The following is a 286,748-nucleotide window of genomic DNA, read 5'->3' on the forward strand; positions in this document are numbered from 1 at the left end:
GGAACGTGAAACAGCCCCACTGGAGGGCCTTGTACCCTCAGCCCAGTCCTCTCTGCCCATTTGTTGCACACGGCAAAACCTCCTTCCCCACAGGTCCAGACCCCCAGGTGTCTAATCCCCTGTCCCTGCCCTGCTGGTAATTGGGTGGTGACTCAGGGAGGCAGCTGGTGGGGCTGAAGGAAGTGGTTCCAGGCTAAAAACAGACCAGAGTCCCATTTAGTCCCACAGTCCGCCAGAACCCTGCCTGTGGCCCCTGGAAAGGCCAGGGCTGCCTCCGCCAGACCACAGTCCTCTGGTGCCCTGATCTCTCCGGGAGACAGACAGGAGGCTCACCCTTGCGAGCTGAGTTAAGGCAGCTGACTCCTCTGTGAGTGTTTCCACCTCTAGGCCTTTGCACTGGCTGTTCCCTCGGCCTGGAATGCTCACCCCCCACTAGCTGACTTCTCAGCCTCCAGAGCCCAAGTTAAACATCACCTCCTCCGAGAAGACAACCCTCACCTCCTTATCTGATTGGATGCCTCTAGATTTTTCTCCACCTCTGCATCCTATTTGTTTCCTCCACTTGGCACCTGTTGCAATGTGGAATTCTGCATCTCTGTGTGCACTCCCTTCTGCTTGTCTCTGCCTTTGTGTCATAAGCCTCTGGGGGCAGGGGCTGGGTCTGCCTTACTCACTTTATCCACTTCCCTAACCCACTGGCTGGCATATAGCAGGACCTCAATAAAGATTTGCTGAGTGGATAAATGGATAAATCCATTTGCCATGGATTAAATCTCAGAGAACCCGCCCAGGGGCTTCCTGGCTCACTCAGAGCCAAAGGCCAAGTCCTTACAGGCCTGTGTGATCTGATTTCAGCTGCTCTTGCCCTCTCCGCCCCCACTCCAAGCATCCTTTGCATTTGCTAGTCCTTCTGCCTGGACTGATCTTCACTCCCTCAAGCCTTTCAGTCTCTGTTCTGAGACTCGCTGACCACCGCATCCCCCATCCACCCCACCAACGCGCTCTAAGTTCATTATTGCTGTCCAGGGTCTGTCTCCCAACAGAAGGAGGCTCCGCCGGGCCAGGGGTTTTGTCTATTGGTTGCTTGTCCCCAGCACTTAGAACAGTGTCTGGAACAAAGTAGGGGCTGGAGAAATAGTTGTGGAACAAGCATAAGCTCAGCAGCCTGGCCAGGTGCTAGATCTACACAGCTCATGTCGCTTTTGCATTGACCCTGGGAGGAAGGACTATTATCCCATTTTACAGACAGGAAACTGAGGCTCAGAGAGGGCAAATAAGTAGATGTGAACCCCATTCTGCCTGACCTGCACCCCGTCTCTCTGTCATCAGCCTGTCTCCCTGGCGGTGTATGAGGTCTGCAGCTCCCACCTCCTGTCCCCACCATCCTCACAGCCCCTCAAGCAGACACGGCCCAACCTCCCTCTGGCCTCCCTGCCTCCAGTCTCTCCCTCACTGACATCCCTGGCTGCAGGGATCCTTCTAAACCACAGATCTGATCATGTCCCTCCTTCGTTAGAACCCTTCCATGGCCCCCTATGGCCCCAATTCAGCCTGGCATTTGAGACTCCCATCAAATTCTCCAGACTTACTTCTTGCTTCCTCATGTGCAAAAGCCCCCTGGGATGCTCCAAGACAAGGCTGTTCTCAGCTCCAAGTCTTTGGAGCTGCCTGGAACACCCCCTCCCCGCAGCACACACTCTGTTTGGAAGAGGCCTGCTCCTTCTTTGCTCTCAGCTTGACTGTCACTCCCACTGGAGAGGAGAGAATAGAAGCTAGTGTCTTCTTCCACACCCTTCCAGCTTCACCATGATCCCCAACCTCCCAACCCTGGGGTTCCAGATGCTGTGAACTCCCTGAAGACCGAGACCATGACTAATTCATCTCCAGGCTCTGGGTTAGGGCCAGGCCCAGAAAAGGGCCTCAAGAAATAGCTGTGAAGTAATTGGATGAGTCTGAAGTCAGGCCACCTGCTTTGCATCCTGACCCCACTATTTACTAGCTGGGACCCCATGGACTTGTCCATCACCTCCCTGTGCCTCAGTTTCCTCATCTGCGAACTGCTGATAAGGAAATACCCACTCATGGGGGGAAATGAAATGACTGCGTACATGGGAATCACTTGGCACTGTGCCTGGTGCTCGGTAAATAACACCCATTAGAGTGAAGGAAGGAACAGGTGTGTGGGCAGCTGCACGAGCGGGCGCTTGGTCCAGGTGGGCACATCCTTCAGGACAGCCCTGGCTGCTTCACACCCTCGGGGCAGCCCTGTCACGGGCTGAATCTTTTCCCACAGCTGCCCTGCTGGGTCCAAGGTGGCCAGTGGAATTCGAGGCCACTGGACGCCGACAGGAAAAGGCAACGTCACCAGCCCTGGTGTAATCCAAACCAGATGCGGCCTCAGACCCATGGGGGTGGTCACTGTGGGCCTGGCCAAGGCCCAGAGGCAGGAAATAGTCTTGGAGGAACGCTCTCTGGGCTGGGACCCGTCGGGAGGAGCTGTCCTGTTGAGGGTGTTAACCCTTCTGAGCCCACAAGGGGGGCCCAGGACAGTGTGCAGGAGCAGCTCGTGGTCCTGGCCCCATGGGGCACAGAGCCCCTTGCAGGGAAGGTTACAGCATCGGCATTGTGACGGGCGCCAGTCAGGGGGAGCCCACAACACAGGCATGGGGTGGGCAGGGCACACCAAGGAAGGGGCAGGGGATTCTTGCCGCCGGCTGCCCGGGACTGGCAGAACCCCAGACCCAGACCTGGAGCTTTGGTCCTGGCTCTGGCTCCAGCTGGCAGGCCCAAACGAGCATGGATCCACTCCCTCTCTTGGGTGGCTCAGAGGCTGCTGGGAATGGAAGTGCTAGTGCAGGTCATGGGGCTGGGCCCCAGCCTACAGAAAGACTGAGACTCAGTCCCACCCCAGGGGCTGCCACACCAGCTTTCTCCTGGGTGTGCTCTGTGGCCCTGGGGGAGCAAATTCTCTCTGAATTCCCATCATTTCCCATCCATATTGTTGAGTTCATATCCTTTACTTCCAGGGACTAGGGGAGGCCCAAAGGAGGCACCTGATGAATCAAAAAGAGCTTTCTAAGATGTGCTCCCAGGACCAGATAGGGATAGAGGAAGTGGTCAGCCCTGTTCCATGGTTCTGGGTGGGCTTCCTTCCCAGGACATGTTAATTTGCTGTGTGGCCTTGGGCAGCTCACTTTCCCTCTCTGAACCTGTTTCCTCACCTGTGAAATAGGGTGAATGAGCACCCTACCCCATCTCTGGATTGTTACAGTGGCCCTCAGAGTGGCAGAGGACAGTGGAGCTGAGGCTGTCCTTTGCATTTTATAGAGGACAGTGGAGCTGAGGCTATCATTTGCATTTTATAGAGGAGGAAATTGAGGCCTGCGCTGGGAGTCAGGAGTCCTGGGTTCTAGTCCCAGCTGTTGCTGTCTCTGCTGAGGAGCCTTCTCATTTTGGCCTCGGTTTCCCTAGCTGGATCCAGGCCCTGGATCTCTGTGCTGGCTGGACCTCATTTCCTTACCCCTCCACTATGGCGGTGACTCATCCCTCATCATCACGCTGTGTGGCCGAGGCTCAGCCTGGGCGGGGGCCAGCAAGGCTGAGAGAACTCAGAGGAAACCACAGGCCTGGCCCAGCTAGCAGGTGGCGGGCGGACAGGCAGGCAGGGATCAACAGCCCTAGAGGCCTTGCCCATAAGCACAGCTCCCACCAAGAGCCTAAGCCAGGCTCCCCAGGCCCCCCAAGCCCCAAGTGCAAGCCCCAGCAGGCTCAGGTTCCAAAGTCCCCCATACCCTGCTCCAGGTGGCACCTGCTGTAGGGGGACTCCGCAGCCATCTGCTGGAACAGGGCAGGGGTAGGGGTGACGACCTGGCCTTGCCCTCCAGGCCAATATTCATGGAAGCAGGGGGTGGAAGGATGAATGGTCAAGGTCTCCGTCCAAGATTTCTCAGAGGCAGATAATGTGGTGGTTAAGAGCAGGGGCTCTGGGCCCAGACTGTCTGGGTACAAATCCTGACTCTGCCATTGACTAGCTGTGTGACCCTGAGCAAATGGCTTAGCTTTCCTGAGGCTTGGCTGCCCCATCGGAGAAATGGACATAACACTGCCCACCGTGCAGGATCACCGGAAGCAGAGTCACGTGAACACGCAGAGCTGGGCCAGGGCTGCACCCTGCAAGCACTCAGTGCACGTGAGCTGTGGTTACTGCCATTCCTGCTGGAACCAATAAGCCCCCAGCAGGCAGACCAGCTGCCCCACTTAAGCCAGTCCCACTTCTGAGTCAGCTGTCCTCACAGCCAGAAAGGCTGCACCCTATTGGGGTTAAGCTCTCTTGCCCTCTGGGCTGCCCCCTCCAGCAGATGGCGCCCCTCCCCTGCCTTGCAGGCCTGGGGTGAGGCGGGCTGGGGCCCATAGGAGGGACCGGAGAACAGCTGTCTCCCCCAGGCCTCCTGGAGGACACCCACCACTGCAGGCCCAAACCTCTGGCTCCACCTGGAGACTCTGCTTTCTGCTTACACCTTGTTCGGTGAGAATCGGAGTGGGCTTGCGGGCAGAGCCTTGCTATGGGAGGTAGAAGAGTCCAGTGCAAGCCCCGGCTTCTGACTTGTTGAAAGGCCTTCAAGTTCCTTCCCCTCTCTAAGCCTCAGTTTCCCCCTCTGTAAAAGAGGAATAATAATAATATCTACCTCATGACCTCATAAATGAGTTAATAGACATACAAGCACTTAAATAGAGCCTGACACACAGTAATGTCACCCCTAAATGTTGGCTGGTGCTGTGCCCTCCCTCTCACAGATGAGCAAACCGAGGCACAAAGTGGGCTGCCACTTGCCTAGATCACACACTGGGTAGCCTGGCTCCTGAGGCTGCTAAGGTGCCTGGCCCGCAGCAGTGATCCGTGAACGGTGGCCCGCTGAGGCCTCACCCGGGCGCGCACACACCGTGAAAGGAGGCCACTTCCAACCTGTACATTTATTTACAAGGCACAAGCTGAGAGCGGGTTGGGGGCTGCCGACGGCCTTCCCACGCCTCCTGGGCCTGCTGACGCCATCATCCGAGGCCGTGGGTGACCCTTGGAATGGGGGCCAGAGTGGCTGGGTTGGGCCGGCTTGGCCTTCAGGAAAGCTCGGGGGTGGTCTCCCCTGTCCTCCCCTCCCCCTCCACCAGGCCCGGGCTGGGTGTCCTCTCTCACACAGAGTTCCTGTGTGTTGGTGGTCGCAAGGAAGGTGGGCGGGGGCCGGGCCAGACCAGATGGTGTGTCAGGCCTTATCTGCTGGGAGTGGGGAGGCGGGTGGGGGCATGGAGGTCCTCCTTCACAAAGCCTGCTCTGTCTCCCCTGGCAGCTGCGCCTTAGGAATCGCCGTCTGCCTTCCTGCCCCACCAAGGACCTCCCACCCCCAACTGCAGAAACCCCATATGCCAGGAGCCCCAGCCCTCCTGCTCTAGCTAGGAGCAAGCCCAGGCCAGGGATGCCCCAGGTGAGGCCAAGCAGGGGTCACCAGAGCAGCAGTTCCGAGAAGGTGAGCCGGGCGGCGTCTCGGCAGGGCCCGTGGCATCTGGGCTGTGGCTGACGGGCCGGAGCCCTGTCTGGGGAGGCAGTAGCAGGATGGAGTCAGGCCATATCCGAGGCAGCGCACGTCGGGGAAGCAGTCACTGCGTGGGGGCACGGGAGCCCCGAGCCTCCCAGCCTGGTGCAGCCTTGTCCTGGCCAGTCAGCCCCGGCAATCTGGCCCGTCTGCTCCAGCCTTCTGGGCTGTGTGGCCTCAGCCCCGGCCACTGTACGGCTGCGTCCAGGCCTCAGCTGCTCCTGGGGCTCAGACCCCCAGAGCCATCAGTGACCCTGAGCTGCTGATCTTCTTGAAGCGGTTGGCAGCACTGACAGCAATGAAGTTTTTCTGAGAGATGAGGGAGAGGGGTCCCAGTCAGCAGCAGGGCAGGGGGAAAGCTGTAGGACAGCTGAGTGTCTCCCAAGGTCACCTTCATTCCAGGAGGGCTCCATGCCAGGGAGGGCGCAGTGCCCAAAATGGCCGCAGGGGGCCCCCGTGACACTGCAGCCTCCAGGACTCCCGCCCTCATTCAACCTGAGTACCCCTCTGCTCAAGGCAGTACAGTGGTTCCTATTTCACTCCAAGTAAAAACCCCTCATCATGGCCGAGTCCCTCCACGCCCTGCCTCCCAATCCTCTTGGACATCTCCCTTACCCCTTGCTTCTTCCACTCCAGCCGTGCTGGCTTCCTACCTGTTCCTCACACTTGACCACCATGCTTCTGCCTCAGGGCCTTTGCACCAGCTGTTCCCTCTGCCTGGCACACTCCTCCCCCCATACCAGCCTGGCTCAGCCCTCACCTCCTTCAGGTTTTTGTTCACATGTTCCTTCTCAGTGTGCCCTCCCTGGCCACCCTACTAAGAAGTGCAGCCTCTCCCCAGAACTCCCGACCATCCTTATTTTTTCCTAGAGCCCTTCCTTAACTCCTTTTAGCAACTCTCCATCCTCTACCAAAAGCAAGTCCACAAAGCCTGAAATCTTTGTCTCTTTGTCCACTGCTGTATCCCCAGTGCCTAGAGGTAGTGTATGCTCAAGAAATATTTGTGAAATGAGGGGAGGAAGCCTGTGATGGGGTCAGAGACCTTTTCCTGAGCCCGAGCCACAAATGGACACCCCTCCCTACAGTGGAGATGGGTGGGTGGAGGGCCACTACCCAGGGCAGTAGCCAGCCCAGGACAAGAAGAGAAAAACCAATTCTGTTTTCCAGACCGAACCGGCTGACACAGGGCTAGTGGGGCCAGGACTCTTCCTGCCCTGTATCCCCCGCTCCGCCCCACCCTCAGTTCTGTGGTACCTTCCAGCGCCTCTTCATGAGGTATTTCTTAAGCAAGATCTGGGACTTGAGGCGTCGGTTACAGCGCTTGGCTTTCTCTGCCAGATTGTTGAGCCAGGGGTGGGCGAGGCACTGGGCAGCGTTCATCCGGGCTCTGTGGGGAGGGGGCAGTGCAGTGAGGGTGGGTGGCAGGCCAGGGAGGCACCACCCCACTGGCCTCCTGGCCCAGTTCCCGCCCAGCGGGCGCGCACACACACACACACACACACACACACACACACACTGGGCTTGCACACACGGGGTTCGTGTCCTGGGGTGAGCCTCACCTCTGGTTCTTGACGATGAGGTTGGAGACAAAGTCTTTGGCCTCGTCTGACACGGCCTCAAAGGTCTCCTCATCAAAGTACCAGTTGCCCGATAGAACGTTGTTCAGGGTCTCGGTGTCATCGTCTCCCAGGAAGGGGGAGAGGCCACTCAGCCTAGAGGGAGGGGTTGGCAGGGAGCAGGGAGGTGAGATTGGGTCAGGGATGGGGACAGAGCCTAGGAAGCAGCACCATGCACTGAAAAGACCCCCAGCCTCTCATATGGGACAGACCTGGGTTTGAATCTGGCTGGGTGACCTTGGGCAAGTCACTTCCCCTCTCTGACCCTCACTCTTCTCATCTGTAAAATGGGCATAATCATCCCAGCTTCCCAGGGTTAGAGTGAAGAATAGGAATGATGAGTGCACTGGGTCATCAAAGCTCTGCTGCCCAGAGCCCTGGGCTGGGACACTATGCCTTTGGGGGCCTTGGTTTCTCCATCTATAAAATGGGTACAGAGTTCCCTTTCCTGGTTCGCCCTAGCACGCCCAATGCCCCACAAACCCCTGACTGAGGGAGTGGGGAGGTGGAAGCAATCTAGGCCTCAGCTGCCCACCCATGTGCCCCAACCCCATAAACAACAGGCACCCTCAGGACTCACAGCATGTAGGTGATGACCCCCAGGCTCCACATGTCTGTCTTATCAGAGATTTGGTCATAATTCACCACTTCAGGTGACAGGAATTCTGGGGTCCCAAAATTCACTTTCAGCTTCTCGTTGGGGTTATACCTGGAGGTGAGGCCAAGAGCTCAGAGCACAACTCCCAGGCCATTCCCAGACACCCTCCAACCTTCCCCCAGCCCTGCCCACCTGGAGGCTGGCCCTGCCATGCCACCCACCCAGGTGGTACCTCCGTGCCAGGCCGAAGTCAATGATCTTCACCAAATGGCCCGTGGTGTTGACACACAGGATGTTCTCTGGCTGAGGAGAAGGGGGTGGCCTGGATTGACCTCTGACCTGGCTCACCCTCCCTCCCCGCCCAGGTCCATCCAAGTCCCAGGCTCCCGGGACTAGAGGCCCAGGCTGCCAGAGTGGACAGCCCATCAGAGACCCTCAGACCTGCCTGCTCCAGGCAAAGAGGAGGATCCTGACGCCCGAGAGGAGCTCTTCCAGGGCAGGAACCACCTTCTCCAGGCCTCCTTGCTCCCCCATTCAGCGTCTAACAAAGCGCCCAGCAGACACTCAACCAAGGCTCCCAGAAATCCTGTGCCCCAAGCACAGGTGAATATGAGAGTCACATGCAAGGCTAGTCCCTCCCACTCTGGGCCTCCATTTCCTCCTCATGTAACACAAGGACAGAGGACTAATCTGAGGTTGCAGGGCAGAAACATCGTAAGTAGTTAACAATGGTTAAAAGGCAGATTTTGCACAAAAACCCTGATTTTCAGCACCTCCTTAAACACTGGAAGCCCCAGCCGCATGGCTACACATGGCTGGGAGGGAGCTGCCCCTGACCCCTGTGATAGGCAGAAGTCCTCCACTTCCCCGGGGCCTCCGCCTCGTTTAATGGGGTTCTGTTCTTCGTCTGGGCCTTGTGTGCATCTGATCTGAGGCCCCAACTGATAGGTTTTCTGAAGGTCCTTTCACACTGCTGCGCTCATTCAGAGCAGGATGCTAGTGACTTCAGCAGCCCAACCCAGTGCTCCCCGAAACAGGGAAAGGAAAGAAAGGCCCCAGGACACAACTGGTAGGGGAAATGAGACAGATTCAGACCTCCTTTTGGAGGACAGGGGACTTCCTGAAAAGCCCTGCAGCCAGAGCCCTGGGAAGTGCCTTCAGGTTATGGTTCACCCAAGTGACTTGACGTGAAACCCTTTATTGATGAAAAACTTACTGCTTTCCTGAAAAAAAAACACACTTTAGGATACAGAGACTTAAGGTTGACCTTCTTCCCAGGACACTGCATTTTAATTGGAGACCCTGCCCTACCCCAAAGAAAATGGCTTTCACGGGAGAAGGGCAGGCTCCGATGCCACCACGCAGGCACCCACTCTGTCCAGAAACTCAGGAGTCACCCACACTCCTTCCTTTCCCTCCGCCCTCCCCCATCCAAACCATCAGAAACCCAGCTGGCTCTATTTTCAGAATGCATCCATCATCTGACCACTTCCCATCCCTCCCCCACTGCCACTGGTTCCAGACCCATCATCTCTCTCCTGGCTTATTATGACCGCCTCCTAAATGCCCTGCTGCCACGGTGGCCCCACTGAAACTCATCTCTTTACCCTCCTCGCTTCCTCGCTTGTCAGTGGGGATGATAACAGCACACCTGACCCAATGGGCTGTCACACACTCTGAACACACCCTGAGCAGCTCTGACCCCTAGTAAGCACGGTGGAGGTGTTAGCCCACAGCAGCGGGAGCATTTCCTGCTTTGGACCTCGAATGCTCCAGCCCTTGCCTGCTTCTCCAGTTACACCTTGTATGTTTCCCCATTACTCTCACGTACTTTTTCATAACACTTTTAATGGTTTAAAATGATCTATTCATTGGGTTATTACTGTATGAATGTCTGTTTCCCCTATGACCTGTAGGCTCCGTGGGACAGGGGCGTGTCCTCATGATCTTGATGGTAATGCCCATGCCCAGCACTGTGCACAGTAGCACAGGAGCAGGTACTTGGTACGTATCTACCAAGTGAATGAATGAAAGGACCATCCACTTTGCTAACCCACATCAGTGTTCAGAATTCATCTTCTCCACTAGCCTTGCCACTGATCCCACAAACATTAACACCTGCCATAAGGATGGAGCTACCCGCTACTCATGGGGCTCCTGCCCACTCCACGCCACAGCCATGTCTCAGCTCCAGACAGCCACTGCCAGCTGATCAGAGTTGGTGGGATGCATGAAATCTATTTGCTCTCCCTGAACTGCTACATGCAGGCTACTAATGAGCAAGGTCAGAAGAGAGACATCATCTTTCACTACACATTTCGTTAGCACCTGCCACGTGTGTATTGCTGCACTGACACTATACTTGCTGATGTGTTTTTCTGACTCCCCTTCTAGAATGTAAGCTCCATGAAGGCAGGCGTTTTTATCTATTTTGTTCACCACTGGATCTCCACCACCTAGAACACTGCCTGGCATCTAGTAGGCCCTCAACAGATATTTGTGGAATAAATGAACAAACATTCGCAGTGCCTGTCAGAGGCCTGCACTGAGGCAGGCGCTTTTGCAACGCTTATCAGCAAGTTTCACGTGTGAGACACTGAGTGTGGGGCAAGAGACCCTTTCAGCAAGTACTTAGTACCAGACTAGGAGCTCCTGAGAGCTGGGACCAAGTCTTTTTTGCTCTCTGATGTGTCCCCTGACTCCTGGTACTTACTAAATGCTCGATAAACCCTTTTTTTTTTTTTTTTTTTTTTTTTGCGGTACGCGGGCCTCTCACTGTTGTGGCCTCTCCCGTTGCGGAGCACAGGCTCTGGACGCGCAGGCTCAGCGGCCATGGCTCACGGGCCCAGCTGCTCCGCGGCATATGGGATCTTCCTGGACCGGGGCACGAACCTGCGTCCCCTGCATCGGCGGGTGGACTCTTAACCACTGCGCCACCAGGGAAGCCCTCAATACACCCTTTTTGAATCTACAGATGGAAGGCTGGATGGAGGAGGAGGAGGGGTTGGGGGATGGAGGGATGGCTGGCTGCGACGCTGGTCTCAGGTGGTTGGAGGCCGCTCCCGACCCCTCCCGGGAGCCCCCACCCCAGTACCTTGAGGTCCAGGTGCAGAACCCTCATCTTGTGCATAAAGAGGATCCCGTCGCAGATCTGCCGGACAAACACCATGGTGTCCACCTCAGTCAGATGGTAGTCCTCGTCCACAATCCTCTCGAAGAGCTCGCCGCCCTCGATGCTGTGTGCACAGACCCCTCTGCAGGCTTGCTTCAGGGCCCGCTGCCCCCTCCCCAGGCCCCACCCCACTGATGGCACTCACTACTCCATGAAGAGGACTATCTCGTGCGAGGTCTCAATAGCTGCATAGAGCTGGATCAGGTTGCGGTGGTTCAGCTGGTTCATAACCTCGATCTCAAGCATCACCATTTCCTGGGGACCAGGGAAGTCAGGGGTACCATCCGAGCATCATTACTCCCTGCCCTCCACCCTCCACACCTTCGCCCTTGACCAGACCTGTTGGGCCTTGCCTGGACCACTGCCCACCTCCTCCTCGCTGGTCTCCTCACCTCCCACCTCTCCCCACCCTCAAGCCTGTGTCCTCACCACACAGTCACTCCTGCTGGGACACCTTTCCTTTGCTGGTTCTTCTCTTCCCCCTGGCTGAACAGTGGGCTCCATCCTCCCTGCTCAGCACTACCCGCTCTATACTCTCCCCCCGGGCGTTCTCCTCAAGTACCAGGACTTGAAATTCCATCCAAATGTGATTGATTTCCAAATCCATATCTCCACCCCTGAGTGCTCCTTTAAACTCCAGACACCAATCTCTCCAACTGCCTACCTTCCCTCCCCTTGAATGTCTGACTAACAGGCATCTCAAATCTCTCATGTCCAAAATTAAACTCTTGATACCACCCCTTCCCCACAATTGAGTTGCCCCCAGCTTGCCCATCAGCAAAAGACCATCACTCTTCACCTGGGTGTGCAGGACAAAAAGTTAGGAGCTTTCCTAGATTCCTGTCTTATTCTCACTTCCTCACACCCTTCATCCAACCCATCAGTAAATCCTTTGACTCTACCCTTAAGCTAGATTACAAATCCAATAATTTCTCACCTCCCCCATCACTGCCTTCCTAGTCTCAGCTGCCATTATTTGTCACTTTCAGAAAGTTTGCAAACCAGTGGTCACATCTGTGAAATCAACAATGGTAGGAATATTTACACCAGGGAAATTGGCAAATGCTACAGATCAGGTCTCTCCCAGGAACTATGCCCCCAGAGCATTGGATCACTACCTGGACTGCTCCGTTTTTCCCGTTATTCCATTCCTTGGTTGATATCTCACCTTCCATGCCACTTCCTCAGAGAGGCCTAACCTCACTTGATCCTATCTGAACGGCCCCCATCGACCCTGTTCCTACTTGGCTTTACTTTTCTTCCTAACACTTCTCAGGTCCGGACACCATGCTTTTTGTTTTAGTTTGGTTTTAGCCTCTGTCCCTGCTCTCTAGCACGTCAGGACTTGTTTACTACCATTTTCCTAGCACCTGGCAAATTGAACAGCACAGAAAAAGTGCCCAATAATTAATTAATCAACAGCTGACTCCAATTAATTTACACAGTACATATGTCTTGAGCACCTATGCTGAGCCAGGTCCATGATAGAGGCCTTGGACCCAGCAGTCAATAACATGGATCCAGGCCCCGTCAAGTGGAAGCGACAGAGAAAGACAGAGTCACATAGAAAATCCATGCTGTTCATATGAGCTCAGAGCCACGGTGAGGAATTCAGGGCTGCAGCACTTCCTCCGGAGCTGCTTCTCCTGCTTCTCTAGGCTTCTGCTGTCTCTGCTCCCCTGGCCTTGACCTTGACTCAAGCGTTCCCAGCAGGTACCTGCCGTTTCTGGCCCTCAGGCCTTTCTTTCCACAGTCGTCTCTGTTTGAAACTCTCTCCCCCGCCTTCCCCACTGGAAAACAGCTCCTCCTTCTTCAAAGTCTTCATTCAGGAGAAGCTTCCCTGAACCCACAGGTGAGTCAGGAGCCTCCTTTGTGACCCCCCACCCTAGCTTTCCTGAGTTACAGCTCCCACCATGCCAGCCTGCTAGGTCACCATCACCTCCTCACACACCCGACTCCCTCACTCCACATGAGCCTCTGCCTCATTCATTCAGCCATTCATTCACTCCTTGAACAAACACCGCTCTGAAGCGGGCCTGGGCTGGGTGTTAGAGGCAGAGTCCTCGAGGCCTGTTTACCCTGGTGCTCTCTGAGGGCAGGGACCAACTGACTTCCCTCTGAGACCTCCAGCACCAGCACAGGGCCTGGCCCAGAGCCTGCGCTTATCGGCACTTATTGACTTGAACTGAACAGAGGGCATGAAGGGGGTAAGTCCCCAGGATAAATTCTCTAACCGCGGGGTCAAGTTTATGGTCAGGGGCATCAGGCCCCTGTGGTAGGGCTACCTGTCTGTCTGTCTGTCTATCTGTGTGATATCTTCAGTGCATTAAGCTTCGTACACCAGGCCCCTGGTGCAGATGGGTGGGTGGAGGGAGGTGAGAGGCACCCGCTCCAAGGATCCCCTCCCCCTCCCACACAGCCAGACCCCCACTACCTTGTCTTTGGGTGTCTGTTTCTTGATGACCTTGGCTGCTAACTTGAGGCCTGTGGCTTTCTCTGTGCAGGTACAGACTGCTCCAAACTTGCCACTGGAGAGAGAAGAGGCTGGGAATGAGGGAGTTCTAAGGCATGGGGTGAGGGGCTGTGCTCTGTTCCCTGTGAGATGGGGGCGCACATCCCAGCCAGCTCCGATTCCCTCCAGAAACTGTGAGCTCTACTGCAGGGACAATGGCTGAACCACAAAGACCTCAGGCCCAGGAAGGGTAGGCTCATCAAAGGATGGCCGCTGATGTGCAGCTCGCAGACTGTGGCAGGGAGGGGCCCTGGGCCCTGGGGGAGGACTTTTGACAAAGCAGGAGTTGCCTTGAGCGGTCAGTGGTGCCTGCAACTGAGACAGACAGGAAAATACTATATGCTTCCTATGGGAGACACTGAATGACCAGTGGTGTGTTTGTGTGAGTGACAGTGACACACCAGCCATGTGACAGGCTGCACACAAGTGTGACCATGTGGAACCAATTTTGTCCACTTGGCTCATGTCCAGTCGGAGTGTCTGGGCCTCTCATGGGGAAGATGTAAGGCCTGGGGGCTCGATGCTTTCCTGCTGGTGGGCCAGGGGCTTGAGGCCCCGGCTCTCACCCGCCCAGTGCCTCCTTGGAGTTCAGGCTGAACTGACTGTTGATGTTCCCAGTCCTCAGCTCCACGATGCGGTGGGGGAACGGGGCCGGGGGTGGTGGGCAGTCATCTGTAGAGCAGAGCAAAGCCATCACAGTCAGTGCCAGGGCTGCTGAGGACCCACCCTGCCACCACACCCTCCTGCCTGGCCTGAGCCCCATCCAGGGAAGTTCAGCGAGTGATACCTGGGGGACAGCTGGCTCCAGGATAGGGGCTAGGGGCCTAGTTTCCAATTTCAGCTCTGCTATCAACACACACCCTCCTTGGGAGGCCTCTGCCTCTGTCAGAGGGGGGCTCAGCTTCTCCCGGCACAACAGTGGGGACGGCTGATTGGACTTCTCGGACCCTCCCACATTATAAGGTATGAAGACTCCATCCCAAGCTATCTGCATTTCCATTAAAGAAAAAAAAAAAAAGGCATCTATAATGGTGGAGTGCCCAATAGGGGTTACTATGTCTGTTGCGGTGGGGGATGGGACCTGCCTACCATCCCCTCTAATAACACTGCAAGCTCTCACCAGTTGTGGAATGGGTGTCCTACCTGGACCTGGCCCAGAGGCAGAGTTGGGGGTGGGGTGGGGTGGGGGTGGGCCAGGGATGGAGATGTTGGTAGGGAGAGGCTGCCACCTAGTGGCAGCATGGGGAACAGCATGGGGAACAGCATGGGGACAGACAGGCTGAGTCATGGGGAGTGGAAACCTCTTTATAAATAGCAAGAGGCCGCAGGGAAGCCGGTGATAAATCAGGCGGCCCTTGGAGGTTGTTCAGGTCCGTCACTCGAGGATGTGATCGCAGGGTGGAGTGGGCCCGGAGGTCTGGGCCGCTGCTCAGGGGAGGAGGCAGGGCTCCTGGCTGCCGCCCAGCCGCCTAGGCCCTCCCACCCTGTCTGGGTGGCACTGTGCCGCTCACCAGGCAGGTTGGCGGGTCTCCCAGGGCACCTCAGCCTGGAGAAGGGGGGTTTTCAGGACACTCCGGGCTCTCCTGACCCCATCTCAACCCACCCCCAGCCCTGCCACACTCCTGCCCAGGCCCTTTTCCTATTCACCTGCTCGCCAAGCTCACTCATGCTCAGTGGCTCCCTGCTGCCCGCTGAATAAACCGTCGTCACTTAAGGCCACAGTCCTGCCCCATCTCACGTGCCCAGCTACCTTGGTCACCCTGCCCCCACCACACACACACCTGTGCTCTTCAGCTCAAGAACCCTCTATGGCTCCCAGGAGCCTTCCCACCCGCCCAGGATGCAGTTTAACTACCAAAGCCTGGCACTTGAGCCTTTCTACAGATTGACTTCAAATCCCACTGTCCAGAGAATTGGTGTTGCTCCAATAACGTGCCTGATTTTTTTTTTTAAAGCCCCATTTTAGTCGAAGTAGAAGAAAGTAAAAAGTGAGCTCTGGAGTCAGGCTGTCCTGACAGGTTCATATCCTGTTCTAGCTATGGGTTTGGGGTGCCCCACTTCCCTTTTTTTAGCCCTCGTTTCCCCATCTCTCAAAGGGGACCAGGAACTCGTACTTCCTGGGGTTGGGTGACAGATGGATCAGGCTCGATGAGGCAGCTCAGAAAGGTTGAGTCCTCTAAGTGGGGAGACATGGGGAGCCCGCTCCCTCTTACCTCAGCCCCAGGGCAGCCCCGGCCTACCCAAAATCTGGAAGCAGTCCTCCTCCCTGGCTGTGGGACTGAGGGCCTGTCCCACCTCCGATCTCTCCGAGGGAACAGCCTGGAACTCGATCCCCCTCGAGGTGTCCCCTTGCACCTCAGCCTGGCCAGCCTGGCCTGGAACCTTCTCTTCTGTTTCCTTCTGGCTGCCTTCCGGGAGGTTCTTCTCTCCTTCTGCTACCTTGGCTGGCTCAGGATCCGTGGGGCCTGGGGTCACGGGCACCCCTTCAAAGATGAGTTCTGATGCCTCATCTGGGGGCTTCTCAGCCAGCGGCTTCTCAGGGCTAGAAGTGAGAACACAGAGGTGACGCCCTCAGCAGCCACAGCCCCGCCAGCAGGCAGGTCTCCCAGAGCCCCATCTGCAATCTGGAGGTAATAAGACCCCGCCCCCACCCCACACGCGTGGGGTGATGCATCTGAATTCACTTCATACAAAATCAGGGGATGTTAATAATACCATAAACGTCTATGGTTTTTTTTTTCCTGGCCACGCCACATGGCATGCGAGATCTTAGTTCCCCGACCAGGGATTAATCTGTGCCCCCTGCAGTGGACGCGCGGAGCCCTAACCACTGGACCAACAGGGAATTCCCATGTCTGTGGTTGCTATCTTGAGTATCAATGCACTAATAGATCATTAATAACTGTTAACAGGATTGTTGATTTGGTTAATCATTATGTGGCAACAATGAGGAAGGTTATGTAGCTCTTGATTCATAAAACTGTGGTGATGCAATTGATAATGTATCAATGATATTAATTTATATTACCACATAATTCAAACTGATATGGTAAGTGTTATTATTGTGGCTTACGATAAATACATCATTAATAACCTCATTAATATGACTGGCATTCAGGTAAGGATAACGGATTGCACCATGAGACTGGTGCTATATTATGGTTCTAAGAGTATTGGTAATGATCTATCAGTCTGGTTATTAGTCATTTTTCCATATTATACCAATAATTCTATTAAGCAGACAGGTTATCTTTTCCTCCTGACATCTCAGTCCTGCCCTTGGTGAGACCCAAGTTCATGGGGTAAGGGGAACTCTGGACTCCAGATGCCTGGCGAAGAGGTCTTTGAGGACCTCTCCTGCCTGACATTCCAGGCTTCTGTGAACTATCACAAAATCCTGGTTTCTGCAGGGAGACAAAGTGGTCAGGCCGATGCCCAGGACAGAGGGAGGTGAACATCAGAACTACCCCGTCTAGCACTGAGTGTGATGACGGTGCCCAAGACAGAGGAACTGCAGGGCCCCTCCCCGCTCCCGGCCAGGGGCCATTCACCTCGAGATGGCGGCAGGGCAGCTGGGGCTGTGCAGAAAGGCGGGTGAGCCCCTCCTGGCTGCTGCTTGGCCCTCTGCTGCCTTCTTGTGCAGCTTGGGTTCTCCGAGGTCCTGGCTGCCTGGGGTCCCCTGCTTGGTCTCGGGCTTCTTGACACTGACCTCGGCTGTCGCGGTCTCCTGGGGCAGGGCGGCCGGCTGCCCAGCACTGCCCTCCGCAGGCCCCCCACCCCGGTGTCCTTCTCCCTTGGGGTCCTGGCTGCTGGTTGAGGGTTGGGCCAAGGCACTATCCCCTTTCTCTGGGGCTGGGGCTTCAGCATCTTTCTTCATGGTGGGTGGATGAGGTTCTTCCTTTGGGTCTGGGGGACCAATTTCTTTCTCTGGGTCTGGGGGACCAAGTTCTTTCTCTGGGTTTGGGGGATCAGGGTCTTTCTCTGCAGCTGGGGGTCCTTCACCTGCTGCACCTTTAGGTGCCTTGTCTGCAAAGGAGGTGAAACACCAGTCAGGATCCACCCTCCTACAACTCCTTCCCCAGCTAGGCTGGCCGGAGACCAGCTCCAGGCCCAGGTCCCCACCCAGGCCACAATTGGCAAGGGCTTGTCCCACTGAGCCTCTGGGGCCACTCCATGGGCTCTAGAGGTGGGCTGCCAAGACCTCGGCGGCCCTGTGTAGGAGGCTCTGGTCTCCTGGTGGGCCTTGATGCCCCTGCCATCCCTCGCCCTGAGTGTTCAGGCGCCAACAATGGGGACTTCATGTTTTCCCAGTCTCTCTGGGGAAGGCTTCATGTTGGCCCTTGATCCAGCCCCACTGTACCAGAGATAACCCTGATTTCTTGGTCCTCCAGGCACCATAAAGGAGGCCTCAGGCACAGAATTCCCCCTGAGGAACAGGCCCAACTCTGGATTCAAACAAACACCCCTTCCCAAGCTCCTCCCTCCATCTCCTGCCCCAGCTTGGCACCTGTTGATGGGCTCTGGATTCCCAGTTCCACTGCTCCGTTTTCTGTCGCCATGAGGCAGGGAGGCGTGTGCTTCTGCTTGTCTAACTCAAGTCTTTCTAGCTGCAGAAAGAAGAGAAAGGTGTGTCGGACTGCAGGATTCCTCCTCCTGTCTGGCTGAAAGGAGGCCAGGGCCAGCTGACTGAAGGGAGAGAGGCACCTGGAGCAGAGAGAGGCAATCTGGTGTCTGTCTGTCTCGCAGCGGCTGCCCAGGAGCAGTCCTGGGGCAGTTGTAAGGGATTGGGCCGGGTGGGCAGAGGCGGAGGCAGGGGCACAGGCAGGGAGGCGGGGGCGGAGGAGAGGATCTCTTACACCAGGGGCCATGCAGCTCAGACTGCCACCACCTGTCACTCTTGGCCCCCATTCAGAGGACACGGCATTCTTCCCATGAACTGACTGGGGGGAGAGTGGTGTTGGAACAAGCAGGAAGAGAAAGAGGGAGGGGGCACCTGGGGCCCTGGGGGAGCAGCCTTCTCCCAGGCTTTGCCTGGTATCTCTGGCTTAGATAAGATGTGGGGGGGCTTGAAGAAGAGGGGCTCTCAGGCAGGACTGAAGGGCAAGACTACGCCCAGGCCAGGCTCTGGCTCTGCCTGCATCTCCTGGGGTTCCCCGGAGCCTGGTTAGAACCACACAGGCCCACAGGTAATCATCCTGACCCCAGCGCCCAGCTTGGTGTCCACAAGCCCTGCCCCTGCCTCTGGATCTGCTTGGAGCATCTTTGGGTAAAAAATGGTCTCAGGGGCACTTGCTCAACACACCCATGGGCCTGAAAGTGTTTTCTTTTGAAAATGTCTTCTTCCTGGGCCCCTGGGGAGACGGAGGCTGCCCCAAGCGGCTGTGAGAGATGGTCAGTGCTCTCACGCCCCTCCCCTGAGCTGATCCAGGTCTTTTCAATGGCCCGCCTGGAAGGATCCTAGGATCCTCCACCACAATGGCGACCCAGGGGCCACTCCAGCCCGAGGTGTTCAAGTGGAGATAGGATGCAGAGAGGTATGATCCAAAGGGCCTTCCATGACCCGGGGGCTATCTGCCCAGAGCCTTTCTCCGTGGGGTGCTTGAGAACTATCCCCAAGCTGAGTGCATTGGAAATAGATCTGGCGTGGATGTCTGGGTTCAGGTCCTGACTGTGGTGACCCGTCCAGTCACTCCAACCCCACTCCACGGTCCAGCTCCTCTAATTATCAAATGGAGAAATCAACTCCTGCCCCCTGTTGAGAGGAGTGGGGAAATGGCTTGAGAATGCAGCACGTCTGAACAGTGCGAAATTGTGTAACTGTAAAAAATATGGAGGAAGCCGTGAATGAACTGACATGAAGCAACCTACAAAGTGGGAGGAGAAAAAGCAAGGTGCAGAATAGCATGTAGATGATGCTACCATTTGTGCAAAAGGGGTTAAGATTTATAATAGAGAACATAATATATCTAATATATAAAATTTCCCTTTACACACATAAGGATTTCTTTGGCAGAATAAGAAACTGGGGACCAGAGATGGGAGAAAGATATCGCTGCATACCTTTTTACTTTTTTATTTGAACCCAAAACTATGTGAACAGATTACTGTTCAAAATGAGTGATGTTTTCTTAAGTGAGCAAATGCTGGGATTGTCTGTCCAAGGCTAGCAAAAACCAGAGTGGGAGCCCCTTCCGCAGTCTTGCTGCCTTGTGTCTGCCTGTCCTCCTCTTCTGACCTGGCCCTCCTCTCTTCCATTTCTCTCCTTCAGCATCTAGTTGACAGCCTGCCTCTTATAGGAAGCAAAAATACTAATGCCTATACAGTACTCATCACACGTGCAGGGCCTCTAAGTGCTCCTGTGTAGGTTCACTCACGTGATCTTCAGAACAACCGGATGAGGTAGATGTGATTACAGATGGGGAAACTGAAGCTCAGAGAGGTTAAGTAACTGACCCAGGGCCATCGGGCTTGTAAGGGACTGAGCGGGGATCTGAACCCAGGCTCTCTGAAAGGAGGGGAGCTCCCATTTTTTGAGTGCCTCCTATTATTAGCTTTATCCATATTGTCTTAAAACATCATCTTGATAATAACTCTGTGAGGAGATTTCATCCCATTTTCTAGATGAAGACGGGAGGATCAAGAGTAACTTGCCAAAAGTCACTCCACAAGGAGGAGAGTTGGGCCAGAAATGTGCTTCTTTACAGCCCCAAAGTCGTCTTTCTTGCCTAAAATTTCCCAGCCTGTGTCTCACCCCATCTCCCTGCTGGGTACTGGCTTTATGGGTCTCATAGCATTCTGAAGGTTGAAATGCTTCCTGCCTGTGCCTATGATCTGGAACCCCAGTCTTCTATTTGGTTGTCCCCACAGGACATTCTCGTTTAGCTTGAAATGTCGGACCCCCTCTTCTGAGCTCCTTCAGCTCCAGGCTGATCTCACCGTTGCCACTGTCCGGGAGCCCTTCGAGGGCAGGGGCTGTTATGATGCTCACGTGTCCCCGGCACAAAGTGTCCTTGCCAATCAGTGTCCGATGAGTATCCAACTGACTAGCAAGGCTCTGGACCGGGTTCTACCGTGATGGCCCTTGCTGATGTCCTCTCGCTATGACTGTGGCTATCAGTACTGATCACTTATTGAGTGAGTGCCCATGAAGGGCCACTAAGGGCTCTGCCAAGGGTTTTGCCCAGCTCATTGGATCTTCACAAAGGACTCTAGGGGCCAAGTTCTAGACCATGTTAAAGATTCGGAAAAGCTCGATGCTGAGAGAGGGTAAGAGGCTTGTCCCTAGAGTCACACAGCTATTGAATAACTTCAAACTACCCAGATTCATATCCAGAGCCACCTCCCAATGAGACCAAAATCCAGGCTGGGACAATATAAGGAGTTTTAATTGCTGCACTTGTTACTGTTATGATTCCCAAATAATAACGAGCATTTCTTGAACTCTCATTAAATGGACCAGGCCCCGTCCTCACACTCCATGCTTACCACAGTCCTGCTGAGCAGTGGTTGAGGAACTCTGACAGTGAAGCTCTCAGACTAATGACCGTGAGGCTTGGGCAAATGCTTTCTCTAGTCTCCTCATCTGTAGGACGAGCACCTCCTTCACAGGGAGAGATATGTAAAGCATTTAGAACAGTGCATGGGTACTCAGTGAGTGCTGTATAAATGTCAGCTATATCATCCCCATTTCACAGATATGAAAGGAAAACTGAGTCACAGGGCAAAGTCACAGAGTTGGGTTTGAACCATCTGACACAATGCTCAGCTCATAACTACTCTGCCCCACTGCTCTCTCCTGGAATGGCTGGGAGCATTTAGTGAGAACATGTACGTAGAGTGCTTGGCATGGTACCTGCAGCACTGTGTGTGAGGTCTCCATAATGTGGACACCCAGAGGGCTCAGCTGTCCCTGCAGGCTACTCCACAGTCCCTCACGCTGAGATGAGAGCCTGGCCTGGTTCCGGATCCACAGGATTACCTGCAGCTTACTCGCCCGCCCGCTGGGGCTGAGCTCAGCTCAGCCAGCTGCTCCCTGGGAGTCCCCAAGCTTCTTCTCAGAGCTCCCTTGGAGGCGCGGGGTGGGGGGAGGGTGGCACAGGGAAACCTCCCCCACCCAGCTGGGGGCTGCCAGAGCCCCTGCCCACCCTTAAGAAGGGGCTTTCCCGCCCTGCACCAGCTGTGCAGCCACCCTCCTTGCCTCTACAGGGGCAGGGCAGGAAGTGGGACAGTGCCAGGACCAATTAAACCCGCCAGGGGAATTAAGGTCAGCAGGATGCAATTATGCCTGTTGGATTTAACAAGGCAAGAGGGAAGGTTTCTCCAGCCAGGGTTCACGGCTCCTTAGGCCTCTTGCCCTGGAAGGCTCTGCATTCCAGAAGCCTGGGCTCCCAGGCTCACCCATCCCTGGGAGAATTCCTGGGGCGTGGAGGGGTTAACTCCACTCGGACACTGCTTCCCTGGCTCCTGGAGGAAACAGACCCAGCCAAGAGGCTTTAAAAAGGACCGGCTCAGAGGAGACATTTCCTGGCCTGACCCTCTCCCTGCTCGGCTGTGATGGAAAATCCAAGGAGTTGAGCAATGACCTTTCTGACTCCAAAGAAAGCAGCCAACTCCCCTCACGACTTTCCCCCCAGTCCTGATATGGGAGCCACTCGGGGCTGCTTTCTCCTGCTCTCTCCTACCTTGGGCCCCTGAGCCTTGGGCTTTGGCAGTACCAGCCCCCGGGGAAGCCCTGGTAAGGCTGCTGTCCTTACCGCGTACCCGGTCCTTCCCTCCAAGGCTGGTAAGCACAGATGTATGGACATTCTGTGTGGCCAATTGGATGTAGATTTCTCTGGAAGTTCGAATGACACTGTTCCAGCCCAGAATTTGTAGAGTTTTATCGCTAAGATTATTACTCAGTGCTCTACTCTGTGGCAAGGAATAAACTGGTCACTCTGGGGACACAGAGATGAAACTGGGGAAAAGCTATAGAATCACCATGCAGTGCATTTTAGGTGAAAAAAGACTGTAAAATCATTCATGCAGTGGGTCCTTTTTTGTTGCTAAAAATATTTGTAGAGAAAATATCTGGAGGCATATATATGTATACACACACACACATACAGGTGTGGGAGTAGAGATGATTTTTATGCTTTGTCTGGATTTTGCAAATTTTTTTGAAATGACTATTTGTAACTGTTAGGAGATAAATATTAATTCAAGACATAGTAATATGGATACAGCTTTCTACAATTCAAGACAGAAAATAAGAGCTACACATGAGATATGAAACACTGTAGGGTCTCATAGGCAGAGTCTTTGGGACTGATGTTCAGGGCTGACTTCTCAGCTGAAGGCATGGCTGCAGCAGGCTTTCTCAGTGCCTAGGGCCCAGAGTTTAAAATGAAGCCTCCTGCAAGTAGGGCCCCAGGAATCTGTCCTTATAACCAGCATTTCAGGCGGTTTTCATGCACACCCCAAATCTGAGAACCTACGAGTCAGAGGGCCAGCTTTGAGGCAGTCCTGAGGCAGCTGGCAGGGTACTTCCAGGACACATATCCTTCTAGCCTGGGCTGTGTTCTCAACCCTGATGCACGTGGGAAATGTCTAGAGAGTTTTCACAACTTCTGAAGTCTGAGCCGCTCCTGGGCTCAGATCATTAAATCAGTGCATTTGGAATGGGGTCCAGAAAGTTATTTTTCAAACCTGCCCAGAAGATTCTGATGAGCAGTCAGCGTTGAGAGCCACTGCTCTGAGGTTCTCCCAGGGCAGGAACTTCACCTGTTTCCCTGGAATGCACCTGCAAGTTAAGGTAAAGCGGTACACACGGCAGGTGTTCCCTTCTGACTTGTACTGACTGTGTGGATTGTCCCAGTACCTGGGGCCCTGGGGATCAGGTGCCGGCTCAGAACAGACAGGGACCAAGTCAGTAGACCTCATATCCCAAGGACCTCGTACAAAAAGTGGTGCTTCTGATGTTAATAATAACAGTTGCTAATATTTATTGTGCATTTACCATGTGTCAGGCAAAGATATTAACTCCTTTAATCTTTATAGCAACATTATGAGGTAGACACTATCATCAGTCCCATTTCCAAAAGGAAAGTGAGGCACAGAGGAGTAACTTGCCCAAGGTTTCAAAGGTAGGATTCCAGTGGGACCAGAGTTTACACCCAACCCATCAAGCTCAGAGCTCTCACTCTTGATTACTATTCCATACCACAAAGTAAATGCCTGCTGAAAAATGAATTCATGGGTGAGTGAAGAATACTTAGATTATGTCACAACTTGGTAGCCCCAGGGCCTGACATTCAGTAGGTGCTCTGTAAATGTTGAAGAATAAACGTTCCTACTTTGGTAGGGTCCTGGGACAATGAGAAACCAAGACCGGCCCCTCCTTCACTCTTTCTCCCTCTCCCCCATCGCAGCCCAACTTCTCTGCAGCATAAACAGCGAAGCCAAAAATAGCCATCTAATGACGTCAGAGGAACAAGGTCATCTGAAAATTGCCCATGGCCACTGGACACCTCCCTATAGGATCAAGTAGCAGGAGGGTACCCCAGGATGGTGCAGCTGTTCCAAGAACAGGAAACGTCCCAGGAGCAGACTTGGAAGCACCACCTCATGAAGGCAGGGCCCGTGGGGGCGGGGGACAAACGCAAACACAGAAAGAAGCAAAACCCAAGTGCAGAGTGCAGACCCTGGAGAGGAGAGTAACTGGAGTTTATCTGCACTAGAAGTCACTCCCAGCACACGATCCTAGGAAACGGCTCAAAAAGGGGGGAAAGCATGTTCTATCCTGGTAGGCTTCCTGGCCTCCACTGTGCTATTTATAACACTTCAGGCTCGTCTGCAGAACTGGGTTACCATATAAGCCAGGGGGTGTATGGCAAGCTCTGAGAGGCTGCTGGGAGAAGAGGGCCCTGTCTGGGATGGTGAGGGGGGTCCAAACAAAGGATGAGGAACGGGCCAGGGCAAAGCACTTCTGGCTGCAGTCACTTGGCACTGTGACCACCTCGGCTATCATTCAGGCCTGCCGAGGCTTGTGACTTAATAATTGACTGACAGCTGCCACATCCCTGATAGGAACGCAAGCATCCGGCAAGGACCCAGACGGCTGCTGGGTGAAACTGAGGAGAGAGAACCTGCTCCCAGCCTCTGGGAAGCGTAGCTGGAGGTTCCCACAGAAACGTCAAGAGTTCAATGAGGGCTACAGCCCAAACTTGCTCCAAAGTCCTGAGTTGCTGGCCCTGGTGGGTGACGGAAACAATCTCTTCTTCACCCATGGGGCTCTTTGATCAAGTGTCACTCAATTCCCAAAAGAGCTAGGCCCTATCCTCCAGGAGCTCCTAAGAATGTCCATCCATCCCCTCAAGGGATGCAACTGGCGTGGTGGAAAGGGCACTTGAGGGCACAGACTTGGGTCCAAATTCTGACTCTGCCACTTACCAGCAGTGTGACTTTGGGAAAGTAACTTAAACTCTGAGCCTCAGTTTCCTCATCTGTCATATGACTTGTTGGAAGGACATATGGAAAAGCATTCTTCCTTCCATCTTTATTTTGGTAATAGAGTCTTGGCTGAGGAGATAAACACTTACTCAACAAATTCAGCAGCTCTCCTGGGTAACACGAACAGGCTGCATAAATGTGACTCCCCAGGGAGCTCAGAGGAGAGGCATGCTCTTGCCCTCCACAGGGCTCTAGTTTGGCCTGCGTGCTGAGGCTCACAGGAGAGAACAGCTGCAGGCTCCCTGGTCCATAGATAGGGACCTTTGAGTTGAGAGACCTGTTCTCCACCAGGACATCTCCTGACACAGTGGTCCTCACACTTGGGGGTGCATCACAAACCCCTGCAGGGCTTGTTAAAACACATTGCTGGGCCCCAGGTCCATGGTGTCTGATTCAAGAGGTCTGGAGAATTTGCATTCTAGTCCCAGTGATGCTGATCTTCTGGTCTGCAGGACACTCTGAGGACCACCGCCCTAGAGAAAAGTCCCCCAGCCCAAGTTGCTGAGCTTCCTAGCCTGCCAATTCCTACCCATTTTCCTGGGTCCTCTGGATAGGAGGAGTGTTTTGGTATGTATGTGAGGAAAACACAAACACTCAGACCCAGCAGTGGTCAGTACAGCTAATGTTTCAAGGAGAGGGAGAGGCTCAAAAAGTTGTTTAGTGAAGGTGGGCAGATACTGACAGCCCCTCCCAACTCCGATCTGTCTGCTGTGTTGCTTCGCATATTAGTTTTCTATTATGCGAAGTGGTAACAAATTACCACAAGAGAGAGAAAACGGCTAATGGGCAAATAAGAATCAGGGAGGCTACAGTGTAGACATCAACCTCCAGCCCAGTAAGAATGAGATTTCTAAAAGCTCAACTCAAATCCCTCGCCTTTTGCTTGCACCAACTCCCACGAGCCTCCTTCCTGAGGAGCGTCCCTGCTCCTCTCGCTGATGGCTGACTAGCAGCTGCTGGCCCTGTCTTGTCAGTTTGTTAGCTTTGGATAAACAGCAGGGGCTTCTGGCAACCCCTGATGACACATACCCACTGACAATTAATATAGTGAATATACGACTCAAGCAGGATCACACTGAGTCACGCTGGCCAACAAGGATGAATAACTGCCCAATGTGACAGTCACCATGGCTGCCAAGACTTGCTTTTGGGTCATTTTAAAGCTAGGAGCAAATTCTCATCCATGGAGCCAGAGGAAAGATCCTTTCTAGAAACATCATTTTAAACTTCTAAGATAAAGAAATTGAGACTCACAAAATGCAAATGACATGCTCAAGCTACTCTCCCAATCCCCAATCTAGGGTTCATTCCACTAAATAATTTTGTGCCCCTCAGAACCCTGTGACAATTATCTCAAATCAACCCAAGTCCTTTTGACCACAAACATTATAAAAACTGAACTACAGCAGAGAGAAACAGAAGAGCTGCAAGGTAAGGTGACATCCTTAAAATGCCAACAATTAAAGAACGGATACTAGCAACCTTACATCTTGGAAAAGCCAAGGATGGGAGGGACTTCCTTGCTGTAGTCTGTTAGAATTCATTGAGCATTCTGTGCTGCTTTTAACCAGTTCCAAGGTCAAGAGAAACATCAGAAAATATGTGCGTGTGTCAGAGGACATTATTCAGAGATTAGTCCCCTGGAGTGATCTGGGCTAGATTTCCGCTTCCAGAACAACCCTTGGAAAGTCCTCCTCAACGAGCTAGCACACTGGTCTCCAACATACTTCACTGACGTTCAAATGGAAATCTAGGAGCAGGGAGCTTACTAGAGGTACCCTCTTGCAGTGACTGAGCAGCTGACTATAGAAAAATATAACTGTTAAAGTAGGGCTAATGTGGTTAGAACAAATTGCCTAGAAAAAGAATCTGAAAATATTCAAGCTGGAAAGAGCCTTATTTATCTTTCTAATTCAATCTCCTCTTTGACGATGTGGAAACTGAGGTCCAGAAAAGGGGAGTGCCTTGCTAAAGGTCACCCCGTGTGCCAGTGCCAGGAAGGAGATTATATTTCCTGCCTCTACTCTGCCCAAAAGACACATCACAGCTCAGCTAGAGTTAAGAAAGACAAAGGGCATTCCCTTTCAAATGTGGTCTGAAGGCTTTGAGACATCAATCTACTGTGTAAGCCTGTCTTAAGATGTAGAATTCCAAGACTTTAACATAACTAGAATTCTCTCCAGAAAGGCTTTGCTAAATGCCAATAAACTTTTCGCTGGGCACCAATCCTTATGTCAGCCAAAACGAGGTTTCCAATTTGCAAATGCGTATGCCAGGATGATGTCATTAACTACGCTTTTGGGAGGGAATTATATTTTCTTTTAATACTTTAATTACAAATATTGACTAAGTGGTTTGAAACAACCATTTAAAGTTTAGAGAGACATAATACATTAGGGGGACAAAGAAATCTGTCTTATAAATAGCCTAGGAAAATCCTTTGCAAAACAAATATTTTCAATGGGGAGAAACAAACTCTGGACGATGGAACAGTATGCTGCTATTAAAATTGGTATTTACAGAGTATGAAGCAATATAGGAAAAATATTTGAGCTACTACTCTGCTAAGTTAAAAAAAAAGCAGAATACAAAAAATATATATACATAAACAGAAAACCCCTACAATGTAGAAAAACAGACTAAAGTTCTATGTAAGAAAATATTATACAGAGAAACACCAGTGTTCAAGGTGGGTGAGGGGACCACAGATTTTTTTCTCCTTCCTCCTATTACCAGGTATTTTCTGAATTGTATATAATTAACAATAAATCCCAATTTTATAAACAAAAACACTGCAAAACCCTGTTGAGATTTTCGTATAGAGCAAATTCAAAGTCACTTTCTAGTCCCTTAGTCTGTGTGAGAGAGTGTGCCTGTACGCCGTGAGTAGAGGATGTCAGTGCCAGGCCAGAGATTTTTCATCGTTCCTTACCACCAAGCTTGACAATGCTGCCCTAAACTGCTTTTCAAATTACAATTTACAACCACTGACTATTTAGTATTTGACCCACTGAAAAATACCTCTCCCACCCTTGCTCCTGAAAGAAGCCCTGAGAATACCATCAGTGCCGAAATAAGCTAGGCAACAATTCTTAACCCGTTCACACACCTGCCTGTGAGGTTCTGGGATACCAGTCCCATGGGTTTTGGCAGATCACGCAGGCCAGGTTTTTACTTCCCTTCTGTTTAATAAAATTTTAAGAAAAAGAGAGAAGGCAGTTGATGCCTTCAGGTTAGGCTTAGTCTGGTGAAATAATTCCTGATAAAACCTAGTATTTCCCTAAGCCCCTCCAACTATGGTTTCTCCAAGTACAATGTTAGCATTTGTGAAGCCCTTTCAGGAAGCTGATACCTTCAGCACATAAGAGCCATGCTTTGACCGCAGCCCAGCCTCACATTCTCTTGTAAGGAGGAGAAGAGCGAACACCATCAGACATTTCTGTTTTTGAGGTCAGTAACCTTCACTACAGCACTAGAAAATAGAGTGGGTATGCAGGAAGACAAAAACAAGGAAAAAGCATGTTTTTGTCCCCAGGCTTTTCTGTAGCAACTACAATGGCTTAAGCTGGATAACAAATTGTCCTCGAATTCTTGGCATTGGAGCAAACATGTCAGCTCCCTGGTTATGCCTTCGTCACTGCTCAAAGTACCACACACTTTAACCCTCCTGCTCTTTCCATAGGCCTGGGTTTGTTCCGTATCCAGGAAACTTTATATGTTGTCTAAACTGAGCACCCCAGCAGGCTGCAAGGCAGATGGCAGCTCAGGATTCAGAATGTTGACCAATTCCTACCTGGATCCACACCACCAAGCTGTACTCAGCCTGCCTGTGCAGAAATAGGAGCTCAGCCTCGTGGCTGACAGCTTTTTTAACTGCTACTCTCAGCAATGAGGAACTTCCCCAGCAGACAAGATTCAGAAGGGAACTGAAAAGGAAGCATATCAAGAGTGACCTAAGGGGATACACAGGTTTAACCAGATACTCAAGCCAATGAACCCCCAAGGCTCAGCTAAGCCAGGAGGAATTAAAGGAGCAGGCTTTGCTGACCTGACCTCGAGCCTTTGGGACCTGAGGTCACTAGGCCAGGACATCTAGACCCCACACCAGGTCTGCCTCCATGTCACTAGATTCTCATAAGAGGCTTCATACTTCAGCCAGGGAGAAAGCTAGTACATGCCTAAGGTAGTGCCTGAACCACATTATTCAATGGAGAACACATATGAAAAGAGCAAGCTACAGAGTGTAAATTATGACACTATTTGTTGAAAAATAAGAGGGAGCAGGTATGAATACATATAGGCTGACGCCATCTCTGCAAGGGAACACACCTGGCAGCACCAACTATCTCTAAACCCCTTTGTAGCTTTCGAATTTGGAAAGCCATGATATATAACCTTCAAAGAACAAATTAAAATTAAAGGCAAATGCGTAATGCTATAATCTTATTGTTATAAAAAATGCTCTATAAATCTGTGTGTGTACATAAAAAACATTCTGGAAGAATACACAACTGGTAATACTGGGTTACTCCTGGGGAATGGGAGTAGGGGAAGTAAGAGACTTTCGTGTTTTGTTTTATACAGTCTGTATTGTTTTGTTTCCAAAAGGCAGTACAGTCAGCCCTCTGTATCTACAGGTTCCATATCTATAGATTCAACCAACCATGGATCAAAAATATTTGAAAAAAAAAAAAAGTCCAGAAAGTTCCAAAACACAAAACTTGAATTTGCTGTACATGTGCAACTATTTATGTATAATTTACATTGTCTTTACAACGATTTACATTGTATTAGGTATTATAAGTAATCTAGAGATGATTTAAGGTATATGGGAGGATGTGCATAGGTTATATGCAAATACACCATTTTAAATGTGACTTGAGCATCTGTGGAGTTTGGTATCCACAGGGGGTCCTGGAACCAATCCCCTGTGGATACTGAGGGATGACTATACTACTTTCATAATTTTTACATAAAAAAAGAAACACCTTTAAGAACTGCAATCTCACCTCCAACAAGAACCTCTAAACTCCTCCTGCAGCATTTTTTCTGTCTGTCTCATGCTACTCAATCACATCTTATCCTGTGTTACAATTGTTTGTGTATAAGACTTATCTATTAAATGCTGGAGCAACTGCCACTGCAGTGTGTCCACCACTCAAGCTCCACTTTCCAAGGACAAAATTCTGTGGAAAAGAACTGTTAAAGCATAAAACAGCAGTCAAAACGGGAACAAAGCAATTACACAAGAACAAAATGATCAACCAAATTAAGAGTGAAAGGTAATCTTGTATTAATTAGCACAAACTGTTAGCAATGGGGAATCATGACCAAGTCAAAACAACACTGAAAACAGTCCTTCCCAGCAAGTGTGGGAATTCTAACGATCTGAATGTGCACATGTGCTAGGAGTTTTGCAAAATTGCCAAGCAGATTGTGGCAGCCAGATTTCTCAGTAGAATTCAGTAAATCCTATTAGAGGACATGTTCTTTGTTTAGGAAAATTCCAGGGTGACCTCTGAGTGTTGAAAGAGAAGCTCTCTCTTGGACAAGGCCTGAGGGATAAAGAACCTGAATTTCTCTGTAAAATAAAAGCAGAGTTTGAGTTTCAGGGGAAACGGGAGGCTGTCCTAGAAAAATGAAGGTCATGTGAGGTGGTCCAGAAAGAAAGGACTCAATACTAGACAGGTTGTGCTGAGGAGGAGACCACCAGGAAACTGGGAAATTCTGGGAAGCAAGGGCATCTTAATTTTAAAAGCTATTTGCTCTGAAATAATATAATCCCTCTCTGTTGCCGTAACAGACTGCCAAACAATATCACCCTGATGTGGGTGTGTCCAGAGGGGGCAATCCAGAATGGAGCAAATGGGGTGGAAGGATCCCACAGGTCCATAATTCTCAATACGTAACACTCTTTCTAAAACCCTCAACTTGAGGGCCAGATTTATTCTTCTACCTGAAACAAACAAAACAAAAAATGAACAAAATATATGAAAAAATGATACTAGATGGCAATATATGAATGACAGTGAACTATTAGAGAACTGCTGATACATGGGAGAGAGAAAAGCTACAGAGGAAAGACACAGAGAGGGGATCAAGAGATGAACAGAGAAAAACCAAAGCAAAAGGTGTTCAGAAAAGGAAGTTGTCCCACCCCCATCCAGAGAATCCACAAGAGATATGAGGACTGGGGTAGAACTGGATTTTTCACAACACAAGGGATGGAGAACTCTATTTCTGTTTGAGGCTGATATCTAAATACCATCCTCATCTACCCCCCCCCCCTCCCCACGTCCAATCTGTTAGCAAGTCTCGTCAGTTACAGCTTCAAAATCCATTCAGAATCCAACCATTTCTCATCACCTCCACTGCTACCACCCTAGCCCAGGCCACTATCAGCTCTTACCTGGACAACATCAAGAACCTCCTCACCTTCCTGTTTCCAATCTTACATGCCACCAAGTCCCCATCCTACTCTATTTTCCACACAGTCAGTCAGAGAAACATTTATCACCTGACAGAAGAGGACAGTTACTTGTTTATTGTGTCTCCCCTTCTAAAAGGTAACCTCCATGAAGTCAAGGTCTTCTATTTCTGTTCATTGCTATATGCCCAGAGACTAGAATAGTGCCAACGTATATATAGTTAGTACTGAATCAATATTTGTTAAATGAACTACACAAGTTGTTATGGAACTGTACACCACATATCTCTAGGAAATGAATAAAGGAACTGCACTTTGTATCACTCTGTGGGCCTTCAGGATGCCCAGGGATCTGCAAATCACATCTTGCTTTGTTGCCTGTCACTAAATCTACAATGGCTTGTACATAATGGTCACTGAATGAATAAACAAAAGGAATATAACATAGGTCTAATATCATATATAGTGCCTAGGCCTAGCCTGGGCAAAAGATGGATGCTTTTATATCTCGTGGCACAGGAATAGATGACTGGTACAGAGTAGAGTTCATAAACAATATCAAGTCTAAAAGAAAATACACTATTGATAACATGGACCTAGCAAATTCTGTGCCAACTATGAGAAATACAGATATGATTAACATAATTTTTATCTTCAAGGACTAACATAATTTTAGTTATCTTCATCTCTACTAGCTTGTAAACAAGTACAAGTAACTCAGTGGTATAACTGTTCTACTAGAGATATACATAAGAAACATTTGGGAGGCACAAAGAAGGAAATCTTACCTTACCTGAGGAGGTCAAATGGTCAAGGAAAGATTTATGAAAAAGATTTTACTAGAGCTGAGTCTTATAAAGAAGAGTTTACCAGATGAGAAAAAACACATTTAGAGAAGAAGGCACAGTCTGTTTTGAAGGCATAACAGGCTTCCAGAGTGGTTCCTAGGAGGGAGTTAACAAAATATGGAAGGATATTCTGTCATAAGACAGAAAAGTCACAAAGCTCTTTCCTTTAAGGACAGAGCCTATGCTTTTAAAAGTTCCTAGACCCTCCTCTCAAAGTACCCACTTCCCCAATAAGATGTGACCTCCAAAGGGGGAAAGATTTAAAAACATCAAATAACAAAATCAGGGAGGGAAGACAAACATATTTATTCCAGTCTAGGTCACTGGAGGACTTAAAACGTGTACTACTCAGCGCCCCCTATTATCATCTGCACCAACAAGGGAAGAACGTGCCTGAACAGCAAGCTCTACCCGAGGCCAGCCGATGACTGCTGTGAGGTTCCCGTCAGTCAAGTCTCTTCCTCGTCATGCAGTTAATGAGGCTTCCCCCCTCGTAGCGAAGGGCTCCTTAACTCTAAATTCATTTTGCACAGAGAAGAGGAAAGAATCTGACATACTACTGATGGTTCCTCATTTAATTCATGACTTAAATCCTATCTCAGTATTTAACTATCTTTATTTTCTGATTAAAATAGGAAAAAAAGGGGGGTGGGGGGTAAGGGCAACAGAAATTACACTGTACTGATACAGAGACTTTAAATTCTAGTCAGAGTTAAGACCCATATTAAAGGTCAACTGATGGTTCCAAGGAAATAACTACATGGAGTCTGGTTGAGACATACATGAGTTGAGTCTCATTATTAGCCACAATAATGTAGGAAAACAGCTCTCAATGAAATTGGAGTCCACACTTGTCAGGCATGCGTAGGAAAAAGCCTGGAGAAATGAGTTCTCTCCATGCCCCTGTGACAAAGAAGGCTCCTGGTTTAATGGGAAGAGTAGCTCGGGTTCCCAGACGGTGTCCACAGCTCAAAGCCGAGTTTAGCAGTGGAATCGAGTGGAGAACTTAGGCGATACAGGCACGGTCAAGGGCTGGTCACTTGACTTGACTTCCACACCCTGGTACCTGCGTACTGGATTTGCCTTGTGTACCTGCAGAGTGAGAAAAATAAAGTTACCATTGATAAGGATGTTAGAGAACTACACTTATGGGTGTTTTTGCTCCTCTTCTTGAGAACATTTTTGTATAGTTTTGCAAATCCCAGTCACTAATTTGGGGGTTGGTGGGAGGCAACACAGTCTAGCAGCAAAGCACAAGAGCTCTGGAGCTCAAGTAGGTTTCTATTCAGGTCTTGCTGGATCCCTCAGCTTGCACCTATCTCCAGTTTGACTGTTCAGTACTAGGGTATAACGGGGCTGTACTCAATTGCAGCAGAAAGAAGATACATGTTAAGAATTTGCCAGAGTACAATCTTAAGATTATTGAGTCTTAATATTCACCAAAAGCATGGACAAAAATAAATAAATAAAATAAAATAACCAAGAAAGGTTGCCAGGAGAAGGCATGGTCCCATCCATCCTTCTTACAGTCTAAAATCAACCCTGAATCAAGCCAGATTGGTAGAGAGTTCTATGATACAGACAATCACAAGAGGCAGGATTCAAGTGCTGAAGAAAAGTCAAAACACTTGAGGCTGGTTTTGTGAGTACATCCAATCAGCATACGGTAGCTTGGATTTTGTCAGGAAACTAGTCCCTTTAATAGTTTGTCCCTAGAGCCCTCCTGTGGCCAGTCATCTCTACCAACAGCTGTATCAGCTGCTGGCTTAGCACTTTTAGACAAAACCTCAACAACTTACATATTGCTATATTCATCCTTTTACTAAGCATATGAAATTCTATCTAAAACTGTGTTCTTCCTTATTAATGCAGTTAATGTGGTTTGCTGCCCTCCTAGTGAAAGGGTCCTTAACGTGAATTAAGCTTTCTTTTTGGATAACTAATATTTAAATCATTATCTAGTGTTAACATGGAAGGTCACCTGGACTGATATGCACTATAACTCCAAGGAATTTGAGTCAAGTATTAAGAGGAAAATGAAAATATAGTTGTCACACAATTCCCACATCCTTCCCTACCTATGTATTCTAATTGTAAAACACATTGGTTTCCTTAAGCCTTAAGGCAATAATAAAAAGTTAAATAAAGAGTCCTACAAATATATCACTGTGCACTGGTATAGCACCTGATGTCCTCCTTATTTAGACCCCTGGAAGAAATTCTGACTGAATTCAGGATCAAAGATAAATGTATTTGTTAAATAACTAGCTTGTTTATATCACTTAGCAGATCCATGGATCACAATGTATACATCCTTAGCCTCGTTCACTCCTCAACTTTGTCACCACCCCTGGTTTGTCTGACTTCTCATTTTCACTCAACTTTGATGTATCCTTGGAGGCCACCTTAGATCCTTTCTGGAACAAGGCAAGGTACAGATAAAACAAAACAGACGCAACCATGGGTTAGTCAGTGCTCATGCAGCCCAGTTACCAGTTCTTTCCGTAGTCTGGCCAGCTCCTCCTTCTGTTGCTCTTCCTCCTGTTGCCTGGCCTCCTCCAACTGCTGGGCTTTCTGGGCTTCCACCTCAGCCATTCTCTTCTCCAGCTCCTGCCGCTCCTTGGCTCTCTTCTCAGTGGCCAGCTGAAAAGTTTCTTGAACTAGAGAACCAGAAAGGCCCTCTGAGTACAGAAACAGAGAGAATATTGGTGCACAAGCAAGACTTGCATAAACCTAGCCCCACAGATCCAGCAAGTGATAGATATGCATGGCAACAGAAAGGTGGACCTCTAAGGAAGCCTAGTTGGGAGAAAGGTGGAGTAAACCACATACAAAAAGTCCTAAAATTTTAAGGACCCCTATAAATCATTGGAAGGGCCCCTATAAATCATCTAATTAGGAGAAAAGCATGACCTACACAGGTGAAGTAGCTTGCTCAAAACTACATAGTGATTGTGAGACAGATTTAGGAAAAGAATCCCACTTTTCTGAAACGCTGCCCAGTGCTTAAGGAATCAAATGTTTTCTATCTAAGGCTTGCTTTAGGGTGAACTCCAGAAAGAAGTCCTGGCTCTCCCTCACTTACTTGCTACTCTCTGGGTGGGGAAAGTAAAATTGTTGTTGAAATGCCAGGTGTTTGTTCTATGAATCTGACCCCAACACACTCTACAAATCAACATAGCTGCTGGATTCAATAAAGAGCTAGGGGAGAAAAAATTAGATCGCCTACAGGCAGATGCTTCTGGTTGACACAGCATTGTACTGACACAACTGAGTCCCAGGAAGTCTAACCATTCTGCCCCAATCCCCCAAGAATACATAAAATACTACCAGTAAGGGATTTTTTCTCTCTCTTAGGAACAAAGGGCTCCTGGGAGATGACGGTGTTTGGACGAGCCTTGAAGCAAGCTGCTTCTTTCTGCTGTTTTAGTTCTTCCTCCAGCTATGAGAAAGAAAATCTGTCAGATAAGCAGCCGCACTACTTTCCATAACTACCATCTCAATGACTCAAGTTCGAATGTTTCTGAACAGTTTCATCTACAAAGACAGCAGGTGATTTAATCTAAACTCAATTAAAATCCCTTTTACATTAAGTAGATCAGACTAACAACATCTGAACCCACTGAGAACTAGAAAATACCTTGAAGATACTTTTAAGGCCTACTTAACATCACAAAAAGTAAACAAGTAGACATTAATATACCCCTGGATGTGATCACCTGTAAAGTATTCTCCCTCCCAATCCCCAAAAGAATCTAACCAGAATTTAGTCAAGCCTCTTGATCTGACTATTCATTTATAGGAAATACAGGAGATAGAGGAACATATTAATCAACACGTTGGGAATACAATGAGCAAAACCCAGATTGTAATACCTATAGGAAAACTCTCGCCACTATTACTCAACATAGTTTTGGAAGTCCTAGCCAAGGCAATCAGAGAAGAAAAAAATAATAAAAGGAATACAGACTGGAAAAGAAGAAGTAAAACTGTCACTGTTTGCAGGTAACATGATACTATACATAGAGAATCCTAAAGATGCCACCAGAAAACTACTAGAGCTAATCAATAAATTTGGTAAAGTTGCAGGATACAAAATTGATGCACAGAAATCTCTTGCATTCCTATACACTAATGATGAAAAATCTGAAAGAGAAATTAAGGAAACACTCCCATTTACCACTGCAACAAAAAGAATAAAATACCTACGAATAAATCTACCTAGGGAGACAAAAGACCTGTATGCAGAAACTATAAGACACTGATGTAAAGATGATACAAACAGATGGAGAGATACACCATGTTCTTGGATTGGAAGAATCAACATTGTGAAAATGACCATACTACCCAAAGCAATCTACAGATTCAATGCAATCTCTATCAAATTACCAATGGCATTTTGTACAGAACTAGAACAAAAAATCTTAAAATTTGTATGGAGACACAAAAGACACCGAACAGCCAAAGCATTCTTGAGGGAAAAAAACAGAGCTGGAGGGCTTCCCTGGTGGCGCAGTGGTTGAGAGTCCGCCTGCCAATGCAGGGGACGTGGGTTCATGCCCCGGTCTGGGAAGATCCCACATGCCGCGGAGCGGCTGGGCCCATGAGCCATGGCCGCTGAGCCTGCGTGTCCGGAGCCTGTGCTCCACAACGGGAGAAGCCACAACAGTGAGAGGCTTGTGTACTGCACAAAAAAAAAAAAAAAAAAAAAAAAAACAGAGCTGGAGGAATCAGACTCCCTGACTTCACACTATACTACAAAGCTACAGTAATCAAGACAATGTGGGGCTTCCCTGGTAGCGCAGTGGTTGAGAGTCCGCCTGCCGATGCAGGGGATGCGGGTTCGTGCCCTGGTCCGGGAAGATCCCACATGCCGCAGAGCGAATGGGCCCATGAGCCATGGCCACTGAGCCTGTGTGTCCGGAGCCTGTGCTCCGCAATGGGAGAGGCCAAAACAGTGAGAGGCCCGCGTACCGCAAAAAAAAAAAAAAAAAAGACAATATGGTACTGGCACCAAAACAGAAATATAGATCAATGGAACAGGATAGAAAGCCCAGAGATAAACCCACGTACCTATGGTCAACTAATCTATGACAAAGGAGGCAAGGATATACAATGGAGAAAAGACAGTCTCTTCAATAAGTGGTGCCAGGAAAACTGGACAGCTACATGTAAAAGAATGGAATTAGAACACTCCCTAATACCATACACAAAAATAAACTCATAATGGATTAGGGACCTAACTGTAAGACCGGACACTATAAAACGCTTAGAGGAAAACATAGGAAGAACACTCTTTGACATAAATCACAGCAAGATCTTTTTTGATCCACCTCCTAGAATAATGGAAATAAAAACAAAAATAAACAAATGGGATCTGATGAAACTTAAAAGCTTTTGCAAAGCAAAGGAAACTACAAACAAGACGAAAAGACAACCCTCAGAATGGGAGAAAATATTTGCAAATGGAGAAAGGATTAATCTCCAAAATATATAAACAGCTCATGCAGCTCAATATTAAAAAAACAAACAACCCAATCCAAAAATGGCCAGAAGACCTAAATAGACATTTCTCCAAAGAAGACATACAGGTGGCCAAGAAGCACATGAAAAGCTGCCCAACATTACTAATTATTAGAGAAATGCAAATCAAAACTACAATGAGGTATCACCTCACACCAGTTAGAATGGACATCAAAAGAAAATCTACAAACAACAAATGCTGGAGAGGGTGTGGAGAAAAGGGAACCCTCTTTTTTTTTTTTTTTTTTTTTGAAGAGGGAACCCTCTTGCACTGCTGGTGGGGATGTAAATTGATACAGCCACTATGGAGATCAGTATGGAGGTTCCTTAAAAAACTAAAAATAGAATTACCATATGACCCAGCAATCCCACTCCTGGGCATATACCCAGAGAAAACCACAATTCAAAAAGACACATGCACCCCAATGTTCATTGCAGCCCTGTTTACAATAGCCAGGTCAAGGAAGCAACCTAAATGCCCATCAACAGACGAATGGATAAAGAAGATGTGGTACATGTTTACGATGGAATATTACTCAGCCATAAAAAGGAACAAAACTGGGTCATTTGTAGAGACATGGATGGATCTAGAGACTGCCATACAGAGTGAACTAAGTCAGAAAGAGAAAAACAAATATCGTATATTAACACATATATGTGCAACCTAGAAAAATGGTACAGATGAACCGGTTTGCAGGGCAGAAAGAGAGACACAGATATAGAAAACAAACGTATGGACACCAAGGGGGGAAAGTGGTGGCAGGGGGTGGTGGTGGTGGTGGTGTGATGCACTGGGAGATTGAGACTGACATGTATACACTAATATGTATAAAATGTATAACTAATAAGCACCTGCTGTATAAAAAAATAAAATTCAAAAAAAAATGGATGAAAATTAAAAATGAAATTCTATAAGGTCACCTATAACCCCACCATAAATAACTATTATTAACATTTTAGTGTATAACCCCTTTCATATCATATACATGTAAACACATATACTTTTAAAATAAATGGTCATATTATTCATATAAAAAAACCTATAGGAAAATCAAACCAGTTTATTCAACATATAAAATGCAAGTAGAGCAGCCTTTAGATTAAAAGGGATTTAGAGATTTATCAAACAAATATAAAATGTGGACCTTTTCTGGATCCTGATTTGAACAATTTAACTGTTTAAAAAATGAGAGATTAGGGGATATATGAATGCTGACTATTTGTCACTATTAAGGAATTATTGTTAATCTTTTTAAGTGTGATAATAGTATTGTGGTTATGAAATTCTTTTAATCCTTATATTTTAAAGTTACACATTGAAGTAGTTTTGGATGAAATGAGATGACACCTAGGATTTGCTTCAAAGTAATCTTGTATAGGCAGAAGTATCCAGTATAGAGATGAGTAGGTAGAAGTGAGATGAAATAAGATTTTCCATGTTTTGATCCCTAGAAAACCAGGTGACAGTTCATGGAAGTTCATTATACTATTCTACTTTTATGTATGACTGAAAAACTTTAAAAAATCTTTTTGTGATGGAAAATATACAGACATTCTATGTCATGGTCCTTGAACGAGAGATTCACTACTGCTTCCAAAGCAACTGTCCTAAGTTCTCCTAGAGAACAGTACCAACAGGGAGCCTACATTTAGTTACTTAAGCAATCATATCTCTTGGGCTTCAAGAGGGATGACTTTCTACAAACAAAGATTAGGCCAGAGCCCCTTTTGGACAGAGTCCAGAATAAGAGACAATATCAATACTGACAAATTTAGGGATTCAGGAGATTATTTTCCAGACAGGGCAGAATTAGATCCAATTAAACCAGCCAACAACCAATTGACTGTTTTAAATCACCTGTCATCTATAAAGAGCAAATAGCACACTATGTTGCAAAAACAACATACCATATTAAGAATCTATTCTCACCTCTCAGTTTCTTATCAAAGCACCAACAGAAAGGAGTGAACATTTAATGAACAAGTCTAATAAATGGAATAGATGAGATCTTTAAGAATCTCCTGACACAAAAAAAGCCTAACAGTTCTCACATTCCCCAGGTGATCACTTACAGCAGAGATCAGCAAACTTACGCCGCAAGCCAAATCCAGTTTGCAACCTCGTTTTGTATAGCCCTTGAGCTAAAAATGGTTTTTATATTTTTAAAGGGTTGAAACACACATACACAGAGAACATGTGACAGAGACCACCTGCACAGCCTAAAATAACACATAGCAAACTTTTTTATAGAAAAAGTTTGCTGACCCCTGATTACAGTGACAGCCCCTAAAATAATCCAGTATGTTAGTTCCCAGAAGTTCAGTGTAGTGGGTCTACCTATTGTAACAAATCAACAATCAAACAATTCACATTTTAGCTGCTCTCCCCAGCCCCACCTGGTGCTTCCAAGTCTGTGCCTTCAGAGCACCTCTTCTGTCAGTCTCAAAGCAGAAAGGCTCAACCTGGGTTGTATTCTTCACCTTCTTCTCCGGCAGGTTAATGGTGTCAAAATGAGGCAAAGGAAGCGCCTTGAATTTGGGCACCTAATAGAAAAGAAAATGTAAGATTTAAGATAAGGTCTTTCTAGTCAGAAAGCAACAACTACTCCAGAATATTTGGATGAATCTAAAAAATAGGAAAGGCCAGTTTTCAAAGCAGCTTGGTGTAGCAGAAAGAGTATTGGGTTCAAAAGGAAATCAAGGTTTTCCTCCCAATATTGCCAATGACCAGCAGCATGATCATGGGCAAGTCACTTAAGCTCCCTGTGCCAGAATGGCACTTAAATAGCCTTATGAAGTATAAATAGGGCAAGTAATTTAATGGCACTTTAAATTACTTGCCCTATTTATACTTCATAAGGCTCTTAGAGGGATCAAAGGAAGTCAGTGATTTATAGTTAAAAGTGCAACATAAAAGATTACCTTTGAGGGATCAAAGAATAGTACTATGCTACTTGGAGAAATGGAAACACCTACCTCCCCTTTCTGCAGTTCTTTTATTTTCTTCTCCTTCTGTAACTGACGTTCTTTGTCTCGAGAATCAAAAGAGAAAGGGCATATTTCCACAGTTCTCCCCACTGGGATTTGGGGCTTAAAAGGCATTCCAAAATATGGCACAGGTTGAGCTCTTATCACTACTGGCTCCTCCTCTTCCTAAAGAAAAAAAATGCAGTTTAGAAACAAGATTCCTGGCTCTCTCTCACCTCCTCTGAATGTGGAGTCAGAAGACATTATGTGAGAGAAGTCATTAATTAAGGCAAGTCACTCAACCTCTCAGGTGTCTTAGCTTCCTTTTCTATCAAAGAGGAGTATCTACCAACTCTCAGGGGTGAAACCAGTGTGAAAGCATTTGATAAACTAACATAATTACTCTTAAAGGATCTAAAATTTTTCACAGGAAGGTTGTAAAAACTAAATGAGATCAAACAGTTTGAATAAAATGAAGAACAGAAGAAAAGTACTAACCAAGCATATACCTTGGCCTCTTCTTTGACCCAGACTTCAGACTCCACTAAAACATGTGACTGGGAGTATTCCCAGTTGCCAAACCCAGAATAGGACCAAGTAAGTTGATTGGATTCAAGCTGGTAACATAAGATTACTGTGTATTTTAGTTTCAAATGAACCTATAAAAAGGCTTATGCCTGAGATCTGCTGTAAAATTATCCTAACTCTGGATATTTATAGATATTTATAGATAAACTCTGGATATTTATAGATAAAATGGGGGATGTAACAAGAAACTAGCCTGATCAATGACAGTTTATATATTCCAACTTCATGAACCATCACCACACAGTCACCTTTGCAACCCTTGGATTAATGGAGATAGTTAAGGACAGGGTGGATGTAACTGCTTAGTATGAATTTTAAAAGTCCCTCACTGAATGGTGACAATAGCTGGGGCAAAATAGAGTATAGGTCTTGGGAACTTTTGATCCACATTACAACAGGGTGATTTCCAATGCAACAGAAACAAACATAGCTCCAATAAGTTACAACCAGTTACCACTGAAAGCCAAAAGATTCATACCCTTACTAACTACTTTGCTCTTGGAAGAGCAAAAACAGATGATCAATCATTCATACCCATTGTTAAGACAACTCCAGACAAGAGTGATGGCCTTTGTATTCCACTAAGTTTAAGAAAGAATAATGCTTAGATTGATTATGTAGAAGGAGTAGAAACCCCCATCCCAGGGAATCACCTCATCTTCTCTGGTGGGCATTCTGATTCTGTTCTTCAGAGCAAAGGCCGGTGACTTGGGGACAGTGATTGGAAGTACTTTCTTTTCAGGAACACCCTGGAAGGAGTAAGCAACTCAATTAGATATCCTAGAACAATCTCTACTAGGCTGTGTGATGAGATCAATCCCTTTCTTAGAAGTTCACATATCAGGAATCAAAAAAAGCTAGTTATTTCAGTATGTTGTTAACTTATCCAACTAAGACTGGTATGTATTAATGCTCCAAAGGTGGATTAACATGACAGAAGAACAGCAAATAACAAAAACATAGTTTGAGTTGCATATTCAACAAAAATAGGATTCATCAAAATCTTTTTTGGTATTTATGAAAAACACTACAAAATAAACTGTCAATATTTTATTGTTTCTCTCCCATTTTATACCCCAATCCCTTAAAAACAAAATCAAAAAGGACTTCCAAATGTTATCTAGGAAAAGAATAGATACTGTCCATTCTCTTAAACCTATTCCACATACATCTCTAAAATAAGAACTTATATTTTAAAATATTAACCTCAAAAGGCAAATGGAAAAAAGTACGGGGCAAGGGTTAGCCTAATTTCCTTTTGCCAAATAACTGGACAAAGAACAAGCAGTTTACAAAGATATACAAGAGGCTCAATCTCAATAATTTTTAAAAATATAAAGTAAAATAAAGTGTTTTTCACCTACAAGACTGAGTAATAATTAAAAGACTGGTTAATACCAGTGTTCACAGGTGAAGAGAAATGGGCACTCCTATACAGTTGGGTAAGGTACAGAGCACAAATTGGTACAAACTTTAGGAATTAGCTACTAAATCTTTAAATGGTCATACTCTTTCACCCAATATTACATCTCTAGTATTTGATCTCTAGTTTAGTTTTTAGGTATATTTCAATACAGCATTTTTAAATTTAAATGAATAAAAAAATTGCAAATAACCCTATTACCTATCAAAAAAGAACTGGCTAAATCCTTTCTTAAATTGTGGTACATAACTAATTGTGGTACATGACTAATAAGAATCTACTGTATAGCACAGGGAACTCTACTCAATACTCTGTAATGACCTATATGGGAAAAGAATCTAAAAAAAGAGTGGCTATATGTATAACTGATTCTCTTTGCTGTATAGCAGAAACTAACACAACACTGTAAATCAACTATACTCCAATAAAAAATAATTTTAAAAAATTGTGGTACATCCACACAATAGAATACTATAGTCATCAAAAAGAAGAAAATAAATCTTTATTACTGACAGAACAGTATTCATAATGTTGAGGGGGGAGGGACAAGTTGCTGAAACAAAAAATACTATTATTAAATATTATTTCTGTGTGTTTTTAAGATGTCTTTTAAGAAAAACAAATATATGATATCACTTATATGTGGGATCTAATTTTTTTTAAAATGATATAAACGAACTTATTTACAAAACAGACTCACAGATCTTGAAAACAAACTTATGATTATCAAAGGGTGGTGGGGACAGGGATAAATTAGGAGCTGGGGATTAACACACACACACTACTATATATAACATCAATAATCAACAAGGACCTACTGTATAGCACAGAGAACTCTAAATATTCTGTTAATAACCTATATAGGAAAAGAATCTGAAAAAGAATGAATCTATGTATATGTATAACAGAATCACTTTGCTGTACACCTGAAACTAACACAACACTGTAAATCAACTATACTCCAAAAAAATTTATTTAAATAAATTAACTGAATTGAATTAAATTTTTAAAAGATACTTGCGCATATACTAAAAAAATAAAATAAAATGTATATATAATTAATCTAAGCATAGAAAATAAAATATGGAAAGAACACCAAGCTGTTAACTCTCACATACCTTTGAGGGTAGATTAAAAGAGGGATTTAATTTCTATATTCCTTAATTCTAATACATTCAACTTCTCCAAAGATTTTTTCCCCCTTTGTGATTCCAAAACACTGCCAACATCTCAAATCTTTTCAGACTGAATTATGTATACCATACTATGCACATCATTCAAAACTAACATAATTCTAACTCTCATAGAGTTTACACTATCATGAATCTGGCAATTAACCCTAACTGCAAAATGGTATCTCTAGGGCTACCGTCCTGCATGAAGTGTATGACAAGATCAATTTTAAAAAATCGGGCTTCCCTGGTGGCGCAGTAGTTGGGGGTCCGCCTGACGATGCAGGGTACGTGGGTTCGTGCCCCGGTCCGGGAGGATCCCACATGCTGCGGAGCGGCTGGGCCCGTGAGCCATGGCTGCTGAGCCTGCGTGTCTGGAGCCTGTGCTCCGCACAGGGAGAGGCCACAACAGTGAGAGGCCTGCGTACCGCCAAAAAAAGAAAAATCAAAACAACCTTGAGACATCCTCAGTAACTCCTTACTTCTTATACCCACATCCATATGCTGGCCCCATCAGCTCTCTATTCTGCTTCCTCTCTAACTCTTCACTGTCATGACACAGGCCACATCATCTATTGCCTGTACCATTCCACTAGCCTTCTAACAGTCCTTCAGCTTCTCTCATTCCACCAGTCCATCTTCTTATACAGTCAGAAGATTTGATGTTACTTCCTAACTTAAAATTCTTTAATGGCTCCTACTGCCTACCTACAAAAGTATAACATATTCCTTGGCATGAAGTACAAGGTGTTTCATAATTTGGAACCCTGCCTGACTTTCCAGGCATATCTCTTGCCCCTCTTTAGGCATCACCCTCCATCCACAATGAACTACTAACAGCTACCAAAATTTAACACAGGTTCTCATCACAATGCAATACCTTTGCTTATGCTCTCTCAGAAATGCTCTGGCTGCTTGGAAGCATCTAACCCTTCTTCTCAAGCCTCCACTAAAGCATCGCCTCTCTGATAAAACCCTTCAATAGATCACTCCACTCCTGCAGACCTACTGACCCCACTCTCCCCTGTATATAGTCTATCATGGTACATATGAAACTTCATTGCACTTGTTTATTTAGGTATTCATCTCCTCCTGCTAACCTATGAGTGCTTTGAGAGTGGGGACTGTTATTCCATCAACCCCTAATACCTAACACAGACCTTGGCAAGCATAAGGCATTCAGGAAATGTTTGTTGAATGAATACAGTAAGCATGAATAACAGAATTTATACCTTGGACTTGAAGACTCTTGGACTCTAATTTATACCCTGGGAGACTTCTTAATCCCAACAATGCTGCAACTGCTCCAAACATGTTTGGAGTATCTTTCTTGGAGTGGCCTTCAAAGCCAGTTTTAGGGCCATGCAAGGCAATTGCTCAATCTTTACTTTTAATTAAGCAAAACTGTTTCCAGCTCTATTATTTTAGACTACTCAAAAGTTTTAGTTCCCAATGACTTTAGACCAGCCCCTAAGAGCAAATTAATCTTTAAAATATGAAGACTTGCCATCGCTGAAGAGATCCAAAACACTGTGCCACAGGATCCAAGACCAGTGGCTTTTCCAAAATGCTTTCCATAATATCAATCTTTGGAAAGAATTAATAAACTCTCAAGGTGACCACTGTAAAGGGAATGCTCATTCTGCTGTGAAAGTTCTCATATATTTTCTAAAGAAAACCAGAATCACTAGTATAGTAAAATTTAATACAGCAGAACTTGTAATCAGAATGACAAAAGTCTATGAAATGGGTTTCCAAATAATGCTTGCCAGAAAACGACAACAAAAATCTGTTGTTCTACAACATCCTGGACACCTGTGGACACCAGCCTGTAGCTCGAACACAGTCAAGGATACGCGGTAATAGGAAGTACACTGAGCAAGGAGTCAAGAGGTCTGTTTTAGCCCGGCTCTGATTCGAGTCTGTACAACCTGTATAACATGAGATAGCCTTTTAGTCCTTGGTTTTTTTCCTTTCATAAAATATAGTAATTGAAATAAATATCTGAGGACTCAGTTTTAAAATAATGCCACTTTTCCTATTTTTCCCCTCTCTCTGCATCCTCCCAACAGAGAGATGTGCATTTTAAAAGAAATCTCTAATAAGTAAGCCATGAAAGAGATATTTACGAGTAGGATCAATCCTCATAATTACTTGGGGGAGAAGGAAAGGTGATTTATGAAAATCAACCTTGCAGCAACTATTTATCCACACCCCATCTCCACTGCAATCAAAGCCAATAGGGGGCTCAATCGGAAATAAAGAAAAAGACACTGGGTTTCTAGAGACAGAGAAGGCTTCTTGTTTTATTATTTTAAGGTTTTTTAGTTATAAGCTCCTTGAGGGCAGTGACATTGCCAATTGCATTCCTTTGCATTCTCCACAGCACCTACAAGAAGTAGTAATTGTTCAATGAACATATGTTGATTAGCATTACTGTCCTTATTTGTTTACATGTCAATCTGTTCTCCCAGACTGTGAAAGCTTTGAGGACAGAGGCTGTGCCTAATTCCATTCGATTTCCCAGTGTCTAACACAGGCTGGTGCACTTCAGCTTGTACTGCTGCTCATGCAGTTATCCAATATAGCAATGCCCATGCTGTGATGCTTAGGTGCTGGGGAAACAGGAGTGAACAGTACAGATATACATGGTCCCTGCTATCAGTGAGTTCACATTCTAGTGGAGGAAAGAGACAATGAAAAAGTAACAAATCAAGTATTTCCTGATTTTCACAAGTGCTCTGAAGAAACCCAACAGAATGTGGAGCTGAAGGATAATGGGGGAAACTCTGAAAGGAAGCTGAGGGAAAGTATCTCTAAAGAGGTGATACATGGTTAGAAGTGGGCATTGTGGGTGGACAGATGACACATTTTGGAAACGCAGCCCAGGATGGGGGATGGGATGTTAGGGGTGAGCACTTCTCCCTAAGGCAGGATATGCCCCCAAGTGCCCTGGGACAAGTTCTCAGGCCTGTCCCAGAGCAATTAGGAGATTACCATGAAGCAATGTTATATCTCAAGGAGTATGAAAAAAAAAAATTTTTTTAAAGCCTGCTGGTCTCCCCAAGTCCCTAAAATGTTGCTGCTAAAATTACTCACTGGAGAGCACAAGAAACACCACAAGGACGCATGGAAAGAGAGCTTCAGCACCAGGGGACACGGATGGGGACAACAGTGTCAGACAGATAGCTGCATTCTGACTCTGGGAGGCAGGCTCTTCTGCTGCCTGAGGGTCCAACACTAGAAGTTAAGATACCTAACCTCAGTTCTGCCACCAACTTTTAAAAACGTTTCTATGGGCAAGCCACATTCTTCTTTCAAAGCCTCCCTTTCTAAAAAATGAAGAAGAGTGGAAGGGAATAAATACATCTTTGCCTCCTTTTCTGGTTTGCTTCTCTAGAATCCAAAAGTTGAAGTGATGTCACTGGAAATTTCAGTAGGGAGAGAGCTGCAAAGAGCCAGCATCAAACTCAGATACTGCCATTTGCCAAAATAAACAATGATAACAGCATTGTGGGGTAGAATAAGTGTTTAAGGAGATGACAGGTTCAAATCCTGGTTCTGCATACTAGACACCTCTCAGCATCTCTTTCCTCATCTGAAAAGTAGGGTTAAAAATAGAACATTGTATAACTGATTCACTTTGTTATAAAGCAGAAACTAACACACCATTGTAAAGCAATTATACTCCAATAAAGATGTTAAAAAAAAGAACATTATCTCTTAAGAGTTGTTATGAGAAATAAATAAGATAATCTGCACAAAACACTCAGTACAACATAAGCATGCAATAGTTATTACTATTAACAACATGACTGCTTACTGTGTGTCAGACACTAAGGTCTTCATCAGGGCTCTCTCTAATCTATGCTGCACCTAACAAAGCAAAACTCCAGGGGTGGAGCCCAGGAATCTGTTTATATAATAAAATCCCAGAGGATTCTGAGAACCAGTTGGATTTGGCAATCACTTCCCTACCATTCAGTAGCATCTAACATACTTACCTAGTGTTTTGCTCATCTGTTTATCCAGAATTCTCAACAAGGCCTTACCTGGTACAATGCTACTCTAAGATCTCACTTAACTCCTAATGAACTCTAGTCACCCTTCCCCACTTACCACTTCACCCCAACATTTCCAAAGTACAACAAACTGCCAAACCAATTTCCTAAATCAGTGTTTCTAAAAATGGAGTTCAGGTAATACCGGTGGTATGGAAAAGGATGTAGACCATGTTTTTTTAAAAAATAATCACATATTTTCCTAAGAACCTTTTAGTTTAAAAGGTATCTTCTATTTTAACACAAGAGCATGGACCCTGGAACCATATTCAGATCCCAGCTCTGCCACTGGCTAGTTTGTGATCTTGGGCAAGTTATCTGACCTCTACAAAACAGACTGATAATAGTATCTACAGTGTTTACTTCATAGGGTTGTTATGAGAATTAAGTAAGTTATATAAAGAGCTTAGAATAAAACTTGGCACATAAGCTTTATAGAAGTATTAGCTATTATTGTTGTTATTCATGGCCAAAAGTACTGATTTTCCATTTACATAATGATTTAAATGTTCCCCTTAAAATTACTTTTAAAATGAGCTGATGATTTTAAGAATATATAAAGTCAATTAAAGTCAATATTGGTATAGGAGATACAAAGAATACAGTAAAAATCGAGAGGGTGATAGGTAAATTAAATAAAAAACAAAAAAAACTTGTAGCAGGGGGAAAAGCCAGGAGCTTGGAGAAAAAGATGTTATTAAAAGTAAGGTGCCAAATGCACGTTACAGAAGCCTCATGGAGGTCATTTCTCTTTTCTGGGCCTTGGGTTTCTGATGTGTAAAGTGAAAACTCTGAGCCCTTCTGGGTCTAGGATTCTGAGGTCTGCATACAAACTACAGTTCCCTTGTTGTATTCAGAACAATTTCCTCACCAGGTAATGACAAAGAAGGCACAACTCTTGGAGACTAATCACTTGAGTGGGCAGAGGTTTCTTAAAAGTTTGCGTAACAGGGCTTCCCTGGTGGCGCAGTGGTTGGGTGTCCGCCTGCTGATGCAGGGGACGCAGGTTCGTGCCTCGGTCTCGGAGGATCCCACATGTTGCGGAGTGGCTGGGCCCATGAGCCATGGCCTCTGAGCCTGCGCGTCCAGAGCCTGTGCTCTGCAGCGGGAGAGGCCACAGCAGTGACAGGCCCGTGTACCGCCAAAAAAAAAAAAAAAAAAAAAAAAAAGTTTCTGTAACAGAGTCTGGCCTATCATACGTATGCATCATAGAAAAAAAGAAAAAAGAAAGAAAAAGAGAAAAAGAAAAGCATTGTGAATAGAAAAGAGGTCTCATGTGCAGAAAGCTCTCAAACTGAAAGAAGATATCGGTGAGGGAAGAGAGGAAGAATCATTTGTAAGCATCACCATGCTTTTTTTAAAGCCTGGAAAATATAACTTCGGATTGCTTCTGACTTAGTGCTAAGAAAATAAACAAAACTAAATAGCCAGTCAAAGGTAATACAGTTGTCCCTCAGTATCCTGAGGGAATTGGTTCCAGGACCCCCAAAGATACCAAAATTCGAAGATGCTCAAGTCCTTTACATTGGTGTAGTATTTACATATAACCTATGCACATCCTCCTGTATACGTTAAGTCATCTCTAGATTACTTATAACACCTAATACAATGTAAATGTTATGTAAATAGCTGCCTGAGTGCAGCAAATTCAAGTTTTGCTTTTTGGAACTTTCTAGTTTTTTTCCTGAATATTTTCAATCCATGGTTAGTTAAATCTGCAGATACATAACCTATGGATAAGGAGGGCCAACTGTATATTGGTGCACACTTTTCACTTAAAACTGTGGGGACCCTAAAGGATAAGCAAAAAGAAAGAGGACGGGAAAACAGTTCTTAGTACCTGGACATAAGGTGATTCAAACTGGAAGGAGGATGATTCCCCATCTGCCTGGAAATATACCTGAAAACCATCTTTGCACTTATGCAGGTGCTGAACTCCATTACTTCTTCTCTGACTGTGGCATCTCTTCTTGATTGTATATTTTCTCTCAAATCATGACTGTGAGCCCATCATCAAACTACAACCCACTTCTCTAATCTAGGTTCCAGGTGCTCCTCTGGATATACTTCTTTTCTCCAGCTTAAATGACCCATTTACAGTTCCCAGTAGCCACCCCATGCTTTCCACCTTTGGACTTTTTTTATGTTACTCCCACTGCCTGGAATGCTTGGCCAGTCCATTTCATTTGCATTTCTACAAGTCCAAATTCCACCATAGAGTGGAGAGGCAATATAATGAAGTGTAAGGTCACAAACTCTGGACCCAGAGTGCCTGAATTCTTATACTTGTTCCACTACTTACCAGCTGAGTACCCTAGGAATGCTACTTAAACTCTCTGTCACTCAAGTGCCTCATCTGAAACTGGTGAGAATTAGAGTACACAACCTGAAGGGGTTCTGATCAAAATGAATGGGTTAATATACAAAAAGGGCTTGGAGCACATAGTGCCTGGCACATAGTGAAAGTGTCAGCTATTATGACAGTAACGACAGGAAGATGACGATGATGAGGACGACTACTATACATTGCCAAGGCTCAGATCAAATGCTTCCTCCTCCACAAAGCATTCCCTGAACCTTCTATCTGGAAGAAATCATTAACTCCTTTGAATACTTATAGCACTTTTAACTGTCACCTCTCTTAGAGCACTTCTGTCACTCTTTATATTATTTATACCTATACTGTATCCCTTACTGGACTTTAAGTTTCCTGAGAGCAAAATCCACCTCTGACATGTCTCTTTATCACCCACAGCTCCTATTATGATGCCCTGATCATGTATCTACTCAAACATTTGTGAATGGGTGGATCTGTGGTCATGAGCAGGGCACTTCTGCCAGCTCGCCGAGCCTCCCCACTCTTACCACAACATCTTCCAAGATCTTAGTAGGGCAGGGCCTAGAATGAAATTCAAAGTGTTCATCCTCCAATTTCTTCTTTGACTCTCGCTCCTGGATCCTCTTCTCAGTTTCCAAATCAAAGCCAATAGGCTGAGTGGATGGCTTCACAGGCGGTTTCTTAGGCAAGATGGGTCCACCTTCAAGAATTCTGTGATCAAGTTCCTGTGCTTTGAATTTGTATCTGTAAGGTGAGAGTTTAAGTGACAACCACAAAAAATATTTTAATAAAATGAAAACTACATAAACAACAAAGTAAGCCAAAACCAGAAAAATAATACTCATTAAGATTACCCATCATGCACAACAAAATTTCAACTCTCTTCATAGCCACTGTCTCTACCTCTAGAGCAAAGAATAAATGAGACAGTCTAATATTCCCACCACTTTAAAGATTGCGGTTTCTCTGCAAGAGGAAACTCCCCCTTCTAAAAAGAAGTAAAAGAAGGGGACTTCCCTGGTGGTCCAGTGGTTAATGCAGGGGGTCCCAATGCAGGGGGTCCAGGTTCGATCCCTGATCATGGAACTAGATCCCGCATGCCACAACTAAAAGAGCCCTCATGCTGCAACTAAGACGTGGCGCAGCCAAATAAATAAATAAATAATTTTTTTAGAAAAAGAAAGTACAAGAAGGAAGAAAGAAGAATACAGGAGACAAACTCTAGCACTAATCACATTAAGTTCCAGTTCCCTTGGGTAGCCATAAAAAGGTGAGATCTACCTAAATTAACCTCAGAGGACACTCCTTATTGGAATCATAAGTAAGTTCTCCCACTGCAACCTCCACAATAGTGTTTTACCAGTTTACACTTCAGGACAGCTCCATATTCCCACTTTCAATCCTTTCATCACAGTGGCAAGGCAGAGCCTGTAGCTCAAATGCCATAATTCCCAAGGCAAGAAAAATAGTTAACTGTCCCCCTTACAGAACTGAAAAGAAAGTAGGCACGTTCTTGGAACTCCTCCTCAAACACTGGCAGTGAAACTTACTGCTGCAGTTTCTCGAGCTCCTCAGCCTCCTGTTCTGCTGCACTTTTGTAGGTCACAGGTCTTGCACGCTGTTTGGTTTGCAGCACAGGAGTCTGTGGGTCTCTGCATATCTTGGCCACAGATTTGGAGGGTAACAGAGCTGTAAACCAAGATCACAGACATTCACTTAGCTCTCCAAGACCCCGTATACCTGTAGGTGCTGACTCAGCTAGGCAGCCCAGAGATGCCAAACCAGAGTGGCTGGCCCTCTACACTCAGCTCAGCTCATGTCAGTCAATCTGATAAACATTCAGTCCTTTCTCCCCTGTCACTCTTTACTGAAGGGTATGATGAAGGCAGCCCTTGGGTAAACTCTGCTATCGTCTTCTGAATCTGAAATCCATTTATGTCTGATGGATTCCTTCTCACTACACAGGCCTGTACTGACTTTCTATTGACAGTGCTAACTATTTTGCTTGTTATTGACAAATAAGATTTTCACTTATTCCAGCTTTAAAATAAGGCCTTTCTAAAGACCAAGTAATAACTCCCAATATTATGTATTCCCTAAAAGTGTCTACATCAAAACATCAAGACCACCTCTCACAGAAAGTCAAATGGAAAAAGTAAGAAAAAACTATGTCAAAGCATCAATATTAAGATCATCATAACCACTCATAGAAAATAATGATTTATCTGGCCAGGAGCAACCTTGTCAATTTTCATAATTACACAGAATGAATCCTCTAATTTAGACCTTATTACCTAACAGTGGGAGATGGAAACCAAATCTACTTATTTTAGAAATAATCCAGCCTTCAAGTATACATATAACTATTTTTGAGCTATAACGGTACAAAGTTTTAAATAAAAATTGCAGAAAATAATTTTTCTATTTGCCAGGACCAAGATTCTAAGAGCAATGTATATAAGACTCTAACAGTCATGTATTATTTAGAAAGTCATGGTTAATATTTACATTTCCATTAGAATAAAGAAAGACGTTTCATTATTTTCATAATATAAAATCTGACAAATGGTTACTAGAACATAATAACAATATTAGGAAATGCTGTCCTTAAAGGAATTCATCTGGCTACCTAACATAGCACTAAACAGTGCCTATGCAAAGGCAGAAAAAATTTAGAAACCTTCAAAGTCAAAACAAACGGATTCTGCTTTATCCAGAATACTACCCTACACTCTTGACAACTATTGTATACCACACCTCCACTCCTGAAACTTCTTTAGCTTCTTTTCGTAGGAATTATTTTCATAAAGATAGATGCTATTAGATTAGATTACTCTTATCTGTTCACCACCAAATCTACAAACTCAACAGCACAAAAATATACAATGGAGAAAAGACAGCCTCTTCATGGTACTGGCACAAAAACAGAAATATAGATCAAACTCAGCAGCACCTGCACCCACTGCTCTCTTCCACCCTCCTTTCAAAGAACAATCACTCCACTTGTGTTAAGTATCCCTCTCCTACCTGCCTGCACAGGGACTTAATCATCGGTTATCTCTTTTCTCTCCTCTATCTTCATCTTCTTTCCCTGCTAAGGACTTCTCAGCATACAGACCTGCTCTCCCTATCTCGCACCTCCCTTGATTCTTACATCTCCCTCCACATGCACAGCACTTACCATAATTTGTAATGACCTATTTGTTTATCTGTCTCACTGAATTAGAAACTTGATATTGAGTAGCACCAAGTCCGTTTTGCTCACTTCTATACTCCCTACACCACACAGAGTGTCTGCTTTGTAGTGGTAAAACATTTATTGAATTGCTGAACAAAAAGCACACAACCTTAAGTGAATGGAATGCTTTCATTTTCTGTAGGTGAGTAAATGCACACTGACACATGGTAAAGATAGCCTTGATGTGTAATGACATCTCAGGTTAACTTAATTCCCCTTGGCCAATTATTGATCAGGAGGATCGAGGTGGTTGATGGGTATAAGTGGACAGATAGCTGGGTGGTTTGAGAAATGCTCAACTATGTATACATTTGTTGTCTGCATACAGGCACATGCCATGCTTTAGTTCAAAAGTGAGGATTTCAACTAAAGGCAAATTTGCACCTAAGATGTAAGGAAAGGGAATTCTAGGGGAGGCTCCAGCCAGGTATGATACTGGAAAGAAACTTACTAATATCATCCTTCTTGCTCCTCAAGTGATATCTGTTAGGGGTTCGTTTATGGAAGGCTTCGACCTGCTGTGCAAGGGGCACATACGTAGAAGCCGTCTCACCAAATGTTCTTTTCTTTCCCTGGGACAGGTTGAAAGGCATAACAATGGTGCATCCCTTAGTCACTCGGGCCTGAAAAGAAAGAAGTTGTTCCCCAAATGAAGTGTTATGGAAGAGCTCAGATCTACCACAAGCCACAGACTCAGTACAGAGGATCAAAAGAAAAAGGGTCGGGGCTTCCCCTGGTGGCGCAGTCGTTGAGAGTCCGCCTGCCGATGCAGGGGACACGGGTTCATGCCCCGGTCTGGGAAGATCCCACATGCCGCGGAGCGGCTAGGTCCGTGAGCCATGGCCGCTGAGCCTGCACGTCCAGAGCCTGTGCTCCACAACGGGAGAGGCCACAACAGTGAGAGGCCCGTGTACCGCAAAAAAAACAAAAAAAGAAAGAAAGAAAAAGGGCCTGTGTAAAGCCAAGATTATTCTTCTTCTTAAGTTGTCAGTCCTTGAGCAAGGGTTATAAACAGTCTATTCCCATCTTTTAAAAAGGGGAAGAGGGGAATTCCCTGACGGCCCAGTGGTTAGGACTCTGTGCTTCCACTGCAGGAGGCGCAGGTTCAATACCTGGTTGGGGAACTAAGATCCCACAAGCCACACAGCGTGGCCAAAAAAATTAAAAAATAACAATAAAATGAAAAGGGGGAGAAAGCATCTAGAACTTAACAAATTATCTGTTCTGGAAGAGTACATAAGGTGATTTTTCCCAAGCATGTTAATGTTTTGAAGCAATCAAGAGCAAGTTTTCTTAGAAGTGAAAAAAGCTGCAAAGGTATCCCATCCCCAGTCCCATTTAAAAATTTTTAATTGGGCTTCTGGACCTGAATCAGGTCAGGCAGCTGCCTGAATCAAATTCTCTCCACACATCCTACCAAAAACTGACTGATGAAGAAGCCTACTCTTTGGGTCATTAATTTTGATAAAATTGGTCTCTGATTGGAAACAAAACTCTTCAAGGACTTACGTCCCAAAGGAAGAAGCACAACCCCAGGATTTAAGATTGCAAAGGACTGACTTCAGCAAGTCATGATGGTGACTGCAAATGCAAGGAGAATTTCTTAGTGCTAGGATTTTTATTTAGGATTGTTACTGTTTTTGTTAGCGCTCTGGTAACAAAACTGGATTTGAGTGGTCTGCCCCAATCCCATTTTCCCCATAAACCCTGTTATATTTTGCACACAATTTTGCAGACACAAGATTTTTTCAAAAATTTTGTTATAGCACAAGCTGTAACAAGCCTGTACCTACAATTTGCCACACATAATTCTATGTGTTTTGTGTACATTCTCAATTCAGTTTTCACAGCAACTTGATAAGATGCTTCCCAGAGACATAGAGTGATTTGTCCAAGATTACACAGCTAACAGGGGCAAAGTGAGGATTCAGACCTATCTTAACTCAAAAACATATGCTCCTCTCAATTATATTATTGTAACTAAGTGACCACAAATATTACACCAGAATCCTCACTGAATTATTAACAAGAATATTAATTTAGTCTATCAACTTACAGGAGACGGAGGATGCTTTCGCAGTTCAGATGTAAAGTTCACTTCCTTATACTCCTCCTGGTTCTTAGGATGTTGTTTGATTCGCTCATCTGTGAGGAAGTGGAAGTCAACTGATTTGGTTACCTGGCTCACTGATTTCTTCACAGGGAGCCCTGAGTGAGGAGCAGAGTAAAACACACAGATAACACTAAGAATAGAGAACATAAAGTAAGTCCCCTTTTATCCAGTCCTTTTGGTATTTCTATTACCATGGATCTAACTTTGTTTACTCTCTACATATAAGCCAACACTTGAAACAGTCCTCAGGGACACCATATGTGTCCCTTATGTGCCTTATTCATTTAGTACTATTGGGTTTGAGGCCTTTCGGTCAGAGGCAAACTGTTATAAGGTAGCACAGGGGAGAAGAATCCCACCTCCCAGTTGTGGTCATAGCTCTGGAGACAGAGAAACTGGAATACTTTTGATAGGAAAAGCTATGAATTGACTTTAAAAGCACTTAACTAAGCATCTCTAAGAGGGATACCCTATAAACTCCAGAGATGCTTTTCAACCCAGTAAGCAGAGCTTCACAGCTTTGACTCCACCAATGATAATTATGCTAAAGCAAAGCAGAACTCTGATCCCTTCAGCTCTCTCAGGTATACTTTCCTCCATAACTACAACTGGATTCACTCAGCTGTCTTTTCCTCTGACTAGGATAAAATGGGAAGACAACAAAAAGCTGGTCTGCCCAATTGCTCTATCTTCTGTCTCAATCCTAGTTCCTTCTTATTCTAATACAAAGAAAAAGAATTAGGAGAAAAAAGGAGGGAGGAATTAACTCCACTTAGAGAAATGAGGTAAGGACTCATGGAAAAAGGCCTCAAAAGATGGGTGTGACTTCTTCAGTTAGAGATGGAGAGGAACAGCATGCTCTAAGAAAGGACCAACATATGTAAAATGTTCTAGGGAATGATCACTGGGATATGAATGGTACCCATGTCCAGGTTTCTAAATAAACACATCTTTTAATGCTGACTACTGACCAAGAAAGACTTTTGTGCTTTAGAGACTTCAAAAACCCTACCAAGATTATGAGAAGCACCCCCTCATAAATCAGACTCAATCAGAACCAAGCTGACCTGCTCCTGCAAGAGCAAATTTTTTGAATTCTTCATTCTTCTTCCGCATCTCTACCACCTCTTGCTGCATTTTCATTCTCTTCTCCAACTCTTGCTCCTCAGTACTTTTTAGAATCTTCTGCCTAAAAGGCAAATCAGTAAAGGAGATGAGAGAGGAGAGGAGAGGAGAAAGTGACTCAGTGGTTAAAAAAATCTAAAGGCATTATATAGATTAGATTTTTAACCTGTGATAAAATAACCATCAAAACCAAAAAGTATTACCTAATAAATTGATATTAACTTAGATAACACTATGAAAAAAAGATACAAAATTTATTCCAAAATATTGAAAAAGTTTCTGAAAAAACAGCTAAAATAGACTATAGAAGATATTATAAAATATCCACAAATTTGACTATATAATGATTAACTTTTATGCCACAAGAAAAACTAAAATACCAGTAGTAATATTTTCAACAAACATGGCAAGAGGTTAATATACATAAAATATATACTGTGATAGAGAGAACAGACTTAGGAGTAAAGCCATCCAGAATGCAAATCCCAACCCTGTTGTTTCATTTTCTGCCTATGTGATCTTGAGAAAACTATTTAACCTCTGTGAGCCTCAGTTTTCTCCAATGTAAAATGGGTAATATGAATACTTGTTCTCACAGGATACTTGTGACTATTAAATCAGATAATGTTTCTGAAATACTGGACACATAGCAAAAGTTCAATTTAAAGTAGCCATTCTTAAAAAAACAATAACAATAAAATAAAGTAGCCATTCTTAGTAATGAGAACATCACTAAGACCACTTATAGATAAACAGAAAAGGAAAACAGATGATTCACCCAAGAGGAACTTTGGAAAAGATGCTTACAATAATAGTTATACAATCTTGTCAGCAAACACATAAAAATTAAAATAATCTGATGCCATCAACATATCAGTTAAATTTGAAACAATTTTTAAAGTAAAAAAAATTCAATGCAGATGAGACTACAAGGAAATAAAAATATTCATTCAAAGTTGACAGCACTGTAAATTCACACATTCATTTTGGAAATAAAATTAGCAATAAATATCAATAGCCAGAAAACTGACCATAATCTTAGATCAAGGAATTTCTCTTTCCTTATCCTGAGGAGACTAGTCAAAGAAAAGGATCTGCCTGTAAAGATGTTCATTGATTCCTTAAAATAGTGAAAAATCGGAAACAGCATTTTCAACCGGAAATAGTTAAATATAATCTGATAGAATGCTAACAATCTATCAAAAAAAGGGTAAATGTGAAGATTTTGTAGCAGTACAGAAAATAAAATAGTCTCATAGCAAGTGAATAAAGCAGAGCCCAAAGATTGCTTATACACTGATTGTAAAAATATGTATTTTACTTGAGTAAAGTCTAGAAGGGAGCTTGGCAAAATAAAAACTGTTCAATTTAGGTAGTAAGAACCTTCACTAACTTTTTCCTTCTATATTTCTTTTACGTTTGTTTTAATAGTTAATTTTTTTCAATCTGTAACACTCAAGCACCCACAAGGACATAAAACAATTTACCTTACCATGGTTACGGCTTTCAGAGTTTCCCAAGCTCCATGTGCATCAAACAGACTGTAGATGTACCCATTTGTAATTTTTTTTTTTTTTGTGGTACACAGGCCTCTCACTGTTGTGGCCTCTCCCGTTGCAGAGCACAGGCTCTGGACGCGCAGGCTCAGCAGCCACGGCTCATGGGCCCAGCCGCTCCGCGGTATGTGGGATCTTCCCGGACCGGGGCACGAACCCGTGTCCCCTGCATTGGCAGGCAGACTCTCAACCACTGCGCCACCAGGGAAGCCCCCCCATTTGTAATTTTACTCTACTGACTCTAAAGCTGAAATTCAGGATAGAATCATACCTTACAGGTGGGATACAAGGCACAGTATGTCTGCCCTTGGCTTTCTCTGGGGAAGACTCATTCTTTTCAGAAGTATCTTGATGAGCACTGCCTTCTTCCTCTTCCTCTGGCTTCTTTTTATTGTGAGAACTTGAGTTGAAAAGAACAAAAAATATCCTCTCAATTCCCTACAGCATATCCTGCTCTACCCTCCTCCCCAGATCTACCACACATGACTTAAATTTTCTCATTCTTTAGGACAAAAACCATGTTTCAACAGCAAGATTCTTCCAATAGTATCATCAGATCATATATTCCAATGGCTACAATGGGTAAATTTTGAGAATGCCAATAGAAGTCAGGGTAAGAGCTGTCTGGTGATGGTTCAGGAGGGTAGGAAGAGATTCCAACTGCTCATCATCAAATGAACAAATGCCAGACAGCTAGTTGTCTCCTCAATATTTATTCTGCTTTATTTCTTATTAACAGAACCCCAATTTTGCTTGGGGCAGCAATGTATGAAGGCAAAAGTATTGTACTTGCTTCAACGGTCTCTACTGCAACTAGAGGGGATCTAATTTACAGTTCAGTCAACTGAGGCATAACATAAGCGTTTCTGGAAAATACTTCACTTTCCTGATATGGGTGCTGCCCCTCTTTCTTTGCCAGACCCTTCTTCTTCTCTCAAACATGGATATGATACCTAGAGATATAGTAGCTATCTTCAGATAATGAGGCAACAAGCGCTAAGAAGAAGCTAAGAAACACAGAGCAGCCATCTTGAGCAACAAGTATGAAAAAAACCCCTAAGACTCAAAGAGATGTCATTGAACCAAAGCAAACTACTTTCAGACTTCTGTGAAGCAAATAAATCATTATTCTTTAAACCTCTCTAGTTAAATAGAGAGGTCTTATTACCTTCAGCAAAATACATTCCTAACTGATAAAAATAAGAACAAGCACCACGTATTCTGCTTGCCATTACCATAGGAGCAAACGGAGTAAAAATCTATGTCAGCAGACAGAAGCTGTGGCTACTTACACTCTCATTTTTTTGGAGGGTGGAATTTCATTGACGATTACAGGAGTAGCACATCTCTTGGCTTTCATTTGTACATGGTGTTTTTCTTTCTGTTCCAAATTCTTCTGAGCAGAGAGTCTAAGAGATCTTCTATGGTAGAAGAATTGACAAAACTTATTTGTAATGAATACATCTACTATATGTGCAAATACTCCTCAGAAATGTGAAAATATGTCAAACTACAAAGGGCTATAAAAAGTGGTATTATTTCTGCTCTAAAAAAAAAAGTGGCATTATTTCTGCTCTAAAAATCTAATACCTTCTCGTCTTACTGATCGTTTTTGAAAATTCACCATAAAATGTTGGTACTTAAGTGCATTGGTGTTTGTAAATTAGACCTCAATAGAGCTGATTTAATTTTGTAAAAGAGCACTGGCAATCACCTAGTACAACTCCCTCCTTTTGGAAGTATGAGTAAAAGTAAAAGAAGATGAGGTGACTTGACCCTGTTACACAGCTAATTGCTGTCAGACTTAAAATTAGAAATCAGATCTCCTGGAAATTTACTACCAAGTGTTTATTTTCTCCACTTTCTTTTAGCCATGGCCTCCTATTTTTGTTAAAATATATAACACATAACAAAAAGTACACAAAACAAAAATTAAGTTAAGTGATTACAAAGTGAAGACTCATGAAATCACCACATAGACTAAGAAACAAAACACTGGCAGCAGATGCTATCTTGACTTTTACAGTAATGACTACTTTTTCTTTATCATTTTACCATACAAACATGCATTCCATAAACATGGTCTGTTAGTTTGGAAAGGAAACAAAAAACGTTATGTAATAATCAGACTACTGCAAGCATTTTTTCTGTCTTGGTTTATTTTACTCAACATTATGTTTGTGAGGTTCAACCACACTGACTCACGTAGTTCGAATTCACTGACTTTCAGTGCTGTGTAACATTCATTGTAGGAACATACCATTATTTACCCAGCTTACTGTTGATTCTCACATAATGTCTCTTGATGTACACATTGCTGTTGGGTATGTTAAGTTGTAAGATTGCTAGGTCACCGATAGACATTGGTTTATCAACTAAAGTTATTTTCCAAGGTGCTTGTACCAATTTATGCTTACACTGACTAATTTACAAAGTCTACACTGCTCTACATTCTCCAAAACAGTTAGTATTGTCGGATGACTTAATTTTAATCATATAAATTGGTATAGAGTAGAAACTCATTGTGGTTTTAATTTGCTTTTCCCAGTGAGACTGAGCACCTTTTCACATGTTAACTGGCCATTTGGCCATCCTCTTTCATAAAGTGCTAGTTAAGTCTCCTGGTTGTTTTCTACTGCATTGTCAATCCTTTTCTAATTGATTAGTAGGAATTCTTTATATTCTGTGAATATGAGGCCCTTTGTCGGTTTTTAGTGTTACAAACATCTCCTCCCAATCTGAGGCTTGGCTTTTCACTCTCCTTATGGTATCATCTGATTAGACAAATATGCTCAAATACAACAACCTCCTTCCCTAAAAGCATGTCAGTGTTTTCCTGTGTGGATTCTATTTAAGAAATCTTTCCCTATTCCAAGGTCATGAAGATATTCTCCTATATTTCCTTACATGAGCTTCAGCTTTCACATTTAGATCTACAAGCCACCTTGTACTTTCTGTTTTCTATGGAGTGAGGTAGGGGCTAATTCCCATTTTGTTTTATGTGGCTATCCATTGTCCAATCATTGTTTATTGAAAGGGGAAAAATAAAAACACCCTCTCCCCAAAGGTCTGCAGTACCACATTTGTCATATATTGTGTCCATATATGAGAGAGTAAGCTTTTATTTGATTCCATTGGTCTCATTTATCCTTGGGTAATACCACAAAGTCTTTATAATATTGCTATCTACTAGACACTTCAAAAGTATTTTGACTATTCTTGGACCTTTGCATTTCTGTATAAATTTTAGCATCAATTTATCAATGTCCAAACTGAAAACCTTTGGGATTTTTGTAGAGATTGCGTTGAATCTATACATCAGATAAGGAGATTTGACATATTTACATTACTGAGTCTCTCAAACCATGAACATGGTTATGTCCTGCCATTTATTTAGATCTTGTTTAATTTCTCTCAAGTCTTAAGATGTATTAGTATATATTCAAATTGTTATTAGATTGCGTAGAGTAACTAATTTTTAAATCTTTATCATAAAGAATTTAAAACTTAGTAAAAAGTGAAGAGAATAATATAATGAACCACCAGGTACTACTCATCATTCAGCTTTAAAAATTTCAACTTATAGCCAATCACACTGTCAATTTTCCCTCCATCCACGCCTGCCTAGCTTTTGAAGCAAATCCCAAATTTCAGATCTTTCACCTGCAAATATTTTCATATCAATCTCTAAAAGTACTCATAAAAACAATTACATGGAGTAATACAGAGTGCATTTATCATGCAAATCTTCTTGCATATTATTACAAAAGGTACACAATATATAAAAATATGACTACTTGAAGGCACTGAAAAGTGACCAAAAGCAGGCAGAAAAAAGAGAAACATTTATCCATGAAAAGCAACTACAAAGGTTAAGAGTTATGAGTTAGTAGCTTTTTTGCCTGAGGGCACACCCCAAATGCGGCAGCTCCAGCAGCAGAAAACTCTAATCTCATTGGCCGTAGATAACGGAAGATAGAATTCAGGCCAGTACAGCAGCTGGAAATAGGAGGAAAGTCCCGGTAGTGAAAGAGCTACAGAAAAGGTATCACCCAAAGTCTGAGCCAAAACTCTGCACAAATTCCTATGTATTACTATATATGCTAACTATGCATGTTTAGAGGAGACTGGGGGGCCCAGTGAAAAAGCAGAAACTGGTGAGGTGTCCATCCTTAAAAGACATAAATGCACTAGGTAAGACACTGGTGAGTTCACTGGTTTTTATTTGATTCAGTGCACTCCCCAATGTGTATATAGTAGAATGGCACACAGCTAAAGTCTTACTAGCTTTAGGTATCAGAAGACAAACATTAGGGCTGGCAAAACAACTGGAAATTTAGAGGCAAAATGAGAAGCAAGAGAACCAGAGAGGATGAACACTTAAGCCTCAGTATAAACTCTACTCGGTCTTGGCTGACCACTAACATTTTCAGGCACAGGGGAGACTCCAGGGAGCCAGACTAAAAAAACAACTGTATATGCAGATATATGAATGGCCAGTAATCAAATGAAAATGTGATCAACATCATCAGTCATCAGAAAAATACAAATTAAAAACACAATGAGGGACTTCCCTGGTGGTTCAGTGGTTAAGAATCTGCCTGCCAATGCAGGGGACACGGGTTCCAGCCTTGGTCCAGGAAGATCCCACATGCCGCGGAGCAACTAAGCCCATGTGCCACAACTACTGAGCCTGTGCTCTAGAGCCTACGAGCCACAACTACTGAGCCTGCATTCCACAACTACTGAGCCCACGCGCCTAGAGCCCATGCTCCACAACAAGAGAAGCCACCGCAATGAGAAGCCCGCACACCACAACAGAGAGTAGCCCCTGCTCATTGCAACTACAGAAAGCCTGAGCACAGCAACAAAGACCCAAAAAATAAATAAGTTTATTTTAAAAAAAATACAATGAAATATCATTAAAGAGACTGACAATACCAAGTGTTGGCCAGGATATGGAGCAACTGATACTCTCATATACTGCTAATGGGAATGTAAAATGGTACAGTCACTTTGGAAAAATTCTGTTTCTTATAAACATACACTTAGCAGTACGTCCAGCAATTTCACTCCTAGGTATTCACCCAAGAGAAACACGTCCTCACAAAAATCTATACGCAAACTACTCATAGCACCTTTATTTATAATAACCCCAAACTGGAAACAATTCATATGTCCTCAACTGGTTAATGGATAAACTGTGGTATATCCATCCAACAGAATTTATTATCAGCAATAAAAAGGAACAAAATATTAATATATGCAATGACATGAATGAATCTCAAAAGCACATGCTAAGTGAAAGAACTCAGATATAAAAGAGTACATACTATACAATTCCATTTATAAAAATATCTAGAACAGGCAAAGTTAATCTATGGTGACAGAAATCAGAACAGTGGCTGCCTCTGGGTGGGAGGTGGGAAAGTGAGAAGGCAGAAAGAACAGTAAAAGTTGAATTTAAAGGGAGAGGAATAAGGGAATGTTCTGAGGTGATGGAATTTGTTCTATGTTGGTATCGTGGTTGCATTATAGACTTGTCAAAACTAATCAGACTGTGCCCTCAAGAGCTGTACATTTTACTATATGTAAATTATACCCCAATAAAATTAGTTAATTTTTTTAAAATGGACAGAGTTTCATTAAAAATTAGAAGGAAAGAAGGCAACGTACATGAAGACATGGCCATTTTGGACCACTACTTAAATTCAATATACAATGATATTATAAAGTCAAGAGAAGAACTGCTGAATGTCTTTAGGGAGAAGTTGCTAAGGGATGAGACTATAAAAATTAAAACATATATGTGGGGCTTCCCTGGTGGCGCAGTGGTTAAGAATCTGCCTGCCAATGCAGGAGACACGGGTTCAAGCCCTGGTCCGGGAAGATCCCACATGCTGCGGAGCAACTAAGCCCGTGCACCACAACTACTAAGCCTGCACTCTAGAGCCTTCGAGCCACAGCTACTGAAGCCCACATGCCTAGAGCCCGTGCTCCGCAACAAGAGAAGCCACCGCAATGAGAAGCCCATGCACTGCAAAAAAGAGTAGCCCCGCTCGCCACAACTAGAGAAAGCCCATGCACAGCAACAAAGACCCAACACAGCCAAAAATAAATAAATAAATAAATTTATTTTAAAAATATATGTGGTAAAGCAACACCTGCATGGAAAAATTATTATTATAGACTAAGGCCTTATTGACTTTTAACTATTCTGAGTCAAAGGAGTTTTAGCCATCTTTTAGCTTATCCATCAAAATCATGTGAGAAGAAAATAGTAGGAAATTTGTATGATTATCTATACCTTCCTATTCCATCTGCTCTTCTTTTCTAGATTAGGCATCCCTAGACTAAGATAAATCTGAGATCTAAGATAAATGGCACTAATGTTTTACCTCTTTATGCATTTTCATAATGCAGTCTCATTTACAAACTACTACCACATGTTATCCTATTTGGCCAGTTCTTGCAATAAGCCTGAGAGAGACGGTTATTCTCAGTAAACTAAGGTTTTGAGTAGTAGAGATACCTGCCTTTAAAACAAATGAAACAAAAACAATTCAGATCTTCTGATTCTGTGAACAGCTGGCTTTCTGTCATACCATCATTTCCCAAAAGCATTCAAAAATTCATTCAGAATGTGGGGCAATTTTAGTAATATACATATTCAAAATGCAGAAGCCAAGACACTAGCACTATCTTGGACTCTGAAGGAATCTATAGGATACTGGGTCCCTTTTCCATAGGGACTTAACAATCTAAACATGGAACAGAAACCACAGAATCAACCTGTAGCAATCTCTTAAATTTCCTGTGATAGCTGGTTGAATCTCACAGAATTTTTCAATTAAAAGGGGCTTCTTCACCAGAAAAGATTAAAATAAGCATGTATGATACCATCTTCAAAAGGTGATCCCCTTACACCAGCATGAGGGTTTGTAAAGGGTAATTTCATTACTTCTGAGCAATTGTATTATAAATACTCTGCCATTCCTCAATATTGTTGACATCAAAGTATAAAGCATTAAATAGTTCTGGAATTTATTTATTTATTTTTAAATATTTATTTGTTTATTTGGCTGCACCGGGTCTTGGTTGCGGCACTTGGGATCTTCATTGCAGCATACGGTTCTTTTAGTTGTGGTATATGGAATCTTTAGTTGTGGCATACGAACTCTTAGTTGCAGCATGTGGGATCTAGTGCCCTGGCCAGGAAACCAACCCGGGACCCCTGCATAGAGAGCGTGGAATCTTAGCCACTGGACCACCAAGGAAGTCCCCAGTCCTCGAATTTAAACTCTGTGGGTGAGTGGTAATTATTAGATGGTGAAAGTTTTTTTGGCCATGTTGTGCGGCTTGTGGAATCTAAGTTCCCCGACCAGGGATTGAACCCAGGCCATAGCAGTAAAAGTGCTGAGTCCTAACCACTGGACCACCAGGAACTCCCAAGTGAAAGTTTTTAAAAATCTAATTCAAATAATCTTTTGATTAGTGCCATCTGAAGGCAACTAATATTAAGACTAACAGCTTTGTTTTGGTTAAAAAGAGGATACTGATACAACATTCAAAGACATTGGATTTTCAGAGGTTCCTAGTGCCAAGAGTACAGCTTACCCCACCCATCCATCCACCCCTTCACTCAAGACTTTATTCAGCTTTGCTCCTGCAAGACACTGTTAGGTACTAGGGATACATGACACTTGCCCTTATGAAGTTTATTTACAACCTATACACAGGAAAAAAAAAAAACCTGCCACATATCCATACAAATAAATGTAAATGGCAACCCATGTTGACAGCGCAAATAGCAAGGACTTTGGAACCAAAGTGATCAGTCTGAATCCTGTCTCTGAAATAAATCTGCCTTGGGCAAGCAACTTAGTACATCTGAGCCCTTATCTATAAATTAAGCATGTTACCTACAACTCATAAATGTTATGAAGATTAAATAAGGTAACATGAAGAGTCTAATGTAGTATGGAACACATAGTAGGTGCTCCAGTAACTCCTCGTTGAACGTTATTAATATAACCACCACTTCGAACACCAAAACAGTCTTACCTCTGAGGCTGAGCTAGAATATTTCTTGATGTGGTTCCTTTGACTTTCAGAGAAGAACAAGCATTTGTTGGAATGGACTCTTCCACCAGGTTTTCTTTTTCTGCCTCTTTGTTATAAGTGTTGTCAACTGCAAGAGAGCAAAAACTAGTCAGTACTCAAATCCCAAGGAAATGAGTTGGAGATGAGAGATACATGTGTATATATATGACTTAATACAGAATTCTAGATTGCAAATTGTGTGTGTATGTGTGTGTGTATCCCTCCTAAGCAGTGAAATCTTATGCAGAAGAGCAATTTATAAAAGCTACTTTGGTTGAGGCAGAAATGAAGTATCCAGGGCCCTGCCTATTTGCCAGCCTAAGGCATCACCTCAGAAAAAAGTATCCCAAACACATTCTTATGACATTTTTTTTTAACATCTTCTCATGACATTTTAAAAAGATAAAATTCTGAAAGCTTCCACAGAGAAAAAGAAATCACCTAAGGAAGGAAAATAGGATAAGCTGAATTCCTCATCAGTAACACAGGACGATAAAAGATAACAGAATAATGCCTTCAGAAAAGTCAAGAAAAAATCTTTTAATCTGCAATTCTATATTAAAAGTAGCAAGGAAAAAGCAACAAGTTACATACAAGGAAATTCCCATAAGGCTATCAGCTGACTTTTCAGCAGAAACTGCAGGCCAGAAGGAAGTGGCACGATATATTTAAAGTGATGAAAGGGAAAAACCTACAACCAAGAATACTTTACCCAGCAAGGCTCTCATTAAGATTTGATGGACACATCAAAAGTTTTACAGACAAGCAAAAGCTAAAAGAATTCAGCACTGCCAAAAGCAGCTTTATAAGAAATGTTAAAGGGACTTCACTAAGTGAAAAAGAAAAGACCACAACTAGAAACATGAACATTACAAAAGGAAATATCTCATTGGTAAAGGCAAATATACAGTAAAAGTAGTAAATCAACCACATACAAAGCTAATAGGAAGGTTAAAAGACAAAAGTAGTAAAATCATCTGTATCTACAATAAGCAGTTAAGGGATACACAAAACAATTAGATGTAAAATATGATGTCAAAACAGTAATCATACAGGGAGGAGAGTACAAATGCAGGGTTGTTAAAATGCATTTGAAATTATGAGATCAGCAACTTAAAATAGAGACATACAGATTGATAAATATAAACCTCACAGTAATCACAAACCAAAAATCTATAATAGATACACACACACACAAAAAGAGAAGGAATCCAAATATAACACTAAAGACAGTCATCAAACCACAAGGGAAGAGAACAAAAAAAGAACAAAAGAACAAAACCTGACATACAAAAACAACCCCAAAACAATTAACAAAATGGCGATAAGTAGATACATATCAATAATTACTTTACATGCAGATGGACTAAATGTTCCAATCAAAAGACACAAAGTGGCTGAATGGATACAAAAACAAGACCCATATATATGCTGCCTACAAGAGACTCACTTCAGATCTAAAGACACACTCAGACTGAAGGTGAGGGGATGGAAAAGAGTATTCCATGCAAATAGAAATCAAAAGAAAACGGGGTGTCAATAATGATATCAGACAAAATAGACTTTAAAACAAAGAATGTTACAAGAGACAAAGAAGTACACTACATAATGATCAAGGAATCAATCCAAGAAGAAGATATAGCAATTATAAATATATATGCACCCAACAGAGAACCACCTAGATACAGAAAGCAAATATTTACAGACAGAAAGGGAGAAATTGACAGTAACACAATAACAGTAGGGGACTTTTAACATCCCACTTATATCAATGAACAGATCATCCAGACAGAAAACCAGTAAGGAAACACTGGCCTTAAATGACATATTAGACCATATATAGAGAGAGAAAACATTCTATCCAAAAGCAGCAAAATACATATTCTTTCCAAGTGCACATGGAACATTCTCCAGGATAGATTACATGCTAGGCCACAAAACAAGCCTCGGTAACTTTAAGAAAACTGAAATCATATTAAGCATCTTTTCTGACCATAACACTATGAGACTAGAAGTCAACTATAAGAAAAAAACTGCAAGAAACAAAAACACATGGAGTCTAAACAATATGCTACTAAACAACCAATGGATCACTGAGGAAATCAAAGAAGAAATCAAAATATACCTGGAAACAAATGAAGACAAAAACACAATAATCCAAAAATCTATGGGATGCAGGAAAAGCGTTCTAAGAGGGAAGTTTATTGCAATAGAAGCTTACCTCAGGAAACAAGAAAAATCTCAAACAACCTAAGCTTACACCTAAAGAAACTAGAAAAAGAAGAACAAACAAAACACAAAGTTAGTAGAAGGAAAGAAATCATAAAGATCAGAGCAGAAAGAAATGAATAAGCGGAAATAAGTGAAATAGAGACTAAAAAAATAGAAAAGATCAATGAAACTAAGTGTTGGTTCTTTGAGAAGATAAATAAAAGTGATAAACCTTTAGCCAGACTCTTCAAGAAAAAAGAGAGAGGGCCAAAATCAATAAAATCAGAAATGAAAAAGGAGAAGTTACAACTCACACCACAGAAATACAAAGGATCATAGGAGATTACTACAACCATCTATATGCCAATAAAATGGACAACCTAGAAGAAATGGACAAATTCCTAGAAATGTAAAATCTCCTAAGACTGAACAAGGAAGAAATAGAAAATACGAAGAAACCAATTACTAGCAATGAAATTGAATCCATAATTTAAAAAAAACTCCCAACAAACAAAAGTCCAGAACCAGATGGCTTCACAGGTGAATTCTGCCAAACATTTAGAAGAGGTAACACCTATCCTTCTCAAGCTAGTCCAAAAAACTGCAGAGGAAGGAATGCTTCCAAACTCATTCTATGAGGCCAGCATCACCCTGGTACCAAAACCAGACAAAGGTATCATAAAAAAGGCCAATATCACTGATGAACATAGATGCAAAAATCCTCAACAAAATGTTAGCAAACCAAATCCAACAATATATTAAAAGGATCATACACCATGATCAAGTGGGATACCATATCTTCTTTATCCATACCACATACCACTATAAGGAGAAATAAACAAATCCACAATTATAGTCTAAAATTTCAATACCTCTCTCTCTAATTGATAGAACAAGTTGACAGAAAAATCAGTAAGATTATAACAGCCACAAATAATATATAAGCAAATGAGCATGGCTGTATTCCAATAAGACTTCATTTACAAAAATACGTTGGGGTCAAATTATCATGAAGATGTAACAATTACAAACATATACATACCTAACAACAGAGACCCAGATACCCGAAGCAAAAACTGACGAAACTCAAGGGAGAAATAGCCAATTCGGCAATAATAGTTGAAGACTTCAATATCCCTACTTTCAATAACGGACAGAGCCATCAGATAGATAATCAATAAGGAAACAGAAGACTTGAGCAACACTATCAACCAACTTGACCCAACTGACATTTATGTAACTCTCCACCCAATGACGGCAGAATACACATTTTTTTTTTAAGTACACCCAAGTACATTTACCAAGACAGACCATATTCTGGGCCATGAAACAAGTCTCAATACATTTAAAAGAGTTCAAGTCATACAAGTATGTCCTTTCACCACAGTAGAAATCCCCCAAGAAATCAATAACAGATAAGATTTTTGGAGCACCCCCACCCCAAATATTTGGAAATTAAATAACACACAGGTAACTAGCAACTAGTAGATAAATTAAGTCCTGGAGATCTAAATGCATAGCATAAATGTTATAATCAACAATACTGTATTATGAACTTCAAAGTTGATGAGACTAGATCTTAATTGTTCTCATCACAAAAGAAATGATAATTATGTGATATGATAGAGGTATTAATTACATTGCACTATATAAATGCATCAAATCAACACTCTGTACATCTTAAACTTACACGATGTTATAAGTCAATTATATTGCAATTAAAAAAAACACATAGGTCGGGACTTCCCTGGTGGTCCAGTGGTTAAGAATCCGCCTTCCAATGCAGTGGACGTGGGTTTGATCCCTGGTCTGGGAACTAAGATCCCATGTGCCGCTGGGCAACTAAGCCCACACGCCGCAACTACTGAGCCCACGTGCTCTGGTGCCCATGCAGCACAACTAGAGAGCCTGTGCACCACAACTAGAGAAGCCCGTGCAGCCAAAATAAAAAAACAAACCAAAAAACCACACAGGTCAAAGATCTCAAAAGGGAAATTAAAAGTATTTTGAATGGAATGAAAATAAAAACATAGCATTTCAAATTTATGGGATGTGGCTAAAGAGGTACTTAGGGGATATTTACAGCAGTAAACACATTAACAAAGAAGAAAGATTTCAAATCAATGGCTTCAGCTGCCACCTTAAGAAACATTATATATATATTGAACCCCAAAGTAAATAGAAGGGAAATAATAAAGAACAGAATGGAAATCAATGAAATAAAAACCAGAAAAACAATAGGAATAAACAAAAACAAAACCAATGAAGCCAAAAGCTGGTTCTTTGAGAAGATTATTAACACTGATAAATCTTTAGCCAGACTGATTAGGAAAATAGAGAGAGATGACACAAATTACCAATATCAGAAATGAAAGAGGTGATATCACTACAGAATTTATAAGTATCAAAAGGATAATAAGGAAACATTATGAACAACTTTTTGCCTATAAATTCAACAACTTGGATGACACAGACAAATTACTTGAAAAACAAACTACCAAAGCTTATTCAAGAAGAAACAGATAATCGATATCTGTTAAAGAAATTAAATTTTTAGTTAAAAACCTTCCTGCAAAGAAAACTCCAGACCCAGATGGCTTCACTGGTGAATTCTACCAAACATTTAAGAAAGATGTAATATCTATTTTACACAAATTCTTCCAGAGAAATGAAGAGAAGGGAATATTTATAGAGTAAGGCCAACATTACTCTATCAAATCAAACAAAGGCATCATAAGGAAAACTACAGATCATTATTCCTCATGAACATAGATGAAAAATTTTTAACAAAAAAATGTAGCAAACTGAACCTAAAATATATATAAAAAGAAAAATACCATCCTGACCAACTGGGGGTTCATCCCAGAAATGAAAGGTTGGCTTAAAATTGGAAAAACAGCATAACTGAGCATAGTTAAAGAATAAAAGAAAAAAGAAAAAAATTCATGTAAACTTAATAAATGCAGAAAAAGCATATGAGAAAATCTAGCTTCCATTACTATAAAAATTATCAGCAAAATAGGAATAGAAGGGAAACTCCTCAACCTGATAAAGGGCATCTATGAAAAAACTACAGTTAACATCATACTTAATGGTGAAAGCCTGAATGTTTTTGCCGTAAGATCAGGAATAAAACAAGCATGTCTACTTCTCTACTCCTATTCAGCATCCTACTAAAGGTGCAGTATGCAAGAAAGAAAAAAACAAAAGGCAGATAACATAATCACCTTTGTAGAAATCTGATGGAATCTACAAAAAAGATACAAACACTACTGAGTTTAGAAGATTGTAGGACATAATATCGACATAGAAAAGATATTTGAGCTGGAACTTGAATGATAAGTAAGGACTTCTCAGTTAGATTAAAGGTATTCAAGGCAGAGGGAATAGCACGGAGACAGGTAAGAATGTGTGCTAACAAAGAACAAAAAGACTGTGGGGCCCAAGGGGTATACATGCATGGAAGCAGTGTACATGGTCTTTGCCACATGATGGGTCATGCAGAGGTCTCTTGCTCTGGGGCTTACTGCTGATATAACAGTCTTAACCTGAAAGTGGTCCAGACAAACTAGGTACATCACATCCTCTTTCAATTCAAGAAGAGCACAAAGACCATCAAAGCAACAGAAAATCTGCCACACTTCTAAGCACCTCAAGTGAAACGTGCACATAGTTCTAACCTCTTATGCAAGAAAGATGGATGTAAAAGTTCAGGATCCTTGTCCAGATCCCAAATTCAATAGATATCACTTGTACTCATGAATGAACTATTTAAAAGTCGGCCTGGGGGCTTCCCTGGTGGCGCAGTGGTTGAGAATCTGCCTGCTAATGCAGGGGACACGGGTTCGAGCCCTGGTCTGGGAGGATCCCACATGCCATGGAGCAACTAGGCCCGTGAGCCACAACTACTGAGCCTGCGCGTCTGGAGCCTGTGCTCCGCAACAAGAGAGGCCGCAACGGTGAGAGGCCCGCGCACCTGCAATGAAGAGTGGTCCCCGCTTGCCACAACTAGAGAAAGCCCTCACACAGAAACGAAGACCCAACATAGCAAAAATAAATAAATTAATTAATAAACTCCTACCCCCAACAACAACAACAACAAAAAGAGTACATGTGAATTCCAGAGTTTACTTATGAGGAGGTTCTATTAAAAATAAAAAAGTCAGCCTAGCAACTCAGACTCTGCAAACTACACAAGTTCACTGAAAACAGCTATTTCCTGATATGGCCCTCTAGTTATTGGTATGACTGAGGCTAGTTTCAGATTTACCCATAAGATTAATTTTCAAATGTTCTAAATTGATTGTGGTGATGACTGCACAACTATGCTGTGAATATATGAAAAAACATTGAAATGTACATTTTAAGCAGGTGAATTGTATGATATGTGAATTATATCTAAATATAGCTACTATTTCAAAACAAGAATCATTTTTGAGGATTTAAAGAATACTTTTTTGTTTTAATCAAATAGACAGTATCTTGCAGATTTAGTAACTATTAGTTTAAGTGTCAATCATCTTTTAAAATCAGATACATGACTCAAAGAATTCTTGTACAGTTAGCAAGCAGTACATTCTTCCCTCCTGCTGTTTTGTTTCCCAGCCAGACCGAGGTTAGGTTACATTAAATCTAGTCATAAAAACAAAATAGTTATACATCTGGCAATAAAATTCTATGTTAGCTTAATTTCCAAAAGACTGGGAAAAAAAAAAGAAGAATGCAGCACATCATTAGTTTCACGTTTCACCATGAAATGAATAAATGAATTAACACATTTCACCAATTAAAATCCAAGGGATACATCATTTAGGTAATTTCCCCAGATCCCTCAGGTTCCTAATATACTGTTCGACCATTCTGCCAAGCAGCTTTTTTCTAAGATGTTCTTTCTTACCTGGTCTCAAAGGTGTGACATCTTGCTGAAGATTAGCTGTTCTCAGAGGAGTTTTGCTCTGAAAAAGCCCTCCTGTACCATTCTTCCCAGGAAACTTATTCTCCAAATTGGCCTTCTCTTCTGTGAAAAGGTAAAATCACCATCGTGTAAACAATCAGCAAAGAATGCAAAATAAATTAGTGCCATACATCTAATATGGGGCCTAAATAAAGCCTTCTACCAGTATACTTCTAACTCATTTGCAAGTACCAGCAAAGTCCTAGTGATCAAAAAGGAATAAGTACATATTATATGTCAGAGATAGCGACTGCAAAAACTATCACTAAAACACTGGCAACACTGAACAATGTATTATAGAAAAGAAGTGCAGACTCTGCATTGTGAATAGCTCCTTATCTTTGCTTGATACACATTCAGGACCACACAAGCATAAACTGGTCTTATCTACCACCTAAATACAGCATGTTCCTCTTAAAGAAAACTGTATCCAGCAAGACCTGCAAGGCTTACAAGGGACATCTGATAGTCTAATTGTGTTGAGGTTCTTCCTCAACTAGGAGAGTGTGGGGTGTATGAGTATGGAACAGAGTTAGGCTCTCTTAAGGAATTTTATCTTAGGTTCTGCTGTGCCCAAAAGCCAGTGCAAAACAGTGAAAAGTGTGTTCTACCAACAGCCTACTGATAGAAATTTTAGGAATGTAGCGAGCCTCAGCAATAACTCTGTGAATGTACACTCTGATTGCAAAACTGTGTAAAAAGATTTGATTATTTGGAAGAAAATTAGAAAGTAATATATTAGAACTAAGGTGATTTTGAAAAAAAGAGTGGGATTCATTTTTTCTTCTAAACTGTATCTAATAGTATTGTTATATTAATATTTCCTTTCTTGTTTTCAAGAAAAACTTGGAAAAAGAGATAGACAACTCAGCTATTTCCTCAGGGTTTCTGTGGGCCAAGGGCATGGGGAAGACTTCTGTATGGCAGCTGGCCGTCTTATCCACCCTTCCTCCTACACCACGCCCAAAAGACCCCTCCTCTCAGGATACCCACTGGATTTTATTAGAATCCTTTTCCAAGAGAATGGCATATGCCATCACATTTGGACACTGCATTATAAGTGTTAAGTACAGCTGCAATGGACTAATTTCTATCCCCCATCACATACTGATTTCTCTTAATGAGGAGGATAAGGACATGAGATAGAAGAAAATGAAGAAGCCCCAGCAAATACTAGCCTCACATATCACTGGGCTCAGATATTACTCCAATGTAATATAAAAACAAAACCACATCCTTATTTGTTAACCTGGTGTCAAAGTTTGTGTCATATCACCTGCCCCAACATCAGGCAATCCTATCTCTATTTGGAGATTGGGTTCTGAGTAGCATAATCCCTCCATTTAAAAATGAACTGGGGGGAATTTCCTAGAGGTCCCGTGGTTAGGACTCCCTGCTTCCACTGCAGGGGGCACAGGTTCGATCCCTGGTCGGGGAACTAAGATCCCTCAAGCTGTGTGGTGGGGCCAAAAACTAAAAAAAAAAGAACTGGGGAGAAGCAGCAAGAGGGAGATGAGTATAGTTATAAAAGGGCAACACAGGATCCTTGTGATGTTAGAACTGTTTGATATCTTGACTGTGGCAGATCAACAAACCTACACAGGTGATAAAATTGCATAGAATTTAATACACATAAATAAAAATAAATACAAATCAAACTGAGGAAATCTGAGTAAGACTGTCAACATCCCATTTCAGTTGTAATATTATACTCTATGCCCAGTGACAGTGGAGCAAGTTTTTATGTGACTGCCATCACTACAGACATGTCCTAGAACTTCACTCAACTTTGTTTCATCTAGATTTTACCATATGTCCCTAAAGCTTAAATATTTGTCATTCTTAACTGGAAAACATTGATTTCTACTGAGAGTCTATTCCCAAAATACTGGGCATCTCGATTATTTCTATCATATCGTGGATGACAAAGTATCTTGGTGCAGAAAAGAATTTATATTTTTTAAATTTATTTATTTTTATAAATTTATTTATTTTTGGCTGCGTTGGTTCTTCGTTGTTCCGCGCAGGCTTTCTCTAGTTGCGGCGAGCAGGGGCTACTCTTCGTTGCAGTGTGCAGGCTTCTCAATGCAGTGGCTTCTCTTGTTGCGGAGCATGGGCTCTAGGCACACAGGCTTCAGTAACTGTGGCACGCAGGCTCAGTAGTTGTGGCGCACAGGCTTAGTTGCTCCACAGCATGTGGGATCTTCCCGGACCAGGGCTAAAACCCATGTCCCCTGCATTGGCAGGCGGATTCTTAACCACTGCACCACCAGGGAAGCGCAGGAATTTATATTTTGGTTACCTACAAACCCTTCTATTTTTGAAAGGTCTCCAGCACAAAGCAAGTCACTAACCCTTAAAACAGCAGATACTTACCAAACCAGGAATCTATGTTTTGGGTATCTTCCTCATCATTCAAAGATGTAAAATTGATGAAGTCTGTTGGAGCATCATAGGAATAGGAGGTTGTAACTTGTGACATTTTTCCCACCCTTGGTGCAGAACAGCAGGTTTGCCCAGTGTTTGTTTCTCAATAGGTCACCTCCTAAGGAAAGAAATAGTTCAGAAATTTGGTGGCACATTTATCTAAGGTACTGATTGCCTAACAATTACTTTGCTTTTATGATCACATTTTGCAATTCTGAAAATCACCTGGGCAATATGCCTTACTTTTCAAATCACACTAATAGTTAACTTCGCTTTTTCAGTAACTTGAAGACACTCCTTGAGGTAAATATATTGGAATTAGAAAGAGGTCAAATTTGATGAATACCTACAACATGCCATGTACTGCGCTAGGTGTTTTACATTCATTATCTTATTTTCCTCAATCTACCGTTTTCTTATTTCCAGTCTCCTCCACATCCAGTGTGCTGTCTCTCTGCCCTGAATAACCCAATTTCTGAAACACACCATTAAATTTTATACCTACCGACCAAAATCTTACTCATCATTCAAATCCAGTCCAATTCTCTGTAAAATCTTTCCCAGTTTCCACCTATCATACCTAATCGTTGCCTCTCCAAAGCCATAGTGCTTTTATACCATCTAATTTTATATTAGTTAACTATGCAAATGTCTCTCCTAGTAGACGCTAAGTTCCTGTAGATAAGGATGAATTTTACTCACTTGTGTATACCTCATCCATCAAGGTGCTTAGAACAGTGTCTCATACATAGTAAAAACTCAATATAGTTTTGCCAAGTACAGGTTTTTTCTTTAGAAATACTTTCATAAAAATACTATTCCTGGGCATGAAGAGAAAGACTTCAAAAATTACATAAAAGAAAAAAAAAGTATATAAACGGCACAACATGCAGATTAGGTAAAAGAAACATGTCAAAGATATGGGTCCATCCTTACTTCAGCATACTTTGTACAGAAGTACTGTACTGTGTCCTCTGTCTGTGGAAACCTGTGTAGGTTTAAAGTCAGCCCCCACTCCAGCCTTGTATGGTTAAGAAAATAGCTGGAAGTAATCTGAAAAATAGCTGAAAGGCCACACTCACTGGTAAATAATTTCCCTATGAAACCCAATGAGCCATTTGTCTTCATCCATGAAATGACATGTACTTAAAAGTATTCTGTATCTTGGAAGAGAAGTAGATATCAGTAACAACTTGCATACACATTTATTAAACTAAGTACCTTTCTGTAAGCCCTTATTTTAGAAATACATGCTCATTTTAAAAAATTGGATCACAAAAATAGTTTTCATAAAAATCTACAGTGCCACACTGCTCCAGACACACATACGATACCTCTCTCAATCTCTCTCTCTCTCTCCACACACACACACGCACACATTTTGTTTTTTCAAATGGGATCATTGACATTTTGAATCTGCTTCACATATCGTGAGCATATTCCTTGTCAATAAATATAGATATATCAGCAACCACAATTTACTTATCCCTTATTTTAGGATTTTCCCAATATTTTCACTTTAAAGATACTACTAGAAGAATAACCATGTAGCTAAATTTCTGTACATATTCTTAATTCTTCCCTTAAGACAAATTCTTTTTTTTATTATTTATTTATGTTTTGTGTTTTTGTGGGTTTTTTTGTCTTGTTTTGTTTTGTTTTTGCGGTACGCGGGCCTCTCACCATTGTGGCCTCTCCCGCTGCGGAGCACAGGCTCCGGACGCACAGGCCCAGCGGCCACGGCCCACGGGCCCAGCCACTCAGTGGCATGTGGGACCCTCCTGGACCACAGCATGAACCCGTGTCCCCTGCATTGGCAGGCGGACTCTCAACCACTGCGCCACCAGGGAAGCCCATGTGGGGGTTTTTGGCTGCATTTGGTCTTTGTTGCTGTGGGTGGGTTTTCTCTAGTTGCGGCGAGTGGGGGCTACTCTTCGTTGCGGTGCGCGGGCTTCTCCTTGCGGTGGCTTCTCTAGTTGCAGAGCACGGGCTCTAGGTGCACGGGCTTCAGTAGTTGCAGCACGCAGGCCCCAGAGCGCGCGGGCTTCAGTGGTTGCAGCGCATGGGCTCAGTAGCTGTGGCACACAGGCTCTAGGGCACACGGGCTTCAGTAGTTGTGGCACGCAGGCTCAGTAGTTGTGGTGCACGGGCTTAGTTGCTCCTTGGCATGTGGGATCTTCCCAGACCAGGGATCAAACCCATGTCCCTTGCATTGGTAGGTGGGTTCTTAACCACTGCACCACCAAGGGAAGTCCCAAGACAAATTCTTAAAGATGGAATTGCTGGCTCTTGACACATACTGTGAAAACATTCCTCAGAAGAGTAATACCCACTAGCATTACCAGAGAGGTGTGCCCGTTCTCTTCTGGGCACTAACAGCCCTCAGTGCTCATTTTCTCTATTTTATACCACTATACCTAGGCTGTGAGATAACTCATGAGATTAATTCCACCCAACCTCATTGCTGCTCAGTGGTTTAGCCATCATTTCATTAGCTTCTCTCAGTGGACTTGGGTAATTCAGAAGGAATTTGTTCTGACAGATATTTAGTTTATATAGTGACATCAACCTATACACCAGAGAACCTCATTCTCCCATGGTCTCTCTTATGAACTCACTGAAGCCACAACTCCACAGATACCTTTATAACAATGTGCCGACTGAGGAACTTAATGTAGAAATATGACATTTTGGAATTGGGAGGAATTTTAAATAACACCTAACTTTTTAAGTTTATAGATAAAGATTAATTAAAGCGAAACGGGGTCCTCCAAGATCACACAACACTACTAATGATTATGGTAAAAACAGTTCCCAAAGATGATTATACATGCCAGACACCATGAGGTACTAAACTGTACTATTTTAATAACCCTCAACAATCCTCTAAAGCATCAATTATTATTTCCATCCTAGAAGAGGAAGCTGAAGGTAAGGGAGATTAAAAGACTTCCCAATATCATACAGTTATATAAAAGCAGAATTAGATCTAGAACTGAGGCCCCTGACTTCAGCACAGTGTTTTTCCTATATCGTTCTGCCCTCTCACCCTATGAATTAGAGAAGCAAGTTAATGCAGTTATAGTCTCTGTTTGCATAGAAAATAGTACGGTATTTCTTTCCAAGTAGATCCATTCTTCATAGTCTTTTGCCCTGAATAGAGGATTCTTTATTATCCTCCTTCTAAGTTTTCATTCTCCCCTATTTCTACTTTCATTATTCAGTTTAACTCAATAAGCTATTTATTAGCAGTCCACTCATATTACACACTTGCTGGAGGTCATAAATGTGGGCTTGATAATATCGGAGCTCCTTTCTCACTAATATTCAAGGATGAGACAATATGTCTCATACAAAAGGTAGATCTAGTCTCAGACACAAAGGAATTAAAACCTAGACAGGAGTTCTATTAGACTCAATAAATAAGACAGCATAAATATTTAAATTATATAGTATAAACCATAAGTATAAAGAAAATTAGAGGGACTTCTCTGATGGTGCAGTGGTTAAGAATCTGCCTGCCAATGCAGGGGACATGGGTTCTAGCCCTGGTCTGGGAAGATCCCACTGCCATGGAGCAACTAAGCCCACGCGCCACAACTACTGAGCCTGGGTGCCGCAACTACTGAAGCCTGCGCGCCTAGAGCCTGGGCTCCACAACAAGAGAAGCTACAGCAATGAGAAGCCTGTGCACCGCAACGAAGAGTAGCCCCCTCTCACTGCAACTAGAGAAAACCCACGTGCAGCAATGAAGACCCAACGTAGCCAAAAATAAATAAATTAGTTAAAAAGAAAAAAGGATGAAAATTAGAGATGACGTGGCTTAAGTCAAGTTATGATTAAATACTTTTCATTGAACAGCATCAAAACAGTAAGAAGTGCACTGTAACAGAAGTCACCTCCTTGATTGCCAAGCTTCCAAGCTTGGAGTAGCCATGGGACAGTTCTGGCCAATGAGAACGATGAGAATCTGCTGAGGGATTCATAGGAAAACTCGTACTTACCTGATACAGCTACAGCCCTTGCTCCTGCCCTCTTCCTTCAGCTTTCTTCTTGCCTTGAAGGCAGATGTAATGGCTAGAGCTATAGCAGCCATCATATACACAGGAGTAAATGATCAAGAGAATAACATACAATGGCCCTCATGTCACTGAGCTATTGTTCACTGATGATCAAATATCAGCAACCACCTACCTCTAGACAATAAAACTCTTTTCATATAGGCTGTTAAAGTCACATTTTCTTTCACTTAAAGCCAAAAACAATCCCAACATAGAAATCCAGAATTCTAGCCCTCTCCCTGGCATTACTTGATATATATGATAATGGGCAAGTCACTCCACCTTTCTGCCTACCTACTTCCCATAAACAAGTGAGAAGGTATTTTGAGTGCTATGAAATACACTACCGTATGATATTATCACTGCCTTTTGACCTACTGATACCTTTCCTCTCCTTGACCACATTTCTATTCAAAGGACATTGTTGAAAGATTCTCCAGCAATTGACAGTGGTTAAAATTCCCCTGCTGCAAGGAGGAAGTTTTCCAGTTCTTGTGAACAAACATGCTGGAACACATGGGAAAATCTTGGATTCCCATGATCTTAATGCCTAACCCAGGTCACTGGGAAGACTTCCCAGGCAGGAATGTAATGAAGACAACCAAAGCTGGGGGAGGGAAGAGGCAGGAATGTAATATGCAGCAACCCCACTTAGCCTCCTAAAAACTATGATTCCACCAAAGCATGCTGCTGAAAACCACCTGGAAAGTATTCAAATTTAAACCCTCACATCCTTTTTTCCTTTTTTTAATTATGGAGCTACACTGCTAGCCCCTGTGGAGGGCAATTTACATTTTTCTTTTTGATATATCTTGCCAAATGTAGAAATTTATCTTACAGATATGTATTCATACATATGTAAATATAAGAAAATTCACATAGCAGTGTTCATAAAAGCCAAAAAACTGAAAACCCCAATTCCACCAATAGATTAGTTGAATAAATTATGGCACAACCATATATTGAAATATTAAGTAACTTTAATATTAGATAACTTTACATATGTGATTTGTACAAAATGAGCTCCAAGAGCTACTAAGTGAGAAAAGCAAAATGCACAAGTGTGTGCTCCCATTCAGGTTATAAAAGAGGGAAAGGGGCAGGGTTTCCCTGGTGGCACAGTGGTTAAGAATCCACCTGCCAATGCAGGGGACAGTGGTTCGATCCCTGGTCCGAGAAGATCCCACATGCCGCGGAGCAACTAAGCCCATGTGCCACAACTACTGAGCCTGCGCGTCTGGAGCCTGTGCTCCGCAACAAGAGAGGCCGCAATAGTGAGAGGCCCACGCACCGCGATGAAGAGTGGCCCCTACTTGCCACAACTGGAGAAAGCCCTCGCACAGAAACAAAGACCCAACACAGCCATAAATAAATAAATAAATATAAATAAATAAATAAATAAATAAAAATAAAATGTTCCTGTGTATTGACCTAAAAAAATAATAGCTATTAATTACTGAGTCCTTATGACAAGCCAAACAGTGTTTTCATATATTAACTCACTAAATCCTCACAATAATCCTATAAAGTAGGTACTGTTATTATCTTAATTTTACAGATGAGGAAAATGAGGCACAGAAAGATTTACTATTTGTTCATGGTCATGAAGCTAAGAAGTAGCAGAGCCAGGATTCAAACCCAGACAGGCCCTAAAGGGAGTGTCCTTATCCACTGCCTCTCATATTTATTTAAAAACAGATATTTATGTAGATCAATATCAAATGTCAAGGAGCGAGAGACAAAACCATTTACAGATAATAATAACTTCCAAATACTGATTGTCTACCTCAGGCCAAGCACTTTACGAGGCACTTCACATAAATCATCTCATTTAAACTGCATTAACAATGTATAAGGTAGATATAGTCATCACCATCTTACAAATAAGGAACTGGCTCAACTATTCCAGGATCCTGGTGATCCAGGATCACCAACTAGTATGTAGCAATATTGAGTTTTAAGACCAGGTTAACAGGATTCCAAAATCTGGGGTCACTATAATATACAGGGTTTTCCTATAAATATTCCTTCAAAAATGAGGCAAGTAGGGACTTCCCTGGCAGTCCAGTGGTTAAGACTCTGTGCTTCCACTGCAGGTGGCACGGGTTCAATCCCTAGTCGGGGAACTAAGATCCCATATGCTGCACAGTGCAGCCAAAACACAAAAATGAGGTACGTAACCAAATCTTACTAACCTGTTAGACAAATACAGAAATAAACTCTGCTCTATAGAAGAATTAAGTATTCCTGACAAGTTGTGCAAAAAGAACACTTTGGTAAATTAAAAACCCTATTCTAAGTATACCAGGAAAACTCTGAGCTGAATCTTCTCATAAACTAAAATATCACCCCTTAATTTCTCTTTTTCTAAGTTTGTACTCTTGCATATAAATTTTTGCTGTAAACAAGATGGAGGTTAGTTTGAAGCTCTCAGTGGATATTCCAGAGTAGACGATTCACGCATCTGAAGGAGGGACGTCCTCTGAGGTCTAGGACTGCATTTGATCGGTGGGGGTTAAAAGGCGAAGGGGGCTGAAACCTAAATATACCTTTTCTTTATTTAGATGAAATTTTAAAACCAAAATACTATTTTTTAAAACAACCTCTTGCTGGAGAGGGTGTGAGGAAAGGGAACCCTCCTGCACTATTGGTGGGAATGTAAATTGATACAGCCACTATGGAGAACAGTATGGAGGTTCCTTAAAAAACGAAAAATAGAACTACCATATGACCCAGCAATCCCATTGCTGGGCATATACCCTGAGAAAACCATAATTCAAAAAGAGTCATGGGGCTTCCCTGGTGGCGCAGTGTTTGAGAGTCCGCCTGCCGATGCTAGGGGACACGGGTTCGTGCCCCGGTCCGGGAAGATCCCACGTGCCGCGTAGCAGCTGGGCCCGTGAGCCATGGCCGCTGAGCCTGCGCGTCCGGAGCCTGCGCTCCGCAACGGGAGAGGCCACAACAGTGAGAGGCCCACGTACCACAAAAAACAAACAACAACAAAAAAAAGAGTCATGTACCACAATGTTCATTGCTGCACTATTTACAATAGCCAGGACATGAAAGTGTCCATCGACAGATGAATGGATAAAGAAGATGGGGCACATATATACAATGGAATATTACTCAGCCATAAAAAGAAATGAAATTGAGTTATTTGTAGTGAGGTGGATGTACCTAGAGTCTATCATACAGAGTGAAGTAAGTCAGAAAGAGAAAAACAAATACCGTACGCTAGCGCCCTTATATGGAATCTAAAAAAAACACTACGGATGAACCTAGTGGAAGGGCAGGAATAAAGATGCAGATGTAGAGAACGGACTTGAGGACACAGGCTGGGAAGGGGAAGCTGGGACGAAGTGAGAGAGCAGCACTGACATATACACACTACCAAAATGTAAAATGGATAGCTAGTGGGAAGCTGCTCCATAGCAGAGGGAGATCAGCTCGGTGCTTTGTGACGACCTAGAGGGGTGGGATAGGGAGGGTGGGAGGGAGGCTCAAGAGGGAGGCTCAAGAGGGAGGCTCAAGAGGGAGGGGATTAGGGAATATATGTATACTGAGAGCTGATTCACTTTGTCGTACAAGAAACTAACATAATATTGTAAAGCAATTACACTCCAATAAAGATATTAAAAAATAAACGACCTCTTTTTCAAAAAGCTTCTTTTGAGCTATCTTTTGGTCTAATACAGCCCCTTGCCCCCACCCCCCGACCAAAAGAGGGGAACAAACAGATAAATACATATCCATTGAGAAGTCTGATTCTCCTCAATAAAGAGTGATGGCTCAAGTACATGAACAAAACCAAAAGTAACTACTGGGTTATGCTAGCGTCACTACGCTGCCTCTCCCACAAATAATAAATATTAGGATGTGAAACCTTCAAAAATTAAAGGACTGGGCTTCCCTGGTGGCACAGTGGTTGAGTCCGCCTGCCGAGGCAGGGTACATGGGTTTGTGCCCCGGTCCGGGAAGATCCCACATGCCGCGGAGCGGCTGGGCCCGCGAGCCATGGCCGCTGAGCCTGCGCGTCCGGAGCCTGTGCTCCGCAACGGGAGAGGCCACAACCGTGAGAGGCCCGCATACCGCCAAAAAAAAAAAAAAATTAAAGGACTAGTGGGAAATGGAACAGGCCAAGGCCAAAGCTAACTGTTTAAATGAGAGCCCCAAGCAAGGTGGAACTGGATGCCTTCCTGCACCGCTTAATCAAGACTGAATTTCTGTCAACAGGTTTCACTGAAAAAAAAAAAAAAAAAGGGCACATGCGTCAACCACATTCCCCCACACAAATCAAGCTGCCAAGCAAGAGAATCGGATTCACATTTCAAAATTATCTGAATCCACCACAACTTCAGACTCTTGCAAAACTAGAAACATTCTGAGTGAAGAAATAGCTCTTCCTGACCAATAATCCTATGATAGACAGGTAAAGGTTTCTCCCATATGTTATGAACTAGTTAGGTTCCTTTTAAAACTGCTTATCAAGTGCCATCCATCACATCACATGGCTAATTTTTGTTTCCAAAAAACAAAGATTTAAAAGATATATATAATCCTTTCCCTTAAGGAACTCACAGTAATTTTGACACAGGGTGATCTTTGCTGTGGAAGTGCAGAGAAGGGGAATAGACGAAGGAGGGTCAGAGAAGGCTTCCTGGTGGAAGTGATACATAAAAGATACAGATAGACCTGCAGAGTTCTACAGGCTAAAGATGAATATTGACTTTTTCTAGGGGAAGAAATAAATGGAAAGGGAAAACAAATAGGGGGAAGTATACAATTGAGGAAGATTGCAAAAGAAGCAAAGTAACCTATTTCCACATTCATCTGAAACTTACCTCCAAGGGTCCCTGTCTCTCTTCACTATCAAACCAAAAATAACCAGCCATGACAAGCTCTGTAAATCAAAAGGTGCAGGTTCACAGCGGGTGGAGGAAAGCTGTAAAAGGCTGCATTCTAAGTAAGGTTGAGAGAGACTAGCAGCTCCTGAGCAAAACGAAGACTTTGGTGTGATAAATGATCTCAAGTACCTCACTATACAAGCTTGTGAACTGTGTATTGCCTAATTCTATTGGAGGCAAAATCATGAGTTAAATAAATGGTAATGTAACAGAATAAACAGAGTAAGGCAAGATCTCATTAGAAGTGTAGTTAGTTAAAATGGTCCCATCCCAGGCAGTGCCATTTCCCTAGGGACACCCTCTCCTATTTTCACAAGGGATAAGAGATCCTGTTACACTACCACAAGTTAGAGTTGAGTTATTGTCATCTTAACCAGGGAGAAAACACCTACATTTCTTTTTCTTGTACATAAGGATTAGCAGGAGACAGTAAATGGCAACATAATACAGACAGCAATTTTAAATGTTCATCAAAGTCACAAACTAAGTCTGAAGGAAGTTAATGGACTTTGTGTTTCCACATTTGCTTGCTAACTTCTATGATGAAATCGGATCTATTTACAGAAACAGATCTATGAAGCTTCCAAAATTGGGTCATTTTAAAATCCAGTGACAATCTCTCACTGTCCAAGCACTTAGAAGTCAGCACAGGACACATGGACACTTGTTCTAATTCATCACTGTCCAGAAATCTCAAGCAAATACATTTTTCTACCATTTTCCTCCCAAACTTGTGAGTTTCTTATCGCTGTTTTTGAAGGATTACAAATTCAGTTCCGCTTTTTTTATTCATCCACAGAACTCTATAAACCATAATCCACTCTTACATGACTAACAGGACCTGGATAGAAATCAAAGATGCCATTTACCTCTAGGCCAAATAACAACACAGATCTTTTTAATACCAAAGTTTGCTGATGTTCCAAAAGTAAGAAGCTGAAAGAGTTTGTAAGGGTTGACAGTGGGGCTACAGGAGGTTACAATCCTAGTCAAATCTCAATCATTCAGTCTTGTAGAGATTTATATCCCTCAAAAGGTATCTGATTTGGAAAGCAGACAGACAGAGACACACCCACATACACACACACCCTAAAAAAGTGATAATCAATGAGGTGGCAGGGAGTGAGGTAGACAATGAGAAGGTCGGAAGGTTTTTAACTATAAACCTTTTTATATTATTTTGATTTTTGCACCATTTGTGCAAAAAATGTGCCTGTGTGAACATACACTGCTGGTGGATGTGTAAATCAGCACAATTTTCCTATAAAGCAATTTGGTGCTACGTACCAAAGTCTTAAAAATATACATTCTTTGGGACTTCCCTGGCAGCCCAGCGGTTAAGACTCCACGTTTCCAATGCAGGGGGCACAGGTTCAATCCCTGGTTGGGAAACTAAGATCCCACATGTCACACGGCCATAAATAAATAAATAAATTTTAAAAATTAAGAAAATAAAAATATGCATTCTAAAAAAAAAAAATATATATATATATATGCATTCTTTTTGACCAATGGTTCCACTGGGTAAAATACTATGGTAGAACGATATAATGGAATAATATATAGCCATTAAAATTATGTTATACAAAATTTTAATGAAATGAAAAAATTTTCATAACCTAATCATTAAATGAAAAAAAATGAAGGTTATTAGAGTATGGTTTCTTAAAACCAAATACAGATACCCTCCAAAATTTGGAAAGAAATCTATCAAAATGCTAGCCATAGTTTATCTGAGAGGTAGGATATTGGGTGACATTATTTTCTTTTGCTTTTACATATTAAATAAATTTTCTTCCAAAATAAGTGTTACTTTCTAAAGATAAGCTAGTTATTTAAAGAATTTTGAAGCTAATATATTAATGTCCCCCTTATTCCTTTTTAATGTAATACTGTGGATACAGCTTTACCTGTGGTTTAATCCGTCTGTCAGTCCACCTGTCTACAGGCTTGACTCAAAGTTGCAATATACTCTTTCACCTCTCTTCTGAAATCTTGAAGTCTAGAAAGTACTTCTTATCAAGAACCTGGAAGAAGCAGAAAGGTGATGAAACAGGTTCAAGTTCTTTGTAGTAAAAAAGGTTAACAGAGAACAGAAGGAGCTATTAAAACCCCAACCCCCCAACCCGGGGTCCCCAACCCCCGGGCCACGTACCAGTACCAGTCCGCACAGCAGGAGGTAAGCGGCAGGCGAGCAATTGAAACTTCATTTGCCGCTCCCTGTCGCTTGCGTTACCAACTGAACCATGCCCCCCACCCCCCACCCCCATCCAAACCCGTCCGTGGAAAAACTGTCTTCCACAAAACCAGGCCCTGGTGCCAAAAAGGTTGGGGACCGCTGCTATAAAATACCAAGGATACCCACTCTTAAAACCAAAGAGTGCTCTGAGAGCTAAGGTCTAAAGAGCATGGATCCCCCCAAATGCCAGACTTCTTAAAAGATTGTTGTTTCATTAGTGTAAAAATGTTCTTCAAGTTTTTTAGTGTACATGTGCTGTTTCCCAGTATCTTTGTGGTTACATACTCCCACTTTAAAGCAATCTTTCTGAAACCTGCAACTTAGGAACACTGACATCAAGGGGTTGCAGTGCGCACTTCTATCCTATTCAAACATCAGGACAAAGAGTAGGCACACTCAAAATATGAAAAAACTTCTACTACCTTTTTAAATTTAATAAAGTAGAAATAGGGACTTCCCTGGTGGTCCAGTGTGTAAGACTCCACGCTCCCAATGCAGGGGGCTGGGGTTTGGAACTAAATCCCGCATGTGTGCCACACCTAAGAAGTCCACATGCCACAACCAAGACCCAGCACAGCCAAAATAAATAAATAATAAATATTAAAAAAAATCTTAGCTTTAAAAAAAATTAATTAAAAAGTAGAAATAGCATTTTATAAATTTTCTAAATTATGCTCCTACATACAATTTTATACCTTTCTCACTAATACAATGACAATAATGTATAATACAATTTATAATACAATAATGATAATACAATTTTATACCTTTCTCACTAATCTTTAATTTCCCCCTATAATCAAGTTTCTCTATGCAAACAAACAAAAACAGAACCCCTCCCAGTTATCTGTACTTTTTTCACAAAGTACCCTAGCTGCTGATCGGTCTCAGACACAGATCTATTCACAGAATTGATTGTCCTGTTCCCTGGTGGCGCAGTCGTTAAGGATCTGCCTGCCAATGCAGGGAACACGGGTTCGAGCCCTGTTCCAGGAAGATCCCACATGCCGTGGAGCCACTAAGCCCAAGCGCCACAACTACTGAGCCTGCACTCTAGAGCCCAGAAGCCACAACTATGGAAGCCCGTGCGCCTAGAGCCCGTGCTCTGCAACAAGAGAAGCCACCGCAATGAGAAGCCAGCGCACCGCAACGAAGAGTCATCCCCCGCTCTCCGCAACTAGAGAAAAGCCTGTGCGCAGCAACAAAGACCCAACGCAGACAAAAATAAATAAATAAATTTATAAAAAAAAGAATTGATTGGCCTGTTCAATCTCCCTGTAGTAAATTCTGCTTCCTACCTTTACCCATATGGCAAAGAAAATTCAGTTTGCCAAAGGACATTTAAATCTCTCCTCCTTTCTTCCCAAGCAATTCAAAAAGAATTAGGGGGCTTCCTTGGTGGTGCAGTGGTTGAGAATCTGCCTGCTAATGCAGGGGACACGGGTTCGAGCCCTGGTCTGGGAAGATCCCACATGCCACGGAGCAACTAGGCCCGTGAGCCACAACTACTGAGCCTGCGCGTCTGGAGCCTGTGCTCCACAACAAGAGATGCCGTGACAGTGAGAGGCCCGCGCACCGCGATGAAGAGTGGCCCCCGCTCGCCGCAAGTAGAGGAAGCCCTCGCACAGAAACGAAGACCCAACACACCCAAAAATAAACCCAACCAAATATTAAAAAAAAAAAAAAAAAGAATTAGGGAAGAGACCCAGGAAAGGTTGAGGAAAAAATACATATAGGAAATATAGGTGGATTCTGAACCTCTCCTGATACCTGAACAAGAAATGAAGGATCTTCCCACATAATCCTGTCTCCTGTTGAAGCTTAATTGCAGCTGCAGGATAAACTAACTTTATTAAGGTTGGAATACACAGACTTAAGCATAAGGTGGGCCAAAATAACTATTTTCTTTAAATGATTTGAAAGTTTAAACAAATTTACCAATCTAATTCAATATATCCAGTTTTTCATACCTGAAATTTTGTAGTCAATTTAGATAATGCCTTCTTGTCTTTCCAATTCAACAGATATTGAATGGGTGATTTCCAGGCACCAAGACTGTTCGGGTTCCTGTCTAACTAAACTCTCCTTATCAAGAACGGTTTCTGTCCCACCTGCTTCACAAAGCCACCCTTGCCTGTTTTAAGCCTCACTGATCTCCCTCACCTCTAAACTGCCAGGGTGCTTACAATACAAAACAATAGAGCACTCAGATGCTTTCTTGTCTTGTTCTAATTGTCACTTGTCAATTTGAATCAGACTTTTGGCCTCAAGCATACCAGAAACCATTCATCTGTATACACACAGTATCTAATACTGAGCACACAGTACAACCTCAAAGGTCAATTAATTAGCTAAGTGAGCTGGGAGCCACAATAATTTTGATCCCAAGAGTGCCAACTTAATACTGAATTGACACACCCACAGTACAACTCCAAAACAACGTAAGTTTGATCTAGAGGTGGCTTGACAGGGGGTGATACACCGAGGCCACAACACAAAAATATCCTCAGTATTGCAGCAAACAGTTTGAATTTTGACATCTGATGAGTGAGACAAATTGAAAGGCCACAGAATGTCAACAAGGTAAGGCTGAACCAGGGAGAACTCCAAGTGATGGTCTTAAAGCAAAATCAGCAGAGCACTCAGATGCTGTCTTGTCCTAAGCAGGACTGATAGGGAGGAAGTCCTTGGTACCTAAGTACTAGGAAACTGTAGGTGAGAAAAAGAAACCATGTATCAAGAAACCAGGGAGAAAAACAATCCTACAATATTACAGCCTGGTTCACTTTTCCTTCCCTCTCCAATCTATAAGTGTTTTAGGACAGGAAATTAGAAAAGCAGTAATACCTACTGATAACACACAAAGGGAGAGGGCTGGGCAGATAGGGATAAAACAGAATGAATTTTAAATCCCCAAATAGAAAGACAACTCCAAGTGGAATTAAACTTGTCCTCAATTATGTTCTCACCTCATTTACCTTTCTATCTTGCACAACAGTTTTGAAATGTAGTTGTTTGTGGCCACATCTTTTTCCTCCACCAAATGCCACACGTCTTGAGGGCGGGTGGGGCTACTGTATCACCCATTTCGAGAAATGTATCTAGATTACGGGCTTCAGTCTCCCTCCTATAAAGGAGGGCTAAGACTAGCACCGACTTCACTGGATTGGGGCGAAAATTAAATGAGAAAACGCAGAGTGCTTGGTCCGGTAAACGCTTATTTCATGTGTGCTGGGTAATAATATAATTGTCGTTACCGTTATCCTTAGCCCACAGCCTCCCCCCACTCCTCCTTCCACTTATTTCCCACGCCGGCCTCCGCCTCTACCTGTAGACACAGCCCGCTAGTCCCGGTCCGGCCGGGGAAATCCTGTCATGAAGGGAAGGGTGGCCGGAAGCCCGGCTCCTGCTCTGCGGGTCAGGTCGGCGCCCCAGCAGCACACCGTCCCAGAAGCTGAGCCCTCGAGGAGGAGGAGACCTCCAGTCACTTGGAAATCAGGGAGAAGGCTGCCCGGCGCCCCAGCTGCTCCCCTTTTCTCCCCTCGGCTCACCTCGCCTCAGCGCTGACAACCGACCGCCAGGAAGACCCGCCGCGGGACTCATTCAGTACCGTTGAAAATTTGAACCCAGATTCTCCAGTCAAACGCACCAATCAGAGTGCCGGGAACCAGCTATCCCAGCCTTCCGATTGGCCCTAGAGATCGTAGGGAGGCCGGAAGTCAGGATGAGGGACAAGAAAACAACCGGCCCCGGAGACTCCTGGGAAATGTAGTGCGATTGCGTGAGCCGGCTGCAACAACTCGAAAGAGGAAATTACCACAAGGCCCAGAACGGTCGGCTACACACTGTTTGGGAAAGGTGGTACTACCCACTGAAGAGAGAGGGAGTCTATTTAGGTAACAGGCGCGCGTCCTGAACTTCCCCAAAACTTTCACGGAAGGAAATTCTTCATTAGTTTATAATTCTCCCTGTAGTTGTGCATCGTGCCTTTGATTTTTCTTAGGAATTCACTTCGTTTTAACATCGAGTCCCCTGCAAGCAACATAGTCTCGCCCCCAGATTCTCTGCCAATCGTGAAGGAGTCTCTCAAACTCTTTATCCAGTCCACGCCCCAATATTACTGGCTAAAGCCGGCGGCTTTTTGGAGGTTTGGTCTTTCACTTTTAATGCCGTCGGCATCCTTGGCTCTATTACCCTCGTATTGTAGAAGAGAAAACAAATGCTCACAGAAGTTGAGTAAACTTATCTAAGATCACATTTTTTAAGTAGAGGAGATGGGATTTGAGTTAAGAACGTCTGATCCTATATATCATCAATAGTCAATTAGAAGATAATAGCAACAAAAAGAACAAAAAGATCAACGTTCATAATAACGAAAAAGGCAACAAAGTTTTAAAAAATAAGCCTAAGACCTTTACGGGAAATTTTAAAACTTCGTTGAATAACTATAAAAATAATTAAATAAGCTATAGACCTTATTAATGGATGGGGAGATCTAATATTGTAAATTCTCCATATTAAAAGTTCAAGGCAATTCCGATGAAAATCGCAATAGGTTTTGTCATGGAATTTGCCAAGTTGATTTTAAAATTCACATGGAAGGAAAAAAGCACAAGAAGTGGCATCTGAATTTTGAAAAATAATAGGGGGCAATCGCCATAACAGATCTCACAAATATTAACATACTACGAAATTATAGTAATTTAAAAAGTATCGTCAGTTGAGTCTATGGGGATACAATCAGCAAAATCCAGACAAGAAAACTCTACAGGACAAAAGATCTAGTATCTTCAAAAAATAAATAGAAAAAACAAAAACAAACAAACAAAAAAAACCAGCAAGAGTTGGGTCTTTTTGTTTGTCTTTGTTTTTCAATATTCCTTATTTTTAGAGATACACATGGAAATGATGAGGATGAAATGACTCTAGAATTTGCTTCAAAATAATCTGGAATATGCCAGGAAGGGAAGTAGATGGGAGTATAGATGAAACAAGATTCACCACAAATTGATAATTGCTAAAACTGAGTGACAGGTTCAATATACATATATACATACACATACATATATGCGTTTGAAATTTTCCACAATTTTTTAAAGCAGGGTATTGGCATAGAAAATTTTTTTAACAACAAAAGATCAGTAGAAGAATTTAAGGGTTCAGACACAGGCGCATGTATATCAGAATTTAGTAAATGCTGAGTAGAATTTCAAATCAGATGGAAACAAATAATGGAGTTAGGACATTTGCTTTTCATTTGGGGAAAATATTATGTTAGATTTTTATCCAACACTGTTTACAAATTTCAGATGAATTAAAACCCTAAAGATATTTAAAAATTAAAAATTTTAGGGACTTCCCTGGTGGTCCAGTGGGTAGGACTCCACGCTCCCAATGCAGGGGGCCAGGGTTTCATCCCTGGTCAGGGAACTAGATCCCAAATGCATGCCGCGACTAAGGAACCTGCATGCCACAACTGTGAGCCCACATGCCGCAACCGGGAGATCCCACATGCCACAATTGAGGATTCTGCATGCCACAATGAAGTTCCCGCGTGCCGCAACTAAGACCCAGTGCAGCCAAAATAAATAGACTTTTTTAAATTAAAAATTTTAAGTTAAAATATATGTTTATGACATCGTGTAGGAAATTTTTAAGTAAGACATAAGGGGAAAACTAAGACATAAAGAAAAAGACTGACCAAACCAAAATTTTAAAATTCTGTTTGACAAAAGAAAAACAAACAAAACTGAAGGATAAAATATTTCCAACACATGTAACAAAGTATTAGAACCTAAAATGTAAACAACAACAAAAACTCCTAAGAATCAGTGAGAAAAGGACAAAAGCTCAATAGGGGGAAAAATGGGGAAAATAGGCAATTCTTAGAAGAAGAAACAAAATGGGCCATTAAAGACATGAAAAGGTGCTTGGCCTCAGTAGTAATACTGAAATTAAATTTTAAACTTAATTTAAACAAAGAAGTACCATTTTTCACCTATCAAACTGACCAAAATTAAAAGTTTGATGGTATCAAAGATTTACAAGGTAACTCAGAAGGTTGGGGAAAAGGATGGGTTCAGCTGCTTTAAAGGGCAACTTGGCAACACGTATTTAAAATGTCAAACATGTGTGCCCTGTAACCTAGCACTTCTATTTCTAGGTTTAGTTCCAAGAGACACACTTATCAACTTTCACACAGAGAAACAGAGGCACAGTCACTGCAGCATTTACTGAGCATCTACAATGTGCCAGTCGCTGTGCTAAATGTGGGGATATAGCAGTGAAAAGACAGACAAAATCTCTGTCTTCAAGGAGCTGACGTTCTAGTGGAGAAGATAGACACTAAACAAGGTGAATAAATAAATAAGTAAATAATATCTCATAATAAGAGATGATAAATGCAAAGCCATGACAAGAAGCGGAGGAAGGGAGGGCTGGACAGGGACAAAGGGAGGGCAGGGTCTGCCTAGGCTGTGGCTGCCCACCGACCTCAAGGTACGTGCAGGGCCACTGGTAGGGGTGGAGGTAAAGGTACTTGCTTTATATTAGGAGGGAAGCGATATCAAAGCTGTGCTGTGTCCAGGGCCTGCTAGGCAGAAAGTGCTCAGTGAGTGAATGAGTGTATGAGGCAATGCCAGGAGTCCAGGATGTGTGCAAGAACTTCCCAAGTCCTTCCAGATTAACAAGAGGTAATAAGCCTGGCCCAAAAGATTCCTCTCTTGTCATTCCTTCTGCATCCATTGTAGTGTAGGCTGGGTCTCAAGTTCCCATTATTTACGAATGGGAGACTTCAAGGTCTGAAATCACCAAAGAAGAATTTTAGACCTGAAGGAAGCGCAGACATATCTGGTAGACCCTATCCACAATTTCAGTCATTACTCTTTTGTTGATTTATTTTATATATTTATTTATTTATTTTCTTTATTGTTTTTTTGGCTGTGTCGGGTCTCAGTTGCAGCATGCGGGATCTTTCGTTGCTGAGTGCGGACTTCTCTCTAGTTGTGGCGTGCGGGTCTTTCTCTCTTTAGTTGTGGCGAGCCAGCTCCAGAGCACGTGGGCTCTGTAGTTTGTGGCATGCAGGCCCTCTCGTTGAGGAGCGCGAGCTCGGTACTTGTGGCGGATGGGCTTAGTTGCCCCGTGGCATGTGGGATCCTAGTTTCCGGATCAGGGATCGAACCCACGTCCCCTGCATTGGAAGGTGGATTCTTTACCACTGGACCACGAAGGAAGTCCCTCATTACTCTTTTGGCCTTATCCATGTGAAAGGGGTTTGCAATTATAAATAGGGTAGCTCAGGGACGTTTGAACAAAGACCTGAAGGAGGTGAAGGAGTAAGTCATGCAGATATCTGAAGGAAGAATGTTCCAGGCAGAGGGAACATCAAGTGCAAAGGCAGGAGCAGAGAGGCATGTTTTAGAAATAGCTAGGAAGTCAGGGTGACTGGATCAAATGGACAAGGAGGAGAGTATCAGAAGATGAGGCCAGAGATATTCTGGGTCAGGATGCAGACCAACTGGGCCTTAGTAAGGAAGCTGATTTTTACTCTGAATAAGGTGGGAGTCCTGGGAGGGTTTTGAGCATTGATTTACTCTCTACTTATAACGGGATAACTCTGGCTGCTGTGCTGAAAACAGAGGGAAGGGGAACAAGAGTGGAAATAGGGAAATCAATTAGTAGGCTGCTGCACTGTAGTTGTGAAAAATTGGAAACCACCTAATGGTCCATTAGTAGAGGGGGGTTGTTCAATAAACTGTCTATAGGATGGAATACTAAGCATCAGTTCAAGAAGAGCTTGGGGGCTTCCCTGGTGGCACGGTGGTTAAGAATCCGCCTGCCAATACAGGGGACACGTGTTCGAGCCCTGGTCCGGGAAGATCCCACATGCCATGAGCAGCTAAGCCTGTGCACCACAACTACCAAAGCCTGCGCGCCTAGAGCCCATGATCCACAAGAGAAGACACCACAATGAGAAGCCCGCGCACTGCAACGAAGAGTAGCCCCCATTCACCGCAACTAGAGAAAAGCCTGCGCGCAGCAACGAAGACCCAATGCAGCCAAAGATAAATAAATAAATTTTTTTAAAAAAACGAGTTTGATAGATCTGGACTGATATGGAGATAATCTTTGAGACACATTCTGGAGTTAAAACACAAAGTGCTGATTGATTAGGGGTGTTTTTTTTTTCATTATGAAACCATTATGGGGTTTTTTTTCTGAACTTTAAGAACTATATTTTCTTACTGAAGTATAGTTGATCATAATGTTTTCTAAAAATATGCAAAACAGTGTACCACGTTTCCCATGGGTGTGATTAAGTATTGACAGCTAGCACTTACCGGGCACTTACCATAGGCCAGGCTCTGTTTGGAGTACTGTGCACAGAGTTAACTCATTTCATCCTGACAATAACCCTGTGAGGTAGGTAATGTTATCTATCCATTTTATAGATTGAGGAAGTTGAGACTCAGAGTGCTTAGAAAACTTCTCCAAGGTCACATAGTTTGTATGCAACAGAGCCAAGATTTGAACCCAAATAGGCCAGCTCTAGAGGCCAAACCCTTAACCACTGCCCTATATTACCTCTCCTAAACATGGATGTGTATATAGAGAGAAAGGTATGGAAGAATTCACAACAACCTGACAAGAGTGGGAATTTCAGAGGGAAGGAGCTAAACAGGACTCGTGGACAGAAAGGATAGATAATTGGATCTTTATCTTTAATTTTTTTAAAAGAATATATCCACGTGTTACTTGTGTGCTTTGAATTTATTATTTCTTATTATAGAAGGGGAGAGGAGTCTGCAAAGGAGAGAGGAGGGGGAGACAAGCTCTATATTTAAAAAGTGAGAGGGAAAGACCCAACATCTACTCCTGCCCTTTCCAAATCTTCTTCACTCCGTGTCTGTCACTCCCTCCACCATCCAACCTGTGGTCACCAGGCCAGAAATCTGGACCTGCCTTCCAGCTCACTGGAGACCTCCTGCTTCATGGAGAACAGACAACAGCTGGTCACTGGCTCTGGGTAGCGACGTAACCCTCAGACACCTCCAGGCAAGGTGGCTGTGATCACCTAAGGACACCCCCTGGAGAAGGTTGCAAGTGTGAGCCATTGGTGACAGTCATCAAAAAGATCTGTCTTCTGCAGTTCCCCTCCAACCAAACACAGGGATCTCTGTGGGTGTCCTGGTCTCTTCCTTCCTAGCTGATGTGTAATCCATTTTGGAGGAAGGATTACAGACACCTTAGCACACAGTGATTAAAAGCGATGAATTATAGAAAACAACCCAAGTATCCACCAACTGATGAGTAGATAAAATGTGGTAAATCCATACAATGGAATAGTATTCTTTAATAAAAGGAATAAAATACCGATACATACAACGTGGGTGAACCTGAAACATTATACTAAGTGAAAGAAGCCAGACTCAAAAGGACAAATGTTGTATGATTCCATTCGTATGAAATTTCCAGAATAGGCAAATCCATAGAGACAGAAATTAGATTAGTGGTTGCCAGGGGCTGGGGCTGGGGGGATAGAGAGGAACTACTGATGCAGGGGTTTTTTTCAATAAGCTCACGTAAGGTAAGTGGTAGCCAGACTCAAGAGGTGCCTTTGTCTTCTTCTGGGAGTTGGAAGAGGGGAATCACTTGAAATTCCATCCTCTCCATTTGCAGTGGGCCCTGGCCTAGGTCAAACTACTTTAATATGGGATTTAATATGGGAGACTTTTCTATGTTAAAAATTTTTTAAATTACAAATATTATACACGATTATGACAGAGTGAGAATATATGTTAGGTGCTGTATATTTATTACTTTATTTAATCATTGCAACACCCTTACCAGGTAGGTGCTATTATTTTCAATTTCCAGATGAAAAAAGCCGAGGCTCAAAAGAGGTGACATAGGGCTTCCCTGGTGGCGCAGTGGTTGAGAGTCCGCCTGCCGATGCAGGGCACATGGGTTCGTGCCCTGGTCAGGGAGGATCCCACATGCCGCGGAGAGGCTGGGCCCGTGAGCCATGGCCGCTGAGCCTGCGCGTCCGCAGCCTGTGCTCCACAACGGGAGAGGCCACAACAGTGAGAGGCCCGCGTACTGCAAGAAAAAAAAAAAAAAGAGGTGACATAACTTACTCAAGGTCACACAGCAGAGTTAAGATTTGCAGTCAGATCCATATGAGTTTATAAATATTTATGAAGTAAAAAGTGAAAATGCCCTAAGCCTCCCCCCCTACCCCATTGTCAATCCCACTCCTCAGTTTAAAAATTAGTGTTAAAAGATGAGTGTGAATCTTTCAAAGGCTTTTAATGCAAATACAAACCCTCATATATCTATATCTATAAACGCATGCATTTTTGTATTTTACATATGTGTGTGTTTATATATTTAAAAATTTTTCATTTCAAAAGTATTGCCTACTTGTTTGTAATATTTGGCAAATATAGAAAATAATAAAGAACCAAAAAAATAACTATAACCTAGCCTTTAGAAGCAACCTCTCCACTCTTCGCATTTAAGTGTATTTCCTTCTAGTTTTTTAAATCTCATAAACTGATTTTATTAGATATTGAGTAGATACAAATATAAATGTATGTATATGTAAAATGAATGAAAGGCATAAAGAATAGTAAGGCAACACATTCTGTACACATACGTACGATTTAATTTAACAAGAAGAACATTTCTATTCTCTTTCAAGCTCCCAACTTTATCCTGTTCCCTGGTTCATCCTGTACCCTCCCCTGTGAAGGTGCAATGGCTGTCTTGAATGTTGTGTTGATTATTCCCTTATACTTCTTTATAATTTTACCACATAGGTATATTTCCCTGTATGAATTATCTACTTATTGCTGCAGAACAGATTACCTCCAAACTTAGCAGCTTACCATGACAAGCGTTATTATCTCATACAGTTTCTGAGGGTCAGGAATTCAGTTTAAGAGAGTGGTTCTGGCTCAGGGTCTCAAATAAGGTTTGTAGTCAACCGTTGGCTGAGTCATCTGAAGGCTCGGTGGGGCGGGAGGATCTAGTTTCTCATTACACATGGGCCTCTCCATACTGTTACTCTCCATGGCTGTTCACAACATGGCAGCTGGCTACTTCCAGAGTGAGTGATGAGACAGAGAGATAGAAGAGAGAGAGAGAAAGAGAGGCATGCCATCATCTCTGCCATTTGTTATCAATCACACAGAACATTGTGAGAGGGGACTACACAAATGTGTGAATGCCAGGAGGCAGGGATCTTTGGGGGCCTTCTTGGAGGTGGCTGGCTACCACAAACCCTACACAGTGTGTCAATTAATTTTGCCTGTTTTCAAACTATATATAAATGGAATCATACTGCATTATTCTTTTGCAATGTTTTTCATGCAATGTGTTTCTAAGATTCTTTCAAGCTGTGTATAGCTAAATCTGCTTATTTTTTCACTGTGTCATATTACTATGTAAAAACATACTACTATTTGGTTAATCATTTGCTATAATTAACAGTTGGGTAGTTTCCATATTTTTGCTAAAAGAAGTAGTATTGCTATAAACATCCTTATACCTGCATCTCACACGTGTTAAGAGTTATTTTAGAGCATATATCAAAAAATAGAATTGCTGGGTCATAGGTTGTAGGCATCTTCAATTCTACTTGGTAACAATACAATTTTTTCCAAAGTTATTCCATATTCTTGAATCACACTTGATTTTATCAGATTTTCTTGGCCGAGGTGAGGGAGTTGCTGGCGAGGCAGTAGTGCCGTCAGCAGAGTAGAAGGACTTGAGCTCACCTCCTCTCACGAAAACACCAAAATCACAACTGACTGCTGAATAACCATCTACCAAAAAAAGGCAGATTTTCTCATTTTTGCCAATCTTGTGGGTGTGAAATGATATCTCACTGAGGTTTTAATCTGCATTTTTCCTGATAACTGGTGAGGTTGAGCATCTACCTCAATCTCTGGTTTATTGACCACTCTATTTCCATTCCTCTTTAGCATCTGCACAAGGGCTTTCTCCATTTTTCTTTTGTCTTTATCATATTGATTTCCCAGCCTTTTTTCCTATACATGGTATTTAGAGTTGAGATCATGTCACACATCTAATTTTGTATACTTTTATTTTCACTTCATATTACACCATAAGCATCTCCTCGTCATCTAAATCTCAGCAAATGTGTTTTTAAACAATGCTTTCCAATTAAAAAAAATAGTCATGTTTAGATAATATAGAAATTATAAAAAGGAAAATAAAATCATCCATAATTTGATTATGTAGCAATAACCACCTTTTTGCATCCTGGCATAATTCTTTCTACTATATGTTGCATGTAATGTACATTTTTTAGTAAATTAGAATAATTCTCAGTATAGCTTTGTAACCCTTTTTTTTTTTACAAAGTGTTATGTTTTGAGTATTTTTCCCCATCATTAAATATGTGTGAATTTAACCCATTTAAAGTATCACCCTATTTACTGAATTCTCAGTTTTAATTTTTCTTTCCTGTGTTATAAATAACCTAGTATAAACATCTCTGTGGATAAAATTTGGTTGCATTTCACTTCTTTTCTTAAATTCAATTCCAATCAAAGATTATTTTTCAATGATCTTTCCAGAGCCATTTTTAAGGCTCTTGATAAATATTGCAAAGTTCCCTTCCCCAAAGGCTCTATCTTCCCCCAATATAAATCTCTTCATGTCCTTTCTGTTCAAAAAGCCTGGTTGGCTCCTCCAGTGCCTATTTAGTGTCCTGCACATGCAGATACATGTTTACATTCAGTCTCCTTTGCTACCATTCCCTCTTAGCCATCCCATCTGGACTCTCCTGTTAACTCTCCATGCCTTTGCTGAGGCAGCACCTTCCACCTTAAATACCCCTCACACCTCTGCTCTCTCCTGGCCTCCCAAAGCACATCAGAGACTTCCATAATAAAAATTTCCAGGGCTTCCCTGGTGGCGCAGTGGTTAAGAATCTGCCTGCCAATGCAAGGGACACAGGTTCGAACCCTGGCCCGGGAAGATCCCACATGCTGCGGAGCAACTAAGCCCGTGTGCCACAACTACTGAGACTGAGCTCTAGAGCCCGCGAGCCACAACTATTGAGGCCACGTGCCACAACAACTGAAGGCTGCACGCCTAGAGCCCGTGCTCCGCAACAAGAGAAGCCACGACAATGAGAAGCCCGTGCACCGCAACGAAGAGTAGCCCTGGCTCACCGCAACTAGAGAAAGCCCATGCACAGCAGCGAAGACCCAACACAGCCATAAATAAATAAATTTATTTTTTTAAAAAATTTCCACATTGAAGTGATTGTGACACCACAGGTTTTAAAAATGGAAATCAGATCATGTCCTGTACCAGTTTAAAACCTTCCCATGGGGACTTCCCTCGTGGCACAGTGGTTAGGAATCCGCCTGCCAGTACAAGGGACACGGGTTCGAGCCCTGGCCTGGGAGGATCCCACATGCCACGAAGCAACTAAGCCCATGAGCCACAACTACTGAGCCTGCACTCTAGAGCCCGCGAGCCACAACAACTGAGCCCGCGCGCCACAACTACTGAAGCCCACACACCTGGAGCCCGTGCTCTGCAACAAGAGAAGCCACCGCAATGAGAAGCCCGCGCACGGCAATGAAGAGTATAGCTCCTGCTCGCCGCAACTAGAGAAAGCCTGCCTGCAGCAATGAAGACCCAACGCAGCCAAAAATAAAAATAATTAAATAGAATAAATTAAAAAAAAACACCTTTCCATGGAACATAAAAAATTCAGACATTGACACAAATACACTTGGGAATATAGATTATGGTAATGGAGACATTTCAAGTGAGCTGGAAAAGATGATGATATTGGGATAATTGGGTAGTTATTTAGAAAAAATTTATGGATTCCTGCCTCACATCTTACACTGAAGGGAATTTATGATGGAACATAGATTGAAATGTAAAATATGAAACCAAGTAGAAGAAAACAGAATTATTTTTATGATATCAAACAGAGGTCTTCATAAGAATGACATAGAACCTGGAAACCACAAAGGAAAAAGACATACATTAAAATACATAGAAGGGCTTCCCTGGTGGCGCAGTGGTTGGGAGTCTGCCTGCCGATGCAGGGGACACGGGTTCGTGCTCCGGTCCGGGAAGATCCCACATGCCACAGAGCGGCTGGGCCCGTGAGCCATGGCCGCTGAGCCTGCACATCCGGAGCCTGTGCTCCGCAACGGGAGAGGCCACGGCAGTGAGAAGCCCACGTACCGCAAAAAAAAAAAAAAAAAAAAAAAAAAAAAATAGAAAATAAAAGTTTTTCCATAATAATAAATAATAAGCTGGAAAACTATTTATGACTTATATGTAGGAAAAAAAAGGATAAACATTCTACAAATCAATGAGAAAAAAGTTCAACAGAAAGACCAACTGAAAAAAGGGCAAATGAAATGCATAGAGAATTCATCAGAACAAGACATTCTCCCCCAAAAAGACTCATAAATATGAAAAATTGCTCAACTTCACTCTTAATAAAAAGAAATCAAAATAAGAGTGCCTCTCAGTTTTTATCTGATTGGTGAGGATAAAAAGGTTTGATAACACACTGTGTAGCTCAGGATGTGAGGAAATAGGCAGTCTCATACTTTACTGATGGGAGGACAAACTGGTACAGCTGCTATGTAGAGCACATTGCCAATATGCATTAAAATGAAACAAAAAACAAATTCATATACTCAGTTACTGGTAATTCCACTTTCAGGAATTTACTTAACAGATAAACTCCCACATATGCAAAATAACAAATGGATAAGTTATAGCTTTATTTATAATAAGATAGGACTGGAAACTACCTAAGTGTTCCCAAATAGGGGATTGGCAAGTAAATTATGGCATATCTTTATAAAGTTGTGTGTTAATTTAAAAAATGAAGGCCGACTATAAACATAGAGCTCAGCAAAAAAAAAGCAAGATGTAGAAGTGTCTATAGCAAGCGACTGGTTGTGTAAAAACATTTATACATATAAATTTGCTTGTGAATACAGTGACCGTCTCTGAAAGACTACAGAGGAAAGGACTTAAGAGTGATGACCTCTGTGAGGGGAACTAGGGATTGGAAAGCAGGTGTGGGAAGAGGACTTAATTCTATGCTCTTTGGTGTATTTTTAATATCCTATTTTTAATCAATTAAATTACCACAAAATAAAACACCTTTGAATGTTTAGAATCAAGTCTAACTCACTTCCATGGTCAACTTTTCAACCTCCTCTCAACCCACATTTGCCCTCCCTCAGTCACACTGCTTCTCCTTCAGTTTCTGGGAAATGCCAAGATCTTACTGCCTAGGGACACTTTGCACAAGCCAGTCCCTCTGCCAAGGTTGATGTTCTCTAAACTCTTCCGATGAGTTGGCATCTTCCTACACTTCAGGTCTTGGGTCCTGTGTCTCTTCAAAGAGGCCGTCTCTGGCACCCTACACAAACAATTGAAACAGTTGAAAAAATGCCTCTCTTCCTCACTGGGCAGGGAGGACAAGGCTTACGTCTCTCACCACCCACTCTAAAGGAGCACCTCTTCCTTCACCCTCTTTATGACAATACCCTGATTTGCTTTCTTAAGAGCACTAGTCACTATTTGAAATTACCGTGTTCGTTTTCTTAGTTGTTTACTGTCTCTCTCCATCTCAAGGGTTTAAGTCTCTATGAAAGCACGGGCCATGTCTTGTCTTGTTCCTAACTCTAACTTCAGCAATCCAAACAATAAACATTTGCTGAGAGAAATTATGCAGCATATACTAGGGACTTCACAAATAACAACTTTTTTAATCATCACAATAACTCAATGAGGGAGGTTGGTTTTTACTCATTTTACAGTTAAGGATAATTGAGGCACCCAGCAGTTGAGTAACTTGCCCAACCAGCAAAGCTGGAATCCCAGACACAAGGTTCTTAGACACAACGCGATGCTTTTTCGATATATAAACTGACGGGTGGATGAAACTGGCTAAATGAATGAATGAATGGAAATGTGAATGTAAACGTTGATTTTTTTTTTTCTTGCGTCTCCGGGTTCCCCAGCTCCACCGCAAGGGGGCGCTCCCGCCCAGTTCTTGACGCCAGTCCTCAAGGCGCGCACTCCCCTTGCGTCTCGGGCTCGCGCGCGCTGCCGCGGCACCGGAAGTGACTGAGCTTGCAAGTTCTCCCGGTCTCTTCAGGGGAAACTGAGGCCGACTCGTTCGGAAGAGACAGCGCGAGCCTTCAGCCAGGTAGGCCGGCCCAGGTCCACGGCGCGGAACTTGGCCGCGAAGAGCGCTCGCGTCCGAAAACGACCTGGCCCATGAAGGGGGTATGTGGCCCCCCACGGTTCGCGGGGCTCGCAGGTGAGAGCGCCGCCTCCCCTGTGCGTGGCAGGCGCTGCGCCCAATGGGAGCCCTCGCCGTCCTGCTTGCGTGCTACCTGGGCTCGCTGATTGGCTACGCCGGGGCGGGCCGCCGGGGGCGAGACCCCTCCTCCCAGAAAGGTCTAGGGGGCGCCCCTGAGGGAGAGTAGTTGCCTAGCAACGGGGCGGTGGCCGGGCGGGTACCCGGCCTAAAGCGCGGAGGAAGCTGCGAGGCCGCAGCCCACCGACCCCGGGCTCCGGAGAGGTGCAGCTCCCGGCCCCCAAGCCCTCCCGGGGGCGCCAGGAAGCCGCCTGTCCCCAGGAAAACGTGGTCTCAGCTGTGGGGGGTCTCGAGCTGGCCTCGACCCCTCTCTCTGACACGAGAAGAGGCCCGGCGCCTCACCCTCGCCCGGTCTTTGTGTAGGGCGCCGGCGGCCATTGTGTCCGTGCGGGGAATGGAGGACCCGGCAATCCCGCACCGCCACCGCCAAGTCCAGGGCCTTTGGGGAATTCAGAGAAAACCAGCGGCGTTTCTGGGGGGTCCCCGGCTTTCAGCCTCCCAGAAAGGCCCGGGGATGGCCTTTCCAAAGTCAGAGCGCAGATCCGAGGCAGTTTTTCCCTCTCTCCGCCCCTCATCGAAACCTTGAGCCCCATTGAGAAGTCCCTTCAGGGTTTCTTCGGAAACCTCACCTTGGGCTGGTACTTAAATAGAAAAAAACAAAAACTAAACCTCACACCAGCCATCTCCGAGAGAGTTCTCCTGGCTCCCAGTAGGAGGCGGAGAGCCAAGGGGCGTGCAAGAGCGAGGGGGCTGGGCTCCCGGGTGGCAGGAGGCCGCGGCTGCTGAGCGGCCGCCCTCGATCTGGGCGATGGAGGAGGAAGCAAGCGAGGGGGCCGGTTCTTGAGCTTCGTAATTCCTGTGTCGCCTTCTGAGCTCTCAGTCCGCCGGGCCGCATGATCCCTCCAGCCGGAGCTGCTTTTTTTGCCAGCCGCCGCGAGGCCGGTTGAGTTACCGGCATCCCGGCTGCCACCTCCTAGCCCGACCTATGATACAAAAGATTTTCCGGGGGCTGCACCTGCCTGCCGTTGCCCGAGACATTTGAATGTAGGTGGTGCGGGGGTGGGGTTGGGGGGCAGACTGCCCATTGGGGTGACTTTCTGAGGAAGACATTTTGGGGAAAATGGGATGGTTGAGGTAAAAAAAAAAAAAAAAAAGCCGGTGTGATGATTCAGAGCCCACTGGTGCTTTCAATTTGACTTCATTCAAGTCCCTTGGAAGCTAGACCCAGACCTTCATAAGAGCCGCAAAGAACCCAGGGCTGGTACCTGGAGAGGGAATGGGATGTTGTAGGGTAAATGGCATGCATATTAATTTTTTTTTCCTGAAGCTCTTTCTCTCCCTTCAGAACCTTATCTTGGCTTTGGATCTCAGAAGAGAACCACTAAGCAGAGACCAGACTCAGTGAGTGAGCAGGTGTTTTGGACAATGGACTGGTGGAGCCCATCCCTATTATAAAAATGTCTCAGAGCAATCGGGAGCTGGTGGTTGACTTTCTCTCCTACAAGCTTTCCCAGAAAGGATACAGCTGGAGTCAGTTTAGCGATGTGGACGAGAACAGAACTGAGGCCCCAGAAGGGACTGAATCAGACATGGAAACCCCCAGTGCCATCAATGGCAACCCATCCTGGCACCTGGCAGACAGCCCTGCGGTGAATGTAGCCACTGGCCACAGCAGCAGCTTGGATGCCCGGGAGGTGATCCCCATGGCAGCGGTGAAGCAAGCGCTGAGGGAGGCAGGCGATGAGTTTGAACTGAGGTACCGGCGGGCATTCAGCGACCTGACATCCCAGCTCCACATCACCCCAGGGACGGCATATCAGAGCTTTGAGCAGGTAGTGAACGAACTCTTCCGGGATGGGGTGAACTGGGGTCGCATTGTGGCCTTTTTCTCCTTCGGTGGGGCACTGTGCGTGGAAAGCGTAGACAAGGAGATGCAGGTATTGGTGAGTCGGATTGCAGCTTGGATGGCCACTTACCTGAATGACCACCTAGAGCCTTGGATCCAGGAGAACGGCGGCTGGGTAAGGACCACGCCCCTTGTGTGTCCCTTTTCCTTGGCCTCTGGTCAGATTCCCAACAGCCTTTCCCCTATGTGTCTTTCTCTTATTCTGGGTGATTATTGGAGACGTTGTTTGTTAAGGAGACCTGACTGGCCTCATTGCACCACAAGAGGTTAACTGTTCTGAAATACAGGTGACCTAGTTCTGCAAGGACCAGACATCTTCATTCTGGTCATCCTCATGACCCTACTCTTTCATACTTGTGTTCTAGTTTCTCTGCAGAGGAAAACATAGCCTGTGTGTTCATTTGGCCCCAAACCTTTGAGAGTGGGAAGTTAGTCCAGTGTTCCCCTCACCCTGACATAATGGCTCACCGTGCTAAGGGGTGATGAGTGTAATGCCTGCAGAAGATAGTGAGTATCAGTGACCCACAAGCCCCTTCAATCTTACTCCCCTGGGATGTCAATCCTGGCCCGGGCTTCCCTCCCCCAAATCAAGTTCCCTTTATTTCAGAGTTTGCATGACCAGACTTTGCATCCCCCTGGCTTGGATGGCTGAGGATTGTCTGATTTTAGGGTGTTAGCTGTGCCAGTGGGCCAGTTGTGTTTGTGCTGCGCCCCTATGTTCATTGGCTCTAAAGTGTGCAACTTTCTGTGTGGTTGGCCAGTTTGCGGAGCTCTTGCTGTGTCACTCATTAAGCCCAGGGACTTTGCACCTCACTGCCTGGGGTCGGTTGGGGAGCTCCAGCTGTTACGCCTGTTGCTTTCCGGCCGGGGCCCTGGGGCCTCTTCACTGAGCACTGTTTGCTGGCAAAGCAAGAACCTGGTCTGTGGGGCTCCTTGGAACATTGAGATTCAGTGACAGACTTCAGAAACAAACTGACACAGGTGTGAGTTCCAGCCCTGTCACATAACTAGCCGTGTGACCTTGGACAGGACAGTTTACCTTGAGCCTCAGCTTCTTCCACTAAAAAAATGTGGCAAGCCCTCCTTGCCTTGCAGTCCTTGGAGCTAATGTGAGCACAGTGATGGACACCAGCAAGTTTGCTGTAGTAGTCGTCGTCGGTCCCAGATATACTTTCTGGGCCCAGCAGTTGTGCCTCGTTCCTTTGCCAGGGAGGGGAATTCCCTTGCCCATCACCAAGTCAGGGTGAGCTAGTGGTGAGAGATTCTTTACTGGCGGTCATTGTAGGCAGTTTTTGCTTTTCTGCAGTGAACTCAGTTCTATCTCCTTGCTTATCTCCCTGCCTCGGGGAGGGGCAGGGCTTATGAGAGGTATTTTGTCCCCTCAGAAAACCCAGAAAATCAAGCAGCCTGTGGAAAATAAGTCATTGATTGAAGGAGCTGAGGTGGAAAGGGCCATGCATCGTGGACTCAGGAATGTTAAGAATGCAATTATCCAGAGGCTGGGCCTAGGGTGTGGTAGGCACTTCAGTTTACCACAGAGCAAGGGACCTCCTGGAACCCCACCCCCTGTCTTATTTCTCATTTCTTTGCAACTTCATCAACTCTTCCCACTGCCAGTTCTTGTAAAAGGCAAAGGGGTCAAGTCAGTAGAGGTCAGAAGACTGGGGTGGGGTTGCGGAAGGTAAAGGTGGAGGGCTTTCTTTAGCTAAGGCTGGCAGACTTGAAAGCTTTTCTGTAAATGAACTCCCTGGAGAGATAAATGATTAAATAGTTCCTATTGGTTTGTGGGATGACCTCTCTTATTCCCCCCTGCTTTGATTCTCTTTGGGGGCAAATATTTGTTTAACTTATTACAGGAGGGACAGGATTCCAGCATTTCTGACACACCTTCTGAGGCATCTCCAAGTAGAGACTTGGGCCATTTGCCCACTTTGCCTGACCGTTGTCTTTGGCCAGTGGTCCTAATACAGGTGGGTTGTTGCCAGCTATTAACAAAAGGCAATATGGGAAAGGTTCCTGGCCTGCCAGACAGCCTCTGAGAGGGCTGCCTGGACCAGAGAATTGCTAGTCACCTGGTATTGCACGTAGAAAGAGGTTTTAGACACAGCAGCACTGGGCAAGTTCGTTAGATCACCACTGGATTGAAATTCCATCTTCTGTCTCTTTGCTCAAGAAAGAGGTTTTAGACACAGCAGCACTGGGCAAGTTCGTTAGATCACCACTGGATTGAAATTCCATCTTCTGTCTCTTTGCTCAAGAATTATCAGAGCCCGTTGGACAGCATACCGTATGTTACTTCCTCTTGGTGAACAGAGGGGATGTGTGCAGAAGAGCCAGTTATGTCAGAACCATTTCTGGGCACGCATTCTCCCTGAGGCCAGGAGGTAAAGAACATGTGACATGGGATCCTTTGGGTAGAGGGTACCCGCCCACTTCCCTCTCAGGGACCATCCTGTTTGACTTACGGACTGGCTACTGCAATGGCATCTCATAACCTTCCTGGAGGCTGTGGCTGGGGGATCCATGAGTGTAAGAGTTACGGGCCATTCCACCCTGGGATATGCTCTAAATTTAGCATCCCTACAGGAAAGGAAAAGGAAATGAGCCTTTAGAGAGTACATTTTATGCATGAGGCATTATGTTAGGTATTTTACTTATGCAACCAAAATTCACTGAGCATCTACTATGAGGAAGGCATGTGCTAGGTGCTGGCCATAAGCAAAACATGGTACTTTCTTTCATGGAAATGACATGCTATTTCATATACTCCACACAATAACCTTCTAAGGTAGGTGGGTTTATTCCCAGTTTACATATGAAGCTGCTGGTAGCTAAGTGACTGGCCCCAGGTATTCCTCAGCCAGTTAAGTGACTGAGTGAGAATTTACACCTAGGTGGGCCTGACTCCAAAGCCTAAACTCTTTGCCTGCATTTCAGATTGTCCTAGGAGTAATAATGTGAGCCAAAGGTGCTGTTGGGCCAAGCAAAACATGCCTGTGGAGGTGCTCACTCGAGTCTGATGCTGGCCTTGTTCAGGAGTTGCAGGAAGAACAGCACCTTTGTTGGCAGTAGCGGGCTGCCAAAGGCATGTGTGTAGCCTCCGCACATTCTGGCACTGGTAAAACTCAAGTGGGTATCAGGGTTTTGCCCGGTGAGAGTGGGCTTCTTTTTTTTTTTTTTTGCGGTACGCGGGCCTCTCACTGTTGTGGCCTCTCCCATTGCGGAGCACAGGCTGCGGATGCGCAGGCCCAGCGGCCATGGCTCACGGGCCCAGCCGCTCCGCGACATGCAGGATCCTCCCAGACTGGGGCACGAACCCGTGTCCCCTGCATCGGCAGGCGGACCTTCAACCACGGCGCCACCAGAGAAGTCCTGAGAGTGGGCTTCTTGTTAATTTTTCATTGTTAAAACTTTCTCAAGCCCTACCAGTAGGTAAGAATTGTGTGCATAAAGGGAGAATATGGCTTGCTCCAGGTATGTCTACTTAATTGTGGGTGATGCTCCAAGTACTGGAATTCCACACATATAACCACACCACCGCCTACCTGGAGTCACCTGCCAAGATGCTGAACCTGTTTATCTCTCTTGTCCATCCATCTCTCCCACCTGTAAAATGAAATAAAGATAGACAGCTGCCATAGCTTGACTCTAGTAAAGGATCTAGAACAAAGGCTCTCCTTGGCCTTAACTGCAGGATGGAGGTGCCTCTTTTAAGGAATGGGCTACCTGCCTACGAAAACTGAACTTTGCCCCCAGAGTTTCTTGAGAAACAAAGCCAGCCGCTGAGATGTTCACTAGAATGATAGGGACAGAGTGTTTCTGGGGCTTTCCAATGGGAATGTGGACAGCTATGTGGTGGGGACCCAAGTGGGCCAGGCCATTTTGTTATCACTGTCCCTGGGAAACCCCTTAGCTTGATGGAAACACCATTGTTGAAAGCAATGAACAGTTGTTGGGGCGGGGGTGGCGGAGAAACCATAATTTGGCCTTTCCCAGGCTGCATAGCTCTGTGGTCTTCTAGTTTCTGTAGGTTTCTTCTTGCCTGTTCTGTCTTCTTTGGCACTAATGTATGCTTCGCTGAAGCACCTCAGCGACTTTTGCAGATCTCAGCAGCTGTTCGCAGTTCTGTGGTTTTCTTGGGGAAACCCCATTAGAAACCCCAAACGTGGAAATTTTTAGTAATCTCTCATTCAGGTCCCAAAGTGAGGTAGCAGTGTCTCAGGGGCTCCCCCTCAAAACACCCGGTTCTTCTGGATGTACATTTGAAGTTGCCCTTAAAACGCCATCACCATCACAGGGTTTTCCAGGCTTCCTGAGACTGATTTCCCCAGTAGCCCCACAGAGCCCTTAAGCTTCTGGTAGAAAATACCCAAATATTTTTTCAGGGGTCCCCAACAGAACCTAGAGGGTTTTCTTGGCTTTTGTGTGGGTAGTCACCAGATTTGTTTGGGCTACAGGAAGCAGCAGTTGTTACTTGTCCCTTCCCCAGCAGGTATCTGTCCTGAGGCCAGTGGCTTGGGCGTCCTCCCTGGTTTTTCCAGTGCCCTCAGCCTTCCATTACAGGGCTTTATTTTAGCAGCGATGGTTTTGTCTGGGTTTAGCATGGATAGGTTTAGGGGTAATTCCCAGTGAGCTGCTCTTCTACAGAAACATAATCTCCTACTACCTAATGAGCAGGGCTCTGTCCCCACCCCCAACCTTCAACCTAATTCCATGGAGTTCCTCCCCAAGGACTCCCTCTCTTTTCTTTGAAGGAGCCACTCTGCTCCTGGATCCGCTTCTCTTCTGTCTCTCCAGCCGACAGTCTGTCTTCCCCGTTCCCAGTTGGCAGATCTAAGTCAGACAATCCCACTGGGTCTTTTTGTTTAGCATGGGGAAGAGAAGACCCAGGAGACCACGGTCACTGGTTTCAAATATCTGCAGGAAGAGGGGCTAAGACTTTTTTATTGGTATAGTACCCAGCAGAACTTGGATAGGTAAATCACAGTGGTAGAGTTTAAATTAGTATAAAGAAGACATCTAACACTACCATACCTCTACCAGGTTTAGGAACTTCCTGAGGGTGGAGTCCACATCTTGTCCATACTTGTTTAATCAGCACTGAGCAGAGGTCTTAGGCGTAGCAGGTACCTAATGAAAGAGAAGAGAAGCCGCCTAAATTTCTGAAGAAACAGACACTTATCAAACCAGAATAATAGTAATAGGAATTGCCCTTTATCTAATCATTCATTCTTTTTTTTGGCTGCATTGGGTCTTCATTGCTGCGCGTGGGCTTTCTCTAGCTGTGGAGAGCAGGGGCTACTCTTCATTGGATGTGCGGGCTTCTCATTGTGGTGGCTCCTCTTGTTGCGGGGCACAGGCTTTAGGTGTGCGGGCTTCAGTAGTTGTGGCTCGCGGGCTCTAGAGCACAGGCTCAATAGTTGTGGCACACGGGCTTACTTGCTCTGTGGCACGTGGGATCTTCCTGGACCAGGGCTTGAACCCGTGTCCCCTGTATTGGCAGGCGGATTCTCAACCACTGCGCCACCAGGGAAGTCCCTAAACATTCATTCATTGATTCAGATAATATTAATTGAGCTCCTGCTGTGTGTCAGGCTGTCCTAGGCACTAGCAGTACAGCATTAAATAAAATTAAGTTTGCATTGTGGAGCTTACATTCTAGTGGGGAGAAACAGACAACGTGTAATTACATACATACATAACATATATCAGGTGATACTAAGTGCTATGAAGAAAATAAAGCACATTGAGGCATAAGGCATGCCTAGCAAAAGGAGGTAAGGCTGCAATTTTAAAAGAGTGCATAGAGAACGCATCACCAAAAGGTAATATTTGAGCCAAGGCCTGAAGAAGGTAAGGTGGTGGTCGATGTGGGTACCTGTAGAAAGAGTGTTATAAGCAGAGGGATGGACTCAGGAGGGAGTGTGCTTGGCATGCTCAAGGATGAGCAAGAAGGCCAGTGTAGCTGGAGAAGAAACAGTAAGAGAGTGGTAGGAGGTGAGAGGGGAGAGTGGTTGGGATTGAGGGGGGAGAGGTAGCCAGGGGCCCAATCACATGGCCCTTTACAGGTGATGGTGAGGACTTGGCTTTGGTAGAATGAGAGAGGCCAGGAGAAGATTAGGAGCAGGGGTGAAATGATCTGAATTCTGCAAGGGTGGCAGCCAGGAGCCCAGTGAAGAGGCTGGTGAAAGCTGTCAAGTGAGAAAGAAGAGTGGCTTGGATCAGGAGGTAGAGGTGGAAATGGTGAAAAGGGACCAAGACCAGGCTTGCACATGGCATATTGATGGGTCTGGCCACCTTGAAAGCCACATTTTTTAACCACTTGGAGATCATAGAATCAGGGCTAAATAAGCTAGATGTTCTGGGATAGTCTCTTCAAATGTGGTGTGCTGAATGGTCCTCCTCCACTCTAGCACTAATTCTGTGTGGATAACTGCACCATGTCTGGGTTGAGGTCCCACATCACCCATGTCTAGCTCTGTGACTTTGGGCAAGCTCCTTGAACTCTCTGAACCTTGGGGCAAATATTACGTGCCTCACAAGGCCATGGCGAAGACCTAACGAGATCTGCCTGAGATGCATAGAGCCTGGCACAGGTTGGTATCATAATTCTGATCATCTTTGCCACAGAACTCGTGTTGGAGACCCATTCACAGAATCTACAGCATCTATTCTCCCTTGTTTGGACTCCGTAGTGACCTTTGGGCATATCCTTAGGGCAGGCAGGCCGTAGCAGTGTTCCTGTCCTGCCAGGAGCTCCGTAGTGTTCCTTTGCATGTTGGTCAAGCACTGGTCTTAGTCAGGATCCCAGTTCTAGTCTCAAATCTGCCTTGACTCACTGTCTCACTTTGGCCAAGTCATTTTACCCCTAGGCCCCAGTTTCCCCATCTGTAAGATGGAGGGTTGAAGCTGAGTATAGGAATCCTGCTTCTCACTGGCCCTAGGCCTTGTGGATTCCATCATTATGGCATATTTCACGATAGTTATGCTTTAGGGTGGCTCTTTCCTATCAACAGCTGCAGCACTTTAATTGCTAAAAATTAACTAATCCCAGTGTTAATGTAGGGTAGTTTATCACTGACCCCACAATATTTCCACTCCACATTTATGTAGCACTTTACAGCTTAGAAAGCACTTTCATATCCACCTTGCCTTTAAAAATTTTTTAAATTTTTTTATTATTATTATTTTTAATGGAGTGAGTTCTGCTCATTATTTCCCTGAGGGACTGTGGTTCCAGTGTTCCCAGATACTTCGTATTTTTTTGGCCCTGCAGCATGCAGGATCTTAGTTCCCTGATGAGGGATCGAACCTGTGCCCCTGCAAGTGGGAGTCCTAACCACCGACTGCCAGGGAATTCCCCCCACCTTGCCTTTCTGATGCTTATAAACCAACCACCCAGGGAGGTGAGCAGAGAGAAATCAGGCTGAGAAAGATGAAGTGACTTGCCCAAGGTTACATCAGGAGGAAGATGCAGGGTTTGGGCTTTCACATCTGGACTAGACCACTTATGTCATTTGTGACCTTGGGCAAGTCTTTTAACTTGTAAATGGCTATAATAATAGCGCTTTGCACTGAAGATTCAGTGAGTTAATTCATGTCAAAAGGCTCTCAGAATAGTGACTGTCAGTATCAGCAGCAACCAGCAGCCGCAACCAAGGGCTCCTTCAGTCACATCATCTGGCTTCCCGTTTATTACATATTGATTTTTGTAAATAGTGTTTTTGCAGAAAGAAACTGCCTTTGGGACCTTCTGCTACTTGGTTTCATCCCTGATGAGACTCTCAGGCCAAGCCGGAGCCTTAAGGCTAGCTCCAAGCTACAGGGCTTTTTGGGCAGACTCCAGAGCTCCCCTCGGAACTAGAGGTTTTTCTCTCACTCTTCAGGAAATGCCATTGCAATGACTTCCATGGACTGCTTCCTGTCCCACCCCAGCAGTCGGATTCTTGCTGGCTAGAGTGTGGAAATTGGAAAGTAATATCCCTAAAGGCTCCCCCCTCACACAAACTCCTTTTTTTGGCCATGTCTCTCCCTTTCCTCTTGTCAGTTACTTTCTTCGCTTCCTCCCCCTTCACCCTTCACCTAGCTTCTCTCTCCAGCCTGTGATCATCCCTTTAAGGTTTAGAAAATGCATTTCCACTGAGTTCTGTCAGAGTTTTACACCCACCCCACACTGGGGGTTGGTCAGAACTCCTGGGTTCTCTCCTGGCTCCACACTAAGTAGCAGTTTTAGTCTTGGACTCCCCCTAGAGGGACATTAAACCTGTCACTTGCAGTGCCTTGTGTCATCCATTAACCCTGGGTTCCCCCTGGGTCCCCACCCCACACCCCGCACAGGCCTGGGACTCCTAAGAGAGGTCTTAGAGGTTGGCACGTAGAAATCCTGCCTCTTGGAGACCGATGACAGAGGGAAGAGTGAAGTGGAGCCTGCCACTCCCTCCCCGAGGTCACCTTTCAGGAGGAAGCTAGAAGGTTGAAAACCTTGTTGGACAATCATCTGAGGAATGGGAGCTAGCCTGGGAGGGGATTGGAACGCACTCAACTATGCCTCAGATCCTTTGTTCCGCTCTTGAAAGGGAAACATTCCCCTCCCTCCTCCCTGGCCACACACGTGCCTTTGTTCCCCTGAGTCAGGCGGGGCCAGGAACACTGTGTCCTTCCAAGCAGCCTGACTTGCCTCCCCAGAGACTGGCCTCCTGGTCATCGGGACTGAGATTTTTGCTCAGGAGCCCCCAGCCTCATGTCCTTTCCATAGAAGAGTCTTTCTCCCAGAGGCTGAGAACTTGCCTACAAACAGCTGCCCAGGGATTTCCCTAGAATTCTTCCATGGGATACCCGTGTCCCAGGATTACACAGTCCCTCCCTCTTATTCCACTTGGTGATTAATATTATTGTTAACGTTACTATTAACAGCACCTAACATTTATCAAGTGCTTATTCTATGCCAGGCGTTGTTCAAAATGCTTTATATGTATTAATTTATTCCATTCGCAGAGCAACACTCTGAAGTTGCTACCATTATTATCCCTATTTTACAAATGAGGAAACTGAGGTACAGAGATGTTAAGCAACTTATGAAGGGTAGCATGCTTAGTAAGTGGCAAAGCCTGTGAGGGTAGCTTCCAAGCTCCCACTTTTAAACACTACACCTTGCCCCCTCCCCTGACTGTACCAGTGTCTAAATGATTGTTGGCATTTATTCAGTGCTCACTATGTGACAGGGCTTTCACCAATTTCATCTCTGTGTTACTGTCCAACAATCTCAGCATTATAGGACAATGAGATTTGGGGGGACCCAGTTAGTGGGAAGCAGAGTCAGGATTTGAAACCAAGTCTGTCTTAGTCCAAGCCTGTGTTCTTTATCTCTAAGCCATCTTAAAAAACCCTACAAGGTAGGTGGTGTCATCTTCATTTTATAGTTGAGAAGACTGAGACTCAGAGAAAAGTGACATGCTCAGGGCCACACAGGCTAGTGCCAGGACGACCCGGGCTTCAAACCTGAGGTGCTTGTCGTCACAACACTTCATTGCCTTAGTGGTCTGTAGCCTGATGATAATTGCTTTTATATGCATGATAACACTTTATAACTCACCAGACTTCTTTGTATACATGATTTCACAGTGAGGTGGGTATGTTCAGTCCCATTTCAGGGAGGAAACTAAGGCAAGGGGCCTTAGTCCCACAGTAAATGGCTTAGAATTCTAGCTTTTAACTCAGTGTTATCAATGTTGCCTGCCTTCCCTAAAGCGGGATTCATTGCTTGGAGCTGTCTTCAGAGTTTTGTTTCATTTGTTAAATCAGCAAATACTGGTGAATACTTTATTTGCGCTAAGGGCTGGGGATACTGTGGGTACTGCAATGAGGGGAACCGGGTCCCATCCCTCAGTGGTCTGTTTCCATGCCCTACACCTTGGGCCTTGCTGGTGTCTTTCTGCCATCTGAGTCAGGCTGTGTGCATCACCCATCCGTCCCCTCAGCTCCCAGACACTCCAGGCAAGGGTCATGGTAGTATGTATTGATCACTTTCTACATACCCATAGATAAAACTCTGCACTCAGATTTGAAACTTAGCTTAATTTCTTTTTTTTTTTTTTTTTTTTTTTTTTGCGGTACGCAGGCCTCTCACTGTGAAACTTAGCTTAATTTCTTGCTGGTGGCGTAGCACTAGACAAATCAGCTTTAAATTCTCATCCATAAATCTGAGAGAATAGTACCAGCCTACCAGAGTAAGTGAGGCTCAAATGAGAAAGTGAAATGCAAAAGTGTTTTTTTAGTAATAATGACAGGTGCTATGTGTTGAGTGCTTGCTCTGTGCCAGGTGCTATGTTTATGCCCCTGACACAATCATCGTGTTTGGTCCTCACAACTGCTTTGGTGTGGAGATGGAGAATCCAGAGCTTCAAGAGGCTTTATAACATGTCCACAGTACCACACCTTGTAAGAGGCAGAGCTGGGTCTTGCACCCAGCTGTATCTCATGCCAAAGCCTACCCTCAAGTCACGGCATCATTGCTTCTTTGCAGGCCTGGACTGGCTTACTTTACCCTGAGTACCTGGCACAGGACCTGGGGTTGGGCAAGGGCTCAGCCAGGATCTGCTCAATGAACATGAAGGGTTGTTATTATTAGATGCAGGTTAGGCTACAAAAATGTCTCTGTCCTTAAGGAAGCAAACTCATTTAAAGCAGTAGGAATAGACTCGCAACCCTTGGTGAATGGCTCCAGGCAAACTGTGCCAAATCTGTATTGTAGACTCCAGAAATGGAAGAGGACAGACCCCCTGGCTGCATCCCACAGGTGCCCTGGACCCCTGCCAAACCAGCCCACTTCCACAATTAGCTAGCTACTCAATTGGTGGCTTGGTCCAGGGACCTCCACCCTCAGCCTGCATCACCCCATGCACCTTCTCCCTCACCAACTGCATTACCAGCCCAAACCCTAGTGTCAGGAAGGAGAAAGGTCACCACTAGAGGCTTGAATAATAGCTTTCTCAGCAGTGTGCCTTTGTGCAGTTCACACCGAGTCCTCAGTTTTCTCATCTGTAAAATGAAGGTAGTAATCATCCCTTAATGAAGATAGTGGTAGTAATCTCTTTGTCATAGGCTTGCCAGGGTCACTCTTCCCCTAGATCTGATCAGGGCTGTCTTAGCATTTAGGTCTCAACTCAAATATCACCTCTCCTAAAGAGTAAAGAGGCCACCTTTGTTTACCTCTTTACTGCCTGACTCCTCTTGTAAAAGCTAAGCTCCCGGAGTGTAGGGGGTTTGTTTCAAGTTTCCTTCATCCCCAGCATCTAGCAGAGTGCTTGGCACATGGGATCCACTCAGTGAATACTTGCTGAATGAGTGAGTGATTCTGTAGCCTACCTAGCACAGTGCCTGAATACAGTATGCTCAGTCGGTGTCAGGCATCATTACTACCTACTAGGAAAATTTGGACCGTGAAGGCTTTCAGTAGGTGAAACGAATGTGGCAAGGGCAGCCTTGATAGGTATGAAAGATCCACACAGAGCTGGAGGGTGGAATGTGTATGATGAAGCATTTGGGAGACAGTGAAGAGGCAGTCTGGCGGAAGAGGGTCTGGGCTGTCAGTAAAGCTGGTCAGGGAGAAGGGAATGGTGACTGATGGTGGAGGCCCCTGGGCAGAGGGATGGAGATAGTTGCTGGTAGAGGTGGGCCCAATGGGGAGAGGCCCAACACCAGAGCCATGCAGCCAGGTCTCTAGTTATCGCTGGCAGAGAGAATCCCTTGCCAGCCAGGGCTCAGCAGGGAGAAAAAAGCCAGATGCACCTGCGACCTGTGGATCAGGTAGGCTGCCATGGTTGTTATTTTGGGGCTCCAGGCCAGGTGCAGATTCAAAGGCTTGATTGAAGCCTTTTGGCAACTCTGGTCTCAGCAGGGGAAACATCATCTGTCTCCTGCCACCTGTGGCATCAATGCCAGGAAGGTACCCTGGGCAGGCCCAAAGGAACCCAGCTTTCTTGCTGCCCTCATGGAGTAAGAAATACCCCCCAGGCGAGGCCACTCCTTCCCTGCCCCACAGCTCCCTTTCCGAAGGGCTAAGGTGGCAATAAGGTACCTCCTGTCCAAGAGGCCCCCATAGTTCCGGCCCATGGAAGGCAGGGGTGGGGCATTGGGAGCCGTTGACAGCTGGGCCCAGCTAGGGGGAGGGGTCAGTTTGGGAGCAGGTGCAGATTTCAGGGAGGGCGGGGCCTGAAGGGAAGTAGGGATCTTGGTAAACTGCAGAATTTCCCTCCCCATCCCCCATCCCCAGACACAGCTGGCTTCTCCAGGAACCTGATGACCTAGTTACAATGCTTAGAAATTGTTAGCTTAGCTTGCAGTTCAGGGCTGTGCCAGTCTCTCCTCTCTGAGTCTTCTTGGGTCCAAAAGGTACCCTGGCATTCCCCTGTGGGGCTTCCATGTGCAGGACACACACCACATCACATGTACGGGCTTCTTGTCCAAGAGAGGAAAGAAGCAGTCATGCTTTTTCCCTTCTTCCCTGGTGTGCCCCACCCCTCCCCAACCCAGGGAAAAGACTCCCCTGCCCCCATCCCCTCCTTCCTTCTGTCTCTCTTGTGGGGGGTTGGTGGTGGCAAATGAAGGTCACAGACTCCTCCCCTGGAGGTTCAGCAGAGAGGGAGAGACTCCTGTTGCCCTAGGGGTAGCTTGAGCTTACTTAACCTTTCCCTCTCTGTCTGATGTTCAGACCTGATAAAAGTGGGGGAGGAAAAATCTGTTGGGGGCTCTGGAGGTCCTAGCCCTCCCAGGAAGCAGCTGCTCTTGGTATTCTTGATGTTTCCATCTCCAGTGTCTCCCTGGGAGAAATTCCATCACTGTTCAGAGCCAGATACAAAATTTGACAAACCAGTGCTGAATCCTACTTGCTCTATAGTTATCCTTGGACAAATTGCTTAATCTGTCGCAGCCTTAGTTTCCTCATCTGTTAAAAGATGAAAATAATGCCGTACTTTTCTTGAAAGACTCTTGATCATAAAAATAAGTGGTAAGATACATGGAACATTTATCATGGAGTCTGGCATATGTAATTACTCAGTATGACAGCTACTATTACAGCTGTTATTAGCAGATTGCCTTCACAGGTGATCAAGAAGCTGTGATCACTATCGGAGCTACACTCCAAGAGCAGACTTTTAGGCTGACAGAGTATATGTATATCCTTCGAACCAAGAACTTGGAGATTTTAAGACTCCTAAAGCTGGGGGTTGTAGCTCATAACCTTGTCCCCCACCTCCTCCACAAGGGCCCCAAATCATGCTGTACACAGTGGGGGTTTGGCCATTGTTGCTGGCTGGGCATTTGGTGATGGGGCATATTTTCTTTGGCACTTTGCCAAGTGCCTCCAGGAAGGCAGGGATCTCCCCTGCTTTATTCACTGCTGTATCCCTAGATCCTGCCATAGAACCTGGAACACAGAAGACATTCAATCATTATTTGTTGACTGAGTGGAAGACTTAATGAGTTGAATATTTAAAGAGCATAGGAGCATGCCTAGCATATAGTAGGTGCTTGACATGCATCTGAATGATTAAACAAGGTGCTGTGGGGACTCTGGAGTTTTCCAGGATGGCCCCACTCCTTGTTTGCTGTGTGGCTGTAAGTCTGTTGCCTCATCTGCTGAAGAAAGATAACACCCGCCTTGCCTCCCTCATGGGCTATCTTGAGAGGCCCAAGGAGATGATAGATGAAAAAGCACTTTGAGAACTATAAATGTTTGGTCTTGTTGCTGCTCCTTGACTGAGGTCAAAACCCTGTGTCTCTCATTCTTTCATTCATTCTTTCACTCATTAATTCTTTCAACCAACAAGCACTTTTTGAGTGGAAGCAATATCGTAGCTCTCTCACTTACCTAGCTTCATGAATTTGGACAGGTTACTTTACTTCTTTAAGCCTGAACATCTATAAAATGGAAATAATCATTTCATAGGATTGTTGGGAAAAAGACTAATTAAGCAAGGTGCTCTGAGCTTACTGAAGGTAGAAACTGAATCTCATTTACTGCCATCAGCTACTCTTGTGCCTGGCACTTGGTGGCTGAGTGTGTAGTGTCCAAGTTAGTGAACATTCATAATGATGAGCAGTGTATGTAAAGTGCCCCAGCACAGAGCCTGGTATGGAGTAAAAGCTGGTTCCTTTACCAAATGCTGGATCTTTCCTTTTCCTCTCACTGTGAGGTTTGGTCATTCCTTAATCCATCCATTGGTTGCCCTCTGCAGTCTAATTACTTGGCAAGGCCAGATCTATGAGTAAGGGTCAAATGGGAAGTAGAGATGACTATTAACTCCTCACCCCCGGATGTCCTCACCCACCTCTAGGCTCCACAGACTGCTGAGTGGGAGCTCTGACTGGCCAGAATCAGTGCTGCTTAAATATAAAAACTGGGAGGCACAGTGGGCCTCACCCCACACTCACCTCTGATTCAAAACAAGAACAACCACCTCTTGTTCTACCCACTCTCCGTCTGCTACTCAGTAAGAAAAATTTCCCTTTGCTCACAGCACCCACATTCATATGGAACCCTAGGGGTTACCATATCAAGGAAGTCTCCAGGGAGTCACTCAGAAATGGCCCTTTGGGCAGGGTCCCCTGGGACTGGGTCCAGCAGCAGGTGCAGGCAAGAGGCCCCAGGCTGGTGGCTAAGTGATGAAACTGAGAGGTGTGTAGAGCCAGACAAGAAGTCAGCCCAGAGGAAACTGCCTGCCTGTCCATGCAGGTGTCCAGGCACCTGGGAGCAGTTTCTGGGTCTGATTTAGTGGTGGAAGGTAGGGTTCCAAATTAGCAGACCACGATTCAGTGAGGGGAACCCATAGGACTCCAGAGCAAAGCCTGCAGTTGGCACCCAGGTCAGTTTCCTTTGAGCCCTTCTCAGACCCCTTCAGGGTAAAAGAGGTGCTTCCTCTAGGCTCCACAGCACCTACTACTGGAAGATCTCCAGGAACAATGGAATAACAACCATAGCTCCCTTTATGGGGCCTCTGCTGTGTTTGGGGCACTGTGCTGTGAGCTTCTGAAGAGAATGGGATCATTTCATTATTGGAAGTATGGCCTCTGGAGTGGGACAGAGCTGAGTTTGAATCTGGCTCCATCACATACCAGCCGTTTGATCTTGGGCTCATTCCTCCCCCTTTCTGAGCCTCAGTTCCCCTATCTCAAAAATGGAGATGGTAATACCTGCCTGGTAGGGTTTTTGTAAGGATGAAATGAGATCATACATGTCGAGCTTGGCACAGATGGTATAGTAATTTTAATAATAGCTAACATTTATAGAGCACTTACCCTTAAGTATTTCATATGTGTTAATTCATTGAATTCTCAAAACAGTACCATTGAGGTAGGCATTCTTACTATAATTCTCATTTTACAGAGGAGAAAAGTGAAGCATAGGGAAGTTAAGGAATTTGTACAAAGATGCTAGGTTGGTAAGTGGTGTAAAGTCGTGATTTGAACCTTAGTCTGGCTCTAAAGCCCACAGTGCTCTACTTGTGAATAAAGAGGGCCTAGTAAATGTTGCTGCTGTTACTCTTATACCCAGCATTGTAGCTGTCTGTGGTTTTTGGTCTATCTGCTGACTTCTGAGCTCAGTGAAGGCAAGAAACCCATCTTAATCACCTTGTATCCCCAGAGACCAACATAGTACTCATAGTACTCATTAATATTTGCCTAATGGCTGAGAATATTCCCTCTCTTCATTAATCAGTCAGTAGCTCTTTATCGACCATTTCCTGTAGGCTAGATTTGAGCTAAATCCTGGGAGGAATGCAAAGTACAACTCTGCCTCTGTAAACGGAAGATTGGGTGTGGGGGCGTGGGTGGGGAGAGCATTCCGGAGCACTGTGTCACGGCAGAAACTTCCACACAGGAGGCAGAAACAATACAGGTGGCTTGGGGATGTTTTCCAAGCTGGGATTCCCACCCCTCCCTGATGGGGCCACTCCCTCCATCTCCTGCAGAACAAGGTGACACAGATTCCTTGCTTCTGCCTGGGGTAGAAACTGCTCCTTCTCTTTGCTCTCTCTTTATTGAGGAGGATGCATCTTTCTTGTTCTGGCAGCCAGTTTGTGGGAGCCTAGAATAATGACAGGAGGAAAAGTCACCTATTTGGAGCTAAGAAGGGACCTTAAAAAATCACTTCTGCCCCAACATTGCAGACAGAGTGGTCTTTTGAAAACCAGTTCAGATCTTGGCACATTCTTGCTTACAACCCTCCACCCAATTGGAATAAAACCCAGTCCTTACCTAGGCCTCTATGGCCTGCATGATCTGGTACTGGCTGCCTCTCCATCCTTCAGCACTCCCCCTTCCCTCTCTGCACTCATGGCTCAGGGGCTCCTGCTGTTCCTGGTTCCTGGCTCACTTGCCCCTGCCTGAGGGTCTGTGTAGTTGCTGTTCCCTCTGCCTGGAGTGCTCTGCCCCTGGTGTTTGCCTTGCTGGTTCTTTCAGTTGACTCAGCTCACAGGTCACCTCCTCTGAGAGGTTCTCTTTGACCTTTGGTCTAAAGTAGCCAACGTACTTCTAAATCACTCTCTAGTCGTTTACTTTCTTGTATTTTTGTCACAGCACCAACCTATATCTGAAATTTTCTTTTTGTTTGTTTATTTGGTTTTTGTCACTCTTCTACTAGAATGTAAGCCCCATGATTATGAGGACTTTAGGTGGCTCATCATTTTATCTCTAATACCTAAAACTGTTCCTTATAGGTAGTAAACATTCAGTGAATGATTTTGGAATGAATGATTGAACAAATGAATAAACCTAAGACGTTGTTTTTATTTTACACATGAGAAAACTGAGTCAGCCCAGAGAAGCTAGTAAGAATTGTGAGTGTTCTTTCAACTTACCTTTTGAATGCTAAGTGCCATGTACTATACTTAGTGATTCACATGCATTATTTTTGTCACTTATCTTTGCTATAATGAATTGTTTCGGACATCATTTTTGTACACCATTGTAGCATTTAAAAGAGAACTGGACCAACTCATTTTATTGGAGCCTCACTTTGTTTTACAAAGAGTTGGAGGCAACTTAGGAAAATTCATATGATCAAAAGGATAAAATAGCAGGGGAAATCAAGGGAAAGGAAAGTATGGATAAGAAGATGATAAGATGGGGCTTCCCTGATGGCGCAGTGGTTGAGAGTCCACCTGCCGATGCTAGGGGACATGGGTTTGTGCCCAGGTCCGGGAAGATCCCACATGCCGCGGAGCGACTGGGCCCGTGAGCCATGGCCGCTGAGCCTGTGCATCCAGAGCCTGTGCTCTGCAATGGGAGAGGCCACAGCAGTGAGAGGCCCGCGTACCACAAAAAAAAAAAAAAAAAAAAAAAAGAAGATGATAAGATGGATAAGCTTAATTCACAGAAGCAGATAGCATGGAAGTCCCGTTGAACTGAGCAGAGTTTTTCTATCATTCTTTATGATTGATAAGTAAATTATGCCCAGATTCGTGAAAATGATGGAGTTTTAAAAAGCCAGTCACACACATGACCTTGGGATTGTCCCAGACTGCATGTGATAGTCCAGGATTTGTTGGCTCCCTCACTGCCTCATACCTGGGCTCCTGGGCTGAGACAGCATGATGATCTTTCTCCTCCTTCACCAGAGGGGCCAGTGCAGCAGGGAGGAGTCCCCCCAACCCTTTCGGGACCCAGCCAACTTTGTTTCAAAGAGAGCCTTTTGGGAGCTTCCCTGGTGGCACAGTGGTTAAGAATCCACCTGCCAATGCAGGGGACACAGGTTCGAACCCTGGTCCAGGAAGATCCCACATGCTGCAGAGCAACTAAGCTGGTACACCACAACTACTGAGCCCGCACGCCTAGAGCCTGTGTCCCACAACAAGAGAAGCCACCGCAATGAGAAGCCTGCGCTCCGCAACGAAGAGTAGCCCACGCTCGCTGCTACTAGAGAAAGCCCACGTGCACCAACAAAGACCCAATGCAGCCAAAAATAAATAAATAAATAGACTGATTTAAATAAAAAAGAGAGCCTTTTTTCCAGATTTATTAATTGAGATATCTCCATTTGAAGACCCAGTTCTATCCTTGAAATACTTCCAGTTGAATTAGAAAAGACGTAATGCACATGAAAAGAGATCTTGTGAAAGCCAACAATAAATGCTAAATGCCAAATAAGAGCAGCACTTCACAGGAGAGGTGACTTTTGTGCTGGGACTTACCGCAGAGTGAGGGAAAAGAGGAGCTGGTGCTCCATGTGAGCTAAGTTGTGCAGGCTGGCATGGACTCTCAAGAAGAGACAGATAGGAGTGGTAGTCCATTTTGGAGTGTGTGTGAAAGGGTCACTTATTAGGTGATAAAGCCAGAAAGGTCAGCTGGAGCCAGATTTGTGGGAGCCTCAAGTGCCAGGGAGAGAGTCCGAGGCCCTCTTCGGCAGTCCTGGTATCCCAATATATATATCCCATTGCCAGGTACAGATGCCCATCCTGGCCACCTTCTGGTCCACTGATTCCCAGGTAGCAATGCCAGCACCTGGCATGAGAGCCAGGACCTAGAACTGACAGTGAGCAGAGGAGTAAGTGTGGGGTCCTTGTCAGTTTCGCCGGTGGCTGTCCCAGGTGCATTCATTCATTTGTTGATTCAGCAGATGTTTATTGAGCACCACCACATGCCAGGCCCTGTGCTGAGTGCTGGGGGTGCTGTGATGAACTAGACAGTCAAGGACACTGCTTTCACATATGTGAGCTGGGGAGGCAGCTAGCCTGAGAAACAAGATGATTTCAGATAGAGGGTTAAATAATTTAAAGAAAATGAAACTGAGTAATGCAGTATCTAGGGAACCAACTTTATACGAGGAGATCAAGAAGGCCTCTCTGAGGAGGTGACTTTTGACCTGAGAGTAGATTAAGGAGCAAGCCGGCCTGGGAAGATTTGAAGCAAAGATTTTGCAAACAGAAAAGCAAGGCAGATTGAACTTGGCTCGTCCAGACTTTGGGCCCACGCAGATACTCGGCTCTGACACTGGTGGGCCCACTGTGGGCCTTGCTTCCCCTTTGTGTTATGGGTCTTTCACTCCTCCCTCCCAGGGATCCAAAGGGAGTTACGGCGACTACCACTTACTGAGCACCTTTCCCAAATCAGGCACTCTACATCCATTTTCTCGTTTATTCTCCCACCCAGCCTGTGTGATGAGTAGGCTGTCGGCTCCAGTTTCTTTTCCATGAGGAAATTGAGATTGAGAGAAATGAAGTTCCATGCCTAGGGTCCTGCAGCTTGGACACACTGGATCCTGAATTCAGACCCACATTGGTCTGGCTCCAAAAGCCAGGCTTTTTTCCAGTGCTCCACCCTCAAATAAGCGAAGCATTGTTAGTTCAGGATGTGCAGAAAGCTGCTGAGCAAAAGGAGAGTTAGGGCAGCATCTTGGAATGAGGGTCTTGAAGGACACCTACTGTCCTCTCATCTGATAGGACTCTTTTTGCTAAACTTCAGGAGGATGCTCCCAGAGCCCGAGGTTACTATTGGCCTTTTCCAGAGGCATGTTCGGGCTTAGCCAGCTGAGTATCCCCCAGTTTCCTGCTTTTACCATCTCAGCTGCTGGTCAGGAGGTTTAGGAAGGTGACATCATCTAGCTGAATCAGCTGCTGCTTCTAGACACATTAACGGGAACTGAAAGTCATTGCCCCTTCCTTCCTGCTCTGCAAGTCTCTTCAGAACGAGGCTGGGGTACAGACATTCCACCTGTCTGCAGGGTCTTAGCTGGAACAGTGCTCCCCACTTTTAAGGAACTAGAAGGTGCATTCTCCTGGACAAAGGTGTCCTCAAGGCTTCTCAAGCTAAAAGGAACAGTACCCTTGAGGGGTAGGATTCACAGGAGGGCCTCCATCCCTCTCCTCCACCTTCATTTATCCCTGTGACTTTGACGAGAATTCCTGACCCTTCTGATCTCCTTTGCCCAAGTCCAAGGCTCAGCTCCAGCACTGTAGGATGGGCAAACAAATGTTATTTGTGGACTTTGACCTTAAGGCATGTAGAGTCGGGTCAAGGGGACAAAAAGACAGCTTATATTTTAGAGCAGAGCATCCACCACACTATGATCTATTGGATATCCTCCCTTGACCCAATGACTGAAAAGGAAAAAAATAAAGAAAAAGAAAAGTAATAAGATGGCTCAGGGCCAGGTGACTAGGACAATAGACAGCTTACTTGCTCTGTGACTTTGCCTCTCTCAGCTTCACTGTTTTCATGTGTAAAATGGAAGTCACCAAGGTATGTGGCTCCTTTGATCATTGGAATATTACACAGCACATGTACAGCATTCAGCAGTGCATGCAGCACCCAGGGAGTACTCAGTGAATGGTAGCCCTGTAGATAGGTTCTCAAAAGAAGGCCATTGAGTAAGGGGAACTGAGCTTTGGAGTCTGGATAGGCTGTGGATGGATGCTGGCTGGAAGCAGACTATTCAGATGAGAAGAGGACAGACTTTGGATGCTGACAGTCTGCTGTGGAGTCTTGACAGGTGACTTTACCTCTTAGAGCCTCTGTTTTCTTCTCTGTAAAACTTGGGTACTGCTAGAACCTGCTTCACAGGACTGTTGAGGGGGTTAGTGAGGTGCTATCTTGATAATGGAAGCTGCTGAGGGAGTCCCCAGCATGTGCTGTTGTTGTTTCTCATTTGGCAGGAGAACTAGCCTGGTTAACGGCTAGAAGTGGGGGGACTTCTCTGGTGGTCCAGTGGTTAAGAATCTGCCTTCCAATGAAGGGCACGCGGGTTTGATCCCTGGTCAGGGAACTAAGATCCCACATGCTGCAGGACAGCTAAGCCTGCGCACCACAACTACTGAGCCCGCACACCACAACGAAAGATCCCGCATGCCATGCCACAACTAAGACCCAGCGCAGCCAAAATTTTAAAAGTTTAAAAAAAAAAAAAAAAAAAAAGCTAGAAGTGGGATGTGAGAGGGCAGAGCTATTTTTTTTTTAAACATCTTTATTGGAGTGTAATTGCTTTACAATGTTGTGTTAGTTTCTGCTGTATAACAAAGTAAATCAGCTATACGTATGCATATATCCACATATCCCCTCCCTCTTGCATCTCCCTCCCACCCTCCCTATCCCACCCCTCTAGGTCGTCCTAGAGCACCTAGCACCCAAAGCACCGAGCTGATCGCCCCCGTGCTATGCGGCTGTTTCCCACTAGCTATCTGTTTTATATTTGGTGGTGTATATATGTCATTGCCACTCTCTCACTTCGTCCCAGCTTACCCTTTCCCCTCCCTATGTCCTCAAGTGCATTCTCTGCATCTGCGTTCTTATTCCTGTCCTGCCCCTAGGTTCTTCAGAACCATTTTTCTTTTTTAGATTCCATATATATGTATTAGCATACGGTATTTGTTTTTCTCTTTCTGACTTACTTCACTCTGTATGACAGACTCTAGGTCCATCCACCTCACTACAAATAACTCAATTTCGTTTCTTTTTATGTCTGAGTAATATTCCATCGTATATATGTGCCACATCTTCTTTATCCATTCATCTGTCGATGGACACTTAGGTTGCTTCCATGTCCTGGCTGTTGGAAATACTGCTGCAGTGAACATTGTGGTACATGACTCTTTTTGAATTATGGTTTTCTCAGGGTATATGCCCAGTAGTGGGATTGCTGGGTCGTATGGTAGTTCTATTTTTAGTTTTTTAAGGAATCTCCATACTGTTCTCCATAGTGGCTGTATCAATTTACATTCCCACCAACAGTGCAAGAGGGTTTCCTTTGTCTCCACACCCTCTCCAGCATTTATTGTTTGTAGATTTTTTGATGATGGCCATTCTGACCAGTGTGAGGTGATAGATACCTCATTGTAGTTTTGATTTGCATTTCTCTGATGATTAGTGATGTTGAGCATCCTTTCATGTGTTTGTTGGCAATCTGTATATCTTCTTTGGAGAAATGTCTATTTAGGTCTTCTGCCCAATTTTGGATTAGGTTGTTTGTTTTTTTGATATTGAGCTGCATGAGCTGCTTGTAAATATTGGAGATTAATCCTTTGTCAGTTACTTCGTTAGCAAATATTTTCTCCCATTCCAAGGGTTGTCTTTTAGTCTTGTGTATGGTTTCCTTTGCTGTGCAAAAGCTTTTAAGTTTCACTAAGTCCCATTTGTTTATTTTTGTTTTTATTTCCATTTCTCTAGGAGGTGGGTCAAAAGGATCTTGCTGTGATTTATGTCATAGAGTGTTCTGCCTATGTTTTCCTCTAAGAGTTTGATAGTGTCTGGCCTTACATTTAGGTCTTTAATCCATTTTGAGTTTATTTTTGTGTACGGTGTTAGGGAGTGTTCTAATTTCATTCTTTTACATGTAGCTGTCCAGTTTTCCCAGCACCACTTATTGAAGAGGCTGTCTTTTTTCCACTGTATATTCTTACCTCCTTTATCAAAGGTATGGTGACCATATGTGCGTGGGTTTATCTCTGGGCTTTCAATCCGGTTCCATTGATCTATATTTCTGTTTTTGTGCCAGTACCATCCTGTCTTGATTACTGTAGCTTTGTAGTATAGTCTGAAGTCAGGGTGCCTGATTCCTCCAGCTCTGTTTTTCTTTCTCAAGATTGCTTTGGCTGAGGGCAGAACTATTGCTCATTCCCTCTCTCACCTGGACAACTCTACAGCCACCTCCATGCTTCTTCCCTTGCACACCGCCCCCCCCCCCCAATCTGTTAGCCATATAGCAACCAGTGATTCTTCTAAAGTAGAGGTCAGATCCTGTCATTCTTCAGTTCAGAACCCTCCAGTGACTCTTCATTCATGAGAATAAAAACCAACGTGTATACAGTGCAGGGACGGTCCCCTAGAAATAAGTGTCCTAGGCTCATTCCTAATCAGAAGCAGCCCTGTTCCAGTACCTTTGTCCCTGTGTGTGTGTGCATGTGTACAGGCACAAGTGGATGACACAGTGGTAATGCTATACATCCAGGACATTTCATAATAGGGAAGGATGTTGACCACTGCTTTGGGGTACCAAAGGTCATCTGGGCTGAGAAAGCTAAGGGCACTCAGGCAGGTCTTCCTCCCTTCTGAATCTGAGTCATTTCCTGAGAGATGTTGGTCATTCATTTATTTGTTCATTAACAAATAGTTATTGAGTACCTGCCATGTGTTAGACACTGAGCTATAGGTTGGGTATACAGTGTAAACTAACCAGAGTCCCTGTATTCACTATATGAGCAAAGGTGGGAGCAAGAGACCAGTAAGAAGCTGGGCAGGTGATGATGGTGGTTTGTACGAGGGTAGAGATGTGGCCAAAGTGGTGAGCAGTGGTCAGAGCATAGATACAATTTGAAGGTCAGGGCCACTGGATCTGCTAATGATTGGATAAGGGGTATGTGAGAGAAAAAGGAGTCCAGGTTTTTGGCCTGCGCAACAGGAAGGAACTTGCTGCCGTTTAATGAGAAGGGGAAGACGTCACGGCCAGTAGTTTCCTGCGAGGGCTCCTGCATGCAAGTCCTAGTTTGTTCACTCTTTGACTTTTTTTTTGGGCAAGTGTTTAAGTATACCAAGCCAAGGTCTCCTTGAATGTAAACCTGCTCTCTAGGCCATAGGCAGTCTGGTGCTGTGAAAATTAAATGGAGGTAATTTGTGTGAAGGGCTTTTAGGACAGTGCCTGGCATGTAGTAGGTCTCTGATCATTACTATTGTGGAAGACAGGGAAGCCCAAGACCAAGCAGGCATCAGCTCCCACCCCACCTCCACCACCCTCTCAAGGAAGCAGCTCAGACACCATCTGTCCAGCAGAGAAAAGCTGTAGGGAGACAGCTTTTGGGGGGCATTAGATAGATGAGCCCTTCCCAAGAAACCTAATCTCATTCTCAGCAGGTGCTAATCCCAGCAGCCTCCCTTGGTATCTGAGCCCAGCCCACCCAGTTCCTTCCCCGCCTCCACGCTGAGTCCCAGACCCTCTTCCCACTTCTCACCATCTCTAAGCTGCCACCAGCACACTTTCTTACCAGATGGAGGGGCTCCTAAAGGAGGAGACTGCCATCCATCTGACTGGGCCCAGTCCCTTACATGTGCAGGTCATCAGGGGCTTCAGGTGCCACCTGTCCAGAGTGCCCTGCCCCCACAGGTGCCAGTTCCTGGGCGTGGTGCTTGATCCAGGCAGATCTAGGCTGGAGCCAGCTGGAGCCAGAGACTCCCACTGTGCCCCAGCTGCTGCCTGCCCTCCCACCCACAGGCTGAGAAACAGGCTTAACTCTTTGGACACCACACATGTAGCCAGAGTTAGTGGTTGCAGTTCTGGCTCCCAGTATGCACTGTTCCAGTATAACTTTTTTTTTTTTTTTAAGAAATTTATCATAAATACAACAGAGAATATCTTATGTGTATGTGAAGTTTCAAGACTAGGAAAATAATCACCTGTAAACTCATAACTCAGTTTATGAATACCTTAGAGCCCCCTGTGTGTCCTCTCCAATTACAGCCACACCCTACCCATTCTCCTGAGATTTGTGTCTGTCGTTCCCTTGCCTTTAAAAAAATGTTTTAGTGTGTGTGTGTGTGTATGCTTCTGCATGCTTTTAAATTTCATTTAAATATCATACTGTGTGTATTCATCTGCAGTTTTCTTTTTTCATTGAACATTGTGAGATCCCTCGATGTTATGTGTATAGTTGTAGTTCATTCATTTTCATATCCCTTTGTATGATTATGTCTCAGATTATGCATCCATTCTACTGTCAGTGATTATTTGGGTTGTTCCCTTGTTTTTGCTATTTCAAACAATGTGGTTTTGAACATTCTGTGTGTGTCTCCCTCGCATGCACACGTTCAAGAGTCTCTCCTGGGCAGTGGTTCCGAGACTTCAGCTGCTTATCAGAATCACCTGGAGGGCTTGTTAAACCACAGATTGCTGGGCTCCACCACCACAGTGCTTGATTCTGTATGTCTGGGGTTGGGGCCCTGAGAATTTGCATTTCTAACAACTTCCCAGGTGATACCGCTACTGCGGGTCCAGGAACCACACTGTGGGAAACATTACTGTAGGGTATATACTCAGGAGTGGAATTGCTTGATGGAAGGTAATGCCCAAATGTTTCCCTATGTGTTTGTAAGAATTTATGCTGGAAACAGCAGCATTTGAATTTCCATTGCTTTACATCTTAATACTTGATATGGTCAGACTTTAAAATTTTTATATAGCTGGTGGGTGTGAGATGGTATCTTGGGGTTTTAATTTGCATTTCTCAGTGGAGTTGAGAATCTTTCCTTACATCTGTTGACCGTGTTTCTTCTTTTGTAAAATACCTGTAAAAGTCTTTGCTCTGTTTTCTTTTCATATGCCTTTTTCTTATGGATTTTTAGAAATTCTTTATGTATTCTGAATACTAATCTTTTTTATATATAAATTTATTTATTTTGGGCTGTGTTGGGTCTTCGTTGCTGCACGTGGGCTTTCTCTAGTTGCGGCGAACAGGGGCTACACTTTGTTGCGGTTTGCGGGCATCTCATTGTGGTGGCTTCTCGTTTCGGAGCACGGGCTCTAGGCGCACAGGCTTCAGTAGTTGTGGTGCATGGGCTCAGTAGTTGTGGCTCATGGGCTCTAGAGTGCAGGCTCAGTGGTTGTGGCACACGGGCTTAGTTGCTCAGCGGCATGTGGGATCTTCCCGGACCAGGGATCGAACCCGTATCCCCTGCATTGGCAGGCGGATTCTTAACCTCTGCGCCACCAGGGAAGTCCGTATTCTGAATACTAATCTTTTGTCTGCACGTGTTATGAATATAGGCTCGCAGTTTGCCTTTTCACTTTATATATGATGTCTTCTGATAACTAGAATTTCTTAATTTTAATGTAGTTGAATCTTTTCTTCCATGATTTACACCCTTTATGTTATGTTGAAGAAATACTTCCTTAATCTGTAGTCCTAAAGACATTTGTCTATATTTTCTTCTAAAAGTTTTAAAGTTTTACCTCTCACGTTTAAGTTCTTAATAGATCTGGAATTGACTCTCGTGTCATCTTAGTATTTTTGTTGGTGGAATACCCTTATTTCGATAGGTTTTAAACATCTACAGATCTGAATTATTTATAAATAACTTTAAAACTTGTACCTGGAGCTTATTATATACACTGCATTAATATTTCATATTGAACAAAGGTGCCCTCTTTGGGAAAGAGTTTTGATCACATTTAAACCCCTTCCAAGACTTTTGTTGGATTTTTCAAATTTAGATATGATAATGGTATTGTGATTATGGATTTTTTTTTCTCTTTTAGAAATACATGCTAAACTATGTCTAGAATTTGCTTCAGAATAATACAGAGAGGTGAGGGAGAGTTGAAACACATGAAATCAGATTGATACTGAGTTGATAATTGTTGAAGCTGAGTGACGGTGGTTCATTTTATCATTCTGTCTACCTTTGTACATGTTGAAATATTCTCATAATAAAAAGTTAAAAATATCCAAGGACTATTTCCAGCGTTACTTATGAGGTAAAGCATCTTTTATTATATTTTATTAGCCAGGTATATATCTTACAGAGCCAGCTGGGTCTCCATTTACTTCCAGGAGTCCCTGATAGAGTGTTTTTAGCATGCAGGCAGACTGTTAAGGAAAACGGAGGAGAAGGAGTAGTAGGGGCCTTAAGGGAAGAAAGGTGGGGCTTCCCTGGTGGCACAGTGGTTTAGAATCCGCCTGCCAATGCAGGGAACACGGGTTCAAGCCCTGGTCCGGGAAGATCCCACATGCCGCGGGGCAACTAAGCCACCCGCGTGCCACAACTACTGAGCCCATGTGCCACAACTACTGAGCCCGCATTGCCACAACTACTGAAGCCCGTGCGCCTAGAGCCCGTGCTCCACAACAAGAGAAGCCACCACAATGAGAAGCCCGTGCGCTGCAACGAATAGTAGCCCCTGCTCACTCACTGCAATTAGAGAAAGCCCGAGCGCAGCAACTAAGACCCAACGCAGCCAAAAATAAATAAATAAAATTAAAAAAAAAAGATCCAATGCCTTCTTTAAAAAAAAAAAAAAGAAAGAAAGAAAGGTGGGAAGAGGGCTCCCTCCAGGACTAGGTTCCCTCCTTTCCCTTTTTTCTTCTGAGACTATCAGGGATAATTTTTACTTTAACCTGAACCTTCTTTCCCTGTTACTCTACCTGGACAGACTTAACCCAGAGGATAGAGGGACCTCATCATGGATCCTGGTCCTCTCCTAGGGCCAAAGGATCAGAGATGTTGGCAACCCTAGTGCAGTTGGTCACACAGCAGTGATGTTATTTTGCTGTCACAGGATGCAAATACCAGAGTCGTCTTTTTTTTTTCTGATAGTATGATAACTGGCCAAAGGGTCTGTCTTTGGGGAGTCCCAGCTGCTTCTCGTGGGAGAATTATTCTCTCTCTCTCTTCTCTCCTCTCTCAAACCACTCCCCCTTTAACTTTTTATTAGTTTTCTTGGAATAGATAGTATATTCATGGGGTTCAAATTTTGAAAGGAATAAATGTCTCCCTCCCACTTTTTTCTCCTAGCCACCAGTTCCCTTCCTGGGAGAATGGACTCTGTAGACATAAGCAAACACATATGTTTCCCCTGGTTTTTATACAGATGGTTGTGTGCTATAAATACTATTTGGTACCTTGATTTTCTCACTTAACAGTGTCTCTTAGAGATCACTCTGTATCAGTCCATCAAGAGCTTTCTCATTCTTAATAGCTACGGAGTATTCCATACATGGTACCGTCCTCTATTTAACCAGTTTCCAGTGGTAAACACTTTTTTGCAGTCTTTTGCCATTAGGATACTCAATGAAGAGCCCGATATATTTGTCATTTGGCCCATGTATGACTACAGGGTATCTGTGGAGGATAAATCCCTAGATGTGGAATTGCAGGGTCAAAGGGCATGTGCACTTGTGATTTTGATAGATGTCACCAACCTGGGCTGGTAGCAGCAAGTGCCAGTTTACAGGAGCATCTTTCCTCCCCTCACCCCTTCCACTGGGCAGGGTTTGATTCAGCACATTTATTGAGTGCTTTCCAGTGCCAGGCTCTGGATACAAAGATAACACTTTCATGTATCAAGTGAAGTTGTTACTGTGTGCCAGACACAAGCATGTTATCTGGTAATAAAGCCACCGAAGGAGGAAGGTTTTTAGATGAGAAAATTGAAGCTCAGGAAGTTTAAATAGTGTGCTGTGGTCACTCACCCAAGCTAGTAAGTTGCGGAGCTGGGATTCAAACCCAGGTTTGAATCCTCTAACCCCTGTGCTCTGTGCTTTTAAAGAACACCCTGGCTGCCTCTTGGAAGGAGTAACACATGGTCTTAGAGTCTAACACAGATGAGGAATCAGACTCACAGTAACTGGCCAAAAGAACACATAGCCAGGAAGCTATGGAGTCCCCAGGGGGGAACCACATATGTCTGATCTGAGGCCTCTGGTCTGTACTGAGCTGCCTCCCTTCCTTCTATAGAAAGAGTTTCCAAATCTAATCAGGATTCTGTCAAGAGGACTTTCTCCATCCAGAGCTCCAGTTGCTATAGAGAGCCATAAGTCGTACTGGTTCTTGGTGTGCAATCTATTGGCCGTCAGAGGGGCCCATAGACATAACCCCATTTATTGAGTACCTGTTATGTGCAAGGTGCTATAAGGTGCACTAATGTCGTATTTTTAACCCTCACAATAATCCTGCTTGGGAAACATATTATTGTCCCCGTTGTCCAGATTAGTGAACTGAGAGTAAGACAGGTCAAATGCTAATAAGGACAGAATCCAAATACAATCTGTTAGACTCAGACACACTCACTCGCTCCCTCTGGTGTCCATTGATTTCCCTTGGCTCTCTCTGCCTCTTCCATTTTTCTGTATTGCTTGGTGCCCTCTCCAGATGGTGAATCTGGCTTCTCCACCTCACACTGACTGCTTTAGAGGAGAGGGCCTACAGCTTCCATTTACCTCATACTCCCCACCCCTGTGCCCACTATTCAGCACAGGGTAGCAAAGAGTGTGCTGCAGTGTGATGCCCGAGGATTGGTTGGTGATCATTGGCGATGGCCCCCACTGATATTACTTCAGAAAGAACCCATCTCCCAATGGTGTAACAGGTGCTCTTTGCACACCTGTCATGTGCTCACTGCTCCCATGGGAGAGAAGAGATGTATAAAGTACGGGCCTAGCTCTCAACAACTTAGGTCATGAGACTGCAAGTACCAAAGTCAATGGAAACGACTACAGGATTAGAAGAGTTCAGAAGAGGGAGGAAGCGTAACATAATTAGAATCATAGCAAACGTTTATTGAGCCCGATGGAGTAGGTCTTATGCCCATTTTATAAACAAGGACCCTGAGACTCAGAGTTTAAGTGATCAGCCCAGAGTGCACCGCAAATAAGTGTCAGATTTAGGACTCTGAGTCCCTCCATGGCCTCTCAGGGAGAGCACTGTGGGCTCTATGCTGGGTGGCCTGGAGACATTGACTAAGGTTTGTCCAGTGCTGCTTTGTGTTCATATATTATCTCATTGAGCCTCTGTTTATGCCAGGAGGTGTAGAGGAGGTCTTCCTCTTACCATGGAAGCTACTGAGGTCTTCTGACTCCAAATCCCAAGTCCTGTCCACCATCCGTGCCACCTCCACATTTCTGTAGTGGGAGAACACAGGCTCTGCGATCAGACAGAAGGGGGTTAGAAGGGGGTTCTAACCCCCTTCCTCCATTTTGTGTCTCTAGGATCTTAAGATTTGCAGTTTGAGGCAATTGCAGGTGAAGAACATGCCCTTTGGGAGGCAGGCATACTCTAAGGGGTGAATGACATAAGGGAGGCATAATAATGCCAAAGTTCCTATAGTGCTTTTTTCAATGAACTTTCAAGTCTTTGGTTTACATATGCAGAAAGTGATGTGCCCCCAGAGGTAAAGTGACTTACCCAAGACCACACAGTGAGTTAATAAACAGCAACACTGGGATTAGAACTCGGGTCTCTTGTCACCTAAGAGAGTTTACTTCTTCCCTATACAATACTGATCCCCCGCAGGGGTACGGGGGTGCTGGAGGAAGGCCTAGGGTTGGGATCATAGCACTCTGGAGCTGGAGAGAGAGCCTTAGAGATCCTCTGGTCCATCCTCCACACTTGACAGATGAGAAGAGTGAGGCCAGGGTGATTAACTGACATGTCCAGAGCCAGACATGTCTCTGTCACCACAGAGCGGTGGTGACTAAGGTCCCAGGTCCTTTTCATACTATCTTGCAAAACTGGATTCCAAATTGCTTTTTTTCTATGCAAATCTAAACCTCACTCCAAATGCCAGCAGTTTACAATTAGAACAGCTGTTTAGTTTGGGGAGTTTTTTCCCAAATAGAATCTCATTCTCATTTTCTCTCTCTCTCTCAATTCTTATTAAGGATGATATACTAGAAGGGGGAGCAGGGGGAAGTTCAGTGGAAGACCTTGATAGAAAAAAGGTAAAAATTTGATAGATTCTCTGAAGTCTAGGGAGGTCCTCAAAGCCAGGAAATAATTTAGAGGCCAGCCCCCAGACTATCCCAGCCAGCTCACCGCTGGTCCCGCCCAACTCACAATAGGTCTTCAGAAGACCCAGCCTTCCCTTGGCAGCTGCATCTGGTGAACACCAACGGAAATCCCTGGTATTTTTCTTTGCATGCGACCAACCGTGGAGATGTAGGTCAGGCGTTGCTGGCCTGGCAGTTACAACAGCTCTATCTCTACCCCTGCACCTGCAGCCATGTTTGCTAAGCCCTGTGGGGATGGGAAAAGAATGTTCCCCTCCAAACAGGGATCAAATCCTCAAGGGCCTATGTAGGCGGAGCTGACTGGAATTAGGAGGGTGCTGGAAGAGACCATCTGGAATATGGGGACTAGGAGGGTGTCTCTGTCTCTTTCCCCCTTAATGTCTAATGCCTGCTGTGGTTAGTAGTAGCAGGGTTGGTGGTCCTCTGCTCAGCACAACTTAGCATCATCATCACTGATGGAGGAGACTGACTGGGAAGGTCTCAGCTTCACGCTGGGCTCAGCTGGGCCCCTAGGCCTGCACCTGAACCCCCATGCCTGTCTGGTGTTTACGGGATTGAAGCTGCCACCCTTTGGGACCTAGCCTGTTTTCATTTCTGCTCTCAGCTGTCTGGTGTCCGCAGACCTCACCTACAGGTTTATGCATGCCCGTCCCCCACGATGCAGCCCCACAAGGGTCCTTCTGCCTGGCATACTCCACTTTGGCCTTTGTTCTCTTCAGCAGAGCTGCCAGTTCTGTGCCTGGCCAAGGGGAGAGCTTTCTTGTCCCCTCAGGTAGGCTCTGTTGGTCCATCCTAGCTGTACCCGTCCCAAGATTCAATCTCTCTGCCTGCACTCTGGGGGGCGGGGCTGTGGTTCCAAGGCAGGGAAGGGGCACCTGTGTGGCTGCTCTGGACTGGCCTCTAATGGGCTGGCTTATTTTGTCCTGAGCTTTCTCCTGCCCTAGACTTCATGTATCTCCTTTGTAAAGATGTGGGACCAAGATCAGTACCTGTACTATTGATCTTTAAGGTAACTTATAGTTGATATGCAGATAAACATTTAAGATTTTTAGTAGTGTTTTTATTTTATGTTGATTTCCGTCTGTGGCAAATGATACTGGTTTTCTGTTTATAGTAGTATTCATAATAATATAAGTTGCCTTTTCATTTCATTTATTCATTTAGCACATACTTACTGAGTGTCTGCTCTGTGCCAATCACCGTTCTAGCTACTGGGGATATCTGCCTTCATGGAGTTTACATTCTAAAAAGACAGGGAGGGCTTCCCTGGTGGCACAGCGGTTGGGAGTCCGCCTGCCGATGCAGGGGACGCGGGTTCGTGCCCCAGTCGGGGGGGATCCCACATGCCACAGAGTGGCTGGGCCCGTGGGCCGTGGCCGCTGGTTCTGCGTGTCCGGAGCCTGTGCTCCACAATGGGAGAGGCCACGACAGTGAGAGGCCCGCGTACCACACACAAAAAAAAGACTGGGAATGATGGTGGGGGTGGAGGGTGGCTAGGTATCTGTTGGTATTTGTTTGTTTTAATAAAGAGTGATTGGGAAAGGCTTCTCTGAGGAGGAGCCATGGGATGAGAGATCTGTATGACCTGAAGGAGTAAACCATGTAACAGTCTGTGGTAAGGACATTGTAGACAGAGGGTACAGGTACAGAGACCCCAAGGTGAGAAGGGTGTTTTTGGCATGTTTGAGGAAGAGGACAGGAGACCAGGGTGGCTAGAACAGAGTGGCAGAGGAGAGAGTGGTAGAAGACAGAGGTTTGTGTGAGCCGTGGTGAGACACAGTGGCTCTTCCTCTGGGTGAGATGGGAAGGCGGGGGGAGTGGTTTGACCAGACAGGCTCGGGTCCAACTGCTTTTATTTATTTTTACTTATTTATTTATTTATTTTAAATTATTTATTTATTTTTGGCTGCGTTGGGTCTTTGTTGCTGCGCGCGGATTTTCTCTAGTTGCAGTGAGCAGGGGCCACTCTTCCTTGCGGTGCATAGGCTTCTCATTGTGGTGGCTTCTCTTGTTGTGGAGCGCAGGCTCTAGGCACGTGGGCTTCAGTAGTTGTGGCTCACGGGCTCTAGAGCACAGGCTCAGTAGTTGTGGCGCACGGACTTAGTTGCTCCGCAGCATGTGGGATCTTGCCGGACCAGGGCTCCAACCTGTGTCCCCTGCATTGGCAGGTGGATTCTTAACCACTGTGCCACCAGGGAAGTCCTCAGCTCTACTTTTAAAAATAAATTCTGAATCTGACTGCTTCTCTCCAGCTTCCCTGGCACCATCCTGGTTAGGCCACCCTCATATTTTTCCCAGATGACTGCATCAGCTCCTCACCAGACCTCTTGCTTCCACCCTTACCCCTGGAGATCTCCACCCAGCAACCAGAGGGAGTCTGTTAAAATCATGGAGATCTCCACCCAGCAACCAGAGGGATTCTGTTAAAATCAAAGTCAGATCATGTCCCTCCCCTGCTCAGAACCCTGCAGTGTTCCCATGTCACTCGAAGGACAGGCTCAAGTTTTTAAATGGCCTTACAGGCCCTGCACAATCTGGCCCTTGGCTACTGCCAGACCCTACGCTATCATTCTCCCCTCATTCACTACTCAGCTTCAGCCACACTGACGTCTTTCCTGTTCCTGGAGCACCCCAGGTGTGTTCCTGCCTCAGGGCCTGGCACTTGCTCTTCCCTCTGCCTTTCCTCAGATCCTTGCAGTGCGGTTCCTCACTTCATTCAGGGCTCTGATCAAATGTCACCTCTTAAAAGAAGCTTTCCTTGCCCAGGGTTTTTTTTTTTTTTTTTTTGCGGTACGCGGGCCTCTCACTGTTGTGGCCTCTCCTGTTGCGGAGCACAGGCTCCAGACGCGCAGGCTCAGCGGCCATGGCTCACGGGCCCAGCCGCTCCGCGGCATGTGGGATCTTCCCGGACCGGGGCACGAACCCGCGTCCCCTGCATCGGCAGGCGGACTCCCAACCACTGCGCCACCAGGGAAGCCCCTGACCAGGGTTTTAATTCTGCCATCTTCCGTGTTTCTCGCTAACCCCTTTCTCTCATTTAGTTTTCTCTAGCACTTATCACCATCTGACATTTGTTTGTTGCCTGTCTCTTCCCATTAAATGATAAACTTATGCAGGTAGGAATTTTCTTCTAATTTAGTCACTGCTTTATCCCCAGCACTTAACGTGGTGCCTGGCATTTAGTGGGCTCTTAATAAAGATTTATGGAATGAATGAGTGTCCAGAGCTAAGCAGGGAATCCTCCTACAACCCACAGGTCAGCCCAGAAAGGAGTCATGGTCTGTCTTTAAAAACGCAGCTAACAACTTCGCCAAAGCTTTTTGGCATGGCTTTTGTTTCCAAGATAATGACTAGGTGGAGGGAGGGACTCTGCAAGGACTGGCCTTGCAGGGGCTGAGTTGGGGGGCAGTGGGGAAGCACAGAGCAGCCATCCGCATACCTCTGTCCTTCCCACCCTCAAGGCACCCGGGGGGAACCAAGAGATATGCCTCTGCCCTGACCTCAGGGTCATCTCTGATGCAAGGCCCAAGATTCTCAGTAAGTAGTGGGCAGTGGGTGGGTGAAAGGGGAAGGAAGGAAGAGCTTAGTCACATCCTTCTGCATCTGTCCTATTGCGCTGGCAGATTTAACGAGCTGTGGAGTCAGACACCCTCACTTGGTAACCAGAGATCTCAGGCAAAGTCTCCTCACCTCTCTGAGCCTTAGTTTCCTCGTTGGTAAAATGGGGACAAGACCTACTTGGAAGATTTTGAGAATTCAAGCAGAGGCTGAGTCAGTATGAGCTGTTTTGGGGGTTTTGGGGGGGTTTGTTTGTTTGTAGCTATAAATAATGAGAATACCACATGAGAAGCACAAATGGGGCCATTCATTTTTAGCTATAAAAAAATAACGCTAACATTTATTGAGCACCTTCCATGGACCATTTAATTCTTGCTGCTAAGCCTGTGATGTAAGGACAGTGTTCTCACTTTGTAGACAGGCCCCTGGGCTTGGAAAGGTAAAGTCTTGCCCCAGGTCCCACAAGTAGGCAGTCACAGAGCTAGGGTTGGAACCTGTACTTTTGTGCTCCAGGGCTCAAGAAGCCTTGCGGGGGAGTCCCTTCACCTCGTCAGGTCTCAGTTTTCCATCTGTTTAGGGTAGGGGTTGAACTAGACATCTCTGTGAACCACAGGTCATGCCACATCAGGTGGGACAGTGAGTTGCTTCTGGGCTTGCCTGGTGATGGTGGTGGTGACCTTCTGCAGTTTGTTGGTGCTGTGGGCACTGACCGTGAACAGCAAACCTCCAGGTGGCCCCTCCTCAGCGTCATGGCTACAAGAGTACTTCAGCTCTCCTGGCACCATCTCAGGCATCTTGCTGTTCTCTACCTTGTGGGGGCTGGTGGACCGGGCTGAAGATGAAACGGGGAGACTAGAAGGAACCAGAATGAAGGAAATGCACCCTGAGGGCGCCTTCAGCTCTGAGGTTTTGGTTACAGGGGTGTGTGTGTGACCATTTGTATGTGGTGGGGGCTGTAGGGATTTACTCCTGTTGCCAAATCCTCCAGAGCCGTTGCCTTCTGCTGTGGAATTCCAAACATTTCCCATCAGATAAAGGTGGCTGAAAATACCCGGGACTTGTCTGGACTAGTTGGAGGCGGTGCTGGGGTGAGGAGGTTGAAGCCACTGGGGTACAGCCCGGCGAGGTCTGGCCCTCTGTGGAGCTGGCCTTGATCACAGACATGCCCATTGCCCTTTTCCCCAGGAATCTGCAGGTTTGAGGGCAAGGCTCAGCAGGCTTTAAAGTGGAGGCAACAAGTTCTTCTACTCCAGAATGTTGCCTCCCACCTTCCGCACTAAGTTATTGGATCTTTTGGATACCCCTGAGAGAGAACACAGGTAGTCACTTATTTGCCCATGTGTGAATTATTTTCATCCTCCTCATGCTGCAGCACTGGTAAGAGTGATTTGAGATGATCCCCTTCATTTTGCAGATGAGGAAAGTCCCAGGCTTTCCCAGCATCCCAGACAGAGGAATGGACTCACCCCAAGCAAGCCAGTGACAGAGCTGGGACACAAAACCCACACCTGCTGATGCTCAGCCCATTGCTCTTTTCCCCACAGCATGCAGCATTGATCAGCACCAGATGAGGGAATGGGGGCAGCTCTGGGCAGAAAGGAGGAGGGAGTGGCTGCTTTGGACCATGGAGTATTTAGAGGCATAGACCCCAGAAAGAAGCAGAATTTTAGGGAGGGGGTTGACCCCAGAGACCAAGCCCCTGTTCCTTTTGTAGATTGCTACCCTAGTCCCTCCTGCCTGTTGCCTCAACACAATGCAGAAGATGCCTTTTCCAGAACTTTCTCATGAGCCTGGGAGAACTTGGTGTCTGGGGAGCCCCAGGTACCCTGCCCAATCACCTGGTGTCTTGGGGCCTCCTCCTAGTTTTGCCAGGCAATGAGGGTGGGGATGAAGAGAGAGGGAACTGGCCTTCTTCCCTTCCCACCAGTCAGCCGTACTCATCAGGACCTTCTCTGGGCCCAGCACTGGGCTAGGCCTGGGGGACAGAGCTCATGGTCAGAAATGAGCAGCTCAGCAAACTGGTGAGAGAGCCGAAGGAGACTTGGAAGGGGAGAGCAGGAGGCCTCCTTGAGGAAGTGGCCTGTAGGTTAAGACCTAAGAGATAAGCAGGAGAGAGTTCAGCATAGGGACCAACATGAGCAAAGGTCCTGAGGCCGAACAGAACATGGCATGTGAGCAATAAGCAGCTTGGCCCTCGACAAAGCTAAGGAAACCCTGCAGACCATGGAGAAAGGTCTAAGACTCGGGCTGAGCCTTGGTCTAATAATAAGAGCAGTATAATAGCTGGCATTTACTTAAAGTCTACTATGTGTCACATATAGTTCTAAGCCCTTTATATGTATTACTATTGAAGTTTCACAATGTTCTTGTGAAATAAGTACATTTTTAATTCCCATGTTATAGATGAGGTCCAAAGCTAAACATCTTAGTCTAATTGCAAGACTTTTTGGGTACCTGCCTATTCGTTGCTCTGGCAGCCCAGTTTGGTGGAGAAAAAGAAGTTAATTTGTCACCAGCCTTGGCCTCATCTGGATAGCACTGCCATTTTACAAATGAGGAAGCTGATACTCAGAGAGCAGCAGGACCTGGTCCAGGGCCTTTGGCAAGGCTGGCATAGCTTCCTCTGCCAGCTCATGTTGCCTTCTTGGGTAGCCCTTGGGACAGAGTTGGAGGAGAGCAGCAGAGGAGAGAGAACCAGAACTAAGGCCCAGCAATGGCGGGAGGTAGAGGGAAAGAGGCAAAAGTTTTCCAGGAGAGCTGATCAATGGGAAAAGTTTTCCAAAAGAGCTGTCCAAAGATGAAATGCTCCACATAGGAGGGAGGGAACCCCTGCTCACAGTGTGTAAGCAGAGAATGCCCTGGAGATACTCCATGAGTATGGACCATCTGGAATGAAACAGACCTACTATGTGATCTGGATGTTCCACCTTTCTTTTTGTTTATTTCCTTTCAGTTTTATTGAAATATATTTGGCATACAGTACTGTATAAGTTTAAAACGTTTATAGCATAAAGATTTGATTTACATACATCATAAAGTGATTACCACAGTAAGTTTAGTGAACATGTCATCTTGTATAGGTACAAAATCAAATAGAAAAAAAATTTTTTTTCTTATGATGAGTACTCTTAGGATTTATTCTCTTAAAAACTTTAATATATAACATACAGCAGTATTAATTACATTTATCATGTTGTACATTACATCCCTAGTACTAATTTATCTTATAATTGGAAGTTTGTACCTTTTGACCACCTTCTTCCTTTCCCCTCCCCTCACCTTCCCCCGGCCCCTGCCTCTGGTAACCACAAATCTGATCTCTTTTTCTATGAGTTTGTTTATTTTTTAAGTACAATTGACCTACAACACTATATTAGTTCCTGCTATACAACGAAGTGATTCGGTGTTTCTATACAATTCAAGCTGATCACCACAGTAAGTCTAGTTAAGATAAGTCACCATACAAAGATACTACATAGTTATTGACTATATTCCCCATGCTGTACATTTCATACCCGAGACTCATTTATTTTGCAACTGGAAATTTATATCTCTTAATCTCCCTCACCTATTTCTTTCCTCCCCCAGCCCCCTCCCCTCTGTCAGACACCTGTTTGTTCTGTGTATCTGTAACTCTATTTATGTTTTGTTATGTTTGTTCATTTGTTTTGTTTTGATTGAGATTCCACATATAAGTGAAATCATATAGAATTTGCCTTTCTGTGTGACTTATTTCACTAAGCATAATGCCCTCTAGGTCCCTCCATGTTGTCACAAATGGCAAGATTTCATTCATTTTTATGGCTGATATTCCGTTGCGTGTGTGTGTGTGTGTGTGTGTGTGTGTGTGTGTGTATCATCTTCTTTATCCATTCATCTGTTGATGGGCACTTCGGTTGCTTCCATATCTTGGCTATTGCAAATAATGCTTCAGTGAACATAGGGGTGCATATATCTTTTCTAATTAGTGTTTTTGTTTTCTTCAGATAAATATGCAGGGAGTGGTATTGCTGGATCATATGGTAGTTCTAGTTTTAATTTTCTAAGGAATCTCCATACTGTTTTCCATAGTGGCTGCACCAGTTTACATTCCCACCAGCAGTGCGTGAGGGTTCCCTTTTCTCCACGTCTCCACCAACACTTGTTATTTGTTGCCTTTTCAATAATAGCCATTCTGACAGGTGTGAAGTGATATCTCATTGTGGTTTTGGTTTGCATTTCCCAGTGTTTTGTGATGTTGAGCATCTCTTCATGTGCCTGTTGGCCATCTGTATGTCTTCCTTGGAAAAATGTCTGTTCAGATCCTCTGCCCATTTTGTAATCTGGTTATATGTTTTTTTGAGTTGGATGAATTCTTTGTATATTTTGGATATTAACTGATTATCGGCTATATCATTTGCAGATATCATCTCCCATTCAATAGGTGGCCTTTTAGTTTTGTTGATAGTTTCCTTCACCATGAGAAAGCTTTTTAGTTTAATGTACTCCCATTTGTTTATTTCTGCTTTTGTTTCCCTTGCCTCAGGGGACATATCAAAAAAACATTACAAATCAAAGAACATACCACCTATGTTTTCTTCTAGGAGTTTTATGTTTTCAGGTCTTACATTTAAGTCTTTAATCCATTTTGAATTTATTTTTGTGCATGGTGTGAGAAAATCATCCAGTTTGATTCTTTTGTATGTAGTTGTCCAGTTTTCCCAGCGGCATTTGTTGCAGAGGCTGCCTTTCCCTGTTGTATCTTCTCGCCTCCTTTGTTGTAGATTAATTGCCCATATAAGTGTGGGTTCATTTCTGGTCTCTCTGTTCTGTTCCATTGGTCTACGTGTCTGTTTCTGTGTTGGTACCATACTGTTTTGATTACTGTAGCTTTGTAGTATAGTTTGAAATCAGGGAGCATTATACCTCCAGCTTTGTTCTTCTTTCTCAAGATTGTTTTGGCTATTGGGGGTCTTTTGTGTTTCCATACAAATTTTATAATTATTTGTTCTCTTCTCCACCTACCTCTTTCCTGAAATAACCAAGTGAAAAAAATGCCATTAGTATTTTGATAGAGATTGCACTGAATCTGTAGATTTGCACTCCACCTTTCTGAACCTCATCTGGGAAGTGGGGATGAGTTAGGGGTGAGCTTGAGCATCACATGGAAGGTTGGATGGGTATCTTGTAAGGTCACTTTTGAGTCTCTGACTCTGTTTCAAGGGTGAGCCTTGGTCCTTCTCACCCTGGACACTGGGAGAGGAATGAAAGGCTGTGGCCATCTACTCATGAAAGAATAGGGAGTTAGTTACCAAGGAAGAGATGAGAGAGGATTGAGATGAGGGGAGTGCCCAGACTGCCAGGGAATGAATGCTTATGAGCAGGTAGCAGCTGCCCAGGAGCCATTAAACATTTGGGCTCTGGAGCCAGACTGCCTGAATTCAAATCCCTACTCTGCAATTTATAACTGTATGGCCTTGGGAGGTTACTTGACCTCTCCGTGCCTGTTTCCTCATCTGTAACTTGGAGAGTAATGATAGCACTTACTTCATGGGGTTATTATGAGGATTAAGTGAATTTGCATACATGACGAAGCTCTTAGCACCTTGCCTGGTGCATGGTAAGTGCTCGGTAAAGAGCAGCCATCACTCCCTGGGAAGGTGGTCGAAAGCCCCAAAATGAGCATCTGTGCCCCCAGTAAATGCTTTTCTGAATTATCTCTCTCTGCCTCCAAGACTAGCACTCCACTTCTGAGCTGAGGAGGTGGAGAGCCCACGCTCGCACTGCTGGGCGCGATAGCTTTCTCAATTCCCCAGCGGAGGTGTTATCTCCTCCTGGCACAACCACTTCCTTTTCTGAGAAGTAAGCACATCTGTCAGGCTTAGCTTCTTAGAACTAATGGTGGGGGAGGAGGCGGGGGAGGAGAGGCTGGCAGCTGACAGGGGCAGACTTAGAGAAAGATTAACATGAAGTTTGCTGTGAGGATGCTCCAAATATTACCTACAGCCCGGATGGCTTGGGCCCCCCATGCCACCCTCCTCAGCCAGTAACGCCAGGGTCACCTTGCTTTACCAAATGCTTTCATCCCCTGGTCTCACCATCACTGCCTCACCTCATCACTGAGGTCAAAGCAGGAGAAACTAAGGCTCAGAAGTAGAGCTGCCTGCTGTGCCACCCACAGCTGGGCTGGCTAGACTGAGGTGTCGGCTCAGCAATCTGACAACCCATCTCTTTGCCCTGCCCCACTGAGCCGCCTCTGAGTTGCCCACATCCAGGCCCGTGTTCCCCAGGGTAGAGGAGAGAGGCTGTGTTCCTCTCACATTGCTGAAGCCAACAGCTCCCCCAAGAAAGCCAGGGGAAGTGGATTCCAACCACAAACCTCACTTCTTCCGAGTCTCCGCCTGCTGCTCCCTGCCAAGAGAGTGATAAGACCTCTTCGTTTGCCCCACCACCCACCTTCCTGCCATCTCCTTGGGGTCTCCTAGCAAGGCCTCATTTGTCTATTCAGCCGGCATTTATCAGCCTCTCCTCCAGGGAAACTGAGGCCAGGAACAGAAAGTGACTCACGGCCTGCCCATGCTGGGCTGTGGTGAGGCTGGGTAAGGTACAGTCTTGATGTCCCTGGCACTTTCCCTGGGCTGCTAGGAGCCCCTTCCTCTTCTCCACCTACCTCTTTCCTGAAATAACCAAGCAGGAAGGAAGCAGTGGGCCTGGGCCCTCCAGAGTCACCCTAAAGGAAGGAAGGGCCCGTCTGGCAGAGGTGCTTGTTCTCCACTGAAGCCAGGACGGAAGGGTTTCACTTTCTCTCCTGGCCTTCGTCACATCCTTTTCCTGTGGCACCCAGTTCCCCTCAGCTGGCTAGGGGCCAGAACTCATTCATTCAGCTGGTGGCCTCAGGCCACCTTCTTCCTCCTAGAGGGACTCAGGGCTATAGGCCTGGCCCAGAATATGAACTGGCTTCTCTACTTATCCACTTGGGACAGGTCTCTCAGTATCTCTGAGCCTCGGCTTACCTGGGCTTAAAGTGAGGACCTCCTTCAGTAACAGAAGTGCACGAACCTGGCCCATGATGGGGCATTGAGGCGAATTATCCTTTTGAAAGTGAGCAGAGTGCTGTGTAGAGGATAGGAGCAAAGGCACTGGAGCCAGATTGTTGGTGCAGGCAACCCAGCCATGTCACCAGGTCACTGTGTGACCTTGGGCAAGTCACAGATCGTCTGTGGGCCTCAGGTCCGTCAGCTGTATGCTGGGTTAATAGTAGTACCTGCTGGCCGGCAGAGCATAGAGACAGTTAAATAAACTAATCCACAGAAAGGGCCAAGAAGAGTGTCTTGCAAGATAAGTGCTTGGGAAAAGTCACCCACTGCTGCCGCCACTGAAGAGGCTAGTTCTCTGTGGGTGGAGACAGCAGGGACCCAAGATGGCAGGATTGGACATGAGAATGAGCAGGAGGCCAGAACTCAGACAAATCCCAGTCCTACCACTTCCTAGATAGAGCTTGCGGGGAAACGCTGAAGCCTCCATCTTCACGTCTGCAGAATGAGGCTCTGACAAATGTTCTGAGGATTAACTGAAAGTAGTCATTCATTTGTTCATCTCAAATAGGTTCATTTAGAACGGCACCTGCTATGTTCCAGGTACAGCACCAGGTTCTTTAGGTATAAGTGACAAAAACTACACGCAGTCTAGTGGGGGAGACAGGACAAAAAACAATCACTCAAGTGAATGTGATTGTGCAGTCCCTCAAGTGAATGTGATTGTGATTGTGCAGGGAGTATGGCCTCCTTGGAGTAAAGTGCTTTAGCTCAGTCCCTGGCACAGGTAAAACATTCAGCTGTGTGATAAAGGTCAGCTGCCATAATAACAGATACTTTATTGTCATTTAAAAAGTGAGGACACTGTGGGCTGGAGAATCGAAGTAACCTGCTCAGAGTCACACTGCTAGGAAGAAGCATGGAGACGTGGGAGGTGAGAGAGGAGAAGGGTGGGGAGTGGAGGACTGACCGGATTCAAGCAGGAACTGCACTCCAGCCCCTGGCAGGGCGGGTGGTCCGCTGGCACTTGGGCCACTGCCCCAGGGGCACTGCTGTGCCAGCCTTTCTCCTGACTTCTCCAGGGTTGCAGGGGGCCGCAGGATAACCTGCATTGTGCAGTTGGCTGTCTCTGGGCAGAGATCTAGCTGAAGCCAGTCTGTGCCTGTCTGGATGGACCCCTGGCTTCAGACATGGGTCCTTGGTCCCTGCCTGCACTGAGCCCCCAGACTGATGGGTGAGACCGACATACAGAAGGCCTCAACCTAGGGACCCCCCTGCCTCTCCTTCCCGCCTCAGGGCCTTTGCACTTGTTGCTTCTGGTGGAACATGCTCTTTTTCACCCGAGATTTTTAGTCCTCTCTTGGCCACTGCCACCTAGTCATTCAGGTCTCAGTTTCCCCAGAGAGGCCTTTTCTGGCCACTCCACCTACATCAGTCCCCTGGTATTCTTTATCACCTGCCCGGGACTTACTGTCTTCAAAACCTCATCATATCTGAAATTGTCTTGCTTCTTTATTCTCTCTGCTTCCTACTAGGACAGTGTTTCTCAACCTTTTTCTCTCTTCACCACTTCCCACGAAGGAGTCCTTTTAGACATGTTTGTCCTAATTGCCCTGCCATGACTTTGAATACCACAGCTGTACTGTGATCTCTTTCTGTGCTATGCCCCCCGCCCCCTCAACCAATGGAGAATGCATGGACTAGAATGTAAGCTCCGGAAAAGTGGGGACCTCATTTGTCTTGTTCACTGCTGTGTCTCCAGTACTGGGCCTGGAGCATGGTAGACACTCAGTAGTTAACGGTGTGAACGAAGGTCCAAAAACTCTGGGAGCACAAAGGAGACATTCCTCGTGAAGTTGAAGAGAGATAAATAGGGAAGTCTTCTCAGAAGACAGGACTCCAAAGTGGAGTCGTGTAAGCTGAGTAGGGTTGGCTGACTGAGGAAGGGAGGTGTGGGGAGGGTGACCAGTTAAAGACACAATGCTGGCAAAGGCACAGGGGCGTGAAACGCTCTGGAGTGTGGGGCTGGGCCAATCCACGCATGTGGCCAGGACTGTTGGAGGGAGGACCTTGAAAATGGCCCCCGCCTTAGCTTCTCCTGGGGACCCTGGTTCTTGTCTCGCCACTCTGAAGGGCCCCGATGCTAGAGGGTTGAGTCCAAGCTCTACCACAAACAGGCTATTTGAAACTGTAGAGTGCGCAAATGGGTTGGCCTTGTTGACTTTGGGGTCTGCCAGCCTGGGAGTCCACGGTTCTCCCATGGAGGTCATTAGCCACTGCCTGTCCCCAGTGGTCCTGAAAACCCCACATGGATCCCATGGTAGTGGTCATAGCTACAAAGAGAAACTTGCCCCACTTTTGCCCTAACCCACACTGAGGATAGGTCTCCTGAAAGCCTCTGTGACATCAGAGACCTCCCTACAGCCCACTCTTACGTCTGACCCCCTGTCCACCACGTCAGCTCTGGCTCGCAGCAGTGGGGGCTTATCTCTGCTTTTCCAGACCAGGGCAGCTCCGCAATCCTGTTTATTTATCCAGAGCAGGCGCCCGCTGAGAAAATGGCTGTGTTTGTTTCCAAGTGTGTCGTGTGAACCGTGGGCTAAATATACCCACACCACTGCCTCCCCGGCACCCGCCCTGGAACAGCACGCCCCGTTTTGCTCTTGCTCTCTCTGCAAAAGCAATCCCCAGAATCCTCTCTCCCCCCTCCCTAGGAGAAGGAGCTTCTGAAATGGAGATGAAGGTTGTCCAACCGCGAATGCATGGGGTGGGGGTGGGGCTGGGCAGCTCAGAGCCTTGTCTCTGTGGCACCGACAGGAGAATGTTCCCGCCACCCTAGAATAACTGTTCCTGGACAGTGAGTGCTTTGTGCCTTGCAGCAGGGCCTGTTTATTCCAGCTCAGCCTCAGAGTTGAAAATTTCCTGTGGCTGCCAGCCCTCTACTTCAGGAAAGTTCCCATCGAGGGAGCCAGGCCTCTCCCACTTTGGCTGCAACCCAATGTCCCTGGTTTCTTGTGGGACATTTGGTCCCTTGGGATAACCCAAAGCCTTCTGGCCATGGCCTCCCTCTCCCATGCTCCCCACAGCCCGGGACTCTCCCTCATCACAGATCAATCTTTTTTGTGACTTCACCTGGCCCTACTTCACTTGGGACCAGAAAAATTTTAATTCCTGTAAGAATTTTCTGGTCTGCCAACACTCATGGAGGCTAACCAGGATGAAGGCCAAAGAGTAAGGACGCTGGCTGCTGCCACTGCCACTGCCCCTGCCCTTCTCTCCCCAGAGCCAGGGCTCCACCTCCACTGCAGCCCCCCACATAGGGAAGTGTCCTGCTGTAGCAGCACTTGGGTTGGGGCCAGGCAGTCCTGAGTTTTGATCCTAGCTCTGCCACCTGTTAGCTGGGTGACCCCAGGCAAGGTCTTTCCGACTCTATACCTCAGTTGTTTCACCTGTGAAATGGGGCTCAGGTCGCTACATCTGGGGATTCTGATGAAGGAGAAGTGGGATGACAATGTCTGGCACTTAGAAGACATGTAAGACCTTTGTTCTACTCATGTATTTATTGAGCACCAACTATGTGCCAGACACTGTTCTGGGTATTTAGAAACAAGACAGGCTCTCTGCCTCATCAAGCCATGACTACTGCAGGAGACAAATCAAAACAAAGACCAAGGGTAGGCTCTGCTTCTGAAAAGTGCTGAGAAGGAAAATAAAGCAAGGTAAGGGGGTAGGTAGAGATCAGGGTGGTGGGTACCATTTTAGACAGGGTGGCCAGGGAAGGCATCTCTGAGGAGATCACATTTGAGCAGAGTTAGGAGTGAAATGAGGGAGCCTGGGGTCAAGTGCTCCAGGCAGCAAGGGCAGCAGGTCCCGAGCTCAGCGGATGTTCGAGGAACAGCAAGGAGGCCAGTGCGACTAGAATGCAGTGTGCGGTGGGGAGGGGCCGAGTCCTACCAGACCTCGCTGGCCGTGGTGAGGACTTGATTCTGTGTGTGATGGGGAGCCTTGGAGAGCTTGAGATGGTGGAGTGACATGGTCTGAATGGTGGGGTTTTCCCCACCTGCCTGCCTTCCCCTCCCAATGCCTTTTCCCCAGTAGATGGTGAGCTTTCTGGAAGGGCTCTGGCTCATGCATCACTGCTGCCTCCCTAATGGTTTAATAAATGTTACGGATTCTTTGAGTCAAGGTGGCAGCTCAGTGTGCATGGCCCTCTGCTAGGTACCAGGGACATGAACAGACATGACGCTGGCTTTCTAAGTGCAAGGGAAAGCTGTTGGTGTGCCACGATCTGACCTATGTTTTAAAAAATCTTCTTGGCATGGAGTTAAGGGGACGTCATCAAGACTGGAAGTAGGGCCCATCAGATATCACAGTGAGCAAACTGGCCGGGTGGGACCTGGGGCCAACCAGAAATGGCAGGCGCTGTCTGAGGGAGCCGCCTGGTGGCTCAGCCAGTCGGGCCCAGGTAGAGGTGTGGGCCCATGATGTGAGTTCTTGGTGGAGAGGCAAGAACACAGTCTCTGGAACCAGCCAGTGATCTGTTCCCTCTCTAGGCACACAAAGCACACTGATTTCTAGGCACCAGGCACCAGGTTTGGATTCTGGTTCCACCAGAGAGTTGGGTGACCTGATCAAGTCCCTCAGTGCTCAGAGGCCAGGCTTCCTGGTCTGTCAGTGGGGAGAGACAGCATTGCTGAGAGGATTAAAGGACAGATAGGGTGCGAAGCACACTCATTAAAGGGTGCTCCAAGCTCCCCTCTCCCTGTGCCACAGGCTGACTCCACCCCAGGCCTGGTCATTTAACCCACTGCCCCTCCTTCCCTGTATCACGTGCTTCCCTCCTGACTAGCTTCAGGGAGAGAGCTATTGCTCACCTCCTCCTGGGCCCAGGGTCACACCCCCTGGGGTGGGGGACAGGGCCTCATAGACCCCATCCCAGTCCTGCATTGTTGTTACCCTCTCTACTCTGCCCTGCTCTGCCCACCCATCAGCCTGCCCTGGTCAGAGGCTCCCTCCAGATCTGCTCTGCTCCTGAATCACTCTGGGAATTTAGCCCTGGCTCCTTTCTCTCCCTCCCTCCCTCTGTTGCAGCAGTGGAAAGGCTGAGGCCTGGTGGTTCTGCACCACCCTTGGGCTCAACTCCAGGCTTCTCCGAGGCTTCCAGACCACACGTGGTCTAGCTCTCGCTCACCCCTGCACGCTCATCTCCCTTCTTCTCTCCACCCTGCTCCAGACCCCTGACCTCCTGTCAGTTCCCTGCCCATCTCTTTCCCAACTCAGGTTCTGAAGTATTACTTCCTAGCTGTCTGACCTTGGACAAAACTCTTTCCCCACTCTGCACCTGTTTTCTCAGCAATAAAATGGGTTGGCTATCCCAAACTGAGGGTCAGGAAGAAGGACAGCCCTTAACCCTTTATCTGGCCCAGAGTGGTCATGGACGGCTACAGTTTTTCATTTCACCAAGGCCATCGCATGCAGATGGTCCCCCTTTGTCCCAGCCACATTACTGTTGAGGACTCGAACAGCATGTTCCCTTCTCTTCTGTCTCCCTGCAGGACACTTTCGTGGAACTCTATGGGAACAATGCAGCAGCCGAGAGCCGGAAGGGCCAGGAGCGCTTCAACCGCTGGTTCCTGACGGGCATGACTGTGGCTGGCGTGCTTCTGCTGGGCTCGCTCTTCAGTCGGAAATGACCAGACACTGACTACCCACTCACCCGCCCACCGCCATCCTGCCCTCACCACAGCCCTCCGTCCAGCCACCGTCGCCACCTGGAGAACCACTACATGCAGCCCACGGCCACCCACACATCACAGGGTTGGGCCTAGACCTGGTCCCCTCATTTAGTTTTCTAGAATTTACCATGCTTCTGTGAAAGCCGCCTTCCCCGACACCTCAGTTCTCCCGGCCTCAAAACCCACAAAATTTCCCCAGATTCTGTCCCGTGGAAGCTGACAGGTTTGGGGGGATTGTGACTGGGGGCTGCAGTGCCCTGCCTGATTGGTGGAACCCCTTGCCCCCTTAGCCTCACTGAGGATGCTTTCCTGCCAGGGAGCTGGAAAATTTTCTGACCCTTTTCCCCAGAAAGAGAGACTAGATTGCCTTCATTTTGATGTTTGTGGCCTCGGAATTGATCATTTCCTGTCTCTCCCTCCTCCCGGACCTGGGCTCCCCTTCCATTTATCCCCACCCTCCAAGAGCCGCTTAGGGGCCGCTTCTGACTAATTAGGGATTCAGGCTGCTTGGGATACAGAAACAAGGACCAGGACCCCCTCCCCACCTCTGGCCTGGCCGAAGTCCCTACCCTCAATCCCAGTGTCCTAGAGGCCTCTGGCTAGAGGCCAGCCCCACCTGGGATGGGGGAGCTGTAGCTGCAGGAGGCACCCCATGCCCAAGCTTGGGTGGCCCTTGCAGTTGAGCACCACCCCAGTTCCCTTCCCCTTCCCCGGCTCCCATGACCACGACTGAGGGACCGACTGGGCCCAAGATAGGTGCCCCAGAGCTGTTTATGGCCTCAGCTGCCTCGCTTCCTGCAAGGAGATCGTCCTGTGGCACCTTTGCCTTGGGCTGCTGCCCATGGGGTTCAGGGGCCTCTGCCCAGAGGTGAGGGGGAGCCACGGGGAACAGCTGTGGGAGCCCTGGGGTCTTCCCTACCTCAGGCAGGAAGGGCAGAAAAGAGAGCCTTGTGCGTGGGGTGGAGATAGGGCTGGCTGGAGGGGCCAGTCCTGTCTGGCCTGATCGATTTGTGCCCCACCCCCGTTCAGCCTGGGCAGCCGGGCTGCCAAGGTCAGGGTGGCCTGGCCAGGAGCTCTTCAGGCCTCCCTCTCTCCTCTGCTCCACCCATGGCCTGTCTCATCCCTGGGGATCCTGGCCTAGCCCTGGCCACCCCGGGCTCTCTGCTGTACATATTTGAGACTAATTTTTATTCCTTGTGAAGATGATATACTATTTTTGTTAAGCGTGTCTGTATTTATGTGTGAGGAGCTGCTGGCTTGCTGTGCGTGTGCACGTGGAGAGCTGGTGCCCAGAGATTGAACGGCCTGATGCTCCCTCCCCTGCCGTGGTCCGGGGAAGCCAGCCGGGGGTCCTGGCTCCTGAGGGGCACCTGTCCCTCCCCCAACCCCCACCCCACACTTGTTCCAGCTCTTTGAAATTGTGTGAAAGTGAAATTCAGTAATAAACTGTGTTGACTTGGTGAGCAAAGGGCCTGGGCTCTTGTGTGCTCTGGGACAGGGAAAGGAGGGAATGCTTGGCTGGCAGGGGGTCTGCAGGAGAGCTGGGTACCGGTGCTGGCTCTGCTGCTCTCTGGGGAGGACGTTGGACAAGTCTCTTCCTCCCTCTGGGCCTGAATTTCTCCACCTGTACACTGGGTTTTTATTGAGCACCTGCTGTGTGCTGGGCATTGGGGCTGTGTATTAACAGGACAGACACAGTCCCAGCCCTCAGGAGCTGACATTCTAGTGGGAGAAACAGTCAAATGGCCACTTGGCAAGTGTTTACTGAGCCCTGCTCTGTGCAGGCACAGTCCTAGGCACTGGGGATCCTGCAGGGAACAAAGCCCTTGCCTTTATGGAGCTTCCATTCTGGTCGGGGAGACAGCCAGACGAATACAAGGATGGCTGGCTGTTGCAGGGCAAAAGTGGAAACAGGATGACCCTGAGGAAGTATGGCAAGACATGAAGGACTTAGTGGGGAAGGAGGTAAGAAGGGGTCAGACTTGAGATACCATTTTAAAGATAATCCCACAAGATCAGCTGATGTATTGGAGAGAGCTCTAGGAAGAAAGAGGAACCAAGGGTGATTTTGAGGTTTTGAAATAATGGTATTATTATAATCACAAAATGAAGCACACATCTGAGGCCAGTGCAACACAAGAGACTCATAGTGAGTGCTCTAACAGCATTTAATACGGAACCTGAGCCTGTCTGGGAGTCAGGGAGGGCTTCCTGGAGGAAGTGCTATCACAGCCAGGGCCTGAAGAATCTATAAGAGCTATCCAAAAGAAGCAGGGAGGCAAGAAGAGTGGTCCTGGTGAAGAAGAAGCAAATGCACAGGATGAGCAAGAGTTTTCTCCGGGTTGAAGAACAGTTGCTGTGTCTGGAGGCTCCTGGGTCAATATGATGCCAGACAGGTGGAATGAGGGGACTGTACTTGGTCCTGAGGGCAGTGAGAGCCAGAGAGAGGTTGTCAGGGAGTGCTACACCACTTAGAGCCCCCAAAGCACCCTCTGGCTGCTATGTGGAGAAGGTTCTGGAGGGGGAGCAGAGTGGAGAAGCCATGGTTTGGTTAACACTCCAGTTCTGAGAGTGGACAGGCCAGGGGTGTATCCTGGGTCGCCATTCCTGGTCTTTGGGCAAGTTACCTAGCCTCTCTATGCCCTAGTTTTCCCATCTATGAAATGGGTAAGATAGCAGTACCCATCTCAAGCGATTGTGGTTAAAATTGAGTAAGATAACCTAACGAAGACTGGAAGTTGAGGGGGGAGGCATCAATGACCTCGCCATCAAGCAGACCCCCAAGAGGAAGAAGGAGGTGCTCCACACGGAGCTCCACGTGGCTGTACCCGGAGGTCGGGGAAGGGCCTGGGAAAGGGAGCAGGACTCCAGAGGCAGGAGCTCCGGCCGGGGGGCGGGCCTGGAGGCGGGGGACCTGCCTCGGGTGCTCCTCCCTGCCCGCTTCCAGGAGCGAGCTTGACTGCCCCCTGGTGGCCGGGGGCTGCCAGCTGAAAGCCGCTCCAACCCCAGATGCCCTTGCGCGTGCCCACGACCTGTGTCTCCCGCCTGACCAGCTTTCCGTGGCGTCCTCCATCCTCTGTCCTGCTCACCAGAAGGACGTCTACACTACCACCCCTTAGGTACCGGATTCACAGCTTGCCACGGCTCTCTCAGGGCTCAAGGTCACCATTCTCCAAAGCCTGCAGGCTCCCGCCACCTCTAGGCCCATGACGCTGGCCCCCATCCCTTACCCTAGCCACTCAAGTCCCCTCCCCAGTTTCTTGAGATCCTTCCAGAAACGTCTTTTCACATAATACATAAATATAAATATATTCTGATCCTTTTTTTTTTCAAAAATGGTAACAGATACACTGTGCCTTGCTTTTCCCACCTATAGTGTATCTTATAGAAGTTTCCATGTTCATACACGAATCTCCCACTGTTGTGCAGCTTCAACAGTTAACTCATGGCAGATTCATTCTTTTTTCTAGCCATGTAATATTCCACATTTTTTTAACCAGACCTTGAACTCAGTTTAAGATTCCAACCTTAAACATGCCATGGCACACACACAAAATACTGGAAATGCACACTGAGGAAAAGCTGGAAGTGGTTTTGGACTGTCTGTATGGGTCCTAGGGAAAAATTCATTCCATTTCTATATATTTTTATGATGAGAGATGAAATACAACATATTTCATCAGATATGAAGAATTAACTTTGATTAATATATCTAAATACACTATTTAAATTTTTTTCCTTGAGACACTTGATCTTGTTCCTATGAACACAACTTTTTTATATGAGGTTTTATGATCAAAATGGTTTACACAGTTCCTGATCAAAGTTTATTAACAATGATCTCTTCAAATTCTTGGTAGTCAGCATTGACAAGACTTTGTAACCTCAAGTAGGTGACAAAAGAAAATGTTAAGCCATTCCAGAACTTACAGTTGAAATTATATTTTAATGTTTTAATAGTTTTTCCCTTTCTTTAATTGACAAGTACAGTGTTGTAATCAAGTGGATTTCGAATCCAAATGAACTTTTTCATTTTGGGTATTTTAAAGTAATTGTGAGTTCCAGAGCACAGGAAATGACCTAGAGCTTTCAAACTCTTTTTCTTTTTTTTTTGAGAAAATTATATAACTGTTATTAAAACGGAACAAGGCTGTATAGCACAAAGGAAGAGAGGGGAGGCAGGAAGGCAAGGAAAGGAAAGCACATTCTAGGCCAATTTACTTATGAACATGCAAGCCAAAGTTCTAAGTATAATATTAACAAATGGAATCTAACAACATATAAAAAGAATAATAGTTCATGACCTAGTAGGGTTTATTCCAGGTAAACAAGATTGACTCAATATAGGAAATCTTTCGATGTAATTCATTGTACCGTAACATTCACAAAGAAAATCCTTACGGTATTTCAGTAGATGTTAAAATAGTATTTTGTAAAATTCACACCTATTTATGATTTTTAAAAAACCTTTTAGCAAGCCAAGGGTTTAAAGTTAGCTTTCACCCTTCTGAATTCCATAAAAGTTTAAGGTAATGATTGTGTGCATTGCTTGTGCAATTTTTAAAAATTAACAAGTTTTTCACGAAAATCAGCAACTTATATCATGATCAAATTCATTACATAATATCCAGCTCTCCATTTTTCTATCTCCACCATCACAGCCTTTGTCATGAGGTAAAAAAAAAAAAAAACCAAGAACTTTTTCTTAATATATAGACAATAATAGAAACAAACATATATGATCCCTACAAGTTTGTGCTCTTTGATGTTTAATAAATATCCGTGCACTAATGTTAGAATTCAGGGCATATGGAGTATTAATTCCCTCCTAAATTATATGGAGTATAATTCCCTCCTAAATTATTATCCCATTTCAGTAGGTTCACACGTGGATAATTAGCTTGAATAATTTCATGATAACCTTGCGAATTCTTATGACTTTAAATGGTCTTACTACAGAATTTTAAGAAGTCAGTCTTAAAGTTTGAGGAAGTCAAACACTAAGGTACCGAGAATAGGGACATAAAGAAAACGGTCTTCTACGAATGAAATTTTAAAATATATAACATAATGTAGCGGCCTGGCCTGCTACATTTGTCTTACACGTTTTACATGGTTTGTAAATTTGTTACTGAGTGGGAAATGACCAGTGCCCGCATCAGCTTGGCTTAAGTTGCACTGGTGTGAAAAATACTGCCCCCAAACCCCAACCCCCTACACCCCACCAAGCAAAACAACTGTGTTCTGTCCAATTGCACTGTAAAAACAATAACAATAAAAACAATGGTAAGGCCCTTATTTGCAAACTATTTATGTGGTGGGGCATCCCCCAGCAGCTAGTTGGCCATCCTTTTTAGGAACATCAGTCTCTCCTAGGCTTCGTGCCAAGCTCCCTGGGCACCTGGAAAGCAAACTTCTCCAGTGGCTCCATGGACTTTGTGGAGGGTCCTTGTGGAGGGTGGGTGGCCCTCCTAGATGGGTGGCCACATGCTGTGCAGGTGATCACTGCAGTTAGGTATCCAGGAAGGAAGAGCCCAAACTTGGCCATGCTTAGCTCATCCTGGTGGAACAGTGGGGGCCGCAGGAGAGACAGGCTGTGTAGTGGTTAGTAGCTGGACTCTGAAACCAGACTTCCAGGGCTAGCTGGGTGCCCTGGGACAAGTGACTTAACCTCTCTGTGCCTGAGTTTCTTCACCTGTAGAATGGGAATGATAACTATACCTACCTGATGGGTGGTTATGCAGATTTAATGCTAATTTTATGCTTGTAAAGTGCTTAAGAAGGGTTTCTGGCACCATAAATATTACACAAACTTCATCAGTCTATGCTGTCAGACCTCCCACCCCTCACCACCAGTACTCTGGGGACGCCTGAGGTGGCTAGTCTGGGGGCTATTTCTAACCTTATTATGGATACCCCCCAAATGCAAAGCCTAAAATAAGGATTCAGGTATAAGTAGTTTAAAAGGTGATCCCAGGGTAGTGGGGACAGTGAGTCAGGGAAGGACAGGAAGTCAACAGAGGATGCAATGATGAGTAACCTGCCAACTCAGACAATGGGGCTCCTTCCCAGGGGATCCTTGAAAGACCCGTGGAACATTCTAGGGGAAAGAACACGAGGTATTTATACACTAACTCCCATCCCTCATCAGCTGAGGGCTGCTCCTAGGTCATTTCTCCTCAGTATTTGGCACTTCCTTCCTGCCAAGCATAAACCTATGGTCAAGGAGGCACAGGCACCTGTTTCTTTTTTTTTTTTTTTTTTGCGGTACGCGGGCCTCTCACTGTTGTGGCCTTTCCCGTTGCGGAGCACAGGCTCCGGACGCGCAGGCTCAGCGGCCATGGCTCACGGGCCCAGCCGCTCTGCGGCATGTGGGATCTTCCCTGACCGGGGCACGAACCCGTGTCCCCTGCATCGGCAGGCGGACTCTCAACCACTGCGCCACCAGGGAAGCCCAGGCACCTGTTTCTTGAGTGAGAACTGTCCACCAAAGCTGCATCTGACCTTCTAGGGTGTTCTGAAGGCACATGGTGGGGGTACCATCACATCTACCACAACTTATGAAACTTAGTAGCATATCAGTTGGGAAATTCTGCTTGAGGGAGGAACAGTTGGTGGTTAGCCACTTTGCTAATCCAAACAATATGCAATAAAGAACCTCACTGATCCATCATTTTGCACACACGTGTGTGTATCCACAGGATATTCGTAGAAGTAGAATTGCTGGGCCATTTGTCATTTGGAAGGGGATGCCCAAAACCGGAATCCTGTGAAACTGCCTGTCTCCTGCACACTTGCCAACATCCATGTTAACACTCTTTGACCTCTGACAATCTGGCTGATGAAAAAATAGTATCCCATACTTTAAAATTTCATTTTCAAACCTCTAATTGAGATTGGCATCTTTCAATAAGTTGAAAGCCATCTGTACCCCTAATAAGTTAATGAATCTACACAATGACCAACGAAGGCTGCCAATGGCACACAAGGACAGTGAGGCAGCATGTGCCTCCTGGCAAAAGAACACCCATGAAATACGCTTGCCAGGGAGGGATAAACTGGGAGATTGGGATTGACATATACACACTACTAAATATAAAACAAATAACTAATAATAACCTACTGTGTAGCACAGGGAACTCTACTCAGTACTCTGTAATGGTCTATAAGGGAAAAGAATCTAAAAAAGGGTGGACCTATGTATATCTATAACTGATTCACTTTGCTGTCCACCTGAAATTAACAACACTGTAAATCAATTATACTCCAATAAAAATTTTTTAAAAAAAGAAAAAGAAAGAAAGTCGGTCCCAAAAGGGTACATACAGTATGATTCCATTTATGGAACAATCTTGACAGGACAAAATTAGAAAAGAAGACCAAATGAGTAGTTGCCAGAGTTAGCAGGGGCTTGGGAGGGAGAGAAGTGGGCGTGGCTAGAAAGGAATCTTTGTGGCGATGGAAATGTTCTGTACCTGACTGCGTCCATGTCCATATCCTGGTTGTGATTTTTTATTTTATAAGACATTACCGTTGGGAGAAGCTAGGTGAAGGGTAGATGGGATCCCTCTGTATTATTTCTTAGAGCTGCATGTGAACCTACAATTATCCCAAAATAAAAAGTTTAATTTAAAAAAAAAAAAAGAAATACTCTTGCCAAAAAGTCAAATCTGCATCTGACCAAAGCCTCTAAATGTGACCACCATTGATGGAAAATGCAGGGGACAGAAGGACACAATAAATGATACATGGGAATGCAATCAGTAAAATGCAAACTGGGGGAAACTCCTCAGGACAGATGACCCCCCTCTGTACTTCCATGTCTGGGAAGATGGCTAAGTAAAACTAAAATCCCTGGACATTGTATATGCAACAAGCATAAGAAAACTGAAAGGTAAAGAGAAGGCAGGCTGCACGGGGACCTCAGGACCTGAGGAACAACACGGTGGTGAGTTCCCTAGTTTTTCCTCTCTGCCTCAGAGACCCCAGACTTGGGGCCAAAGAAGCTGGAGTGGGCTACCCAAAAAAGCCAATGGGCACAGAACAGAAAAAACAGCCCCAACCAAAGCCGGCTCTCTCTATTCAAAGGATTAGGAAAGGATCATCCTAGCAGGACAGAAAAGTTTTAGACAATAACAGCTCTACTCCAGCCAAATACCACTAAAAAAACTATGAAGACTATGGCCAGCCACATCAGCAAAGGCTGAGTGGGGAGCCTAGGCTTCCACCCTGATTCAAGGTGCCCTGACCCCACTCCCACCAATGTGGGGTGTTGTGAGATTAGGCCAAGGGAGCCAGGACTTTCATCTCTGCTGGCCAGTTAATGAGCCCTCTCCTGCTACACCTTCTCCCCACAATGTCAGTGGAGACCACATTGGGAGCCTGGAATTCCACCCCTACCTGGCAATAATGAAAGTGGGTAAAGAGACATAAAGAAAGGTAAGCTTTCTACACTTCACTCAAATGGGGAAAATGATAACATCAGTAGACTGTGACAAATTATGTATATGTAATGTAATACCCACAGTAACCACTAAAAAAGCTGTACTTGAAAACACTATAGATAAATTAAAATGGAGTTCTAGAAAACAATCTTCAAATAACCCACAGGAAGGCAGAAAAAAGAAAACAGGGAAATGAGTAACAAAGAGAACACACAGAAAGAAAATTAGGAGATACGTCTTAACGTATCAATAGTTATATTAAGTGTAACGGTCTAAATATACCAATTAAAAGACAAATATTGGCAGAGTAAATTTACAAAACCAACTATATGTTGTCTATAAGAAATCCTTTTAAAATATATAGGCAGGGACTTCCCTGGTGGCGCAGTGGTTAAGAATCCGCCTGCCAATGCAGGGGACACGGGTTCGAGCCGTAGTCTGGGAAGATCCCACATGCCACGGAGCAACTAAACCCATGTGCCACAACTACTGAGCCTGCGCTCTGGAGTCCGCATGCCACTACTACTGAAGCCCGCCCAGAACCCATGCTCCGCGACAAGAGAAGCCACTACAATGAGAAGCCCGTGCACCGCAATGAAGAGTAGCCACTCGCCACAACTAGAGAAAGCCCGCGCGCAGCGATGAAGACCACAGCCAAAAATAAAGAAAATTAATCTTTAAAAAATATATAGATAGATATAGGCAGGCTGAAAGAAAAAGGATAAAAAAATATATCATGCAATCAACAATCAAAGGACAGCAGCAAAACTGATGGAACTAAAAAGAGAAAGAGACAAATCACAATTAATACCCTTCTTGCAACAAGTGATAGAATAACTAGACAGAAAATGACCAAAAATATAAAGAGTTCAACAACACGATCAACCATCAGGATTCATTGACATTTATAGAACACTTAACACATTCTTTCCAAGTGCCCATTAAGTATATACCAAGATAGACGATAGTGTGGGCCATACAAAAACCTCAATAAATTTAAAAGAATTGAAATCATACAAAGTGTGTTCTCTGACCACAGTGGAATCAAACTAGAAATCAGAAACAGAAAGATAACATGAAAATGTCCACACTTGGAAACTAAACAACATAATTCTAAATAACTCATTGGTCAAAGAGGAAGTCTCAAGGGAAATAAAAAAAAAATACATTGAACTAAATGAAATGAAAATTCAAGATATTAAAATTTGTGGGACAGAGTTAAAACAGTGCCAAGCGGGAAATTTAGGCAATAAGTGTATACATCACAAAAGAGAAAAATTCTCAACTCATTAATCTAAGTTCTCACCTCAAGATGTAGAGAAAGAAGAGCAAAGTAAATTCAAAGCAAACAGAAAGAAGGAAATAAAGATAAAAGCAGAAATCAGTGAAATTTGAAGACATATGAAGAAATAAAGAACTCTGATAAAGACAACTACATAGGTAATATAAAGGGAGTATTGGGCTTCCCTGGTGGTGCAGTGGTTGAGAGTCCGCCTCCCAATGCAGGGGACACGGGTTCGTGCCCCGGTCCGGGAAGATCCCGCATGCCGCGGAGCAGCTGGGCCCGTGAGCCATGGCTGCTGGGCCTGTGCGTCTGGAGCCTGTGCTCTGCAACGGGAGAGGCCACAACGGTGAAAGGCCTGCGTACCGCAAAAAAAAAAAAAAAAAAAAAGGAGTATTAATGTATTTTTGGTTTGTAACTCTATTTCCTACATGATTTAAAACACAAATGCATAAAAAATTAGAAACCTATGTTATCAGGGCACACAATGTATAAAGATACAATTTTTGACAAATATAAAGGGAGAGGTACAGAGTGGTATAGGAGAAATTTTTGTTATTGAAGCTAAGCTAGTAACAATTCAAACTAGGTAGTTATAAATTTAAGATGTTAATGGTAATTAACTGTAACCATTAAGAAAATATCTTAAATATATACACAAAAGGAAATGAGAAGAAACAGAAGACTTTGGGACCTCCCTGGTGGTCCAGTGGTTAACACTCTGCACTCCCAATGCAGGGGGCCCGGGTTCAATCCCTGGTCGGGGAACCATGCCACAACTAAGAGCCTGCATGCCACAACTGAAAAGATCCCACATGTCGCAACAAAGATCCCACGTGCTGCAACTAAGACCCGGCACAGCCAAATAAATAAATATTAAAAAAAAAAGAAAAGAAATAGAAGACTTAAGCAAACTACAAACCAATTAGACTTAACAAACATCTATAGGACACTTTACCAGCAACAGCAGAATACACATTCTTTAGTGCATATGAAATTTTCTCCAGGATAGACTATATGTTAGTTCGCAAATCAAGTCTCTATAAATTTAAAAGATTGAAATAATATAAATGCATCTTCTTTGACCACAGTGAAATAAAACTAGAGATCATAACAGAAGGAAAATTGGAAAATATACAAATACGTGGAAATTAAACAACACACTGTTAAATAACCAATTAGTCAAAGAAGAAATCACAAAGGAAATTAGAAAATACTCAGAGACAGATGAATCATAACACACCAAAACTTATGGGATGCAGTAAAATCAGTGCAATATAAAAATTACCCTACCCCACCCCCAAATCTCCAGGCCCAAATGATTTCACTGGAGAATTCTACCAAATGGTTAAAGAAAAAGTAACACTATTTCTAGATAATATTTTCCAGAAAATAGAGGGAAGGAAACTACCCTGATACCAAAACCAGACAAAGATTCAGATGACCACCTGCAATCTAGATTTAAGGTTGATCCTCATTCCAAGAAAATTCAAATAAATAAAAATGTTTGAGACAATCAGGGAAATCTGCATACTGAATGGATATTTGATATTAAGGAAATATTAGGATTTTTTATGTCTAGTCATAGTATTTTGGTTATGTATATTAAAACAGTCCTTAATGACATACTGAAATACTTATGACTGAAATGATATAATGCCTGGGATTTATTAAAATAATTCAGGGGCAAGGGTGGGAAAATGAGGACCATGTGCAGATAATTGTGGACTCCCGGGAGACACATGGAGGTTTATTAAACTATTCTTTTTGTATGTTTGAACTTTTCCTTAAGAACTGTTTAGGGCATTTCTATTCTTTTTCTGTAATCTCCCTGGTCATGACTTTTGTTTACTTTCTACTGCATTCTTGTTTTTTTCTTACTGATTTGTTAGATGGGTTTAAAAAAATCTTTTTTTAAAGGAAATCAGCCCTTTATCTGTCATACAGGTAAATACTTTTTAGTTCCTCATTTGTCTTCTGAGTTTCTTTCTCATTTTTTACAGAAAATTTCAATATTACAGGATAATTTGACCCAAATGTTTTGACCTCGTATATGTGTTTACCCCAAGACTATTTTGACTATGAGTTTTGAATTCAATTATTTTTATCAGAATTACACTAATCCAATACATCAAGAAAGAGTTTTCTTGGGCAAGCTGAATGAAACAAATTTAATCCCTCCATCAGTTATTTTATGACCAAAATTAAATTCTTTCTAATGTTTCCCACTTTAAATTTAATTTTACGAAATTATTTTTTCATGAAAATCACTTAGTCTCATGGGGTAAATGCCACCATGAAGATTTAATTCTTCTCTCAGTCATTTTTAGTCTATATCTGATTTCACCAGTTTCCTGCCATTGTGCGTTGTCTACTATGTCCATTATTTTTAATTGGTCCAATTTTTTCAGGTCACATTTGATTATCTAAATGTCAAAATTTTACTCCCTGTTTGAATTTTAGTCAATATCTAATTTAACATGTCAGTTTTCGTTTCTGTCAACTTGATTTTGTGTTGGTTATTTCTATACATCTGTGGTAGTTTGTATTATTATTATTATTATTATTTTTGGCGGTACACGGGCCTGTCAGTGTTGCGGCTTCTCCCGTTGCGGAGCACAGGCTCCGGATGCGCAGGCTCAGCGGCCATGGCTCACGGGCCCAGCTGCTCCGTGGCATGTGGGATCTTCCTGGACAGGGGCACGAACCGGTGTCCCCTGCATCAGCAGGTGGACTCTCAACCACTGCGCCACCAGGGAAGCCCAGTTTGTATTATTTGCTCACAGTTCTGCCTTCCCTCCTCACGCTCTCCACATACCCTCTACTGGAGGACATTTCTCTACTCATTGATGTTGAACTTGACTGTGTTGGCAGTCTATATTTTCCAAAGATGACCACAATGTATTTCCCATCTCACATTCATCTCTCAACATTTTTAAAAAAATTTTATTGAAGTATAATTGACTTACAACATGGTGTTAATTTCTGCGGTACAGCAAAGTGACTCAGTTATATATATATATATTCTTTTTCATGTTCTTTTCATTCTGGTTTATCACAGCATATTGAATATAGTTCCCTGTGCTGTACAGTAGGACCTTGTTGTTTCATTCATCTCACATCTTACATTGACCTTGATGTCTTCCCATCAAGTAGGGGAGGTCTCTGTCCTCTCCCTCTTGAACCTGAGTGGATCTCTGTGAGAGCCTTGGGCAACAGAGTTCAGAAGTGATGTGTCTTCTGCGGCTAGATCATAAAAATACAATACACTTCCCCCTTGCTCTCTTGGAACCCACCCACCATGCTTCGAGGGAGCCCAAACTAGCCCACACAGAGAGAACACCTGGGGAATGCCACAAAGAGTTGTTCTGGTTGACGGCTCCAACTGAGGTACCAGCTGACAGCCAATGTTAACCACCAGATGTGTAAGTGAAAACACCTCCAGAAGATTCTGGCCACAGCCTTGAATGTTTCCAGCTGGCGGCGCAGACAGTCTAGAGCAGAGGCAAGCAGTTCCCAGTGTGCCCTGCCTAAATTCCTGAACTACAGAATCAGTGAGCATAAGGAAATGGCTGTTTCATGCCTTTAAGTTTTAAGGGGGGTTGTAATGTAGCAGTTGTAACCAGAGCACCACAGGACTTGCTTTGACTGGTGGAATGCGGTGCTGGTTCTGTGTGTGGTTCTGAGGCTGGGCTTTCAGAGCATCGTGGGTCCCCACTGTCTCTCTGTCCCCTCAGGAGTCTCTGACTTCTGTCATGACAAAAACATGTGCCTGCTGGTCCCAGAAAAAGGAGATACATGAATAACCCTGAACCCAACTGTTACGGGCTGAATTGTGTCTCCTGCAAATTCCTATGTTGAAGTCCTAACCCCTAATACCTCAGAATGTGAAAGCACTTGGAGATAGGGCCTTTAAAAAGGTGATAAACTTAAATGAGGTCATCAGGGAAGGCCCTAACCTGATCTGCCTGGTGTCCTTATAAGAAGAGGAAATCTGGACACACATGGAGACACCAGAGATACAAACAGAGAGGAGTGACCACATGAGGACACAGTGAGAAGGAGGCCATCTGCAAGCCAAGGAGTGAGGCATCAGAAGAAACCAATCCTACCAACACTTCAATCTTGGACTTCTAACCTCCAGAACTGTGAGAAAATACATTTCTGTTGTTTAAGCCACCCAGTCTGTGGTATTTTGTTATGGCTGCCCTAGGAAACCAAAACACCAACCCAGAGCCTGGAACTAAACCTGGCGGATCCCAGCAGAGCCTCAGCCAACCCACAAGCCCATGAAAGATAGAAATAAATGCTCAAAGTTATAAGCAATCAAGTTTTGGTGTTGTTTGTTACACAGCATTATTGTAGGCGAAAAAATGACTAGTATGACATCAAATTTTCCCCAGGCCAATTTTGACAATTTTCTTTATTACCCACAACATAATTCCTCAGCAAGTTATTAATCTAAACAAAGTTTATCACCTGCATAGTTCAACATCTTCAGTTATGTCGAAACTGCTCCTGCTGCTAGCAAAGCATCAGGGCCTGGGTCAAAATAATGGGGTCAAAACATACTATCAAACATTTCTATAGCTCTTATCCCCCTTAGCCTCCCACTGGCCATGTTCATGCCAGTCCTGCCCGCAGGCCAGGAGACTCGAATGCCAGGGCTCCTTTCTGCTCCATGTCTGCATCCCCAGCATCTTTCATGCTAAGGCAGTGAAGTGGATCCCTCAGGCCAGACAGAAACTTGCACCAAGGCAGCTGTCTTTCTCAAATAAAAATTAAATGGATGTTCAAGGCTTCCCATCCTCTGGCCCCCACATACTCCCTCAGCTCCATCTTTCCCTGCTTTTCCCCAGACTTGTGTCTTCAGTAGAGGCAGCAGAGACTCCAAGGCCCTGTATGAGTCTCCCACTTCCCTGTCTCCCCTTGTTCATCTCTTCCTTATCCTGTGACAACCCACTGGCTTCCTTTATTTCCTCTTTCATGCCATGGTCCTCACTACCACAGGGCCTTTGCACATGCTTTTCTTTGCCTAAAATGCTGTTCCACCACCCCTTTCATCTAGTTTACACCCAGTCATCCTTCATATTGTAACCAAGCAGGACCCTATGAGGCCTTCCCTGAATAGATCCCCACCCATGTCCTCCACCTGCTTTTTGTCTGTAGAAAAACTTTAGTCAAAGTTTTAAGGAATAAAGTTAATCAGAGAAGTGAGAAAATGCAGAAAGAAAGGAAAACAGTCAAGCAAGACAAAATAATAATACTTTAGCCATTAAACAAAGTCAAGGACCTTTAGTTCTTCCTCGAGGACTATAGATAACATTCTGAGCCATGTCCTTTGAGCTGTTTTGCAGATACTGAAACCCCCACCAGGTGGGAGAAGTTAACTGTAGGCTGCCCGCAAGCATGTAGATACCAGTCCACTTGGAACAAGGCGGCTGATGATGCTGACTCCTGATTACCTCCCCACCAACCAGTCAGAACAATGTCCATGAGCTGATCACACCCTGCTCCTTGAATACTATAAGACTCCTCACTACCCCCTCCAGGGCAGGACACACATTCTTGAGGGCGTTAGCCCACTGGGGCCCCCTTTGCCTGGCAAAGCAATAGAGCTATTTCTTTCCACTTCACTCAAAATTCTGTCTCTGAGGTTTAATCTGGCACCAGCATACAGAGGATGAATTTCGGCAATATCTCAAATATGAAGACACTTCTTCAGGGAAGCCCACCCTGACTTCTCTAGATTAGGTCAGTCCAAGTACCATGTATCTCCCCTTCTTAGCACTCATCTCTTCTATAATTTATTAGGGTGACCATTACAGACTTTCAGATTCATGAGGACTGGAAATCACGACACTGGAATGAGGTCTCATTCACTCTGTCCCCAGAGTCTGGTACATAGTGGATGCACAATAAATATTTGTTGATTGAATGAATATTGTCCCAATTGCCCTGCTGAATCCCTCCATTGGCATCCAGGGTGTCCTTGGAGGTGTGCCGCTCAGATGTCTCTTCAAGAGGACCTGCTATGAAGAGGATAGGTGTATGACCACCTCCAGCTGCTGCGCTTTCAGAGCTGCTGCAGTGTTCATGCCAAGGCCACAGCCCCCCTAGGAAACCAAGGACTACAAAGGACTGAGCACAGTGGGACTCTAGGGATGGGTCAATTTTGCCCAACACAGGACTCATCTAATGGGCTTTTTCTGCTCTAAGGCTCCCCATTGGCCTGGCCAAGACTTTCTCAAAGATGCTGTGCCAGTTATCAATGTATTGCCCCTCTACCCCAAATTCACCCCTCAGTGCCTGCTCTAAGATAATGAGCAGGACTCTGGGCACCACCCCCTTTACAGTGAGATGCTAAACTTCTCCAGTAGAGGGTGCTGGAGGAGACATACCAAGAGGAAAGGAGGCTTCTCTTCTTGGTTCTGGGGTATATGTGTGTGTATTCCTATATAATCTGCTTTCTGCCCCAAGACCAACCCTCTCCCACAACACACACCTTCCTACTATTCTCCAAGTCATTCTACTCCAGTCACTGTGGCCTCCTTGATGTTCCACATTCCACAAACTAAAATCCTGCCTCAGGATCTTTGCACTTGCTGTTTTGTCTTGTCATATGCCACCTCTTCTAAGAGGCTTCACCTACAACCCCCAAACCCCTTTTAGCTCTGTCCCTTTATCCTGCTGTTTTGTTCCTTCATAGCACTGATTACTGGGTAACATACTGTATATTATACTTACTTATTCCTTTTTCTGTCTCCCCCCCTACACACACACACACACACACACACATAAAGAAACACCTCCTCCATGAGGCCAGACACTTTGTGTGTCTCGTTCACTGCTGCATCCCCAGGGCCTAGATTAGTACCTGGCACACAGCAGATACTCAGTAAGTATTCTGCCTTTCCTAATCCCACCTATCATTTAAGGCTCAACCCCAACCTCTACTCCTTCAGGAAGCCCTCCCTGATAAGTGGGGCCCTGGAAAGTGGCTTACTGCCTCCCACCTACTGTCCTGCCCAATTTTAGGTATAATGTAGGCTTTATGGCAGGTAGAGACTGCGGTGGAGACTAAAGGCAGATGAGAGCAGGCCAGCTTTATTGGGGTTAAGTGGCGGGGAGGGGCCTCCATAGGCTCCGGGCCAGGGCAGAGCTGCAGCGCGAGCAGCTGGAATGCCACGTCACTTCTTCCACTCCTTCCTTTCATAGTCCCACCGGGAGGCCAGGCCTTGCACGGGGTTGCCCTTCATGTCCAGGATGCGCTGGAGCTGCTGGGCCTTCCACTCATCCATCAGGGTGATGGGTTTCTTAGGGAACACTGCAGGGAAGGAACCGGGTAGGGACAGGGGCATGCGGGACCCTGCCAGGCCCACCCCCTCCCGCTGAGCCAGGGTCTCCAGGCACAAGGTCAGGGTGCCCTGCATGAGGACCCCTCGCCACCCCTGTCCATCCGCCACCAGACTCCCCACTAAAGCTGCACTCTGGGGACCTCTGAGTCATGATCCCTGCTCTGCCTTAGGCTTGGTGTGGGAACTGGGCCAAGGTCCTTCCCCTTTCTGAGCCTCAGTTTCCTCACCTACTCTGTGACCCAAGGGTAAGAGGAGCACTGGTTTGAAGTCTTTCTGGGTCCAAATCCCAGCTCTACCACTACCTTGCTGTGTGACCTTGAACAAGTCACTTCATCTCTGACCCCCAATTTCCTTACCTGTCAAAAACAGGTCCTGTCCACCAGGGTTGTGGGGATTGAATGTGTTAGTATTTATAATGCAATTGGCAGAATGAGGGAAGATATGAAAACCCCTAATACATGATAGCTACTATAATTACTGAGTTTGCTCCCACTTATTGGGAAGGGTCCAGGATGAGACAGTTTCTTATGCTTCCTGAAGGGGTTGGGAGTGGGAGGTAGGATAGGGGTGTTCACTTTAAAGCTATGGGGACCCAAAGGGTGAACTCACGGAGGCATTTTAGGTGCCTTGATGTGTGGACCTAGAAAGGCCTGGGGGACAGAGCTCCCAGCCCTGCTCACATCCTACTTCCTGGTCCATCTGCCCCTGAGGCCAGCTTAACCTGCCTGACCTTTGTCTCTGGTACTTTCTATTCCAGTGGGTGTGAAAGAAGGGAAAGATCTTTATGGACACCTATTAGTACCAAACATTGGACTAGAATAGAATTTTTCCCAAAGGTTCTCTCATTTCACCCTCATGCAAGGTAGGAATTCCCATCACACTTTTACAGAAGAAGAAACAAAGTGAGGCCTCTGGAGGTGAAGTCAATTGAGGCAGAGACTGCCAGCTCATCCCCAACATGCTCCCCTCTACTTCCAGAGCAGTGCTTCTCAAACCTCAGTGCACATCAGAATCACCCAGAGGGATATTAAAACATAGATTGCTGGGCTCCAGCCTCAGAGTGTCTGACTCAGTAGATCCAGAGTGGGGCTGAGAATTTGCATTTCTAACAAGTTCCCAAGTGAAGCTGTTGGTCCAGAGACCCCACTTTGAGAATCACTCTTCTGTAGTAATAAATCACTCTTCTGTAGTAACAAATGTAGTAATAACATGGTCGGTTGGGTACATGATCACTCAGCTAAAGACTATATTTCCCAGCTTCCCTTGTGGCTACACATGGTCATATGATCACTTCTAGCCAATAGGATGTGAGCAGAAGTGGTGGTGCAAATTCTGGACCTTAGAGAGAGTGTGTCCTCCCTTTCCCTCTTCTTGGCTGGAATGTAGGCTTTATGGCTGGAGCTGGAGCAGCCATTTTGTATGTCAAGAAGGAAGCTGCATGTTAAGGATGGCAGAGCAACAAGACAATAGGAGTCTGATATTGTGGAATCCCCATACTCCCCCTGGCCTTTTTTGTGAGAGAGGAAAAAAACTTCTATCTTGTTTAAGCTCTTGTACATTGGAGACTCTTTGTTACAGCAGCCAAAACAATATACTGAAAAGTTCACGGTTAGTAACAGCAATCAGTAACAACATCCTTCATAACTATGTGCCAGGCACTAGGCAACAGTTTTATAATTAAATCCTCACAAGAACCCTGAGATGTGGGCACTATTATTCCCATTTTACAGATGAGAGAATTGAGGCCCAGAGAGGTCGGGTCCCTACATTGCAACCCAGGCAGCCGTGCTCTGCCCTTCCCCATACACCTCTTTGGGGGACTTTTCAAAACTCTTCAGATGAGTGCCAGCATAATTCCCTTATCAAAGCTTGGCTGGTGGCTGTGGCCACAAGGGCATGGCCGAGGGCTGCGGCCAGCTGAGACACTGCCACTCACCATAGACCCGCTGCCACCAAATCAGCAGACCTGTGAATCCAAAGAAGAAGAAGACACAGCCCATCACTGTCTTCCACTCGTTGGAGCGACGGTTCATCTCTGTGAAGGTCTCATGGAACTGGAGCCGGTACACTGGAGGCAGGTGAGGGGTGGGGGAGGAGGGGCCTCAGGTGCATCCATTCCAAGGGCCCTGGGCCAACTCTTGGCCTCAGGGACCTCCAGCCTCCCCCTCCCTGCAGCAGATGCTGTCCATTCAGCAAATTCTTATTGAGCATCTAGCATGTGCGAAGCATGGCCAGGAGCTGATGGCAAAGCTGGCTCCCAGGGGCACTTCTGGTAGGCAGCACTTGGGGTCACACGTCCCTCCTGCTTCCCAGGGTCAGGCCCCTGCTCTCCCACCCACCTCACCTGCCTCTCTCTGCTCCATCTCCCCACACCACTCAGTGATGCCCAGGACCCTCCATGCTCTCCAGCTCTTACATCCTTCCCCATGCTGTTCCTACTACCTGGCAGCCCCTCCTCTTCAGCATCCAAAGCCGACTGGAACAACGCTCCTCTGGAAGGCCCACCAGGATTCCATCTTTCTCTCTCCCTTGGGTTCCCACAGCCCCCTGAACACACCTCACCCAGCCGCATATCCCGTATTACAGCTATCTGGGCTTGCGTTGGTTCCCCCACTGGACTGGGAGCACCCTGAGGGCAGGAACCCTCAGGGGGATTCACTTCCGTGTCCCCAGCATCGCCTAGCACCAGGCTGTGCACAAACAGTTCAATGAATAAAAAGATGAATGAACAAAGGAATGAATTTCACCCCTCAGGTACGCATTCGAGTCTTTGGGTGGTTCTGGCTGTCTTGTTGGGGGCTCTCCCTGCCCACTGCTCCGTGACAGGCCAGGCCCTTCTTTGCAAAGTCGCCCCCAGCCCCACCCTGAGACCTACAGGCCACCTTCTCAGCGTGGCTCAGCTGCGTCCAGCTGCCCTTCTCCTTCTCCTTCAGGGCCTGCTGCTCTGCGTTGAGCTCCGTGCAGAAGGGCTCATCGGGCATGGGGTAGGAGCGCTGGGCATGGTAGTTGGTGTAGGGGGGCATCTTCTCCTTGCCGTGGGCTGCGGGCACAGGGAGGAACTGAGTTCAGGCTGCCCCTGGGACGTCCTGGCACTAACCGCAGTATTAGAAAGTGGGTGGCACTTACTGAGCACTTACTGTGTGCCAGGAGCCATGCTAAGGCCTTCGGGCGAGTTGACTCATTGGCTCGGCATCACTCTGAGACAGTGATATTGTTCTCTTCATCTTACAGAGGAAGAAACTGAGTAGCTAAGGGACTTGCCGAAATTCACAGAGCAAAAGGGAGCCGGGCCAGGGCTGCAATTCAGCCCCTGTGGCTTCAAATCCTGTGTCCTCTGGGAAGATCTGGGGTGAGGAGGGCACATCAGGCAAAGGCAATGGGTAGGGAAAGGTTCATTGTGATGAACCTGAGATGGCAGATGGGAAACTGCCCCACAAACTGTAAAGCATTATCCCTATGCTTGTTTTTTTTTTTTTAGAAGATGTTGGGGGTAGGAGTTTATTAATTAATTTATTTATTTTTGCTGCGTTGGGTCTTCGTTTCTGTGCAAGGGCTTTCTCTAGTTGTGGCAAGCGGGGGCCGCTCTTCATCGCGGTGCGCGGGCCTCTCACTGTATCCCTATGCTTTTAATGAGTGGTCAGGGGCACAGCTTTGGAGTTGCGGAACCCCAGTTCCACCCCGGCCCAGCTCTGACGAGCCCCTTTACCTCACTGTGTTCCACGTCCTCATCCGGGAAGTGGGGAGAGTAAAAGATCCAACTCCACACTGTTGTGGAAGCTTCAAGATAATGCACTCGAAAGGCTTAGCACAGTGCCTGGCACACAGTAGGTACTCCACGAATTATACTGATAGACAGCGGCTGGCTTCACCTCTGGCTTCCATTCTTGGAAGCTTTCCCTGATGGCTAAGCCCTCAAGGGCTCCATGCGAGTGTCCAGAACAAGGCTGGGCGCTCGAAGGGTCTCAGTAAAGCTTCTTCTGTTTATTGTCACCAGAGATGCCCTCAAGGAGGGCATTGGTACCACCTTGCCCAAATAGCATGGGAACTGCTTTGGGCAAATAGTCCTGGCTCTGGGCCTGTGTGTTTACCTGAGCAATGGAGATGACAGCATAGTATCCACTTCATGTGTTTGCTGTGAAGTCTAAATGTGTTAATCTCTGCAAAAAGTTTATCACGGCTCAGGGTACATAGTAAGGGCTCAATAAATGCTATCTGTTTTTATTCTCCAGAGGGTCAGGAAGGCCCTTCTATCTGGCTGAAGTCTCTCCTACTTTAGGCCTCTTTCTTCTGACTAGCATGGACACAAGGGTCTGGAAAGGCGGTCCAAAGTTCTGTCAGCACCCTCAGCCTCAGGACACAAAGGTCTTAGGGGCCTGAGATATGGGGGTCAGACCCTGAGAAAGCTTGGGAGGAGGGGACGGCTGTCTCTATTTCCTGGAAGAATGTGGCCCCGGACCAAGGGGTAGGATCATGGGAAATGGTTTGGGGCAGGCCCAGGGCAGCATGAAAGGGACCAGGGGCAGCCTGCAGACAGGACCCTTGCACCTGGCCTTGCAGTTAGGCGAGGGTCAGGGCGGGGTGGGTGTCCAGGTCTTACCAGTGCCTCCCGGGCTGTGGATCCCTCGCATTCCAAGTCCTCCTTTCCTCAGCACCAAGCTCCAGGCAGCTCTAAAGGACATCTGGGGGGGGGGGGGGGTGTGTGTGGGTGAGTCCTGCCCTCTGCCCTCTGCCCTTCCCCTCAGGATCCAGAGGAACAGCTTTTTCACAGGTGTTGTGGCTGGGGGACTGGTCCCCAGGATTCCAAGGTCACCGCCTGCCCCTTCTAATTCTGTATGATATCCCTATGGGGGTTGATGGGCATCCTAGACATTTGGACCCCCCCTCCTGGGACCTCAGTTTACCATCTGAGAAGTGGGAGGAGGCCTAACTCTTAAAGGCAGGACCTGAACAGTTTGGGTCTGGGAGCCTGGGTTCCGGTTCCAGCCCCAGCTCATGGTGGCTAGGTTGGGAAACCTCTCTCAGCTGTTTGTCCTCTAGAGGAAACAGGGTGGGAGTCCAGGTAGGGAGGGAGCAGGTCCTGGGATAACTCTCCTCGCTACAGGGCCATCTGCCAAGGTCTCCTGCAGATGGTTTGGCCCCCACCCCTTCCCCCATAATTGGCTGCCTACGTGCCTGGAGAGCCTGCTCTGCTGGACCTGGTGGGAGAGGGAGACAGGCGAGCCCAACCCTCCATCCCCAGGGAAATCTCAGGGTCTGGCATCCCAGGGGGGCAAGGAGGGGACTTAGAGGAGGACACGGACCAAACTGGGACAGAGGGAGGAAGAGAGGCACACATCTGGGGAGAAGAAGCGGGTATCCCACTTCTGGAAATTGAAAGAGGCCCCACATCTAGGGAAAGAGAGGCACCCAATCATTAGAGAGAGGGAGGGGTGTACCATATATGGAAAGTGGGAAGGGGCTGCACATCTGGAAAGGAAGGGCTCCCCATCAGTGATAAGTGGTTGAGAGCCCCATCTATGGGGAGGGAAGGAGTAATCTACATTTGAGGAAAGAGATGGCTCCCCATATGCGGACGGAGGAAAGTTCCCCTCAACTCTGAGCTGCCAGTAGCTGCCCGCCCGCCCCACCCGCCATGCTCCTCTATAGCAGCGCCCCCACGGATGGTAAAAGCCGGAGTCCCAGCCGCGTCTCCCACCGGCCCGGATTTGGGCAGCCGGGGCTCTTCCCACCCACTCACTTACCGTGCGGCTCAGCGGAAGCCAGAACGCGACCCGGGTCTGCGGAGCAAGTAACGGAGAACAGGCTGCAGAGGGACCGGAGCGCTGGCGCCCGCCTCCGGGCCCGCCCCACAGCCTTTCCCAGGACCGCCCCCGCGTGGGAACGTCCTGCCTGGGAGAGCCTAGCCCGCGTCCCTGGGGTCTCCCGGGCTGTGCAATGACTCCCCGCCTCAATTTCCCTGCCCACCGGGGTCCTGCCTCTGGAGGCCACCAGCTGACGCAGCCCTGGGACCAGCTGGCTGTGTGCCCTGGGCTGGCCCAGCCCTGTGAGTCCGCTTGTCCCAGGAGCTGGATCTTCCTGCCTTCACACCTTTGCTCACCGCTGTTTCTTCCACCTGCAATGCTCTCTTAGGGCTTTTGAGGACCCAAGTCTTGGCAACTTTCCAGCCCAGACCCCATGCCTTCCTGCTCCAGGAAGCTACAAGCATCTAGAATCTGGGAGCTGTCCTGTGGTGTACCACCTGGCACGAATGCCCTCATACTCAATGACAGGTGAAAAAAGCCTCCCCCTGGGTTCAAATCTTAGCTGTGTGACCTTCAACAAATGGCCTAACCTCACTGAGTTCCTGTTTTCTGAAAAAGAGAGCTAATGATATCTCTTACCTTACATGATCGTTGGAAAGATTAAATATGTCAATAGAAAAATGTGCAACAGGCACATTTATTCAAGAACTATTTATTAAGACCTATTACAGCTGGCATTATTGTCTACTGTTTAACAGGTTAAATGCTTGGGGATTTAGAGACAAACAAAATCAAACACGGTCCCTGCCATTTTAGGGCTTACAATCCAGTTTCAAGCAGAGAGAGGCCTGTGCAAAGGCCCAGAGGCAGAAAAACACAGGTGTGTTCACAGAACAGAGAGAGGCCATCTTGGCCAGAGTGTAATGGGCAAAGGAGAAAGCTGGAGAGAGGCTGGAGTACCAAGCAGGGCTTCATAAGCCACGGTGTGGATCTTGGATTTTATTTTAAAGCTGGGAAGCCAAAAACGGTAAGTAGGGTAGTGATGTGGTTAAATGGAGCAGAACATGCGTCCAGTAGATATGGCTTGGAATTGTTAGAATACTGATTCTGGACTGATGGGTGAAGGCTGTGAATTCTTTCGTGGCCTGGGGCCAGAACTTTCTAGGTCTGCAAGCTCTGGTCCCCTGAGGTGTGCCGAGCACCCACCCACCCATCAGGGTTCCTGTAGCCCATTGAAGCCATAGAGACCCGCTCTAGCCAGTGCCTGGAGGAAGGGGCTTAGTGCCCTGGAAGCAGATGAGTCTTAAAGAGCAGGGACTCAGGGGGAGGTGCTAGAGAGACCGTAGAGTGGGCAGGATGCATGTCACCTCCATTCTGGGAGGTGAGAAGGCAGTGTGCGAGTCTGCTGGATGTCAAGAGACCCCAGCTCCCAGGACTGGCCATGCTTACTCCTGGGGGCTGCTCCTCCCCCTTCCCCATGATCAAGGGAATTCCAGATTTGAGAGAACCCAAAGAGGACCACCTTACCCCTTGGATGCTGTCCAGGGTGTCCTGAAGATTAGCCCTAAGGACAGAAGATGAGGTAAGGCCCTCCTTCAGGCAACCTGGGGAGGACACACCTTGAGTCTTGTCAGATCTGTCCAGGGGCAGGTGGGTGCTGGCTGCACTGGGGTGAGGGCAATGTGCAGGCTTTACTGCTGCCACACTCGTGACTAAGTGGCTCCATTTCTGGGCCTCAGTTTCCCCATCCATTACAAGGGCCTCCCAAGGGAGAACTTGACCCTGGAGAACTTGACCCTCTGTTCTTCTCTACCGTCTCCCACCCCCATCTCTGTGGGAATGCCAGGCTCCAGATGTGGAGCAGTGCTGTGACAAGGAACATCTGTTTGGGAAGCCGGCCCCAGGGCTGAGGGTGATGGGGTGATGGCAGGCTCCCCGGCGGCTCAAGGTTGATATAGGGCAGCACCACTGCGTAGAGGGCGATGCCCAGCAGCGTCTTGAGGTCCGGAACCTGGAAATAGTCAGACTCTCCCATAAAGCAGGTCACTCAGGTGTCCTGGGGCCGAGGAGTAGGAGTCTTCCGTGGGAACCTTGGTGGGCACAAGGTGGGCTCCAGATGAGGCATTACACACCACTCACGGCAAGGGGCCCTACATGTGAATGCAGGCTGAGATTTCAGAAACAGCAGGAATAGGAGGTGAGAGGGATCTGTCCCTTTCAGGCGGCCCTGCGGCTCCAACCCCCCAGCAGGAACCCATACAGAAAGGAGCAGCTCTCTCTCACTTGATCAGATTCAGGGAGGCCCTGAGTTTCTGCTCAGACACAAAGACCTGAGCCACAATCTCAGCATCCTGCTGGTACGACCCCTTCCCCTCCCATTCAGGCTTCGTGCAGGACCCACCTCTGGCCTCCCAGCCCAGAGGAGATACTGAGGAAGAGCTAGGCCTCATGGAGGACACAAAGCCGAAAGTAGGAAGAGGTGTCGGACAAAGCGTTGCGGACCCGTATCCCCAGCCCCTGGGGAGCCCCTGGAGCCATTTGAACATGGGGAGGAGGCCTGGGATAGGAGGGGGCGAAGCCAAGAAGTGCAGGGACTGGGGAGGAGATATAGGGTAGTCGGAGACCGGAAGGTAGGAGTAGGCGGGGCTTATCCTTAGGGGCGGGGACTGCGTGTAAGAGTGGGCCAGGGAAGACCAGGGCAACCGAGGCACTAAGTGGATGGGGCCAGTTGGGCGGGGGGGTGGGGGGGGGCCGGTATACAGAGGGGGCGTGGTCAGGACAGAGCAGAGCCCGATCCCGCCCACCAGCTGGAAAGCTGACTCCCAGCAGGGACACTGTGATTCCAGGACACTGCATGAAGGTGCCCGGGCGGCAGCGCAGGCTCGGAGGACGTCGTGCGAAGATCCGCAGATCCAGCAGGGACCAGTCCAGAAAGCGCTTCTGCAACTGTAGACAGGAGGGCCGGCTCAGAACCGACGCCGAACCAGGGCTACCACGGGAGCGGTCGCTAGTGGCGCGTTTCCCGGCCCTAGGAACGATCCCGTGGCGCGATCAGGAGCAGGTGGACGCCCTCGGATGGATTTCATGGGGACGGGACGAGACCGGTGGTGGCCTGGAAGATGGAAACCTCCTTCCTGCAGGTCTGTTATCTCTGCACCACCACACCTGGGGCACGAAGTGAGCGAAGCCCGCGTTGTTCAGCCGGAAGAGGAATTCCTCGCAGAGTTGCAGGGGAGACGTTTGAGGCCGACCCCTCTGGCTGTCACTCATGGCCTCTTGGGCACCCCCCCCCACAGGCGGCCGTTATTCTAGTTCCCGCCACCTGCCTCACTCTACTCACCTACGTCCCTCGTCTCCTCCCTCCTTCCCCGTCCTCGAGCTGCCAGTCATCTTTCCCTGGCCCCTTGCACAGTCATTGTGCCCGCACCTCTGGACTCTACGTAGTAGTCTAGCGTTCCACCATCTCCAGCCCTACCCCAGTCCCGTCAGTTATCCCTGGCCTCGCCCAGCTCGCCTAGCTGAGCCCGCCCGCCGGCCCCGCCCGTACCCTGAGGCTCCTCCTCAATCGCTCAGCCCGCGGCCCGCCCCTTGCCCAGTTAGTCCTTCCCGCACTGCCTTCGCAAGACTCGTTAAACCCTCTTCCTGGCTCTAGCCTTGCTCTTTCAGTCATTCTGTGGTGCCGCCCACTCCCGAGCCCCGCCCTTACTGTCAGCCTGCTCGCCACAGCACGCCCCAGCCGAGCCCCCACCCTGTCAGCAAGCCCCGCCCCCGCAGGGCACAGCTCACTTTCCCTAGATCCTCCCCGAGGCCCTGCCCATTCTGTCACTCCCCTCAGGCCCGCGCCTGCTCCGGCCTCGCCCCGACTGTCACGCAGGCCCTCCCTGTCCGTCCCCAGGGCCCCGCCCCCTCCAACCCGCTCAGGCCACGCCCCCACCACGTGGTCAGTGAGGGCGCAAGCCGGAGCCCCCACATTGCAGGCGACCTCTGAGGCAGAGGAGGCGAAGACGTTCCCCGAGCGGAGCAGGACCGTGAAGCCCTCAAGCTCTGACCGCAGGAAGGGCACGAAGCGGCCGGACGGGTATCCGAACTCGCCTCGAGCCAGGAGAAGGGGCGCGGGGGTGGGGCTTCGACAGAACTCGCTGCATTGGCATCCCGGGCCTGGGGTCCGGGTCCTCATCAGCACCACCCCCGACCTGGGCAGATGTATACAAACGACATCAAAGGACCCCCTGGTTATCAGGGGCCGTGAAACTGAGCGCTTGGGAGGCCCACATCTAGGATTCTAGTCCCAGCTCTATCCTCTGCTGGTTTCAACCCCTCTTTGTGGCTGCCTGCATGGCCTCCTTTCCACGTTTCTATAATGCCAGTCACACCCAAACTCTGCTTGGGGACCAGGAGGGTGAATGCGATGGTCTAAGCGGAGCTTCTTCTAGAGGTGCCCACAGCAGTGACGTATCAGCTAAGCTATGGATGGAGCTATGGGCAGTGTGGGCATTGCCTTGAGGTCCAGCCCAGTGCTCTGCTCTGACCACCAAGAGAATAGTCCAACTTGGCGAAGGGCTGTGGCCGTGGGATCCTGGGGGCGCAGGGGGTCAAATTAACTCTGGGGTAGGCACTGGTCCCTTCAGATCCCGCCCTGGGGCTCCACACGGAATGGTCTGCTGCTTCTGTTCCTGATCTCCCAGGGCCTTCTGCACCACAGGACAAAACGAGGGTGCACAGGGCAGGGTGTGAGGGACCCTGGCCAAGTCCCAAAGCCTTGTCTTCTCAAACCCAACTGCCTCATGGGCATGGGGATAATGCCCCCTGATGTGACTCTGGCCCTTGTGGGGACAGCTTCATGGCATCCTTCAGAGTTCCTTAGCACCCACTGGCCTCCCAGCAAACTCCTTAGCCTGATATTTAAGGTCCCTCCTGCCAAACTCAGCAAATGCAACTCCCCCATCAACCTCTCCTCTCCCACCATGCCCCAGCCATGCTGCCTTTCAGGTCTTGGAACATACTCCACTCTTGCCCATGGCAGGGCCTTTGCAACTGCTCCCTCTGCTGAACTGCTCTTCTCTCAAGAACAAGGCTCATTTATTCCCACTGGCGTGTTCCCATGAGAAAGGCTTTACTGGAGCAGCACACCTCACTTCTCACCCGCAGACTTAAACTCTGGTCTACAAACAAGTTTATCAGTTATTGTGGCCTTAACAGTATCTCCAATTCCACACGTTCTCTTTACAATGTGACCTTGACACTCCTGTCATCAGGTGGTGGCATCTATGTCCCCATTCCTTGAACTTGAGTGCACCTTTGTGACAGCTTTAATCATAGGACATGGTCAAAGTGATGCTGTGTGACTTCCAAAGCTGGATCATAAAATGCCATGGACTCTCTTGGGATGCTCTCTCGTATAACCCAGCCACCATGCCGTGAGGAAGCCAAACTAGCCCATGTCATATCTAGGTGCTCTGGCTGCAGCCCAGCTGAGGTGCCAGCCTACACCCAACCTCAGCTTCTAGCCGTGTACGTCTCCAGACAATCCCAGCCCCTAGCCGTCAAGTCCGCCTCAGCCATCGAGTCTTCCCGGCTAAGATCCCAGACATTATGGAACATCTCTGCTGTGCCCTTTCTGAATTCCCAACCAACAGAATCCATTAACATCAGACAGCTGTTTTACAACTAAGTTTTCAGGTGGTTTGTTATGCAGCAGTAGTAACTGGAATGGTAACAAAATGTTATTTGGATTCAATATATCTGACTCCTCATTTGACTCAGTTGTTTCAGAACTTGGGCAAGAAAGAGGGTATTAAGTATTGACACCCCAAACCCCACCTTTGTCCTCCCAATTTCAACTCAATATCATCTCCTCAGAGAGGCTTTCCTTGACCCCCGTGGAAAGTACCCTCTCTAATCAGTCCAAAATTACACGCATAAAAACCCACAGGCTCACTTTTCCTGCATGCTCTACCCATCAAGCCTGTTCACTCAGGTCCCTCTGCTTCCAGACTGGGATGAAGTGGGATCTAGCTGTGCAATGGATTATTTTGTTATTCTTACTCTTCCATTTTAATTTACTTATTGGCTTTTTGGCTGTATATCTTTGTATTAATTTTCTGTAGGTTCTGTGTTTCTCTAGGGATTACAATATACATACTTAACGTTTGACAGTCTATTTAGTGTTCATACTTTACACCTCAAGTAAAAGATAGATGCATTAAAACCATAAAGGTGCCTTTACCTTTTCCCTTTTATAATAGTTATCATATATGTATTACATCTACATTCATTGAAATACCCAAAAAAATGTTAGGATTTTTGCTCTCAAGTCATATATATTTTAAAGAACTTGACAGGAGAAATATAATCTATTATACTTATTCATATTTTTACCCTCTTGTTGCTTTTTATTTATTCCTAAACTCCCAAGTTTATCTCTGGGGTCATATCCCTTCAGCCTGAAGAACTTCCTTTAACTTTCTTTTAGAGCAGGCCCACAGATGATAAATTCTCTTAGTTTCCTTCATTGAAAATGTCTTTATTTTATTTTCATTCCTGAAGGATATTTTTGCTAGATGTAGAGTTGTTGACAGTTCTTTTCTTGCAGGACTTTATTTTTATTATTATTATTGTTATTATTTATTTATTTTGACCGTGTTGCGTGGCATGCGAGATCTTAGCTCCCCAACCAGAGATTGAACCCATGCCCCCTGCAGTGGAAGTACAAAGTCCTAACCACTGGACTGCTGGGGAAGTCCCTTGCAGCACTGTATTTTTATTTATTTATTTATTTATTTATGGCTGCGTTGGGTCTTCGTTGCTGCACGCGGGCTTTCTCTAGTTGCAGTGAGCGGGGGCTACTCTTCGTTGCGGTGCATGGGCTTCTCATTGCAGTGGATTCTCTTGTTGCAGAGCATGGGCTCTAGGTGTGTGGGCTCAGTAGCTGTGACTCACAAGCTCTAGAGCACAGACTCAGTAGTTGTGGCGCACGGGCTTAGTTGCTCCGCGGCATGTGGGATCTTCGCGGACCAGGGCCCAAACCTGTGTCCTCTGCATTGGCAGGCGGATTCTTAACCACTGTGCCACGAGGGAAGTCCCAACCTGCAGCAATTTAAAGATGCTGTTCCACTATCTTCTGGCCTCCATGGCCCCCTAAATGTAAAGTGGTTTTGGCTTTTGGTTCTTTTTTTTTTCCTGGCTGCTTTCAAGATTGTTTTTTCCTTATTGGTGGTTTTTAGTTTGATTATGAGATGTGTGAGTGTGGGTTGTCTTTGAGTTTATCCTGTTTGGCGTTTGCTGGGTTTCTTGAATCTGTAAATTTAAGTTTTTCACCAAACTTGAGAAAATTTCAGTCGTCATTTAAAAAAATTCTTTTTCTGCAACTTTAAGGGACTCCAATTTCGTGCATATTAAATCTTTTGATATTTTCCCACATGTCCCTAAGTCTCTGTTCAGTTTTTAAAATATTTTCTCTCTCTCTTCTTTAGATTGCTTCACTCCTATTGATCTAGCTTCAGGTTTACTGAGTCTTTTCTTTGTCATCTCCCTTTGTTATTGAGACCATCCTCTGAATTTTTAAGATCTGAGATATTGTGCTTCTTAAGTTCTAAAATTGTCATTTGTTTTTTTTTTTTTGTTTTTTCTTAGTATAATTCAGTGATTCTTTTTTAAATCATTTTATTAAGGTATAATCGACATAGAGAAAGCTACAGATATTTAATGTATACAACTTGATGAGTTTGAAGGTAAGTATACACTACTGAAAATTTCACCACAATAATCAAGGCCATAAATTTATGCATGACCTCCAAAAGTTTCCTCCTGCCCCTGCCTTTAAAAATATTGATTTCCTTTGTGTGGTGAGAGCAATTAACATAAGATCTACCCTCCCAGCAAGTTTTTTTCTTTTTATTCTGTAAAACTTTTTATTTTATTTTATTTATTTTTTTATACAGCAGGTTCTTATTAGTTATCCATTTTATACATATTGACGTATATATGTCAATCCCAATCTCCCAATTCATCACACCCAGCAAGTTTTTAAGTATACATACAATACAATACTAACTACAGGCCCTGTGCTGTACAGATCTCCAGAACTTGTTTGTTTTGTATTACTGAGGCTTTGTACCTTTTGACCAACACCGCCTGTTTTTTGGCTCTTTTTTTATGGTTTCTATTTCTCTGCTGAGAATGTCTGTTTTCACATTCATTCTAAAGCATCCATCTTTCCCTCACAGCGTACTGTTATAATAGCTGCTTTGAAGTCTTTGTCTGACAATTCCATCTGGGTCTTTTCACGGTTTGCATCTATTGTCTTTTGCTTTGAGAATTGGTTGGATGTTCCTTATTGAGCAACTTTTTATTGTATCCTGGACATTTTCAATATTATCTTCTGAGACTCTGGGTACTGTTAAAAAGCCTCTGGAAATTTGTTCTTTTTTAGTAGCAGGCAAACCTGGTTAGGTGCAGACTGCATGTTCTATGTCACCTGCTGCAGGCAGTGATTCTAATCAGTTTTACTTTCAAAGCTTTGCTATGTGGTTTGGGTCTGCCTGGTGCAGGGGTTAGTCTGGGATATGGGCAGTGGTTTACACGGTGTCAGTACCCAAAGCTTTGCTCACCTTCTTGGGGTGTCTTCCATACAGGCTCAGCTTGGAGTTGAGCCCAGGACTTGTGTTGGTTCATACACAGAATTAGAGGGTTTCCTTCATCCATTCTCTCCTCTCCAGCATTTTATCTACATTATCTGGCTCTACAGGCCCATTTTTTCTGGTCCTCTGGTCTGAAATATGAAGTTCTCTCAGAGTTCTAACCACCAGCACTGTCACCACTGGGCCTACCCCTGGGGCAAAGCATCAAGAGAAAAGACAGAAAACAGAGAAAAGACAGATTCGCCCCACAGTATTTACACTCAGGGGTCCCTTTTCCAAGTTCTTTTCTCCAGCAGGTGGGTTTTCTCAAGACTCTTCTCTCAACGACTTTGGGAACTGCAGAGCAGACTGGGGCTGAGAGCAAAGATTAAATAAAAATAATAACAAGGAGGGCTTCCCTGGTGGCGCAGTTGTTAAGAATCCTCCTGCCAATGCAGAGGACACGGGTTCAAGCCCTGGTCCGGGAAGATCCCATATGCCACAGAGCAACTAAGACCGTGTGCCACAACTACTGAGCCTGAGCTCTAGAGCCTGTGAACCACAACTGCTGAGCCCGCGTTCTGCAACTAATGAACCCGTTTTCTGCAACTACTGAAGCCGGTGCCCCTAGAGCCCATGGCTTGCAACAAGAGAAGCCACCGCAATGAGAAGCCTGCGCACCGCAACAAAGAACCAACACAGCCAAAAATAAATAAATAAATAAATAAATATATATATATATATTTAATTAAATTAAAAAAATAATACCAAGGAATTCCTCACACTTTCCAGCTTCCGGAGGTCCATTTTCCCCGTTCTCTGGCCAGAATGTTGGGCTTCTCTATGGGAGTTTTTGCTGCTCATGTCAGGTGTGCAGTTTCCTGAACTCAGAGTACCCTGGGTCTAAGCAAGAAGATACAGGAAGAACATCTACCAGGAAACTCACTACTGCTGTGTGGGTTGTCCTTCATATTTTGACTTTTCATTCCAATCTGCTCTCTATTATTTACTTTACAGTGTTCTTTCTTGTTTATTTATTTATTTATTTATTTTTGGCTATGTTGGGTCTTTGTTGCTGCACGCTGACTTTCTCTAGTTGCAGCGAGCGGGCGCCACTCTTCGTTGCGGTGCGCGGGCTTCTCATTGCAGTGGCTTCTCTTGTTGCGGAGCACAGGCTGTAGGCACGTGGGCTCAGTAGTTGTGGCGCACGGGCTTCGTTGCTCCGCGGCATGTGGCAACCTCCTGGATCAGGACTCGAACCTGTGTCCCCCTGCATTGGCAGGCAGATTCTTAACCACTGCGCCACCAGAGAATGGCTTTCTTAAGTAGTTGCTTTTTGTATTTGTCCAGAGTTTTTAGCTGTAACCAGTGGGAGAGTTGGGCTGTAGGAGGCTTACTCTAGCTTAGCCTTCATTCTCTCTCTTTTTTATTTTAATGTTTTTTTCTTCCTTTTGAGGTAGTTTTAGACTTACAGAAGTTGCAAAACTAGTACAGAGTTCCTGTATGTCCTATGCCCAGCTTTCCCTTTTGCCAACATCTTACATAATGATAGAACTCTTATCAGAACTAAGAAATTAACCTTGGATATTACTATTAACTAAAGTTCTAACAACAGAAGTTATCTGGGTTTCATCAGTTTGCCTATTAATGTCCTTTTTCTGTTCTGGGATCCAGTCCAGGAAGGACCCCACATCACATGCGGTTGTCATGTCTCCTTAGTCCCCTCCAATTTGGACAGCTCCTCTGTCCTTCCATCTTTTTCATGATCTTGACACATTTGAAGAATACTAGCCAGCTCTTTTGTAGACTGTCCGTCAATTTGGGTTTGTCGTAGGTTTTCTCGTGATCAAATTGAGGTTACGCATTTTTGGGGAAAAACACCACAGAAGTGACATATGCCCAAGACTTCATGAGGTTGATGTGTATAACTGGTGACATCATCTTGATCCCTGTTTAGGGGGATTGATATTAAAATTAATATTTACTCTTTGTAATTATTAAATACATTAAGGGGGATATTTTGAAACTGTGAAAATATCCTGTTTCTGCTTAAAGTCTGACCCACTGAATTTAGCGTCCTTTAGTGGACTGTTACCTTTACAGACAGTACTTTAAGAAATTACAATCATAATGTTGACGATGATGAATTGGATCCCAGAAGATTACTTGCCAGCCATGTACCTGGAACTTATTTTTCCTCTTGGAGCCTCAGCTTTCTTATTTATAAAGTGAGATAATTATGAATCTGACCTCACTGGGTTGTGGAGGTGTTGAAATGAGATACTGGCAGCAAAACACCTAGCAGAGGGCTTGGCACATAGGTATCTTGGGATGGGGCTGTCCTTGTCAGGGGACTGAACTGCAGGAAAGAGGGCTGTGTGTCCTTGTTGGGAGATAACAGTATAGGGCAAAGAGGTGTTCTGCAGGCACTGAGCAGGAATGATCTTGGAGAAACCCCTGGAATTGTCTGTGATCAAGAAGCAGTTGAGAGACTTCCATCGTGGCGCAGTGGATAAGACTCTACGCTCCCAATGCAGGGGGTCTGGTTTTGATCATTGGTCAGGGAACTAGATCCCACATGCATGCTGCAACTAAGATTTCTTATGCCACAACTAAGGAGCCCATGTGCTGCAACTAAGACCTGGCACAACCAAATAAATAAATAAATATTAAAAAAAAAATAAAGAAGCAGTTGAGGGGACTTGTTTCTGGAGGTCAGGTAGAGAGCCTGGGAAAGTTCCCAAAGTGCACCAGCTTTCTGGAGGAAGTGACTTCAGGTAAAGGAGGCTTGAAAGACATCATTGGAAGGAACTTATGCAAAGCCCACGGGCTGGACCATAGAAGAGAGGTCATGGCAGGTGGGCACTTACTGGAGAGGCCCTGAGGCCCCAGTGGGCTTTGGTGATCAAAGTAACTCTCAGTACCCACTTCCAGAGCTAGGGACTGGGCTGCCAGGGGATGGCAGGAACTTGGGTACCCCTCTTCCCAATGCCAAGGTATCTGCAGGATTGTCCCCAAAACCCCACCCAGCAGGGTGAATGGAGCTGGAGTGGAGTATAGTGTGAGTACCTCTATTCATCCACGCTGTCTTTCATTCAACAAGTATTTACTGAGCACCAATTGCATGCCAGGCTTTGTGCTGGACAGAGGTCATACAACAGAGAACAAAGCAGCCCATGGAGCCCCCGTCCTAGAGAAAGGAGTCACAATGAACAAGGGAACAAACACACAAGATTGTTTTGGTTTTATACTGTTTGGTAACAACTACTCCAAAACTTTGCGTCTTAAAAGACAACAGCCATTTTATTATATCTCACAGATTCTATAGATCAGGGATTCAGGCAGGGCTTGGTTGGGCAATTCTGCTCCCTGTGGCGTCAGCTGTGGTCACTCAGTGGGATTCAGCTGACAGACGGGTTAGTCCAGAGGATCCAAGATAGCTTCTTGTAGACCTGAATGACCGGATGGCTGAGCTCAGCTGGCAGTGTCATTGGGAGCGCCTGCCCATGGCCTTGCCAGCAGGAAGGTCTCATGGCAGGCTCACCTGGCTGCTGCTTCCTCCAGAGTGAGTGCCCCAGGGAAACCAGACGGAGGCTGAATGCCCTTTCCTAATCTAGCCTTGGAAGTCATGTAGCATCAATTGCTGTAAACTATTGGTCAAAGCAGTCACAGAAACCCATCCAGGTTCACAGGGAAGGGACATAGACCCACCTTTCAAAGGAAGGAATAATTGTGGCAATTTAAAAAAACTGCCACGGGCTTCCCTGCTGGCGCAGTGGTTGAGGGTCCGCCTGCCGATGCAGGGAACACAGGTTCGTGCCCCACTCCGGGAGGATCCCACATGCCGCGGAGCGGCTGGGCCCGTGAGCCATGGCCGCTGAGCCTGCGCGTCCAGAGCCTGTGCTCCGCAGCGGAAGAGGCCATAACAGTGAGAGGCCCGCGTATTGCCAAAAAAAAAAAAAACCTGCCACAAGGATAATGAGTTGTTCTAAGTGCAACGAGTCCAGAGAGGTTAAGCAGATTTCCCCAAGGACAATTACAGATATGAATGGTGCTAGGAAGGAAACAAAAAACAGGGTGAAAGTCAGGGAATGAAAGGAGATGGTGGGAATTCCCTGGTGGTCCAGTGGTTAGGACTCTGCGCTTTCACTGCCGAGGGCCTGGGTTCAGTTCCTGGTCGGGAAACAAAGATCCCACAAGAGGAGTGGCCAAAAAAAAAAGAAAGAAAGAAGGGAGATGGTGGGACTTCCCTGGTGGTCCAGTGGTTAAGACTCCATGCTCCCAATGCAGGGGGCCTGCGTTCGATCCCTGGTCAGGGAACTAGATCCCGCATGCATGCTGCAAATTAAGACCTGGCACAGCCAAATAAACAAATAAATATTTTTTTTTTTTTAAAAAAAGAAAAGAGATGTTATGGTCAGGAAGACCCCTCTGATGGAACATTTGGGCTGAGACCTGAGTGACAAGAATGTTTATTTGTGGGGCATAGAATTTCAGGCAACAGGCACAGCACATGCAAAGGCCTCCCAGTCAGGGAAGAGTAATTGGAAAGTGACCAAAGTGACAGGAGAACAGTGAGGTGAGTGCAGGCGAGTGGGAGGACATAGGCAGGAGCCAGGCCTTACTGTGCCTTGTGAGCTGTGGTACAGAATTAGGATTGTATTCTAAGAGCAACTGGAAGGTACAGGAGACTCTTATGCAGGCAAGTGATACGTTCTGCCAACATTTTAGAAAGATCCCTCTGGCTGCCATTTGGAGAATGTTGGGGGGGGGACAGTGCTAGAAGCAGGGAGACCAGTGAGGAGGCTACTGCAATGTCCAGGTGCGAGGTAATGGAAGCCAGGGGGATGGGCAGAAATGCGTGCATTTGGGATACATTTAGGGGGTTAGAATTGGCAGGACTTGGAGATGGAGTGAATGTGTGTGTGTGTGTGTGTGTGTGTGTGTGTGTCTGTGGCATGCTTTCCAAGGAGTGTCCTTGTTTCTACTTTGTCCAGAATTCTAAAACCAGCCCAGAAGACAATTTTAACGATGAAATAGTCTTGCTAATCCTCAAAATGGGGAGGTCAAGGCTGGGGACTCTGGGCAAGTCACTTAACTTCTCTGCGTTTTCCTTTTCTTATCTCTACAGTGAGTGTGTTGGGTTAAGTGGTATGTAAGGGACTTCCCAGTTCTGACTCCTCTGTTTAATCAAAATAGACTCCAGTCCAACCTAGTAACATTTAAACTGTGTATGCCCTGTGATGCAGCCATCTCACTCCTTCACACACATCTTCACTGGGAGATATGCACAAGGACATTCAGAGCAGCCCTGCTGATAACAGCAAAAACAATGCAACAACCCAAAGGTCCAGCAACAGAGGATTGGGTAAATAAATCACATTAGAGGGACTTCCTTGGTAGTCCAGTGATTAAGACTCCCCGCTTCCACTGCAGGGGTTGTGGGTTCGATCTCTGGTTGGGGAACTAAGATCCTGCATGAGGAGCAGCACGGCCAAAAAAAAAAAAAAAATCACATTACAGAATACTATACACAGTGAAAAGTGAGTGAATTAAGGCTACACACATCACTGTGGATGGCTCTAGTGTAATTCATATTACATGAGAAAAGCAAGTGACAGAAAACTACACACAGTATGATTCTATTTATTTATTTTTTAGTATGATTCTATAACAGAAAAAACCAGGTAAAATTAAGCAATAGATTATTTAAGGATGCATACTGGTACGTATGTGGGAAAAAATAAAAGAAAAGTAAATGATTAAATAACACAAAGTTCTGAGTAGTGGTAATGTCTTTACAGGGAGAGAGGGGATTTTATCCAGAGGGGCACCGAAAGATTTAATATTCTATTTCTTAAGCACGGTGGCTGATACTCAAGTGTTTATTTTATTATTGTCTTTAAACTGTATGCATTCGTGATATGTACCCTTTTGTATGTATAATACATTTCACAATTTTAAAAAATTTCAAGAATTTGCCTAAGATCTCCTCCTCTTGTGGATAAGGTAATGAGGCTCAGAGGGGGCTGTCATACAGCAAGGAAGAAGGAAGAGTATGAAAGAATGGGGGACAGAGTAACTAAGGCCCTGATCAGAGCAGGAGCTGGGTGGAGATTTCTGGATTCGTCACCTGCTGTGTACATGTACACAGACACACAGTCACATACCAGACACAGAAATCACAGCTCTGGCTGCAGTTCCCAGACAGGCCGCCAGAGGCCGCCAAGGCACCAGCCTTCACAGCCCTCGGGAACCAGGCCTGGTTTCTCGCCGGCGCTGGCGCAGTTCCGGGTCTTCCCGGCAAGGGGGGCCAGTGGTCCGAGAAAGGGCAGAGCGGGCAGGGCGCCCAGGTTTGCTGTGAGCTGAGTGAGTTCAGCTGTGCTGGAGCGCGCTGATCCACCCAGCTCTTCTCTGCCGCTCAGAGACCGGGGTCTCAAGCTGAAAACATGAACTACCGAGTAGACATGATTCTGCTCCGCCTCCAGCAGCCGTGTCTTCAAGCTTGGATCCTGTTGCATGCCCTCTGCATATACAGGAGAGAATCTAGGTTTTGTGGGTCTAGATTTTTGCATCTAGGCACAACATCTTGCAAATTTTACAAAAATACACCCACACAAAGAAAGAAAGAAACAAACAAACAAAACCCCACATAACTCATTGCTAGGACTCCTTCGAGATGTGAAGACTTGAAATGTAAGCTTCAGTCATTTCAGGGTAAATCCACCTCTGATTATGCTTATGTATATTTACTTACTGTCTGTCTTCTTCCACTAGGAACGTAAATTCCAGTAGGGCAAGGATTTTTATCTAAATTCTTAGCTCCTGCAACCCACTCCTAGCACAGGTAGAAACTTTGTAACTACCGTTGACCCTTGAACAATGAGTGGGTTAGGGACACCGACCCGACGCAGTGAAAATCCGCGTGTAGTTTATACTCAGCTCTCCTTATCGGGGATTCCGCACCCGTGGTTCTGCATCAGTGGTTTCAGCCACGCACCGATCTTGTAGTCCTGTAGTGCAGCGGTCCCCAACATTTTCGGCACCAGGGACCGGTTTCGTGGAAGACAATTCTTCCACGGACCGGGGAGGGGCGGGGGGATGGTTCAGGCGGTGATGCGAGCGTGGGGAGCTGCAGACGAAGCTTCGCTGGCTCGCCCGCCACTCACCTCCTGCTGAGCGGCCCGGTTCCTAACAGGCCCAGGACAGGTACCGGTCTGCGGCCCGGGTGTTGGGGACCCCTGCTGTCGTGTTTACTATTGAAAAAAATCCGTTTATAAGTGGACTCCGTGCAGGTCAAAACCACATTGTTCAAGGGCCAACATGTTTGTTGAATGAACCAGTTGGGGCTGGTACAGTTTTCCAGGTAGAGATGACAATGGTCTGGCTTGGGTGAGGCTTGAGGAGTGGATGGGACGGGGATGATGTCACTGAAACCTCAGAACAGTGGCTGTAACACCCATTTTAAAGCTGAGGATGATGAAGGCCAGGGAGGTGGCAAGTGCCAATCAGAAGTGGCACTGGACCTAGAAGCCAAGTCCCCCTTCCCTTGCCCCCTCTTGGCCTGCAGCATCGCCCTCCCCGCCAGCTATGCCTTGCACAAGGCCCTGATGCAACCCTGTACGGCCCGCGGTGCCCCTCTTGGGGGCAGCGCTGGGAAATCCATTTTGCAAGAGTTGGGGCAGGAAGCGCCAGCCAGGGCGGGTCCCGGGAAGATAAGAACGCCCCACCGCCTTGTGCGCCTCCAGGCCTTTTGATTTCCTCTCTTCCGTTCCCTTTCCTTTCCCGGAAAGCGGCGCCCGGGACCCTGGCTGAGCCATGACTCACCTTTCCCTCTGGTAGTCAGGCTGGACTCCCAGGCCCAACTGTCAATGGAAAGCCTTGCAGTGTGTGACCTGGACAGCCGGGAGCCCTCCCTGTGTGCAGTCCCTGGGACTCAATAAGAGTAGCTGGTGTGAGGAAAGGTTTTACCCCTGAGTCTTAGGCTCAGGAGGCAATGTTGGGGGGCGGGGAGGCAGCTCCAGGGGCACTTTGAGGTCTGGGTGACTCAAATTGGCAAGTGTAAGGTTGGTGTTTGCGCATGAAACCCCCTTGACCTCTGTGGAGGGGGGCATGTGCCTCCAGAGGTCAGGGTCTAGTGATCCCTAGCCACCAGGATCCAAGCAGACGTGTCCACAGTTTGGTTGGTCACTACCTGGTTCAAGACTGTGCCCCACTGTGGGACCTGTCTTCTCAGAGCCAGGTCACATTGGACCTGGCCCACGACCTCTTAGAGGAAGAGAGAGCCTGGGCCATTTCCATCTTTCAAGGCTCTCATTAGATTTTTTAAAATTAAGAAATGCCAAAACATGAGTTGCAAAAATTGTGATATGCGTTATGTCTTGCGTTTTTCCAGTTTATGTGTTTAAAACAAAAATATATAATGACCTGGTGTGATTTCGATTGGAAATAAGATGAAAAAGCTAAATTGGGTGCCGTGGAGCAACTAAGCCTGGGCATCACAACTACTGAGACTGCGTTCTAGAGCCCAAGAGCCACAACTACTGAGCCCATGTGCCACAACTACGGAAGCCCACAAGCCCATGCTCCGCAACAAGAGAAGCCACTGTAATGAGAAGCCCACGCACTGCAATGAAGAGTAGCCCCCCCCACCACAACTAGAGAAAGCCTGCGTGCAGCAACGAAGACCCAACACAGTCAAAAATAAAAACATTAAAAAACAAAAACTGGTTTAAAAAAATTCATTCCTATTTAAAAAGAAAAAAGAAAAGCTCAATTGGATGTCCTGTGGGAACGTGAAGCCCCTCAGAAGCCTAGTTTCCAGAAAGTTCTAAGTCAGTCCCTGTGTGGCCTTGGGTGGGTCACTTCTCTGATGTCTCCCTTTTATCATCTGAAAAGTAGGAATAGCGATGGGTTCACACATCTGATAGGGCTCATGAGACAATCCCCGTAGTGAGGGCACAAAACATTTTATACCAACATATACCGAGTGTCTACACTGAGCCAGTCCTGGTGCCAAGCTTTCCATTCACAACCCTTCAATTGATCCTTGAGGCTGAGGTTCTGGAGCCCATTTCCCAGATGAGAAAATGGAGGCTCAGACAGGCGAAGTGAGGAGCATCAAGGCTGATTCAGAAGCTGTGTTCTACCAGCCTCCCTACTAAAATGTTATCTTACCTTTACTGTTGTGCTGCTGTTGTTGCTATTATTAAAATGAGCATATGATAGCATTGCCCCCTTACAGCTGTGAGGAGAATTAACCAAATTAATTTTGAGTTTAATATAGTACCCGGCACAGAATAAGCACTCTAGAAGTGTTTGTTAAAGAAAAGAAAAAAATCCTTCAGCTCTTGGGCCCCAAAGCCCTGGAGAGGCAGGGTCCAATGCCCAAAGAACTTTGTCCTGGTTTTTCTCTGCGGTCTCCCCCACCCCCTCCCCGCGCCCAGCTCCTGCCCCCTGTCTGGCAGGGTTAAGGAGTTAATGATTTCCCCAGCGGCGGCCCAAAGGAGCAGGGTTTTGTGTGCTACACACACACACACACACACACACACACACACACACACAAACACACGCAGAGAGCAGGGTTTTCAGTGCTGTACATACACACACTCGCAGCAGGGTTTTGCGCGCTGCGCACACGCACGCACACACGTGCACACACACACACTCTTGCTCTCACACCCCCCGGCGGCCCCCGTCCCCCGCTCGCCCCTCCCTCCGCGGAGCGCGAGCCTCTTATGCAAGCCGCCGGCGCCCGCCAGTTCCCAGGCCTGGCTGCAGCTGCGGGCGGAGGGGCAGGGCGGGGGCGGCGCGCTGTTTGTCTAGCGCGGCCGTGCCAAAGGCGGCGGGCCCCAGACAGCCAGGCGCCTCCGTACACCTGGGGATGCTCAGGTTAAATAGCTCCGCATTCCTCGGGCCCAGCTGATGGAAACGCTCCCAGGCCGCCGCCGAGCCGGCCTCCAGATGGGCTGGGCCCGGGCCAAAGGGGAAAAGAGGGAAACGTGGAAGCCAGAGTGTGCCTGCACTGCGGGGGAGGTGACCCGGGCCCCCACCCCTCCGGCACAGCCCCTTCCTCTCCTGGAAAAGGGTCGTGCCGTGGGGGAGTACTCGCGGGGACACGCCCACGGCCCGGTGGGTGGGCTGGTAGGCGGGTGGGGGGGCACGCGGGAGGGAGTGGGGCACACGTGTGCCTCTGAGGACACTGCAAGGACGTTCAGGGGACAGTTAATAATAACTTATAGCTCGCAAACACTACGTGCTAAGTGCTCTATTTCATTTATTCTCTACAACAGTTCTGTGAAGTTAATGCTACAAAACAGTAGCCGGTGGGGAGTTGAGTGGGCAGTTGAGTGGGCAGTAGCGAAGGACACGATTTACCTCCGAATGCTGGGCTCACACGATTTACCTCCGAATACTGGGCTCTTTGATAAAGTCTAGAATGTGCTCGGAGAGGGGGTTGATATCTGGCTTATTGTTAGTGCTCATAGTTGATAGTCTTCATTATTATTATTATTATTATTATTATTATTCAGAATCCTGCCCTTAGCCCCACAGAGATCCATGAAATCCTTTCTGTAAAGGGTTTAGAGCACAGTGAGGCTCGTGGTGCTTGGTGCTGTTTATTTTATTCTATTTTATTTATTGACAAAATATATTAACAGTCCTTACACTCTCTGGGACAAGTTCTTTGCCTTTTCTGGGGCTCAGTTTCTACCTGTGTAATACCTGGCAACTGCCTGGTAGGGATACTTAAGGGTTGGTGTCCCCGAGGTCCTAACAACTGCCTGGAAAGGTGGTACTTGAACATTTTAGGGTTTTCCTGAATAAACCTACTACCCCACCCCCACTCCTAGACCAGCAGAGACCCAGGAATGCCAGCCAATTTACAGACATCTACTTAGAAACCCAGTGCAGTTCTGCAGCCCCCAGACACACAAACCCGTCCATCAAGCCAGAGCCAGGCCAAGAGCCGCACAGTGCATTTCAGCAGAGCACACCAGCCCAGACAGTTGGAGTGTGCTCACTTATCCTGCAGAACACATGTGCGCACCTTTGCCCTTCTGCACACATCCCCATGTGTATCCTCACCCACACCCCCAGGCCTGCACACCAACAGATGACCCAGCCCCACAGGGTAACTACCAGTTCACTCATGTCACACACACAGGTCCAGACACTCATATGCACTCCCCCATGAGTACAAACTTTCACACATGTCCAGGCAGATAGGTCCTTGTCAATGACACCTTTTTCCTGCTCAGGAGCTGCAGACTGACTCGCGCACTCCTCCTCAGAGCCCACACAGGAGCCCTGGGGGAGAGAGAAGTTCTGTGAGCTGCTGGCATAGCCAGGCCAGGGTGAGGGGGCCGAGTCCAGACCCAGAGCAGGTGGCCCAGCAGCTGTGCCCAGGCTGGCCCTGCCAACTTGCTCACCCACTTGGACAAGCCTGGAGCCCGTGGCGGGGGGGCACCTCCTACAGGGGAATGGGGCAAGATGGAAGTCCTGCCCCCGACAAGCTGAGGTTCTGGGAAAGTCCCTTTCCTGTGGGTCTCGCTTCACCCATTTCGGCCAAGATGCAGGTGGTCCGGTGACCTGGTTCTCCAATGTAACTGACTTGTTGAAAACTCTTCAACCCAGAGGAGGCCTTGGCAGGTTGATCTGCATTTAACAACCTCCCCAGGTGACCCATACGACCCAGTGACCACTTCGAGAAACCCTAAAAGTCTAAAGGATTTAATTTTATGACACTAGGGAGCGGGGAAATGGCCAGGGATGGGGGGAAAGAATAGACTTTAAAGACACCGGAAACACTCATTTCAGGTCAGTAAAAGCGACAGTCCAGATGTGGCCTTCCAGTCCCCTCCCCCTAGCAGCAGCTGCGAAAAGGGTCAGGGGTCACCCCAGCCCAGACCCCTCCCCTCAATCCAAGAATTCACTGCAACTTCACCATCGAAAGTATTTGTTTAATAACAACAACCAAAAAAAAAAAAAAAAAACCCACAGAACTATTGTAAAACAATATTCTCAGTCGGTGATCATTGTAATATACAATACAAAGCAATTAATTTCCTCAGAAATCTGAGAAGCACCAAACGTGACCATTTTTTAAAATGTCTGCTTTTCAAAAAATAGAAACACACGAGGGGACTCCCCCAAGTCTCTGGTGGCTGGTGGGCGAGGAGGGAGGGTCAGCCTGCCCTGTCAGTCCCCCAGCCCCGGGCTGGATCCAGCAAGCGCCCAATGGCCGCCGATCTGTCTTGTTCCTCCCCAGCTCCGGCGAGGCGCTTGGAAGGACCAGAGAACAGTTATTCCTCTCGCCCCTTGAAGGGCTGGAGTCCGCCGGTCCCTGAGGGCGGCACTTCAGCGACACAAGATGCGATCGTCCGCTGGAACGCACGCCGCCTGTGATGAAACGGAGAGAGAAGTGAGACGGGCAGGTTGGAGGGGACAGGGCTGCAAGCCCCTCTTCCCCAGGAAACACGAGGAGGCAGCACCTTTTCCAATCTCCTTGGGCATCCTTGAGCAGCTAGGTGCCCGAAAGGATGGGGCGGACATAGGGTCAAGTAACCCCTCCCTCTCTGGGCCTCAGTTTCCCCATCCGTAGAAGGAAAATGATCTCGTACTCCAACTCGGACCTCACCTCTGCCGCCAGGGCGCTGATTTCGTCGTTAAGGGTGCTGAGCGGAGCCCGGACGGGGAGTCCCCGGCCCCCGGGGGTCCCGACTTGGGATTCCGAGTTCAGCTCCAACTCCAGGTCCCAGATGTAGTCGATGACGTGCTGGAGGATCTCCACCCTGCTCACCTTGCGGTTCTGGGGCAGGGTGGGCACCAGCTCCTTGAGGCGCGAGTAGCAGCCATTCATGTCGTAGAGTAGCACGTTCACCTGCTGCTCGTCTAGCAGGGCGGGCAGGCGCGCCCCGGGGCCGCCGGCGCAGCGCGAGATGGCCACGCTCTGCTCGGACAGGCAGCGCACTACCTCGCCCGCGCCGCCCGCAGTCTTGCCCGCCTTCAGCGCGCAGCTGGGGCCCGCGGCGGCCGCGGCGCTGCCACTGGCGACCTTCATGATTCTGGCGTCTGGGTGAGAGAAGGTGAAGCGGACGGAGGAGGCGGACGACGGGAGTGCGGGATGAAGTTGAAACGGTAAAAAGACTGCTGTAGAAAGCTAGATGCGAGCCCCACCGCCCGACTTTTATAGAGACGCCGCGGCGCACCCACCCGCCCACCTTGGGGGCGGCCTCAGACGTTCAAAAACAGCCAATGGGAGGTCTGGAGGCGCGGCCTAGAGAGCTTCTGGGTCCCGCCTCCTGCTCTACTACTGCACCTTCACCGGCGTGGAAAGGGACCCGAGACTCAAGAACAGAGAGAGTGGGAGGACACGGTGCAAGGTCGCTAGTGGAGGCAAGGGCTGCCTTTGGCTCCTCGGGAAGGAGGCTAAACCGGTATTACCAATAACGGAAAGATTCCAAGAATCAGTTTTCCCAGGTTCATTTTCTCACTTTTCCAGCCCCATTTTACAGATGAGGGAAACTGAGGTCCCGATGGAGAAGCAGCGGGATCTGGGTCGCCCAGTACTTGAGCCTGGGCTTCTGGACCCTATTGGAAGATTATCTCTGGGACCCTGATCTCCCAAATATTTGAGCTGAAACTTAAAGCGGGCCCTCCTTTACACTCTGCCCACCGGGGCGGTGTCCTTTCCCAATTCCCAGAGAATGTTGCTGGTTAATGTTCCTGGGACCAGGCGGGCTAACCCAGGCCCCTTGGGATGGGAGCAATTAATTCTGGAAAGTCTTCCTCCAGGATTGGGGACTGGGTCTCTGGGACCTGAACAAGATAGAAGGCGCCCAGAGTGGACTGCCTTCCCTGATGCTCCCCTGGATTTACAGCCCCCTGCAAAAATTCCCCAAATCTGCATCATTAAGTAATTAATTTTTTTTTCTCCCTTTTTGCCTTCCCCCCCAAAGACCTCGGATCAGGGTCTCCCTCCCACGGCGCGGCAGCTGCGGAGCTCGAGTCTCCCCCCTCCCACCCACCCCACTCCCGGGGCTGCTCTGTGTCAGCGTCTGAACAAGCGGCTCAGACCGTTAGACGCCAGGCCCGTGACGTCACCCATTCATAAAACCCGGACGGGCTGTCAGGCTGGCGCCGCGCGGGCGGTCGCCATGGAGACGGCAAACCCAGCCCCGGAGCTCCCCAGCTACCCCCAGCTCCGCCAGTCACCTGCAGGCCTCGGGTGGGAGGCCTGGGAATGCCCTCCTCGCGGGCGCGGGCGCTGGGCAAGGGTCACCTTACCTCCCCGCCCCACACCTCTCCACCAGGCCCACAGCTCCGGCCACTTGGGAGGTTTCTTCACTGCCTCCTCCCCACCTCAAGCTCCCAGCTCACGCCTGGGGAAAGAGTTCCGATTCCAACTCTGCTGCAGGATGAATTTAGTTGAGTCTCGGGCCCTCTCTGAGCCCGAACTTCTGCCTGGTATCTCGATAATGACAAAGGTGACGATTTATTGCATTCTTACTTGGTGCCAGTCACTGTGTGAAGAGTTTGCTTTGTCACTCTTACGCGGTCCGCGCCACAACTCTAAGAGGGGAGTTGTTTGGTTTCTTTATACAAAGGAGGAAACCGAGGCTCAAAAAGCTTCCCAGGAGCCAGAGCTGTTGTAATGGCTGCATTATTATAACAAGGGCACTTTATTGTAATGCAGTTCCTTCCTGCCAGGGTAGGCAGTCTGCCCCCAGAGCCCTGGATAGGCTAGAGGCGGGGAAACTGAGGCTCAGAATAGCCATCCAAGGTCACACAGCGTTAGCGGGGCTAAAATTCTGTGCTCACATAGGAGAGGATGATATTATGGCCCCTTTTCCCCCTGCAATTAATTCACTGGGTATCAGCGAGTTTCCTTTTCCCACAGGTTGGGGGAGGGGCCGATAAACCGGCCCCCTGCCTCCACATCTGGAAACCAGGAAAGCTGATCAGCGAGACCAGCTTCAAAGGAGAGAGATCACTAATTAGCTGGACTCCTCATCCCCTTAGCACTCCCCTACCCCAAACTCTCCAAACGCCCTAGACCTTGTTTAGCAATCCTCTAATGATTGGAGAGAACTTTTTGCTGTGCAAAGGAATTGGAAGGACAATGACCAACCAGAGGGAATTAGAATATTAATTCATTACCTAGTGTTTATTAATTGATCCAGCAATTTTACTTGCTGGAATCAATTCCAGAGAAACCTACACACAGGGGCACAAAGGATGTCTGTTCAGCCTGTTTCACTGAGGTGCTACTTGCAAGAGAGGGGAAGTTGAAATAACCTAAATGTCCATCAACATGATATAAATTATTAATGGAAGTCAATGCAGTGGCCTGGCTATGCAGCAGGTGGGAAGCATGGCTCGGAGAGATATCTAGATCCTACTGTTGATGGAGAAAGCAAGTTTTAGACTGGGGGTCAAGGTAGGACCTCTTATTGCTCCTGAGTACGTGTGTATCTGGAAATGAATTTAAAACAAGAGAGGAAATTATGCTACAGAAAAAAATTTCAAACACAGTACTGTGTGATTTCTCTTATTTGAAGTTCTAGAACAGGCACAGCTAATCTAGGGGAAAGAAATCAGAATGGTGGTTGCCTCTGGGAGTGGAGGGTGAGAATTGCCAGGGTAGGGTGTGGGGAACCTTTCTGGAGGGATAGAAATGGTCCATATCATGATGAGGTGCGGGTTACACAGTGTATGATTTAGTCAAAACACTTCGAATTATATGTTTTTGTGCATTTCATTGTATTTAAATTCCACCTCAATAAAAAATATTAGAAAGAAAAAAAAAGTAGGATAAACAACAAATTATTAACGTTACCGGAGAAGGGAAGGGGAACAATATGAAATCAGAATTTCACTTTGGTCTTCACAGGGGTATTTAATTCTTCTGTTTTTTGAAAAACAGTGTTTTTGATTTTTGTTTTTTTCTGGCCATGCTGCTTGATTTGTGGGATCTTAGTTCCCCCACCAGGAATTGAACCCAGGCCCTCGGTAGTGACAGCACCAACTCCTAACCACTGGACTGCCAGGGAATTCCCTAAAAGAATGTTACTGAAGTATAATTAACATGCACAAAGTGCATATATTTAAAGTGTCCAACCTGATAAGTTCTGACATACATATATACTCATGCACCATCACCACATTTAAGAAAACTGTATACTTCATCACCCCTAAAAGTTTTAATCTGTCCCTTGTAACCCCTCCCTCCCCTCTCTCTTACCCAGTGCTCAAGCACTCTATAGATCAGTTTGCATTTTCTAGAATTTTATATACTCGAGTACAGTATAGACAGCATATAATGTATAGAGTATATACTCTTTTTTGGTAGTTTTTTCAGCCTAGTTTCTTTAAATCAGCATAATTATTTTGAGAATGTTTGCTCCTTTTTATTGCTGAGTAGTAGGAGGATGTGGATGTACTTCAATGTGTTTATCACTCACTTGTTGATGGGCTTTTGGGTTAGTACAAATAAAGCTGTTATGAACACTTGTATACAAGAATTTCTCTGAATCTATGCTTTCATTTCTTTTAGACAGATACTTAGAAGTGAAATGACTGGGTCACATAGTAGATATTTATTTAACTTTATAAGAAACTGCTAAACTCTTTTCCACAGTGAGTGCACCATTTTACATTCCCATCAGGAGTGTTAAGACTCCAGTTCCGGGACTTCCCTGGTGGCACAGTGGTTAAGACTCCATGCTCCCAATGCAGGGGGCGCAGGTTCGATCCCTGGTCAGGGAACTAGATCCCATATGCTGCAACTAAGAGTTCACATGCTGCAACTAAGACCTGGTGCAACCCAATAAATAAATAAATATTCAAAAAAAAAGACTCCAGTTCCTCCACATCTTCTCTAACAGTTGTATGCTCATTTATAAGAATGGATAATAAAAGCTAAAAGTCACTCTAACAGACGTGTTGTAGTGTCTCACTGTGGTATTAATTTGTATTTTCCTAATGACTAGAGATGTCGAGCATCTTTTCATGTACCTATATACCATCCATATATCTCCTTTGGTGAAGATATTCATTTCTTTTGCTCATAAAAACATTATTTTTAGATAATTGTAGATTCACATGCAGTCGTAAGAAATAATAGAGACCCCTTGTATCCTTCACCCAGTTTTCCTAATGGTAGCATCTTGCATGACTACAGTACAATATCACAATAAGATTCCTCTGATTTCTGCTTAAATTCAGATTTCACCTGATTACATGCACTTGTGAGTGTGCATTTTGTTCTGTGCAATTTTATCACATGTGTAGATTTGTGTGATCATCACCAGAGTGAACACACAGAGCAGTTCCATCACAAGGATCCCTCGTGCACCCTTTAATCTTTTGTCCATTTCTTTTAATTTGGTTGTTTGTTTTATTTTTGAGTTTTGAGAGTTCTTTATATATTTTGAACAAATATCACTTGTGAGATATATGATTTATGAATGTTTCTTTAGTGTGTGTCTATGCTTTTTATCCTCTTAATAATGTCTTTTGAAGAACAGAAGTTTTAGGACTTCCCTGGTGGCACAGTGGTTAAGAATCCGCCTGCCAATGCAGGGGACATGGGCTCGATCCCTGGTCCAGGAAGATCCCACAGGCCATGGAGCAGCTAAGCCCTTGCGCCACAACTATTGAGCCTGCACTCTAGGGCCTGCGTGCTGCAACAACTGAAGCCCACGTGCCTAGAGCCCATGCTCCGCAGCAAGAGAAGCCACCGCGTTGAGAAGCCTACGCACCGCAATGAAGAGTAGCCCTTGCTTGCCCCACAACTAGAGAAAGCCATGCACAGCAACGAAGGTGCAACACAGCCAAAAAAAAAAAGTTTTAAATTTGATGAAGTCCAATTTATCAATTTTTAATTTTATGGGCTTCCCTGGTGGCGCAGTGGTTGAGAATCTGCCTGCCAATGCAGGGGACACGGGCTCGAGCCCTGGTCTGGGAAGATCCCACATGCCGCGAAGCAACTGGACCCGTGAGCCACAACTACTGAGCCTGCGCATCTGGAGCCTGTGCTCCGCAACAAGAGAGGCCGTGACAGTGAGAAGCCCGTGCACCGCGATGAAGAGTGGTCCCCACTCCCCGCAACTAGAGAAAGCCCTCTCACAGAAACGAAGACCCAACACAGCCAAAAATAATAAATAAATAAATAAAAATTTTAAAAAATTTTAATTTTATGAATCATGCTTTTCTTGTCGTATGTAAAAAATCTCTGCTTAACCCAAGATCACAAAGCTTTTCTCTTATATTTTCCAGAAGTTTTAGGTTTTAGGTCTATGATCCATTACACATAGGTATTTCTTGAATATATTTTTAAACAGAAGTGTTTTTCATGTACTACTTTGTGTAATAAAAAGCAACCTCCAAATGTTTAGTATACCTCCCTCTGGCCTGACTGCTGACTAGGATGAGGTGGAATGTCAAAGACACTTTGCAGACAAATAGGGAGAGAAAGAAAGTCAAGGGACAATTAGGACCCCCAATAGCTAAGTGCACTTCACATTCATGAGCGTCCACCTCCTGTGCTAGCCATATCAAGACTGTATTACGAAAAATGCCTGCTAGGTGCCTTAGCCACACAAAGAAAAGATGAGTTCTACTTTGGAGGAAATCAGGGAGGCTTCCTAGAGGAGGTGACTTATCCTCTGGGCACTTTATATGGGAAAAGCACAAGGAGAAAAGGCCTGAATGAAGACATGTGAATGGCACGTAAAGCTTTGACAGTTTGAGGAGAGACAGTTGGCTGTGGAATAGTGTAAAGGGCTGGGGCTTGGGGTCCAAAAGCTTGGGATTTAAATCCTTGTTATACTATGTGATCTGGAGCAAGACCGTTCACCTATCTGAGCCTCTGCTTCCTCACTGGCAAAATGATAGAAGTTCCTACCTCCTTAGGTTACTTCGAGGAGTCATTGAGATTAGGCTTGCAAAACTCCTACTGTGGTCTTAGCACAGAGTAGGTGCTCACTAAACAGTTAAAAACATCTGTTCAAGTCTAGGCCCGTCCCTCCGGGACCCATTTGGTTGTAATTTTGCTCTCAGGGGTTTTTAGTGAGCCCTGGAAGGTGGGCTTTCAGACCCCCCTGAAACGTTCCCTTCACTCTGCTCCCCTCAAACTTCCCAACTGAAATAATGACACCCCCCCTATACACACACCCATCCTAAGCCTCTGGGGAAAAGCTGGCTTCATTTCACTCCAGAAAATTTTCAGTACTTCCAGACATTGGTTTTTATCTCTAGCATTTTTAAGGCCTGACAAGGAATTTAAATAAAGACTGCCTGTTTATAGTTTTGCCAAATGGCCATTTTTTCTGGCCCTCTCCTTGGTACTGGGAATTGAGAGAGTGTTTGCCTCTGAACCCTACTACCAGGTCAGCTCAGGAAAACAGACCCTTCTTTTGGTGGCCAGGAAGTTTGGAGGACTCATTAAATGAACCCCCATGGTCCCACCCCAGGGTTCCGCTGTCTCTCAGAAAGCCCTTCACACACACCTGGCACCATCTGAGTTTCACAGCTGCTCCCTGGGGCTGGCAGCAGCTCTGTGATTATAATGCACCATTTCACAGATGGGAATACTGGGGGCCAGAGAGGAGAAGGGACCAGCCCTTCACACCTTCAAATCCTGGCTCTGCCACTGACAAGTTGTGCCTCACTTTCCCCATGTGTAAACTGGACCTAACCCTTATTCGTCTCTGTGGAGCGGTTGTGAGAGTGAAATAAGCTACGCCAGGAGGTGATGAATGGGAAGGCCTTTCGTTATTGTGCCTCTGTCATCACAGCTCCCTTTCTGCCTTTACAATCCTTCCTCTGGCTCCCAGGACTCAAGGCAATGGCTCCCATTTTCTAAGTGCTCAGTGTGGGTCAGGCCTGGTTCCAAGTTTAACCTAAGACAGTGAGCTCAGGAGGGCAGGGACCACTGCTGTTCTCGTCATTGCCATAACCCAGGGCCGAGTACAGTGCCTGGCACACAGGAGGCACTCAATGAGTATTCGTTGATGAGAGAAAAACCACCCATGACGGAGGTGGTAGTATTGTGTCTCCCTTACAGCTGAGGTCACCGAGGCCCAGAGAAGTTGAGTGACTTGCTTCAGATAGATCACACAGCTAGGATGTGGTGTCGAGCCTAGGTGGTCTGGCTCCTGAGGCAGTGGCTGTGAGGGGCTGTGGGGCTTGTGTGCACGTGTGTCTACACTGTGGGGATTCGGGTACATGTCCGGCACTTTCCCCACTGCCCCTCCAGGGAGTCTTGGCCTTGTAGGCTCCAGGGCGGTCCTGCCTGTGCCACGTGACCCGCTCTGGCCTGGCCAAGCAGCTGTTCCCCAGATGTGCCCACAGTGTAGTCTTCCAGCCGCCAGGCCGGCGCCTCTGGGCTGGGGCTGCTGGAGCTGCAGGGGAGAGACCTTTGGCTCTGGCTGTCCCCGCCCCCCATAATGGGAGACTAGAAGCGCCCCCTCCACACTCTACCCCCAGAACTGTGTGCTCAGCCAGCACTCCTCTCTGCCCATCATGCTGAGAAGAAAATCCAAACTCCTCCCGGGCCTGCAGCCCCTGCAGGCACCACCAACCACACCAACCACATCTCCTGCTCCTCCCTTTCTCTCACCAGCCACACAGCCTCCTTTACTAAACTAGCGTAGTCCCACCTCAGGGCCTTTGCCCTTGCTGTTCCCTCTGCCTTGAAGGCTCTTCCAGCTCTTTAAGACTCTTCAGTCTTCAAGTCTCAGGTCAAGGGTCACCTCCTCAGAGGCCTTCTTAGAATCTCCCTTGACTATTCACTTTCTTTCACATTCTCCTAGTCTTCATTATTCATAGAATTATTTACCATCTGAAATGATCTTTGTTTTCTTGGGAATTGTCCATCTTCTCCGCACCCTCCCCAGGCTGCGAGTTCTAGTGGGGCAGGAACCACAGCTCCTTCGGTCACTGCTATGTCCCTAGAGCTGAGCACAGGGCCTGACCCAGAGAGGGTAAGTGACTTGCTCAAGTTCACACAGCATAGTACTTAAAATAGAGTGATATTTAGAGTAATAACTGTTGAATTAATGAATTGTTAACTTACGGTCCTTGGTTACCTCATGTGCAAAATGGAGCCAAAATTTGAACTGAATCCACAAGGTTATGACTCTTCAGTACTCAGCACATGGAAAGCATTCAGAAATGGGAGGCAGCACACGGTTTTGTGTCCTTCCAGGGGTCTCATTTTTTCATCCCCCCAAACCAGCAGGAGTCTACGGAGGAGTGCATGAGCGTGTGGGGACTTCAAGCTATCTGTCCTTAACAGCTGTAAAACCTCTGCCAAGTCCCTCTCCCATTCTGGACCTCAGTTTCCCCATCTGTAAAATGAGGCCTGTCACCATCCCTCCATCCTAGGGGGTCTGTGCTGGACTCCTGGGTTATGTCAGGGAATACAGGGGTTCAGCCTTGGGTGCACCTTTAGCTTCCCATCCCGTTTTCCAAAGAGACCCCAGAGCAATGAACAGGGAAGCTGGAGCCTGCCTGCCTGGGCCGCTCCCTGGGTCCCCTGCAGATGCGGGGAGGGCTCTCTTGTGGCCTGACAAAGGACCACTGCTGCCCTGGGGTCTCAGGGCCAAAGGGAGGCACAGAGTCGGGGCCCAGGGACGTCCCATTTTAGGTCACTCAGCCAAACCTGCAGGGCTGCACAAACACACTGCTACACACACACTGAGTGACACACCTCTACGACCAACACAGCACATATGTGCAAACTGACATGACTGACACATCAACTGACAGCAACACCTCAATACACACAACCAACAAAGCAGCCTGCCAAACCCACAACACAGCACTACGTGATAGGGACAACCAACACACAACCCAAACCCGAATCTGCACAACCAACACATCAACAAACATAAGAGACCAAGGAGGCAACACATCCAAATACCCAACTGTCACACCTAACAGAACACTAAAGCAACACACCACAGCAACACCCTCAAGACGCACACCTTACACTGCAACACACATTCACCAAACACAACAAATACTTACACCCAGATCAGTATCGTTCACACCGAGATGCTGACACACAGTGCCCGCATCTTAGAGAAAACAACCAAACACAAATCAAGAAGCCAGCTTCCCCCGTGCACCGGCTCCCTGCAAGGCACATACCCAGCCAACACCACCTTCACCGGTTCAAAGACCCCGTATTGCCTCCCGCCACCCCCAGAGTCTTTTTATTTAGTTAGTTACTGGCCACGCTGTGTGGCTTGAGGGATCTTAGTTTCCCGACCAGGGACTGAACCTGCACCCTCCTCAGCGAAAGCACAGAGTCCTAACCACTGGACCGCCAAGGAAGTCCCCCAAAGTCTTTTTAGATGTAGACACCTCCCCCAACACACACACACACACACACACACACACACACACACACACACACACACACACACACACACTTAGTTCAGAATCCTATATAAGCCCTAAGGACACACAGCCACTCAACCACACCCACACAGACCCCAGGAGCTCATGCTCAGGAATGTGGACCTGGGCTCTGCCCAGGGCAGAGGCATGGGAGCCGGTCTGATCCTGGCAGCCACAGAAGCTGATGCCACCAGCCAGGCATGCCTCAAGCCAGGGTGCCCTCTGCAGAGACTGCAGAGACCACCACCCCTGCTGCAAGGCCCACGGAGGTGGAAGGAGGGAGACTGGGCAAGAGGCCTCTGGTGTGGGGCTTCGGTGGGCTCCCCGTATGTCCATAAGGGATGCACAGGAGGCCCCACAGCTCCCCTTTCCAGACGCAGAAATCTCCACCCCTGCCAGGTGCCCAGCCCAGCCCTCCCTTGACTCACTTGCCCCAGTACACCTGGGGCCCCCTCCTGCCCTGGGGCCCGGAACCCGAACCTGCTGAGGGTGTGTCTCTCAGGGCCTGCCCAGGTCCCTATCCACCCAAAAAAGCCTGAAGCAGTCCCACCCTCTCCGGTCTCCCCAACTCTAAGTGCCGTTCAAATGCACCCTTGCCTCAGGTCATGGGTGAGGCTATACTCCACAGATACTGTGACTCAGGTCAACCTCTCAGGTCTTTTAAAAAGTCTTATTATTCTTTGCTGATGCGAAAGCAGAACTGCTCTGGTTAAAAAGGAAGTCCACACCTCAGAGACACTTAAGGAAGAAAGGGGCCCTTTTCCTAGAAGACTGCAGGGTGAGGTCTCTCAGGAAAAGAGCTCTGGGTTCACATCCCAGTCCACTGCTTATAAGCTGTGGGTCTGTAAGTCACTTCATTTCCTTGTGTCTCAGTTTCCCCATCTATGAAACTGGGGTCGGTAAGAGTTCCCATCTCTATGAGGATTAAATGAGTCAAGTCACATAAAGAGCTTAGAACAGCGCCTAGCAAAGTCGGCGTTCAATACACACTAGTTGTTATTATTACTGTGACTCTTCCACCTCTCCCAGAGGTAACCCCATTGAAATAGTCCGGTACGTGCTTCACCACTGAATTATGGAACTTTAGAAGCATAAAGTGTCAGCCATTCATTCCGTAAACAATTATTTCACACCAACTCTGTGCTAGACACAGCATTGAAAGAACAAGGTGCTAGTTGGTGCTTTCAGGGAACCAGGTGGTTGGTTCCTGGCTGCTGAGTCCACATGCTGGGGACCCAGATGCCATCGATATGTGAGCTGCTGCCCTCCCAAGGGGCACTTTGCAGGAGCTAGAAAGAGAAGGCCCTTATTTTGAGGGGATGAAGCCTTCCAGGAGCACCCTCTGTAGCACTTTCAGGCTCCTCACAGCCTGCAAACCTGGTCCCTGCCTGGGGAGCTCATGGTCTGGTGGGGCAGGCAGTCAACCCCCAGTTGCCAGAGCTGAGATGGGGAAGCACAAGGGGCTGTGGGAGGCATGGCCTGGGAGATATCCCAGTCAACTAAGGGAGCTCAGGGAGGCCTTCTTGTAAGAAGAGGCGATTTGCCAACTGAGATGAAACAAAGTGAGGAAGGACAAGGCAGAGGCTCCTGAGCCTGAACATTTGCACATCTGGGAGGTACAAAGGAGGCAACTGCCACATCAAACTGCAAAATCTTCAAAATCTGATCATGTAAATTGATGAGGATGTTGGTGACAAATTGGTGACAAAAATTCTCATCCACCGTTGGTGAGTATGTAAACTGGTGTGATCACTTGCGAGCTCAGTTCGGCGATATTGAGTAAAAGTGATCATGGGAATGCCCTATGTCCCAGCAGTTCACTCCCACGGACATAGCCTGACAGTCCTGCCCTCAAGATGCCAAAGACACAGGCAGCAACACCGCGGCTGTGCCGATAGCAGAGCAGATTGAAAAGTACCGACCCATCCAACAACAGGAGGACAGAGAAATGAAGTGACAGTGGAGTGGTAGACAGCGGTTAACAGGAATGAACTAGACGTGTATGTATTCTGCTGGATACATGCAAAAATATGATACTGCTTAGGGAAAAACGCAAAATGATTTTTTTTAAAGTGTAAATCTAAAAAAACCACAATGTTAATAAATTTCTGTGTAGTAAAAGTATAAGAAAACATGGCCTGGAAGAAACATGCTCACGTCGTGTTGTTAACTGGGAGGTGGAGGGGTGGCAGGTAGTCTTGGAGAAAAGGGCAGGGACACTGGTTACCAGAAAGCTAGCACTACCTGTAAAGTTTTATTCTTTATAGAAGATGGGAGGGGGGAATTCCCTAGCGGTCCAGTGCCTTGGACTCCATGCCTCCACCGCAGGGGACTTGGGATCGATCCCCGGTCGGGGAAGTAAGATGGTGGTGGGGGCTGGTTTTTTCTTTTAAAGAAGATGGGAGGGGAGCAAACACATCAAACTGCCGGGTTGTTAGCTCTGGGCGGTGGGAATAGGGTACTGGAAACAGAAGTCGCTATATTTGTGCGTCATTTTTACACCTCACGAAATGAAACGTTAGGCAAGCAAGGAGGGAAAGGGGCGTTTCCAGGCAGAAGGGCCAGCGCAGTTAAAGGTTGGGGGCTAGAGGTGCAGGGGTGCGCGGGGAACCCGGGGCGTCCGGGGTTGGCGGGAGAGGTGGGGGTGGGGCGGCGAGCAGGTCGTCAGGGAGGCGCTTCGCGAAGAGGCTGGGAGCCCGGGTGCCCCCGGCAGCCCCGGCAGTGACTTTGGGCCGAGCGCGCAGGGAGCGGCCCCGCACCCCGGGCTTTGCTGGGGCGCGCATCCGCCTGAAAGGGGACGTTCCGCCCCTTGCGGCCGCCCGGCCGCCGGACCCGCCGCGCCAGGCAGATGGGCCGCCCCGCTTCCCGCGCTCACCCCGTGGGAACCGACCGGGCGGGCGGGGGTATCGGGAGCCGCCCTGCGGGAGCGGTTCACAGGTGGGCGGGGGCCGCGGGCGGCGGCAGGCGGGTGCGAGGCCGGCCTGGGGCCCGGAGACAAAGGCTAAAGGCAGATGTTCGCAGCCAGATGTTCAGGGGATGGGGGAGCGTGGGAAAAACCGGCTTGCCTTCCCGCTGCCCTCCCACCAAAGCTTCTCCGGGCGGGCGGCGAGCGAGGTGCGGCTGGTGTGGCCACCGGCGGGGGCAACTGGGAAGCGGGGAGCCGAAGTCAGGGTCTAAGGGCTTCTCTGGTGGAAGCATTTTACCTCTAGCTGCCCCCCACCCCAACAGTCCCATCCTCTTGCTGTAAAGTACCAGTGAGACATCTCAGGACTCTGGTCTGAATGCCCCTCCCCCACGTGACCTCCTTCCCCAGGAGAAGGGGCATCTGCGTGTGGAGGCCGCAGCACACACCCCTGTCTGTCGGCATCACTACCACCACCACCACCACCACCACCACCATCACCACCATCATCATAGCAGCAGCAATGCTGGCTGACTTTTATTAAGCTCTTATCAGGGCTTTAAATCATTATCTTGTTTCATTCTCACAGCCACCCTGAATAGAGATGCTCGAGATGCTCTAGGCATCACCTCCAATTAAGGGATGATGAACACGGAGGTCCTGAATGACAAGTGACTTGGCGAAGGAGAGAGTGGCATGGACATATATACACTACCAAACGTAAAATAGATAGCTAGTGAGAAGCAGCCGCATAGCACAGGGAGATCAGCTCGGTGCTTTGTGACCACCTAGAGGGGTGGGATAGGGAGGGTGGGAGGGAGACGCAAGAGGGAGGGGATATGGGGATATATGTATATGTATGGCTGATTCACTTTGTTATAAAGAAGAAGCTAACACACCATTGTAGAGCAATTATACTCCAATAAAGATGTTAAGAAAAAAAGAACAACAGTTAAAATTCAAAGCCGCGTCTCCAGACTCCAAATAGAATGTTCACTTATCACACCATTTTGCTTCCCTGCCCCACTCACCAAAAAATCAAGGCAACTGATTTGTAATAAAGCTCTATATAAATCCTGGAAAAAAAAAAAAGAAGGATTGGGTGTAGGGCTAGGGTTGAAGTCTGGGGTTCTCAAAGCCTGTGGGTTCCCGTATATCACGCCTCCTTTAGCTTCCTGTGTGCTAAGTGCTTTGCAAACCTCATTGCTTCATTCAATCAACAAATATTTGTGGAGCACCTACTGCGCCCCTGGCTCTGGGCCCGCGCTGGGATATTATAGTGAACAGAACAGACAGAACTCACTACCCTGTGGAGTTTATATTTAGGGGAGGAGGGCACACAATGAGCAGGGTAAGTGCAATATTATCTCCTCTGGTGATAAATATTATGGAGGAAAATAAGTCAGGAGACGGGGATATAGGGAGGACTGGGATTAGGGTGGGTTGCAGTCTTGGGTGGGGGTGATCAGTAAAGGCTTCTCTGAGAAGGTGATATCTCAGTAAAGAACTTATTCTCTCACTTCCTTCAGCTACTGGGGGCAAAACATTTCAGGCAGAAGTCACAATCAGTGTAAAGGTCCTGAGGCAGAAAGGTGCCTGGTATGTTCAAGAGGCTAATGTGACTTTAGCTGAGTGAGCAAGGAGAAGGCTGCTAGGAAGTGAAGGTCAGGGAGATATGGGGGAAGGGGCATAGCTGGAACTCAGAGGCCACAGTGAGGACTTTGGTGAGATAGGAGCCCTGGGATGGCTTTGAGCAGAGGAGGATGGTGGCCCGACTCACTGAGCGGAATCTCAACAACTCTGAGCCCACTGCTGCAGGGTTGCTATCCCCGCTGTACTGGAGGGTTGTCCCTGCTCATCTCCGGCCTTGCGTTTCTCTGTTTGTGTGACAGCAGTCGGTTTAGATCAGAGTTTCTTAACTTTGAGGCTCCTGGTTGGGTTTCGATGTTGGGTGAATTTGATGCATTTTTTGGGGGGGAAAAGCTCCACAGCTTCTAACACATTGCCAAAGGGGTCTGCGAGGAATCTATAAAGTGTTCATAGCAGTCTTGTTCATAAGAGCAACCAATTGGAAACGATCTAAATATCCATCAAAAGGAGAATAGCTAAATACACTATGAAATACCGTGTGGCTCTGGGAAATCATGAGACAGCACTTTCACTTTCAGGAATTTATACTAAGGATATACTCAAATGTGTGAAATGATGTATGTCCAGGAAGAGCAGCCAACTGGAAAAAACCCATATGTCCATCACTAGGGGACTGGTTGAATAAAGGCTGTTCTCTCCATGTAGTGGAATATATACATGCAGCTGTGAAAAAATGAGGAAGCTGCCTTTATCCTGAAATACTAAGGTCTCCAAGTACTTTGTTAAGTAGAAAAACAAAACAAAACCGTTTGCAGAGTTGCAGGGTAATATGCATAGACTGCCACCCCTTGTGTTTAAAAAGAATAAAAAAGAAAATATATGCATTTACTTGTAACTCACTAGGAAACTGATCACCGTGTGGCTGCCTCTGGGGGTGAAAAGGGAGATGTCTGTACTTTTAAAATTATATACCATGAGAGTGTATTACTGATTCAAAAACGAAATAAAATTACAATGTAAAAGGGAGAGGTTTGGACCCAGAAAAGATTAAGGGAGAATGCTTGCTTTGTTTCTGGGGTTTCCCCCAGTCTGAGATTGTGTGGTAAGGAGACATCTGTGAACCAGTCTGAGGAACTCACCTGGACTCGTGACTGGACCTGAGAATCACTCAGTCACAGCCACCTGGAGGTGGGACCCGGGGCTTGGAGGTGGGAAACACCCTGTCAGTGGGCTGAGGGCTCCGAGGTAGGAGCATTTCTAGAATTTACTTTTTTTTCTTTAACATCTTTATTGAGATATAATTCACGTATCATATTATACAATTCATCCATTTAAAGTGTACAACTCAATGGTTTTTAGTATATCACAGAGTTGTGCAACCATCACCACAATTAATTTTATAACATCTTCATTAACCCCAAAAGAAATCTATTAGCAATCACTTTCCATTTACCCCTACCTCTCAGACCCTGGTAGCCACTAATCCACTTTCTGTCTCTATAGGTTTGCCTATCCTGGCTCCTTCCTATAAATGGAATCATACAATATTTGGTCTTTTGGGACTGGTCTCCTTCATGTAGCATAATGTCTTCAGGGTTTCTCTAGAATGTACTTTAAAAAGATTTTTTAAAAAAATTTTTTTACTTTTTATTATTATTTTTTTAAAAATATTTGTTTTATTTATTTATTTTTGGCTGCGCTGGGTCTTTGTTGCCATGCGCAGGCTTTCTCTAGTTGCGGCAAGTGGGGTCTACTCTTCGTTGCGGTGCATGGGCTTCTCATTGCCGTGGCTTCTCTTGTTGTGGAGCACAGGCTCTAGGCATGCGGGCTTCAGTAGTTATAGCACACGGGCTCAGTAGTTGTTGTGCACGGGCTTAGTTGCTCCGCGGCATGTGGGATCTTCCAGGACCAGGGCTCGAACCCGTGTCTCCTGCATTGGCAGGCAGATTCTTAACCATTATGCCACCAGGGAAGCCCTAGAATACACTTTTAAAATGCCCAGAGAGGGACTTCCCTGGCGGTCCAATGGTTAAGACTCCACACTTCCACTGCAGAGGGCACAGGCTTGATCCCTGGTCAGGGTCCCGCATGCCATATGACGCGGCCAAAAAATAAAATAAAATGCTCAGTTACTCCAGCAGGATGCATAGGGGTTGTCTCTGGCGTTGGGATGTGGGATCAGGTCGAGGACTCAGATTGAAGGTGGACCTTCCCCTTTCTGTGGCATGTACTTCTACATGACTTGTTGTTTCATAATAATGTATTCCTTATATTAAGGCTGATTAAAATGATAACACATATTCATTATAGAGAGTTTGGACATATAGATCAGCTCTAAACAAGATAAAAATCATCCTGTCCCCACACCTATAAACGCACAGAGATAACTTCTGAATATTTAAGGATTTGGGTAGGGTGCAGGAGAGGCAATTTCTGCACTGGGGAGCAGCAGTGTGTGTGTGTTGTGGAGGTGGTGTGGTCCAGGGATTTCCAAGATTCCACTTAAAGAGGTCGTGACTTTGATTTTCGGTTACTTGCTGTGAATGCCCTCCCCCTCCCCGCCTTCGTCTCTGTTTACTTATTGCAAGTTGGAACTATGCATTTATTTGGGGAATCATTTATTCATAAGCATTTTGCAGTAGATGCTCAACAGAAGGTAAGAGATAATGAAACAGACTCTATGACCCAGAAATAAATGTGTGTTTCATTTTTCAGTTATGTCACTCATGCAATCCTCAGTTATTAATCACCTACTGTGTGCCAGGCTCTGGCTAAGTCCTGGGGAGACAGAGATGAGTAAAGCCACCCTTCTTGGCTTCCCTAGGGACTTTCATGTGGCCTTTTCCAGGATCACTATCTAATTCAATAATTGTGATGATAATGATGATGGTAATGATCTAAAGTAGTGGTTAGGATTTCAGGCTGTGGGGTGAGGCAAACTGGATTCATGGCTCTGTGGCTTTGAGAACTGTGGTGCTCCGGGCACGAAGTCCATCTTCCCTGGGCCTCAGTGCCCTGTTCTACAAATGGATCCTAGCTGCGCCAACCGCAGGATTGTGATGGAGATGCACTGTGACAATGATGCAACGTGCTGCATCTGGCCTGGTCCCATGTAAACTGGTGGTGATCGATGAGAGCTTAGCATTGACTCCACTCCCCCTTTGTCTGCAGTTCACTTAGCACCACTCCCAATGGAATCCTTCCAGCCACCAATGACTCAGGTACCACCACCTGCATTTTGCGGATGAGGAAACTGAAGGTGCAGTCAGCTAAGGAGGGAGTGAGAACACAGGCTTTCTCACTGTCTCACTCCCAGGTAGAAGGCGCCAGTGGGCTGCGGGTTGAGAGGAAGGGGTTCTTCTCCTTGACCCTCTCTCTCCCTTCCCTGGGAAAATCCAACAGGTGGTGGGGCCTCCGCTCTGGGGGGTCATTGTGTGGGGGGCCTGGGAGGGTCGGAGGGCCCAGTGTGTGTCTGGGAGAAGATGGATGCCTTCATTACCATGTGAATCCTGGGAAACTGCCTCCCAGGCTGGGTGGTGGGTGGGCGTGGGCCACGGGGCTGGGGGGCTGGGTGTTCTCAGGCCTGGACCACACAGCGGCTGGGAAGGGGGTCTGCGTGGAATCCTGAGGGACCCATTAAAAAAGATAATGGGGTTTCCCCTCTTGTTTAATTTCTTATTTTAGGACATCTCCATCCTGTGGGGCTTAAAAGAGACACAGATTGAAAACAAAAAGTTTTTTTTTTTTTTTTTTTTTCCCCCTCTCAGTTGCAACTTTCCCATTGATGTGCTGCATATCTGGGCCTGAACAGTTAGAGTAGGAGACTTTCACAGCATAAAGCACAAATCAGCGTCTCTGTGGGGGCATTTCCCAGTGCTGTTCCCTGAATGGCTTTTTCATTCATGGAAAGTATGTCCTAGGTAAATACAGGGTGATTAGCAAAGAGTTGCTGAGCAAATTGGGAGAAGCAGGTTTTAGGCTTAAAAAACAAGGTGTCATCAATTTGACTGGAGCAGTAAGGACTGGCCAGCATTTGGACAGAAGGCCGGCGGTAGAGAGAGAATAAGGTAATCAGAATCAAAACAGCACCCGGTGACTGGGTGTCCTCATCTGTAAAATGGGGCTGAGGCTTTGGAAGGACCCAGGCAGAGGGGAGCACAGACCATAGCACGAGACCTGGAACACAGACCTACTCACACACGAGGGCAGAAAGTAGGTGGATCAGCGCACGTTCACCAGCTCGAACCAGCAGAGCCTTTCCGCAAGCCCCTTCCCACAGTCACACGGGATTGTCCTCTCTTGCTCTCTCACACACACACCAATGCAGGCCCTGGCTCACAAGCGTTCTCACAAACACACACTCTTAAACACGTCAAGATAGATCCAGACGCATAAGCATGAGTTCACAACCACCACCAGGTAGAAACACATCTGCAGCTGTGCCCCACGTAAGTTTTCCACATCCTCACGCTTACCCACACACTTCTACAAACCCCAAACTCACACAGATTCCACAAGAACACACACTCTTTCACCCTCACACACAGGTATAGTCGCACAGAGAACCTCTCAAGCAGAAAAGGGCCTGGCCCCTCCCCCCAGCTCCACATCATGGCAGCTGGCTTGCCGGCCTTGGCCCCTGGGTTTTCTCTACTCTCCCCCCAACCCCATCCCCCACGCCCCACGCCCCATCACACCTTTGACGCATGTGTCTTGTGTGCCTCCACCTCCCCTCCCCACTCCAGGGCCCCAGCTGGACCCTAGGGTAGCCTGAGAGGGGGTGGGCATGCAGCTCTTAGCAGCAAGGGGGGTGCCTACTTGCGGGGCACGGGCACATGGAGAGGCCCAGAATGCAGTGCCGAGGGGCTGGGCCTTCTCTTGGTCCCCTCTGCCGCCGCCCACCCTCCCCAATAGCTTGTCTCAGGAGGGCAAGGGTCTGGGCCCCTCCACAGGAGGGCAGGGTGCAGTGGGGAGGAAGGGCCCATCACTGACCCCAGCGGGCCTCATCCGCCTCTCAGGCGTCCGCCTTCACATGCAGATGGCTTATTTGTCTCACCTGGTCTGCCTTAAAATGACAAAGAGGTTGGATGCTGTCTGGGTATTACAGAAGATGATACCTGACCAAAATGAGAAGGGGAAGATTGTCAACTACGGAAACAAAAGAGATGTCAAAGTAGTTTGCACTATAGATATTATTTGTGTTAAAAAATACATAATAGAAAATAACCCTGAAATCTATGTTTAGCTGTTAACAGCAGTCATCTCTGGGTGGCAGGAATACGCTGCTTTATTTTCCCATTTTTTAAAACACATATTCTAATTTTCTACAAGGCATGGATGTAACTTCTAGATAATAAAAGGTTTTTGTAAATGAATTTTGAATGACATGAAAAATGACAAGGGGGTGGTGGCCTCATGTGAACTCAGAGCTGGGGAAGCTCGTGGTTGCTGTGTGGGCAGCTCCCTTCTCTGTGCCTTTATTTCCTCATCTGTATGATGGAGACTCACCACATGGAGGATGTAAACACTTGGGATGGTGCTTGGCACACACTAAATGCTCAATAATGGCGCTGCTGTTCTTCTTCGGCCATGGCTCAAGGGCCCAGCCACTCCGCGGCATGTGGGATCCTCCCGGACCGGCGCACGAACCGTGTCCCCTGCATCGGCAGGCGGACTCTCAACCACTGCGCCACCAGGGAAGCCCCATCCATGAAGGTTTCTGTTCACACTGCCCAGTACATGTTGGACACCTCCTGGGTGCCTGCAAGGATGGGTGTGCACGAGGCCCCTAGGCTGGTGCACATGCAGGTTCACACACATATAGGTCTGCCGTGCACTTACGTGTGCCTTGGGCACACCCAAAGCTTGCCCATTGCACTAAGAGCACTGCACTCCCATGGGGGCATCAGGCATATGCACAAGTGCCTGCAAACAAGATCACAGGCCCTTCCCTCCGAGCACACGCTGGGGTGGAGGAAATGCTGTTTCAATCAGTTATCTACACCAGCATGCTCTCATCCCTTAGTTCCCTTCAGCTCAAAGCTGCTGGGAATTTAGGCTTCTTTCCTGGCACCAGACTAGACTCAGGGCCCCTTCAGGGGTCTTAGGACATTTTTAAGGGTGGGAGTGGTATGGGTTGAACAACCTCCAAGGAAGAGGAAATTGGTAAGTAGAGTTGGGACACGTGGGTTCATGGCCCTGCCATGCTGCTGAGAGATATCTGGATGACCGTGGGTCCACTCTCTGGCCTGCTTTGATTTCTCAATCTCTCCTGTTCATCTGCCCCGGGGCCCTTGCCCTTTTATCACTCAGTGCATCACTCTCACTGACCTGGGGCCCCATCCTTGGCTTCCAGGCCTTCCCAATTTTAACGCTTAGAAAGGACTATGTCACTCCCCGGCTCAGAATCCTTCCTTTGCTTCCAACGCCTCCAGAATGAAGCCAAAGCTCCACGGCCTGGCCTTGTGAGATCTGCTCGCCTTTCCTTACCTCTCACTCTTTTCCACTTTGCTGGCCTCTTCCCTCTACTCAGACAGGGATCCTCTCTTGGAAACAGTAATGAAGGCTAAATGAGCTTCCTTTCCTCACTCCTCTTTGTTTTTAATTTCGAGTCCGACAGATTTGTGTTCAAATCTCATCTTTGCCATTTCCCAGCTCCTTGTGACTCAGAAAGGTTTTGGACCCTTTCTGAGTTTAAGGGGCTTCCTTTGACAGTTGGAGATATAGCTGATACTTCTTTTTGCCAGGGATGGATTTATTTTTATTTTCAATTGTATTTGTCTTTGAAAAATTCAAAAATTAAAGAATATAAAGTATACAAAAGATTACATGTACAGTAAAAATTTCCTTCCAAGCCACCTTCATATTTTTCTTGTCGTCAAATTTACCCAAATTAGTATCTCTTTTTACACATCTTGTAGACTCTTCCATACATATAATCTATTGGGGACCTGCTGTATGTGCTTTCCATGGATTATTTCCATGGATTATTTCAATTAAATCCTCACAGCCACCCGTGGGGCAGACGAGGAAACTGAGGCTCAGGTACCGGAAGCTGCTTGCCTGAACCCACACTGTGGGTAAGCAGCAGACCCAAGGCAATGTGAGTGTGTCCATTTATGAAGTGCTTTCTATGTGCCAGTCCCCTAGGATTGTCCTAGACCTGGGACATTCAACAAGTCATTCAACAAATACTGAGTGCCACTCTTTAGGTCACTGGGCCAGATGCCAGGTTACAACGGTGGGGAGGAAAGCAAAGGCTCAGCCCTCCCAGAGTTTTATCTCAGTGGAGATGGCCCATCGCTGTTGCCCCATTTTCTGGGTAAGAAAACCAAGGAACAGAAGGGAAAAAAACTGACCTGAGGTCACACAGTGATAAGAAAAGAGCTGGGATAAGCAGACGCATTTTACTGGTGGGGAAACTGGGGGATAGAAAAGAGAAGTGACTTGCCCAAGGAAACCCTGATATGTAGGCGGCTGAGTCGGCATTCCACGGCTTACAGGGTCTTGGCCGCGCCTGCGCCTGACCCCTCCCCTCAGGGGCCGGGGCCACTTCGGCCCCGCCTCGCCACTCGCGTCCGCCTTCCTGGCAGCCCTGGTGGCTGTTTCCTGCCTGCGTAGCTGGGCGGGCGGCCGGCCCATCTGGCGGCCCCCGCCGGGCGGCGCGGGGAGGCGGCCCAGACTCGCTGGAGCCAAGCGCCGGCCCGGGCCCCCCTGCCCGCCTGGAGAGACCAGGTGTGGCCGCGGCGGGGGTGGGGGTGGTGCCTTCCTTCCCGCTCGGCCCTTCCTGACGCACCCGGGCAGGATGCTGCCTCCTCCCCAACCTCCGCCTCCCATGACCCGGCCTGGAACGTGGAGGGAATCCTAGCGGTGGGAGAGCCGGGTGGGCAGGGAGCAGCAGGCCCCGCCTCTGGTCTCCACTCCTTATGAGACCCCGGGCAAGTCTTGCCCTTTTTTTGGCGTGGGGCCGGTGGCACCTTTCCTGCCTGAGGTCTTGACATTATCATTGACTTGACATTATCCATTTGTTCAGCCGTTTCAAGTCTGTTTCCCTGATCACAAGGTCAGCTGGGGAACCCGCGCTTGCCCTGTGTTCCCTGCTGTGTCTAGCGGCTTGACCGATGCCCAGCTCATAGATGGTGCTGAAGCCCCAAAAGGGCATCTCAGGGCTTTACTCCCAGATTTGGAGCCACCCAGGAGGGTCTTACCCATTTCACAGCTGAGGAAACAGGACAGAGTGGGTAGGTCTGCCCGTCACATTGTGGTAGGCAGCCCTGCTGTCAGACGCTGACCCTCTCCTCCAACACCACCACAAGACCGGAACCCGGAATTTTGCATCCTGACTTGCAACACCACCACCTGTGGTGAATATCATGATTGTGGAAGCCAGGCACCCTGGGTTCAAATCCTCCCCTTGGGCACTTAAATGTCTCTCTGCTTCAATTTCCTTTACCTGTAAAAATGATAGTACCTACCTCACAGGGCTGTTATATCGATTACATAAGTATTTCTAAAATACATAGCATAATGCTAGACACGTGAAATACAAATGAAATAATGTACTGGAGCTCTCAGCAGGGCTGGCCTTCTCCCTTCCCCTACATTAGACCCCTCCCACCTACCATAGTCAAGGGAGACTGAGGCCACAGAGAGGGACACCTAACAAATCAGGGGCAGAATATGGGGGCTTTGGAGCAGTTTCCTAAGAATCCACTCCCACTCCAGGGTGAGGCTGGCACTAGGCCCACCCAGGGCCGTGCCCACCCCCCCCTCCGGCGTGCGGACCCAATCCGCGCCCGGCCTGGTGCCATTTTTCCATGGGACTCTGGCTGTGGCGGTTCACATCTGGAGTCTAGACTCGGAGGCTCTGCGGGCCGGGCCTACCGCCCGGGCTGGGCCACCGCTGCCCGCTGTTTGCTCAGCTGAAGCTGGTTAATTGGAATTAGAGTGGCCTCTGCGGTGCCGGCTGGCCGGCGGGCCCTGGCCGGCCACTGCCGAGGTCTGTGGAACATCTGGCCGGGCCAGGACGGCCATTAGGTGGCAGGCGCCCGGCGCCACGGCCACCTCAGCCTCCGCCGGGGGCCGGCGGTGACTCAATGAGGCCTTTGTGGGCTCCGGGCTGCAGAACCAACCGTGCTGTGTGCCTGGGCTGCCTGCCCCATCTTCCGCCCTCAGAGTGGCCTTGTTCCAGGACCACACGGCCTCCCCTCTGGAGGCGGCTGGAGTCGGCAGAGATACGAGAAGTCCCTGAAAGGGACCCCCTGGACTGGGAGAGGCTTTTGAGATTTCCTACCCCTCCTTTCCAGAAGGCCCAGAGAAGCTGGTAGGGATCAGGCCCAGGGGTCTGCAGAGGAGTTGCAAAGTCCTTAGGAACTCTGGAATTTGATTCAGATGGCTCAAGGTCAAATCCATATCTATTAGGTAATCTGCCTCAACTCTCTCACTTGTGCAATGGGGCTGATACTAGCACCCACAGCCTGAGAGTGAGAATTAAGGGAAATCCTGTATTGAGGTGCTCGGTACATGTAACAGCTCCCCTTCTCTGCTCCTACCTGTGCTTTAGCTCCAAACTGTCTGGCAGCCCCTGTCATCTTCAGCCTTTAAACCTGAAGGTCAGGCAAGAGAGATCTCTGGGTGGGGTGCTGAAGGTCTGAGTCTCGGGCCAGCGGCCACCCTCCCCCACATCAGTTTCTCCACCCAGTGACCCCACCCTAAGCAGGCAGATGAGGGCTGTGCCCACCCCTGGCTTGGTCCACTGGGGGTTCTCCTACAGGCCAGGGCTGCTGTCTTCAGCAAACCTTGGAGAAACCCTAGCTCTGGGATCTCCAGCTATCGGGCGTGGATGGCCTCTCGGAAGCACTGGGCCCAGTCCCTCCACCCCCACCCCACAGCCCCTCCAGCGGCCCTGGGGGCGGCTCCTAGAATCAGGATCTTCCTGGCCTTATAGTAGTCGTTTTGGGAAGAATCTCAGGAATGGGCAGAATGGGAGCGGTGGGGCCTTCATTTCTAGGGCAACCTAGCGTCCAAGGGCTCTCCAGCTGAAGCCATGGGGACATCAGGATCACAGAGGATGACTTCTGCCATCCCGGGAATAAAATCCAAACTCTTTCCTGGGGCTCACACGGCCCTGCCCATTTCCCTGGCTTTGCAGATAATGATCCCCTTGCTGAGTCAGGTCAGCCTTTTGGTACCACGGCCCCCTCCCTGCAAACCTTTCCGCCAGTAGGTAATGCATCCAGCACCTGTCCAACACCCTCACTGCCCCCAAGTATTGGGAGCAGCGTGGCAGGAAAACTGGATGCAGGGGAGAGGGCTCGAGGGCCCCCTCTTCTGGCCAGAGGGTATCCTGGGGGCGCTGAGCTGGCATACTGGCCAGGCGCTGGGTGGGCATACAGGAAGGAGGGGCCCAGAGGTCAGGGCCTCAACACAGGTTGCGACGGTCCACAGTCCCCTTCCTTACAGAAAAGTCCCTGGGTGGGAAGGTGAGACCTAGTAAACCCATTGTAAGATACTGGGTAAGAACCTTCCAGAAGCACAGTGGACTGCCTGGGCAATGGGATGAGTTTTTAATGTGAGGCAAAGTCAGTCCACAATACAAAAGTCTAAAAATCAGACCCACTTTTCCCACCTGGCACCTGGGGGGGTGGGGGCAGTTGGGGGCTTCCTTTGCGGGCAGGGATGGGGAGAGGCAGAGCGAGGCCAGAGATGCGGGAGAGGGAACCAGGCCCCGGAGGCCCTGTTGGAGGGAGCCTGCTGCCCCTGCCCCTCTCCTGGAGCTGCCGTTCCCCTTCAGCAGGACTGCGGCCGTGCGGGCCCGTGTGTCTGGCCCTCAGAGGGTCAGGCACCAGCCGCATCATTTCTCCTTCTTCTCCAGCCCCTTCGATGTCGAGGCCTCTGTTCCCTCTTTGGATTCTGTCACTGCTGCTGGATCCTTTGGATTTGACTCCTCATAACTGACCAAAAGAACAAAACAACAACGACGACACATTTAGAGGAGGGAAGAGCAGAATCTTTGTGCCCCACCTCCCACCATCGCGGGGAAACCCCTGGGCGCGCACATCCTCGGCCCAGCACCTTCCAGGACTTGGCCCGGCCCCGCTGTGCGCCCTCCTCAGACAGGCTGCCTGCTCCGCTTTCTCTGTGCCTGGTGGTGCCAAGAGGTGGCAAGGGCAGCGGCAAACGGGAAAGGTTGGACTTGGGCTTGTGAAGGCCAATTTTAAGCTTCTTGAACCTTCCACTGGAGAGAATGGGGGAAAAAAGGGGCAGCCAGGATGAGGCTACGGGAGATGCGCTGGCTCCCAGCGCACACGGCAGGAGTCAAACAGCTCAGCCCCAGGGGTGCGGGCAGGCAAGGGGCTGCTCTACTGGCAAGGGGCAGGGTGCCACTCTCCCAGGCGGACACCCTGCTTAACTCTTACTATGGGCTCCACTTACTGAGCAAGTGAGCTCACGCCAAGGACAACACTCACATTTCCTTACCAGATCGACCACACAAGGCAGGCACGTGCCCACTTACAGACGAACAGAGAGGTTTCTGAGAGAGGAAAGTGACTTGCCCAAGGCTATATGTATACGGTATACGGAGAGTGGTAACAGTGTCTACTGCTGCATGACAAGGGCTGCTGACACCCACTCTCACATGAGTCCCACCATACTGGTGAGGACACCAGGGTTCTGAGGCCCTGCTCCCCCACCCTGCGGCTGGGCACCGTGACTGCCTGGTGGTGGTGGAGGAGCTGCCTCTTGCCGCCTGTCCCTGGCAAACCTCCCTGCCCTGTACACTGGAGCTGGGGTGTCTGCCCTACCTTGGGCCCCAGGGCAGTGGGGGGAAGTGGGCAGGTGGGCACCCGCTGGGCATTACATGGCGCTGGGATTCTGCGGGCGCCGGCGGCGAGGGCCAGCTAGCTTCTGCTGCATGGAGTCCGCCAGGCTGGCTGGGGAGCCCGAGACTGTGGGGAAGTGGGTGAGCCTCGGGGTATGAGGCAGGATTTCCGCTGAGGACTCGTAGCTGTGTGAGAGACAGACAGAGAGACAGAAAAAAGAGATGGAGAGGAAGAGACTAAGGGAGGACAGAGACTTCTCTTCCAAGGAGCAGGGAGCAGAACTGGGTCTTATTTTATCTATCTCTGCACTTTCAGGCTCTGTGGAAAGAAGCCAGTGTTACTTGGAGAACAAAGAGAAAAAGATGCACCTACATAGGGGGACACCCTGCAGAAGAACTAGGATGCCCTAGATGTACACGTGCTGCTGCGGAAACATCTCTCAGACACACCCTTGTGTGAAAAATCAAGATGTAGAATGCTCCGAGAATGCCACCATCTACACAAGAATGTGTACACACATGTGTGCTTTTAGGTGCAGAGATGTCTCTGAATGTCCAGGGACAGAGCTGGCCTCTGGGGGTGGCTGAGGTCTGAGGGGTTGTCCCTCTCATGCTATGGAATTTTTTTTTTCATGCTGTGGAATTTTGACCGATGTGCATGTGTTACTACCTATTTAAAAAGAAGTAAATGAATTTAAAAAAAAAAGGGAGAGTGCCAATAAAAAGAAAAGTAAAACCAAAGATAAGGTGGAGAATTAGGGAGAGAGATGGGCAGAAAGAGAAGAGAGAGACCATTTGCTTTATCACCTCAATCTAAGAACCTCCTGGGGAGTGGGGGACAGAAAGGTGGGGCGCCCATGTGGGCGAACATTTAGAGAAACAAAGCACCAAGTGGTTAAAGGCAGGCACCCTCTGTCCTGGCTGGGGAGGTGGCCCCGAGTGGGGGCTGGGAGCCGAGGGTGAGGGTAGCGACTGAGCTCAGGGCTCAGGTCCACCCCTGCCCCCAGAGCTCCCCCAGATCTGCCCCCAGGTTCACCCCCAGCCTTGCCTCAGAGTCCACAGGGCTCTGCCAGGCCGGGAGCCACGAGCAGGCAGGTTGGGAGCCTGGGGCTCCTAGGAAGGGCAGAGGCAGGTACGGGGGAGGGGTGAGTCACAGGTCCCCCTGCAGGCAGCCAGGTGCACAGAAGGCTCGGCCAGGCAGGTGGAGCTGGTGGGAGGCCCGAGTGGGCAGCTTCAGTTGCAGCCGGCAGCTATTTCTGGGTCCCTGGTGGGCGGGGTCAGTGCTGCTGGGGAGCAGACACCTGTCGGAGTCATGCAGGCCTCGGGGTCAGGGTGGGGCTGATCATCGGTGTGGCAGGTGTGCGGATGGCCATGGGGAAGGGGTACATGTGCGACTGAGACAGAGAGAAAGCAGCTAGCTGTGGGTTACAGCCACAGAGGCAACTGAATGGGGATTGACACCTGACTTCTAACAGGGCATTTCCATCACACTAGGGTCCCCTCTATTACTCACATGTAGAAACTGAGGCCGGAGGAGGGGAAGGACACGCCTGAAGTCACATGGCAGCAGAGTCAGGAATGGGAATGCAGGGTTCCCCACAGTGGGGCCGTCTGGGGGGGAATCTACACCAGCCAGTTCCTTCTCAGGACTCAGCTGGCATCTGGGTGTGCGGGCTGCCTCGAGAGCCCCAAGGCCTTGCCCTCCCCTGGCTCCTGGCCCCCAGGAGGGTTCCGCTGGTGCCCACGGGTCTGGCACCCATGTGCTGGTGGAAAGGGCGAGGGGTGAGGCCGGTGGTGGGAACAGTGCTCCCCTGGAGACATGTACCAACAGCCCTGGCAGGCTCCACTAGCTGCCTGCAGGTGCACCTGTGCCCCCCGCCGCCTCTTACCTGAACATCTCTGTCACTTCTCCCTTGGCCAGTGCCACCAGGACAGGAAAGCCGATGCAGGCGGGGACCAGGTACAGGAGCGCAGGCTGAGAGAGAACACAGGCTGGTGAGGCAGTGATGGGCAGGGCACATGCTCAGGGCTGTGCCCATCACCCCAACCCTCTCCCGGTGTGACTGAGGGACACTGACCGCCCAGGTTCACAGAGCAAGTCAGTGGCTGGGCCCAAACCCAGGGCTCCTGACTCCAGACCAGGGCTGTTCTTCTCTGGGAGGGAACACAAGAAACCCAAAGAAACTCAAGTATGCAGGGCTTTAAGGGCGCCCATGAGTCTGGATGGCAGCATCCCAACTGCCCAGGACATCAGGTTCAAACTTGCAACCTCCTGAGTTGGTCCTATTCCCAGAGACCCTGCTTGCCTAGGTCTGGGGCTGGAAGTCTGCACTTTTAACAACGCTCCAGGAGATGCTGTTAGAATGACAACGATCATGACATAGCTGCTATGGGTGGAGTACTTTCTGTGGCCTGGATTGAGGTCATTGGCTCCACCGGGATTCATGCCCAGGTGGTCTGGGCCTGGAGCCTGTGAGGAAACTCCTGGCGAAGCTGGGTCTGGAGGACGGGACAATTACACTAACAGGCCCTGCTCCCAGAGCACCTACTGTGGGCACCGAGCTCAGCCTCTGGGGAGCGCTTCAGTCCATCTCCACACCCGCTGTGACCATCCTCCTTGTGTACGGAAGGAAGGCTGATGCTTCGGGAGGAGAGGGGGTAGCCCAGGCCTTGGAGGCCTAAATGGCAAACTGGAGGTTGAACTTGGGCACCCCCCAGACTCCAAAACCATTCTCCTTGCAGCATCTGAAAGCCGGACCTCATGCTACCCATCAACCCTCCATGGCCCCCAATGCTCCCAGCAGCCTGAAGTCCCCATGAGATGTGACCCCTGCTTCCTTCTCCAACCTCACCTGCCCTGCCCTACTCTGGCCACACTGGCCTCATTTTGGTCCTCCTTGTCACCTGAAGCTACAGGACCTCTGCATGTACCATTTCTGGGATGTTCTCCCACCTGTGCCTAGGTTCCTCCTCCATCAGACCTCGGCTCAGCTGTTACTTCTGTGGGGCAGCCTTTGCTTGCACGGAGTCAGGCCCTCTTGCTGCACACTCTCAGCTCCCCCACTCCCCCTGCAATTCTTCACAACATTCTCTGGCAACTTGGACTGAAACATCCCTGTGCCGTTATAGGCTGGAGTTTCTCTCCTGTTACACTGTGAACTCCATGAGGGCAGGCTCCACAGCTGTCTTGTTCACTGCTGTATTCCTGGTACTCAGAAAAGGGCCTGGTAAATACTAAGCCAATGGCTTCCTCACAGATGCTCACAAAATTAAGGGGGTGTCCTGGAGATAACTAGGGTGAGGGTGAAGGAGACATCGTTCCAAAGGCAAAGCCAACACCTGGCTAGAGAACACGGCTCCAGAGTCTCCTGAGGCTGACCATCAGACCATTTCCTGGCTCCTGCCATGGGTGAGCTGTGAACTACCCTACTTCATATATGTTATCCTTGAAACTAATAACACCCTAATCATTTGGATCTGAGTTTTACAGATGATGCTATTAAGGTTCAGAAGGAAATGACTTGCCTGAGGTCACACAGGGTGTTAAGTGGCTGAGTTGGGATCTGAACTTGGGCAGCTGAGCTTCTTCTCCTGCATCAGGTCTTTGCTATGAGATAGGCTTTGGGCCAAGAATGACAGAAATCACAACGACAAAGGCGTGCACCAAGACTTGTGAGAGGCAGCCAAAGCAGTACTCAGGGGAAAATCTGTAACCCTAAGTATATTTACTAGAAAGACTGGAAAGAAACAATCTCAGTTTTCAAATCAGGAAGCCAGAAAAAGAATAAAATAAACACTCCCAAAGGAGGAAGAAAATAATAAAGGCAAAGCAAAAATTAATGAAATAAAACTAAAACAAATACAAACTGATTAAAACTTAATTTCTGAAAAATAGATCACTTTTATAGATGAAGAGACTGAAGATCAGAGGAGAAAAAAAGGATCTGCCCTAAATCACACAGTTGGTCAGGATACAGACCCAGGTTCCTCTGTCTCTAAGTCCAGTATATTTTCTTCACCAAGGCCAGGCTGGGCCAAATAGAAGGCTTCCCAGGAGGAGGGTGCGTAGAAGTCTGGTCCCACCATGGCCTGCCTCATTTAAGAGTTGGCAGCAACTGAGGGGCTCTTTTTTTTTTTTTTTTTTTTTCTTTTTGTGGTACGTGGGCTTCTCACTGCCGTGGCCTCTCCCGTTGCGGAGCACAGGCTCCGGATGTGCAGGCTCAGCAGCCACGGCTCACGGGCCCAGCCGCTCTGCGGCATGTGGGATCTTCCCGGACCAGGGCACGAACCCGTGTCCCCTGCATCGGCAGGCGGACTCTCAACCACTGCGCCACCAGGGAAGCCCTGAGGGGCTCCTTTGGGAAGAACTGAGTTTGCTTAGTGTCACAGGGATACAAACCTATTCTTTTTTTTCCTCTCAAGGCACCAGGGAACCTCTCCAGAGAAAGTCAGTGCTAAGGAGAGGATGGGATGTACAGCTTGGGGCAGTGAGCTGGGGGTCAGGACTCCTGCCTCTCCATCTTGCCTTGGCTTTGCTGTGTGACCACAGATAAACCACTTTCCTTTCTGGGCTTCCCTCTCCGTCCGTATGATGAGGACACCTGATCATCATTAAAGGTCTTTCTAGGAGGCTGCTAGTCCTGGCTTGGAGCGCATTTTTCTTTTTTTTTGCGATACGCGGGCCTCTCACTGTTGTGGCCTCTCTCATTGCGGAGCACGGGCTCTGGACGCGCAGGCTCAGCGGCCATGGCTCACGGGCCTAGCCGCTCCGCAGCATGTGGGATCTTCCCGGACCGGGGCACGAACCTGTGTCCCCTGCATCAGCAGGCAGACTCTCAACCACTGCGCCACCAGGGAAGCCCTGGAGTGCATTTTTGATAGAAGCCAAATGGGAACACAGAGGCAGAAGTGACCCCTACCTAGGGAACTGCTCGCACTGGGACTGCCTATGTCTTGGAGAGGGAGAAGGAGCTCAAAGAACAGGTGTCCCTTGTGTCCCAATCCCCATCCCAAAAAAGATTTTCAGAGAGATGCCCGTGTGGGTGACTGAGAACAGCTGGGCTGCTGCTGGGGAGTAGCAGAGGCCTGAGACCAGGAGTCTAGGGCTCCAGCCAGGTCTCAGCTTGACTTGCTGCATCACCCAGGGAAGGCTCCTTTTCTCTCTCCCACAGAGAGGACCACCTCTCCCACCTCTGCCCTGAACCTGTGTGAGAGCTCCCACTGGAGCCTTCTCTGAGTCTAGCCCAGGCAGAAGGCAAGCCTGCCACCTGGTGGCCCTCTGTGGAATAGCTCTGGGCTTGGACTCTCACGGGACTGACAGCTGGAGAAGAGACCGCTAAGGAGGCCCAAGCACTCTCTGCGCCCTCTTTGCCAAGGGCATGTCCCTCTTAGCTTGCGGAGCTTCCAAGGCCATTTGGGGTAGAAGTGAATGAGAGGTGCTTCCCCACTGGTTCTTGGTTTCTCTATGGGCCAGGGGACCTTGGACCTTCTGTAAAACATAAGTATCAATTTCACAGACTTTGTAGATATAAAAATATTGTAAGGACTAAATGAGTTAATGAGCGAGAGGGTTTAGCACAGTGCCTGGCACAGAGTAACTGGCCAGCAGCTCTTGTGATTAATTTAAATGTGGCTTCCCTGTGGCCGGTGCCCTGGAGAAGCGGGAAGGGAGGGGGAGGAGGGGAGGGTAGACGGGGGTACAGTAATGCTAACTGGGCCGGCAATTCTGAGCACTTTACTTATATTAACTCATTTCACCCTCAGACGACCCCAAGGTGGCTACTATTATTTATCCTCATTTTCCGTTTTCACGAATCAGTGAGGAATCCTGAGTATAACTTCAGCAACTTGCCCAGAGTCCTGCAAAAGCAGATGGTGGAGCCTGGATTCACACCAGGGCTCCCTCGGCCTCCACTCCACACTGCCTCTCCCATGGCCGGGGGTTCAGAGCCTGGGCTTGGTCTTCACGTGACACAGGTTTGAATCCTGGCTCCACCACACACTTGCCACATAGCACCTGAACTCCAGTTCCCTCGTCTGTTCACAGGATCCTCCTGAAGTACTGAGCAGAGCCTGACACATGGGGAGTGCTCTTACTTCCAGTAGAGAGCAACCTTGTCTGCTGGCTTTCCCCTGCCCAGCTCCTCTTCTCCAGGCCACACGGACAGCTTTCAGCCCCAGCCCAGCCTGGTTCACTCTGTGGCAGCTCAGTACCCATCTAGGTGGGAGAAGGGGGCAGAGCCTGGCCTGCTTGGGGAGTGATGGAAGGGGGGCCCTGACATCCTGTCACTTACCTGGTGGGTGGACAATGGGCTGAGAACCCCAACACCCACCTGATCCTGTTCTTCTGTCCGCTCCCACTACCGAGGCTGAGAAGCCATGGCCACATTACAGCTGGGGCCCGGGGACACTGATCTGTCCCAGGAGATGTGGGCAAAAATCTGCTAAGAGGACTCGGAGAAAGGTGTCATCTTCCTGATGAAGGCGACAGGCATGCTGGCATCCTTCCTCCTCCTCCTTGCCACCAGTGTGCATGTGCTGCCTGAAGGAGGGCGTCACCTTGCAACGACCACAGGTGAAAAGGCCAAGAGAAGCACAGACACGCCTGCTCTACACCACTGGACCGCTTGCATGTGGGACGAGTATGTGCCCGTCACTTGCAGTGAAAGCACTCCCGATACACCGAGGACAGTCATGCTCACCTGGGCGTGTTTGAAGATGTGCATGATGAAGATGGTCAGGCCCAGGCCGAAGATGTAGGCTGCAAAGCTGGTGTAGAAGTAGGTGTGGGTGTTCTTCTTCAAGCTTCAGTGATGGTGTGGGGAGAGAGGAGGGTGAGATTGAGGCACTGCAGAGCAACAGTGAGGAGGGGGGGAGCTGGGGAAGACCCTGGAGGCTGTGTGGGGTGGCTGAGAGCTCTGGGCCGGGGGCTTGGAGGTGAGCATGCACTCTGATTCTGCCCCAGCTAAGTGTCTTTGGACCAGTCACTTTCCTTCTGTCAGCCTCAGTTTACTCATCTGCAAAATGGGAAAACCACGAGCCATCTCCCTAGTGGTTGCTGAATGTCAAGTGCTATAACCTAGAACAGTGGCTAGGAAGCTCAGGCCAGCAGAAAAATCACCTGGACAGCATGTTAAAAAAATAGAGCTGTATGGGAGTTCCCTGGTGGCCTAGCGGTTAGGATTCTGGGCTTTCAATGCCGTGGCCGGGTTCAATCCCTGGTCGGGGAACTGAGATTCCACAAGCCACGCAGCACGGCCAAAAAAACAAAACAAAAACAAAACAAAAGAAACACCCAGAGTTCTAGGTCCAATTTCCAGGGAGTCGGATCTAATAGGTCTGGGGCTCTGCATTTTTTTTTTTAAATTTTGTAATAACTTTATTTATTTTTGGCTTTTTTTAAAAATTGAAGTATAGTTGATTTATAATATCATATATAATATACGATATGATACGATATATATATCGTATTATATATATAATACGTATTATTATTATATGTATAATATACGATATAATAATATAATTACTTTCAGGTGGAAAGCACAGTGATTCAGATATATATATAAATATATATATATATATATATTCTTCTTCAGATTCTCTTCCCTTACAGGTTATTACAAAATATTAAGTATAGTTCCCTGTGCTACACAGTAGGTCCTTGTTGTTTGGGGCTCTGCATTCTGAATCTGACACAGGTGGATCATGCTCTGAGGAACACTGATACAGAAACTGGACAGCAAAGTTCTTTTAAGCGCAGAGGAGCTAATAGTTCAGTAACCCTCTGTGAATACTGAATGGATGCTGATTACATGGATAGAATGCCAGTGGCTTTCTGGGCGATTCACCCAAGATCAGCTTCAGAAGAGCTGACCCGTGCAACCTGGCACTGCCATCACTTGATGCCCTTTCACAGTGGCAGCTCAGGACCTTTGCCTGTGTCCAGCAACATCTGTGGAATGAATGAGTACTTCTGATGCCCTTCCCTCCTCACCCTGGCGGCTTCTGGGCCTGGAGCTGCAAGTACACTGAGACCTGTCCTGTTGTGCAGCCTGGAGGGTAACGGATTCCCTTTGGGAATGTCACGCAGATTCTGGAACCATCTCGGAAGGACTTGCTTATCCTGCAAGTCCAGGCCAGGAATGAGCTCCTTCCTCCAAGGGTGCTGCCAGCTGACTCTGTATCTCTAGCAAATGGCCGGGAGACTCTCGTGGGTTGCTCTTTGTATTACCTCTGAACATCTAGGGGCAGAGCAGCTGGCACAGCTGTGCTTCTACTTACAGACTGGCCAGGTCCCTTCCAAAGGCTCCACAGTGGCACTACCCAAATAACCCAGATCTACGTCAGTGAGCAAAAGTTAAAGTTTCACATGCGACTTGGATTTCCACGCACTGGCACTGAGTTTCTCACGACCACTTTCAACACTATTGCTGTTTTGGCAACTACTGGGCACAAGGAGATTAAGAAAATTTCATAAACCACCTCAAAATTAAGCGCACACACAGCAAGCCCTCCACCGGGAAGGCTGAGCACCACCTACTGGTGGCGGGCCCAGATGACCAGGTGCATTAACTCGGTGTGACCTTTTCTGAGTTTTAAGGGGTGGCTCAACTTGGCCCCCTTCCCTCGCCCTTGTGCTCACTTTCTACAACGGACTGAAAATGTCTGAGTAAGGAGAGGGTGTGGAACAGCTAGAGCAGCTGGAACACGGTGACCTGACCCCGGCTGATAAAAAGCGATAATGATGATGACGGTGCGTGCAGCTGGACTTCCCTGGGAGCCGCTGAGGTCAGCCTGTGCTCAGCACTCCCTCCACATCTTCTCGGTCAGCCCCGGGCAGGAGCTCCTGTTTACTACTAACTTAAGGATGAGAAACCTTCCCTCAGAAAGGTCAGTTCACTTGCCAAGAACACACGGTAAGAAAGCTCTATGGGTACCACCAGGACCCTCTGGGTTTAAATCTCACTCTGTGATTCATACCTCCCCCACCCTCTCCAGGCTCTTTGAACACTTAGAACCTCAAGATGCAAAACGCAGATAAAATTGGAATTGCCCTGGCTGCTGTGGGGGTGGAAGTTGTGGTCCCAAGTTCTCTGTGGTCCCCAGAGAACCTCCCTGCCCAGGGGAGGCCCCTCACTTGTGGAACCTGAGCACTAGGGTGCCTAAGCGGCTTACCTGATGTCAAAACGCAGCAGCAAGGCGATGAAGATTCCTGTGGGGAGAAAGCCAGGTTAGACAGTGGTAGAGGAGGAGCAGGGTAGTCAGCTAATATGCAACTGGGTCCCCACTTGTTCTCAGCCACGGAGCAATCAACAGGGGCCAAGGGTGTGGCTGACGCTGCGAACTGCCAGCAGAAATCCCGTTCCTCTACCTTCAGGCCACTTGGAAAAATGAGACGGGCCCAGGATTTTGCTTTGGTCTGCGACCACGCTGACCTGGCACCTCAGAGCACCATAGTGTGGCACACTGGGCCCACCCTCCCAAACATTTATAGGGTGCCTGAGCACTAGGCACCATACGCAGTACAGGGGGAAGCAAAACCACTGCTCTCAAGAGCCCAGCCGAGGGGGCAGGGCATGCTGACCGAACATTAACAAAAATCAGTGTAAATAAGCGGAAAAGAAGAAGTAAAGCTGTCACTGTTTGCAGATGACATGAGACTATACATAGAGAATTCTAAAGATGCCACCAGAAAACTACTAATCAATGAATTTGCTAAAGTAGCAGGATATAAAATTAATTCACAGAAATCTCTTGCATTCCTATACACTAATGATGAAAAATCTGCAAGAAAAATTAAGGAAACACTCCCATTTACCATTGCAACAAAAAGAATAAAATACCTAGGAATAAACCTACCTAAGGAGACAAAAGACTTGTATGCAGAAAACTATAAGACACTGAGGAAAGAAATTAAAGATGATACAAACAGATGGAGAGATATACAATGTTCTTGGATTGGAAGAATCAACATTGTGAAAATGACTATACTACCCAAAGCAATCTACAGAGTCAGTGCAATCCCTATCAAACTACCAATGGCATTTTTCACAGAACTAGAACAAAAATTTTCACAATTTGTATGGAAAACACAGAAGACCCCAAACAGCCAAAGCAACCCTGAGAAAGAAAAATGGAGCTGGAGGAATCAGGCCCCTGGACTTCAAACTATACTACAAAGCTACAGTAATCAAGACAGTATGGTACTGGCACAAAAACAGAAATAGAGATCAATGGAACAGGATAGAAAGCCCAGAGATAAACCCATGCACATACGGTCACCTTACCTTTGATAAAGGAGGCAAGAATATACAATGGAGAAAAGACAGCCTCTTCAATAAGTGGTGCTGGGAAAACTGGACAGCTACATGTAAAAGAATGAAATCAGAACACTCCCTAACACCATACACAAAAATAAACTCAAAATGGATTAAAGACCTAAACGTAAGACCAGACACTACAAAACTCTTAGAGGAAAACACAGGCAGAACACTCTATGACGTAAATCACAGCAAGATCCTTTTTGACCCACCTCCTAGAAAATGGAAATAAAAGCAAAAATAAAAAAATGGGACCTAATGAAACTTAAAAGCTTTTGCACAGCAAAGGAAAACATAAACAAGATGAAAAGACAACCCTCAGAATGGCAGAAAATATTTGCAAACCAAGCAATTGACAAAGGATTCTCTAAAATTTACAAGTAGCTCATGCAGCTCAATATCAAAAAAAACAAACAACCCAATCCACAAATGGGCAGAAGACCTAAATAGACATTTCTCCAAAGAAGACATACAGATTGCCAACAAACACATGAAAGGATGCTCAACATCACTAATCACCAGAGAAATGCAAATCAAAACTACAATGAGCCATCACCTCGCACCAGTCGGAATGGCCATCATCAAAAAATCTACAAACAATAAATGCTGGAGAGGGTGTGGAGAAAAGGTAACCCTCTTGCACTGTAGGTGGGAATGTAAATTGATACAGCCACTATGGAGAACAGTATGGAGGTTCCTTAAAAAACTAAAAACAGGGCTTCCCTGGTGGCGCAGTGGTCGACAGTCCGCCTGCCGATGCAGGGGACACGGATTTGTGTCCCGGTTCGGGAAGATCCCACATGCCGCGGAGCAGCTGCGCCCGTGAGCCATGGCTGCTGAGCCTGCGCGTCGGGAGCCTGTTGCTCCGCAACGGGAGAGGCCACAACAGTGAGAGGCCCGCATACTGCAAAAAACAAAAACAAAACCAAAACCAAAAAACCCCCCAAAACCAAAAAAACTAAAAACAGAACTACCATATGACCCAACAATCCCACAACTGAGCATATACCCTAAGAAAACCATAATTCAAAAAGAGTCATGTACCACAATGTTCACTGCAGCTCTATTTCCAATAGCCAGGACATGGAAGCAACCTAAGCGTCCATCGACAGATGAATGGATAAAGATGTGGCACATATATACGATGGAATATTACTCAGCCATAAAAAGAAACGAAATTGAGTTATTTATAGTGAGGTGGATGGACCCAGAGTCTGTCATACAGAGTGAAGTAAGTCAGAAAGAGAAAAACAAATACCATATGCTAACACATATATACATGGAATCTAAAAAAAAAAAAAAAAAAAGACTCTGAAGAACGCAGGGGCAGGACAGGAATAAAGACGTAGACGTAGAGAATGGACTTGAGGACACGGGGAGGGGAAGGGTAAGCTGGGACGAAGTGAGAGTGTCATGGACATATATACACTACCAAATGTAAAACAGGTAGCTAGTGGGAAGCAGCCGCATAACACAGGGAGATCAGCTCAGCGCTTTGTGACCACCTAGAGGTGTGGGATAGGGAGGGTGGGAGGGAGATGCAAAAGGGAGGAGATATGGGGACATATGTATGTGTATAGCAGATTCACTTTGTTATACAACAGAAACTTACACACCATTGTAAAGCAATTATACTCCAATAAAGATGTTAAAAAATAAAATCAATGTAAGACTGCCTGTGAAAGGGTGCTTCCTGTGTCATGGGAAGGTCTATCAGGGGATGAGACCCAGGCTGCGGGGAGGTGGGGAGGAAGGAGGGCTTCTTTGAGGAAGTGACACTTGCCAGGGGGAGGGAACAGCGTGTGCAAAGAGGAAAGAGGGCTCAGGAGGTGTGGCAGGGCTCAAGGAGCCAGTAAGGCTGCAGCCCAGAGCAGGAGATGCTGGGGATGGACCAACCATGCAATGCAGGGCTCCATGGGTACGAGGAGTGGAAGTCAGGGGACACACCGGAAAAATTCTAAGTGGGAGAATAACCTAAAAAGATTTTGAGAAAAACCTCCATGGCAGTTGCTTGGCTGGAGGGAGAAAGAGCAGGAGCAAGCAGCCCACCGGAGGCTCTGCAGGGGCTGAGGCAAGGACGGTGAACTCTGTCCACCCACTGCACTATCTGCACTTCAGAACCGAGCCCAGTCACGCTGGAAACCTGAGTCCCTGAGACACAGCCAGCCAGTCCGGCCTCTGCATGTTGCACACACGTCCATCTGTGTGTCTGTCTCCCTGACTTATCTTGGGGCTCAGACAGAGCAGGGCTGAGCCTCATTCAGTTGACAGCAGGTTCTCAGTAGCCAAAACATTCTGTGCTCATCAGAAGCACTGACTGGCAACATGTGATTAATTTCAAAGAGGAAAATGAGTTAGTCCCCACTGAGGACTGTGAGTAGGGAGCTGGTGGGTGGTGAGAACAGACAAATGCTGCCGTTCTGGAAAAAAAACTGGGAACCCAGTGGCCCCTGGCAGCTGAATTCTACAACTGTTCTTCAACTAATCCATGGGCCAGAGCTCCCAAGAGCTTTTACTCATAATCATGCAACTCATCCTCAAAGCAACAGCCCACAACCCATTCTTCCCTCAAGATCATCCCCGAGGCTCTGTGAGGGTGCAGTAACTCACACCGATCGTGACTGCTGAAAAGACTCAGAGCACAGGAATATGCGGACATGCAGAGATGGCCCATGCAGGCCTCAAGCCCAGAACCACCCAACAAGGACAATGGGGAAGTCTGCAGGTGCCTGTGACAGACCCTCCCCCGCAGGGCGAGACGAATGCTTTATGGGACTCAGTTTCTTCAGTCCCTCCTCCCAGCACCACAAGCTATGGGAACACCTGGCTTCAAGACCATGGCCCCACGGCCTTAGGCAAGTCTCTTTGAACCTCAGTTTCCTCATCAGTGACATGGAAATACCCTCTACCTCATCGGGCTGCTAGAAGTAGCAAAGATAACATATTAGAAAACACCCAGCATAGTGCTTGGCCAACAACAGGTGCTTGACAAATGATAGTTCTGGGACTATCTTATTGTTATTACTGTCATAAAAGCAGTTCTGATAATATAACATTTTTTGCAGTCAGAGAGACCTGGTCTGAGTCTTGGCCCTTTTGCTTCCTAGTGTGTGAATTTACCTTAAGTCCCTTCATTTCTGAGCCTCAGTTTCCTCACTGGCACAAGAGAGAAAGCCTTTGCTTCACCATCATACGTATCACAAAAGGAAGGTATCACAACACAGTGCCTGTACCATCCCAGCTTACTAGCAGAATTGCTATTATGTCCTACACTGGAAAATAAAGTGGCTTTTAATTCGTTCCAAACTTTCTTCTTTTAAGCAAGCACCAGGGGTGCTTCTAACCCTCTGACTCTGAGCCTCTGGGACTAGGGGAGTAAGAATGCTCTTTGGATGTTCCGTGCCCGTCACCAGGCCTGGATCTCGCAGACACACAGAATCCAAGCCTCAGCCATTTCAGCTGCCCTCAGAGAGGGAGCTCAGCTTTGCCCCCAGGTAGCTCGGGCTGCAGGCCGCCAGGGATGTATGTCCAGGCTCAGACCTCCACACAGGGCACCTGTCCCTGTGTCCACAGGCACGCTGACTACCACCCACACACGGATAATGGGCTCAAAGGCCAGCTCGTGCAGTCGAGCAGGTGCGTGCCACCCGTCCCTCCGCTAACACTGCAGACAAAGGAGCCCACAGCCATGGTGCCCGTGTCCACACACAGCGCACGTTCCCCCGGAAGCCCTCCCAGCACTGGGGAGACGAGGGCCTGCGGCAGGTCTAGTACATTTGTGTCACCTGAAAACACTGGGAAGGGGTGTGCACACATGCACGTGTGTGAGGGCATCAGATCCCTTCAACACTGCCACAGAATGTGCTTGCTCAGAGTGTACTGCAGTCTGTCATATACATTTATTTCTGTAGTTCCTGAGTAATGTCTGCTCACCCAGTCAGAAGCTCCATGAGGGGCAGTCTTGCTCACCCTGTCCCCCCAGTGTGCAGCCCATGGCCTGGCCCAGGACCGGCACTCCACAATGTGTGCTGAGGTAGACCCCTTCACCAGACCCCTGGGCAGGGGGCGGGGGTATCTCCCAGCCTAATCCTTTCTCCTTCCCTCTCCTGGTGGGTAAGGCTGTGTTTCACAGGACTCCTCCTTCTCCAGGGAAGCCCCCTCCACCCTTTGCACTGTGGCCCCCACCTCAGCGTGGTCACCTGGAATGACGATGTCTCCGAGTCCCAGCATGGCAAAATTGTCCGCTTCCAGGCCCTTCTCCAGCAGATCCTGGGGAAACACCACTGCAGGGGGAGGCAGGGATGCGAGGAGGTGGTGAGAGCCCAGCTCACTCTGACTCCTAGCCCTCCACCTCTGGTGTATGGAACTCACACACTTGCATTTCTGGGTGGGGGGATGGGAATGGGGAGCTGAGAGGATGTCGAAGGGCTGAAGGGCAATGTCTCCATCTGGACTCACAGCTGGTTAGAGCAGGGAAGAATCTAGGATCATCTAGGCTAAAGGTTTAATGCCTTTATTCAGCTGTAACTCACATGTCATACAATTTCAATGCCCTTGTATAGCCAGAACTCTGGTTAAATGGGAATGACCCTAAAGCCTAGTATATAAAAGATGAAACAGCCCACACGGTGCTGGCATCTAATAGGCTATGCATCTCACTGCAGCTGGGGTGTGGACAGACCCTTGTTCTGAAGCAGGGAGAGCTTGGGCTACAGGCTGTTTCTGTATCTGCTGAGGGTGAAGAGGTCACATACCTATAAATTCCTTGCTAGAGCTCCTTACTCAGAAATCCTACTGGCCAGCTTGTTTGGATAAATACAGATTGAGAGAAATGCCTCCCTGTATGTCCAGTTATGGCAAGGGGCAGCTGTAGCTGGATTTCATCCATAGGGGCCTGGGGCAGAGAGCAGTTATGTATGGGCTTCAGGGTCAGACTGTGTGGGTCTGAATCCTGGCTCTGCTGTGTGACTGCACAGTTTACTTAACTGCTCCGGGTCTTGGTTGTCTCACCTATAAAATGGGTATAACAGCTGAACTGACCCCACAGGACTGTGGTGAGGATTAGGTGATTTGCACACATTGTTAACGTCACGCCTTCTTTACTAACCCAGTCCTGCTTTTGTGTGTGGCCGCCCTCCCAGGGGATGAATCAAGTGTGGCATAAGGCTAAGACAATCAGGACAACCTGGTCCCCAAATTCCTGACTTCCCTGGCAGCTAGGAGTGGTCACGTGACCCAGCTCTGGCCACTGGTACGTAAGCAGAGGTAAGCTGGGGGTTCTGGGCAAGCTTGTGCTTCCCTAATGAATTGCAGAGGCCCTTCCTTGCTTGCTTCTTCCTGCCCTGAATGCACAATCAAGTGATTTACAGCTCTCCTCATCTGATCCTCCCAAACCTGGTACCATTCAATTCTGAGTGGCAGATGTGGAAACCAGGGCCCAGGGAGGTGAAGCCTCTTCCCTCAGGCCACGCAGCCAGCGAATGTCACATCTGGGATTCAAGTCCAGGCCTCCTGACTTCAGCATCTGTCCACTTAACCACTCTGTTAGACTGCCTCTGAGCTCCACTCCTAGCAGTGGAGGGCAACGGACTTTCTCCCCAAGCCAGAAAACCAAATTTCAAGCACCAGAAACCAGAGGTGACTGTCATTTCCCTGCTCAGAGTCTTCCAAGGGCTCATCCACTGCCTGCTGGGCAGTGTCCAGGCTCCTTGACATGCCATCCTTGGCTTCCCCATATCCGGCCTCTTTTCTGCTGCTCCCCTAAACTCGGCCACATTCCCTCCCCGATTCTCTGCTCCCTCCTGCATTTTCCTAATTGTAGCCCTTGGCTGAAGCTGTACTCTCTCTTTCAAATGCCCCTACTGCCCCTGCATGCTTGGTAAACACATATTCATCCTTCGTGACCCAGGAGAGCTTTCCTGACACCTTGGCTGGCTTCATCCATCGCAGCACGTAGGGCGCAGCTGCTCTTCTTGCTGGCTTGCCCAGCATCTGTTCTCTTGCTCTGAAGAACTGCCCTCACCGTACACCCTTGGTTCTGGGAGGCTGCTGATTCAAATACTCTGCCCTCAGGCACTGGAGAGGGCAGTGACCCTGTTTCCACCACTCCCGGCTGGAATGCCGAGCTCACGGGCCAGGCCAGCCTCCATGGGTTCATCCGAGCCAAAGCTGGGAGAAACTTGTTTTCCTCTAGGGTCGCTGAGCTGCGACTGCAGCAGCTAGGAACAACGAGCGGCCACCAACCTCTCTCCAGCTCACAGAGAGGACCTGTGTGCACCAGGGGAGAGTCAGACCGTGAGGAGGACAGTCATTTCTTCACTCTTGGGGCTGACTCCACCCCATCGGCCCGCTGCCCAAGCAGCACTCCTTGTGGAGCTGTGATGTCTTCCTGACAGGATCCCCCTGCTTCCTTCCATCATGTCTGACTGATTCCGTTCCTCCTCTTTGGGTCTTGTGATGCCAGGAGGTGATTCCTGATTAGTCTAAGGCTTAAACTCCAAGCTCATCATGCTTTTCCCATCCCCCTTGATGATGAATGACAGAATTGGGCCTGTGACCCAATTCTGGCCAGTGAAATACGAGAGAGGCTACAGGGGAGATTGGGGGAAAAACACCCCTCTCTGATGAAAGAGAGACATAAAGTTCCCCCTTTCTGCCCCTGAACATGTTGAGAATGGTGGGGTGGAGGGCTGAGGTGACCCTGGCTCTTGGCAACGCCACTGAGGGCCAGAAACCCAACTCTAGATGCTCTGCCACTGGGCTTGCTGCAGTGTGAAATAACAACATTTCCACTTTTTTTTTTTTTTTTGCCACGCAGCACGGCACGCAGGATCTTAGTTCCCTGACCAGGGATTGAACCCGCTCCCCCTGCAGTGGAAGGGCGGGGTCTTAACCACTGGACCGCCAAGGAAGTCTCCACGTTCTTTACAGATGCTTGTAGGTGGGCTTTCTAATATTTATAACAATGGATACACTGAAGAACAGAATCAGGGCAGTGTGAGAGGCGTGGGGCAGACAGCACCTGAGATTTATGTGCCAAAGGGATCCAGGGGGAGGGCTCCAGGTCTTGGCGTGGGGGATATCCTCCTCTGGAGGCCCCTGCCTGCCCTGCACAGGCTGCGTCAGACACCCCTCTCTGTGCTCACCCCCATTCCACAGAGCGTCCCACAGAGCCATGCACTGTGACCAGACGGCCGGAGGCCAGGGCCTGGGAGGAGGATGGCTGTGCAGGAACACAGTGGATGAATCAAAGGGGAGAAGGAAACCAGGCTGGAGACACAGGGGAGCTTGGAGAAGGAAGAGCTAAGGGAGGGTATGGACCAAAACGGGGACCACGAGGGGATGGGCCACCAGGGTGGGGGCAGACGGGCTCCCCATGGTGGGGTGGTCACTTACATTTTATTGGTGCCTCAAAGGACTTGGCCACTGTCACCATCACATTGGTACCAAATACCTAGGAGGAGGAGAGAGGAGTCTGGAGGGAGGTGAGGGCTGGGTGGGAAGGAATGGCTGTGCTTGGGCTTCTCAACGTGCTGCTGCCTGGGACGGGCGGGAAAGGGGCAGGGAGCCAGGAAGGGCTCCAGAGCAGATGTGAAGTTGAGATGAGGTGGCCACCGACACTGGCCATGTGGACACTTCACGGGGTTCCTTGTTCTAGGTAGCAACGAGGGGCAATTCCAAGGAGTTGGTAAAGGGCCTCTGATGCCCCCGGCCAGGCATCCTATGTTAGTTCAGGGGTCTGCCCCTCCCAAGAGAGAAAGTCCTCCAGCACCACGTACTTAAGGGGAAAAGAGGCTGCCCGAGGCCACGGAAAGGGTGCCTGAGTCAGGCTGCCCTCGATCCCTCAGCGGGGCCCCTCAGTGAGTGTGGCAGGTCTCTTAGCCCAGGGCTGGCACGCAGCCTACGTCCTCACAGTCGGTACCTTGCTCACCAGCGTCCACTCATCTGCTTTAACCACACTTGCCTCAACGTCTGAGCCTCAGCTCACTTGCCGGAGAGACACAGGATAAGCAATACCCCTGCTGGGGCCACCATGAGGAAGAGAGGGCGGCTGGAAAGCCCTGGGCATAGGGTGGGCTCTCAGCAAGTGAGGACTCTGCTCTCTCATCCATTCCACAGCTGAGGGCACTGGGCCCAGAAAGGACGTGCTCTGGGGTCTTACTTCCAGGTCAGGGCAGCTTCCCTCTATCAGACGACCGCTGCTTGGGCCAGAGACAGGGGAGGAGGCGGCGAGGGGGCCCGGTAGCCAGACATCCTTTGCGTCCCTGCCCAACTCACCCAGAAGACATCGTAGATGAAGAGCCCGCCCAGCAGGATGCAGCCAGTGCTGACGTTGTTCAGGTGCAGGAGCTCCACCCCATTAAGGGAGAAGGCCAGGCCGAAGAGGTTGTTGGCAATCCAGTGCTGGGGAAAGATGTGAGTGAGTCCAGCTCTCCTGCCCCCAACCTGCCCCTCAGGCGCTTCCCCCAACACTGCCCTGGGCCCTGGCTACGTACCTTCCTCAGCAGGTACCAGACACCAACGATGCTGCTCAGGCCCAGGCACACCAGGTCCTTGGTGTCAAACTCATAGTTGATGATCTCTGGGCAGAGAGGCCGGGTAAGTCCACTCCCCGGGGCGGGGCTGCCCCTCCCACCTGTCAGCCCCTGGACGGAGGAGGGCATGGCTGTGGGCTCTGTCAGAGATCCACAGGTCGGGGGTGCTCACTGGAGCCCCCCCACCCAGCCCCTCCAATTTCCTAGAGGAGGGAATGGAGGCCCAGAGAGCACACAGGCCTGACACAGGGTCAGTGGGAGATGGCTCATGGTGCTGGAAGCACGGGCTCTGCGCTTGTAGCTGGGCGGCCTCGGGGGAGGCAGTTCCCTCTCTGAGCTTCAGTTGCCCCACCTGTAAAAAGGGGATCACAGCACCTCCCTGATAGGACTGCCGTGGGGAGCAAGTGAGACGGCCCTTACACAGCGCTCAGCATGGAGCCTGCACACAGTGGGTGCTCAATCAATGCTGCCTGCACCGAGCCCAAGGCTTTTGCAAGGTCCCAGTTCATTCAGGAATCTTTCCACTGTGCCACCAAAGGAATCAAGAAGCTTGCTGGCAGCGCTGTGTCAACAGCACAGGAGGAGGAAGGTAAGAGAGGGAGGCCTGGAGAAGCAGCAGGCAGGAGGACCCCAGGGTGCTCTGGTGGGGAGCCTGTGGCAGACGTCCTGATGTTAGACCTCTTCTCCACCACCTCCAAGTGTCCTACTGAGGAAGCTCAGAGAGGCGGTGGAGCTTGCCCAGGGTCACAGAGCACAGCATTTCCTTTCAGATTCCAGAATGTAGCAGACTGCCGGTTGGCCCCAGTTGTTGTTCACTCCTTTGTGCTAACAATACCCTGATGATTTCCCCCTGGACACAAGGCCAACTAGCTCTCGGCCACATTTTCTAGCTTCCCTTTAGCTAAATGGGCCCGTGATACAGTTGTCTCTCCTTCCTCCGGGAGGGCCCGTGGAGCAATGGTGCGCTCTTCTGCATCCGCGGGCCCCCGAGTGCGGCAGAGCACAAGACAGGTGAAAAAACTCAAGTCACTGACTGGGTGCAGATGCCTAGAAATGCACAAAGGAATCCTGCTCTCCAGGATCTGCATATAAAATCGCTGCTCTCCAGGGACGAGGCAGAACATGCTAGGCACATTCACAAGTGCGACATTCGCAAGCTCAGACTTTGACACGAGAGAAATACCTTCCATCTGGCCGAGCCGTTGATAATCCTGTCACAGCAGTAGAACCCACAACCTAACTAACCCACGTGACCCAGGCTTTCCCCAATTCCCTGCAGTTTTCATTTTTTCGAAAGCCACGGAACTCCCCTTTCAAATCGTAGGTGGGGAATAATCCCACTAAAAACTGACATGATCAGAACAGCCACGAGAGCCAACTGTTTACTGTTCACTGTGAGCCGGGCAGTGTGCTGAACGCCTTCTACTCATCGCTTACTCGCAGTCCTAACAACATGCCTATAAGGGAGGTACTAGATTATGATGTTCACTTTACAGATGAAAGAACCCCAACCAAACCACTCAAGGCTCAGAGAGGTACCGGTGTGCACCCAGCGGCAGAGCTGGGATGTGATCCCAGAGCCCACCTTTCCCATCACTCGCTGTACCGGGGAGTCCCAGTATTGGAGAGACAAAGGCGGGGGTGGGGGAAGACACCCAAAGCAGGGGAAAGTGGGCAGCACTCACCTTCCTTGTTCTCCCCAGAGCCCTGGGTGAAGAGCAGCTGGTACTGTCGATTTGGGAAGTTGGCTGGAAAAAACTTATTCATGAAGGGGCTGGAAGGAAAGACAAAGCAGGTTGGCAAACAGAGCCCCCATGGGCAACAGTCACTGACGCCCTCCCCAGGCATCTGTTTACAAGCTGTTATCTCCCAACAGCCTCACAGCTGCCCTGAGAGGTAGGTGTTATTGTGCCCATTGTACAGATGTGGAAACAGGCCCTCAGAGGGCAAGTGACTGCCCAGGTCACATAGGAAGTCAATATCTGAGCTGAGACCTGAACGTAGGTCTCTGGACTCCTAGAGCTTCCATACTGCCTCCTAGTTATCACCCAAGAAACACAAAGCAGAGGCAGACTTTCACATAAAACAGTTTTTAGGAGAGCAATGGATTCCAAAGTCCAGTTTATGTACCATCTGTATCAGAGCCCCTTGTCAAGAATGCATATTCTGGCTCAAGCCTGAGTAGGGCAAGTCCTCATTCTTGAAGGAGACCCACTGAGTCTAGGCAGATGGCAGAGCTGAAATGAGGTGCCAACCAGTAGCCTGGGGTGAGATCTGACTCCTTAGAGGGTGAGCATGCCTGGGCCCCATACTGCTTAGGATGCTGGAAGGCTAGCAGCCGAGAGGGGCTCATTAACCTCAGATGGTCCTAGATAAACCACTTTCTCCTTGCCGGCTCCCCCGCAGCCAGAGGCAGCTGACCTGGCCTGGTCCAGAGTAAAGCAGAGGATGCGCCAACCATGGCCAGGCCCACAGAGGGAAAGGAGATCTGCAGCCCTCTCTCCTGGGCTGGAGGCAGAGAGGTAGATGGGTGAGGAGGCATGAATTTTTTTTTTAAACAAATTCATTTATTTATTTATTTTTGGCTGTGTTGGTCTTCGTTGCTGCGCGTGGGCTTTTTCTTTAGTTGAGACAAGTGGGGGCTACTCTTCATTGCGGTGCGTGGGCTTCTCATTGCGGTGGCTTCTCTTGTTGCGGAGCACGGGCTCTAGGCGTGCAGGTTTCAGTAGTTGTGACACACAGGCTCAGCAGTTGTGGCTCGTGGGCTCTGGAGCGCAGGCTCAGTAGTTGTGGCGCACGGGCTTAGTTGCTCTGCGGCATGTGGGATCTTCCCGGACCAGGGCTCGAACCCGTGTCCCCTGCATTGGCAGGTGGACTCTTAACCACTGCGCCACCAGGGAAGTCCCATGAATTCTGCTTTTGACTCTAGGAACGGAAAGATAAACCCCTTGTCCCAATTCCTCAGAAGTCTCTTGTTTATTCCCAAAGCCATTCAGATGTGTTCAATGTGGCAACTCAAAGCTGCAGCATTCCTTTGCATTTTGAGGCTATTAGAGACTTTCCATTAAAATGTCCATCCAGGGCTTCCCTGGTGGCGCAGTGGTTGAGTCTGCCTGCCGATGCAGGGGACACGGGTTCATGCCCCGGTCCGGGAAGATCCCACATGCCGCGGAGCGGCTAGGCCCGTGAGCCATGGCCGCTGAGCCTGTGCGTCCAGAGCCTGTGCTCCACAACGGGAGAGGCCACAATAGTGAGAGGCCCGCGTACTGCAAAAAAAAAAAAAAAAAAAAAGTCCATCCAATCACTCTTTCAAAGGTAGCCTGTTAAACTATTTTAAAGTTTTTGAAACCCCATAAAAATCCAGCACATTCCTCTCTCTCTCTAGCAGTTAGCAGACCCAGAGCCAGCCGGAGTTGACTATAAAGTACACTATTCTGGTGATTTGTTTTAACTATTTCCTTTAATTTTCAGTTTCCCAGAACACTTAGCTATGTTGACATGAGGCAATTCCTTCTAGGTGATCCCTTAAATATTATATAAACTATGCCAACACAGATAAAGCATAAACAGTATAATGTGAATTATTGTTACCTGCACCTCTTACTTCAATAATAAGCATGGTGTCAGCTTTGTAATCCAAATAAAAGGAATTAAATATGGGAAAAAAAAGAATGCATATTCCTGGACTCCCTTCCAGACCTATTAAGTCAGATGACCTGACGGACACCCCACTCCATGACCTGTCAGGCCTGGGATTTTTACGAACTCAGCCGGACTTGATGAGCTAGATGAATCACAGCCCCTTGGGTGGGAGCAACCTCACATTCACTCCTTCCGTGAGGCCTCTGTTGCTCACGATGGGCTTGGCCTTGTCTCTGGAAGCATTCTCTCTGATTACGCAGCATGGTCCACTTCCTGGCCAGGCAGGGAGCAGAGACTTTCTTTTCTGGATCACCTTCAGAGAAGGAACAGAAAACTAGGGGCTTCTGCTCAGCCTGGTGCGGCAGCATCGTGGAGTGGACACAAGCTTGGGGGGCCATGTGAGGCCATGTGAGGCCCTGGGCGAGCCACTTTAGTGGCTCAGTCTCCTTGGTTATATGTGGGGATAATACCACCTGACTCAAAGGGTTGCTGTGAAGGTAGGAGAGAAGGTGGGGAGAAGTTTAGCCCAGCACTGGATCCTCAACAGGGGTCATAAGAACTGTGAGTGTCCATCATCGCTGGCACTTGTCCAGAGCCTGAGCTCGAAAGCAGTTGGCAACACCAGAACAGACCGACAACGACTGATGGGGTAGGCAAATCCAGAATGGTGCTCCCAGCTGTAGGAAAATGGACCCAGGCCGAGTGGTACCGAGGGCACGGTGGTAAAGGCAGGGAAAAGGGAGCTGTCCAAGACCCTGGGGCTTGGAGGAAGAAACTATGGATTAAGAACCATCTCTGGGCCTCAGTTTCCCCACCTGTCCAACAGCCAATCCCTCCCAGTCTGCAGGGCTGTGGCGTGAATGATGAGAGGGCTTCGTGATTATGTGGAGACATGGTCAGCACAAGGATGCAATTGGGAGTGGGTTTCTACAAATGGGCTCTGAGCAGGTGGGAGGCAGCAGCTGGGATGGATGAGGCTGGAAGCTACTTTCAGCTCAGTTTGCTGAATCACTTTTAGGGAGTTTGAAGCCAGAGGGTGTGTGCAGAGGCAGAGAGAAGGCCTGAGGCGCTAAGCCCTTCACTCCAGCCTGGCATCTGCCTTAGGAGCTCAACCAGCAGAATGCAGTGGTTACGAGTATGGACTCTGGAGCCAGGCTTCCTGGGTTCAACGCCTGGCCCTGCCACTGAGCTGTGTGACCTTGGCAAAGTGACTTAACTGTTCTGTGCAACTGTTTCCTCGTTTGGAACACTGTAACGTAGGGATATTAAGAGGGTTATACGAATGCCTGGCACCCTGTAAGCTTCACTGCAGCTTCAACTCCAAGTAGGAAGTCTGTAGACTGATGTCTTTGTTATCTCGAGAAAAGAGGGGCTGCTGGGTAACACATGGTAAGAGTCAAGCAACCTGGCCGGTGTGAGCCTGCCTTGAGGGCAGGAGTCCCGACTTACGCCTTCGCTACACTCATGCCAGGCTTGGGGCCTGGGAGGCAGCTAGGAAACGCTTGCGGAACGCCTCTGAATGCGGGCTTTTGTAGCAGGCAGAGACTCCTTCCGGCCCTCGATGGCTCATGCCAAGCCTAAAGGCCACTGCTTCCTGCTGGGAAATCACATCCTGGTGCACTCCTCCCCTGGGGGTGAAGGCAAGGGTCAGTGAAACAGGTGATGTGGCCTCGCCCCCCTGGGGTGGCAGAACCTCTTCGTCTAAAGGTCATCTGGGTGGGATATGAACTTAAGAGGTGATAAAAATAAGCTGTGGTTCCCTTGGCAGGAAGGATGTTGGCATGGGCTTGAGTCTTGGTGACCGTACAAGGTGAAGGCAGGCTGTGAGCCCTCGCCTTCCTCCAAAACCTCAAGCTGTGCTATCTTTGCAGGGAGGCTTGAGGCGGCCGCGGGAAGTGGAAGGAATCCCACGAGCGTCTCTGCCTGGGCTATGCAGCTCCGGGCTCAGCTTCCACAGCCTCTCAGCAGGCCTCTCCTCTGCCAGTCCTCGGGAGACCACAGGCCCACCAGAGAGGGTGCCCAGGCCCCTGTCTTTAAGTTCCCTCTCCCCCTCACTTTTGCCAGACCGGAAAGACTACCTGGCCGTGGAGTTAGACAGACCTGGGCTCAAAACTTCACTCTGCTCCTAGCAGCTACGAAGCTCTCTGAGCCTCAGTTTTCCTGTCTTGAATCTCCAGACCTTGTTTGGATCCTGAGGCAGGTCTGAGTTTGTGGATACATATAAACAATTCATCAAAATCCTAACAACACTGTAGACCTCTCTGAGAAAATATTTAAGAAAATTCAATTTGATTGAAGAAAAGTCAATTTAATTCTTAGATCAACTACCTAAATAGCATGATTAAACTATGCCCTTCCCCTTTTCTACTAAAATTATTTTCATCTGATTCAGTTCTTTTCCATGTACATTTTACAGTAATGAGTTCTTTCATCCCAGCTTTTAGCCCGTATCAATTTTTTTCAGAGGATAGCTCGGACCCTGAATGGTGAGTTCCCTTTATGCCCATGGCCACCCATTATTTTCATAAGGTCTAATCTTCCCAGGTCAAACTGTGTGCTCTAAATCTTATCAAGAAAATGATTCTTCTGTTAATTTTTAGTCACTAACAAATTTTACCATGTGCAGTTTTAGTTGCTTTGGTTCTATTTTCTTTGATAATTTCTAACAGTAAGAATTATGAATTGGTTAAAAGACAGACAACTGTTTCTTGGCTAATCCACGGGAAATTTGGGACACTGTTCCTCAGTTACTATTCTAAAAGGGAAAAAAAGGTCTCTGGTGTCAAAATGACACAGGCTCAAAATACCCTGCTCGTACTGATTGTAGGATTGTTGAGATCAAGTGAAATGATCCGTTCCTCAGCACACGGCTGAACAAAATATACTGGGTTCTTGCACTCTGAGGTGGTGGCTGGGCTGTGGGGAGGACTGGGCTCTTAAGGCTCTTGTAGATGCTGGGGGGTGGGGGGAGATGGGCTAGAATTGGGGGGGGATCCAAACCAGCATGGGAAGTGACTGCTCCCACACCGGTCCATCAGGAAAGGACAGGTCTGTCCCTTGAGGAAGGGTGACTGGGTCTGCCACTATCTTGCTGGGTCCTGGTCAGTCAGGCTCTCTGGGTTTCCACCCTAAAAGGATGGCGGGGCTGGCGGGAGTGGGGGCGCTGGAACAAGGCCTTGTGGGTGAAGGTAGGTGTAGTTGGAGACAACACTGAACTCAGTCCCAGCTGTGTGAACTCGGGCCAGCCGCTCACTCTCAGTGCGCTTGGCACTTGCTCTGGGCAGGTCACAGACGTGCTCGCTTGATCCTTCCCACGCCCCTGCGAGGAGGTGCTCGCAGCATCTCCATTTTATAGGTGAAGAAACTGATGCTAGGAAAGCTTGAGTAACTTGCACAAATAACAGAGCCTTGGTTCCAGGGCCATGTGCCTTTTGAGCCTATGCTCCTGACTTCCAGGGTCCCGCTTAGAGGAACGAGGCTAAACTCCCCCTGGCTCTGCACGCTTCCGCGAGGACCCTGCTCTTTCTCTCTGACTGTTCTGGGAGATCCCGCCTGCACTGTCAACGTGCACAGGCCTTCCAGCTCCTGGCCTGGCATCTCCCTCCTACACCCTCTTCCGGGTTTCCTACCCTTCGGAGTTGAGTCCAAGTTGTGTTCCTGCCTTCTGGAAACTTTTCCTGGTGTGCTGGCCACCTCTGTGGTTCTCAGCCCGAGGCTGTACCTCCTCGAGAGCCCAGATGGAAATAGACTGGGATGCTTTTGTAGTCACAGTGAGGGGGTGTGCTGGGGGCGCAACTCCCATTTGGTAAGCAGCCCCGCCCGAGGACCGGGGGCTTAGACCCTTCATCCCCACTGAACTGACACAACGTGCGGCAGTCTGAGCAGGGTGGCAGTGAAAAGAGGATGGGCTCTGGGGCCACAGAAACTTAGGTTTGAATCTTGGCTCTGCTGCTTATCAGCTGTGTTGTCCTAGCAAATTTCTTAACCTCTCTGAGCTTCAGTTTCTGAATGTAACAGATAATAATAATAATAATAACAACGGCTAACATTTATTGAACACACTGAGTGCCAGACACTGTGCTAAAAGCTTTCCACATGACCCATAAGGAAGGTACTATCAGTTTTCTTCACGTTCAGGTGAGGAAATTGAGCCCAGAGAGATTAAGTAAACTGCCCAAAGTCACAGGGCTATTAAGTGGCAGAGTCTGGATTCAAAGTCAGGTAGTGAAATTCCAGAGCCTGTGCTCCTAACTTCTCTCGATACTGCCTCGCTCTCTTATGAGCTGAGACCACGTGTGAGAGGCCAGCTTAGTGCGTGTGCAGCAACTATGACACCTCGCAGGCGGCAATGGCATCACTCTTCTCAGTACTGTGACAACTACCATGACATTACTGTTCACAAATAACTTTCCCAACAACCGTGGTGGGAAATACCCACTGGATATTCTTACCATTCCTTGTAAAGAAACTGTGGCCCAGAGAGGTTATGGTTCTTGTTCTAGGTCACCCACGGTATAACACAGGGGAAAGATTCCCTTGGATTTTACAGCCAGGATTCAAACCTGGCTCTGAATGACGCCAAAGGTCATGTTCTCATCCGAGACCCTGTACTTGCTCTTGCGAAAGCCGCTTCAAATGCCGCAGAGATGCCTTCTGACCTGATGGTGTGCGACAGGGCCAGGATTCCCAGCACGAAGAAATACATGGACAGCAAGAGGTTGATGTACTCCTGGGAGAATATCTGAGGCAGAAATACAAAGAGAAACAGGAAGTCAGGGTTGCCAGTGGCTATGGGGAAACCAGAGTCCACGCTTCTCTTCTGGAGTTGGGGAATGGTGTCAGAAAGACTCTCAAATGGTACTGGGGGGCCTTCTAGTTTCTATGGCAACAGGGAAAAAGGAAGGAACTTCAAGCCCTCAGATGCACCTCCCAAAGGAGTCTGTAGGTTTGCGCTTGGTGGCTCCATTATTGGCAGACAGGCAATATTGTGTGCGTGTCGAGGGTCCTGCATGGGGGAGGGGAGTCTGAAGTTCAGAGTCCCAAGAGAGCCGTCTGAACCTCAGAATGCACTCTTCCAAGCCTCCTTCTCTCTGCTCAAAATCTAGGGAGCCCCCTACAGCGGCCACACAGTTGAGTCATCTGCACCCTGTTCCATTCTCCATGCTCTTCTGGACGAGCCCTCCCCCAGTGATTCTGAAGCTCTGATGGCAGGCCCTCACAGCTGCTTCTTGGTCCTGTTATTGTTAGGTGAACCCAAGGAACGTTGCCTCTCGCAGGGCTAAAGCCAGTGGTCACATGTTGTTAATGCTGGACTTCAGGCAGGCTGCGCCATATGGCTCCATGGTTGCTGCACTGTCTTTTTTTTCATAAATTTACTTTTATTTATTTTTGGCTGTGTTGGGTCTTTGTTGCTGCATGTGGGCTTTCTCTAGTTGCAGCGAGTGGTGGCTACTCTTCATTGCGTTGTGGCGCGCGGGCTTCTCACTGCAGTGGCTTCTCTTGTTGCGGAGCACGGGCTCTAGGCACGTGGGCTTCAGTAGTTGTGGCACATGGGCTCAGCAGTTGTGGCTCACGGGCTCTAGAGCGCAGGCTCCGTAGTTGTGGCGCATGGGCTTAGTTGCTCCACGGCATGTGGGATCTTCCTGGACCAGGGCTCAAACCTGTGTCCCCTGCATTGGCAGGCAGATTCTTAACCACTGCGCCACCAGGGAAGCCCTGCATCGTCTTCTAATTTGTTACTGTGAGGCTTTCTAACTGGGAGGGAATAATGTGCTGTGGTGTGGGGTCTGGGGCCACTGGCCACTCTCAAGTAGGGACCTGTTTAAACCTCTGTCTGAGCCCCTCGATCTGCTGCTTAATGCCTCTCAGCAGCTTCCCTCTGCTCCCACGAGCTCAAGGCCCACATCCTCCCCCTGGCCTCTCGTGCTCTCGTGGTGACCACCACAGGCCTCCTCAGCCGCTCCTTCTCGTTCTCCGTGCTGTGGCCACACTGGCCTTGTTGTGCCACATTCCCACCCGCGGGCAGCCCATGTACATGCCTCTCTGCTGCCCAGGACGCTCTCCTCTCCTCACCCAGGTTGCCAAGCAGTTTTCCTTGACGTGACCTCCGTTAATTCAGCTCATGTTTACCGACTGTCTGCTACGTGCAGTGCATCGTGCTCAGCACTGGAATAGGCAGAGAAGTCCCTGCTCTCATGGAGTTCATGTGCCAGTGAGGGAGACTCTCACGAGATGAACATGCAATACACTGTCCGGTGGAGATGGGCGCTAAGAAGAAAAGCAAAGCAGGGCAAGGAGGCCGGGGGTGGGGGTGGGGCATCACACAGGGGGCCTGGGAAAGCCTCCGACACTGACTTCATTTAGGAGTAGAGCCCTTAACGAAGTAAGGGAGCGGCTGTGAGGATACCTGGGGGAAGAGCCTTTGAGGTGGAGGGAAGGGTGAGTGCAAAGGTCCTGAGGTGGGCATGCGTTCATGTGTGCAGGGGACGGTGAGGGCCTGTGGCCAGGAGCCAAGGTAGGAAGGAGAGTGTCAGGAGACGAGGCTGGGAAGGTAAGAGGGAGATGGACCGTGAAAAAGGCTTTAGCTTCGTCTGGGTAAGACAGGCCGGTACTGCAGGGCTGAGGGCAAGGCTGTGATCTGATCTGACGGCCTGAGAGGATCCCTCTGCTGCTGTGTGGAAGGCAGACTCCACAGGGCAAAAGTCAAGGCCGACAGCCCAGCGAGCGAGCTGCATCCAGGAGGATGGTGCCCTGGGCTAGGGGGCAGGAGGGATGTGATGAGCCAGGGTCGGATCCCCGATCAGCTCTGGACTAGCGAAGTGGGTTGTGCCCAGGGCTGCGTGCTGAGAGGAGGGAGGAACCCTCCTAGTTCGGCCGAGCAGTGAGGTGGGTGAGGTGCTGCTGTCTGAGACTGGGGCGTGGGCAGGAGCAGATTCTTCCGTGCTCTTCTGGTGCTACAGACCCCGCCTTCACACCACTTTCTAGGACTGTCACTTCGCATTTATCTGTGTGACTGCTTGACCGGTGTCTGTCTCCACCACTTAACAAGAAGCTCCCTGAGGGCAGGGGTGGGCCAGCTGTTTTCCTCACTGCAGTGTCCCCAGCACCCAGCACAGGATCTGGTGTGTGTCTGTAGAATGACCGAATGGACGAGCACATCAGTGGCTACAGTGTGAATGCTGCTACCCACACAGGCGTGTGGACCGTGTTTACCCGTGAAGACATGGTGTCCTCTCACACAGTGTTCTTTCAACGTGGGTCCTGGGGAGAAATTTCTCTCTGGCCACACCTTTGAGCTTCTGGTCGGCTTGACTGTGTGGACTATGAATTGTACACCAAGTCTCACTTCCTTTGTGCTTTGGCTGCTAGAAAATCAGAGTCACGCCTGTGGTCAGAGGCACTTCTGGCAAGAGTACAAGTCTTTAGACTTTAGAGCATGGGGTCTGGGTATGGTCCTCACCCAGAGCTTCACTGTCTTTTCCTATTTTATTTTTTCTCCTTTACCCCAGTTTTTTCCTTTATTATTTTTCTTATGCTGTTGGATTTAATTTTTATAAGTTGCCTCAAAGCAATCAGGTTTAAATGAGGTGGGATAAGGTAAATTTTATGATTTTGAGAAATGCAACCAACTCCAGTGCCCCAACCAGGAAAGGAGGAGGAAAGGGGCAGAGTGAGAGCCACTGTTAAGCAAACCACAACCAGCGGTCAGTCTGGAGTTTGGAAGGGATCTGGTGGCCGTGCTATCCAGGCAGCTGCCTTTCAGACATCTCAACAAGGACACTCTGGTGACTTGGGAGGAGGTATGCTGTGTCCTCTGGCACAAGGCAGGCTGGGGCTTACCTGCCTGGAGAGGAGGACAGGCTGAGCAACAGGCGTCCGGAGCCTTAAATAAAAATGTTCACACCCTCTGCTGCCAGAAAGTCCTTTCTGGGGAATCTAGCCTAAGGAGAGAATCCTAAATACTAAAAATGTTAGATGGTCCTGAAGCAAAGGCCTGGGTGTATATTCCTAGCACTTAGCACAGCAGAGACTCGAGAAATATCTGCCAAAAGCCAAGTCGGAGGCAATGAGCTAGATGTGTACAGAGCCACAGAGAGATCTCAGCAGCACAGGGGAGAGGAGAAGGAACACAGTTCTACTTACGGAAACCAGACTCTCACTAAATACACACAGATACGTTAACACCATATATTTTATAAAAAGAAACACATCCAAGGACACAAATCAAACGCATTAGGGCAGGTGCCTCTGGTGAAGGGAAATGAAGGTGGCAAATGGAGATGGGCATCAGGGTGAAGGTGGTGAAGGAAACAAGGAGGGGCCCTCGCGTGGGCCGACGCCAGCGCGCTGTGAACCGAAGCATATGATAAATTCGCCTCTCCTCCCGAGGTCCAGGGAAAAAATCAGTGAGTATCTAACGTTATTGGATGCACTCTTACTTATAAGAGTAAAAATCAGAACGATATTTTCTGTTTAAAGTGAGGGGGATGCTATAAGTCAGTCGTGGTGTATCTGCTTGTGGGGATATTCTGAAATCATTAAGAAGAGCAGTTCTGATCCAATAATGAGGGAGTGATGGAACAGGAAGCAGGCGTTAAAAATTATGTTTCTGACTCACTCACAGACTGGTAAAAATAAAGAGCTTTGATGCGAGTCAGTATAGGTGGGAGTACAGTGAAGCCAGCACACTTGTAACTGTTGGTGGAAATGTAAATTGGTACAATCAGAGGGATCTGGCACCAACTATTCCAGATGCTGTTTGATCTGGTAATGCTACTGCAGATATACTTGCCAGATACTTACACGAGGATGCTCATGGCAGCAGTGCTGGGACATCCCACCACTGAATGCCCCTCGGGGGCACATCCACGAAACACAACCACAAGCAGCTGTTATAGAAAATGAGGTAGCTCTGACTGTGTGGATACAAAAATATCTCCCTGGTAAGAACCATATGTTCGATACATATATTTGTTTTAAAATTGTTACCTAAATGTAGACCTATGCATAACAGAATGAGGCACAAGGAACTACGCTGGGGAGAGGACTATGGCTCGTTTGCACCTTCCCTTAGATTGAAAAACATTTTCTTAAACTATGTTTATGTATTTTTAAAATGTGAATTAAAAGTTATCCTTGAGGAGGGATTTCCCTGGTGGTCCAGTGGTTAGGACTCTGCGCTTCCACTGCAAGGGGCACGGGTTCGATCCCTGGTCGGGGAACTCAGATCCCATGTGCCGAGCAGCGTGGCCGGGGTGGGGGGTTGGTGGTGGTGGAAGTTATCCTTGAGGAATTTTCAATGACCAGGAAAAAAGTGCTTGTAATGTATTATTAAAAAAAAAAGTTATAAAATGATTACCATTAGGTTAAAAATACGATTATGAAAAGCCTGAAAGGAGATATGCCAAAACGTTAATAGTGATTACCTCTGTGTATTTCCCTCTCTTTAAGTTTTCTGCATATGTTACTTTTATAATCAGAAAACAGTACATGTTATATTAAAAAAAAAATGAGAGTTTGCAGTAACATGAGAAAATGCTCACGATGTAATTAATGTGAAGTGAGAAAAGCAGCTACAGGACTGAATACACCACATGTTCACAGCTATGGAGGAACCATGCACAGGGAAAAGCAGAGGAAGGACACACCTCCAAAGGGACTCTGTGACTGTCTCTGGCAGGGGGGTTTTGGATGGCTGCTGTTTTCCCCTTTTTACTTTTCTGTGTTTTCCAGGTTTTCAACACTGAGCCTGTGTAACTTTTATTGGGAAAATAAACCTCGATAAATTAAAAAAAAAAAGCAATTAGTATGGTAGAGGTATGTCCGAGACATAGCTATACCCCACCCCAATATGAAGAGTACAATGAAACCAAACCGGTATCAGGAAAACAAAACAGAAAGCTCCTCGAAGAAGGGAAATAAAGACTGGTGGGAAGTGGCCCCCGACATCACAGTGGGGTCTCTGGGTAGTGGGCCTAAGGGTAAATTGTTATTTTTCCTGCTCTTTATTTTCTATAAATGAACATGCATGTCTCCTGTGATGGGAAAAATAAAACAAAATCAAATAAGGTTATTCAAACCCAATGCTACAACAGGTGACAAAGGACTTACTTTGAAGAAGAGGTAGAGCCCCAAGAGCGTGCAGCTGGCGATGATGGGGAACCGGGCAGCGTCCCGGCTGGTGATGGTCTCGGGCATGTCCGAGGCATTCTAGACGAGAGAAGAAAGGCCCTGCTGAGTGCGGGGAGTGCTTCTGGCCTCTGAGGGTTGGATGCTGGCAGGAATTTGGTGCCCCAACAGCTCGTTCATCTCCTTCCCCTCCTGCCATCACTGAGTTGCCTCAGGGCTTTGCAAGTGCTGTTCCCTCTGCCCGGGCTGCGGACCACCCAACCTGGGGCAGGACGCTCTGATCCCATCGTCTTGCTATTGAGGAGACCTGCACTCCAACAGGGACAGTTCCTGGGAGGACCCAGGGCACATGCGGCAGAGGCAATGGGTACATAATAACTGAAAGAGAAAACCCTGGACACTGGTGACAAGAGAGCAGTTCTGGGCCTCGCGAGGACTACCTCCAGTTTTCTTATGGATTAGTTGAGATGTAAATATGATCAGTCTTTTATCCAGTAGGCAGTGAATATTATGAGTGGAAATAAACCAACAAAACACAAAACTTAACAATGGCTAAAACTGAGTATGGGAAGACACCAACTGCAAGGAGAAGCAAATCTGGACAAAACTCAACTCAAGAAGTGTGACTGCGAAAACTGAATCTGGTCAGAGTAAAAGCCACCTTTAAATTCACAATGGCAGATGCAATAGTTGGCAAGAATGTGATCTAGGTGAAGAGCTGACGGAGGATAAATATTTACAGGAAAAACAACTGAAGGCAATCAAAATCATTTCAGTATTATCAAAATGGAAAAAAATTGGAAATAGAGTAACAGTGCAACATAGAAAATTAAGTCAGCTCCATGGAATTCGTGACAGAAGACTTTCGAATGCAAATCCATCATAGTAGTATGATTCTGGTTTAAATTTATATTAAAAATGTTTTTTAGTCAAGTGGGGAGGCCCTTAACCAAACCCCAACATATGCATGGCTGAGGCGGCCCAGGCCCAGGGCTGAAGGTAGACCCGCCCTTGTGGAGCGAGCAGGTAGCTCTGTGTGAGTCACTCTCTGGCAGCTTTGCTGGGAGGGGGGTGGCGGTGGGTGAGCAGCAGGGACATGGAGAGGCGGGGTCATCTTCCTTCCCTCTTCTCTCCCAGCCCTTGGTTTCTGCTTTCGGCAGCACTGTGCTGTGGGGTCTGGGCAAATTCATTGCCCTCTCTGTGTACCTCCATAAAATCATTATATTTCCTGTGTAGCAGCAGGGTGGGCACAAAAATAAATGAGCTCCTGACCATAAAGAGTTCACAGGCAGGTAGGCCAAGACCTTGACATGTAAACAGAGTATCACCGCATACTGTGACATGTGACAGAACAGAGACACGCATACTGCGGTGGTACGTGGCATGAGCGCCCAGTGGTGGAGGGAGGGCTCTGATGTCAGCAGGCCCAGCTGCACTCCCAGCTCTGCTTCTTTCCAGGTTTGGGACCTTGGGGAAGTTAACTTCCTTCTCAGAGCCTCAATTTCCTCAGCTGTAAAATGGGGTGACAGGATTTGATGATTTTTTTTCCCCACAGCACTGGAAGTACTTGTGTTGTGCCTTGAGCTTCCTACAAGTTGTATAAACTATTTGTATTATTCTTATGTAGAAGGGATTCATGAGAAAGCAGACAGGACACTACTTTCGCAAGGAAGCAGGGGAGTGTCAGAGGTGGTTAGAGCAGATATCACTTAAGCAAGGCCTTGAAGGCCAACCACAGGGTCTGGTATGTAGTCGAAGCCAGATAAACGCTGACTAAGTTGAGGAGTTTGCTTTGTGTACGAGGAAGGGAAGCGCTTACCAAGCAGAGGGACCTGTAGATGCAGGCAGGGCACATGGTATGAAAACATTCACGGACTCTGGCTTCACCTACAAACCAGTGTTACCGCTCATTTCCACAGTCATTTCAATTCAGCCCAGGATCCTGGGCGGGAAGAGGCTTAATATTATTCGATGACAAACCAGGCTGGACAGATGCTCCATCACACAGAGGAATCTTGTCTCCTCTGTGGGTGGCTATTGGAAATAGCCCACGTGCAATGTTGAGTCAGAACGGGAGACTTGAAATCTGACCAATGATGACAGTAACACGGATAACACTTACTGAGAGCTTTCTAGGTGCCAAGCATTGTTCTAGGTGCTTTACATGATTTCATCCTCACAGTAACCCCAGGAAGCAGGTACTTTTAAGAGCTCCACTTTACAGATGAAGAGACTGAGGCTCAGAGAGGTGACATAACTTGCTTTAAGGTCACACAGCTGACGAGTGGCAGAGCCAGGATTCACACTGAGGCAGTCTGGTTCCAGAGCCCAAACTCTTGGCTATTACCCCCTAGACGTCCTCTACGTTTTCTATCTGGAAATTTCTGCTGGAAAGTTGTGACAAGATGCTCAGGGAGCCTACGACCTTTCTGAGGAACAGAATCCTGAAGGCAACAGAATCTTTGTAGTTGGAAAAATACAAAAAGTTGTCAGGATTCTCCACTGATTCAATTTGGATTTTTAAACTAGACGTTCTTATGCAAATGCAATGGCTCCTGAAATGCAAAACATACTTGGGGGCGGTGGGGGGGGTTGGGAACTGACACAAAGAGCAGAAATAAATTCAGCTTCCAGTGACATTCTGCACGCTCGTTATCAGGGCGGAAGCAAAAGCAGCGAGGGAAGATGGCTCGCTCAAGTCGTTGGCTCAGCTGGAGCTCTGGGAGTTCTGCTTCCAGGCCATGCCCTAGAAAGGATCCGGAATTCGTGGGCCATTCTGTTACCCCAGGGTCTCCTCTCCTCACTGCCACGTGCACTCACTCACCTGAGCATCTCCTGAACTACCCCCCACCCCAGCCCTTTGCCCCTACTGCAGTCTCCACTAGCACCACCTCACCAGCCCCCTTCCTGCCTGTCACCTCCCCTATCAGGAGCTCTTTCTGAAGGACCTGATCGCATCCCACAACAGCTCAGAAACCTCTGGAGAATGGACTACCAAGCAGCCATCACACAAGAACTGAGGTCACTGCAGGTGGGAGTATAAACTGGTACAACCTCTATGATGGATAATGTGATAAAATCCGTCTAAATCAAACATGCACAGAGCCTTTGACCCTGCAAATCGATTTTAAGGAATTTATCCTACAAATACACAGAAAAGTGTAAAGTAACAAATGTATAAGGAGATTAATTTCATCATGGTTTGCGATAGCAGAAGACTGACACACCTAACTGACCAGTGGAGGACTCCAAATCAGGGGCCCTCACACTTGGGCTCGCATCAGAATCGCCAGGAGGGCTTGTGAACAGATCTGCGTTTCTAACAAGTTCCCAGGTGATAACTGATGCTGCTGGTCCTGAGGTTACATTTTGAGAATCATGGCTGGGGGGTACAGGTGGACACCACACAGCTGTTAAAGAACACAACCGTGCCATGTGTACTGACATATTAGATCTCCAACATGTAAGTGGTGAAAACAGCAAGGTGTAAAAAAGAGTGTATCTATAACAAAATGTAAGTTATGTAGCAAAAAATGGGGGGAAGCATATGCTTATTTCTTTGTAAAGGTACAGAGGCTCTGGATGGATAGCCAAGAAACATGTAACAGGGGCTGCCTCAGGGGAGGGAAACTGCGAAGCTGGGGTGGGAGGGAGATTTCACTTTGTCCCCCTGTACCTTTGGAATTCTACACCTTGGGCGTGCGTGACCTACCCTCCCCGCCATAAAACAAGGTACATCTACATGTACTGACATAGGAAAATGACCAAGACATACTGTTAAGGAAAAAAAAAAGAATCAAGTTTCAGGGCCATTATGTACCGCAAAATCCCATTTTTTACATATGTATGTGCACACAGGCGCATACATGTTTGTATATATACAGAAAAAGGTCTGGAAGCTGGCACACCAAACAGCTAACTGGGTCACTTCCACAGAAGTGGTACTGGGGGGGGCTTTTCCTTTATACTTCTGCGTTGCTTGAATTTTTACAAATGCAAACATGTAGTAACTACGAAGATTAACTGGTGCGTTGCCCTCAGGATTCGGGACCTCAGAATGGCCGCAGGATCCTAGAGCATCTTCCTGTTACATCACCCAAGTACCTGTACTGGGCTCACATCAAACTGCTCACTGCCTCCTGGAAAACACCTGTGGGCCCACGCCTCCCTCTCCTCCTGTCCTACCTGCTGAGCTATCCACCCTGCCAAAGATCACTGCTGCCACCTCTAGCAGTCGGCTGGTCACACAGCTGTTTCTCCTTGGTGACTGCGCTCTGTGAGGGGAGGGCTTGGCCTTCTTTGTCTTGGCACCCCTGGTACCCAGCCCAGAGCAGGAACCCAGTCCAGCTGGCTGAGGGGCTCCTCTGAGTTACAGGCCAAAGGCCTTTGAAGCGATGATGAGTAGCTGTTGCTGGGATTTGCCCCCTTCTGGGAACAGAGGTCTCTGACAGGAATGGGCACTGCTCTCAGATGGCTCTGCCCATGGCTACTTCTTCCCAAGACACTCCTGGACATCTCCTCCCATGATTTCACAACTCGCCCTGCCTGTCATGGACAACTTGCCCCCAGGGAGAATTCTGTCCTCACATGCCCTCTCAGCTGGCTGTGGGGGGTCTAACACTAGCGGGAAATCAAAACTCCTGGGCCCCCAAGCTAACTTTTCTCTCCTTGGCAAATGATTAGAGAAACAACTCAGGGTAGAAAAAGGGCGTCGTTTGGCCTGTCCTCTCCCTAGGCCACTTGCATGGGTCTTCAGAGGCACCTGCATCAAGGAGAGCCCCGGACTAGGACCAGGGACAGCTGGTTCTGCCCCTAATTGGCAGAGAAGTCATTTCTTTGACTCTCAGTTTCTCTGTACAATGGTGTTAATAAAACTGGCTCTGCCTGTCTCACTCAGTTGCTGGGAGAATCAGAGGGCGAAGGCTTGTAAACTTTAGAATACCCTGGTTACTGGTGGTGGGAGGCTACTAAGGGTCAGGCTGTTTGCAATTCCATGCACAGTCTTCCAGCACCCCTGTCTTGCCGGAGATGCTGGGGAGAGGTATTTAGATGCTTCAGTAGATCGAAAGCTCTCTTCTATCCCTACCCTCTGCTCCAACCACTCCAGACCTTCCACCATCAACTAAACTGCCTCGTACAGCTGCTTTCCTGGTTTCCTCTGCCTCGAATGTCTTCTGGGGGAAATTCGACCTCTACCTCAAGGCTCCAGCCCACCTCCAGCACAAAGCTGCCCTGCCCTGCCCCAGGTGTGTTCAATCTTTCTCCCTAAAGCCTGCAGCACTACCTGTACCACAATCACAGATCTCGTTATTCCTCTCTCATCCAGACACCTAAACTCCTTGGTGACAGGGCTCTGACCCACTCATCTTTGCAGCACCCATCTGCCGTGGACAACAGTGGAGGTTCAGGAAATTCTGTTGTCTGGAAGGTGTTTTCTGAAGAGATTACTAATCCATGTGTAGATGGTGCCAAGGAGAATTACTCAGTATAGGGAGCCCCTCACATCAAGTGCCCAGCTCACTCCTTGCTGCCCTTCACCTTCTTTGTCCTGATCTATTTCAGAACATCTCCCTGTACCAAGTGTTTGCCCGAAGCAAAGGTAGGGAGGATGAAAGCCACCAGAACTCTGCTTAGAAGAGGCAGAATTGTACGGAAAATGGGGCCACCTAAGCGTGACCAATCCCCTTTGCATCTGACCACAGAGGGAACCAGCCTCAAGTTCTCTGATCTTGAGAAAGGAAGGTGGCAGGCCTCGGCCACTGCTCAAGTTGAGTAATGTTTTGAGAACCTGGGCTTGAGCAGTTTCAAAAGTGGCAGCTCCTCTATGGGTCTGCCCTCTTTGGGTACCACGGCTTCCGCTAAGGTTCAACTTCAGGTCTGGGTGGGGGAGGAGCAGCAGGGAGCTGCAGATCAGGAGGTGGTGGAGGATGATGGGAGAGGCTGCCAGGAAGTGAGAAGTCACTGGTGCAACGGGCTAGAGAGGGCTTAATATCGGGAAGAAGGGTAACAGAGAGGAAGTCAGAAGGTGGAAGGCCCTGGGGTCCTCTTAGGTATCCAATGGGACAGATGTTGAAGGACAGGGATGAGCTCTGGCCCAGTCTCACAAGAGAGGCCTACAGCAGCTCACTTACTCAGCAGGTAAGCCCAATTTGGTGGAAAGACTGTCTTAAGGGGCATGAGAAGAGCTACTTTGAGGTAGGGTCTGGGGTGGGACCAGGGTCAGGGTTAGGGGTTAGGAATAGGGTCTGGGCTCAGGCTCGGACAGGTCCGAGCTTGGGTGTAGTCAGGGAGAGGAAACCAGCAAACCAGGGGTCTATGGCTGGTTAAAAAGAGAGGCACCAAAGTGCCAGGTCCTGAGGAGTTGTGTGACCGGAACTGGTTCCAGAAAGTGATGCAAAAAACTAGGAGCTGAGCTGGGGGTTCCAGGAGCTAATATTCCTGTGTTAGTTTTTTTTTTTTTTTTTTTAGGTGGGGCAAAGGCTTGATCTGGGGGTTCTAGGAGAGCACTCTATGGGTCACAGATTCCAGCTGGGCAGGTGTCAGAGTCTAGGGATGAGCCTGGGTGCCAGAATTTGCCCTGGGTTAGGGTGAGGAATGACAAGAGGCTGTACTATTCAGGAGGTGTCAGAACCAGTGCCCCATCAGATACAGATGGATGTTGACCCAGAGCCTGGGATGGGGTGACTGTCCCAGATGGGATGAACAGCCAGAGCAGAGCGTGAGGCTGGTCTGGCTGGGTCCAGCAGGCTCAAAACAATTAGTACCCGAATCACAGTGTCAGGGTCGGCCAACAGTGCTTCCAGCATGGTGCACAGAGGGAGGGATGTGTCAAGGTCCGAACGGGGGTGGAAACCGCTCCCTATTTGAGAAAGGTGTCAGTACCCGGTTCGCGGATCGGTGCCCAGATCCTGGGGCACCTAAGGTCAGCCCTGGGATGTGGGCCCGGGTTGGGGATGCGGTGGTGAGCAATGCTGGGAAGGGTCAGTGTCCGGGCAGAGGAAGTGTCTGTCCCGTCCAGGGCGGGCGGGGGAAGGGTCCGTGCCAGCCGTGTCAGGGTGGGAGGTGGACAGCGCCCGGCTTTGCCGCTGACCCTACCTTGCCGCGGGCGCAGCGCACGGAGCGCAGGGCGCCGAAGAAGATGGGCAGCAGCGCCATGAGCAGGAGGCTGCCATAGGCCAGCGCGATGCCCTCGGGCGTGGAAGGCGGCCGCGTCGTGCCGTTGGTTGGGCCGCCTGCCTCGACACTGCCGTTATGCGGGTCGCTGAGGGCCGAGTCCATGGCAAGGCTGCACTCGGGGTCCGACTCCAGGTCCGGCAGCTGCAGCAGAGACGCAGAAGGGAAGACGGGCTATGCGTGGAAAGCCACGTTCCCCTAAAGAAACAGGAAGTGACGTGCTTCCCTCGCCGGCCTGCGCCGCGCACGCGTGCGCGTTCACGTCTCCCCGCCCGCGCGCCCTCTAGCGGTGGCGGAGGGACAGGCGGCCGGTTGCTAAGCAACTTGCTGGTAGCAGGGAGAGGAACACTGGACCACTGCGGTGGATATCCATCCCTAGGGAGACCTGAGGACCCCATTCCCTAGTCCCAGTCAACCTCCTTAACTCCAGGACACTAATAACTAAGAATTTGTTTACTCATGCAGGCATTCATCCAATATTTAATCATTCCCTCACTCCTTAAGTATTTGGGTATCCCATCATATCCAGGCACTGTCCTAGGCTCTGGGGACACAGAAGGGAACAATATAGGCAAAAGTCCGTCCCTGCCCTCATGAAGCTTGCACTTTTAGTGTGGCGGGGGGTTGTTGGGAGGATAATAAATAAAATGAATAAAATAAATAAATCAAAGTCTATAGGATGTTAGTGTGTAGTTATATGTTACATAGCATGTTTTTTAAAAAAAATTATTTATTTTAGGCTGCATTGGGTCTTCGTTGCTGTGTGCGGGCTTTCTCTAGTAGCGGCGAGCGGGGGCTATTCTTTGTTGAGGTGCGTGGGCTCTCTCATTTCGGTGGCTTCTTTTGTAGCGTAGCATGGGCTCGGGCTTCAGTAGTTGTGGCACCCCGGCTCAGTAGTTGTGGCTCATGGGCTCTAGAGTGCAGGCTCAGTAGTTGTGGCGCATGGGCTTAGTTACTCCGCGGCATGTGTGATCTTCCCGGACCAGGGCTCGAACCCGTGTCCCTTGCATGGGCAGGCAGATTCTTAACCACTGCAGATTAAGTAATTTAGAGGGAGATTAGTAATTTAAGTAAATTAAATTAAATTAAATTAAGTAATTTAAGGGAGATTAGTAATTCAGAGAGACCTCCCTCTCTAGGAACCTAGTGAACTTCTGTATATGGCTTGGGCCAGGGTGGTTCCAGCCAGTTCCAGAGGACAAAAGTCAGGTGGCTTGCTCTGCAGATGGCCAGCTCTGTCGGGTTCCCAGTGTATGTGTGTCCAGGAGTGAGGAGAGGGTATAGGTAGGAGTCACCTGAACTTGGGTGCAGGCCCAAGCTGTCTGGGGCTCCTGGCTATGCTAATGGTGCTCTAGTTAAGAGCTGGAGAAAGTATGTAGCAGACAAATTGATGAAAGCTGTACCCTGCAGGCACCTAGCACTGGAGAAACCCTGCGCCAAGCAGGGGGAGAAAAGCATGTTCTCCAGGAACCCAGGAAGTGAGGCAACCTCGAACCAGGAAGGGAAGGTCCATTCTCCTCCAGTGTTCCTCTAGTACACTCTACTGAAAAGGCTTAAAGTATGTCAGCTGGCAAGGAAGAAATATTTACGAGGTCAGGCTCCATTATCACAGAGCTGGCAAAAAGAGTGGTTTTAGAGCAGAGAGGCAATAAGTTGATAAGTGACACTGATAGTGTAAAATCACATGGCCTGGTCCAAGCTGGACAGGTGGTGAGGTGGGGTTGGCGTATAGGGTTCACAGTGAGAGGAGACAAAGGCAAGGAGTCAGACTATTAAAGTTTGCATAATGGAGTTTGCCTAGTTCATGCCAGGCACTGTACTGGTAACTTTATAGGTGTTTTCTTTGATCTCAATAACACTGGTAAGATATGATTAGTCCCATTTTGCAGATAAGGAAACAGGCTCACAGAGGTAAACTAGCCAGCCAGGTCACACAGTCCAGCAGAGGAAGAGGAGAGACTTGAACTCAGGTCTGTAGGGCTCTGAAGCCTCTGCTCTTTATAATATTCCAGCTACAAAGAGGGTTAAGGAGTTTGGACCAGAGTGACTTAGTTCTGGGCAGATGGTGTACAGTTTCAGGCTCTGTTTTTCAATAAACTGGACATGACCTGAGTGGATGGGTGAAGGCAGTGTGCCTGATGAATTCATCCATCAATAATTCAGGCCACAGGATTTGCCCAGCAGCTGGGCCTCATGGCTCCGAGCCTCTTCATCTGAGAGCATACAATTGGAAATCAGAGACACTCCTGCTTCATGCAAGGCTGAGCACTTGATTTAGTTTGGTCTGGGGCAGATCTGGCCATCTCCCTTTACACTCATGGGAGACTGTGAATATGACCCAGGGAACTGAGGGGTCGACTCAAGTTCAGAAAGCTCCCGTCAAGGCTTCTGGAGGGTTGGATTTCTGGCTTGGAACCAGCCTGTCTTGGTATTCTCTGGAGACAGGGATAAGACAATCTTGTGCGTGGGCGGGTGGTGCCCGGAGGCTTCATCTGCCAAGCCTCCTGTATGGTGTTACTTTCCCAGAGGAGATCTGAGCTGAGGTCAATAATGGAGGCTGTTTAGAGCCTGGGATAGTTAAATTACCAAACACTTGTTCCAAAGAAAGATGCAGACTTACTCCCACCCCATTTCTCTTATTACTGTGTTCAGTCACTGTGAATGGATTTCAGTTTTTCCAATTTTTTTCTCATATATGCACACACACGTATACACACACACTTACACACACTATTCCATGCTTAAATAATTCTTAAAATAATAATCAAGGATCATTAGTGGATGCTAACCCTTGGGAGAAAGGTTTTTGAGGGACAGGATAGTCACACAATTTACCCCACAGATTACTAGTTATTTATAAAAGGAAAAACTTCCCTTTAAAGTGGAGTGACCTGGTGGATACTCCCTTAACCAAGCGATCAAATTTAGCATCACCGAATGGGATGGGACAAAATGACTAGACGTGATGCAATGCGGGGGACACATCACCTGCGTAGTCTTCTTGCCAAACATGTTTAACCTGCATCTACTCATGAGGAAACATCAGGAAAAATAAGAAAAAGCCAGACTGTGGCATATTCAGAACAACTAGCCTGAACTCTTCAAAAATGTTGGTGCCATGAAAGAGAAAAAAAACAAAAAATCCATGTTGTAGATGAAAGGACAATGAAGGGAGGGGAAAAGCAAATGTAATCTATCATCCTTGATTGGATCCTGGATCACAACATTTTTAAAAAGGCTATAAAGAAAATTTTCTGACACGTGGGGAAATTTGAATGTGGATTGTTTGGGAGTGATAACGGTATCGTGGTTCTGCAGGACCTTGCTAATCAGGGCGTGATCCCCAGACTAGTAGTAGTAGCTGGGAGCCTATCAGAAATGCAGAATCTCAGGCCCCACCCACACCTACTGGATGTCCCGGTGATCTAAGTGCACATTTAGTTGGACAAATGCTGGTGTAGGAGATCCACTGTATTTGTAGGAGGTATAGTCCTGCCTCAGGAGCCCAGGTGATCCTGTGTTCTTGATTCTTGGGAGAGAATGGGCAGGGAAGCAGTAAAACTGTGTAAATGTTTACTGTTAAATTACCTACTGAGGCTACAGGACCTTTAAATATATGTGCTCAATAAATATTTATATGTGAAGGAATGAGTTTATTGTTCCCTCCACCTAACCATGTTTATCTTTCCTCACAACACTGGTTAACCCCTACTCATTCCTCAAAGCTTGAGTCAAATGTGATTTCCTCAGGGAACTTCAGGGAACTCCTGTATTTCTAGCAGTGTGGAGCCGGCAGTAAGCGCCACAGGGGTTTTACTAAGATAGAAGGAACAGGGTGAAACACTCTGTGTGCCCCTATACCTCCTTACAGTAAGACTGGAATTCTCATTTGGGAAGATTTTTTTGGAGGCTAAAACTGCTCATGTAGCTTGTGTTTTCAGTTCCATCATCCTAGAGAAATTCTCACACAGGTCTATTAGGGAACATGTCTGAGGATTTTCCTGCAGTTTTTTTTTTTTTCCTGGTGGTAGCAGGAAGTTAGAGTGAACCTAGGTGTGTGTCCCTGAGGAACAAATAGACAAAGTGTGCTGGGCGTATACCATGGGATACTAGGCAACAATGAGAAGCGACGAGCCAAGTGCCTGCTCGGTCAGTGCAGTCAGGACAGTCATGTCTTCTGCCCTTTTCCCTGGACGACTTTTTTTTCAATATATATTTTTTCAATATTTTCAATATTTTTTCAATATTTTAAATTTTTATTTTCAATATTTTCATTGATTTACAATGTCGTGTTAGTTTCTGCTGTACAGTAAAATGATTCAATTATACATATATATACATTCTTTTTTTTAATATTCTTTTCCATCATGGTTTATCATAAGATTGCGCTGGCTGATTATTAATAGAACCCCTTGCATTCTCAAATGTGTACCGGTTTGGAGGATAATGCACGGTCACTCTCATAGGTCAGAGAGCCAGAGATGAGGATTCTTGTTTAACTGCCTTTGGTGGGGAGTGTCCTTAGGAGGAAGGGAAGAAGGAAGGAAGGCAGGAGATAAAAGGCCAAGTGAGGGGCTTCCCTGGTGGCGCAGTGCTTGAGAGTCTACCTGCCGATGCAGGGGACGTGGGTTCGTGCCCCGGTCCGGGAGGATCCCGTGTGCCGCGGAGCGGCTGGGCCCGTGAGCCATGGCCGCTGAGCCTGCGCGTCCGGAGCCTGTGCTCCGCAACGGGCAAAAAAAAAAGGCCAAGTGAGGATGGGGTCTCTGCCGGGGACTCGCTCCAGCATGACCTCATGGGGATCTCTGTGGCACAAAGTGTGCCACAGACTTGTTCCCGCCTTGAGGCCTCTTGTAATCCTGTATCTGTCAGTCACTGGCCAAGTCTAGGGGTCAGGGAGGGAGGCGGGGAGTCTCCCTGGCCATTTGGCTTCTGTTTGACCAAGGGCAATTCTCCAGAGAAGGTGGCAGCCGTGAGTGTTTTTTAACCAATACTCACAACAGCTGGTGGTCAGGCCACTATGTCTGGTAAAGGGGATCTGGGTGGGCAGCAACTGCATCTCTCATAATCCCCCTACCCTCATCAACATGTGTAGACCTTTAAAACATAGAGCTGAGCATTAAGAAAAATGTGTGATATGATTTATGTAGATTAAAAGCACATATCAGGAAAAAAATAAAATAAAGAAATAAAAGCACATATCAGGGACTTCCCTGGTGGCGCAGTGGTTAAGAGTTTGCCTGCCAGTGCAGGGGACATAGGTTCGAGCCCTGGTCCGGGAAGATCCCACATGCCACGGAGCAACTAAGCCTGTGTGCCACAAATACTGAACCTGTGCTCTAGAGCCCATGAGCCACAACGAGCCACAACTAATGAGCCCACGTGCCACAACTATTGAAGCCCACGTGCCTGGAGCCCGTGCTCTGCAACAAGAGAAGCCACCGCAATGAGAAGCCCGCGCACCGCAATGAAGAGTAGCCCCTGTTTGTCGCAACTAGAGGAAGCCCGCGCACAGCAACAAAGACCCAATGTGGCCAAAAATAAATAAATAAAATAAATAAATAAAATAAATAACAAAATGTTAAAAAAAGGCACATATCACACTGATAAACCCTAATGGAAAAGAATATGAAAAAGAATGTACACATGTATAACTGAATCATGTTGCTGTAAGTAGAAATTAACACAACATTGTAATCAACTATACTACAATAAAATAAATTTTAAAAGTACATATTACATAGCAACATTGCAAATCTAACAAGGATATTTACATATTAAAGAATACATATTGAGCACACTAGAATGGTTGCCTATAGAGGGATGGGAATGAGGGTGGGAACTGGTAATTAAAACAAACAAAATATGTACATAAGTAAAGTAAAACAAGGGCCTTGGGGAAAAGAGTGATGATGGTCTACTATGAAGGAATGAGTGTGATGAACCCATCCCTCTGCTCCTGACATTCAAAAAGGAAATAAAAGATCTTTGAAGACTAAAGAAAAAGTTGTCACTTACAGTTCCCTTTCTTCCTCGCTGGATTGGGGACAGAGGCTGGGTTTGCCAAGGGAAAGGCAGTGCCTCTGACGGCGAGTCAGGGCGCTGTGGTTGGTGGAACCAGGAAGGCCAGCCGGATGCACTTTAGGCAAAAGCGGGAATGTATAGGCTCCAAGGAAGAGGTGAAAAACCAACCCCTGGACAGGACAGGCAGGGACAGAGCTGGACCTTGGTTAGCCCCCGAAAACCAGGATGTCTATATTGCCAGGATCCTTTCTCTGCATTGTGTCTTTGTTTTCTTCCACAGCATATCTGTGCGCTACAGTGGCAGCCCCCATGAGCTGAGTTAACATGTTGTGATTTGCCTCAGGAGCCCGGAGGCTCCCTTGTGGTCAGGGTGTCCAGTTCTACCGACACAAGTCCTCTGTGGGGGACGAAGCATCCATTACATGGTCTGAGTCTGGGCTCAGCGGAGATTTTAGTAATCTCAGGCCACACCATAGGATGCTGGAATGATGGAATGTTAGTCATAGAATGTTAGCACCACGTTGTACTCAGGTGAAAATGTTATTGTCTTGGTATTGGTGTTTTTCCTGGGGAGGGAACTGTGTATATGTATAGTATGGGAAGACAACCTTGACAATCTGCTTGAGGGGAATGTGAGACCCCAAGAGCCCTCACTGGCAGGTGCCAAATAAACAGAGATGGCAAATGTGCTTTGCATTAGAAATGATAAGGAATTTGTGGGAGGGAGAGAATGAGACAGACAGAAATGAAGGGGAGGATGGAGGAAGGAGAGGAGCCAGTGAGATGGTGAGGCTGGGACACCACGTGGAGAGAGGGGAAAATTCCCGGTGGTGGGCGGGCAAGTGCGTTTGTAAGGCTCGGATATGAGCACCTCTGTTCTCCTGAATCTTCATAAGATTTTCCATGCCTGCAGAGTGCCCAGGGTGGATGGGGCTGTGTGTATATCAGGGATTTCCCTATTTGGTTCAACATTGAATGGTATGAGGAGCTATACACTGAGGAGAAAGGATTTTGGAGTCAGAGTATACCATGAGCACTCTGCCTGCTGAGTGGGAAATGGATTGGGCAGGACAAGAGTGACAGTGAGCAAATCGGCCAAAGAAGAGATAGTGGTGGCTTTGGCTAGGGTGTGTCTGGTGGAGATGGAGAAAAGTGGACGTGATTCGATATATTTAGGACATTTCTGATTTAGGATTTTATTCAGAAAGTAGAGTCAAAAGGACTCCCTGATGGGGAGTGAGGGAGAAGGAGGAACTGAGTCCTGGGTTTCTGAATTGAGCTACTGGATGATAGAGATTCTACTAACTGAGATGGGGAAGATGGGTGCTGGTGAGGTATTCTCTTTTTTTTTCCCCACAGTTTATAGTACTTTATTTTATTTTATTTTTAACATCTTTATTGGAGTATAAGTGCTTTACAATGGTGTGTTAGTTTCTGCTTTACAACAAAATGAATCAGTTGTACATATACATATGTTCCCATATGTCTTCCCTCTTGCGTCTCCCTCCCTCCCACCCTCCCTATCCCAGCCCTCCAGGCGACCTTTTCATTGAGAATTGCGCAGCTTTGGGAAGCAGCTGCTCCCCTTGCTCTAGTGCCCTCTTCTGCCAGCAGAGGGCAGCTGAGGCCAGTTAACAGATTCAGTCCAGGTGAAATGGGGGTGTCCAAGATGGGCCTGGGGGACACTGGCTATGGGAAGGCCACTACCTGGCTGATGTAAAAGCAGCGGGTTTGCTTTGAGGCTTAAATCCAGCCTCTGATTTTGAGGCCAATCCAGACTCAGAAATCTGGGGCTGTCCACGTCCAAGGCTGCTGGCCAATCCAGGCCACATCGTCTCTCCCAGGCTATTTTAACAGTTTCCTAATTTGTCTCCTGAAGTCAACTCTGTATCATACCTCTTTGCTTGAAACCCTTCAATATCTCCCAATGGCCCTTAAAATAATCTCATGCTCCTCACCGTGGCCTTTGAGGCCCTGCATGCACTGCCCCTGCCTACATATCCGGCTCATCCATTACCACTCTCCTCTTTTGCATTAAGCGCTTTTATGCCTCAGGACCTTTGCATAGGCTGTTCCCCCTCCGCCCACCATCTTCTCTCTTCCTGATTGTTTGTTAAGCTAGCTCCTTATCACAGGTGACACCTTATACATTACCTTCCCCACAACCTTGCCTATTCTTTCTCAGCTACTTAAAAAAAAAAATCCTCATAACACACAGCACTTCAATGTGCAATGTGCTATCTACCAGGATAATTTGATATGTTAATTTTTTTCCCCTCTATTTTCTCCTCCCCTTCCTGTATCTCTTGGTTAGGAGAGGTTTGGTCACGGGGTTCACAGCAGAAACTGCCTCTGACTCTTTCTTTTCTGGCTTCATTTTCTATGTGTTTAAACATCATAGAGCAGATATTGCAAACTGCGTTTCCTAGGCCCTATCCTGTTCATAGAGGTGTTCTGTATGCCCTTCACCAAGGTTTAACAACTGTCTTCACTCAGTTGCCAAAGTTAAAAAACAGCAATTTCAAAATGAAAATTTGGATATTTGGATTTCCTTGAATATTTAGAAGATCTGGCATTCTCAGCCCTGCATTTTCATGAGATGAGCACTGATAGTTACTGAGTACCTACTAATGTCGGGCACTGTTCAAAGTGCTTTCTCACAGGAAGTTGTTGTACAGGAGGTACGAGTATTATTCCTTATCATGGTTAAGGAAATGGGCACAGAGTGGTTAAGTGACTGGCCTAAGAACTCACAGACAGTAGACAGCAGCGTCAAAATTTGAACCCAGGCAGCATAGCTCTAGAATGTGGGCTCCTAACCATTGGGCAACACTGCCTTATGGCTGTTTGGTGAGCTGAGCTGTGCTGCCCCCTTTAAGTGGGACCTGTGCTCTCCGGTCACCAAGTCTCACACTTTTTTTTTTGGTTACCAGTTTGTCTCCTGGAGACTCAGAGTTTGCAAACCTTTGGTGTAGAGAGAGTGCTCATTTTTTCTGAGGTCAAGGATGGAGGAGAGGAAGGAGCTCTTGGAGGCTGTGAACTGAAGGAAGATCAGTGGAGTCTGGGGTCAGGGGATCCTCCCCCTTCTTGGCCAGACTGTGGGGATGAATGGACAGGGTATGGGGAGGCTGGACCCAGTCCTGGTGATCCCAGCCTCCAGCAAGACTCCCAGGTCCCTCCTCGGCTTAGAAGCAGGGGCTGCTGGACTCAGGTGTCCTTGAGGGCTTGGGCACTGTGGTTAGAAGCCCCACATGGTCCAGAGCTACTGAGAGCCCCCTGGCTTCCCTCCCTGTCCCTGGCAGGAGCAGCCTCCAGTAAGGATGAAGACTGAATTTCCCTCCAGTCCAGAAGTATAGGGGAATAGTAGAACTTAACTTGGTTTTTGAGAAATGAATATTCCTTGCCCACCTGAGTTTGGGGGTTAAGATTTACATCTGATTGCAACAATTTGTAATTATTTTTATTTTTTCTGTTTTTATGAAGTTTTCTGTTTTGTGTTTGTCTCCTCTGTTAGACTATGAGCCCCTTGAGGGCAGAATAATGTACAGTGTTTACCAGTGTTCACACTGTACATCTACTGTCTAGAGGGTTCCAGGCACATAGTAGATGCTCAATAATCATCATAATTATAACACACATTTATGGAGTGTTATAACACACATTTATTCCTATGCACTGTGCTTAACATTTACATGTATGTATTAACTGACTCATCTGAGCCTCACACCACCCCTTCTGTGGGCAGGCATCTTCACACAAGAGGAATCTGAAGTGCAGAGAGGCCAAATAATTTGCATGAGGTCACACAGCTCAGGTTGTGTCTAACAGATACTCACTGAATGAATGGATGAATGGTTCCCTGGTCTCTTTGCTCTCTTTGCCTCCAGGCTGTCCCTCATCCTACCTAGTTGTATCCCACAGTATTGGAATTACGTGGGTCAGACCCAGGCAGGGGACTGTCTCAGAGCATTCAGTGAGTCCCTGAGGTCCATGGGGCAATGTCCTCACACCTGGGACTGGTGTGACTGATCCTTTTCCATCACCTCTGGCCTCTCCTTGTAGCCTCCTCTCTTCATTCCCAGCCGTACACCCTACACTTCAACACACAGACTACTCAGAGGTTCCTAGATTCTTTTTGGCCTCCCTGCCTTTGCTCAAGCTCTTCCCTATGTGGGGACCATCCTTCCAAACCTGAGATTCCATAATTCTAGAAGAAGATAACAGGAAGGTAGGCAAGTTCTTTAAACCACACTACCCCTTATGTGGTGATGCTACGACGCCAAATTTCATCTGGTCCCCAGCAGCCTCAGGATGGTGGTGGTGATGGAGGCGATTATAGGACAGTATGCTCATCCCCATCTCTCTGGAAGGATACAAGTCCCAGAGAAAAGAAGGGACTTGAATAAAGCAAAACAGGGGTGAGACTCAGAGCGGGGAGGGCTAGAATCCAGGCCATCGGCTTTCCAGCCCAGAGCTCTCTCCACAATGAGGCAGCTCTGTCTGGCATCACACAGGGCCTGACTGCCCAAAAAGAGCTCCTCAATTCTGAGCTAACAGTGCCTGAAATTCCACCATTGGAGATCATTTCTTCTGGGGGGGGGCAGAGGGTGTTGAAGGCTTTCCAGTCTTCAGGGAGCCCCAGCTAATGATGAAAACCCCTGTGATGGGGCCTACACTAAGCTCATGTCAGCCTGTTCCCAGGAAGATGAGTGGCTGACAGGCAGCCAAGGGTGAGATGCCGAGGGAAGGAGATCCTGACCGAGGGTCGAAGAAATATGGGAAGCACTAAGGCAGGCAAAAAAACAGGGGCAGGGGTGGGGGTGTCAGCCACAGAAAGGGCGGGGCAGCTGTGAGCCTTGGGCTGGGGACTCAGGAAACCTGGCTTCATCACCAACTTGCTGTGTGATGTTGGGCAAGTTTCTTTCCTACTTGGAGCTCTGATCTGGGTCAGTGCTATGGAACAAACTTGCTTCTGGGTTTATCTTAAGGCTCTTGGTGTCAGGAAGTTGGGGCCCTGGCTGGTGGTTGCCATGACAACTATCTCTGTGGCGATAGTGACCAAGGAGACTGTTGCCAAGACTATAATTACCAGGTACAAGAGTCAAGTGATTGGTTCTCAGTTCTGTCTTAGGACAGGTTCCTCCCTGTCACCTTCTTCCATCACCTGCTAGAGTTTACTGTTTGTGGGGCCAGATGACTTGACACCCAGGGAGTTGTCAGGAGTCTGGAACCTGTGTCCTATTGTCCTCGCTTATGCTGACAGGCTGTGTGACCTTGGGCAAGTCTCTGCTTCTCTCTGGGCCTTAGTTTCCCCATCTGGAAAATGAAGAGTTTGCATAAGGCCCTTTCACCTCTAAATTTGTATCAATTTGCCTTTAAACAAGGGACAAATTTATAAGTGAAAGTGTTGTTTCTAGGAATGATATGAAAAGTGTTAACAACTGTTATGACTGTCACTCACCAACATATCCACACAGGCTTGGACGGCCCTGCTATGGCAGGGATTACCCCTTCAGTGGTTGTAAGTGGGGAGGTCTGCGTGGTCCCAGAGGAAGCTCTGGAGTGGCCATTACTTGGGGGATACTTGGGGGACATTCGGGACAGGGGTTCTTAACAACTAGTAGGAATGTATCTAAATATTTTGACAACTGGTACAGCCATACTTTGCATACTGGCTGAACACCAGCCTTGGTCAAATCTATAATGGTGGAATTGCAGGCACTGTGAGTAGCAAAGGGAGATTTTCCAGGCAGAGGGGCTGCACGGATGAAGCCAATGGCTTTCAAGCCCAGCCCTGGTCAAGATCTCCAAGAGTAAGACCAGTCCTTCTTCCTGGCCACTGCACCTCCCTGAGTCAGCTGTGCACAGTCCCCAGAGAGTCGGGTTTGCCAGTGTCTCAGTTCTAGGATGGCTGATGCCCAGACAAGCGGGCAGGGCACAGCAGGAGCTGGCAGAGGGAGAGAGCCCAAGGAGGAAGTGGGGAGCTCGGGGGACGCCTGCTCCTCCTCTCCCAGGAGACGAGGCTCTGGGCAGATGCCAGATCTTTGGCCTCCCGGGTCTACTCCCCCTCCCCCTGCATTCCCCTCCTTGCATCTCCCAGCAGGACTTTGCAAACAGCCTCTCCGGATGGGGATGGACGCGGCTGCCGCCTCCTCCCTGCACACTTTCCATTCCCAGCCCTGAGCCTCAGCCAGGGTTCCTCAGGAAAATTGGCTGAAAGAGACATTTTCCATGCTCTTGACTCCTCTGCTGGGTGGCTGTCCCTGCCTCCACTCTCTTGTCTCTTCTGCAGCTGGTCACCCAGACCTGGAAGGAGGGGAAATATTTGGTCAACTGGTTGCTGCTCGCTCACCATTTAATTTTATATGTTATTTTGTCTCCCTGGACTTCGGTTTCCTAATCTGTGAAATGAGCTAGCTATGCTGGGAAGCAGGCTTGGGAGTCAGACATTGCTGTTTTAATCCTTAGCTCTGCAGGTTACTAACTGAGTGACTTTGGACAAAATACTTAGCCACTCGGAGCCTCAGTTTTCCTCATCTGTAAGATGGTGTTGTCTCTTACTGTTGTGAAGATTAATGAAACAGCTCTGGTATCTGGAAGAAAGAACACCCCTCTACTCCAGGCAGATAATGAAGAGTGGAGTAACCTAGGCTAAAAATTTAATCTGGTCCTTGGAAGCTGTAATTTCAAAGTTTCACTGGGATTTTGGGCAGCGAATAGGCACACTCATTGAGAGAAATATTGCTCAACTTCAGAAGAATCAGAGAAATGCAAAGTAAACGATGAGACATCTTTTTCCCCCCAGCCTTCCCTCATCCTGCCCCTGAGAGAACGTCAAATGAGAAAAGACTGGTCTTTTGGGTTCCTAGACCCAATTCCAACGTGTGTGTGTGTGTGTGTGCTTCCCCATACCAACAAGCAATTCTTGGATACCCTGCTGGTGTCAATCCTGACACCATCTACCTGGAGATAGCATCAGATCTCCTAGGTACAGGGCTCAGTCCCACAAGACAGCCCTCCACTGCAGATGCCGGGTTGTTAGCTGTACTTCTGTCTGACTGGCTATAACTTAGAGGTTCCCATGACCCCGTTCTTGGGTTTGATTAATCTGGTAGAACGGCTCACAGAACTCAGGAAAACCTTTTACTCACTAGATGACTGATTTATGACAAAGGATATTAAAAGGACACAAATCAACAGCCAGATGAAGAGGTGCATAGGGTGAGGTCCTGAACAAAGGACTTCTGTCCTCGTGGGTCTTGGGGCCCAGCACGGGGACACGTGGAAGTGGTCTGGTTCCCCAACTTGGAAGCTCTCTGAACTCCCTTCTTTTGGGCTTTCACCTGGGCATGTTTGATTAACTCATTGGCCATTGGTGATTGATTCAAACTCCAGCCCCTCTCCCCTCCTAGGAAATCACATGGTGGGACTGAAAGTTCCACCCCTCTATTCAGGGTTGGTTCCCCTGGCAACCAGCCCCAATCCTTAGGTGCTTTCCAAAAGTCACCTTTATGAACATCAACACAGTTGTGGCAGAAAGGGGCTTGTTATGGATAACAAGCCACTCATTTCACCTTTATAGCTCTGAAGTAGTTTTCTGGAACTGAGGACAAGAGATCGAATATTATAACAAAACACGCTCCCATTGCTCTTATCATTTATAAGGGTGTTGGGAGCTATGAGGCAAGAACTGTGGATGAAGACCAAATACACAGGAGGAATATATTTTGGTTGTCTGAATGACCAAATATATATGTTTCCTATAAATTACAATATACTTGGGCTTCCCTGGTAACGCAGTGGTTGAGAGTCCGCCTGCCGATGCAGGGGACACGGGTTCGTGCCCCGGTCCGGGGAGATCCCACATGCCACGGAGCGGCTGGGTCCATGAGCCATGGCTGCTGAGCCTGCGCGTCCGGAGCCTGTGCTCCGCAACGGGAGAGGCCACAACAGTGAGAGGCCCGCGTACCGCAAAAAAAAAAAATTACAGTATAGGAACTGGTAACATCTAATGTGGGGAACTGGGCACTGTGATATGAATATAAACAAAAAGAGCCCTTTTGGAGGGCAAGTTGGCAGTCTGTCAAAATGTAAAACGTACATGCCCTTTGACTCAGTGAATGTGAATTCAGTAATTTCTCCTCTAAGTGCAAGAATATTCACTGCCTAAAACAAACAAAAAAACAAAACCAAATAAACCCTAAAGGGACTTCCTGGTGGTCCAGTGGTTAAGACTCCATGCTCCCAATTCAGGGGGCCGGGTTTGATCCCTGGTCAGGGAACTAGATCCCACATGCCGCAACAAAGAGTTCGCATGCTGCAACTAAAAGATCCCGCTCGCTGCAATGAAGACCAGGCACAGCCAAATAAATAAATAAATAAATATTTAAAGAAAAGAATATTCACTGCCGCACTGTTTGTAAAACAGTTACACTAACCTAAATTCACTCACCTTCGATTGCTAAAGTATGTAATCCATGTTGTGGAATATTTTGCAGCAGTGAAAAGAACAAGTTAAAGAAAAAATGTACAGACTGAAAGGAGAAAAAGACATCACAATTATAACTGAAGATTTCAACACTCCTTTCTCAGGATAAAACAAGTAGACATAAAATCACTAAGTATATGGACGACTTGAACAGCATTTTCTTTTTCTTTTTTTGCAACAAAATGAATTTTTTTTTTTTTTTTTGAGGTATGTGGGCCTCTCACTGTTGTGGCCTCTCCTGTTGCGGAGCACAGGCTCTGGACGCGCAGGCTCAGCGGCCATGGCTCACAGGCCCAGCCACTCCGCGGCATGTGGGATCTTCCCGGACCGGGGCACGAACCCACGTCCCCTGCATCGGCAGGCGGACTCTCAACCACTGCGCCACCAGGGAAGTCCCAAAATGAATTTTTATAAGAACTTTTCTTTTAGGCTATAGCATTATTTCAACATTTCATTGATTTTTTAAAAAAACTTTATTGGAGTATAATTGCTTTACAATGGTGTGTTAGTTTCTGCTTTATAACAAAGTGAATCAGCTATATGTATACATATAACCCCATATCCCCTCCCTCTTGCGTCTCCCTCCCATCCTCCCTATCCCACCCCTCTAGGTGGTCACAAAGCACCGAGCTGATCTCCCTGTGCTATGCGGCTGCTTCCCACTAGCTACCTATTTTACATTTGGTAGTATATATATGTCCATGCCACTTTCTTACTTCGTCCCAGCTTACCCTTCCCCCTCCCGGTCAAGTCTATTCTCTATGTCTGCAACTTTATTCCTGTCCTGCCCCTAAGTTCTTCAGAACCTTTTTTTAGATTCCATATATATGTGTTAGCATACTGTATATGTTTTTCTCTTTCTGACTTACTTCACTCTGTATGACAGACTCTAGGTCCATCCACCTCACTACAAATAACTCAATTTCATTTCTTTTTGTGGCTGAGTAATATTCTATTGTATATATGTGCCACATCTTTATCCATTCATCTGTCGATGGACACTTATGTTGCTTCCATGTCCTGGCTGTTGTAAATAGAGCTGCAATGAACATTATGGTACATGACTCTTTTTGAATTATGGTTTTCTCAGGGTATATGCCCAGTAGTGGGATTGCTGGGTCGCATGGTAGTTCTATTTTTAGTTTTTTAAGGAACCTCCATACGTTCTCCATAGTGGCTGTACCAATTTACATTCCCACCAACAGTGCAAGAGGGTTCCCTTTTCTCCACACCCTCTCCAGTATTTATTGTTTGTAGATATTTTGATGATGGCCATTCTGACTGGTGTGAGGTGATACCTCATTGTAGTTTTGATCTGTATTTCTCTAATGATTAGTGATGTTGAGCATCCTTTCATGTGTTTGTTGGCAATCTGTATATCTTCTTTGGAGAAATGTCTTTTTAGGTCTTCTGGCCATTTTTGGATTGGGTTGTTTGTTTTTTTAATTGTGAGCTGCATGAGCTGCTTGTAAATTTTGGAGATTAATCCTTTGTCAGTTGCTTGGTTTGCAAATATTTTCTGCCATTCTGAGGGTTGTCTTTTCATCTTGTTTATGTTTTCCTTTGCTGTGCAAAAGTAGGTCCCATTTGTTTATTTTTGTTTTTATTTCCATTCCCTAGGAGGTGGGTCAAAAAGGATCTTGCTGTGATTTATGTCATAGAGTGTTCTGCCTATGTTTTTCTCTAACAGCATTTTCAATCACCTGGCCTAATTGACATTTTTAGAAGACTACACCAAACAATGGCAGAATGCAGATTATTTTCAAGTGTACATGGAACATGGATTATGATAGACCCTATATACAAAACCATTCTCAAGTTTGCAATTGGATTAAATTAGAAATCAATAACAAAAAGCACCTATAGGAACCCCTCAAATATTTGGAAATTAAACAATGTATTTCTGAATAATCTATGGGAAGAAGAAATCACAGGGGAAATTGGAAAATATTTTAAACTGAATGATAATGAAAACACAACATACCAAAATTTGTGGGATGCATCTCGAGCAGTGCTTGGAGGAAAATTTATAGCTAGATATAAATTATATAGCTTTTTTTTCTATACAGCTTTACATGCTTGTATTATAAAAGAAGAAAGGTCTCAAATACTTGATCTAAGTTTCTATCTTAAGAAGCTAGAAAAAGAAGAACAAATAATAAGGTAGATTTATGTGTACTGGCATGGATAGAAAGCCAGGAGAAATTAAGTGAAAAAAGCAAATTATACATAATATGTACAATATCGAGGCAGCAATTGCTTGCTGCCCCTTGCTGTTCTTCTACCTTTCCTTCAAACATAGAATCCCTGATTTTTTTTTTTTTTTTTTTGCCATACGCGGGCCTCTCACTGCTGTGGCCTCTCCTGTCGCGGAGCACAGGCTCCGGACGCGCAGGCTCAGCGGCCATGGCTCACGGGCCCAGCCGCTCTGCGGCACGTGGGATCCTCGCGGACCGGGGCATGAACCCGTGTCTCCTGCATCGGCAGGCGGACTCTCAACCACTGCGCCACCAGGGAAGCCCTAGAATCCCTGATTTTGATCTGGCACATGGCTATTCAGAATAAAGTATTCTAGACTCCTTTGCAATTAAGGGTGGTGATGTGACTAAGCTCTGCCAATGAGATGTAAGCAGAGGTGATATGTACATCGTCTGAGAGGCTTTGCTTTTTTTTGAGCTCCTAACTACTTCCTGCTGGCTGAAATGTGGATGTGACTACTGCAGCTTGGGCAGCACAGTGGATTGAAGATGGTGGAACCACAAGATAGAAGGAGCCAGGGTCCCTGCACTGTGGAATGCCATGCCTGCCTTGGACTGCCCGCTTCTGGACTTCTTTTGCATGAGGGAGACAAATACTTCTATTTTGTTTCCATCACTGCTAGTTTGGATTTCATCCCTTGCAACTTTTCAGTCCCTTGTAGCAAACTGTGCAACTGAACACATATAACTATGACCCCATTTATGTGAAAAAAAAGCGAAGAAACCTATACATGTGTACCAGATGGACGATTTTGACTTCAGCACAGAAACCCCAAGGTAACTTGCTTCAACATTGAAGACATATTATTATCTTACATAACAAGCCCAGAGGTGGGGCAGCTTCAGGGTTGGCTAATTCGGTGGCTGGACTTCATCACCAAGGACTCAGGGACTTCCCATCTTTCAGCTTTGCCATCTTCTGACTAGATCCCGTCATAATTGCCAGATGGTGGCTACAGTTCCAGGCAACTCGTTCATATATTTCAATTACCAGAAGATAAGGGACTCCCTTTCTGCTGCAGCTCTTTTTTTGTTTGTTTGCTTGTTTTTCATCTCTTTTTCAAAAGCAAAGAAACTTTTTTCTAGAGCCCTCCAGCCAACCTTCCCTCACATTTCATTGGTCATAGCTGGTTTGTAAGTCCGTCTTTATTTTATTTATTTATTTATTTGTTTGTCTGCACTGTGGGGATTGTGGGATGTTAGTTCCCATATCAGGGATTGAACCTGGGCCCTTGGCAGTGAGACAATAGAATCTTAACCACTGGACCACCAGGGAATTCCCAGGATTTATTCTTGATCCCATGAAAATGAGAACAACAGAGCAAAATTGTGACTCTGACAGTACGGAAGAAAACAAAGATGGCCAAATGTCTGCTACAATATATATCTAAGTGTGCTGAAAAATCGGGAAGGATACACTCCAAACTGCTAATGGTGGGTACTTCTGGGGAGAGGAGTGGGATGGCGGGGAAATGAAAGGAGTTCTGTGGAAAATACTAAAATTGCTATCCAACAACCCTTACCCACTTCTCTGTTGCTCACAAAAGAGCGGCAAAGGGATGAACCATTATTGGCCCGAGCCAAATGTGGCGATCTCATTCCTTTTTGCCTGTTAGTTGCTTTCTCAGCCTCCCTTGCAGCTAGAGGTGGCCATGAGACTCAGTCTGGCCAGTGAGATATGAAAGGAAACTGCTGGGAGAATAACTTCCTCCTCGATAAAAAGAAAACCTCTTTCTGACCTTTCCCCTCCCATTCTTGCTTGTAATACTGGTGTGAGGATGTGATGCTTGGAGTTGTTGTAGCCATGTTGCAACCATGAAGGAAATGCCTAGAGAATTATGGAGATGCAGATTCAGTGTCCTGATATTTTAAGGCTGATGAATCAACCTTAGAATTGTCTACTTCTGGACATTCTGTTAGAAAATATCCTTATAAGGGTTTCTCTCATGTGTAGTTGAGGGCAGCTTAAGAGATAAATGCATTTTTACTTTTACCATATGTTTTCTGTTTTTCTGATTTATCCTTATAATTAAAATGTATTATTTATGTAATTCAAAGTTCAATTAAAAATATGTACCACTTGGCATTGGGCACCTTTGGAATCCCAATAGGCCTGAAGAGGCACTCTGGGAAAGGAGATTGGGAGGAGCTGAACAAAAAGAACAAATCGTTCTTTATAATTAAGTCCTAACTACATGGTATGAGGTGACCCTGCAGACTGGGGAATGGCTGAGAATACATTTCTTTCTCACTATTTGGGTTTAGGCCAGAGGTTACAAACTGTCAGCCTCTGGTCAGAACCTGGCTGGGGGACATGTTTTGCTTCTCCTGTCCAGGGCTTAAAAAAATTGGAATTAGCAATAGTGATTTAGGAATTGGGATACTGCACATAAATATCTGGCTTGCTGCTTTTCTTAGAAAAAATGAAATATCTGAAAAATATTTTTCATTTCAAAAAATGAAATATCTTAGAAAAAATGAAATTTCCTAACAGGAGTAATAGGCAGCTTAGTTCTGTCATTCCTTTTAGGTAGGAAAGGACTTCCAGTTTGCCACAGACCTTGATGCTCCCTAATGTTTGTCACCTAGTCTACGTCATTGATTTATATTACCTGATTCTGTGAGCATCTGCATTTGTGACCCCTGGCTTAGGTTTCGGATTCAAAGTGCACATGTGCATACGTGCACGCATGCATGTAAGATTCACAGACAACTGACTGTGTGGAAAGGCATGCAAACTTATTCACACAGGTGGGCAGACCTTGAAGAGGACTGAGTTTGGAGTGGTCACACTTACTCTGGACTCTTCTGTAAGACTAGAAGAGCTAAGAACACCCTTGACTGCCCTGCTGGGGCACCTGGAGTCTTAATCCAGCCCCAATAACTCAGACTTCTGAAGTGGGGTGGGGGATAATTCTGAGGCAAGACCTATATCTGTCGGTAAGGAGTAGTGTTTTCTGAAAGGTGGGTGGAGATTTGCCCAGTGCAGGCTTGAAGAAACTGGTGATTCTGGAGAGAGGCATGGGTTTGAGGAAGGGAGGCAAGGTCAGACTCTGGGGACAGTGTCCCAGTGCCCCCGACATCCCACTAGGAAGGAACCCCTTTACTTTAGGGCCTTCTCTCTGTACTCATTAGAACAAGACTGAGTTTGTGTGTTGGAGGAGAGTAAAGACCCAGCCACAGCCTTCCTTCAGCCTCCACCTTATTCTGCCATGGGTTGACTCCCCCAGATGTCCACATCTTAGTCTCTGGAACCTGTGAATATGTTTTTTTAAAAAAATATTTATTTACTTATTTATTTTGGCTGTGCCAGGTCTTAGTTGCGGCACATGGACTACTTAGTTGTGGCATTCAAACTCTTAGCTACAGCATGCATGCGGGATCTAGTTCCCCGGCCAGGGATCGAACCTGGGTCCTCTGCATTGCGAGCATGGAGTCTTACCCACTGGGCCACCAGGGAAGTCCTGGAACCTGTGAATATGTTATGTTACACGGCAGAGGAGAATTAAGGTCACAGATGGAATTTCAGGCTGCTAATCTGCTGACTGTAAAACAGGAAGGTTATGCTGGTTTGTCTGGATGGGCTCAATGTAATCACAAAGGTGGAAGAGTGAGGCAGAAGAGAGAGAACCAGAGAGATGGCAGCATGAGATGGACTTGGCTCGACATTGTTGGCTTTGAAGATGGAGCGAGCGCCAAGGAAAGCGGCTTCTAGCAGCTGAGAAAGGCAAGGAAGCAAAAGCTTCTCTAGAGCCTCTAGAAAGGAATGCAGCCCTGCAGACACCTTGGTTTTAGCCCAGTGGGACCCAAGTTGGACTTCTATTTGACAGAACTATAAGATAATAAATTTGCTGTTTTAAGCCGTTAAGTTTGTGGTAATTTGTTACGGCAGCAAGAGGAAACAAAAGCACCAGGACACCTAGAGAGTCCACGTTGTAGGTGAGACTCCACTTTACTGCTGGAATCAACCTCCAGACGACATGTGAGATGATTCCAGTCGCTCCAGGCTTTGTGAGTTTCCCAGCCGAGGTCCCAGAGAAGAGCAGTACCCACTTCGCCTTGCCCAAATTCCTGACTCACAAAATCTATGAGTATAATAAAATGATTGTTTTTATGCCACTAAGCTTTGGGTGGTTTGCTATGCGGCACAGAAACTGGAACAGCGATCCATCTTAGCCTTGAACTTGAATCAGACGGAACTAGGAAAACAACACACACTGTTGAACCCAGAGCTCCCATCCCATCATTAATATTATTTTTAACTAAACCCTGAACTGAACGGAAGGAGACGGCGCCGAAATTGAAACTGAACTTGTATATTTTTTCATGCTGTTGAACTAGGATATTCAAATATTCTTGAGACAGTCGCATAAAGAATTCTACCCTAGCCCCTTCACTCCGTATATTTTGATTTGCCTAAGGTCACGTGGTCATGGCAGAGCTTAGAGGTTCTTAATCTTTAAAAACATTTTGTTTTACAAAGCAGCCAGCTGTGACTCTCTCTACCCTCCTTACCTTCCTTCAGAGCACATACCCTTATCAAAGTTTGCTGAGTAAAGGAAGGACTGAGCTGTGCCTGGGAGATGTGAATTTCTCACCATCCAAGGACAAGGGAGTTCCAGCCTGAACCTGATTCCTTGGGGGTCCCCGAGTGGAAGCTTCGTGCCCTTGGCTGAGAAATTGGAACTTTCCGTCAGGGCCAGTGATCCTCAGTATTTGAGTAGCCAGGCTGGGGTGTGCTGGGATCCAGGTGGCCTTCATCTCGTCTGGATCAGGACAGCACAGTTTGTGGCCTTCCCCCAAAGCAAAAGGAGGGGGGAAACTCTGAGGAGACTTGGGGCCCCTGGGGAGACATTCCTCTTTCCAGAGCTTTATCACTTTTTCCATAACAGTGCCCTCCCTTCAAGGTGGAAAGTCGCAGCTGGCGTCTGAGGATACTCTCAATGTGCTTTTGTTCTCCACCCTGCCCCCAGCCCAGGCAGCAGGGCGCTGGGCAGACACCAGCCTGCGCCGGACTTGCTGTACCGTCGCACAGTGCGATATAGTTGAGCCTTTCACACCACGGGACTAGACTTCCCTGGTTCGAATCCTGGCTATCTGCTAACTGTGCAACCTTGGCCGGGTATCTGCTATAGTTTCTCCATCTGAAAACTGGCATGGTGATAATATGAGAAGTTTTGAGGATTTAATATGCAAAAAGCACTTAACACTGCACCTGATACATGGTAAGAGTGACGGAACTGTTTGCTGTTGTTATTACATGACCTTGGGAGATTCTTCTTTCTCTGGGCCTCAGTTTCCCCAACTGTACAATGAAGATGGCAGTTCCTACCTGCCTCTTGACAGCCGATCTGGGTGTGAATCCTGACTACACTTTCTTGCTGTGTGGCCTTGGACAAATTTCTTGTGTTCTCTTAGGCTCAATGTGCTCATCTGTTATCTGTTAAATGGTACCTATTAAGCAGATGGTGATGATGAAATGAGAAGATGTGTACCAAGCATGGAGCATGGGGCCTACCACATAGAAAGAGCTAAAACAAAGTTAGCTTTTTGCTTTTTTTTGGGTTTTTTTTTTTTGGTTTGTTTTTATGTCTGAGAAAGAACTTTCTAAACTATAATAGGCCATGTCCCTGGGAGGAATATTGTGGTTTTCTTACATGCTTTCCCAGCCATGCCTTATTTACAGACTCCTAGAATCAGAGAGATCAGGTTTGGAAGGGCCCTTTAACAGATTGGTTAATTAATCCATTCCACAAATATTTAGTGATCCCCTACGATGAGCCAGGTACTGAGGCAGGTGTTGAGGAGAGAGCAGCACCAAGGGTTTTGCCCTTGCGGACCTCTCATTCCTGTGGGGGAGGCAGACAGCAAACGTGTGAGTACATGAGTATATGCTACAAGCTCAGATTCAATCCCTTTATGTTACAGATGGGAAAACTGAGGCCCAAGAAGGGAAGAGAGTTTCCTAAAGTCCTCCAGTGTCTTAATAGGGCAAATACTCCCAAGCGAGTCTTCACGGTCTCAAAATATCTAACCCTAAACAAACTCTGGTTTCCCTAATGTTTTAAGATATGATAGCAGGAACCAGCATTTCCTGAATCTTCCTAGACACAGAAACTGTTATAAGTACTTGACACATCTTAAGTCATTTAATCCTCACATCAATCCTGAGGGAGGGAATTGTCATGAAGCCCATTTTATAGATGGGGAAACTAAGGCACAGAGAGATGGAAGAGAGCAGGGGTTGAATACTGACCCCCTGGTTTAGGGCCCATGCCCTCCACCACTGTGCTGTCTCGCTGTGTTGGCTGCATACTCACCCCTGCATCTAGTCTGCACTATTTCTTTCTTTCTTCCCTCCCCTGCCTTCCCCCAATCCTGGTCTCAATGATTTCTTCCACAATCTGAGTAGCTTTGGGTACTCCCTTTCTGGCCCTCAATTTCCCCATCTGTGAATTAAGAGGATTATTTTCATGACCACCCTGATTTTTAGCACCCTATCAGTTTGTAATTCTTTTAATCATATACGTGTTTTCTAGTCTGTTTTCCCCACCAGACTGTGAGCTCCAGGGAGCAACACCCTACTCCTTCTTCACCACTATGTCCCTAGAACCAGGCACTGTGCCCTGCACTTAGTAGGCCCTCAGTTAATATTTGCGGATGAAGAAAGGAAGGAATCACGCTGATTGTCCCCAGGTTTTTCCAAACCAGCTCCTGCGCTCTCTCCCTGGCCCTCTTCCTTTCTCAGCCTGTGGGGCCTCCTCCCTCCCTCCCTCTCACCTCCCAGGGCCGGCTTGGGCCCTCCATCCGGCCTGCATTTTTCTGGGTTTGATATCATTTTTTCCACTCTCCCGGGCTGCTGCCGGCTGCCTCTGCCAACTTTCCACAACTATAGCCCCTCCCCCCATGACCACAGGCCTCCAGAGACAGCTTAGGGTGGGGGAAGACCCTCCTCCTTTTCCCTTCCCCGGGCTGGAGTTGGGATAGGAAAGTAAGTACCATCAGTGCCCTGCTGGCAAGATTGGGGGGTCACCGCTGGGGACATGGCCGACGTGGGGGGCTGAGGCATCTGGGCAGGCAGCTGGCTGGGGGCAGGGGTGTCAGGCATCAGGGACACAATGGTCCAAACTGTTTGCATCATGTTCTCCTCTCAAAGTAGTGACACCACTTCCCCTTATGCTGGAAACTCCTGACCTGACCCCCAAGGCCCATCCCCAGCCATGGTGCCTCACTACCTCCTACTTCCCACACAGACATAGGAGGAGGCTGGGCCCTGAGGTCTGGTCCTTACCCTTACTGGCTGGGCGACTCTGGGGTGCTCACTTCCCCTCTCTGGGCTTCAATTTCCAAAGTTAGAAAACGGAATGAGTCGGACTAAATCGGGGGTCCATCCCGGGGATTAATGGATTGAGTTTCATGGAGTCCACCTGCCCCCTTTCAATTGTGTGCAAAATTGTGTTTGAAAGTCCATTTCCCTGGGAGTCTATAGTTTTTTGTCACATTCTCCAAGAGGACTGTGGATAAGCTGGCCACAGACTCTAGCCTCACAAGCCTGGGCTGGAATCCTGGCAACTTCACTTATAGCTGCTGTGTGATCTGGAGCACAAGCCTTCACTGTTCTATGCCTCTGTTTTCTAACTAGTTAAACATGGGT

At 47.1% G+C, this 286,748-nt stretch overlaps 6 protein-coding genes across 20 annotated transcripts; 1 reads left to right on the forward strand and 5 right to left on the reverse strand.

The window, feature by feature from the left end:
* Positions 1-5,723: 5,723 nt before the first annotated feature.
* Positions 5,724-18,072, reverse strand: MYLK2 (myosin light chain kinase 2). Its single transcript, XM_079945533.1, has 12 exons — positions 17,991-18,072; positions 17,035-17,509; positions 15,724-16,025; positions 14,050-14,155; positions 13,406-13,499; positions 11,117-11,226; positions 10,894-11,035; positions 8,032-8,102; positions 7,782-7,910; positions 7,145-7,297; positions 6,840-6,972; positions 5,724-5,894 (listed from the first exon to the last, which is right to left on the reverse strand). The coding sequence occupies exons 1-12, from the start codon at positions 18,040-18,042 to the stop codon at positions 5,814-5,816; spliced, it is 1,848 nt and encodes a 615-aa protein (XP_079801659.1). The 5' UTR covers positions 18,043-18,072; the 3' UTR covers positions 5,724-5,813.
* A 13,202-nt stretch (positions 18,073-31,274) lies between these two features.
* TPX2 (TPX2 microtubule nucleation factor) lies at positions 31,275-90,828 on the reverse strand. Of its 3 annotated transcripts, none has more exons than XM_079946536.1 (18): positions 90,803-90,828; positions 86,923-87,039; positions 75,997-76,165; positions 73,564-73,683; positions 66,417-66,543; positions 59,645-59,773; positions 58,624-58,752; positions 56,739-56,860; positions 55,615-55,766; positions 54,010-54,181; positions 51,871-52,009; positions 50,848-51,064; positions 41,980-42,075; positions 40,748-40,924; positions 40,169-40,315; positions 35,579-35,690; positions 34,742-34,929; positions 31,275-33,340 (listed from the first exon to the last, which is right to left on the reverse strand). In XM_079946536.1, the coding sequence occupies exons 3-18, from the start codon at positions 76,100-76,102 to the stop codon at positions 33,230-33,232; spliced, it is 2,244 nt and encodes a 747-aa protein (XP_079802662.1). In that variant the 5' UTR covers positions 76,103-76,165; positions 86,923-87,039; positions 90,803-90,828; the 3' UTR covers positions 31,275-33,229. The 3 variants fall into 3 exon arrangements, with proteins under 3 accessions (XP_079802662.1, XP_079802663.1, XP_079802661.1); XM_079946537.1 differs by having other exon boundaries at positions 34,742-34,908; positions 90,580-90,828; XM_079946535.1 differs by having other exon boundaries at positions 90,580-90,828.
* Positions 90,829-103,216: 12,388 nt separating this feature from the next.
* Positions 103,217-153,958, forward strand: BCL2L1 (BCL2 like 1). Of its 4 annotated transcripts, none has more exons than XM_079946541.1 (3): positions 103,217-103,488; positions 105,008-105,683; positions 152,180-153,955. In XM_079946541.1, the coding sequence occupies exons 2-3, from the start codon at positions 105,120-105,122 to the stop codon at positions 152,315-152,317; spliced, it is 702 nt and encodes a 233-aa protein (XP_079802667.1). In that variant the 5' UTR covers positions 103,217-103,488; positions 105,008-105,119; the 3' UTR covers positions 152,318-153,955. The 4 variants fall into 4 exon arrangements, with proteins under 4 accessions (XP_079802667.1, XP_079802666.1, XP_079802668.1 ...); XM_079946540.1 differs by having other exon boundaries at positions 103,465-103,602; XM_079946542.1 differs by lacking the exon at positions 103,217-103,488 and adding an exon at positions 103,645-104,706 and having other exon boundaries at positions 105,008-105,494; positions 152,180-153,958.
* A 13,355-nt stretch (positions 153,959-167,313) lies between these two features.
* On the reverse strand, positions 167,314-178,710 carry COX4I2 (cytochrome c oxidase subunit 4I2). 7 transcript variants are annotated; one of them, XM_079944861.1, is made up of 8 exons: positions 178,525-178,710; positions 177,989-178,130; positions 176,712-177,334; positions 175,185-175,220; positions 174,041-174,122; positions 172,319-172,483; positions 171,380-171,511; positions 167,314-168,117 (listed from the first exon to the last, which is right to left on the reverse strand). In XM_079944861.1, exons 3-8 carry the CDS (start codon positions 176,934-176,936, stop codon positions 167,924-167,926), a joined length of 834 nt encoding a protein of 277 aa, XP_079800987.1. In that variant the 5' UTR covers positions 176,937-177,334; positions 177,989-178,130; positions 178,525-178,710; the 3' UTR covers positions 167,314-167,923. The 7 variants fall into 7 exon arrangements, with proteins under 7 accessions (XP_079800987.1, XP_079800985.1, XP_079800989.1 ...); XM_079944859.1 differs by having other exon boundaries at positions 177,989-178,349; XM_079944863.1 differs by lacking the exon at positions 177,989-178,130 and having other exon boundaries at positions 176,712-176,748.
* Positions 178,711-195,588: 16,878 nt separating this feature from the next.
* ID1 (inhibitor of DNA binding 1) lies at positions 195,589-196,952 on the reverse strand. Its single transcript, XM_079944866.1, has 2 exons — positions 196,443-196,952; positions 195,589-196,204 (listed from the first exon to the last, which is right to left on the reverse strand). The coding sequence occupies exons 1-2, from the start codon at positions 196,863-196,865 to the stop codon at positions 196,163-196,165; spliced, it is 465 nt and encodes a 154-aa protein (XP_079800992.1). The 5' UTR covers positions 196,866-196,952; the 3' UTR covers positions 195,589-196,162.
* A 24,304-nt stretch (positions 196,953-221,256) lies between these two features.
* Positions 221,257-262,521, reverse strand: HM13 (histocompatibility minor 13). 4 transcript variants are annotated; one of them, XM_079945017.1, is made up of 13 exons: positions 262,250-262,487; positions 255,137-255,235; positions 249,685-249,767; positions 243,070-243,158; positions 241,346-241,431; positions 241,128-241,253; positions 240,246-240,303; positions 237,050-237,133; positions 231,706-231,742; positions 229,230-229,332; positions 224,418-224,503; positions 222,568-222,714; positions 221,257-221,659 (listed from the first exon to the last, which is right to left on the reverse strand). In XM_079945017.1, the coding sequence occupies exons 1-13, from the start codon at positions 262,430-262,432 to the stop codon at positions 221,560-221,562; spliced, it is 1,281 nt and encodes a 426-aa protein (XP_079801143.1). In that variant the 5' UTR covers positions 262,433-262,487; the 3' UTR covers positions 221,257-221,559. The 4 variants fall into 4 exon arrangements, with proteins under 4 accessions (XP_079801143.1, XP_079801141.1, XP_079801142.1 ...); XM_079945014.1 differs by lacking the exon at positions 222,568-222,714 and adding an exon at positions 221,781-221,943 and having other exon boundaries at positions 221,566-221,659; positions 262,250-262,521; XM_079945015.1 differs by lacking the exon at positions 222,568-222,714 and having other exon boundaries at positions 262,250-262,521.
* Between the last annotated feature and the right edge of the window lie 24,227 nt (positions 262,522-286,748).

The sequence above is a fragment of the Stenella coeruleoalba genome (assembly GCF_951394435.1).
Source record: "Stenella coeruleoalba genome assembly, chromosome: 15".
In the NCBI taxonomy this organism is placed as follows: domain Eukaryota; kingdom Metazoa; phylum Chordata; class Mammalia; order Artiodactyla; family Delphinidae; genus Stenella; species Stenella coeruleoalba.

Coding starts and splice junctions, on each gene's coding strand:
- HM13 (XM_079945017.1), bottom strand. CDS start 262,432: ATGGACTCGGCCCTCAGCGACCCGCATAACGGCAGTGTCGAGGCAGGC. Junction 241,432..243,069: donor CTCTGGGGAGAACAAGGAAG/GTGAGTGCTGCC, acceptor CTCTCTGCCCAG/AGATCATCAACTATGAGTTT. Junction 240,304..241,127: donor TCATCTACGATGTCTTCTGG/GTGAGTTGGGCA, acceptor TCCTCCTCCTAG/GTATTTGGTACCAATGTGAT.
- ID1 (XM_079944866.1), bottom strand. CDS start 196,865: ATGAAGGTCGCCAGTGGCAGCGCCGCGGCCGCCGCGGGCCCCAGCTGC. Junction 196,205..196,442: donor TCAGCGCCCTGGCGGCAGAG/GTGAGGTCCGAG, acceptor GTTTCATCACAG/GCGGCGTGCGTTCCAGCGGA.
- MYLK2 (XM_079945533.1), bottom strand. CDS start 18,042: ATGGCGACAGAAAACGGAGCAGTGGAACTGGGAATCCAGAGCCCATCA. Junction 17,510..17,990: donor AATCCAGAGCCCATCAACAG/GTGCCAAGCTGG, acceptor CCTCCTTTGCAG/ACAAGGCACCTAAAGGTGCA. Junction 11,036..11,116: donor ATAGTCCTCTTCATGGAGTA/GTGAGTGCCATC, acceptor CTGTGCACACAG/CATCGAGGGCGGCGAGCTCT.
- TPX2 (XM_079946536.1), bottom strand. CDS start 76,102: ATGTCACAAGTTACAACCTCCTATTCCTATGATGCTCCAACAGACTTC. Junction 40,316..40,747: donor AAGAACTGCAGAAAGGGGAG/GTAGGTGTTTCC, acceptor CTTTTCTATTAG/GTGCCCAAATTCAAGGCGCT. Junction 34,930..35,578: donor AGAGAAAAAATCCCTTACTG/GTAGTATTTTAT, acceptor TTCTGTACTCAG/AGGGCCTTTCTGGTTCTCTA.
- COX4I2 (XM_079944861.1), bottom strand. CDS start 176,936: ATGGATGGGGAAACTGAGGCCCAGAAATGGAGCCACTTAGTCACGAGT. Junction 172,484..174,040: donor CCACAGCCCGGGAGGCACTG/GTAAGACCTGGA, acceptor CTGTGCCCGCAG/CCCACGGCAAGGAGAAGATG. Junction 171,512..172,318: donor CCACGCTGAGAAGGTGGCCT/GTAGGTCTCAGG, acceptor ACCTGCCTCCAG/TGTACCGGCTCCAGTTCCAT.
- BCL2L1 (XM_079946541.1), top strand. CDS start 105,120: ATGTCTCAGAGCAATCGGGAGCTGGTGGTTGACTTTCTCTCCTACAAG. Junction 105,684..152,179: donor TCCAGGAGAACGGCGGCTGG/GTAAGGACCACG, acceptor GTCTCCCTGCAG/GACACTTTCGTGGAACTCTA.